General features: G+C 40.7%; 4 protein-coding genes across 9 annotated transcripts in view; all 4 read left to right on the top strand.

Annotated features, from left to right (window-relative positions):
- The window catches only part of GRAP2 (GRB2 related adaptor protein 2), a 13,173-nt gene extending 2,615 nt beyond the window's left edge, over positions 1-10,558 (top strand). The window contains exons 2-7 of the mRNA XM_082280119.1: positions 561-652; positions 2,953-3,072; positions 4,784-4,952; positions 6,582-6,713; positions 8,029-8,148; positions 10,375-10,558. Of these exons, the coding sequence (XP_082136245.1) occupies positions 561-652; positions 2,953-3,072; positions 4,784-4,952; positions 6,582-6,713; positions 8,029-8,148; positions 10,375-10,554 (813 nt within the window). The 3' untranslated portion in view covers positions 10,555-10,558. The remainder of the gene's footprint in view (positions 1-560; positions 653-2,952; positions 3,073-4,783; positions 4,953-6,581; positions 6,714-8,028; positions 8,149-10,374) is intronic.
- Positions 10,559-31,739: 21,181 nt separating this feature from the next.
- FAM83F (family with sequence similarity 83 member F) lies at positions 31,740-48,724 on the top strand (the record flags this gene model as incomplete). The annotated part of the gene is made up of 5 exons (XM_082280509.1): positions 31,740-32,195; positions 35,887-36,054; positions 42,398-42,519; positions 43,098-43,810; positions 48,660-48,724. 5 exons carry the CDS (start codon positions 31,740-31,742, stop codon positions 48,722-48,724), a joined length of 1,524 nt encoding a protein of 507 aa, XP_082136635.1.
- Positions 48,725-64,246: 15,522 nt separating this feature from the next.
- Positions 64,247-187,032, top strand: TNRC6B (trinucleotide repeat containing adaptor 6B). Of its 6 annotated transcripts, XM_082280936.1 has the most exons (26): positions 64,247-64,400; positions 76,460-76,532; positions 81,394-81,492; positions 99,649-99,716; positions 145,210-145,297; positions 149,085-149,106; positions 150,573-150,917; positions 154,199-156,526; positions 157,804-157,962; positions 160,934-161,112; positions 162,332-162,406; positions 163,744-163,789; positions 168,395-168,543; positions 169,721-169,891; positions 172,124-172,249; positions 173,325-173,456; positions 173,986-174,087; positions 174,316-174,493; positions 174,879-175,013; positions 175,192-175,368; positions 179,853-179,999; positions 180,251-180,346; positions 182,937-183,161; positions 183,634-183,704; positions 185,561-185,700; positions 186,207-187,032. In XM_082280936.1, the coding sequence occupies exons 3-26, from the start codon at positions 81,439-81,441 to the stop codon at positions 186,595-186,597; spliced, it is 5,604 nt and encodes a 1,867-aa protein (XP_082137062.1). In that variant the 5' UTR covers positions 64,247-64,400; positions 76,460-76,532; positions 81,394-81,438; the 3' UTR covers positions 186,598-187,032. The 6 variants fall into 6 exon arrangements, with proteins under 6 accessions (XP_082137062.1, XP_082137057.1, XP_082137058.1 ...); XM_082280931.1 differs by lacking the exon at positions 169,721-169,891; XM_082280932.1 differs by lacking the exon at positions 169,721-169,891 and having other exon boundaries at positions 81,394-81,483.
- Positions 187,033-200,046: 13,014 nt separating this feature from the next.
- ADSL (adenylosuccinate lyase) lies at positions 200,047-216,982 on the top strand. The gene is made up of 13 exons (XM_082279619.1): positions 200,047-200,258; positions 204,570-204,773; positions 205,885-205,929; positions 206,757-206,836; positions 208,578-208,749; positions 209,042-209,088; positions 209,469-209,559; positions 210,373-210,442; positions 211,497-211,644; positions 213,513-213,603; positions 214,449-214,538; positions 216,358-216,534; positions 216,838-216,982. Exons 1-13 carry the CDS (start codon positions 200,103-200,105, stop codon positions 216,922-216,924), a joined length of 1,458 nt encoding a protein of 485 aa, XP_082135745.1. The 5' UTR covers positions 200,047-200,102; the 3' UTR covers positions 216,925-216,982.
- The last annotated feature ends 1,869 nt before the right edge of the window (positions 216,983-218,851 follow it).

A 218,851-nucleotide genomic window follows, 5' to 3' on the forward strand; every position in this document is an offset into this window, starting at 1 on the left:
GAAAACACTTTTTGCCTCCTTCTTTTATCTACCTTGGCATAGCTTGGTGCAGCTGAAGATTTAACCCTCAAGAATCTCTTGTGAAATGATGTGTGAGAGCACATGGTAACATCTGTGCAGTCATAACACACACTGATACAGCTGTATATCCCTCCATACCCATATGGAGGAGGAGTTTTCACAGATATTTTCTTCTTCCCTTTTGAATCTGAGATGCTCCAGTACCAACTATAAAAGGCAGCACAGAGAATACCTTAAACCCCTATTAAGTCTTTCAAAGCTGAATTTCTCCATTTCACAGGCATCAGGGACACACGGACAGGCAGTCAGTCAAAGCGGTAAAGTTAACAAGCAATCTGTCTAATTCTGCTTGGGTTTTTTTATTGCTCGTTTGCTGTGGAGTGTCATCAGCCACTAACCTTGTTGCACTCTGGGTGGGAAGTAGAGAACGTGTACTATTTTCTTTTATTCTTACAAGGCATTATGGGTTTCTGCCAGAATCTTGGTTACTTTTGCTTTTCTCAGGAGACACATTTATTCCATCCATTTCTCCATTGCAGATTTTGAGCTCCCAGGAAGAGTGGTACAAGGCTGAGCTCAGGAGTCACGAGGGCTACGTTCCTAAGAACTTCATTGATTTCCATGTTCCCCCGTAAGTGTGACAGAAATGGTGTCACCACCATGGCACATTCCCACTGAGTGCTGTCAGGAGCACATGTGCATGCACACGCAGAGGTCAGGACAGGGGAAGTGCTGGGTATAACATCCTGCACTTTGAGGCCAGCAAGGATTGCCATAATGCTACACACATTTCTGCCAGCACAGCGTATTTCTACCCCAAAGCATCCTTTGTTCTTTCAGAGATAAATGGATCTCGATGATCGCTGTCACTCCCAAGTGACTCTTTTGTTACTGCTGCTCAGAGGGATGCTGGGATGTGGTAGGAATTGCGTTTAGATGTCCTCAGAGAGAGGGAGAATAGTCATGATGTGAAGTCTTGGCAACAGAGACAGAGGCTAAGCACAAAAGGAAGAGCAAGAGATCCTTCTGAAAACGAATAACAAAAAAGAAATTCCCTCCCCCTTCGACTCTTAACGACACTGACTCCCTTTTCCCACCCTGCCGCTGCATTCCCTCCCCCCCCGCCAAGTGCTTGTGAGTTTCTCTCGGTGCGCTAGAGGTCAGTGCAATGCTGCGCGACCGTGACAGCTGGTGTTACTTCTGGATCGGCAGAGTTGATAGACCAGACATGCTGCCCTGCTCTTTCTCTCTCTCTCTCTCTCTCTCTCTCTCTCTCTCTCTCTCTCTCTCAATCTCACACACACACACAAACAGATCTGTCAGAGGACAGGTATACCTGCATTTCTCTCTTCCCGCTGGGGAGATGGCACTGCACTTTCAGAAAGAACTGATGCGTGTTGAAATGCATGTTAAATGTGCTCTCCAGCCCTATGCCATAAATATGACCATGCATGGGATTTTTACAACCTTTCCGTTAGTAGAAGTGCTCCCAGAAGCACCTCTCATTGTCCTCATTTTTCAAAAGGGCTGCAGCATTTCGGGGGTGAACAAGCAGAGCATGCACCGAGCCCGGTACTTGTGGCTGTAATGCGCTGATGCCCTGAGCAGTCATACTGGGAGCACACAGGGATTTTGAGGTTACAAGTAAGTGCCTCTGTCCCCTTTGGAGGTGGCACTTACTGGCCTTTTTGGACATAAACCAGCCTGCTTGGCAGAGCTGAAGGACATTATTAGTTTGCTGTGCAAATATGGGCTTGTGCTTTTGGGCCTCAGGGGGATGAGAACTTCCAGTCAGTTGTTCGCGCTTTCACAGGGCTGTGGCATCACTCAGGAACACTGGCAGCTTCTTTTTTCACATGCATTTTTCTTGGGTTGCTTTCTTTGTGCAAGAGCTGCGAAGAAATATTTCCACTTTGACACTTTTCTAAGCATCAGGTCTGCACTTTGAAGCAGTTCAGGCCAGATGACAGAACTAAACATAGGGAAGAAAGCTGCCTCCTATTTTTGATTTACTGTTTTTGCCCTTTTCTTTCTTGTCAAGTAATCATTGAAACTGGTTATAAAGGCTCATTGAAATCTGATTTCCCTTTGCTAATGATACATAGGTAAACTGTGATGATAATAAGAAACTCCAAAGTAGAAATTACAGACCTTAGGAAATTAACAGTCCTTCATTTTAATGCAACACAGGCTTAATTAAGCATTACATATAATCAAAGACTGCAGATTGTAGATCTTATTATCTATGGAGTGGACATATGCAAATGTATGTGATTTTTTTGTTTCTCTACTGACATTGTATTCTTTTACTATTTATGGTGACTTTCTCATTATTAGTCCAGTGCCTTATGGTATCGTTTGTTATGGCTGGCTAAATTTGCATAAGTGTGCTTATGTATTCTGTGCTTCTGCAATTTTGTGGTATTGTAACTCTTGCAGGAACCAATTTATTAGCACTAAAACTTTCATGGCTTTCTTCTGCTAAAAATTTATGTGTCTTCCATGCAATATATCCATCACAGCCCAGTAATTTTCAATCACTTTGCCAAAAAGCAATTTGATGTATCTGTCTGAGAATTGTGTGTATATATGTATACATACACATCTGTAATTTAAATTTCTTTGACTAACACCGTATTGTACGCCTGTAATTACAGTTTCAGCTGAGTGTTGCTTCTTAGCAGGCCAAACCTTACACTGTTCTCATTGCATGTACATGCTTTTACTGCTCAAAGAAAACGGTCTGCATACATCAAACCCCTGTACTTTAGTATATCCATGGCCACTGAGAGTAGCCATGTGGGCTCCTCTGATCCTTTTGTTTTCTTCCCTCCATCCTGCTTATTCACATTCTCCCTACCCTCAACTTTTTTATTCCTCACCTTAATTCACATCGTTATTCACATTGCCATGATTTTTCCTACTTGACAGCTGGTTTGATGAGAAGATATCCCGCCATGAAGCAGAAAACCTTCTCATGAGCAAAGGAGTTGGCTGTTTCGTTGTCCGAGCCAGTCAGAACTCTCATGGTGACTTTTCCATCTCTGTCAGGTATCTGCTTCTCACAGCATATTCCTGCTTCTTTTCCTGTTTCATGGCGTCCCTAGCCTCCTCTCGACAGGATTCCTAATGTGATGTAGCCTCTTGAGACGTTTCCATGCTGCCAGTCACTGGTAGCGTTGCTGTGTTGTGAATGAGAACAAATCAGACATCTGATTCCCACATGTTTCTGCCTCTTTTCAAGTAACACAGTGAATGCCCCATTCCAAAGCTGCATCTCCTGGTGATCTCCTTCTCTGAAGGAGCTACAGCAAAGGAGAGTGGTACAGGGAAAGTCTCCCACAGTGCTTAACATGTATCTTCCATTTGTTTTAATTCCCTGACAGCTCTGGTTACTGAAGCCAAGAATTCAACTACTACCTCTTAAGAGATTACTATTACATTGTTAACTTATTTCCCACAGGTCGCTAAACAGCCATTGGACAAGGAATGGTTTTCCATTTCTTGCAGCCCAGCTGCATTTCAGCAACTTGCTGTAGCCGCATGCTTCTCAGAGCATTTGCTTCTAAGCAGAGCTCTTAAATGATGATTGGTTTCCCAATTTTCAGTCAAACAGTTGATAACCAGATTTTAAATTAGGGTCATGATTAACAATGTCTTTTCCAAGTGGTACTTGCTGATTCAGGCAGCTCAAAAAGTATCCAGGAGGAGTGCAAGAAAACATTCTGGTTACATTTGCACAGATGAACACCAACAAATTAAGTACAGTCAGGCTCTTTCTCTGGCCCTGAAGTCAAGCAGACTGTGTGGCAGTCTGTCAGTGTGGCAGAGGTCAGATCTGTATGGCTACAAACTCTTCACCCCAGCAAACAGAAGAGCTGTTTTCAAGCAGCTCCATGTGAACAGTTCCTGGGCTGTTCAGTCTTCCTGACCGTGGCCCAGCACTATCTAAGGGAAAGCTTTTCCATTTAAACCACAACCATGCTAACACTTAAACAGCTTGGGACTGTAGCAGTCAAGGATAGCATTCAGTCCCTGCCTGTCCCCATTTAGTTTATTTGTGCAGATGTAGCCTCTGAGAAGAGTGGTTTGAGTTCCTGGAGTTGCACAGAGCAAGGAGTTGGGTACCAAAACCAGACCACATCTGGTGTAAAGAGGAATTGTACACATCAGACAAGAGGTGAGAGGAGGGGAGGTGCAGGGGGAATAAGCGGCAGAAGGTTGAGATTGTTGGTTTGGCTTGTAACAGCACTGGAAATTTCCTTTTTTTTTTTCTTTTGGATAGGGAGAATGACCTGTAGCAATGACGTTACACTAGATTTTATGCAATTTTAAAGCTTAGTGTGTGGCTTCACATTACACACCCCATGGTGTGTAAAAGTGTACTACAGGTCTTATAGTCAATGCAGACCAGATGTTAACAGGACCTGCAGAGGCTTTGGGTAGACTACAGTTGCACTTTTTCACCCTGGAAACTCCTGTGGCCTTTATTTCAAAAGAGAGACTTTAAAACCCTATGCTTTGTTCTGATAGTGCTTTGTGACTGGGCAGCCCTGGGGCACTCTGTGTTTGCAAATCGATGAGTCTTTTGGAATAGAGCCACATCTGGGTCCAGTACATAGAAGGACTGCCACTGCATGACTTTCCAGAAGTCTAGATTTGGCCAAGCAAGAAGTTTTGGTACCCTTCTGGAAAAGACTTTTTCAAAAAAGGTAGAAGTGCAATCTGTTTGATGACCTCTTACTTTTCCATTGGGATCTAGGCATGAAGATGATGTGCAACACTTCAAAGTGATGAGGGATTCAAAGGGTAGCTATTACTTGTGGACAGAGAAATTCCACTCGCTAAACAAGCTGGTGGACTACTACAAGACAACTTCCATCTCCAGGCAGAAGCAGATCTTCCTAAAGGACAACAGCCAAGAAGAGAAGGTAAACACAAACTGTCCTTAGAAGTTTCTCAGTCAGAAACCTTTCTGTGGAAGAAGTTCATCCCATGAGAGTGTCTAGGGATGGAGAGGAGGAGAGTCTGTCCCTGGAAACCCAGCCACATCACTACACTGGCGGGGCCTGAGACACAGATTTTTAGTGGAGTCAGTGGTATATAGAGTTATATAACTGAGCAGAATTTTTTGATTCTTCAAATCTGAATAGAAGTGCTTTGCTAAAGCTGTGCTAAGACCTCAGAGTTGAAGTACTAAGATGCCAAGGAAAGCAGGACTTACCTCATTGAAATGCCTGGATTTCCTAAAAGCTGGTACAGCGCTGACTGGTGGGTTGTGACTAAGAGTTTTAGTCTGGTTTCTTAGTGTCCTTGCACGCACCCTGAGTGCAACTACAGCTGCAAATTTGTCTGCTCAGAAGAATTGTCCGTCTTCTGCTACCAAGCAAACACAGGAAAAGGAATGTGGAGGGACAGAGGCAGAACCTGGAGCAGTTAACCTGGCTGTTAGGAACTGGAAAGTACTACTGAGAACATAGCAGATCTGGGAACAAGATGTGCCTCCAGGGAATGTATAGTTGATGTTTGAGAAGGCAGAGAAATGCCAGTCCAATGAATACCTGGTTTTGTGCCAGGGGAACAAGCAAATGACATAGCAGAGACTGCTACACATTGCACTCCCTGTGCTGGGAGTGAACATGCCTGATCGCTGCAGTAACCAGAGTCCTGCTTTACTGGACTTTACTGGGAAACGGATTCTGGTGTTAAATTACCAGGATGTGCAGGCAGAGGCAAGGCACAAAGTACATGACCTGCTGGCTACAGCAGTAGAGTTTTATAGGCTGCATGTGGGTCATTCTTGCTGGCTCAAAAAGAGAGATGATACATTTTTCAGTCTGAAGAAGGGGTTTGGGTTGTTGTCTCTTTCTAGACCACTTATACAGAGCTTTAAAAATGCACTAGTAAGGTATTAAAATAGAGACTCTGGGACTTGTAAGAGAGAGATCACAGTGATGAATAGTCTGGGGAAGGAAAGAGACTGTATGCATGTATATCAGTAAAACAACCTGTTTGGGCTGACTGTGAGCAGGAAGGGAAAGAGATGTATTTGCTCCAAGATGCAGACAGGCAAATGCAAGAACAGAACTCAAGTTTGCTTTGGCAAACTCTGTACATTTGTTATGGTGATGGGCACAGCAGGGTATGTTTAGCACTCATCACAGTGGGGTTTCTGTTACAATTCAAATTTCTAGATGCTACAGCCGCATGATAAAATGATTGTAATATATAGATTTCAGTGCAGAGACAAATGAAGTCTAAGGGCAGTATTTCAAGAAAGAGCTTGGCTTCGGTGCTCATCCTCACATCATTGGCCATATTTGCAGCCCAGCACATCTCAGTACTACCCTGACTTCAGATGGAGAGTGGCTATGACAAAGATCTAAAATACAGGATTCCTGATTTGTCCTTCTGTTCAGAGAGGCGGGATCTTTTACTTGAAAGAGTCTCCAGAATAGAGGGTAGTGGTAGTGATCGGTGTGCAATGATGGCACAGCTTTAGTCAAGGATGTGGTAGGAAGCAAAACCTGACCTCACTTTTGTGATCTTCCTTCCATCAGGAGAGGCGTGGTGGGAGCCTGGAACGGATAGGTCGGGAAGGATTCCACCTGGGAGGAGCAGCTGGAGAAGATCGTTCTGCTATTTCCAAGAGATACGTAGAGCATCCTATTCCCATACTGCAGCAGCAACAGGTACTACCAGGAACAAGGGGCTGGGACATCAAGCCCAGGCACATGAAACATTGGCTTTTATTGCTTGGTAGCGAGTGAACAGTCACTTTGTCAAAAATCTGCATCTCTCAGCTGTGCACACAAAAGAGAACTTCCTTCCTAGATGTTTCCTACTCCTACTCTCCATGTGTCTGGGCCAGTTTGTGTTGATATGACTTCAGATGTGTGGTCCCATGGCTACTTTTCTTTGAACTTGATTTTGTCTCATTCTTCTTTGGCTAATTTGACTACTAGATTTATAGGATTGCTTGCTGTCCTTTACACTGTGGAGCAGCCCAAGAAAAGGTAAAGTTGTGAGTCCTCAGATACAGCCAGCTGCATCAGCATCACTAACTTTCCACCAGCATATGGGACAGAGGAAGAGCAAAGAGTGGGCAGGACTGGGTCATCATAACTCCAGATTGGCTAAAGTCCCCTTGGCAAGCATGGCTTTTCATCTGTGAGTTAGAACAACCTTAGTTTTTCTCCAAAAGTCTCAGAGACCAAAAAAAGCCCCTATCTGACTGTTTTTCCCAGCAGCTGTGAAAGACAGCTGAGGACAGGCAACTTTCACCTCCTAAGTAAAATCCAAAATAGAACAGTCTAAGTTAACCTCTTCCATGAGGGTCATTGCTTACAGAACTGGAGCACAGGGACTGTGTTGGAAGCTGACATTTAAAATTACTTATTTGGGGGCTTTCCCCTGACTCCTTGCCCACTAATGACTCTTAAATCCCCTCATTTATACATCTCAGAATATACATATGTCAGAGTTTAATCTCAATCAGTCCTCCTCCTGCTGGTGGGAGTAGGGAGAGAATCGGGAAAAAGGTAAAACTCGTGGGTTGAGATAAGAACAGATTAATAATTGAAATAGGGTAAATGATAATAATAATAATAGTCATTATTATTATTTTCTATTTTTTTTAAAAGGAGACAACAAAAAGAGAGAAAGGAATAAAACTCAAGAAAAAAAAGTGATGCACAATACAATTGCTCATCACCCACTGACTGATGCCAGTCCCTGACCAGTTATTGACCTCTTCTGGCCAATTCCCCCATTTATATACTGGATATGATGTTCTAGAGTATGGAATATCCCTTTGACCAGATGCTGAAAAGTCCTTGATTTAGAATGAGCCAGTACTTAACAACAACTGAAACATCAGTGTCTTATCAGCAGTATTCACATACTAAATTCAAAACACAGCACTATACCAGCTACTACAAAGAAAATGAACTCTAGTCCAGCCAAAACCGTAACAACATGACTTTTCTCTTGCTGTTTTCTTTCTAGGAAAGATATGGTGGGAGTCTGGACAGGAAAGACATGCTGCAAGGACTAAGGGATCATGCCCAAGGAAATGCAGGAGCTATGCAACGGAGACACACAGACCCACTGCACCAGCAGACACCGGTAGGTGATGCACCTGGAAGGCCTCATCTCCCCAAGTCAGTGGGGGATGGTCCTTTAGCAGTGGCCAAGCAGTCTGGACAGTGTCACCTACATGGAAGTTGCATGAGGAGTAGCATATTATGCCTGCCAGGACATGTCTTACAAGACATTTCTGAGTCTCAATACTCTATCCCAGCCACTTGAATCTGCTTCTGAGGCACTCTGAGGGTAGGACTACAGCATTATATGGGCATAGTTCTGGTAACTGCTCTCAAGGTCAGTCTTATGCAGCCTCAGTGGAAGAGGGAATTTAGCATGAGCTCAGCAAAATAGGTATCTGGGACATTGGAATGAGCACAAGCTCACCCATGGATTTCAATCAAGCATGAGTCCAGTCCAGCAGAAGACATTTCTGAAAGCCTAATGACCTCTCCTAGGAGAACCTCATGTCCATTAATGCAAAGGACTTTGAATTATCTTTGCCACCACAGCCAGGCAGTGACTGATGTCAGTAGCTAGATGTGCAGATTTTTTAAGTTCTATGGAGATCTGCCTTATGATACTGTACCATGCTACAGTGCTCCTTCTGTCTTTCAATGCACTTGTAGTCACACTGTCTCTTCCACTAATTTTTTGCTGCAGTCCTGAAAAGGTCTGAGATCACTCAGCTCTACTTGTCTGTGCCTGGCACATCCTCTCAGACCTACTTTGCTGTCAAAGCAGGACTCACCTACCTGACACCCTTGGCTGTCAGAGCCTCTTAGCACAGTGGATGTGGACACGATCCAGATGTGTCTCTGCAAACACCTCAGACCACTCCCCTACCTGGACCCATACCTGGCACTTGACCTTCAGTGACTATCTGCTCTGCAAATTCCCACTATGTGAATGCCCACATAGAATATGGTGTCTTTCTTTGCCTCAGCCTGTTATTCCACTGCCAGCTCCAAAGTATTTCCCCATCAGCTCAGTGTGACCTAGGGCATGCTCCTCTTTCTTGAGGAAATGGACACCTTAGCCCACAACCAGAGAATCTAGATCCAAGGAGGGAAGGGAAGGACAGCAGACCTTTCTCAAGTGTGAGTGAAAAAGAGAAGATTGGATTAGGAGATTTGGAACATGTTAAAAAATAGGGGCATGCCCCTTTTTTTTGCAAAATCCCAAATCTTTATTGTAATCCAGCTCAAAATACAATGGTTTTTATCTCTGAGAGGCTGTGGCAATGAATAACAACATGCTCTTGCCTGCCACATCCCATCAGTGATCTAGAAGCCACAAATCTAATTATAGGAAGGTCTATATACCCAACCAAATAACTAGGAGCCAGGTCTAAGCAAGGCCCTGAATGGAAGATTTATCAAAAGTTAGTCTGTCTTCAAGCAGATCATTTCTTCTGTCCCTGCCAGATATACCTCCTAAATTATCCATGCCCCGTGGTTTGTATGCCAACAATTTCCCAGAAAGAAGCCCAAGCTATGTCCTTTAGAACATGATTTCTGGCCAAAATGGGAGACTGACTGCAATGTCTCTTATGATTAAGCTCTCATAAGAAAAAAATCTAACCATAGTGCACATTACAGTGCACACCCCAAATAAACTGATATACCCAAACAGATCCTAAATTCTTTTGATCTCAGGGGCCTCACCTTGGGTAGAGTCTGAAGAAGATTTAAGACCCTCCCCTATGCCACAAAAGTGCCTGAAAGAGCAAGTATCCTTCTTTATCCTTCTTTACAATGTTCTCTTCTCTCACCTGCGTGCTGGCTCTCTCAGTCCTCTGCTGGCTGAGGACACATTTTGATATCCATACCAGCACCGGGCCAGCTCCCTAGAGGCATTCCCTTATAATTACAGCCCAGCAGGACTCAGGCAGGAGCCCTTCTGTGCTCCCAGAACTGGCTTCAGACATGGCTGTCCTGGCTGCCCTTACACGGCAGAGGCAACAGAGCCATGGGACCACAATTTCCTGGGGACCTGCTCTCAGTCTGACTTTTCACCTTAGGGTGCAAATACCCACAAATACACTGAGGCTGCTGAGAAACCAAACACCATCCCTTGGGTGTCCCAGTAAATTGGTCCCTCCTTCCTGGCATCTTGGCCACTTCCGGGTTTAATTGCAAGTTGGTCTAAATTTCAGCACTGCTTGTCCTTGCTTAGTGAACATACTTGCTGGGGCTTAAGAGGGGTGACAGGAAGATGATCTCTAAGACTCTGGCTCCTTGTTCCCTGCCTGTCTCTTCTTTCCAGCGAACGCTGTGGGTCCGTGCCTTGTACGACTTTGATGCTATGGAGCACGATGAGCTGGGCTTCCGCAGTGGAGATATCTTAGAGGTCCTGGACAACTCCAACCCATCCTGGTGGAAAGGACGTCTGCGTGGGGAACTGGGTCTCTTCCCTGCCAACTACGTCACACCAGTTCTGCTGTGAGGGCACAGTATGGCCCAGAGGGCCGTGCTGGAGCTGCTCTTCTGACATGACGGGGACAAAGGAGTGCATCTTCCCTTGCCACCAGGACATACACTGTTTTTTGTTTTGTCTTAATTTATTGGTAATTGATCTTTTGAAATGTTGGTATGAAAGAGAGCCCTTTGAAGAAGAAATTTTTCCCCCTATTTTTCATACTTATGAAGGGGAAGGGAGCAAAATCTTGGACTGTTCATGGAGACTTTGCTGGGTCCTCCCTGCCTTGTCACCTTTTGGCTAACTATTGACAAGTTCCTGCAATTAGGTTTGTTCTGCAGAAATGCCCCTGAGAAAAGTCAGGCTTCGGGTTAACTTCAGGTTCAGTATTCAAGTAGCCCTATCTCTTCATTTTGGATCTGGTAGCACTCAGAGTTTCTTCAGGCTCCATTCCTCCTTTCTTTCAGAGGCAGGAGGAACACCCATGCAAATTAAATGATCCTTGGCAACCACATTAATCCTTCAGTTAGGGAAGGAAAGTGAGGGCTTTAAGTTGAGGCAATCTAGACTTTTCTCAGTAGTTTCTGGCTTACCCATCTCATACTGTATGTATGAACTGTATGGATATACCAGATGAAGGGAAAGAATCCTGTAAACTTCTGTACAAACATACAAGTGATGAAGGTATGGGACAGCAAGGAGCAACTTTCTTTGCTTCTTCAGATAGTCCTGCTCTTCTTTCTGCACCCCATAACAACTTACCCCATGTTCAATCTGTTCTTTTAGGTACCTACACTTCAGCTAGATAGCCTGATCAGAGCAGATCAGGCCCTTCAGCTGAAGTAGTATCCACTGGATTGGATTGCAGTTAACATCCCTCACTGGTTCCTTTGGTAGAACTGAACTGGGGAGGGATTGGAGAGAAGAGGTTCCTCTGGTTTAGTAGCAGAAGTTCTTTCCCTGAGAACTTGCTGTGTTGAGGATCACCTGTACACAACTCTGGCTTACTAGAGAAATGTCTCATCCAACAGGTTAAGCTGTTACTTTACAGTACGCAGAGAATAAAGCTGTAGCCATCAAATAGTCTGTTCTCTGTTCCAGTTTCTTTTGGATAAAATAAGGTAAATGAAAAGGTTTTCAAACACTTGCTGAGTGAATGCCCAGATGTGATAGAAATTTATTGCAAATGCACATTTAAAATGATCCAAACCCTGTGAAGGGGACTCTACTGTGTAACTAGTGCTCAGGCACGTTGATATTAAACAAGCTGCCTGAATGTTTCGCAACATGTGGGACCTTACCAATCAGCAAGGAGAAGTGATGATTAATCATTATTGAAAAAGAAAGAAAAGGCAAGTGAAAACCTCTAAAAACAAATCAGATTCAGCCAAAAAAAAAAAAAAAAGTTATCTTTTGTTAGTCCCAGTGGGAGAAAAAGAACCCAGGAAATAGGTTCTTGGTGAAGTCCAATTCAATGTAGCTGGACTGAATAAAGCTGCCAGCTAGACAGAGTATTAGCACAAAGAACCCATTTTGAGAGAACTCCACCAAAAGCAGATTATTAATGGGTGAGGTAAAATGCAAGTATTTAACAAGGCATATAAACTCTAAAGAGAATAGAAAACTTAAAAGGACACATTAAAAACTATTGGCTACCACAGTGGTCCAGGGAATATGACTGCCTGGGCTGGACTTGGCCCTGTCCTCTTGCAGGAGCTTGCTTCTGGGCCTTTAGTGTCTTCTTTTGAAGGGAAGTCCATGAGGCTTCTTTTGGAACAAGATACCTTATCATTTGTATGAGGGTGTAACCTCCGTGGCTCCACAGTTTGAAGAGTGTTTTGGTGTGATTTGCCCTTTCTTAACCTTTTTGTGTGTTGGTTGGTTTTTTATTAAGGTAGTTACAGCTTTGGAAGAGAGAGGGTTAATATTCAGTGAAAGAGGGAGAGAGGATTAATGCCAGGAGGAGACAGAAGCAAAGAAACCAGAGACTAACAAAGGCAAAGGAGGAATAAAAATGATGAATCTTTCATATTCAGCTCTGGCTGAAACAAAAGATATGGTGTATTCACAATTATTCCCATCATGTCAAATCATCTTTCAATTAATTCCTTTTTTTCTGTATTAGTTTCTTTTAAAATTAGAAGCAATGTCTCCTTTTCCTTTCCTCAGCACTCTAAAGACCCTCTTGGTAGTGAAGATGTAGTTGCACAAAATTAATTGAAGATAATGCACTTAGCAGTTTGATAGCTCTTCACGCATTTGAAACCCCTTTACAGAGATTAACTAATTAAGCAAGTCTAAGTAATGCATTGCAAGTAGCCCCATGTTAACGCATGATTCATTTGAGGAAGAGGTAAATTTTCACGTGATTTTTTTAATTGATGTTTAAGGAATTAATACTTAAGGTAATTAGTATTAAAGGACTGCACGCTAATTATGGACAACATACCAGCACCACAGTAAAATCATGATTTCTCATTATCAGCAGCATCTAAAGACAGCAAAACTACCAGGAGGAGATGGCCTCACGGCGTCTGTTTTAACTCCACCAGTGCCCTGCTCTGCTGCCCTCTGCAGGGGCCAAGCTCGGGGCTGCCATGCCCTGTTTCTCTTGCCTCTGCTTTTGGCCTTGCCTGCTCCCCCAGCAGAGGCAGTGCTGCCCGCATTTACTGCACATGGCAGTAGCTGAGAGGCACAGGTGACAGTCTGCATTTTTGTACCCTCCCACAGTAAAAGTTGTTTTTCTCTCAGCAAAGCAACAGTGCTAAGGATCATGGCTATTCCCAAGTCAGTGGGGACTCCGGATACAAGGGGAGGTGTGGGAAAGTGGGGAATTTTGCAGGGGATAGAAGGGGCTGTACGATGGAGAAGTTTTCTGTGCCCCATGCCATTTTCTGCCCATGAAATTCTCTCTCTCATAGATTAGGCCACTTAATAAGGAAAAAGAGAGACACTCCTCTCCTCTAACCATATACCCTGCCAACCTTCCTGCTCCTTCTTCCAACAGGTTTTAATTGTAGCACAATCCTTGTTAATATTGTGGTGATTCACTTACACCTCAGAGACTATTGCCCTTGCAAGAGGCACATATTAGCAGCCTAGGACTGGAGCCTTAAGGTGACAGTACGCTGCACTGAGCTCAGCTGACATTTGTCAATGTTTTGGAAAGAACCAAAACCACTAGAACATATCCCAAGAGAGTGTGAAACCAAAATGGGGAGGAATAAAGAGGGAAGCCAGAAGAGTATTTGGTTTCTTATTTTTCTTAAGCAAGAAAGACAGTTCATGAGAAAAGAAAATGTAAACAGAGATAAAAGTATGTGGGAAGGCAAGCATTATTATAACAAGTGAAACAGAGGAAGCTGGACTTGCACTTGGAAAAATAAGTTTGGTGAGCATAGCTGAGCTGTGCTTTCTCCTGTCTGAAACTTTTGCCTGTGTTCTGCTGCAAATCCATATTTTGCTTAGAAATGTCTCTGTGATTAATAAGGCTGAGCTGAAAAGAGTAAATTTCCTTTCACATGAAAGATGTGCAGGCAGTTTTCTGTGCCACAAAAGAGAGGTCTCTCTGCATTGGTGTCCATGTTTACTGTAACAGCTGTGCACACTGGAGCGTCCTGCAAAAACCACAGGATCATGGCTGGTTCCCATTGGACTGCTCACAGGTAAGAGCACAGGGGAGATGATCCTCAGGGCTGCCACAAAGTCAGCACCTGCTCAGGCTGCTAGGCCAGCCTCCCGTGCCAGGAAAACAAGTTCATGGGTGGTGGCTGTTGTTTTTTAAATGCAAAGTAGTTCTCAGTTTCAGTGGGCTGTGCAAGAAATTTGAAACTTTTCACAACAGCCACCTGTTCATGATTTTTTCCATTTAGCGGCACCTCTCATCCTTCCTCCCTAACAGGATCCCAGTGCTGCAGGCTCTTGAAAGGCCCTTTTGCCTTCAGCCCTTGTGGAGAGCAACCAAGGATGTCAGAAGTGAAAGATCCAGCAGCCAGGAATACATGGATTGAGCAGCCTTGAACAGCAATGTGGCATCAGCTGGGACATTTTGCACTGCAGGAGCAATGCCCCAGCAGGTGTAGTTGATCTCAAGGCGAAGGGTGATCTCTACCCCGAGTGGGAAGCAGCAGGTCTTTAGTAATGTCAGTGTCACACCATAGGAGCAACAAGGATGTCTGGTGGGACAGAATTGTGGCCATCTGGGCTAGGGCTGTGCTCAGACTCTTGTTCTGCTTTTGCAGCTCTTTGCCAAGGAGCCTGGGTTACACCACACCAGGTGTGAGAAGTATTCGGCAATGCTGCCCATCCCTGCCCAGTGCAGCCCCAGAAAGCCTCCATGCACTTCTTTGCAGCTGCAGCCCATCATCTTGCTTCCCCTACGTCCCCCTCCCGGGCCCATGGCCCAGCTTGTGCCTCTGTACTGAGAGAAAGTGCTCTGCAGACATCTCATTTCAAATATTTGTTCAAAATGGTTGGCTCAGGTGCTTTTAAATGAAATTCCGTAGAGGTCAGTCAAAACCATTAGTGTTCCCTAGGTGATCCAGGCAGTTACATTTACTGGTTAAAACACAGGCATGGCGTAAAGAGCTTCTGACACCCAGCCTGTCCTTGCTGCTGAAAACTTTGCATTTCAGTGGGGAACCATGAACTGAGTGCATGATAAAGCCTTTAATAGCACTGAAGAAGCGGGCAGAGCATTGCCAATTTCTCCAATTTTTTAGAGGCAACTTTCATGTGACAGAACTCATGAGCCTTAATTCACATCAAATGGAAAAGAAGTTTCTTACATAAGCAGAACTGCCAGCAGAAAACAGTCAATGACTTATCTGTGAGCTACAGGGTAGCAGGGAAACAGGCAAGTGAAAGAGGAAAGGTCACTGACCTTTGCATGCAGAGAAAATTCAAAGCACGTTGTCTGCTGCCATTGTGCAAGTGAGAGGTGCTTGGCCCATGTCCAGCCTGCCAACATGAAAATGCAAAATTTCACAAATGGCAGGCATGCAGGAATCCTTGTAGACACGCAGAAATAAAATTAGCTCAGGCAACAAAGGGAGGAAGAAGAAACAAACAAATTAAAAGATCCCTAGGTATCTTGCGGCTTCTCCCCGCTAGTCCAAGCAGGCTCATTTCCACCAGGATTTATGAAAGAGCCATGGCGGGTTTGTTTGTCACAAACAAAAACGAGAGCAAAAATGGGGGAAAAAAAGCAGTTTAGGACTGGAGTCTACTACTATGCACTTAAAGCTATAAAATAGTGACAGTGTCCTGATATCATGACTGAAGTTTGAGTCTCTGTTTAAGTGGTGCTCCTGGGAAACCTTTCAGTGATGTCTATGATTCATGCACATCTATGAATTCTGTGATTCTATATCCACCCACAGAAAAGGAAAAGAAAAAGGAAAACCCATGAAAAATATTGGGTACCTTCTCTCCTGATCTAGAGGTCATTTGCAATGTATCTTTTATATCTGTGCTGTACTGAATGTGTCATAACTTCCTTGTGTTACTAACCAGTCCCTCTCCCCAGTCAAATTCCTAGAAGAGTGCTACTGCAGTGCCAACAGGTAATAGCAAACAGCCGGAATCAGTGTTTGGTGCCCCTTCTCATGGCTGAATGTTTTCTGCCAGGGTTTTTTTGTTGTTACTGTTGTAGCTGTTGTTGGATTTCTGGGGGGGGGGGGGGGGGGGTCGGAGGGGTGGTGTTGATGTTTTTTACAGCACACCAAAAGTTTGGTTGCAAAATGCTGAGTTAGAAGTAGACTGCACCAGTATTTTAATTTTTTTTCTTTTTGTCTCGTCAAAATTTATGGAGAAAAAAAATCAACTGCAAGTTTACTACCAGCACTAAGGGATTGGGAAACTGCCCTTTGCTCTGCCCCTTCGAAAGTCATTTTCATCAGAGCTGAGTGGGCGCGTAGCTCGTTCTGCATTAGCAGCTTTCCGCACTCACCTGGCAGAGGTGTGAATAAGAGGGATGTGCGGCAGCAGAGAATCAGCTCTCTGTAGCTGCGTATCTGTGTGTGTATCTGAGCTTGCCATTGTGAGGGCAGCTATTTGCGCTTTATCGGACGGAGATGGTCGGCTAATTACAATGGCCGTGATTTCATCAGAGCGGGTGAGTCAGTCCTTCAGCTCGCTGCCGCCCTGCACAAAGCCATCCACTGGTTTTCTGCCGGGGTAAGGAGTTGAGTCAGCGCACCGGAGGCTGCGCAAAGAGGCCCAGGGCCAGCGCAGGGCGAGCAGTGGGAATGCACAGCCAGGAGGGGAAAGGGTAAGACGGAACCTCCCCGTCCTGGCAGCAGGAGCTCTTAGATCACTTTGTCCTAGGCTGCGGACTCAGCAAAATGAAAACTTACCTGGCAGTGAGGTTGCCAGAAAGCCTTTACATGAGTAGGCGATCCTTTCTTTAAAGTTCGTTTGGGAGACCGGAGTGCAGGCAGGAAAGGGGGAAATAACTCGGATCTGCTGTAGACACTACCTCTCGTCCACGGAAGCTTACAGAAGCTCCAGTTAAACAGCTGTAAGAATTTTGGGTTGGTTTTGTTTGGGTTTTTTTTAACTGCAAATTAAAGCAGGGAAAATAATTTGATGATAGTCAAACTCTCAGTCATTCAAGCGATAATCAACATTAACTCTAAGGAGAATGGATCATACGCACCAGTTTTCAGGAGTAAAAGAATAAAAGCGAGAGACACCTCGCTGCCCTGTGAAATCGCCGAATTATTAGTGCCACTTGTTGCTGATGCTTCTTTTTCTGGGTGGGGTGCAGCTATCAGTCACGTTTATCGGGTTGGAGAGCACGACAGGGCTCACCAGTTTAAATCTTCAGCATCAGCTGACCAGAATAATAGCTGCATATTCTCATTTAAAATGTGCATGGCTCGTAGAGCACAGGCATTTCACAAACACTCTGGAACACCAGTCATAAACACCTTGAATTTAGGGCTCCAAAAATAAGAGGTAGGGCTCCAAGACACACAAAGGGGTGGTTTGCATTTCCAAGAAAGGAAGTGAAATGAAATGAAAAATCAAGCAGTGAAATGAAATTAAATTAAATGAAACTTCGCTGAATAAAATTAAACGAAATTAAATTAAATCTCAGGATTTCATTTCCGGAAATGAAATCAAAAATCAAGGAATCAAGTGAAATGAAATAAAACTTCAAGGAATGAAATGGAGTGAAACGTAACAATCGGGACATTTCCTTTCATGTAATGAATTTTCATTCAAGGGATGAAACGGATATCAAAGAATTAAGTCAAATGGAATGAAACTTACAGGAAGGAAATGAAATCAAATCATGAAATGAATTTTCATTTCATAATAGAAAATGAAATGAGAAATCAGGGAATGAAGTGAAATAAATTGAAACTTCATGGACTGAAATTAAGTGAAATGGAATTAAACATAACAAAATGAAAATAAATGAGACCTTGAGATTACATTTCTTTTCATGAAATGAATTTTCATCTCATGAAAGGAAATGAAATGGAAAGGAATGAAATGAAACTTAACAGAATTAATTGGAATGAAATTAAATAAAAAATTAAAAGAAATGTAACTAAATGAAATTAAATTTAAAATGAAAGGAAATGTAACAAAATGAAATTAAATGAAATCTCAAGATTTCATAAAAGGAAATAAAATTACAAATTTCATCCGATTTCATTTCCTTTCTTTTTTTTATTTCATTTCTTTTCCTTTTATTCGGTGAACTTTCATTTCGGTTCAGTTCATTTCATTCCTTCATGAAAATTTCCTTTTATTCCATGAAACTTCTTGTCATTTAATTTCATTTTTTGATGTTTCATTTCATTTCATCTTTGGTGTTTCATTTCCTTTTATTTTTCATTTTCACTTCATTTCATTGAATTTTTCATTTCATGAGAGGAAATGAAATCTTGAGATTTCATCTAATTTCATTTCATTATGTTAATTTTCACTTCTTTTCATTTCATTGCACTTCATTTCACTTCAGTTCATTCAGTTAAGTTTCGTTTCATTTCATTTCATTCCTTGACTTTTCCTCATGAATTTTCATCTCATGATTTCATTTAATTTAATTTTGTTACATTTCATTTAATGCAGCTGTCTTTTGTATATGAGAACTTCACATGTATGTTGACCACTCGGTTACTTTGGGCGTGGCTGCAAAACTCTTTCCCATAGGATGTTTACTCCTTGTATGGGCAAGGCCTGACTGGCTGAGCACTGCAATCACCTCAGCCTCCTGTTCGCATCGTGCCACTCTCTCCCTTCGCACTCCCACATCTGCTGGGACCTCTTGTTTTCATCATTGTAGCTTTTGGCGTCTTCATCCTGCATCCACAGCTTAAATCCTTCATTTGGTTCTTTAATTCATTCTACAGTGTTCCTAAAGTTCACCATCCCCATCACTTCCTTTCTCAAGAGTATGTAGATTTGTAGATTTGCGTTCCATTTCCTTACACCTATCGTGGACACGAGTGTTGTCTCTCTTTGTGTGTGGGGAGAGTTTGTTTTGTTTTTTAAGTTTTGCAGGTACTATTTTAGTATTTATTCTTACTGTCTCCAAGGTGCTGTAAGCACTTGGGAATGCTAAATCCAGGCCAAGACCAAGGCCCTGTTGTGCTGGCACTAAGGCTGTGCCCCAGAGCTCTTGCAGCTTCCAGCTGGTGATAAGGGGTGTACAGGCAAGTCGACAGGAATAGCACAATTGTAGGACCACAATTCTTACCGGGAACAATCATTTTGTCTCACCTTGTCAACTCGTAGTTTGCGATACAGGGCTTGCCTCCCCTCACCATCTGCGCAGATGCTCAGGTCATAAACTAGCCTGGAAGTCCAGGTCACTCCTGTGGTATGAATGCTTGGTCCCAATTAATAAGGGATGAAGCAGAGAGAACCCGTGAGACGCAGGAATCCAGAGTCAGCAGCTATGGCAGAACTTATGTGAAGTTTCAGCCTTGCCATCATTGTCCAAGTTTTAGGCAGCATCAGCCTGTGCTGACTTAGTCACAGAGCTCAAGCAGCAATTTGAAATTAAAAAGTAAAATATGTCAACCAGGGAAGAAAAAGAAAAAAGGACCCTTATTGTTCTAAAGCAGAAATTAGGAAATGCAGAAACTGACAGAGAAAACCAAATACATCAAGGACATAATCCTGACTGGAAAACCTAAAAACAGTAAAGGATTTTAAGAAAATTTGGAATAGGAATAACTCTAGCAATGATACAGACTTAACAACATTTTAATTGATACAGGGAAGACAGGGGGCCTTGAGTCCATTTTTATGGAATAAGCAATGTATGTTAATCTTGGCAAATTCTGTCCTATAGCTTTGTCCCTGGTCACACCCAAAACACCAAGGGTGAAAGGAAGACAATGTGGAAATCATTTCCCTGGATATCTCTATGCTGAGAGAGGCTGTGGCAGGTTCAGAAAATAAGACAGGAAGACTAACAAAGGGGGAAGAGAGTATTTTTCATTGAACCATGACACCCTCAGTGTCACACTGAATGGAGGGCAATGAAATGGGAAATCACAACGGCCCAAATCCTTACACAGGTCTTTATTTTCACATCAAGTTTATTTATATGAATGGCATCTCATGCCCATTAATGGTATCTAATGCTTAATAGTTGCAGTGGAACTCCCTTGCGTAAGTGGGAATTCATTGTCTTACGGCACCTGAGCCTCTGACCCTCTGAAATTGGCTCTGCCAGACCCTGCGGTGTCCCTGGAGCCTCTGCTGTGGAAGGGCTGCTGTGGGGAGAGCACCACGTGGGAGGGCAGCAAAGCATCCTGTCCCTGTGGTGGAGGGGAGTTGCTGCACACAGGATACTCTGGTGTGGGCTGCTGACATCCTGGACCAAAGGTAATTTACTCAGGTCTTCATTTTCCTTCTCTGACTTTCCCACTAATGTTTCTTCCATATTTCTGTGGGTTTGTGTGTGCGGCAGCCTGTGGTCCAGCAGGTCTATTATTTTCCCATCCTGACACCTTGATAGGCAGTAGAACGAGTGGGATATAGCACTAAGAGGTCATTAGCATTCAAATAGGTCAGGGGCTCACCTGGGGGTTTTGCATGACAGTGTTTTCCCAACTTCTTGTCAGAAACAAGTGTTGATAAGCGGGAGGGCAGTCACCAGTGGTGAAACTGCAAACATGAAATCAAACCTTGGTGGTGCCTGGGGGCAAGGAGGAGCTCACCTTGCACATTGGCTCACCTGCAGGAACGGGAGGTCATGAAATGCTGCCCAGAAAATACAGAGTGTGCTGTGGAGAGCTAGCAGTTTGCTTCCTGCACCTCTCCTCTGCTGTCCAGGGCGATCTCACGGTCTGAGAATTTCCTTTTCTCGGGTGTAATATGCCAAGCGAGCATCTCTCTCCTGTCCTACACTGAGCTTGTGGGTCCCTAATTTTCAGTGTACACTAAAATGTTTGTGGACTACTGTGTGTATGTGTATGTCTATAGAGGACTCAGTTAGGGCCTGCTTAGATTTGTGGCTATATGAGCTTGTTAGGAATTTCATAATGTCACCCGGTGTTTCCTTATGTGTAAAATGGAGATAATAACACGTAATTACCTACCTGGCAGGGCTGCTGTGAGGACAAATTAACCAATGCTTGTGTGGGTGTTTGCAGATGAAAAGCGTGATATTAAGACTAAATATAATGATTGAATGTTACAGAAGAGAGTTTGTATTTATTATGGTGATTGAATATGAGTTGAAAGCACTTTGTAAGGTGTTTATTTCTTGTGCGGTACTGAGTATTTGTGGAAGGTGGAAAACTGGTGGAGCCAAGTTTGGGGTAGGTGTCAAAGAAATGGTTAAAGTTCCTCCTTAACCTGAGAGCCTACTGACTTTCTTCTTCTCTCAACTAAATGTAATGCTGAACAAGGGACAAGAGAACAGAGGAATGAAAATGTGGGCAAGCTAGAGAGGAAGGGAATGAAAATGAAATGCAATTGATGATCATGATTTCAAAGAACAAAAATGTAAAAAAAAAAAAAGAATGGAAGAATAAAAGCTAGGGGAAACGAGGACAGAGGAAGAGAAAGAGACCTCAGGGATTCATGGGTGTTACATTTTCTCAGTACATGGAATTATGAGAAAGTAAACACCAATTTAAAAGAGGCATCAGAAACAATAAATGAAAAGCATATGCAGGGGAAAAATTGAGTAAAATGGGAAGGAAGCAAGAGATGTGCTTAATTATTTTTTGTTTTCATTTTGTTAAGTGTAGTAGCATAATTCTTTTATTTCTTACGGGTTTTTGAGAGGCACCTTTTTGCATATCTAAAAGACAGTGCCAAGTATGTCAGATGCTTTTTGCATGTGTTCCATGGGCAGGCTGTTAAGAGTTAAGGTGTGGATACATTTGTCAGCGTGAGAATGGCCCTGTCTGGTTTCATTTGGCTTTCATGCTGTCTCTGGAGAATTAATGGAACAAGTTCATTTCCATCGACTCCAGTGAAGCTGCACTGCCAGTGAATCAGAGCCACTCTTACTGCTAAATGTAGCTGTTGCTCTATGAAACCCTGATCCAAAGTGTACCTGGAATGTTTTGTGATTAAACCAAAATAGTAAGACAAAAGCCTAATTGTTATGAACACTGTGAGTACAGTATGTTGGTGTGCAGGCTGTCCAGAGGAGTGGCAAGGGGAGGTGGACCATGAGAAGAGTAAGGTGAAAATAACCAATACACACAGAGTTCAGGGAGCAGACTGCCTTTCCTTGCAAATTGTCCTGGGTTGCAATGAAAATCATTGGCAAACATCCTTGCAGGGTCCTGTGGCCTGTTTGCTTTTACTCCCTCTGGTTCACCCTCTCTCATCCCCACCCTCCCTACTTCAACATCTCTTCAAATCCAGGATGGCTCTAGTTCTTTACCTTGTTTCACATCTCTTCTTTGCACCCCAAAACTTATTTTGGGCTGAATCACTCTTACCTCAATTCATCGGCCTAAATTAATCTTTTGTGTAATTCAACTGACTAAAATTGACGTAAATGGAGTTACATCAGAGCTGAAATTAACACAGTCTGACTAAAATAGCACCTGCCTTTTCTACCCAACCAATGGCTGTCTCTTCCCCACCTCCACCCACATACCATGATTTTAACATTACTTTCTCCTCATTGCTCTTTCATTTATCCCACTGCCATGAGCAAGCTGTGCTCTCAGTAGTTGGTGTTGCCCTCCCCTCTCCATTCCCCTTCATCCCCACAGTGCAGGCTGTTGGTCCCTGTTAACAGGTGAGCCATGCCTGTATCCAAGCCCATGCAACAACTTTGCATCTTCTATTGGATTTTCCTGTCCTTCACCACAGAGATGCACCATCTGAGTTCAGAGCCTATTTGCACTGGGCACTTCCTATACCTGTAGCAATTATAGTCTTACTCCAAAGAATTCACAAGTCAGAGTGCCATGATGTACAAACAGGAGGAGGGAAGTTAGATGACAGTGAATTTATTTGCCAAAGGTAGCCTAGCAGGACAATGGCAGAGTTGTGAGTGTCAGACTTAAAGCCTCTCTTCCTTTTCCATGACTTCCTTTATGCCAGCCTGGCATTTCTCATCACCTCTTTCAACCCCTGTCTTTGGGCCCTCACATGGTGGTTAAACTTCTCCTTCGCTTGCTTTCTCTTCCCATCTGGCTTTCTGACGTCTTTCAGCTTGCCCTTGGAGCCTGCTCAAGTTGCCTAGGCTTTCTTCCCTCCTCTTGAAAAATCTGGATGTTTGCAGCCAAAAATAAAGTATGGCTTCTCTGGTTGAGCCATACTTTGTTTAGCAGCATGCTCTGCCCTTTGCATCTGGGTATCTCTTTGGGGCAAGGATTTATTCCATAATTGCTCCAACTTACTTATTATCATGGCATATGTATCTGCAGTGTTATGCAAACTGTAAAAGCTCCTAGTTCTAAAGGTCACCATGGGCGTACCATGTGTTTACCTTCCAAACACAGATGAGCTCAGAACAAAAGGGACTGGAAGGCCTGTGAGGAGATGAAGGCAGGGAATCACCTTGATCTAACTAATTTGCCAAGGCAGTGTTCACAAAAGTAGGTTACCTAGTGCTGCAGACAAACAACCCAGTCCAACCTCACTGTCTTCCAGATGAGTGAATTCATTCCCCAGCATGTCCTGGACACCCAGAGCAGGATGTTTCTCATCCTAAGTGTCAGGCTACCCCAGTCTCCCATGTTGGGACTCAGACATGGAGCTTCTCGTAGCGCGGTGTCGGGTGCCAGCTGTAGCTTCCTGAGGTGGTGGACAGAGGCTGGGATGTTGTAGAGGCTGCTATGGTAGATTTATCCCCAAGCTCAAAAGAGCCTTGCTGCAGCTAATGGCCTTCAGAAGCTGGAAAGCCACTGTGCTACCTGGTGACCAAGGCCACCAGTACATCCCACACATGGCTTATCACAGTGTTACCCCAAGCACTGGCTTGAGTGATAGCTGAGCTGTGATTTGCTTTTCACATTGCTCTGCAGCATAGAAAGAGGATAACAAGGTAATTACCTACCTGAGCTCATGAAATTGGCAGCATGCTCCAACAGGACCCCACTACATCCTATATGCAACTTCCAGGAAGAGTAGAGGGATAAATTAAATGCTTGTGAGATATGCAAAATGCTACACCATTAGTTGCAGTCCTTCCCGAGATCATCTGCTGTCTAATAGCATTTATTGTGACTTAGGTCAATTGTCAGCATGAGGGGAAAAAACTGAATCAAATCATTGCTTCTTCTACTAATTGACAGCCTCAACAAAGTGGAATTAGAGCCATGAAGACTGGACTCTCTCCTTCTGCTTGTCAGAGCAGAGATGCTCTGGTAGGGATGGAGATCTGCCACAGGCTGCACTCTTCCCCAGGGGATGCAGCTGCTTCTCCAGTAGAAGAATATGAATACAGGAGGGTGGGAAGAGGGTGTGGGGGTCTGGCAAGAAGAAACCTGTTCCTGAGCCAGCCATGCTGGAAGAGTAAAAGGAAAAATGGCCAGGGTCCCTCTCAAGGGAAGAATTTTAAAAGATCCCACCTAAGTATGACAGGGCAAATAGAAAACAGCAGGTGAGTAGGATAAGCTGAGCACAAGGAGAGAGATAAGGATCCTTCATCGTCAGGAGAAGGGGGAAAAGGAATATGGGTGAACTCAGAGCTGTGGCTTATTTCTGCTGCAGCTTCTTCTCCCCCTCCCTTCTGCCTGTGTGCTTTGCATGAGGGTGCAGCACAGTAACCTGCCACAACCTTGAAATAAAGAGTACTGCAGGACAATCTGTCTGAAAAATACCCCTCTGCTGAAAAACATCTCTTAAATAGGATGATCAAAGGATTCCCATATTAACAGGTGAGAATGGTTTATGAATCTGGATTAGCTCAGAATCCACCTGATTATATTTAAACCTCTAAGACTGAAAGCTATAAACCTGCCTAAGAAATGCCATTTATTTTAAAATGAGCAGCAAAATCTCGATTAATTGAGTTGCAAAAGAAATGGATCTACATGCAAAAGAAATGGAGAAACATGAGTGCATTATGCATTTGGGTTTTGCTTCTGGAAGAATTCAAAACCAGGTCTTGTTGCCAATGCTGATCTGAAATTATGATATTCTAAGCCTGAATTCAGGTGTCCATAGACCCAGGGAGGGACAGCCCGGGTCACTGTTCCCGTGACACTGTCTCAGGACCAGGACCATCATGATGCCTCTGCTCGGTTGGCTGAGTTCTTCCCTAATGAAGTCCAACCAGTAATGTCTCCAGTATCAAAATGAAGGTGCTCTGCTGGTTTCCCCGTATGTGGCTTTGGGGTGCCCAGAGCACACCCCTACTTGGAGCGACACTATGGCCTGGGATAAATGCTGCTGTGCAATGTCTCAGTCAAGCCACACGGTGGTTTGGCCGCACAAAGAGCAGCTGGAACAGAGGCAGGGAATGTTGCCTGGTACTTATTCTGTGACTTCAGTTCGGCATTTATAAAGCAAAAAAAAAAAAAAAAAAAAACATTAACCAGCAAATTTTGCACACGACTTCCTGTGAAGTTTTGCTTTCACACCTCCAACATGTCTGTCTGGAAATGGCCTTTCCAGAGGGAGGTTTGTTCAGCTCCTTTTATTTGCTTTCTCTGACTCACGGGAGTCACTTGCACCCACTCAATCTGCCTGCACTGTGGCACTGCCGGACAGAAGCACTGGCAAGTGAAAGGCAGGGATCTTCTGGAGCTAGCAGTGCTCCTGATAAGGTCATGAGCAGCTAATTTCTCCTTTGCATTGCTTCTTTGGATGTTTTTATGCTAAATCCACATCAGAGTTCTGTGTATGCTGATCAGTAAAGGGCATCTTCAAAACCAAAGAAACACACTTCTACCACATCTTAAAATCTAGCTATATCTTTCTTTGTGTTCATGAATCACAGATCAACTTGTTCCATCTCCAGGTCTAAGCCTATGCTTCAGCCTTCTGTATCTCCACTCGGAGGGTTCCCTTTTTCTTTCCTATGCTGCTCCCTTCACACGGTTTTGCATTTATTGTGGGGGCCAAACTGCTTCCTAACTATTCATTTTTGTATTTTTAGGACCAACTTCTAACTTCTCTCTTCTCTATTCAAGCCTCACAGTTATATTCTTTCCCTCTCCTTATAAAAAACAGTTTCCTATTTTGCCATGGCTTTTTTTAGCCATCCTCCAGGATGCCTAAAACTTTTTAGATACCAGAGCCTCTTCTCTGCTTCCAACTGCTTTCCTTTCCTCCACTGAATATGCAGCTTTTCAAATGAATTCATTTACTCTTGAACACTTCATATCTCTCTTGCATCCCCTCCACTGACTTCCTCTTACCCACCACATAACTTTGGCACACCTCGTCATCAGCACGTAACTCCATCTCCCACCAGCTCTTGCTGCACTGGCTGGAGGTCTGCTCCACAATATCTGGATAGTCCCATTAATCGCTTCTTGTCAGGCTGCTACTTCTCCCTCCAGCCTCTGCCTGGGACACCCACCCTGACTTCCTTGTCTGCTCCACTCCTCTTCCTGTTAGCTCTCACCTGAGCATTTTCTTCCCCAGAGAGCTGATAGCAATGCACACTGATGAGTGGCCAGTACACAAGTAAGTGCATGATGCTGCAGACTTGTTGCTATCTTAGTTTTTCAGTGCCTCCATTCCTGGTGTTCCTTTGTCTACAAAGCACACCATGATTTGAGAGCTACATAATTATAGCTGAAATTAAGCGTCCTGTTCAGAGGCTGCATTGCTGATTCCTTGCTATTTTCTTTAGCCAGAGCTTTCATTCAGGATTTGGCTCATCTGCAAAGGGACTCTACAGCTATCTTTTTATTTCTTCCTCCACTCCCTGCAGGAGAAACCAAAGTAAATGTAGGTGACGTTGGTTTGGTGGTTTATTTTTTAAGCTCTTCTCTATAACAGCCCTGTGAAGTAGAGTAGTATTTTCCTCATTTTAGAGAATGGGAACTGAGGCACAGCAGATGACTTGGTCAAGGCCCCTCAGGGTAGCTCAGCTGAATTGCAACCAGTTTGAGTCCCTGCCTGTATGGGTGTTGAAAGAGCAAGAGACCAGGGTCAGCACTATTTCTTACAGGAAACTGCCTAAAAGTGCTGGCCTGTGAAGAGGAGCAGCCTGGGAAAACGGCTAAAGGTCTTTCTGTGCATGCTCAGTCAGCAAATACCTTGCTGCAAGACATGAGCCTGCAAATGCAGTTGTTCCTTTCTGCTCTCTTCAGAGGACTCTCTTACCTATTTACTCTCACATGGAAACATGTGAGTGGGAGGCCAGAAGCACTTGACTCATTTGCGGCAATTCTCCAGTTCAGCAGCTAGGTTTTCTCCCTGAGGCAGTATAATGTGACAGAAAGGAAGCATCTGAAAGCATTTCTTCATCCGCGGGATTGCAGTCTGTCACTGCTGCTGCAGAAGTGACACACCTGCCCTCCACTGCCTGCAGCTCTTTGGGTTGCTGGAGGGTGAATGGGGAAGGCAAGAGCTTCTTTCTCTCCACCCTGAAATCATCTTGTTTTGGGCTTTTTTGCTCTGCCAGTACCTGGACATGACTAATGCACCCATTCCTGTGCTGGCTTGGCAGCCCTTGCAAATGGAATTTCAGACCCGGGACAAGCAGGGCACGGCTCGCTGTGCACGTAGCAGTCTCCCCACAAACTCCTGGATCCTGATCCAGAGAAGACAGTCGAGAAGGTGCAATCTCCGCCAAGCCTTTGTGAGTCTTGCTGTGCTGCCAGCCAGCACAGGGAAGGAATATGGTGTTTAATAACAACCATGGCACAGGCACCTATTTATTTACTCTTCTATTTCAAGACAGCAAAGCCCTGTCACCTCAGACTAACCTGCAGCTGAAACAGTGAGAAATGGAAAACACTCTCTTGTGTCCTCCATCACATAAACAATTAGTTGTCTTTGCAAAACTATTGTGTAAGCAGTTGCTGCTTTTTATGGAGAAAAAAAAACCCCAAACAACAAATCAAATCAAAACAAAACTAAAAACAACCAAAAAATTAGTATGGTTGAATCAGAGACATTTTGGTAAATCATGTTTTGTTTTGGAAGATATCACTCCTCAGAATAAGACTTCTACCCTACAGCTCTTGAACACTTTATCACAAAATGATACTTATTTTAATGTCTGCCCCTGCTTTTACTCCTATTTTGCATGTAGATGGTAACTGTTCTTTGGCAAAATAAGATGTAGGTGAGGGGGAAAGCATCAGGATTTTATCTCTGTAGAGCTGAGCACTCCAAGGTTTATAACAAGAGCTTGTAGCAGTTTATGCCACGTGAAAAACACTGCTGGGAAATTTATCAAAGAATCTATCATGAGGTGGGCTATTTAGGGACTGAAATTACATAGGAAGGACTGGCAAGAGAGATGTGTGCTCAGGACAAGTGCAGTTGCAATTAATGCTAAATATAAGGTGTCATATCTTTATCTAATGCACAGCCTGCACTGCCTCGCAAAGGAAAGTTAAGCAATTAGGCCCAAATAACCAGATTATACGTGGGAGGTGTTTGAAGGCAGATTTAAAACACTGTAATAGGGTTGGGGGAGGGTTACAACAAGAGGTAATATTTCCTGATAGGTTAGTTTACATCCTTTGGAAAACATTCTGGAACCAGACCAGAAAAGTAAGCAAGACCTTAACCAGGACTCAGCCTGGGATGACACCCAAATAAAGGCGAAAAGTAATGAGACCCAGCCCTGCCTATGCACACGCAGCCCCTCCAGCGAGTAATCCCCTGGAACAAAACAAATCCAGTGATGGATAGCATAGTTCTGTGTAAATGTGCAGCTGCCTCAGCACAATTCAAAATCAGCTTTCCCCTTTCTTGTTTCTCTTAAGCCAGTGCTAAGGGCAGAGAGGAAAACCTGAGCTCAAACAGTAATAACTCTCTTTTAGAGTGGAAACTGGAATTCACTCCTTAATCCCAGAGGGGCAGAGCGAGGTACAAGTCTTTCCCCCCACGCTGCCTGCCAAGTTTCTTCTCCAGTCCTGAAGAATTGGATTAACTCTGTGGCAGAGAGGGCAGTTTGTTTGCACAGCCCTTTTTACCACTCTGAGGTGAGGCTGTCAGCTGGAGGGTTGGGGAAAATCAAAAGGAACTGAATCATCCGACCTTATAAAAACTCCGTATCAGGAAAGGTCTTGGTTGGAATGTATTGATGTGAGAATGGGGAGGGGGAGATGAGATGGGATACGTGCTTGCTTTGGGAAGGGGTCTCAGCTTTTGCAAAGTACCTTGCCCCTATTTATCATATCAACACACAGACAACATTTTGTCTTCTAGAGTGAGAGGTGGGGGCTAAACATTTCATCACAACAAAGTGAAAATAATCTCTGCTGCCTTTACTTGGATGTGGGAAATACTCGCTTGCTTTTAAATACAAAACTATACGTATGTTTGTGAACCTACTGTTGCTTTCATGTGGGAGCCTTAGGTGAACACAAAAGATTACATTGTGCAGCTACAAATGAACAGAGCACCCAGGATTAAAGAGATTTTATTTAGCCCCACATGAAATAGCAGAGCTGATGGCAGCCTCTGGTACAGGAAAAAAACCACAACCAACAAATAATTTAGCGAGCATTGGAACTAAGAAAGTCACATCTCCTGTGTATTTGTGTATTGTGGTTGATTGACTATGGTGTCTAAGATGGCATAAAATTAATTTGAAGCTCTTCCTACAGATCAGGCACTTATTAGCATTCTCAATTTTATGGAATATCTGGAATCTAATAAGGCATGAGCCCACATTGTAACTTTCACTGCTGGGGACTGTGATAGAGCATCTTTTTGCTATCAGGCCTGTTGTTTTTCACAAAATCTGTAGGGATGCAATTACACTTCTGCCAAACTTGCTTGAAATCAGACAGTGGGCTCAAAAGTTATTAGAGGCATGGACAGACAGGCAGACAGGTGCAGACACCATGACCATGTAAGTCTCATTTCCATCAGAAATAAGGCTAAAAGAACTTACATGGAAATTAATTTTTAAAGGAGACTTGATAGGCAGAGGAGTAGACCTTTGCGAAGAGTAATTTCAAATTTTAAGTGAATTTCATGCTAGGAAAAGCTATCAAAGACAGTCTGGAATACTAAAATATCCCTTTTACCTAAAGGAGAGGAACAGCACAGGATGAGCTGTGGTGGCCCACTTGACCCTTGCTTATTTAAACTAAGTCACACTGAGGGCAGGTGATTTCTTAGAGAGAGGAAACAAAGAGCAGCTCCAGAAGCTCTGTTCCCTTAGTTTTTTTCTGCATGTGAGCACTTAGGGCTAATCACAGATGTAAAGCACTGCAAATGCCTCTGAATGTTTGTATTTCACTCCTGCCTTTGACTTTATCCTTGTTTCCTTGCTCATTCCCTGCCAGCTCTGTCCCTGGGCTGCAGTGGGGAAGCGCTGCTTTTTGTCCTTTGTTTGTGCAAAGCGCAGTGGGACTGGAATCTTGATTAGGGCCCCTAGCAACGATCACACACCTCGCAAATATCGTAATTTAACATGACAGCCCCCAGTCTCTCCGATAGGATTCGTGTGGGTGTTTATTCATGCTCCCAGCCAGAGACTGGAAGCAGGGCTGTTTCATTGCCAGCTCTGCCACCAGCCTGCTGGGTGGCCTCTGGCACATCGCTCTGTCATCTTCCCCTCTGTAAGCTGGGGTCCCCATACCCACCGCCTGCTCTTCTGGAGCCGCTGAGCTGCCAGTGGATTCAGAGAGGGCCGGCTACCAGCTCACTGCAGCCAACAGGTCACTGCCTGTGGCCACCATTGCGCTCTGCCCATCTCCCTGGCCCCAGTTGTGTCCCCCCTTCCTCATGAGAACCCTGCAGGTGGCTGCCAAGTCTGAAAAAGTGGGGGAAAAACTCTTAAATAGGCTTTTGCATTTGCACCCCAGAATACACCTGCGGCCCAGGCCTGGTTCTCCTCCAAGCACAGCAGTCAGGACACTGGTGCCAGCCATGCCAAGGTGTTGTCCCAAATCTGGGTTCTTTCCCCCGTGGGGAAGCTGATCCACACACAGAGTTAAGATACTGGATTTTATTTCATGTCTGCGCAGAGATGGGTGCGAAGTGGTAAATCCACAAAGCTAGGAAGCGTATTTATACATACATATACAATGTATACATTTGCAAGCATATTTATACAGTCCTATTCAGGCAGCATTTGCATAATGAATCTACATCACTACCTGGCTAAACTACTACTGCCTTCTCATTCCCTGCCTCGGTTTAAAGGTACAGGGTATTCCAAATTCGTGTGTTCAGTGGGTGAGGGTCTTCCCTCGGAGGTGCTGTTTTCCCATTTCAATGCACTAAGTTCACTCCTAGGATACAATTTCACAAGTTAGTTAAAGATTTCTAACCCACATCCCTCGAAGCTGGTTTAGGCCGCCACATAACCAGTCTCTTCCCTTTATCTTACATCTCGTCCTGCATCACTTAGGTCAGGTTGTTCTCCTTTTCCCAGAAACTCTTCTCCCCGCGATCCGTACCCCCCTCCCCAGGGGCCACGCAGGGGTCTGGGAGAGAGGCAGGGCGGCGGGGACAGCCGTGTCCCCAGGGCCCGGGGCAGCGGCCGCCCCACCCGTCGGGGCGGGCTCGGGCAGGCCAGGTGAGGCGGTCCCGGCCCTGCCTCTCCCTCCTGCCGCAGCTCCTGCCCTCGGCCCTCGCTCCCGGCCTGCCGGCGCTGCGCTGGGGCTGCCGGCGGCATGGCGGAGTCCCAGGTGCTCCTGCTGGACGAGCTGCACGTCAACGAGAAGGTGACCGAAACCCAGGCCCGCTTCTACTACAGCGAGGAGCAGCGCCGAGCCCTGGAGGCGCTGGTGACCCGCGGCGAGGCCGCGTACCGGGAGGCGCTGAGGAAGGAGCAGCTCCGCGATTTCCTCTCCGGCCGGGAGCTGCAGGACCTGCGGGGCGGCTGGCGGGGCTACGACGACCCCCGGGAGGGCGGCAAGGTGGCGCGGGGACCCGGCGGCGAGACCCTGTCGTTGGCCTACTGGCCCGAGTGCTCGGACACCGAGGTGCCCCCGCTGGACTTGGGCTGGACCGACAAGACCTTCTACCGCGGCATCAGCCGGGTGTCCCTCTTCACGCACCCGCGCAAGGAGGAGAGCGCGCCGCACCTGAAGGAGGTGGTGCGGGAGATGATCCAGCAGGCGCAGAAGGTACGGCCCGAAGGGTCAGCCCTGCCCGCCCTCACCCGCGCCGGGGATCTGGCTCGGGATGTGGGGTGGAAGGCAGGCGAGAGCCGCCGCGGCCGGGCTGCCCTCGTTACAAAGCACGAGGAGCGCGTTGGCCGTGCAATGGTCGGCGTCCACCAGGCACCAGGCGTTCCCTGCGCCGTGTTGCCGGCCGTGTTACGCTTTGCCCAAGATGATGCCTGTGATGGGGTTAAAGCTCTGCAAACCCCTCCACCTCCCCTCAGTTGGGGTTCTGTACCCGTGGTTCGCGTTGTCCTGTCCCGGCCTCATTCCCGGATTTAGAGGAAGGCAGGTCATGATGCTGTTACAGCCACCCCTCCGGTGTGTGCAGGTATCCCTAGATAAAGACAGGGTAGCGTGTTTTTTTATGGGATGGTGCGGGTTTTGGGTTTATTTTTTGTGGTCTCAACACCATCCAGCCTGGACTACAAGTAGCCAAAGTGCAGACAATACGTGGCTGCTCCTCCCATTTATCTTTGCCTGGAAATGACTGCTGGTGGTGATAGGGCTCCTCTGGCAAGGAAACAAACCAGCCACGATGCTACAAGAGCTTGCGTTGAACAGGTGGGGGCAATGACGAGGGGTTTTGTCACCCACCCCGGATGTGGGTGAAATTCCCGGGGAAGACCACCCAGGAAAAGATCCCCGTCAGAGCTGACACAACTCTTGGGTAAAGGGGGGAACAGTGTAAGAAACATTCCTGCGCTTAGTTTTGCAGCTTTCTGGGTTTTCTGCTTTATAATTCAGCAGTTATTTCCTCCTCCACCTGTTCCCCTCTGCCAGCACACACTATATATGCACAACTTTTGCAGACTTGTTCAAACCGAATCTGCTGGGAAACACAGAAAACTTTACAGAGAGGTACTAATCTGGCAGATCTTCTCAGCTCCCTGCTCTCAGAAATTGTGCACACCCTGTAATTCTATTCAGTTGCTGGTGTGATCAGTCATTTAGAAGACAGAAGCTGTAAAATCCTTACACTCCGATCTAGTGCAAATTCACTTCCTCTTTGCACTGCTACGAAGGCTTCTATAGACCATTCAAGAACTGGGAAAGGGGTTGTTTTTTTTTCAATAGCCGTGCCTGGCACCTAGAAATAATTAATTCCTTTGTAGATTTTTATTTTTTCACTGACTGGACAAACTGTGCCCCTCCCAGCCCAAAGCTGGTTTCATGTTGAACAGCCATTTGAGTGTTTAATGGTCCTTTTAATAGATAACTATGCCTATTGTGTTCAGCTGAGCTGGCCCGGGCAAAAAAAGTCTCCAGGTAGCAGCTTTTTAATCAGCAGATGAGAGGGGGGGTTTGTTGGGTTTGTTTTTTCCGAGGGGGGTCTAAACCGATATTGGTAATATGTGGCACATGCCTGTGGGTGGCTTATCATCAGTATTTTACAAACATATGTTAATTAAGCTACCTTGCTGCAATGAGATTAGCAAGCATTAACTTGCCAATCTTAAAATTCCTACTACGAGCTAGGCACACCTATGGGCCCTACAGATAAGTTTATTACCCATAGGATAGGAAGAGAAATGGGGAAAACATCTTGCAGGGGTAGACACTCATGCTCTGACTTGCTGTGCTTGAGAACGCTGCTAGGTGATCTTGACAGATCACCAGCAGTGACAGGGGTTTGAGATGGCAAACACAACAACAGGAGTTGCCCATGGGAAGTTTTGACTGCTGTTCTCACTGGCCCACAGTCTTGCAAAGAAGCCTGAACTGACCCAGGGCCCCACAGCCTGGAAGGAACCAGCCCTTCACATGCAAAGCCGGTACTGAGAATTAATGGTTTGTCCAGGACGGGGTGTAATTTCTGTAATCATTACACTCATTGCAAGTGGAAGGGATGGAGAGAAAAGACGTTTGTGCTTCTGCTATCCATTCCCTATGTGGATGCTCTTACTTCAAATGAATATTATCTGGAATCCTTGCTCCTACATAACTACATCCATACCACTGTGTGTGGGGGGAGAGGGAGCATAACAGGCCTGAGTTAATGCAAGAAGTGGTCATGCCTTTAATTATGATTTGCCTGTATATGAAGACGTTCAGAAACAAAGTGGCACAAGTTCACTGTATTTTAATTTTCAGAGGTTCTGGTAACATTCCCTGCATCTTGCTGGGAAGGGAGAACCAAGGCAGGACCTGAAGTCCTGCCTAATTGAAGTCACTGTGGGACTTAGTATGATGTAGTTCTACCATAGCTCACCTGTATCAGGAACTTACATGTTAATGATGAGCATAAATACAATGTCAGCTCTTTTTTCTTTTTCTAACTAAGAAAAGCTGGTGTAAGCAGTGTTGACAGAAGGAGCCTGACGGAGCAGATGTGCTGGTTGTTGTTGGCCGAACAAGCAGAGACTCAGCAGACACAGTGGGGGATGTTTACCGTGGCACCACTTTCTCAAAAGCCACTTGTCCAAGGGCGTTTTTCATAGGAAAGAGGTCTCTGGGGAGAATTATTCCCCCCTTCCTTAGGGGGCTCCTGCAGGAGTGCTGCACCTCTCCCACGCATCAAGTGAAGGAAATCCTGCTGTGTGATTCAGTATTTAGCTCCATTCACACCTGTATATGCCATCCCCAGCACAGCTGGGCTTATTACTGTGATCCCCAGCACGGGGGAAATTAAAATTTACGCAACTCTATTCCCAGCACACTGTCAGCATGACAGCTCTGACCTGGCACGCTGATGTTATGCAGAGGGACTAGGAAAACAGTCGTTTCCTCCATTTATATCTTTTAAAATGTTGGGAAGAATAACTCAGGCAGAAAAATGAATTGGTATTCCTAATGGTGTAAAAGATACATGTTTTGTCTTTGTCTCCATTTCTGTAAGATCAGCATAAAGTTACCCACAACCTTCTTCTTTTTGTTGTTACTCATCCTATAAATGTTCAGGCTTGTCTCTCACATCAGTGAAACCTTTTGTTTTTATGTAAAATCTATGCCTGGAAAGGTTTCATTTTCTACCAGAAAAACAGTATATGTAAAGAGAGGGAATGATCATTTTGCCTCCAAATCTTGACCACACTCCAGTCCCTTCCTGAGGAATATGAGGTGTTTATGTTTGAGCTCTATAAACTATTCCTTGGGAAGCCAGCCCTGAGAGCAGACTTTTCGCAGGGAACTGGGGGGAAAAAAAAGAAAATAGAATTATTGTTGTCTGCACTATGCATGGTGGCTGAGGATGCAGGCCCTGATTCCTCTGCACATTCATTCTTCCATTACACACCTTCAGGTTAAGTGTTAAAGTTGTGTTTTCAGTCTTTTTTTTTCAATCTATTTTCAGTGGTCTTCTTCATTTAAGTGAATCCTTACAGAGACGATGGAAGTTTCTCAATACAGAGAAAAAACTAGGTATTTGGCTTTGGCATTCCTCAGGCTGCTGAAATAAGTCATCTCCCCCTGGAAGAAGGAGAACTCTCATAGGCATTTACTAAGTTCCTTCCAAAGTGCAGCAGCTAACCCAGAAAATTACAATTATTGGTAGTGCTTGGGCATGTAAATCCCTGTACTTTCATCTCCCTACAGGCTTCCCCTCCATTACCTGGTATCAGTGCTCTCCTTTATTTTGCACCACTGGGACGGGCCTTCCTTTCAGTTCCTAATATTTATTTATTTATTTGTCTGCCTACCATCTTCTTGTTTCCAGATTATTGCAGTGGTCATGGATGTATTTACAGACCGGGACATCTTCCGTGATATTGTTGATGCAGCATATAAGCGCTGGATCCCAGTCTATATAATCCTAGATGAGGAGGGTGTGAAGCTCTTCCTGGAAATGTGCAGATGTCTTGACCTCAGTGACTTGCAGATCCGGGTAAGATATTCAGTACTGAACCATTATCTCCTGCAGGTCAATGGCCTTTCGTGGTTGTAATGAATCTTGGAACTCGCTCGGACTGGCAAACACATCTCTTCCTCGCTTCAGGTCATACCACAGCTCTTAGAGAGGGTTGATGGAACACAGAGGGATAACAGAGTGGCTTGATAATAGAGAAGGAAAGGAAAAGGAAAGATTTGGGGTTTTTTGCCATTCACCCAAGACAGGGATCTGTATATTTTCTTGGCTCTTGTGACCTAAAAATTCCTGTTTGGGGAGAAAATTATGAGAGGAAAATCCTATAGGTCTTCTATGTGAGGATCCAAACTAGAGTCCCGGTAGCTTTGAGTTGTCTGCAGGGATCCCTCTTACAGGACACATATACTCTGTGAAATCAAGACTTTCTTATCCAGCAGTGATCATCCAGGAATGAATGACCTTGTAGTCCTCCTCTGCAGGAGAATTTAAGGGATTGAGGGCACAGCTGCTGCCCAGTCCCACATCAGAGTGTGCCTTCATACAGTGCATGCAGCACAGCAGAGTAGTCAGTCTAGCTTGGTTGGCAGAAGCAGCCTCAGAGGGATCTCACTCCATTGTGTATGGACTGAAATCCTTTGTGTGTTTCTAGTTAGTATTGTATTCCTTGCTTTTTTTTCCTGCATCGTTTTAGTCACTGTTGCCACTACAGACTTGTTCTGAATACTGAAAAAAGATGCTAGGTTGGAAACAACCTATAGGATGCCAGACTCACCCCTCTTTGTGATCCAACCGTTCTGAGTAGTAGCGGGGGGGGGGGGGGGGGGGGGGGGGGAAGTGATTTTTGCCTGAAGGAAGGGTGGATCTTCCATAAAACCTCAATTAATAGTTAAAAACCCCCAAAACACAACCAAAACTCAAAAAGCTCTGAAGATTATAGAGTCTCATTAATCATTTTAGGAGAGCCATCTTAAATCTGGATGAAAATTACCTGCATATATCTGAACAGTGCTCCTGTGAACTACCACTCTGCTCTGAGTTTCATCAAAAAAGACATCCAGCCGAGAAGTTTTCTCATCTTTCTCCAAAACAGTAACAGAAGTTCCTTCCCCCTGGTGTCTTTGAAAGCAAGACACAGACATCATTATAACAGACCTGTTTCAAGTGCCAGTGGTATTGTGTGTCCCAGGCTTGTGTCTCTTTGGTACATAACTGTGAAATCACAGCAGTAGTTCCATTTGCTCTGGTACCAGTTTCCCAGTACTTTTCTCACCGTGTCATCATGTACAGGAATGATGTCTTCAGTGCTACAATATTTTAACTCCTGGACAGAGTGAATGAAAAGATGTCCTGGCATTTTAGAAAGAGTTGTGATGCTATTGGAGAGGTGAGTTCCTTTCAGTCTGTCTTTTCTGTCTCTAAACAGTAAGTGGTTCTGCTCTTCCTCTTAACCTTCTCCACAGGTCTACACAGACTTTACACTCCTCAACCAGTGATCTCAGTGACGTGCTACAGCAGTGCCTAGGTCCTGCAGCAGTCTAGTTCTATGGCTCTTTCCAAGGAGGTACAGTTAGAACTGATGCAATCAAAAGAAGGAGAAAACTTTTCTGTGTCCCTTCTGTGATTCCCTTCTTTCATAGCAGCCAGCCCATGCTGGTTTTCATTAGACTTCTTCAGCTAAAAATAGTGCAAGCTGAGTTGAAGGGAGTCCACTGAGAAGAAATTTTTAATATCCTTTGACCTAGTTGTTCACTATTCTGCAGAGCTTCAGCCCTCAGATTGCTGTCCTTCAAATTTTTCCCCTCTTTTCACAAGTATCTCATGCTGGATCTTAAATTCCCCTGAAAGTTGTTGTAGTTTTTTTCCAGTATGGCTTAGGCTTCTGTTAGTCTTGCTAAGGTCAATGCAGTTAATTCCTGTATATGGTTCTATGGAATGACCAGGGAGATTCTTCATGGAATGGGAAACAAGTCATTTGCCTCTCAAGGAAGATGCTCTCTTATCTCAAGGCTGCCTTGGATGTACCTATGCTGCTGCTTGGGTCAGTGTAGCAGAAACCATCATATAGGGATTTCCCTGGCAACAGGCTTTGGATACCCAAGGAAGCTCAAGCAAGGTTAAGGCTTCCCCTTGAGGACTCCCCCCAGCCCTTCCTCTTTGATGTAAAGTGCCAAGGGTTGAAGATCCAGATTTAAAGCAAGAAAGCAAGCTGGGCCTCTGGTCTTGTTCAGGCAGAATCGCTTTGTCCCGCACTGTTTGATCACAGAGGATATTGAAATTGCTGAGTTAGCTCTATCATTCACCCATTTCTTATCTATTAGTCTTTCTCCTGACATCTGCTTTGGTGTCTGAGTTTCTTCTACAGATTTTCAGCAACAGGGAAAATGTTATCTCCTTTTTACATTACCATTTTGCTTTATTCTAGAAGATTTTCACCAGTTTTCACCAGACTTAGTTTACCAGCAATGGTATTTCATACTCTTTCCTGCCTTCTGCCCACCTCTCCTTTGGAATGCTTGTGCAAGATCCAGAGGATGGCTTTTTTTCTCGGAAAGTTGGAGCCGCATGAGATGTAACTCTAAGGTTTAGCGGCAAGTTCTGATTCCAGGGGGAGAGAGATGATGCACTCCCATGAACTGCAGGGTCACAATGTTTATTCTGTCTTCTGTCACCACCAGATACTCGTTTTGTTCTGTGTTTCCTGCCCTTTTGGTCCCATTGCCCTGTTCATCCAATGCAGAGTGAATACTTCAACAGTCCTAATACAGGGAGATTTACTGTTTACCCTGGGTTTTGCCCTTTGTCCATGTACAGTGATGGGCATTTTCACAAAATTCCTGGCTATTGCATTATTTTTGTAGAGATGGCAAGGTATCATGATCTGCTGACAGTCTCATGGGAGGGAAACTGCTGTAGGAAGACAGTACCTCACCCTGCAAAGAGTAAGAGTTCTTTACCAACTCCAAGTATGAATAGAGAAAACCTCAATTTTTGTCTGAAGGCCAGAGTTCACTAGAAATGTATTTTAATTCAATCATCAGAATGTTCATGGGTTGTTTGTAAGAGCATGTCTTGTGTGTATGAGTCATGTGGCTTCCTGAGCCAACAGGACATGGTTTGTCAGACTTCTGTTGCATTTGACACAAGAGTGTTCTTCCGAGATCACAGTGAATCAGAGTCCTCATAGACACAAAATTCACAGCCCCTCAAAAATTCCTCTTTTTTCAGGACCTGAGGGTGAATGTTCTCCCCAGCTGTCAGATAAGGGCTTTTTGTCCTCATGTTCCTGTTAACCCTGACCACAGTAACAGACACTCCTGCCCAAAGACAGAGAGTTCTCCTAAAGTTCCAAGCAAGCCCAGAGTATGACTTATCTGCAGGAAGTTCACCTTCACATTAATTTTTACCTTCATTCTCCCAACACATAAGAAGTTTCTCCTCTCACTTCAGAAAGTCTAAAAAGCTTCTGCCTAAGAAACTTTTGGAATTTCATTTCAGTATTTTATGGTTTTTGTCATTGATTCCTACCTCAGATGAAGGAGAAGCTGAATGTGCTGTAGTGCAGTGCTGTTGGTTTTTTAATGGTCTGCTAGAGTATTCTTCTAGGTTGCTTGTGACCTTCTGAGAATGGGAGCTTGCTGTGCTCTCTTTTTGTAAAGACACAAATAGATAATAGTTAGTAATGATCTTGGCAGGCCATGTCCCAGCTAGTTGCATTCCATCCTGTTCTACTTGAATACTTGCAAGTTATGCTATTTTGTCAATAAGCATGCCTTTTCCTAAACTGTCAAGGGCAAACACAGGATTTCCCAATTCTAAGAGGGAAGGTACACACAGGATTCCCTGGTGGAAGCAGTTACAACACCTCCCTTTAGGGTCTGTCTTGTGTATCCCCCTACTCAGCCCCAGTTTGTAAGCACTACAACCTACATCTCCCAAGTCAGTCACAGCATTACTGACTTTCTAAATTGGGTCTAATTTAGCTTTCTGTGGCTTCAGAGTGAGGTTTAAAAGTGTGTCACAATAAAGCAAGGAAGACCAATTCCTTACTATTTGTATTAGGATGCTCCGTCAGGCTTGACTGTTACCAGCCATATTAAGCTGCAGCCAGGGAGGTGTTAGTCACTGCTTGTGATGAGGAGTAGTGCAAGTCTGTGGAAAGGAAACATGGAAATTTAATGCAGACTGCAGCTCCCATAAGCCAGGATATGACAAAACAAACCTTAAGGAGGCTTCTGCAATAATACGGATCTAGAGGGGTCACTTCTATCTGGTGAACTAACTGGTCCTCTACCCAAAATACTTGTTGCTACTGGAACTCTAGTGCCCTCTGAAAATGCCTGAAATCTCACCTCATTTATATTTATCTTTCCTCTTTTGTTACTGTGCAGTCTTCGTACATGAACCCAGGCTTGTTCTTCTTCTGTACTGCTTGACATAGCAGTCTACAAGTGCTCCAAGATCCTTCAAGGCAGAAAATATTATAAAAATAACCTGTTAAGTGACTTGATGTTTATATGACTTTGTGCTTGTTCTCTGCATTTCAAGATGTATTAATGCACTCCTGTACCTACTTTATTCAGGGAGGTTTATGTGCTCAGCTGTTCAGTTCTATCCCCTCTGTGCTTCTCTAAGTGTTATGTACAGCTCAGTTACTGCAGAAATTCAAGTGTGCTTTCTTTCCACAAAAGAAGGTGATAGAACATTCAAACACAATAAGATCCACAGTCCATATATGCTGGGAAACTTTCTGCTCACACAGGCTGATACTTCCTGATTCACAGGAGTACATATCACGTCAGAGCTGTTGAGTGACTTCTTGCCTCGTGCAGTCAGCATACCATGATTTGGCAAATGCCACATCCAACATTAATCAGCAAGGGAAAAAAAATTATTTCAGGTGACCAGCCAGCCAACTACAAATGTTATTTTAACTACTGGAAAGGGCACCCTTTCTCCTGTGCTCTACCCAACCTGCTTTCAGCATCCCACACATATGACTCACTGCTAGGCCTTGGGCAAGCCCCTTCATCTTTTTCTCTCTTAGGCTCCTCATCTTTAAAACAGGGTAATAATACTTTCAGCAGTGTTCGGAGCATTAATTAACTAATGCCCACACAGGACTCCAGACAGATCAAGCAACAGCTGAATGCAAAACAGTACTATCATCAGTTACTGTTAGTCAGAATTTGTATTTCCACTGCTGTGTTCTAGTGGGGGAAATAGAAGCGGATTCAAAAGGTACGAGTTATATTCAGAAAAACAGCTTTTGAAAGAAATCTGCATTCGTATAATCACTCATTCCTGCATGCTTATTTCTACAGCCTATCAATATTTAAGCTGTCAGTGAGGTTTATAGTAATAGGACTTAGCTCTTTGTGGGATCTGAGGCTGTGCTAGCATTAGCCAAATCCTCCTGATTCTTCTGCTCTGCAGATGGGGGAAGAATGAAGCAAAGGTGAATTGACTTTCCCAGAACATCACATGGAATAGTATCAGAACTGCAACTACACCTGGGACTATCTGACTCCCAGCCCTGGATTTATGACTCCAGTTCACAGTGCCTTTTAGCTTTTCACTGTTAAGGAATCCTTACCAAAAATAAAATATGGTGGAATGAAGAAAATTTTCTAGATTTGTGTGTCAGAGTGACAAGTAATTTGCTCCAAACTTATTCTGACATTCAGTGGTTTTGGGTTTGGGGTGAGGGGAGGGGGGAATGTTTCATGTCAGACACTTTGGCAGTTCAGCTTCATGCAGCCAGGACCATGAGCAGAGTAACACTCAGTTCAATGTGCAAATATATGCTTACAGTATGCAAAGGCCCTGGTCTACTGTTGAGAATCATGTAACCTTAAATTTGTGGGTTTTCTGTGTATGATAGTGCTTCGTTTTATTTCTTGTGGGTTTGCTGACCAAAGGGTGTGAGATGTGAGGTTTGGGGAGAGGAATTCTTTTTCTAGCTACTTCCATTCATTTTATGAAAAGATTTTTCTTCCTCATCTTCAGAAATTCTTCTTCACTGATCTATTCAGGACATTAGATGAGACACTTATCTGACAGCATTGTCTTGCCAGTGGCTCAAGTGAATAGCTGAAGACAGCAGGCAGGGTTTTGATGATGCTGACCCCTTGGACAGGGCTATAAACTGATAGAGAGGAGTGACCTGTGTAGACAGGGGATGACAATAGGACTTACAGCCCTGTGCTTTCCATTTGCAGCCCTTCTGGTGGCTGATATAAAATGAGCTGTAGTCCCAGAAGTAGTGAGATAATGTGAGTGACATGTTAAGACTTGGAGCTGGCAATTATCTAATTTTCTGCCCTATTTATTGTGACATTTTGTCTTTTCACCTCCTGGTTAGAATATCCGCATACGCTCTGTGACGGGAGTTGGGTTCTACATGCCATCGGGGAAGATCAGAGGCACACTGGCATCCCGATTCCTGATGGTGGATGGTGAAAAGGTGGCCACTGGATCATACAGGTGGGTTACTCTTGCTTAAGGCATTAAGGCATTTATTTAAAGAATGGCCATGACTTTGCTTGAGAGTCTTCTTCACATGTCACTCCCCTTCTTATCCCAGCTTCTGTAATCTGTGGGGCATCTGTAGAAACTGGAGTGGGACAACAGAGAAGGTGGCATAGAGCCCTTCTCAGAGAATGGAATGTAGCTATGCTGGCAGACCATTTCAGAGGGCTAGAGACAGACAGCTTCACACTGCATCAGGTAGGGGTCTGCAAGGACTCCCCACCACTCCTGTACTCAGTTCTCTTCAGTGAGGTTTTCAGTCCAGAGACTCTTCCTGTTGATGCAGTGTTGCCTTTTTAAAAAGGGTAAACTGTCCTTCAGAGTTTCAGGGCCTTTTCTCCCAGATCTGGTCTGCATGTCTAAACGAGAGCAATAATGTTGCATCATGTATCTATTGTGGCCTGTCTGGCCAAGGATGTAAGGGAAAATTGCACAATGGTACATATTCCCATGTAGTGTCTTAGGTTTTGTTAGGTGGGCTGGGTCAAGTATGCACCCCAAAATCTAATGTTGGTTCTGTTTTCTCCTCTTAGCTTCACATGGACTTCATCCCACATTGACAGAAACATCCTGCTCGTCTTGACAGGACAGCACGTGGAGATGTTCGACATTGAGTTTCGTGAGCTCTATGCAATCTCAGAGGAAGTTAATTTATACAAGGAGCTGGGTATTGCTAACCCATTCCTCCTTGGAATTGGGAAGCCAGGCTTTCATTCCTCCACCGTGGCTCGGAAGTTCATTAACCCCAAGTATGGTTTAGTAGCAGGGGCAACCCGTGGTGATATGATGCTCTGGGCTTCACGACATAGGCAAGACAATCAGGGAAACATGGAAAAGGAGGAAACAAGTGAGTCAAAGAAACGGTTAAATCAGTTCCTGAATGACTTAGTCACTTTGGAGCAAGTGTTCCCAGAAATAGATCCACCTCTGGAGAACTTGAACAAGCTGAATCGGAGCCCCCAGAAACTGTTGTCCCGGCTCCACATGGACCTGAAAAATAAATCCAAATCCAGAGAGTCTATTCGCGACATAAAGAAAGAAGATGCACAGACCAATGCAAAGCAAGGAAAACGGTTTGCCAGTGGGCTTTTCAGCCGCAAGGCCAAGCGGTCTCCAGGCTCAAGCATTGAGGCCAATTCTTTTGCCAGTGAAGGACATTCGGGAGAAGACCTTGGGAACATGAAACTGGAATATGAGAGGCTCAGCATTGGCCATGCTAGTGTTCGGAGCACTGGAGGCAACTCAGGTACAACCTTTTACCAGCATACTCTGCTTTCTGTGTCCCTTGTTCTGAGCTTGGCTGATTGATGCAAACATAGCCACTATAGGCACTTGTGAGTAGATCCTCTTATTTCCTTGGAATCAAAATGGGAGAGATCAAAGAGTAGAAGTTGTATCAAAAGATACAGGCAATTTAAGTTAAAAGCAATTTAATGGCAGTCTTACTGTAAAGTTGGTACCTCTCATGTAGGTGTTTCTTATACTTCTGAGCAACAAAGGGAGAGAAAGGTGAACAGTGCCTTGTGTTAACCAGTGTTCAGTGCATGAAGTGCATTTCCCTAATAAACAGCAGCACTATGTTCACTATTGTAGTGGCTAGCAGGCCACAGACAGATTTTCAGTGTAATCCCTCCTTTCCTCATTAGAGTTTAGGCAGGTGTATTTACTGTGACAAATTCCTGGTGGAGAAGGGAGGAAAACGTGTTTATGTTGAGGTGAGGGGACAAGGAGTGGAGGAGAGGGGGCAAGTCTTTTTAATTTGCTATTCTACCACCATCTGAAATGGGGGAGAAGGTCATGAATATAGAAGCTACAAAGAAGTACATCACTAGATCTCAACTGTTCTTTCTTTGCTAATGCATGATCGATATTTTCATGAAGTCCTTCCAAGGCTTCAACCAGTTGAAGACACAAATAATAAAGATTTCTAGAATTTATGGGTTCATAGCTAACTCTCCAACATTTTACATGTTTTGTGAGATGGAAGTAAATCTGTGGACTATTCAGCCTGGTTGTCTTCATCTCAGTGAGCTGTGTTGGGTGTCAATACATCCTGCACTATCAGGAAAACAAACTAATTCCCAGGAGAAAATTTCACCTCTACTTGTCTGGCCAGAGACCATCCCATGCTCTGATGAATGCAAAATGCAGATTTAGAGAGACTGAATTCCTTTTCAACTACCATGATGTGAAATGGAAAGACATTCTCTTGAGACCAAGAAGAAAAGAAGGGTATTGGGACAGTCAACAACAGTGATTAATTAGGTTCCTGGAAATATTTCTGGGTGAATGAAGGACAGACTCAAAAATGCCAAATGAACACAAGAGAGAGGAACTGTATTTAAGATTGTAGTAGATCCATTTTAGGATCTGTGTTTGGCATTTGGGGAGGCAGACGTAAACCCTGGTCTAAAGAGGTCCTTTCCGCAAGTAAGTCTTGAGCACGGACATTATGTGCTGGTGGGCCCCATTCCTCAAAGCCAGGAAAAGCAAAATCAGTGAAGACCTGTGGGGAGATGCAGGGACATTTCCACTCACGGGGATGGACCTGAGGGCTTGCACTACCCTCTAGTGACAGAAGGAGAGAATCGTGTAATCTCTGATTCGTCAGCGCTTGGCAGGATCAGAGATTCTCACCGTCACCTCTTTTAAGCAGCCACCCTGGCATTGCCACAATGTCCTGATGGAATTAGGCCCAGCTTAAGGCACGAGAGGCTGATGTCTTGGGTTGAACAGTGGGGCGGTGCACCCTGCTGGGGCATTGCACCAGCCGGGCAGCAGGGATGTCCCTGCTCCTTTTAACAGAGGGGATCTGTGCCAGACAGTCTGATGCTTGGTCTAGACCATTTCCACAGAGACATTACCATGCTATTATGTTCACGTTCTATTTATTGCCACTGTTACTTCCTGCAGACTGCCAATTCTTTCAATAAGGGGGAAGGAAGAATTGAGAACAGGTCCAGGGAAGGTGCTGAGGTCTAGCACCCCAGCCTTCTTTCCCAGTGCATCTTCTGACCTGACTAATCTTTCCAGTGAGTCCTTGCTAGTATTTTTGGTTTATGCAAATTGAGAATGCCTGTTCATGGTGATAGTGGGAGACGCCACAGCTTTTGAAGTATGGTGTAAGTAGACTTCAGCCATCTGGTGTCATAAAAGGCTGGAGGAAGATCATGGCTTGTGTGTCGCTCTTGAATTAAATCACTGTTCTTGAGAGAAAACTTCTCTAGTCTAATAATCCCATAGTGGCATGTGAGCAGAGATGGTAGAGGGCACATTAGATAGATGGAGACTCATGAAGAACAGGAAAAAAATTAGTTACCCAGAAGATCCTGCAGCTATTTGATCAGTAGCACACACATCATTAGGATTTAATAAAAAATTCTTGAACATAGCCATGGAATAGAGTTCCAGCTTCAGTATAAAGCAAGCAGGCATTTTGTTCTTGGGTAACTTGAGGACTGACTTAGTTTTAAAAGTTTGTCTTTGAGCAAGGCTAGTAAAAACTGGTGCTGTGATACTCGGGGTGACAGAAGAGAGGTAAGAAGTGGAAAGGAAGGAGAAGGTACTTGGTATGCAGGCAGGTTAGGATGCAATTATTCAGAGCTTCACAGTTTGAAATAGCTGCCCTTACCTTTTGTAAAGATTAAACAGCACACTTAAGCCCCGTGGGTCTGCCTGTGCACACATCCTCCAAAGTCACTATTAATTCTCTAGTACCACAGAGACACATCCCACCTTGCAAATGCATGGAGAGACCAGATCCACACCGAGTAGCTCATAGAGTAATTGAAAGACATTATTCAAGTGGGCTATAAGTCAGAGTCCGTCTTGTAGGAGCAAATGATGATGAAGAGAATCTGAACTGGGAAGGGAAATGATGAAAGTGTGTGCTGTGATGGAGTCCGAAAATCTGATGCAGTATTTACATGCTAAAAAAGGATACCTATGAGTCAGAATTGGGAGTCTGGAAAATACAAGGGCTACAGACAGTAATGTCTAAAACTAAGTATCTGAATAAACACCCTGAGGTGTTGTCCTAGCACACTGCATGGAAGTTGTACATTGTCTTACAAGGCTTTCTCAAACCACATCATCAAATAAACAGAACCCTTGAATTTCACTGTTGCCCACTGAGGAACACCAGAGCAGCTCTGAACCTGACCAGAACCTTGTTAATTTTAAGCTGATGCTGGGCAGACTGTGATCAGCAAAGATAGTGATGTCTCATGCAGTTTCTGGGAGACACTGCAAAAGTCTGAAAGCTGTGTGCATTCAGAAGGTGCTGACTTTTTGTTTAGTGTTCTCCCTTGAAGAAGCAAAGTGGGCTTGTTCAGAAGGGTCTGCTGTCCTGAGCTGTTCCATGTATCGACCTTCATTCCTCATGAGTGATGGCTGTGGAATACATACACTTAGTAGCAGGATTTTGTGTTTCAGTTTTGTGTGCTTCTTGCAACAAGAAATGAGATTTTCAGTGGGCACTGCAATGGTGTTGAAATATCTGCTTAGTTATCACCAGCATTTTTCAGCCAAAGTGAGATCATGGAAGGGTGGGGTAACTGGAATTTTCAGCCTCTTTTCTAAAGAGAAAGAGGGAAACGTTGTTGGATACATACAAGGAGTGTGTTTGCTCTAACTGTAGAGGGATATGTAGAAAAAGGTCAGAAGACAAGAGTAGAAAGTGACAAGAATAAAAGGGCTGGGAATTGAAATTAAGCAGAGAAGCACAGACATCTTTCAAAATAAACATGAGGGTCTTGAATGTGATACAGACAGGGAAGGAAAGAGGGGTGGGGAGGAGACAGGAGTAATGATAAAATTGATAGTAACGTGCAGGATGTGTCAGATGGGGACAGATGGAATGAAATGCTGTAGGGAGATGTGGGGAGGAGGCAGTAGCACACAGCAGCCATGTAAGTGAGGGCAGGTTGCAGTGCAACCTCCCACATGAACATCAAGAAGATGCAGTGTGGAAGAAAGTGGAGAGAAGGAGGGGGAGAAAAGAGAGCTCTTCTCTTCCCCATTACCTACAGGTAAGGACAGCATTGATCAAATACCCACGAGCAAGGGAGTGACATTAAGAATTATCCACTTGAAACCCAATTCAGAGGTAGTGCTTGAGTTGAATGCTCCCTAAACTTAGCAAGGCTGAGACTTCTCAGTGGCATGTCACCATGACCTGTGGCAACTTTCCCTCTCTGTTTTCACTCTGAACTGGCAGCTGGCTCCAAGTGCTTGGGAGATGCACATGTACCTTCCTTCTGTACAAATACATGAGCGGGGCCTGCCCTTGCTCAGAGTGATTCCAAGCCACATGGCAGCCCCTCTCAGTCCCTGCTGCCCTGCACTAGAGTCATGCAAGCTTTGCTGAGCTCAGAGCACAGATGAGCTCCCTTACTGGCAAAAGCCTCTGAACACACTTTTGTACAGCGCTTGAAACAAATATGCTGGAACACCCAGATCAGCATCTGGCTGTAATGAAGGAGACCAGACAGAAGTGCAAGCATTGAAAGGTACAGATACTGGGAGCAGAAGAAATTCATAGAGTAAGCAGTGAAAAAACGTAAGATTATAAAAAATTGAGGCAGCATGCTGTGCCACTTTAGTGAGAGACCTTGAGGCCTTGGGATTTGTCTTGCAAAGGCAATGGTGGAAATACTGGCACTAGAAATGTTTGAAACAAAATGTGAAAAAAAACCTACTGAGAATGTGTGTGGGTATCAAATGGATGAGATGACCTTGTGTTTTTGGTGGGGTTTTTCCATACCTCACTCTTTGGAAAACTTCCCACCCAAGGCATGACCAGACTATTTTTCAGTGCCAGCTGGGACCTGATGATACCACTGAAGCTGGATTGGGTACAAGCCAAAGCCTGGAAATACTTCTCCAATGGTTTTCTCCACAATATACTCTGCATTTGCTCTTATTTTAATGTTTCTTCATTTCACTGCAATAGAAAAGAAGCCACGATAGAGTGCAGAATAATGTAGGTCTAACACAAGGTGTATAGTAAAAAAAGAGAGTGAAGCACGAGTCCAAACTTTATCCAGGTCTTATTTACTTAACATTAACAGTACTTTAACTTCTTTTCATTCCAGGTAACCTGAATCCAAACTCCACTATGAGTGATAAAAACAAACAATCTACCTGTGTGTTATCTTGATTGGGAAGGATTGTCTGGAGAACTAAAGAGTGAATCACAAGCTGGAACAGTAACTTCTTGACTGATTTTTGAACCTACAGCCATATCCTCATGCAATGATCTGTAAAGCCACTGCAGGTCCTGGATGCATCTGGCACCCCCAGCTAAAGCACATTTACTGTGTGAAGAGCAGACTTTGGGTAGTCAGTCCCTTAACAGAGGGTTAGTGATGAATGTATTAGTCCATATGTCTATGTGCACACTTATTTTATATATAAAAACAACTGTGATGACTGGTCTCAGAGCTCGCTCTGTGCCCAGAGAAATGCAGGAGATTTTCTGACTTACTTGTGCTGCTACTTTGGTCTGTCTAGCTACAGACTTGGAATCACTGTGTTGCATTGTTTACTCTACTGCACTGCAAAAATGTATTGATCTGACTGGCTATAAGGCTGAATCCAATTGAAGTGGCAAATTCTGGTGAAATAGGGATGTTTACAGACAGTGTATCAATCCTTTGTCCATAAGGACTCCTCCTGTAGATTCCTGTTGTCACTCACCCATGCAGAAATGAGTGGTCTGGGAGAAGGCTTTAGCTAACAGTGGCCAACAGATCAGTATCTGAACTGTTTCATGTCATAAACGTAGCAGTCGAACAAAGTGATTTAGCAAGAATGTGGTAAAGAGAAAAATGGAATATAGGGCAATGTTTAACACGCAGTTGAGACTGAGTCAGGAGAAATACCTGATAAGGAGGACTGGGCAGGGTCTGGGAGCAATAACACAGACTTTAGTGGCTGAAATCCTCTTTGTTGCTAATTCAGCAATACTTTTACCATTCATGGAAACTGAATGATTAAGGAGCACATCTTTGAGAGTTGAAAAAGGAAGCAGAGGAGGCATGCAAGCTTTTCAAATGTACTCTTTTTTTAAAGTTAACCTTTCCAAAGCCTAAATCATGCTAAAATTGAGAGCTTTGATCCATAAGAAGCATTGTGTGCAATCAGACCAAAGGCCATCTGATCTGCTGTTCTGCCTCTGAGAACAGCCTGTAACAGGTGATCACAGAAGCATAAAATACAAAGCTTGTATATACAGAGGTCTTTCTCTGACACCATTCCAGCAGTCTATGGACTTCCTCAGCTTTCTGGCAGTTCCTTCTGGACCCGGCCTTAATGAATGCACTTAGTCCCTTTCTAAAAATCCTTTCTTGCTTTTGGCCTCCAAAGTGTTCTGTGGTAACAAACCCTAAATTCATTGCATGGTACAAAAAAGAACTGTTGTCAGGCTGTTTTAATGGTTTTCTTGATGATTTCCTCATAGCTACTGTGGGATCTGACTGGCACTTCTATCCTCTTGTTCACTATCCCTTTTCCAGTTCTACTCGCTAACAGAGTGGATAAACAGATTGTTTTTGTCTCTGCAGTGGGCAGATTGACATTTCACTCTGCTTTCTTGCCATCTAAATTACATACTCTGCTGTCATAAGTAAGTCCTCTTGTGATACCTAAAAAAATTAGATCCTAGTTATTAGAATATACCTGAAAACTAACATGGCTACTTGCCAAAAAAATATTTAAACATCAGAAAAACACAGGTTTAATTTTCTTGCTTTTTGTTTAGAGAAATGATCTGGCTTTTTCACTGCACAACAAATTCACAGCAAAGGCAATTGATGCGCTCCCAGCACAGAAGCAACTGATCCAAAGATTCTTTCAGGTGCTGGCTTGCAGTAGTGGTTGTTACACTCAAACAGCTGTCTGTGGTTGATGATAAAATGCAATTGATTCATTCACTAATTGATTAATTGCCTTTCCTTGAACTATATTTAACTTGAATGGCAAGCAGGTTTGTTTTACTCTATTTACCATGCAGAATGTCTTGAGACACTAAAATACCAAAGGTATTGTGCCCTCTGTTAAACATACTCATCCTCACTTCGAGGGTTAAATGCTTCCTACTCTATATAATATTCCATACAGCCTTCTGGGAACAAGCTGTAGTTTTACAGCTGGGTCTGTCAGCTCATATTATGAGCAGTATTTCATAAAATTGTTCCTGTAATGGGGGAAAAAGAGGTGTTGGAAATGACACCACCACTTGGATGTAGAAGTAACTTGATAGCTGAGTTATCATGTTGGCTTCCTGTGTGTAGCTCATGTGCCAAAAACTACTCACTGTGTTTGTAGGATTGTCGAAAGCAGTTTGATTTTGCCATACTTTGGTTACTCTCCAGACATTTGGGAGCCTTTTTTTTTCTCTCTTTGTATTTATTTCACTTTGTTAGTAAAGATCAGACATAAATTTATTAGGCTGATGTTGTTCCACTTTTTGTTTTGATAAGAACAGTGTCATCTGGTGCTTCCTTGTCCTCCCAGGCTTTTAAAATATTTATTTTTTTAAATTGTGCAATAGGTTAATTAACTAATTAGCACCATGTTGATATATATGGTCAGGTTTTCCAGGAAGTCCTTTATCTCCTTGTTGCTTCATCTTGGCTGAAGTGAATTCACAAATAGTCCAAGAGGCTGATTTCACTTGCCCTTCCTTTCCTTCTATGCTTACGCATTAATGTGCTTTACTTTCTCTTCCCTATGGTGGATGTCAGAGCTCTTTACTTTAACCTGTCAACTAACAGGATATCCTTTCCAGAGAAAGTCTCTCATCTGCTTGTCTGTTTTGCTGCCACACCAGTTCCTGAAAGGTAATGTTCACTTGTTTTCAAATTCTTTCCGTGGAAGTCAGTCTCATGCCTTGACTCCAGGGGCTAGTAGAATTCCTTAGGCTTATCATGCACTGCTTAATTACTTAATTTGAGAGAACAAACTTGCTTTTTTGCATGATATAAATCTGCTCCTTAAACTCAGCATGACTCTGAGGATGCACACAGCCTTGTTGATCCAGAGTGGAGGTTTCAGGCTCTGGTGGAACTTGTTCTTCCCTGAAGATAAAATCAGCTGAACTTGGGCTATTTACTTGCTCCTATGGCAACAGAAGTGAGTCTGGGTGAGGTGACCACATTGATTTTGACTACTTTTTTGCTAATTGTTGTTCCTGGTGGGTGCTAGAAACCTGAGGCTGTGACCTGTAAAATGAGCCTCTCTTGCTCTCCAGATAAAATGTGGTTAATGGTGCTGGGGGTCAGAGGGGCAAAGAGCAGTGCTTAGGAATTATGTTGGAAGACTGCTAGCAGTGGTTGAAGGTACAGCAGTCTTCAAATAAGCCCTCATTTGGTCCTTGCCCAAGATGGCCCCTCCTGTAAGCAAGTCACCAACCTCCTGAGGGGGTGGGAAAGATGGGAGACAGTTGTTCTGTTGCTACTCAAAAGACCCAGATAAGCTCTCTTTGGCTTCTGTATCCTGACCCTGTACAATCCCAAGAGGACGCCTGTCCTCTGGATCTCGTTCCCTCCTTGGCTGATCTGTGTGGCGCTCTGTGGGGCCGGCAGCTATGGTCATGCTTTTGGACAGAAAGTAAGCTGGGGCTCACAGCTCTCTCCTTCTGGCCTGAAATGGTGAGTGGTTCAGAAGGAGCCTCTTTGCTGAATGTGTGTCTTCTGTGTTTCTTTGGTATGCATTTGTATATTTAATGTATATGTGTCCAGTTAATTATGTGGGAGACCTTTTCTAAGTGAAACAAATAAACTCTATACTGTGTTACATTTAGATACTGTGTTCATGAGTGTCACTTGTAATATCTCTGCTACAGTTCCTGGGTTGGGGAGATTTTTATTGTTTATTTGTCAAGAACCTGTACTGTCTGGATTAGAGCAGGTTTCTGTGTAACAGGTAAGCATCTTTGGTCAATGTTTGGTGCTATTTGTTAAAAGAAATGTGGGCAGCTAAACTCTCCACAAGTACAGTGTTCTGTGGCTTTGAGTACCTTAAGAGAGACTAATTCATTCCTGCTTTCTTGCTGCTGGAGTAGGCTGCAGCAGACGTCCACTTTAGTTGTTTTTGTTTTTGTTTTTGTTTTTTTATTACTTTGCAGCTGAAATGTATCTTGCTGCAGCTATAAATGCATCTGACAAAGTGCCACTTCGGTGTCCCTTTCCATCTTTCTTATATAATTTGTACCCATCAGCAATGACATTTAATTTATGAAACTGAGTCCCTGTGCTGCATTTCAGTTTTACCTGGTACAATGTAATCCTTGACATTTAAGTAACTCACAAGCTCTTGTTTCCCATGCTCCCTTTGTTTGTGTGTACAAAAGCCTGTTTTAAAATTCCTGACCATGTTTCAGAATAAATCCAGCCTCTATTTTACTTTTGGGCATTAGGGTACATAAAAAAGTATTTGCAGTAAACAAAATCTTCATCTTTCAGTGTTTTAAATCCATGTAGCAATTGCATTTCTACTGTATAAGAGGAGTCTATCTAATCCAAGCTTGTTTTACAGGGTATCTCAGGGCTCTGTGGATCCTGAGCTTCTTTATAGCATTAGCACCACCATCACTATGTGATGTTTCTTTTTCTGCACCTGTTTTAGGGAGGTTCTCTGAGAAAGAAAGATAAGCTTGTCCTTCCCCTCATTTTCCTGCTACTCTAATATTACCATTTTGTTTCTTGACACTATTGTCTGTGGTCTTGCAAAATCAGGGAGCAGTCCAGGACTGAATGACCTCTTTGTGTCTCTAGACCTTATGTCCCCTGTCCTTAGCCTGCTGAAGAAATGCAAATTTGGAAATCCTCATTAATAAGCAAGGCTTAGGAAAAGCAGAGTCAGTGACTGTAGGAACCATCTTGGAAGAGAAACCTACGGATGCAGACGAAATGGTAAAGCCTTTCTGCCTGTAGCAAGGCTGGGACATGTTTACCTAACTCTTTGCACAACACGTATTTCTCATCTTTCTCACAAGTCTGGGCATGTGTGCTTGGGGAGTTGGGTTACAGAAAACCACAGCACAACGTACAGCACCCAGCATCCAAATGTGGGCAAATTTGCAGTGCTTTTCAGCAAGATAAAGAAGTAAGAGAGTAGGTGGAAGTGTCTGCACAAGAACTTAGGGGCATAGTAGCTGGTGTGTCCTAAACTCAATCACATAATGTGTTAATGTCTTGAGTTTTGGAGATGTTTCTAATTCTACTCCTTTCTCCCTTTCCAGCCTGTCTGTCTGCAGTGTCAACTTCTGCCTTTCATCTGACTTGTCAGGTTTTATTTTCTTTTCCTAAAGTGTTAGAATTGTCACTGGTAGGAGAATTGTAGCTATAAAACAGCTCTCCTGCCTGCCTCAGGTAGCAAGCAGAAACTTCTAGATGACAGGGAGTGTTGAAAGCAATGATTTTATAAATACTGGACAATTTTTTTATAGAGGCTGAAATTTCATTGGACGTGTGAAATTGCACATAGCCAGGAAAACACAACCAAAAGAATTTGTGCAGAAAGCATAGAGGCAAAATACAACATTTGCATAATGAGGATTGTAACTATTACAGAGAGCTTGAAACCTAGAACACAAAAATGAGAGCTGATTTTAATGCACTTATGTCCAGTAGCATAGGGAAGGATCTGGGAGGTCAGGTTAAGGATATTTCCCATTTATGAGCATTGATTCTATTCAGAGGGGCCTTTGTCCTTTTACTTTATTTAAAGTAAGGTAGCTTCTGAGTTGCAAATTTCCAGTGTGTAAGAAAGAAAAGTGTTGCACCAGTGGACTGTGGACTGATCAGCATTTTGCATGGGCTTGGGGGTGGATTTGGCACGTGCCTGCTGTGTGTTAAATGAACACCCATGTTCTTCAGCTATTTGATTTCCCAGACTGGAGTGGCTTTTCTAGCAAGGATATTGCTCTCTGCAATCAGACCAACAGCCAACTGATTGCAGGATGCAGCACTAATACCAGGATGCTCCAGCCTTTCTACTGTGATACTTTTATACAAAAGTGCCTGAAGCAGCACTCCCAGCCCAAGGGGTAACACATATGAGCTAAATGTACATGAGAACACGGGGTGACAAAGAAATAGGAACACTTCTGTGAGATCTGGCTGCTGGAACACACTGGTTTCTGCTTCTCCTGAGCTGGCTACAGACTCATGGCAGCATGGAGAACGGGGGAAAAAAGACTGAGCACACGGGAGAGCAAGCTGCTTACTCCAGAGCTGGATCTTACACCAAGCATTAGAAACAAAGGCTGTCTTCCACACTATCAGGGTGTGGGGAATAGGAATGTCAGTTGTCTGTGACAGCAGAGCTGCAGCAGCAGAGGTGTGGGATTTTACACACTTGGGATTGTGAGGAATATAAATGTTCTAGCAGAGGGTTTATGTAGGCAGACCCTTGTGTCTGAGGTTCCCCCTAAGATGCAAGAAAAGGTACGTGCTGCTGCTTGGTTATAAAGGGCAGAACCATACTTGCCCCTGCTTGCATTGTTTGGTGGGTGTTGTGCTTAAGAAACACAACACAGCAGGGGCTATTTCATTGTTGTTATGCTCTAGCTTTTCTGAAACTTCACTACTAGAGGAAAGGATAAGCAACTTCCTGGGATGTAACTTTTTTTGGAGGGGATGCTTCCACAAAGAAAGATTATTTAAAAGAAAAAGCTGGTTCCCTGAGAAGTTACAATATATTTGGTGAAACTGTGTGAAATCTTAAAGTGTAGGTGCTAGACAACCTTGGGAAAAGGGCACTTACTTCAAGTGTTTGAAAAGAAAAGCTATTTAAACTTTGAAGGAGCTATTGGTTTTATTGTTGCAATATTTATGATCCTCTCTTTATAGGTCATGCAACCATTTCCTTAGTTATCCTTAATCTCCTACCAGAAAATCTTTCTCCTGGCTGACAGTCCCCTTGTGCTGAGCACTTGCACTACAGAAACAGAAAACAGCAAATCCAAACAAAGCATGATCATCTATAGCTGCCTTGCTAAGTGCACAACACAACTGCAGAAGGATCAATTGCTCTGATTTAGAGTGGCCATTAGTGACATTTTGCCACTGAAAGGAAGAAAATATCTCTGTTTAGTGTCCTGAGGGATAACAGCCATAATCATAGACATTAGAAATGGAAAAGGTCACTAGGTCGTCTAGTCCATTGCCTCAGTACAATGCAAGGCAATTCACCAATATAACTTTTTAGGACTTGGTAAATTATGCTACCACTCGTTTGAGGTTCTCCTTCACAGTCTAACAAATCTCATAGGAAGGAAGTTAAAAAATAACGTTCTGGAGAGCTACGTAGGCAGATGTCTGACAGGCATTGCACTGAAATAATGACCTGTCTCCTAGTTTCTCAAAGCACTTGCCATTGCCTTTTTACAATGAGGACACTGTAATATATTAACTTCCTTTGTTCTGTATTTATGACTGCAGCATTCCAACAAATCAAAATTTTCTGGAAGGAAAAGTTGGGGCGATCTCTACTGGTTTCTCACCAATTTCTACACCATGTTTAAAGATGTTGATTCAGCCACAGAGTTGAAGTTATGCTTCTGCAAAGCCAGATTAATTTCCCTGCACCCAGTGGGGTTACGCTGGATTTAAACTGGAATTACTGACAACCCAGTATGACCAACAGCTTCCTCTTTGCATCCAGGGAGACAGACTCACAAGAACAAAGAGAGAGACAGACAAGCACAGGCGCCAGCTGCAGATGCTGCACCCTGCAGCCAAAATGAGGGTGTTGTTCCAGGCAGGTTCCATCTTGTTTCAAGATCTTCCACGTAAGTAGTGCTTGGTATAAGTAACTAGGAATTCACCCATGCACAGCAGTGTTGTTAACATGAGGACACCCTTGGAAACGCTGTAGGGTGTTTGCATTGAATAGTGCTGCAAAAGCAATTGCTGCAACAGAAAGTCTTCTGCAGGAGTTGGGCTCCCTCAGTAAACACAATCTCCCTGTCTTCTTGAACACCTCTCTGGTCTGGAATATCTTGGAAAAGAAGCTTAAATGTGTATTTGCCTTGCTCTTTGAGCATTAGCACTACCCTGTGGAAGCAGGACCATAGGTTACAACAGATACCAGGAGTGGATTAGGCTCTGTAAGACCCTCAGCGACAATAAGCAATCCAGCAGCAGAAATCAAGTGTGGTCCAAGCAGAGGAAGCAGACTAGAACTGAGCTGCTGAGGGCTCTTGAGAGGGACCACTCTGTTTAGCAAGGTTCTGGAATCCAGAACAGCAGTCATAAAAGAGAGAACATTTTGCTCTCTTTCGGGAAAAAAAAGAAAGCAAGCCTCAGTGTTTACTTTCCTCTACCAATCCAAGAGTCTCTTTAGGGCAGGACTAGGAGAAAAGCCCTGGCTTTTTCTGGAGTGAGGAAGAGAGAACCTGGTGTTATTAGAAGGGTCATTTGTGCTTGATGAAATCCACTGGAATTTTGATCACCTTTCCTTCCTCATGCAAAAAGAAAATAGCACAGTGGACTAAATACTGTTGTAGCTCCTGAGCAAATGAGTCTTCTTTCTGTGGTGGAGCCTGCACATAATTTTTTAGTGTCCCCAAAAAGATCATCTCCCAGTACGAGGAATTGTTCCCAGGCGTGGTCCTGAGGGCTTTGCCCACGCAGCCCCACCTTGAACTCCCAGCAACTGATCCCGTGGCAGCCACAGGGAAACTGCTGGCAGATTTCCCCTGAGGAGGTGACACAGAAAGCCGTACTCACAAACCTGGGTTGACTTTGCTGCTAACTGTTACAGAAGCAGAGCTGGGACAGTGAGTGAGTCATGGGGTTTGCAAGTAATCAGCTTTGAGTAGTAAAGAAAAAAGAGCTTGGCTCACCCAGCGTGGCTGCTCTTTGTTCCCGAGCTGCTGGAGGCAAAATCATGGGAACAGCTCCTGCCGCCTTCCTCAGGGTTCACACCACCTCACGCGGGGTGACCCTGGGCCATTTCGCTTCACAGCTCTTCCTCCTGGTACTCACAGCCCGCTGCTGCCGTCATCTCCCTCCTGCCTCCCCACGCTGCTCTCTCTGCAGGGTCTTGGCTGATCGGGGCGAGAAGAGCGCAGCTCCTGAGAGCTCCGTTTGAGGACAGAGCACGTCCTGCTGCGCGCAGTGCTGGCCCACGAGCCAAGAAACCTCCCAGAGAGCTTCCCACTCCCTGCCACATAAGATCTTCCTCACATTTTCCCCACCATCACCTTCATTCTGCCTTGCACTGAGATTTTCAGTGACCACGTTTTTCTACCGGTCTCAGTTTTACGCTATCTTTCAGCTGGTTTTTTCCTCCTCTTTCTTACTGATGATGCTCCCTTTCAGAATTATTCTTGCTTTCTACCCTTGGGTCCTGGCACCCTGGACTCTGGCCCCTGTGCAAGTGTCAGTGAGCTGTCCAGTTAAAACTCAGATACGCATGGAGTTTCTGGTGGTTTTGTTGTTCTGGTTTTTATGGAAATATAACTGCATGCTTCTCCATGAAACACCTGTTTTGGAAACTTTGGGAAGGAAGCCACGAAGGGGGAATAATACAACCACATTCCAGAGTGTATGAGAGTACAAAGTCATACTGCATCTTTGAATTCCTAATCAAAATTGATGGCAACTTTTGTGGTCGGTTTTTTTTTTTGTTTTTTTTTTCTTTTTCACCTGGGCTGCCTGGAGGAGGCACAATTTTCCACACATTAGAAAAAGAAACTTATTTTTTTCCCCCTCAGGTTTTCTGCCCTGCATTGTGCACACTCCAGTGCCCCACCCCACAGTAACTCTTCAGTCTGTCCCCTGTTCTGCAGGTGCCATCCTTGTTTCCTCATCTGTTTTTTCTGGCAGAGCATTATTCCTGCTCACTGTCTGTGTCCAGCTCACCAGACCAAAGAAAGGCAGATGTTTTGCTGATGGTATTGCTTTCAGGGCTGCTGACAAGTGCAGACAGCACTGAGCTTTTCTACTATGGATAGTTTCACTTCCAGACTAAGGAGAAATGGCAGCCATTCTGCTTGCTTTGATCTCATTAATAATAAAGGACAACGGCAGTCCTTTTGAATATGAGGAAAAAGCTCAAGTTAAAAAATTAAACAGCATACTCAATTAAATTAGAACCACAGCAAAGCCTTGGAAAGCTGCCATCTTAAATTACTACACAGATACAACTCCCAGAAAATAAGAATAATGATTTAAGAAACAAAAAATAATCCCATGCTCTTGCTCTCCTAGTAGAGTTTGCTATAGAAGGACAGGTGGGAGCTTTCCCCAGCATCAGTATTGATCATACATGTGTGGTATTTCCCTTTTGCAAGAGCAAGGGCATATATATATCATAGTCCCTGTGGCATAGGGAAGGAACCGGCAGCAATGTGCCCAGGCCTCTTTTTTTCTTCAAAACCCGATTCTTCTGTTGGGATGGAGCTGGGTGACAGAAGTGGGTACACAAACGAGTACAACTCACAAAACTGCCTAATTTGGGAGAAACAGAAACTCCAAGGTCGATCTGAACCTTGGAGAACAAAGGAAGAAAGTGTCTATAGCAGTTACCCTATGTTTAGCTGTAAAATTCTAATGCTGTCCTGATGATGAAGGTGGACCTGTAACAATAAAATGCTATAATTGCTTTCACCTACCTATACTTTAGATTCCATTTAGATTCAGCTAAAGGTGACACAAAACAATTTTGCAAAACAGTTTTAGGCTGCTACTGCTGTTGAGTACCATAGATCCAACCAAGACAGTGGAATGGGAACGTTAAAAGTCAATAAAAACCTTGTCTGAAGAGCTGCATAACTTCCAGCCTCAGCATAACTGCTAGCTGATAACTCCTAGGAGCTCGCTGCTTCACTTTCAGGACTAAACATAGGGAAAAAAATTGGCAAAAAGAGACTGCATAAAAGACTACAATATTTTTCAAAATGTTTTCCTAATTGTCTGCTTTTTTCATTAAAAAACCTCCACATGTTAGCATTGTTTTGCTGAAAATAGCTGTATTTAAAATAGCTTCAAATAATGTTAATGAAGCATTGTTTTAATTTTGCCTCCAGCAAAAACAAAACGAAGTAGTATTATGAATTATTCTCTATTTAAAACCACTGCTGTCATATTAACAATTTTTCCCTTTAGCTGTGGGCTGACAATATTCTTTCTCCCTTTTCCTTCCAACAATATAATGTGAGCATGACAGCACAACAAATTGAAACTTCTGCTAAGCACTGTGCCCCAGACATGCATAAACTGCTCTTGTTTCTATTGCAACTGCATATCTTTCCTGGGTATGACACATAAAAATAGGTAATGTCAAAATAAGCCTACTATATTAAGAACAGTTAAAGACGTGGAGGTGTCTGACTGGGACTTAAAGCTCAGGTCCTGAGCACTCAGAGTCATTAAAGATATTTTTAGGGTTTTTTTTGTAAAGCAGGAATGGTAGCACTAATCACATGACCAACATACAAATTTGAAAATTACATGACATCTCCCTAATTTCCTCTTGCTATTTAATTTAATTCTAGTCTCCATTACTTTGTTTTTCCTTAAACTGCTCTTTTGTGTTTCTCTCTGCTGTTATGGGTGGCGAGAAAATAATTGTGTTGAAATCTGTTCTTCTCTATTTTAAACACAAATCCCTTTTTTCTGTCCCCATTTTTGCAGCTTCCAGGCATATGAAGTATTACTTCCGCTCTCTTGCTTGTTCCCTGAAAAGTTCCAAGAAGGATGCACAAGAATGGCTGAGAAAACTTCTCATCACTCAGTTGAAGGAAATAGGAAATGCTGAATTCTTAGCAGATGTCTCTGCTGAAAGTAATTATTAGGATAAATACTTTTAAATAAGGATATTTAAACAGGATCAAAATCTTTGTAAATATTTATGCTTTATTCCCCTCATATATTGATGCCATATCCCTGCTGAAACTTCCCTGAAGTCTTCTAGGAAAAGGATGGATTAAAAAGCAGCTTCCAGGGGAAAGATGTAAGTAAGCAACTAATCTAATCAGCCTGTGTTTATATAGAACAAGAGAACATCAGTTCTTTTATTACTTTTTTATGAATAATTTTTTAAACAACAGCAATCTTCTTTTCCAGTGCTGCCTGCATTTTAGACACAGATAAAGCACAGCATTATATCATATGTTAAATGTCACGTTTCATGTGAAAACACTTAAACATAGGGCACCATAAAGAGCATCAGCACACACTTGACTGTGGCTTTCCAAAAAGTAACCTTTCTCTTAATCACTATGCAGGTAAGTAGTTGGCTCCTTTCTGTGTCCACAAGACAGCTGCTGCTTAGGGCATGCAAAGCAGAAAAAAAGGCAGGGTTAGCAAAGACCTTTTCTGAAAGTATCAGTAGTTTTTAGTGACTGACTATCCAGGCTCATTTGGGTACATTAACTTAAAAACCTAGCAAGCCTATAAAAAAAATCACATCATGGCACTTTTGGAAACAATAAACCAGTGTCTGATCTCAGAAACACTAACTACAAATTCCAAATATCGAAGCTGTTTCTAAATTCTTGTCTTCTCTCATTCCTGCATTCAGAATTGTCCCAAGCTGGCAGCACATTTTGTTTAGACACGTTTAGCCTTCATGCAGGCTTTTTCTGGACTGTATCCCTGTCAGATGCAGTATTTATAACAAGTACATTTTAAAAATGAAGAGGTGATGTATTTTCATAACATAAGAGTCAAAAGGCTGTGGAATTGACCCCAGCACTGAAGTCTGTCTGTCTCTCTGGCTACAAGCTGTGTGAGGTTTGATGCTCTGCAGGCAGGGTCCCAGCCTGTTTCCTGAGGAGCCAAAGAGCACACTCATACTGCAGTGAGACCACTCCCCAAACCTATAATGGTTTTTCTCATCACTTCACTGTCAGAGCGGAAAGATTTTCACCCCAAAGAAATCCAACCTTTCCCAGCACCTGGAAGGGCCCCACAGTGGTAGTGTAATACTGACATCCAGTGGCTGAAAAAATGCAATTTCACTATCCAACTTGGTTTCATTTTTTGGATAGGACTGATAGTGGGGAGGTATGAAAAAACCCGCAAGAATTTTTTTTTTTCCCTAAGCATTTGGACTTCATGAGAACCAGAACATGACAGGAAGCTGTGATTCCTTCCAAATCCACGGGTGAACCTGGGTGGGAACTCCTGAGTCATCCATTATAACTTCGGCCAAACCAACAAAATCTGCTTGCTTTCTACAGTTCAAATTTGTTTTGTAGTGTGAAACTACAGGAACAAGGGAGAGTGGTATCTTTTGCTCCTCCGAAATGAAAATATCCGGTTCCCTAGGCTTATGCAAAACAAATCATATTCCTTCACCTGCACGCCCTGAGCAAAACATAGGAAGGAGCACTCACAAAAGAACACCAGTAAGGGGAAAGAGAGTTTACAGAGGGAAATTATTTAATTATTTTTTTACTTATGGCAAATACAAGGTCAGCTCTTGGACAGATCCTTCTCTCCCAAAGTGCGCAACCTGTACTCTTGGAGTATTAGTGATGTCTGCTTACAACATGAAAAATACACGTGGATAGACAGGACACAGACAGCTCCCACACACTGAATAAACAATGAGGAAGAGAGGCAAAGTGCATCCAAAAGTTATATTACTAATTCGTATTGATTTATGCAGAGCCTTTTGTATTCCTTACAGCACTACAGTAACAAGTATGTACACATCCAGTATGAAGTCACATTCATATTAATGGAGCTCTTTTCCCACCAATCAATGTAGAAATCAGTTACCATTACTGAATGGAGAAGCCATCAGAAGATTCACTGCTCTTTACTGACTCGTGTAGCCTGAGTTTGCACGGATCTTGTCCGCTGTCTGTGCCACTAGCACACGACTGTGCTGTGCTGGCAGCTGTCCCTCCTGCTGGTGACTAACCTGTAAAGGGCTCTGTGGCTCTTCCAAGACAGAGCACGTTTTCACCGAACACCCACAGACCTGTTCACTAGGGTGACAGGCACATCCCATTTCTCGAGTTCTCTCTTCAGCACCAAAACGGCACTTTCAGCTGCTCCACGGTTCTGCTGATCAGGTTGTTAACAGGATTCTCCAAAGGAGATCAAATGGAAAGATTGCACAGGCATGCAGCCGTGGGCGAGGTCAGGAAATGACACTCATCAATGGAACAGCAGCCTTCAAATATACTGGAGAATGAGAACGAGCATAGACATTAGGTACAAGCAAGGATAACCTCTTGCTCCCAGTTTATCCTCCACATGCTTCTGTTATCCATGTATTCCCCTCAGTGCTTTCTGTCCGTTTTGGATACTCCAATGCTCCTCGGGTTCTGCTCTGTTAATCCTTTGTGCCATGCAGGTCCTGCTTATGTACCTCCCATTTTTGTCCTTCCCGTTCTGAGACGCAGCAGTGCTGACCCACACCTGCTCTGCAGGCGCTTCCAGCCCCAGGGCTCAGGCGGCTGCAGCTCCTCCCGGCCTTCACACCACCTCCCAGGAAAGCGTCCCCGGGCCTGCTCCTGCCTCAGCCTCCCACCGACCGCCCCCGCAGTCCTGTTTCTGGCTCGGCCCACTCCACGGATAATGAAGATCAACGTGTATTTGTAACGATTACATTTAGGAATAACACTGTGGTCACCGCAAATCCCTTTTCCATAAGTTTTCCCGGTCGTGGGCCTCCGTCACGTGCGCAGCTGCCCAGGCCACGTGGGGCGCGGCCGGCACGCACCATCGCCCCGCCCACTCTCCTCCCTCCAGGGAGATTGACAGTGAAACCAACCAATCAAAAGCTCGACCCTACCTTTCCCCACCCCTCCAGCTCACGGTTGCTGTGTCATCCGGCGGGTGACACCGGGGGGCGGTCGCCGGTTGGCTGCGCAGGCGTCGGATTCCGGCCAATGAGCTTCGCGAACTATACGACTGACACCTACCCTGCCCAATAGTTGTCTCGCGTGCACGTGGAGGGGCGGGGGAAGCGTAGCTGTGGCTGAGGAGGGTGGGCAGTGTGGCATCGGTGCCGTGTCGCGGCGCCGCTGAACGGCCATTCCCGCGATCGCCCGTGCGGCCGGCAAATGAGTGCACTGATGTAACCTTGCCTCGGTTGAGGAGGGTCCCAGGAGCCGCCGAGGAGAACGGCTCGGTGGGCGGGTTTCCGCGCTGTTACGGTGTAACGGGTACATTCCTTCTCTAATGGAGTCGGAGGGTGCGACCCACAGCCCAATCCGTAGAGCGGAAGGGCGGGACAAATACAAGCGGGCGAGCGAGTGCCCCATTTAAGGGGCAAATATCGCAGCCAACTGGCAGAGGAAGAAGGGGCGGGAGCCAGTGAGGGATGTGAAGGGGGGTAACCGCTGACAGCCAGCAAATGCAGCCAATCACTGAGCGTGTAGTGACGCGAGAGCCCAATCAAAAGCCCTGAGAGGCGGTGCTCTGCTGTGATTGACGTGCGTCATGGCTAATGGGCGGAGAGATCGCCCAGACTCTTCCCAATGGGCAGCGTGCAGGCGCGGAAAGGGGAGAGGAAGGAGAAGACGAGCAGGCAGAACGACCAATCAGCGCGAGGGTCGGCGAGGCGCCGTCCAATGGGCGGTGCGAGAGGCGGTGCGGGGGCGTGTCCCGGTGTGTTTGGGTTCGTGCTCCTCGGGGGAGGGAGAGACGGCGGCAAGGAAAGTTTGGTTTTGGTTTTTTTTTTTTTTCCCCCCCCCGGTGGTGTTTTTCTGGCGGGGCCGGCGGAGGGGGGGGGGAGGGGGACGACGCTTTTCGCAGCTTCTTCGCCTTTTGCTTCCTGGGGTTCGTGTTTCCCGGGCGGGCGGAGCCGCCCCCGGCACTGAGAAGAACGGGGGCTCAGCGCACCGCGGCGGCGCCTCGGCGGTGAGTGCGGGACGGGCCCCCCACGTATCCCCTATCCCCGCTCCCAGCTCCCGCCGCGGGATTCCCTCGGAGCCCTTCCCGCCTTGCGGACCCTCGCGCCGCCTCTGAGGGGCCTCTGGCGCCGGGCCGCGGTGCCGCGGGGCGGGGGAGGGACGGGGGGGCCGGGCCGGCGGGAGGGGCCCCAAGCGGCGGCGGCTCAAGGGCGCTGCCCCGGCGGCGGCGGAGCGGCCGCTGCTCCCGCCCCGACCCCGGCGAGTGCCTGTCCCGGGGCACAGCCGGGCGAGCGCCGCCCCCTCTTCGCCTCACGTGCGGCCGCCGCTCGCCGCGGCTGCGCCCCGGTGCCCCCCGCCGCCCCCTCCGGCTCCACACAGGGCCCCGGGGAAGAGCCGCCCGCCCGCCCGCCCGCCGGATCACCCAGGCCGGGCAGGAGGTACAGCGGCGGAAAGACTCCGAGAAGCCCTTGTGTAGATGGGGGAAAAAAAGTGCTGTAGTGTGGGGACAGAGCCGAGGTTGCGTTGGTACCACTGCAAACCGCGCTGGATGAGTGGAACGTGATGCTGGTGTGTGCGTGTGTGTGTGTGAATGTAATGGGTGGGTGGGAAGAGTGACCGTGTTCAGAGGTGTGTCCCAGGCGGAAAATAAAGTTTCCCCAGCTGTTTGTAGCAAAAATGCGGGAATGTTTGTTTCTGGAGACGCTTCTCTGGTTGTGGATAAGCGCTGCCTGCAGCGTGGTATCTTGATAGCTCAGATCTGCTTTATGAAAGTGCATGTAGGAGGCTCTACTACAGCATAGAGCTGAGGCTTGTTGAATAAATCGAAGTCTCAACAAAGTGTTTTCCTAGCTAAAGTAGAGACGCTTACTGCTGTAAACAGTACTTGTTTTTCCATGGTAACATTTCACTGGCCTTATGAACGTTTGTTAAGATAGCTCTTTGCAAAGTTAACTTTCCTTTTTTTACAATCCATTAATTACTATATTTTAAGCATGACTTGCTAGAGTTCAGTGTCACATTTACAACCTCTACAAAAACTGTGACTCTTCCTGCAAAATAGTAGATCTTTTGGGGTTGTATAGCTGTGTATTTGAAAGGTCTGTTTTACCTATTGTTTTCCAGTAAAATCGCTATCCATATGAATGGATTTTGGAAATTAGTTCCTGCGACAAGTGTTGTAGAGGTGATTGCTTCGATTCGTAGGGTTATTAAAATATGTGCACAAGTTCAAGCAGCTTTGTAATTAGTTTGTCCACACCGAAGTTGCTCAGCAATGCCCTTCTCTCCTGTGGTGACTCTCTAAGGGTACAGATTCCTTGGAATGTGTGCTGTTGAGATGTGAGTGAATGCTCTCATCTGCTGCATTACCCAAGGCCCCGACTTGAGAGATAAGTTCCAGGTTTTCTAGATGAGCCATGGTTAGTGCAGGATCTGCTGGGTAGATGTACCTCGAGGGAGGAGTTTGCAGGGGTGACTTTCCACCCGAGTTTAACTGAGTTGCAGGTGTAACTAGACAATTCCTCAGCGAAGAAATTGCCCTGCAAAAAGTTGAGGCTGGAGATGGGGGAAGGGAGCCCAGAGAGCTGTGTGTTAGATTTTCTGCTGTGAGGTTTTGGGGCAGTAAGATGCAGGCACATCTGTCTTTGTAGAGATTAGATGAGGTCATCATTATACATTTAGTTTTATCTTGTTTAGCTATATTGCATGTAAACATTTTGTAAATACCATATTCTGTGTAGAACTATACATATGTAGGGAATTAGCTCAGAAGTTTCAGTGCTAATTGGCAAAATGTTATTGGGATGCTTAAAGGGAAGCACTTAAACCCTGTAATATGGAAGTCCTGGAAAAAATGTAATGATAAACCAGTCAGTATCTCTTGATTAGGCAGACTTTTGAATTAATGCATTACTACAGTTTCTGTACACCTGCAAGTTTAGCTAGAGATCTACACTTTCATTTAAATAGTAAGTTCAAACGTTTGGATGTAAAAGTCTTGACAAAGCTTAATCTGCCAGAGTTTGTGTGATCGAATAGTCTAGTAAAATATTTAGGTTGAGTGTGTGTCATGGCTTTGCTTGGTGATGTTTATTTCACCATTAAAACTTGGTGTTGGAGGATGACTTCAGAGGAGAAAGTTTCAGGAGAGAATTTTGTGTAGTTCTGAGGTAGTGTATTTTACCTTAGATCTGCCTCCTGTCATAGCAAGTATGAAATCAGAAATTAATTTTTTTGCAGAAGTAATGCATAATAAAAATCGTATCTGGAGATAGCTGCATCTAGAGCAGTGGGATGAATAGCTCCAGCCAGAATGATGGAAAGAATTGAAGGACTGCTGTAGAATTAGTAATTTGAAAATATGTTAAAATGGGGTTTGTTCTCTTGGATTTCTGAGTGATTTTTTTCTTTTTTTCCCCCCCAGTAAAGCTGGTGTATTTCTGCTCACAGAAGAGATTGGATTTACAATTAAGCAGTATGAACTGGAGATCATAGAATAAGTCTAAGAAGCTTAGTTATTGACTTGAATGAGTTTATTAATAGTCTGCTTAATGGTTTGGTTACTCTATTCTCCATTTTCTGCAAAATGCTTGGATGCAGAGTCTCTTCTAGTCATTTATTGCCATTATTGTGTTTATTTTCTTGGAAATCTTTTTATACATAGATATTGTCTGCTTTGTGCAGTAATAACAATTAACAGTCATTTTCCAGTTTCTTTGCAATGGCTTTCCTCAGTAATTGCTCGTAGTGCTGCGATTAGGTTCACAAACTCTGCAATACTTCTACTTACAGCATACCTTGCATCTTACAGCTATTCACTTCTTTATTATTAGTTTTTGTTTTTCACTCATCCTTAACCCGCGTGTAATTTGGGTCAGTAGCTGTGTTTTTGTGAAGAACTGGCATTGTTTGTCTTCACAGGATAAATGAAGCCTGTTTAGCACATAGGTAAAGGAGGGAAGTACCTGATACTAGCACATATGTACCACTGGCTTTCTTTAAAGCTAAAAGTTTTCTGTTGCCTCAGTGCTTATAAAATGGGTTTGCTCTGGAATTGCTTTTAATGATCTGTTTCTTGCGTTTTCAGAAATTTCAGTCATGAAATGTTTCACTGCCTTAGGGAGAGAATAGCAAGAGAATGTTAGTCTTCAGTTCTAATTGCAAGAACCCAGCACAGAGATGTTGAGCAAACAGTAACGCGTATTTCTAATGGTTTGACCAGTTGTGGTAGAAGCAGACATATATTCTTGCTAACAGTCTTAATTAAATTAGAATTTACTGTCTTTCTCCATTTTCAGATAAAACTTACGTGCTAAGGTTACTTGTTCTTTCAGCAGTGTGTGGAATATGGACTGAAGAATTCATGTTAATTTTTTGTGAATCCAAACGAAACTTTTGGCTACTATCTGCTAATAAAAATAGGAGCACTTTTTGGTACTTGAGCCAGCTGTCACTGTCAGACAAGTAGTTGCCTGCTGGTATTTCTGCTTGCGAGGTGACTGGGGTGAGAGTAGTCAGGATATTCTGATTGCTGTTCCCCGTCCCTTTCAGCGGATAGTAAAACTCTGATACTTCCTTACATTTCTCTTCTGTTCATGCCTTCTTTGTGTTGCACTTTTACTCATTATTTTCTGTTTCTTCAGGGAAATAAACATGCTTTGCTGCAAGGCGTTGGTGTCACTTATTTTTTTCCCCTTTAGAGCAGTAGGCAGTGAGTATGTTAAATTTATTTTTTCCCTTTGCCTTCTTATAGCGGTTAGAGGGAGAGGGTGTTTTTGCACTTATTATGGTTTGCATCATGTTGTAGGGCAATGTTCTGAGGTTTTTAAGTTTTCATCAGTGTAAGGGTTGTGGTTGGAGTTTGGATGTTCTCCGTGTTTACCATGTTGTGAGCTATGGAGATGACCTTTTCCAGTTTCAGCTAGTCAGTACGGATTGCGTTTCTGGGCCTTGCCAGCTTTAGTAGTTCTGAAATTGGATATCGTGCATGTATTTCCTGATTTAATGTCTGTGGATTAGAAAAAACACAATAGTTTCTCAGTGAGAAAATCTGGGAAGCAAGTTAATGTTCTGTCTGAGACTTGCACTGTTTAAATTTTTTAAAATATCTACTTAAAAAAGTGAAATGGATCTGAAAGCAGCTCTTAGCCAGTTTAGCTTTTAAGTTTGTGGAGCAGCATCCTGCTTGTCAGGAGAAATGGGAGGTATCATAAGGCAGCACTTGTGCTGCGTGCTACAGGATACTGGTCAGAATAAACGTGTAAAAAATAACCTGGAAGTTGATATATTTTGACCATGTTAGACAGAAGATGGGAGGCTGGAAAGCTTATTAGCGGATGAAAGGATAAGAAGCAAAGTTGCAAAACAAAGAGTTGATAATTTTAGATACATTTTGACTAATCCCCTGTCAGACTGATACAATAATATCATGTTGCTTGTGTCAGGGGAAGTCCTCTAATTCATCTGAGTAATGAAGTAAAAGTCATTGATGTATTCTATAATTTTATCATGACTCTTGAGAGTGTCATAAAAAGTGCTATAAAGAAAAACAACCTGGCAGACTTTTTCAGTAGTGTATTGGGTTTTTCATTAGTAAAGTCTGTTCTGTAATAGGAGAAATTTATGCCCTTTGATTTGGTAGTAGTTGATAAAGAACATCATTTTTGTGAATACTGTTGGCTTTCTTCTGCTAAGTTTGAGGATTTTTCAGATTCTGGCCTCTATTTTGTTTGTTGGAAATGCTTCTTCCTGTTCCTCTGATCATCTTGTATCCTAGGGTTGCAGGAGATTTTTCCTACTCGAGTCCCTCTTTTTTTCTTACCACAAACACTGGTTGTTCTTGCAGTTCTCTAGTGTGTTGTTCACGTGGCAAAGGTAGACTTTGTGAGAGAGTTTCACTAGTTAAATTAAGTGTATGATTTTAAATCCAGAAGTTAGATGTTTGGAAAGCTGTTTGCTGGTCTTCTTGTTTAGGACTAGCCCAATAGGTCTCCACATGACCAGAACTAAGAAACTCCTGGGCTGCTCCAAGGTAATCTCATTGCCAACTTCCCTGGCTTTGTGACCTCTCTGCATAAATCTCACAACAGTATCACAAGTGGTAGGAGAGACAGAAAACCCGTCTCTAGCAAATAGAAGGAACTCTTCATGGACTTGCCAGTCTACTGTGGACTAAATATATTTCAGCCTTAGGGTGATCCACCAGTGATAATGGGAGTAGGTCCTCTTGTCTCGCTGCTTCTTACAGCCAAGAGATACAAATTACTCAGAAATTTGGTGTCTGTTCTCTAGTTATGAACTTCTGTGTCTCAGGAGCTGAAGAAATCCAGGTTGTCCAGGTCTTCTCCTGTACATTTGAGAATCTTTTAGCTCTCTTCTAAGGATCCCCAAATGTCCCAGAAATAATCTGATGTCTCTTTCTGGAGAAGATGGGAGTGCCACAGAGTACATTTTATTTTCTTATTACAGCTGACAGTATATTCTGCTTTTTATACAGCAGTACAGTAACTTTGTGATTTAAAAGCTTTTCCAGAAGTTAGATTTTGTAGAAGATTAAGTCACCTATACACTCACTCACTTTACCATTGCAGTGAAATACTATTTCAGATGTCTGAAGTTTCTGTTGCTTGCGCACCGTGACTTGAGAAGCCATAAGTTAATAGTATTAGAGGGTGCAACTAGCATGAGGAATGACGAGGAACTTGTGAAAAAGCTTTAGGATAATGTTTTGATTTAAAAAATTTGCCTCTGAGATAGAGGAATGGATGATGTGTCCCCTCACCCCAGCTTCTTACAAAGACCAAAATATACTTCACTGCAGAATGAATTATGATCCATCCTTGATCTGAAGCAGCTCAAAATCCCTGTAAGAAAGAAGGCCATAATACATATTGCTCTAAATACTTGCTTTAAAGCATTGTCAGCTACTTTTATGGGGTTTTGTATCTTTCTTTGTGACCCCCTCTGGGATTTTTATGCATTGAGATTTTTCCTGGATGTATTGGCATTTATAATAACAAGATTCTTATATTGCTGTAAATATAGCAGTTTCACTCTGTGTTGGGAATATGTTTATTCTGATAATTATGTTTGGGGTTTTTATTTTGGAATTTTTGTTTGTTTGTTTTTTAAGTTCCACTTGACTGTTTTAAGTAAGAAGCTAAAAAAAGAGTGCTTTGGCATGAATGTGTGTTTATGCAGGAAATTTTAATACTACAGCCATTGTAATTTAAATTCTTATCCTCCCTTATGTATTTGGATTCTGATAAAAAAAAATTGTTTAAAATGAAATTTTTTGTGTTTTTGTTTGTCAAATGGCTGAGATTCTGTCTTACCAGGTTTGAGTTGCATTGTATCAGATGCCTATTCTTGCAAATTAAAAATGCAAATGAGTCTTCTTTTGATGAGAACAAAAATGAGAGAGTCAAGCCACAGTGCTTGTTTGTGGCCATTAAGATTCATACCATTTTTCATTGACATTGCAAAAAAAAAAAAATTCAATACTTAATATTTTCTCACATTTGAAATGGATCCTCACATTTAAAATGGATCTTGTCTTTATACTATTCCCTATAACACTATAGTATTTCCCTGCCCCTCATAATAAGTGTCTTTTTTGTGGTGATTTCATACAGGCTCCGCTCCTGTTTTTCCTAGCCCTTGAAGGCAAAGTGGGATAGTAAAGCTAAAACTGAGGTTTTATTGTTGTAGCTGTGCTTTTTGCATGGATAGATGTTTGGGTCTGCTCCTCTACTTTCTGCAGCTGGTGTGGTGACAGCATGAAGAACAAGTGTAGATTTTTGTTGGTGTTCAGTGTTTCTGTTATATTTAATAAAAGGTTAGGGGAAGTTTCCTATGTTTCTGATGACACTCGCTTTGCTAAATGGTACTTGAGAGGGGGAAGATGTATTTTATTGCAGAGCTAGGCTTTTTCACACATTTTTTAAACTCCACACTTGCAGTAGATTAGCTGTCTATAATTTTCTTTGCTTGGCCGTTTTGATTTTCAGAGTGCTTGTAGAAGCAACCAAAACTGGCTGATAATGCTCTCATTTGTTGGAAGTTAACTCCTCTGGTTCTTCCGTATTGAAAGTCCAATTTTCTCTTCCCTGTCCCTGGCAATTCATGTATTGCAGAAAATAGATTCATACCGAGAAAAACTTCCTGTTGATTGAAAACTAAATTAGACTGTGGAGAAAACAGGTAGAAGTCCATTGTATCAAGTACTTTTTAACATTGTCTACTAAGCAAAGGAAAACGCTCCTGACAGTGTTACATTGTGGTGGCCTGAGGGCAAGAATACAGTGACATAATTAGTCTGTTCCGTCTCCGGCTCTAACCCTGTTCTTAACCAGTGCTGGATAATGTTGCTTTCACCAGTTTAAGGTAACTAGATAAACTGGCACTGCCTTGTGTATGGATACTGTGTATCAGCTTATCTCGCCCTTGCCACAGCTGGGCATGTAAATAAACTAAAAGTAACTTTAGTCTTGCAAAGTTTGGACAAAAAATAATTGAGAATTTGTGTTACTGCATTTTCAGATTTAATGAAAGATGAACAAAAAGTAACATATAAGTGAAGAACATTCAAACCTAGGAGCAAATTTCAAGAGTTAGGTTTTTGAATATGGTGGGAGAGCTTGACTGTGGAAATCAGTTGTCACGTAGTTCAAATAGGTACCCTAAAGGCAGACTTTTATGATTTTGGTGTTGATAATAAAGCTGGGTTACCTTTCCTTTAAATGCCACTTTCAGAGGAAATAAGATGAGAAAGTTGAAGAACTCTTTTGTGCCAAACCCAAAAGACTGAAAATTTAGGGCCCTGACCTCACACATAGTTGAGCAGGTCTGAAGCTCTTCTTGCAAGTAGTTCCAAATTCAGTAATACTGACTAAACATGTTCAGCAAAGATTGCAGTGTTGAGGACTAGCATTGTATCAGTAATAACTTGCACTGTGCTTTTAAATTTAAAAATTAGCCATAAAAATGAGTGTATTGCCTTATTTCTTTAAAGATTGAAAAAACGTTATTGAATATAAAACAGATTTTTGAAAGTTAGCTTCCTGTTCCTTTCTTAGGTGCCGAAATAGCTGAAAAGTACAATTCAGACTGATGTCATGCTATAAATATTGATGAAGTTCTATTTGGCAGCTGGTTATGTTCAAAGTTGGTGTTTGCAATTATAGTTTAGAATTATTTGCTTAACAACTCAGCATTTGTTTTCTTTGACAATAATAGTGCTAAGATCTTGGACTTCTCTGCATGTATAATCATGTTAGTGGGAAGTCAAAATGTCTTTGTATAAAAGAACCCCTCTGTTATTAATCATTAGAAGTGAGATAAATATGGAACATTATTTTGGAAAATTTCAGGGTATAAGCTATAAAAGAGTGAAGTTTAGAAAACAGAAAAAGCAGATTGTGACTTAACCTTCATTCTCCATCACACTCCCCTGCCCTTCTTCCTGCCTGTGTCCTGGCTCAGTCTGGCCATAGTCTTCTGCCCGAGGCTGCATTATGGGGTGCAGTGCCAAGACCTAGAGGCTCTCTTGGGCAGCAGAGGATGCTTGTCTGCCTTCGTGGCTGCTGGAGGACTTAGCACCGGTATTGCCCTGCTGGTGTGAATTCCTTAACAACACAGCTCTTACTGTGAAAACAAACAAAACAAAAGGGTGGTTTAAGACAGGTAACTTAGATACTCTCGTAATTAAATACACGAAGATTGTAAGAACGAGATCGTTTGAAAGGTATGGTATCTTCCAGTCCTGTCCTGCATGTGAATGATTTTTAGTAGCGTTGTCTTCAGCTCTTGTAATTGCTGCTGTCAGTGTATAAACCACCCTTCCCCCTTTCCTCTGCACATGGCTGCTTACCACCTTATCAATTTTAGTTTAGTTACTACTGCTGGGTTTGATAAACACTGCCATATAGGACTTGATGAGTGTTACTGGTGGTATGAAAGCAAACCTTCGATCCTGAGTTGACTTTAGTGGTGTAAATAATCTGACAGGATGATTCTGTTGGGATTATCAGCAGTAAAGGAGTTATTTATAGCTTTCAGGTTTAAAGTTGAGCTGTTGAGACACAGGCTTCTCACTCATCACAACGTTTTGCTTAAGATGGAGAAAAATACTTAATGTCTCTGGTCTAGTGTAACATCCACTCTTCTCTTCACCACCCCTTAGAGAACTCTGGTCCTCTCTATTCTGAAGACTTTGTCACTTTGCAAATGCCCTGAAATAAAGGCTTGGTTGCACTGGTGTTGCTCCAGCAGTGCTGAATCCTTGGGAATGCTGGTATACGTGGATTGTAGGCATCTTGAGCATGTTGATTGTGTGCCTTTTTTGCCACCGGGGCACCATTAAATGCCATGATAGTTGTAATACTTATGGTAATGGCTGCTTTTGTGCCATTGGGATTCTGAGCATTGCTACTGCTAACAAGTAGTAGCAGCATTAGCAGTGGGAAGTAGCCCTTTTCAGTGCCTGAAAACCGATAATGTGCAAGACCTGATAGAACCAGAGAGGAACAATTGAGAAGAATGGGTTTTTTTAAGTGATAGTTTGTTTCCAACTTTGCAAAACAAATCTCTTGAGTGGGTTAAACTTTGATGTGGAATGTAGAAAGCAGCTGGTATTCTCAACTCACTGTATTTTAATTCCTTGCTGCTCTAGGTATCATCACAACTCTTGGCTATGGTTCTGACTGTCAAAAAGGCGCTGTCAGTCAATTAAGATAGAGTACTCCCAACAACCTCAGTTTGGTAGTTCTCCTAAACATTGTGGTGTAGAGTGTTGAGGGTCTTGAAGAGAAAAGGTAGAAATAATTTTGAGGATGTTTTGTTATATATATACACATATGTGTGTATATGCACATAAATGTGTGTCTATATATGCTTCAGTCACATTGAAAAGACAGTGGGACAAAGCACAAAGGACTTTGGAAAACTTAACTGCTTGGCAGCCTTTGGCTGATTATAGTTGCGATGTAACCTTGATTACAGTTGAGAAGTGATATGTAGCTTATGTACTGTACAATAGGCTGCTGTAGCAAAGGGAAGACAAATACCTTTTATGTTCACTGTAACCTTTAATGGATTTTTTAGCAAAGTCAGTATGAGCAAAAAAGTGCTGCTTTGTGCAGTAGAAAGTGGCAAAAAGGTGTAAGCAGAACATTTTTTAAAGTAGTCTTTTCAGTTTACTTTTTTAGCGAGAGGAGAAACATTTAGCATCTTAAATATTGTTTATGTAAATGGTTTGGAACACCAGGAAGGTGATGATGAAATATTGTGTCTTTATATTTCAAGACTGTCTTTAGACTCAAAGGCTAGAGACAGGATTTACTAAATTGAAGTCTGATTTAGGACCATTTGAGAAGTATCTTTTTGCATATTTTACATGTCTCCCTTAATGTTGACTCAAATGTTCTTTAATGAGAAAAAACCCACAAATTCACTAATGGTTGGATTTTCTCAAGCAGATCATGTTGTGTAGTTTTAAAAACCCCATGACATCTTCAGGAGGGTTCTGTTTCATGAAATGGTTTGTTAGTTTGTATTTGAGCTGTTCATGTAAAAAGACTTAAGTGCTGTGAAGTGGGACTTGTGTTTTGGTTGTATAGGTTGTCTTTAACTTCTTTATAGTCCTTCTGTTCTCATGTTACTCAAGAAGAGCAGTACAGACTAATGTGTATGATACCTTGTTCAAGTTACAGTTCTTTATCTTGTTAAAAGTACTTGTGTCATATCTATGTAAACAGCTGAAACATTTTCCATACATTACCAAAAACATCAGTGCAAGGAATTTAATACTGAACAAAATATGAAGTTGTGCAACACTAAATTAAACATAATGGACACCCTTTCTCATGTCATGTTTTGCTGTAGAACACCACAGTGATTTTGTGGGGTATGTGACTGCCGTTCCTGAATATTCCTCTCTGGATTCTTTATTTTTGTAAGAGATTGAGGATTTCCACCTTTTCCCATTCCTCCCAGCTGCTTTGTTTAGAGTGATATCTTTAGTTCGTTTTTCCTTGAAGTACTAATCCTTCCTGGATTTCCTTCCACCTAAGTAATGCGAAGAGATTGTTCTAAACCATGTGAAATAAGGAGGTTGCAAATCCTCTTCTCAAGCACCAGTAGTATCTCTCCTTCTACCAAATTATTTCTAATTGGTTACAAGGTATGTTTCCATCTTCAGCCTTGAAAAATGAAGTGGAGAATTACCATCACAGTGAGACCTGGGTTGTCCTGTATAATTTTTATAGTAAATCATTACTGTTTCACTGCCAGTGTGCTGTAGATGAAAAACCATGAAATATTTCTGTATTGTTTTGAAGTTATGAATGACTAAGCCAACTTCCCGATATCCTAATTGAGTATGTGATGTTTTTGTTTAGTTACAACAGCAGCTGATATTTGAAAGATGTATGGTGGTAAGCTGATAGTTCTGAACTTCTTTTAATTCCTGGAAGTTGGTTATGTTTTGCAAAACCAAAATTGAAGTATTTAATACTAGCTGTGGTTAAGACTGATTATGTATGATTTGAAATGGGCTAGATTGTTAGCCAGTGCTGCACTGCTATGTTGGCCTTTCAAAATAGGATTAAATACCTGACAATTGGTACGTATGGGATTCATTTTTACATGTAATATTTAATATTTAGGAGTTATGGTAGGATTACATAATCACCTTCCTTAACTGCAAGGCAACACACTTGTGTGTGTTCTCTCAGTTCTTATACAAGAAACCAGTTTCACCCCATGTTTTTTCCCAGTAGTGAACAGAAATTATGTTTCTAGAGCCTCCTACTGTTCTGTTGTATCTCATAGTCAGTAGGGGATTCTCTCACACATGCTACCAGTGTTTACTCTTTTTCCAGGTTTGGATGGGAGGTTGTGGGGATACTTTAAGAAAATATTTTCCTGATGGCAGCCTGTTCCTTTCACTTTTGTGCACCTAGGTTTGCTGAGATTTTGAGACAATTGACTTCTATTGTTACGTGTTTTTTTATTTACTAATGCCCATGGTTGGTTGATGTTTTAATTTTTTTTTTTTCCTCCTTTTAGGGTTTCGTTTTTGCACTGAATGTAGCCAGGACGGATCCTTGTGGGCTTTGGCAGCCCTTGGAAACTGTCAAAGGTAAAAATCAACCAAAGTTCAGTATTGTGACCTTGAAAGTTGGGGGTGAGAAGAACAATAGCCTATGCTGGTTCTCAAGATACTGTAGAATGTATATCTGTTTTCATATACTTTCTAGTGTGTTATTTCCTGTGGGTTTGGGTGTGAAGTTTATGTAACTGCGTGATGTGATTTGTTTCTGTAAGCTAAAGTTGACATGTATGATGTCCCATTTTATTTGAAAATTAGTTAATTTATGTTGAGATTCTAATGTCACTGGAATTGGTAAGTGATTCTTTCCTATAAGCAATAAAGTTATAGTCAAAGATTTTTTAATCTTCTGAATGCTCTTGCTTTCAGAGCAACTTGCATTTAAAGTGACGAAAAATATTCTGTTCTTCTTCTGTACATTAAATTTTGTGTTGCTTTTGTACATTCTTAACATCCTTGGTGTAATACAATGCTTTAGCAATTAAATACAATATGGCTGGATCATGTGTTAAAAATGAACACTTTTTTGTCTGTACCTAGAGAATGGTGAGAGCCATTATGTGTCGATACAATTGTGTCAAATAAGCTCAGTCTCATTTAAGAGACAGCTTAGTCAAGTACTGCCTTGTTCTAACTGCTCTTGTTTCAAGTATGCCCTGTATACAGGATCACCATCTTGGAAGAGCACTCGTGTGCCTGTTTTGCTGTGTGAGAGAGTTTGGAACCTACCTTCAATTTCTGCTTAATGGTGACAGTTGGCACAGTCTTCCTGTCCTTCAGGGGTTTTCTAGTGGGCCATATCCAATTTAGACTTGAGAATTCACAGGAATTGCAATTGGTTGTACATTAATAAGTGCTTCTCTTGCAGCTGTACTCTTTAGAAGCTTGAAGAAGTTTTTTTCTTCATTATAAAATGAAGAACATATTTTCTCTTTAGTCCATGTTTCATTCCTGCTACTAATATTAAAAAAAAAAAAGTGTTGCTGCATGAAAGGCCCTTGAATTAGATGAGGTGCTTTGTCCCAGTGATGCCTGTTTGATGAAATCAAATTTGAAATAATTTGAATTCCAGCTCTCTCTTGCTATTGAGGACTTTGTGTTTTTCCATGCTGGACCCTTCTATGTGGAGGGAAAATTAGGCCTAGAGGACGTACTTTGTTCACTGCTATTTCAGGGATTTATAAGTATATGGAAATTTTGCTCAGGTTTTACTTGCCCAGAGTGTGTTAGAATGCAGTAGTGCAGAGATGGTATCCATAAGGAGCCTGCCTGCACTGTTCTGCCTACACTGAGTGTATGGCTGGTAGCTGCATCCATCATGCTGATCCCACTAAACAAAACGTGTACATCTTTGCTGCAGAAAGAGATGGAACAGAAATAGGACAAAATATCAAACTGGATTGTCCCAAAACCGTACTGGTTTATGGCAGGACAATATTGTAGTAGGCATTAAAGTTCATAAGAAATCCAGCTGGTTCATATTAATGAATGTCTTTACCTTTGAGAATAAATAGTCATCAGTGTATTATATTTTAAAGAGTTAAATAAAAGTTGTTCCTAAGTTTAGATGTGCATTTTCGACATCATATGTGGGCGTACCAGTGCATTGCTATTTGTCAGACCTCCCTTGGAGTTATCTCACTCCAGTTGAAATTAATTAATTTTTCTGAAGGATATCAGATGAATAAAAAGATTGGGGGATTTCAGTCACATTTCAAGTATTTTGGGTGGATATATGCAAGGGTAGAAGAAGAGGATTATCTTACTTTTGACCTTTTCCAGGAGTGACTTTGTTGATAGGTGTTGGATCTGAAAATCTAAATGGACTGTCTATAAACCTTTATCACCTGGGAACCTGACGTATCACATTAAGTATTGACTATAAGTAAAGAAATGCCCTTAGGCTTTTGGCATTTTCCTGATCCTTTAGTATGCTAGTACAAATTCTTACTTCTGGCCCATCCTCCATGTATAAAATAAATGACCCTGTGTGTCACCTTTAGCACTCTGGTCAGAAGCTGGTGAGCTGAAGAGGTGATGGCAGTAACTGGTGATGTCAGTAACTGATGTGCTGGCAATAAGCAGTCTCTGTTGGCTGAGAAGTCACCCTCAGTTGTAAATGACTGCTACAAAAGTCTGCCACAGAGGTAGTGTCCCAAGGATTCAGGAATCTTGAAGTGTCTCCTTTTGGCAATAAACAAACTTGCAATGCAGCATTCTTATGCCAGTGGCTAAGGGAATCAATGATTCATATACGCAAAAGAATAAAAAAATTATTGAATTGGGCTCATAGTTTACTGCAGGATGTTTTGTCTCCTGAAAGAACTGAGAAGCAAATGCAATAAAGTATAAAATAACCCAAACCAAATGATAAAAGGATGGTGTTCAGCAAAACTTTCTCTTGCAACACCTCTTGTAGTCTGTGGCTTAGGGTCTTCCTGCACCAGCTACAAAATTTTTTTGGTGGATTTTCATTTTCCCCTGTGAAGTTTTCTGGTAAATTACTGAGCCTTTTAGAACTACCTTTTTATCATTCCATGGGAGAGAGTTTGCTCTAACTAAGCATTGTATGACATAATATAATATGTTTTCTTTAAATGTTAAAACCAACAAAACATTAATTATGGGATAAATGAAGAGAGAAGAATAGAAATTCATAGAAAAGAAAATACAATGGAGAAGGAAGAGAGTTTATTAATTCAATTTCCTGCTCTGATCTGAGTTCTGGATAGTTCCAGTGTATTTAATCTGTTGTCTGTGGAAGAGCTTGCTTGTCTTTCTTCTTGTAGCCTTTCCATTTTTTAAAAATTTCTTAATTCTGCTGACCTTTTCTTTCCTCCTTTGAGATGCACTGGTTGGTGTTTTTTTTGTCTTCTTCCAGGAGTTGTGTATAAAAACTGGTGTCAGATACTGCCAATTCCTCTGGTAGTGAGGGATCTCAGAAGATAAAACACGTCAGTTTTTCAGAGGCTCATGTTTGAGTTCTGCCAGCACTCTAAATGAAAAGTGACTTCCCCTTGCAGTGCTCTTGGTCTGACCTTTCTGGTCTTGTTTTATATATATAAGCTTTTTTTAATGCTTCTGTAGCTCAAGTTCATTCTTGCTTATTTCTCTGATTTTGAGGCCAGGTAAGTGCCACAGGAATCCTTCTGGCCCAAGCTGGTTTGGCTGTTAGACAAAAGACTGTCTAACAAAAATCTGAGGAGCTTCCCCATTACTTGACTCTGATACTGTAAAATCATGCTCCAAAACTCCGGAAGTTCTGGAGTGGGTTTCAGAAACCGAGCATGGCAAAGAAGTACCATGGACAGGGACTGTCCAGCCTGGCCTCCTCCACTGTGGGTGCAGAACAAAAAGCAAGAAACATTTGTTACAGGCAAGAGGGTCTTGGCGTCGATGCCATGCTTAGTATTTGATACCTCTGATTCTTGATTATGTGCTGAAGGCAGAATATTTAAGTAGGTGAGAGTTCTCTTTTCTCTTTATTCCTTCTTTTCCCAGAAAAGGAAATTACTGCGCTCTAAGTCCTTACAACTTCTGTGCTTTGCATAAGAATGTATGATATTACTGAATGGAACAGTTTGTTAGCTGTAAGATTTATTAAGTTGTATGTAACATTTTATAGCTTCAGGCCCTTAATGTTTGTAGAACATGTTCTTCACTCTTTGAGTCAACCATGACAGATGTTGTCTTAGCTATGTGCAACATAACAGAGGAGATTGGAATGCAGACAGCCCTACACTCTGAACAGGCATTAACAATGAAGTGAAGGAGGTGCATCATCCAGAAGCTTTCTCTTGTCAGTTTCCAGGCTTGGAATTGCTGCTGCGAAGGTGACAGTCTGTACCTCTTTAGCCGAGGTGCTGAAGTAGAGTAACTTGAAATGGATTTTAAATGCTGGTGCAGTTGAAGAGTTACATGATCTTGAGAGGGACAACTGTTAAAGGCCAACAACTCTTGGCTTCCCTCAGTGGGAGCCCTTACTTTCCATATACCTGGAACGTTAGAGATCTGGTCATGGCTTATGTCTTGCATTTTCGGTGTGAGAGATTCCTGCTGAATTTATGCTGGTGCATTTGATCCATTACCCCTGAAAGATGCCTCATCCTCTGAAGTAGAAGACATTCTAATCCTAAACACCAAAGTCTCCCTAATTGTATTGCATCCTTCCATAAGTTACTTTGCAATTTGAAAAATTGAGTTTGGGGTGCGGATTTTTTTCAGTTGGAACTGCACTGATACTGTCAAATGAACTTAACAATAGGTTGCCTAATAGTGTTGAATGTTGGAAACACTGAGATATGTTGATCTGGGTTAGATTGGAAATGCCAACCTGAAGGTGAAGAACTTCATCTGTTCCCTGAACCATTTAGATTCTAGAATGTATTTATTTTTGAAATGAAGTCAAGGAAAAAATCCTGAAAGTAAGACTTCAGAGGTACTGTGAGATCACTGGAAGTCTTAATAATTTTTCAAACTAATATCCTTTAGATTGTCCGTGAGCTGAGTCTTTGAAGCTTATATTTGCACAAAAGCTATTTCCTAGTAAGAAAGAATTGCTCAGCTCTGGTCTGCGTGATCGTTCCTTTCTGACTGTGACTTTAATGGGTAAAATCAGTGACTACGTTAAATACTCAGCAATGATGCTTTAAAGTTAAAAAGAAAGTATATTCCTGTTAAGTAGGTTTTTTTCTTTTAATTAAGTAGTTTTATTTTATCCTGAATAATAGTTGTCTTGTTTGTGTTAAACAATTTCAGCAAATATGTGCAGAATGGCAGTATTAAAGGTCGTAGCCTAGAATTGTTGTTGATGTGCACTGCAATCTCACGTAACATTGTTAAAGGCAAAAAACCCATTGTTTTTAAAATATCTTTGTTGTTTATCTTTTAGGCAGTATTTTGCATTTCTGCAGAGCTTTGCACAGATCCTGTTCCCATGCAAACTGATGAGGGAGAAATACTGGAGGAAGGCAGTCCCAAGGTCAGTGAGGTAAATGCCACTGTGTTTTGGAGGAACAAGAGCTTGCTTGGCTGAAATGGGGGGGTACGTGGAGCGAACATCAACTGGTGGTGATGTTTTTAATTAATACCTACATGCAACATTTATTATTTATTGTCATGGAGGTACTTAGAAAATTAAGCTTTGAAAAACCTTTAGAAAGACAGGGGGTTTTGCCACCCACTAAGGATAGGAACATATGATTTTGGGCACTTCCAGGAAGGAAAGAGGAAAACTTGTAAAGAGGTACTAACCCTGATTGTATTTCATTTGTGAAAACTGGAAGGGTTTTCTGTCCTACCCACCCACCCTCTGAACTAATTTAAGGAATTAGACGTGGGCCCTTAGGTGCAGGTGTTGGTGTCTGTGGATTACCGACTGACCTATACTGAAGGTGTGCTGCTTCTTGTTTCCTTGTACTTGCCAGCATGTGCTGTGTTGTGAGACTGGATTGTGTGTTGCTTTTAAAGGTACCTTTGATTCTCAGCATACCTTGTTGGGACAGGAGCATGTAAAGTGTTCTGTTGAATACAATGTTGTGTCCTGCTTTTTGCTTACTTCCTGAAGATGCAGATGTTAAGGCACGAATTACTTTGGTTTTCATAATGACACAGCCATTGTCATAATCTTCTATAGGTTTATAAATACAGTTTTATAGTCCTGACTACTCACTGAGTTAGTGTTAACATTGCAAGTGATCTGTGTTTAAAACATGGTCCCTACACTTCACAAAAATCTGAATCATTGTTAGCTTGCTTGTAGCTTTGTGTAAGAGACAGACTGAAAAATGAAAAACTAGAAGACTGGAGTTAACATCTGTTTTCTAGGTAGACCTTTGGAGAGATGCTTTCATTGTTTTAGGGTCTAAGAAAAAACACTTTTTTAGCTGTAAGCAGCAAGTTAAGTAAGTAATTATTAGAGAAAGGACTTGGCAATTGTGCTGCATGTACTTTAGGAGTTGTGTTCATTTTAAATAGCTTTGAAGGAGGGTTGGCTCTAGATTAGGAGCTGAAAAATGCGAACATATCAGTGGATGTACTTGCAGCAATCCAGGGTATTGAATGCATCTTTTGACAAGGATGTGATTACAGGTTTCAGTGGGGAATAGACATGAGAGAGGAGACATCATGGTGCAATTAATTACTGATTTTAGTGTAGTTATTTGTGCTTTCTTTTCACCACACAGAGAGGATCTTTGTGAGTGTGAACACACATTTATGTGTATACAAACAGGTGCCTGTGTTTATATTTTTGGATACATAGCTTTCATTTTTTTTTGCCTGTGGGGCAGGAAGTAAGATTGAAGTAACTGTCTTTTCCCCCAATGAAGGGTATGCTTTTCTTTGGCATGCTTCATTCTTGGTGTAATGGTGAAGTTTGTATCTGTGCTCCAAAAATTAAGTGATCTTAAATTTGAAACCAAATTCTTTATACTGACTTTGAATATGTAAATGTGTATAAAGCATTGCTTTGAAACCATTGTCATTTAGAGAACGTGGGAGATGAGAATTGTGCATCTGGTATTTAGTGTTACTAATAAAGAACTAATTAGGATCATTATATATTAAGCAAAAAAGTCATGACTACAACTAGTCCTTCTCTCCATTCTGTGATGGACAGGACTACTCACTGAAGTCTGTTTTTCAGTGTTTCTTCAATCTGTAAATGATTATCCTCTTTCCTTGTCTGAGGAGAGTTTTGTCTCTATAATAGTTAAAAGTTTGTCCTAGAAAAATTTAGACAAAGTATATTTCACTATATTGTCTGGTATCATTAAAATGATGCCATTAATTTACAAATGTTTACATGATCTAGTGACCTGTTTTCATTTTTCTACTAAATACCTTTTTTAAGTATTCAGTAATGTAGTTCAGCTTTTTTCCTTTTGTCAGGTTATTTCCCCATCTCTCCCTGCCCACTCCCAACTTTTTCAGGCAGGAGACATGAGGTATACATGAATGAAGTATTCTGAAAGAGATGAGGCCAAAATCATCTTTCATGGAGCTACCATGAATATCAGGATATAAAGATTTGGGTACTGCAAGAATTAATTTCTTTGTGGTGCTGGCCTGAAAATAACCTAAAAGTTTTACGTGAAGATTCTATGATAGAGTGGAAAACAAATGATGTGTCCTGCTTTATGCCTGTGAACTGGCTTGGTCCTGTAACTGTCTCAGGTTTTCTGGCATCCTAGACTGTATAGTATTCTGAGACACCCAGGTCAAGACCTGAAGGTAAAAGGAGATTTCCTCTGGTTTTGAAAAAGAAAAAAAAATTGTGCCTTATGTAGAGCTGAGCAAGTCACTTTAAAGACTAAGTATTTATGTCCTTCAAACTAATTAACACTATGTAAGGTATGATCAGAAAATTTAAGCCTTGCAGTCAGACATCATGAGGAATGGTGTTCCTGCTGGACTTCTAACAACCTGGTGAGACAGATGTAAAGTTAGCTTTCATGCTTGCCTTTGCCACTCTTGAAATGAGTGGCAAACTCAGTGGCAACTCATTGGAAATTAAGCTTAAGGAAAGTTATTGATGGACTCAGTTCTCACTTTAGTGTTTATTTCTACCACTGTTGTTAATGCATACATTTCTATTTAATTAGTAATTTAATTTTTTTTTAATATTGTGGTTGAGTTGTGCTCATGTTCTCAGTTTTGCCTACTTGGGAAATTTCTACAGTTCTTCCCTTCAGTTTTTTGTCAGCGTATCCTTTCGCCATTCTTTGGATTGTTTTCCAGCAGAGAGTGTATTTTGTGCATGGCCTTTCCCCTTCTGTCCATTGGCTGCTTTTGGAGACACTTAGTGTCTTGGTAGTTTTGTGGCCAGGGCTTTTCATATTAACTGATTCCATTGTTTGATTTCAGTTTCTTCCTTGTTGTCAGACTAACAGAAAATACACTTTCTTTAAAATGGCATCAACATGATAAAGACAGCTGGCACCTGTCAATAGCACACTCTTGATCCCAAGAATTATCTAATATTAGTGCTATACAGAGGGGAAGAAACCTGTGCAGAAGTCAGTTTTTTCAAATGAGCATAAGAGTTTTAAAAATTAATTTAGTTTTGGCAAATGTGGAAGTCTTATTTGATAATAATATCTGGTCTATTTTAGCCAAATGATCTGCTAGTGAGTATCGTACAGTGAAGCATCCCTTTACTTTTTAGAGTAGTTGCAGGGTGGGCTGTCTGGTTTCTGGCTTTTCAGAGTCACTTTTCTTCCTTTCAAAAAAAAAAGAAGGAATCATAGAATCATTAAGGTTGGAAGAGACCTCCAAGATCATTGAGTCCAGCCTTTGACTGAACACCACCATGAGGTGGCAAAGGCTCACCAGTGGGCTACAATGAAGAGAATTTTGTAGGACTGATCCCTTCAGAACTGGGCATACAAGCAAGATCCTCATGGTGTTCTCCCCCAGTCATGTTTGCTGGAGCTGCTGGTGGGAGGCAGGAAGCCCCGGGTCATTCTGGTTCCCTGATATCAGAGTGAAATCTTCTGCTACCTCTCCATTGCACAAGCAGGAGTAGAAAACCAGTATTTCTGCTTGGAACCCTCTTCCCTTTACTATTATTTGGATTATTATTTTAATTTTTAATTACATTTTGTGGTAGCTAATTAGCTAATAATGATTACTAGGCTTTTTCCATTAACAACCTTGGTACTCTGAAAATATCAATGAGCACTGAACTTCTTGTTTGTGACTGATTTCTTTTCAGCTGTTTTGATCCATCAGTTAAGGATTACTGCACAGATAATACTTAAACTTGGTTTCTCAATTGTTCCTTTGCTGTAAAATCTTGCAGGAGGAAGCTAAAATTTTATGCCTGATTTGAAATATTTTTAGATTTCTTTCAATGTTGGCAGGAGTTTTGAGCTTATGCAGGAAACTTCTTCATCAAAAAATGCAATTTAAATGTTCATGTTAAATGTAGAATTTCCCTCTCCCCTCCTAGTTGTTCCTTCCTCTCTCAAAACAAAAGCCTGTGAATTCAGAGGGAGTGAGGGACTTAGACTAAAGTAATTTATAGAAAGTCATTTATGAAGTGTGGTACAACTTCAGTGTTGTTGAAGGGAAAGGAGGAAAAATAGCTAGTTCTGCCATTTTAATGTTTTGTATACTAAAAATCTAGGTACACAAAATTCTGATGAAAAATATGACTGCACAGGATATGTAATAATGCTCAATTCCTAACAAGTACAGGAAAAGGGAAAAGATTCTGTATGGTATGGCATTAGATAAAGGTATTCAAAGTTTTCATTAATATTTATAGAAATAATTATTGAACTGAATCAGTAGACCAGGAATTAGGCTACTTTTTCATACTTTGGCTCTTTCAAAACCAGTGACACAGCCATTGAGGCTTGTCCTGTTTTTCAGTCTCACTGTCCAGTGCCACTTAGAAGCTGTCTTGAGGTCACCTGTTAATCCTTGTTTTATTTCAAGTTGCTACCCTGTTCATATCTGTCTATGTGAATCTTTCCCTTATATTGTTGCCTGACTGTTGTCAAACTGGCTAATTCTTACTTTTCTTGCCTCTTGGTGTCTAATTGTGAGCTAGCACTTGCCTTCTGTTTAAATCACTCTTCAGAACTCTGTTGGCACTGGCTATGTTTTGTTGTGGTGTTTTGGTTTGGGTTTTTTTTTTTTATCCTGAAGCATTCATGCAGAGATGATAAAAAGGTTAAAAAGTATGGGACTCAAGTATCTAAATTCCACTTTTACTCCATACACTTTGAGAATAAAGGAACATGAGCATGTGTTAGGCTATGTATTTTTACATTTATAAACAGAATCATAAAATTCACAAGGAAGTGTTGTTAGGAGTTCTCTATCCTAAAATCAGGAATGTTCCACTAACTGCATTATGGGTAAGGTATGCTCAACTTCTGATGTGGCTGTTGCATAATGATGACAATAGTGCAAAAGTTAGGCTGATGCTTTCATTTTGTGGGATTTAGAACAAATATAGTGAAAAAAACCCTTGTAGTTAAATAATTAAACTTACAGCATCCAAAACCTTGATGCCTGTATTTCTGGGGCTTATAATCCTACTTAGTGATACAGAACTGGGTTTCTATTCAGATAGCACTAAGTAATTTAAAACATTCAGGCCTATACAGTAATAAAATAAACAGTCTGCTTTGTGACTGTCATTTTAAAAAAGATGTTTTCCAGTCTAGTACTGGCCTGGTACATAGTGCTTTCAGATTATGGTTCCTTGCAGTATGAATCCCTGCCCTGAATTTTGGCTTCTTACAAGAGGTGTGCTTTCAACCTCAGTATACCTTCTTGTGAGTGCCTGACAGTTCTGAGTAGGTTTCAGTTTACTCATGTGGCTGTTGCTTCTCCACTGGATCCAGGACAGTAGGCTTTGAGGTATTTTTATTTACTTGATCGATTTTTGATGTCTGCTGGTGAGTTGCCTGTGGAGCTTGCAGCATTTCTGTGCCCTGATTTGCAGGGTACATATCCATTATTTTTCTGGAACATGAGTTGTAGGAGCAGCTAGTCTTTGTAATGCTGACTTACAGCTATACTAAGCTCCTGGAGCCTTTGTATGAAGTATCTTGTATAGTCTTTTAAAAGTAGAGAGGTATTCTGCCTGACAAGACAGTTTATGCTTCTCCTGAAATGTGGCAGCTTAAGAACTAGAAGGACAAAGAATTTTTCACAACAGAAACTGGTGAAGCTAGCAGAACATGGAGATGACATTTTGTTAACCTGGAAATGCTACAGCTCCTTAGGAGAGTAATTTCAAAACCAAAATATTTGCATATCATGTATTAAAAAAAGATAATCCAATAACCTCTCAGTAAAGAATGAAATTACTAAAAATTTAAAGTTAATAAAGTAGTCCTTCCTTTTAATGACAAGTTTTCAAAGCTTGTAAAAGTCTTATGACATAGTCCTCTTGTTTTAAGTACAAATTAACATAGTCCCTCAAGGGAAGCAGAAATTTTGGGTTAGTTTCTCTCTGGAACTTTAACACTGTGGCCAGGAAAAGAACCTGAAATACTTTCCTACAAAACACTACATGCTCGGACTTTTCTACATGGGGAAAAAGCCCCAAGCAAACCTGACTGTGAGTTTATAACTTCAAATTTCAAGGCATTGTAGCAAAGAGCTACAATTATGTTAGGGGGTTTAATCCTAGCTGGCAACTAAGCACCACATTGCTGCTCATCCACTCCTGTCCCTGCAGTGAGGTGGAGGGGTAGAATTGCAAGGGTAAAAGTCAGAAAATACGTGGATTGAGATAAAGGCAGTGTAATAATTCAGGGGGAAAAAAAACCCAAACCAACAACAAAGATGAGAAGAAAACAGAACCTGTGAGAAAACAAATTATGCGAAAGGAGAAGAATTGCTTGCTGCCAAACAATTGATGCCCAGTCAGTCTCTGAGCAATGTTAGCCCCAGCTAACCTCCACACACACCCTCACTCCCTCAGTTTTCATGCTGAGCATGATGCCATGCAGTGTGGAGTATCCCTTTGGACAGTTGGGGTCAGCTGTCCTGGCTGTGTCCTGTCCCTGCTTCTTGTGCACCCCTGGCCTGCTTGCTGGTGGGGTGGGCTGAGAAACAGAAGAGGCCTTGATGCTGTGTGAGCACTGCTCAGCAGTAACAGAAACATCCCTGTGTTATCGCACTGCTTCCAGCACAAATCCAAAACACAGTCCTCTACCAGCTACTGTCTAGAAATTTAGCTCAATCCCAGCCAAAACCAGTGCAGTATGTTATCAGGGTCTACTATAAAAAAGCAGTTATAAATAAGGTAAAATTGTTGAGGACTTTGCAAGAAAGAACGTGGAATTAAACAGACAGTACTACTTGAACTGTTGTAAAGGAATGCTGTGGATTGCCTAGCTGCTTAGACATTCTAAAAGAAATTCAGGATCGAGTTCAGGATTCTGCCAGTTGGGTGTACTGTTTTCTACAGAGGCAAGATGAATTGCCTATTTGAAACCTACTTATCTGTAGTGAAGACTGCTAAAATATAGATGCTGAACTGAAAGATGACTCTCTGTTTTCTAATCTCAAAATACCCTGAAGTGCTTTTGAATCACAAAAGAGATGGTTAACACAATGATGTATTTTCTTTCTCTTGGAAAATACCATCATGTGCCAAGATGACTTTGACATCTGTCAGAACTGTCACCATACATTCTTTGATCGAGTCTTTTCATATGTACAGTTCGTGTGGAGGAAGTGTACTGGCATGGCATGTCACTGCAGTGAATAGGTGTGTGTCCCATTTCTAAAGGAAAAAAACACTTCCATCTTAAAAAAAACATTTGCTTTAAACTCATCTTTTCCATTCTTTTAAAGGTTCCTTCTTTTTCATAAGTGTTTTCTCATTAGATTTTTTTCTCAACCAATAGTGTGTCTTCTTCAGCTGATTACAGCAGTTTATGATACTTTGCAAGACAGACAAAAAAGCAGATATTTGCTTAAATATTGAAAAAGTGGTTCTGCATTTGAGAGCTTATGTGGTATAGTCCTACTCTGATGTTGATGACAGGGAAGTTGATTTGTGGCTTTGCTTACAAAGTGTCTCTTTTCATGCAGGTGTACTATTGGCACACAATTTGAGGGGTTCCTACCTTTTCAGAATATTGCCTTTTGATCTCTTTCCATTTGGTATTGACTTTACAGAACTGTTGGCAGTGGTTGTAGTCCGTGTGGCTTGTGACAGAGTTCTATATAATCAGTCACTTAATACAAAGTCTTACAGATGTGGAAGTACTGATGAGTGTTTCCAGTCTTACTGTCTTCTGGCAGACTTGAGGGGGATAGGTATTTGGGGAGAAATTTGAGCCAGGGGCATTAAAGCTTTACCCTACTTTAAAAAAATCTTAGATTTACTTGAAAAATCATTTGTAGCCTGTTAGTTTGGCTGAATCATTGAAAGGTGTAAAATTCATTGGTCTTGTTGGCTTCGTGCATTTGCAAGATTTTGTACATTTACATGACCCACAAGGACTGTTTCCTTTTCATTTTGTGAACTAGATGGGTATGAATTTTTTTCAGTTCCTCAAAATTTTTTTTTCATTCATTGGGTGTGAAAGAAGTGCATGTGAGGTTTGATGAAAAGAGTGTGGTTGTTATTCTTGACACTAAAAATAGTGGTGATGGTCTTCATCATTCCAGTAAGAGGGTGACAGGACAACTAAGGACCCAAACTCTGCAAAAACATATCGTGTGGTATCGGTTCCCTTGAAGGGCAAAAGCAACATTAAAAATATGCCAGCGTTTCCTGTCACTTGTTTAAAGTTACTGAAGCATTTGAGCAGTAGGCAAGAGAGTGTATCATAAGAGGGGAGAATGTAGTAGTTGTCTACAGATGCAGTAGTGTGGAATTAGGTTAAGAAATATTTAGAGGTACTTTGAAATCATATTGGTTGGCTTCAACAGATACAATTTCCACATGTAATTCCCAGAGAAATAACGTATTCCCAAGGCATCTAAAGGTTTGTTGGAGTTTTTTTGAGGGTAAGTTGCAGAAAAGCCGTGCTTTTCTACAACATCTGCTCTAGGGATGAGTGGCTCTTTTAGTGGTTTGGTGTTCTGTCAGATAGCTAATCTTTTTAATAATCCAAATAAATTTGGAAAAATTTAACAAGCAAGCAGCAGTGGCTCTCCTGTGACTAAAATGAGCTTGGATTTGCATTCTGGTAACTGGAGAAACTGGAAAGCAGCTGTGGACTGTGGGTGTGGATAGCCTGTATTCCTTCTCCTTTTTGACAGTGGTCAAAAGTGGATGCCTAATACAGACTTAAGGCAGGGTTAATATATACATATAACAGAATTGCTCTCAGCCTCCAGCTGTTGAGGAACTTTCTGGGCCACTGGCAGTTTCTATGGGTTTAGAATCCACACAGCAGATTTCTGTGAACCCAGAAAAGAAAGTTCTTCTTTCTATTGCTTACCTGTCTGGTCGGATCTCTTAAAGCAGAATAACTTCAGCACCATTTTTTGTGTGCCAGGTAGATGTCACTTTCAGTTATTCCTAACAAAAAGCAGCAAACAGTATTTGTGGCAGTGAAGGTGATTAAATGTGTAGTGCAAAAGTGTAATTTAGTTTTCTCTAATTCTGATTATCATTTGCTTTCTTAAGCCTTTGAAAATTCTTTTAGCTATTTGTGCTTGTTGTCTTTTTGTGGCAATGCATCATGTCGATTTCCAAATCTAAGTGGGAGAAAGTTAATACGTTTTCTGTGTCAGGGTAGTTAACAACATGTATATCAGAGTATCAGCCACTTACAGATGTCAGTTTAAGCTGCTATAACTCGTTCATCTGTGTCTGCACCGTAAATACTAAATTGACTGTAAAATGAGGTGGTTAAATAGAGTCACTGGGTTGCATACAAGTGGCTGGTGAAAGTACTGGTGGGGGTGAACTGTTCAAGGGCTTTAGGTCGGATTTTGTCCCCTAAATGGAAAGTATGAAAAATTTGTAACGGAAGTGTAAAAGGTTTTTTTCAGAGTAGCTGAAGTTAGCAAGAATTCATGGCTTGTGAAATGCTTCTGTTCTTTAGCTGAAAAATAATACAAAAAGTTAATTAAATAAAATATGGGAATTTTTTGCATATTACTAAATTCAGATTTTCCTGGGATCCATCCATACTATGTATGTGCAGAACACACTACAAAATGGATGGAATGTTTGGATGGAACACACTAAAAAAATGGGTCATCGTCAGTGGTGCAGGAAAAGGAAAGCACTTCTGCTTAAATTCAGAACGCTTTATTCATTTTTTGTGTCTGCGATGGTTGAATTATTACTCAAAGCTGCCTTGGCAGCTTCAGAGTTGAAGTGTTCAGATGGTATTTCTGGATATCCTGTCATACCATGACTTGAGTGACTTTAACATCTTTGGTGGTTGATGTGAGGTAAAACTGTATCTTGCTGCAAACAACTAGGTGGTTTAAATTGCTTTCAGAGCAATATTTAGATTAGTTATTTTATATATATATATATATACACACACACACAAGCTATTGTATTTTAAATACTTTGCAGCTCAGTAATATATGAAAAGAATAATAAATTTTTAATTGAGTAAACTTTCTTATCTGTGCAATATGAAATGTGGCTGGGATCCCAACCCTTTTAGCATTTCCAAAATGTGGCTGTTGTTTTCATGATATTCATAAAACTGTTTAAGCTTAGCAGGGAATTCATGTTAAGCTGCTGGGTATTTCAGAGAATATTAGTTAACAAACATTATAAATATTACATAGAAAGTGAGCCATAGGTTATTTCTGCAATTGGTTATGACTAATTGGTGACAGCTGAAACTAAAAGCAAAACTTCTGGTCCTTAACCACTGCTGCAGCTTTTGTGCTTGTTTAGGTGTAGCATAAATTACATATTCTGATTTCCATAGGTTAATGAATGAGTTCCCATTGATAATCTGTCCTGCTGTTCTACAAGGATGATGCACGTTTTAATGATGGTGTATGTTAACATGTGGCATTTCCTCTACTTAATGTAATGTTTCAGTGAGCCAGGTGGTAAAGTACCATTAAGCTGCATATAACAAACACCAGTAGCAGATTAATAACTTTCAAAGCTAATTTCGTGTGGTCTAAGTGTGTTAGCATTCGAAATGATTAGCAGGGAGTGCTGAATATGAAGTGTGATTTAGAAGGGGGATTATGTTAGTTAGTTTTCACTTCTCTTGTAGCTAACAGAAAACTAGTCCGGACCATGTGATGGTAATAACATTGAAATGCTTCATCTAGATGCTGCTGAGAAGCTTCAAGAAAATACTGAGTGGGCTAGGAGATGGTTTGTGTATTTTGGCGGTGGTTTTTTTTTTGTATCAAGACTATGCTTCGGCAAAATTGAGAGAGAAGAAAAGGTAGAAATAGGTTCAAGTGAAAATTTAGTTGCATCACAATGCTGTACAATACAACAAAGTCCTGAAAGAGATTGAAAATTCAGCGCAATATTTCATGCATACCTTGTCTTTAAGACTTTCCTCTGTGTGATTCAGAGAAATACTCAGTGCTTTCTCATTTTAGGAGCTGTTTTTTCTTTTTTTTTTTTTTTTCTTTTAAGTTTAAATCTCTGATTCTAAGGGTTTTTTAATGCTTTCATTTGTGTACTGGAATGAAGATTCAATCTAACTAGTAAATTTTGGGGGCAATTTTGCTAAACAATTTGTGCTATTCTATGCATATTTTGAAATGCCAGCTCAACACTAATTTATTCCTAAAAAATTATTAAAGTGTTAGCAGCTAAATTGCATTTTTATTAAAAGAAATTAAATAAAAAATTTAATTAATCTGTTTCTAGTGAGTAAAATCTTCCCCAGTGCAGTTTGTCCAAAGTGCTTGTAATGAAGCCAGGCAGAGAGGTGACTCAGCTTTCCTTTCATTTGCAGTAGTGATTACATTTCTGTTAGACCTCAAATGGTCTCTGAGGTTTCATTTTTTATAACACAGCTTCCACCACTGTTAGCAGTAGTGACTAGTGACTAATTTCTTGGATTTCGAGGACTGGGTTGTGCAACTCTCCTTAAAACAACTATCAGTGAGGCAAAATAAGTGCTGATGTCTGTTTACAGTAGCACTGTTGCTGATGATGATTTGGGAGGGGCATTGGGTATTTAAGGAGTAGTTGTGACAGAACATCAGAGTTATCAGTCTTAAGCTGGGCCTTCCTAGGCTGTGTTAAAATCATCACTTCACTTAAAGCAGCATTTGATTTTTGGCCGGTCCTCACCAGAGTATCTAGTCATACACCAGATAAGGTTTTGGTGTTGTGTCTGCTTGAGATGCTAGTGAGTGAAAAATCTTCAGTGTCTTCATCTCCTGGCTGGTTGAAGTCCTTTTGTTCGTTTGTTTTTGGGTGGTGGTGTTGTTGTTGTTGTTTTTTGTTTGGGGTTTTTTTGTTGTTGGTTTGGGGGGTTTGTTGGAGGTTTTTAGTTGTTGTTTTGTTTGTTTGGGGGGTTGCTTTTTTTAAAAAAATAAAATAGAAAAAAACAGCTTTGAAAAGGAACTATGGAATGAGTAGGAAAAGGAAACTCTGATGAAGTTGCATTAGTACATTTCTTTATGCTGGTGAAGACAAAAAGACTGTTTAAAATTAATAGCGTTTTTTATAATAAGTAAAGGATTTCTCCCAAATGTCTATCTTCTTTCCTGAGAAAATGCTTGGTTTCTCTTAAGCTCAGTTCGTCTTTGGTGGGCTAGGATAGCTAATGCAGTAGTTGAATCTTGTTAGGAAAATGTGCTTTCTGACATCGGGATTCAGGAAAGATGAGGCTTTTGCCCTTGAAACTTTCTGACCCTTCAGAGCATTGCCGACTTTATCTAGGATATAAGGTTTGCTCATTAATCAAATCCATTAGGATCTCATTGAAGATATTTTTAGAAAGAGTAGTATGAAACTGTAGTAACAGGTGCTGCACTTCTGGACAAAAAAATGTAACAGTTGATTATGTTTAAGCTCACAATACATTTCATTTTCTAAAAGTTAAGTATTGAGTGTATAATACTGAATAGCTTTACTTAACTTAGATAAAACAAATTGTCTTTTACTATTTAGAACACTCAATATATTAGTTTTTGTTGAAATTTGGATATTCACAGGTGCCTGGATTTTTAGAGAAAAAGGCCTTGAAATAATAAAATACAGAGTTCAAAAACTTGCAGTTCCTTTTAAAAAAAAAAAAAAAAGTTTTCTATTGAATTCCTCCCCTGCTGTTTCAGGGTCTATTTCTGGTTCCTGCTTCCAGCTGCCAGAATCTTGAAGCTTTCTCCATTGCTTGCCAGGAGAAACAGGTGTGCAGTGCGCTTCCCTTGATTCCTGCTCTTGGAGTCAATGGCTCCCTCTGCAGTCCGCTTAAAGAGAAGCTCAAGTGTTTCGGATCCTCTGCCATTCCACCTTTTCTTCTTTACTTGGGAGGAATACAACAGATCCAAGAGTTCTCTCTTAGCTCCACCTTCCATTCTTTTGCTACGTATTGAGGACAACTGCATTTCCTGTGTACGCTGTGAGTCAAGAGAGACTCAAGGCTAAGAAAGCGGCGCCTTTTCTGAACGCCCAGATCGGGTGAGGCTGCTGGATGCTGTGGATGGCTGGAATTTAGCAAGGACTCTGGGCTCCAGGTTTAAAAAAAAAAAAAAAAGACTTGAAGAGTGCTGAGCAGGATAGGGTGATGACAGAATGAAGGGAAACTGAGAGACTTGTGGGGAAGAAATGTGCATAGGAATTGTATAAGAACTGTGGGTGGGGGAAAAGGAGAAGAGTATTTTCAGCTAACTGTGGCTCTTACATGCTGTTCCTCTCTTCAGTTCATCCCCAGATAGTCACTTAATCAAAAACTTAAAATACCACATTCTCATTCTTTCTGTGGTATGATGTTATTATTGTCATTGGGAAAATAAGACCTAAACATTTTAATTTTTAAGTATTTTTTTAATCTTTAATTAATAGGTAGCTGGGCCTAAGAACAAATTTTATAAAATGTAAGCAATGCCTTTGGAATTTTACTGGAATTTTACTTGCTCATTAATTTTTTTCAGAAGGCTCTTTGTCAGATATATCTCTTTGAATTCAGATGAATTACCCAATAAAGTGACTTCTAAATTTTGCAGAAAGATGGAAATGGATATTACTTTATGAGCTTATTCTAGATGTTTTAGACAAATAAGCTGTGTATCACTTTCTAGCAAAAATTTTAAAACCTGAAGATTTCCAGGTGAAACAGAGATCACTGGTCATGAAATTGTTTAGTGTATGCAGGCAAACGAAAGAAAGTTGGAGTCAAGGTTCTGCAAAAAGAGGAATGCAGAAATTGCTGCACTGTGTCAGGCTTGTTGAGTGATCTTATATATAACTTCTCCTTTCACTTTGTAAAAGTAATGTCGTTGCCAGAAACAGAAAAGCTTATACTGCTATTGTTTTTAATCTTCTAATACACAGACAAATCTTCATACCTAAAGCATATATAAACCATAAAACCCACAAAGGCTTGTGAAATTCAGTGTTGCAATTTGTTTGTTCAACAGCTAGTTTTTTGTCTGCTTAATAGTACATTTTCTGTGTGTATCCTCTTACAGGTGTTTTCTTTGAGAGCAAATTGGGTTTTATTTATATTGCAATAGCAAAAGGGTGATGTTTGTTACAGTACTGTCAAACTGCTCTTTTTTTTGTATATGCCTTAGTGCTGTGTTGTCTTGCATTGAAGGAGATTTGCAGGCCAAATGTTGTGTTTTATTTATGTGAAATCTCCCCTCTGCCTACACCGTTCTTTGAGCGCTTATGTTTTTGGAGTGTTGTGGAGGGGGTTTGAGTCTTCATTGTCTCTACTCATAGACAGTATTTTAAAAGAGGGAATACTATAGATCTGCTGCAGACTTTTCAGTATTTATTTCTTCAGCATAACTTAGTTTTTCTTGGTGGTTGTTTTATTTTTGAGGGTTTTTTTGATTATGCAACTTTCTAAGATACTTTTCTAGACTGAAGTGCAGGTTCTTGCTGGGTTGGGAATTCAGTAGGGTTTTTTGTCATGTATGTGATCTCTCAATATTAAACTGAATCTGTTCTTCTGGTCATAGGATTGCTGGGAAATTCAGGTTCGAAGGGACCTTCCAAGGCCTTTAGTCTGACTTCCTGCTTAAAGCAGGGTCACCTATGAGGTCAGACCAGGTTGTGAGAGATTTTATCTAGTCAGGCCATGAAAAACTTGAAGCAGGGAGACTGCAAAACTATGCTAGGTTATCTGTTCCAGTCCTTGACTGTCCTCATGGTGAAAATAATTATCTTGTATCCATTCTGGACTTCTCTTTTTTGAACACAGTCTAGTTGCTTCTTGTCCTGTCACAGGGTACCTCTGTGGTGAGCCTGACTGCTTGCTGACGTCCTTGTACAGACAGTAACTTGCTGTTAAGGTCTCCCCAAAGCCATCTTTTCTCCAGGCCAAATCAGCCCAGCTCCCTCTGCCTTTACTCACAGGACAAGTGCTCTGGCTCCTTGAGCATCTTGTTGGCTACTGTGTCCATGTTCTGGGTGTACTTCTTGTATTGTGGGGGCCCAGGATGAGGTGCGTTAGACCATGTCTGGAATAATAACCACTGAGTAGAGGTGGCAATCATCTGCTGGCAAGGCTCTCTTAATAAAGCCTGGGATGCTGTTGACCTTTCCTGACAAGACACATTGCTGGCTCACGATCAGCTTGCTTTATGCCAAGACCTTTTCCACAGAACTGCTCCCCAGCCAGTCACCAGCCTGTATTGTTGCCAGGGCCTCTCAGGTGCGAGTGTTTTGTGTAGGGACCATTCCTCCAGCCTGTCTAGGTCCGTCTGAATGGCAGCCCTGTCTTTAGACTTGTTGATTGATCCTCTTCACCCCAGTTAATAAAATTCTGACCAGAATATACCTTGCTGACCCTGCAAGTCATTGGTAGAGATATTTAATGGACTTGTCCTAGGGCAGAGTCCTGCAGCACTTCACTTAATACCATCCTCCGGGCAGCATGCAACATTTTATCCTCTGAGCCTGACCAGCCAAATGTTTCCTACAAGTCTAGTTGTTTATCCATTCTAAAAAGATTTTTTTCCTAGTTCACTAGTAATTAATTCCTTGACCTTCCTGTGACTTTTTTTAGTGTCTTGATGCATTTATTATTGGCTTTATTTATCAATGAAACCCTACCAATTAATCTTTATTTTGTATAATGAATAGTTTCTGTGTTCCTGAATATTTCATCACTCAGTGATTAATTTTTTTTGGTGAACTTCTTGTGAATGACACAGTGCCTGTGCCATTGTACTGTATCTTCTACAGTTTCTTATAATGCAAATTTTAGTAATTTCAGATACTTCTGTCTACTGTCTGAAGTACAGCAAACTGATTAACATTTCTTAAAGCAGAGGGATTCTCTAGTTCTTCTAAAAGAGATTGTGCCTGGACCGACAATCTTGTTCTTAGCTCAGGTGCTTTGTTATTTGTCATTATTTGCCCACTTTTCTTTGAAATGAAACTTTGATAGATAAGCATGCTGAAACAGGGATGTCACTAGTGTTCTTCATATAAAATTCATAATAAAGCAACAGTTTTATCAGCAGTACTTCAGTGATTGCCTTGTTCTAGTGGTAGTTTACAAGATGTTCTCATTCAGATCTTGATTATCATCTAATATAGTAATTTCCCATTCCTACATTTTTGTTGGTTTTTAAATCATTGCCTTTTACACCTCTATTTTTTTTTTTTTTTTTTTTTTTTTTTATGGTACCTCCTTTTCTACAGCTTCATTACATCAAATTTCTGTTTTATATGGGAATCTTGTTAGTTTAGCACTATACATGCTGTATGCAGTGCATCTTTACTCCCAAAGGCTGCATTTCATCTTCCCAGTACTGGCCACAAACTGTTCCCTTGCTAACCATTCCTGTGAATTGTACTTGTCTCATACCAGCAACAGGCTAAAATACCTCCTGTGTAAGAGTAATTCTTAAACACTTACTCTCACTCACAGAACCATGCTGTTTTGCAATATGGCCACAAATCTGTAGCTGTTTTACCCACTGACACATCAGTGTTTTAGCATTTTCAACAACAGAATTAGTGGAATGGGTATCTTTCTCTTCAGCTAGACAGGTGTGAGTCCAGCTGTTAGAGCTCTTGTGAATCAGGTAGGGACTGAAGTACATATAGATTTCAGTGTGTCTGATATGGTGTGAATACATGGATAAAAGTCCAAGTTTATTAAGTAACTGTAAATAGAAATTTTCTTGTTTTCAAACATTGCTTTTACATGAAAACACTGTTTGGACTGGGAGCCATGTGGGTACATGTTTACAAATGTGAACTTACACATGTTTGATTGACTGTCTGTCTTGTGGATGTCATTAGCACCTTACAGTTCACCACTTTGTCGGTTCATTTGTGGTTTTGCTTAGGGCTGTGCCTGTGCAGTCAGATAACATAATTTCTTGTATCTTTGTTAGATGTCAATATGCAGATTTTGGGGTTTTGGAAGTATTTTGACCTGACAGCAGTATTAATGTACATATGAGAAAACTTGACTCTTTTGGGGAGAGGGTAGGGGCACAAGGGGAAGTGGCTGATGGATTTTGGTTTGGTTTGGGGGTTTTTTGCCCCTTGGAAGACTGACTAAGCTGTGTTATCTTAACTGACTGAATAGTGCTTCTCTCCTCTTTCCAGTTTAATGTAGTGGATCATGGATTTGTGTGTGATTATGATTCAGTTCTTTGTTGTATGGCTTATTGAGTATTGCAGTATGACCTGTTTGCTGGCTTCATATGAAGTAGAGCATTGCTAACTGTGTCTGGATGTTTATATAAAATACTAATTGCATGTGTTGAATTTTGATATAAAGAAAAGAATATTTTGCTACCTGTGCAAGAACTTCTGGCTGAATTAAGTGATTAAATGAAGAGCACGTAATTAATGAATGAGCAAATATAGTGTAATTCTTTTTTCTCTCAAAAAGAATTACTGAAAATATATGCTAAAACTGGTATTTTAAAAGCAAACAATTAAACATAAAACTTCCTTACTGCCCTTGGAATCTTCTAACAAGAGAGCCAAAGGAAATGCCTACCTTATGTTGTCATTGGAACAGCATCTATTTGAGGTTTCCTTAGGCCTCTTTTTTACCCTGCTAACTAAGCTGTGTGTGCGGTGAAAGTCTTTTTTCAAAGAAAAGTTATTTTTCACAAGAAGTACTCTGCTTTTGCAGCCATTTCTTCCTGTGCTCAATAAGTTTCTTCTAAAATTTTAATTTTTTTCTAGAGATACTGATAAGCCTTTTTTTAAATTCCTGCTTTATCGGTAAGGAAGAAGTGGTAGAAATAATACTTAGTATGACAAGGGAAGTCCTTAACAAAGCAGAACTTAGAACCTATGTACCTTGACTAATAGTATTCTGCTATAGCCATTAAACCATTCTTTTTCCCTTGCAAGATTTTTCTGAAATCTGTGCTATGGAATGATACCATAGCAATGGGGTTGGAGATGTACATATGTTGCTAAGAAACTACATGATCTGTTCTGGACCAGCCACTGTGATAAAGTGGCTGCTTTGAGTTGCTGCATATGAAAAGGGCCACTTTAGGTGATGTGCGTTTTGCTCCACCGATTTCTGACCTGCAATGCTTGCCTTTGCAGATGGAACATGAGGATTTTGTAATGGAGGGGCATGGCAAGACTCCACCTCCTGGTGAAGAAAACAAACAGTGAGTCACACGTTTATTTAAAAAGGGCCTTATCATAGTAAATGGTGTGAAGCACTCTCGTTTAGATGTGCTGGGAGTATTGGTTGGTTGCTTGGTGCTCACCCTTTTGGTTCCTTAAATATCCATATGTGTATATATATATATATATATATATATAATAGAGGATGGTGGCTGAAAAGAAAAAGAGGCAGGATGTTGATGTGCCTTAAATGTGAAAGCATAGAAATATGCATTGCAATTTCAAAACATTAATCAGAAATTGTTGTAAAAGGGATAATCGTTCTGGAAGCTTGGCAGTGACGTAGTGAGTTTGTACATGAAGTTTTTATACAGCTGCTCTTCACTGAATAATGTGAAGTATGAAAGAAGCAGGGCCTTCCTTTTGGTGTGCATATGGCAGATTTGTCCTCTTTTAAATATGAGCCTTATTTCTTTAGGATGCATTTTAATAAAGGATCAGAAATTATAAACAAAACACTCATTTGAGCATGAACAATATAAGATGCTGGTACACAGAGCTTTAGGGAAAGCAGTTTGATCAGAGAAGAAAATAACTTCCATTTCCATTAGGAAAGGCTTTTTCATATGATTTCAATCTGAAATGCAGTACTGGTTGGATTTTTTTCCCTGGGTTTTTGTTCGGGTAGGAAGAACAGAGCCTTGTCATAGAAGTATTTCAGTGATGGTTGTATTCCATATTCTTCTCACTAGTTAATGCAATGGTAATTCAATTTTGATATTGTAATCAATATTTTTTCTTTTCCTGCCACTTGGAGCAAGCAAGAAGGTGGTCTTTGGAAAATCTAGATAAGAGAACTCTTTTTTTCCTAAGCCTAATTGGATGTTTCCTCATGAGAAGTTCTCATTGATCTGCACTGTACTTGTTGCAGAAGGGCTGTGATGTGACTTGAGGTGAAGGTCTACTTTGCCTCCTAGACAAGCTGACAACTGTAAGTCCACTGCATCTGTGACAGTGAGAAACCATTTCTGAGGTAGGCAAGTTGAGGTCAGCGAAGTTCTAATGCTGAACATGCGCATTCTTTCCATCATGGACATGAGCCAAACTTCTCAAAGTAATTGTTGTTATTTCTATCTATTCAGACTGCGCAACTTACTGTGGTACCAAGAGATACAAAGGTTGTTGAAGTAGAAACTTTCAGAAGAAAAATCAGTGCAGAAGTAAAAAGCAGGAATTAGATTTCTGCTTTCCTGAACTGTTTCTTTATATATATAGTAATTTAATGAAATACATTATTTTAGTGAGTAATATGAGGGATATTGTACTGGATTTGTCATAGCCTTGTGTTTGTTAGGTGTCTTGTTTTAGGTGCAAGTGGAAACTAGAATTACTTTATAGTTGATCTGATTTTTAATTAGAGCTTTTCAAGTGGCTTACAACATTATCTCTCTTCTCGAAAACTTTGCTTATTAAAGAATATGAGATTAGTGATAGGCAGCATTTTTACTTTTTAACTAATAGATTTGTGTTCAGGTGACATCTGGAACCTTGTCATACAGATCCTGCTGTAGAAGTATCATTCTTAATATTATTTTGATTGAAGTCTAAAGATGCAATTTTAGTAATGCAACGAAGAGTTGAAGGTAGTTGTTTTATACAACTTGTAGCATAATGCCAGCAAAACTCAATGTGGGTATTGCTCTTAAATTTAAATCAATCCCTTGAATCTTATTCTACCCACAGTATCAAATTTTCAGCTAACTAACAAAATCATCTGCATTGACAGAGTTTACCTCTTGTTATAAGACAAGGAAAAAAAAATCGGAAATTACCTCTTTGTAGTATTACTTGCAGTGGGGATTAGCTGGACATAAACATACTGGACTGGGCTTTGTGAAGGAGCACAGAGAGGAACTCTGGAGCATCTGACAGAGGAGAAACAGAGAAAGCTGTGACTGTTTAGCCTTGAGATGAGAAAACTTGAGGGAGGATGTTCTTATCCATGTGTATAGATACCTGATGAGGGGACTAAAGAAGACTGAGCCAAATTATTCACAATGGTGCCTGGTGGAGAAGCAAGAAGCCATTGGCATAAACTGAAATACAGAAAACTCCACTCAAACACAAGGGACAATAATTTTCTTTTTTTACTATTAAGCGTGGTCAGACCTTTGGAAGAGGTTACCCAGAAAAGTTGTGCCTTCATTGTCCTTTAAGATACTCAAAACTTAGCTGGGCACAGCCCCAAATCTGCTTCAGCCTGCTCTAGTTAACAATGCTTTGAGCAGAGGGGTGGGATTGATATCTCAGAGATCCCTTCTATCTGCAGTGATCCTGTGATTTGGTGTACCCATGTCTACTGTTGTCCTTCTAGTTGGTTTGAAATAAAATTGGAGCTTGTTAGTGAAAGGTAGATTCTAAGTTTGAGTGTAGAGTCAGATGTTCTCTACAGAAATAGCTGCATCACTGAAGATGCTTCCTTCTCTTTGCAGCTGTCATTAGACTTCATAGAATTTACTGCCTCTACAGCTATGCAGATGGGATGTTTTCTCTTTGACTGCTTCTAATTTACTTTTCAGGACAGTTGGCCATTGTAATTTAATGGCCTTTCATTAGACAGCCAGATCTGGGTAACTCTGCACTGAGATTGTTGAGGAAGTGTTCAGAAGATACGGTTTCAGCGAAGGAGCTAACTTGCACCAGAGTTCCAGAGCAGTCTGCCTGTGTTAACCTCCCAGGAAAGCCCTGCAAATTTCTTTCTGCATTTCAGTGGACTCAAAGCTTTAATGGACAATGTAGGAACAGAAATAAAAAGATGCTTCTGAGAGACTTTCAATGGATGCAATAGTTTTTACCTTAGCCCCAGTTTCAGGTGAAATTTCCTTTGCTAAAGTATAGCTTCAAAATTGAATACAAGGAGCCACCATCCATGGATGATTTCTGGCACCTCATGAAACAGATTATTTCCCCAGTTTGACTCAGGGATAAAAATTTGGCATTTTAAGAGTGCATTCTAGCATTAAATAAACACACACAAAAAACCCGAACAAACCCAGCAACAGCAAACAACCCTGCTGCATTGTTGTGAGTCTTTCTTCTGCTAAACCGAATAGTTCTTTTGGACAGACTTACCATATTAAAGTTACAGCATTTTAAGATTAATTGAACTGTAGGTGATACCTGAGAACTGCTGTCTTCTGATACCTGTCAGCTTTATGGGGAGGAATTAACTGCTTAAACTGTATACAAGGGCTTCAGAAATTTTCAACTGATCATTTACAACATGGATATAATGTATTTCAATTAAAGCTAATTATGAGGAAGTTACCCATTCAGAATCCTTAGTACAAGTCATCTCAAGTCCTGTGAAAGAGCTGCAGTTTATGTGCAGTGCATGTGTCACAAAGCTGTCATGGTTGTGCAGCAGCAAAGTGACTTATGCTAAAAACTGCACTTCAGAAGAAGTGAGCCTGCTTGGACTGCTGAAGCTGATAATGGCCATCTTAGACTGTGCTCCTACTCTGGCTGAGGGCTGATGGACTTCTTGATAAATTGTTTCTTCTTAGTTTTTATGTACTCTGTAACCTTCTCCCTTCTTAGCTCTCTGTGTGTTACACTTGGTCAGGTTATTTTGTTATGTGGCTAATACCTTTGGTAAGAAACCTCCTTCCTTCCTTCCTTCCTTCGATCTGTGTCATGATGCTTAATTACAGGTGAACATTTTGTTAGAGGTGTTCTCTCATATTTTCATCCGTTATGAAGAGGTTGACCTGAACTGGCATGCTTAAGGAGTAAATATTACCTCTCCACACAAAATACTTGCATTTTACATGGCAGCAGTTTATTGAGCCCTTATCAGTTGTAATAGGGCTTTTACTTTGTTACTACTGGAGCAAAGATTAAGAGGCAAATGGGACCCAGAAACATCTTTCCAAAACAGTCAAACTTCTGTTGATGAGCACAGAGCAGGGACAGGGGCAGGAAAAAGAATTCTGGTGAAGTCCTTAAATTGAGGTTCTGCTCCTAGCTCTAGCAGCATTAATCAGCAACTCTGCCTGTGCTAATAAATTACCACCTGCTGTCACAACCAGAAGTGAATGCACCCTAATCTATGAGTGAAAGGGATTGGGTAATGAAAAACGACTCCTTTTTATGAGATAAATGTAAATGTTTTACTCTTCCTGACTGACACATGGAGAGGTCTGTTTGATGGTAGCTATTCAGACAAAAAGTGAGCCAAGTTCATACTCCAATTTAGTAGGAAGGTAAGCCAAGCTGCTACTGCTGTTTGAAGTAACTCAGCTGGCTATTCCCCACCTGTTTTATAGTAAAGGGAGAGAAAAGTCTTCAACTCTCTTGACAATTCATACAGCTGGAAGTGATTCATATTGTAAGAAAGATATCAAAACAAGATCATTTCTGTAATTTAGAAAGTGTCATTGATTACACCTACTGAATAGCTTTTCCCTGGCTTGATAGTTTAATGTACAGGTTCTGAGGCAAGTGTTTTTAATGAGACCCTCCAAAATTGCAGTAATGCCAGGATGAGATTGGAACCACTGAGCATCACAAAATTGTTTAAAATTTGGTAATAGTATCTTATTTTTCTTCAACATTTCAGCAGGAATGTTCAATGTCTTCCTGGATTTGTGTTTCTTTTAACTACAGTTAAAAGAAAGTAGTAGCTAAATTGGCCTAACAGGAATTACAGACTCTGAAAGTCATCTCATCTAATACCATGCTCAAAGGGGGGCCAGATTTGAAGGTTAGACTTAACTTCTAAGTTGTATCAGGCTTCTCAGGTTTGTTGTAGAGCTTTTCTGGACAGTCTGTGGTAATATTATTCACCTTCACAGTGAAGAAAATTTCCTAATATTCAGTAAGAATTTATGATCGTTGTCTTTCATCTTTGAATGTGCATGTCCGAATGTGGCCCAGTCTTCATTAAAATTTACCACTGTGTCCACTTTTACAGCAGTATGGCTCCCCCCTCCCCCAGCTTAGTTCGCCATGCGAAAACTAAGTGAAATCAAGAAGCTGGTTTACAGGCCAGTCTTTGTTTTCAGCAGCCTGCTAATGTCAGGGCCACATGTAAACATCACTGCTATAATGGCACAAAAGAACCAATCTTACTCTTTCATGGTGTTGCTGAAAACTATAAAAAGGCTGCAGTGGTATATCCTGAAGTTGTCTGGTTGAGTTGGTGAGAATGAGAGACGTTGTTATGAACTACTGCAGTGTTCTTTTGAAGGGTTGAAATTCCATGAAGGTCCCTAGCCATAGCTTCTGTCCCTGTAGAATAAAACATTGTTCTTACCAAATTTAAGGTAAACAGTTAGCTAAAAGCTTGCTTACAATGAGTTTGTTTGATGTTTTAAGGACGTTTGATATTACAGAAGGTATTGAGACTTGCCTTGAGTGCCATTACAATTTTTTAATTTACTGGCAGTACTGACGTAAGCAGAAGTTGGTTTTTTTTTCAGAAGATTCATGCAGCAATTTTCAAAGTAGTCTCCAAATCCTAGTTCAGATTATCAACCCAAGTTCTGTGAAGCTAATGGGAAGTTATTTCTTTAATTACATTCAAAAATTATGTATGTTCTCTTTATGTGTAGAATGAATAGCCCATTAAAGAAATGTCCCCAGACATTTAAGTCCTCTGCCCAACATCCTAACAAGTCATCACAGAGAGATGTGATGGCTGTACCAGACACTTCTGGCACAGGGTGTTTCAGTTCTGTTGGTGTGTCAGACTGTGCTTCAGACCCAGTGATAACTCAGGCTTGCTCTGATACTGGCATATGAGTAGGAGAGTTCTAACTTCTTTCTTTTATATCCTTAGAGATTTGGTAGGATATTTAAGGGTGTGAGACCATTAGACTAAAACAAAATGAAAACTGGTCTAGCTAAGGATTGGGGAATACTTCTGTCACCTTCATAGTGTACAAATGTTTTTACTCCATACAGTGGAGTAAGTAGCAGGACAAGTTTGCATTTGAAGGCAAGTCTACATGTGTGTTTAAAGGGACCCTGAGGCACAGAGAGAAGAACTGCCCTTTGTTGTGCAATTGAGTGGGTAGAAACGGATGAGGCAGGAGCAAAATCTGTATCTGTAGAGGCAGCTCTGTTTTAGCCATGACTCCTAAGTCAATAAAGTTGCAAAAGCTGAGACTTGCACGCTTACAATGCAGTACTTCTGAACAATATGCAGAATTTATACACAAGCACTTTAGAATGGCAGAGGTTTCATTGTGTTCCATATTTCACCGGTTCAGTGTTACACGTAAATATTTTGAAGTTTTTGTACTTACAATTATAAGTATTACCCACAGGAAAACTCTTGACTGAGTATTCTAAGCAAAAATACTTAGGCATTCACTTCTGTAAGTTAGACTTGAAAATGCTTTCAATTGTCATTTCATGATGTTTTAGACTCCCCATTTCATGACCTCAGTGATTTTATATATTTTTTTTCATCTCAAACCATGAACAAATACAGACTTTTCATATACCTCAGCTAACCTACATCTTAGTGTACTGCTGTTTTGCAAGTATTTTCCTAATATGTGGAAAAAAACGGAAGCCAGATGACTGACCGTTAAGGAATAAAAAAGGAAGTCACACAGAAAAAAAGTCAACTTTGGAAGTGAACTTCCCACTTATGATCACAATGTGTTTAGTCTACAGTGCTGCTGAATAACGAGGGAGGAAAATATTTTGGACAGTGTATATTCTAAGTGTGAATGCTTTGGCACTTCTTTTCTTAGGATTTTATAGTGCTCTATTCCAGATGTCTTGTGGTAAGAACAGGCTAGTTTGTTTGGGCTCTCCCCACCCTCCAAGATCTGCATTTGTCCTGCGTAGGAAGAGCACAGAGCCTGCTTCTGAATTTGCAGTCTCATCTGATCAAGAGACTACTTCACACTTGCCTTTGCAAAACCAGAGAAAATATATTTTCCATTCCAGATTGCTTGATTTATAAATATGATACTGCAAAATAGCCAGAGTAGTGTGAAGTAGTCACATATCCTTGACACCTTGATTGTTTTCTCTAGTTATTCCAGTTAGTAGTAATTCCAGCTGCTAGTGGAATGGAGGATATCCTGATTTGCTGCTGTCTTACAGAGCTTACTGTACTTTGAAGGGGAGAGCATTTGCATACTGATCAAATTCCTAAAATCCTGGGGCCTCTGTATTCCAGATACCTCCACCCACTCCTGTCCTCTAGTCCCTTTCCAGGAATTAAACTATCTACTGGATACTCTATTGACATTTGGAGTTCATTGTCCAATAAATTGGGGGGGTTTAAGTCTGTTTGATTATTGGCTGTTCCTTTTCTCTCTCTCCCAAAGTTGGCAGCTTCCTCAGGAGCTGCCCGAGGTAACTGCCCTCCAATGTAACATTTATATGGATGGCTGAACCCTGCTCTCTTTTCAGCATTTCATTGCTGTTTAGATGGCAACTCTTGGATGACATCTACCATGGGAGTGAGAGAACAGACTTAAAGACCAGCAAGCAAAATCATTTAAGGTAGTGGTAAACTTGGCAGTGCTGGGTTGGTGGTTGGACTTGATGGTCTTCAAAGTCTTTTCCAACCTAATACAATTCTGTAAGGCCTGTTAATATTTTTAAGCCCTGTCTAGATTAGCATTTTGTCTATATTCTTAATGTAAAAATACACTTTAGACTAATTTCTGTGGTACCTACACCAAGTTAGTCCCGCTAATTTTGATTTGCTAGGAGTTTAGTTTTTGGACTGCTAGCACAGGTCAGTGACATCATGAATATGTATGAATTACAGTCCTAAAACTTTTTTTTCCCCCTTTTTGCATCCAATGGAAGATGCTCACTGCTTTTTTCTCTGCTTCATTCCCTCAAAAAAAAAAAATTCATCAATTCTTTGGTATTTTTTGTGTGTACACCCAGATGAATGGTTGAATATTTCTTTCAAGGAGATGGAGAGAAAGGGGAAAAAAACTACTACTGTTTTTATGTTATATTAATGAGTCTGTGCTCTCTTTTTGTTTGCATGCAGAAAATAGAAATTTTGATGACCATGTGCATGGCTTAGATATACCAGAGGTTAGAGTAGAGAAAGGTAAATGGTCTTGGTTCTAAAATGCAGATCCTACCATTGTTGAAGTGACCATTATTGGTTAAAGAAAGGGAGGGAAGGAAAAAAAAGCAAGCTCTTTATTTCCATGCAGAAGATATGACTTACTTTGTATGACTAAAAATATTGTACTATGTGGTAAACATGGTATGAATTCAAAACTTGTTTACAGAGATATCTTGGAGATCTTAAGCTGCATGGCTCCTCTGGCATGCTGTGGTCGGGAGAGCTGGTATGATTTCTTTTACTCCTACCTAAATGGATTGAATTTGCTGAACTCTTTGCCCTAAGTCAAAGTTGTTCATATTTGGGAGTCATACTGGTTTTAGGTTACTGCCTGCATTTCAATATTTGTGACAGCTACAGCTTGTAGAATTTTCTGCCTGGATAGCCAGCTGCTCCTTTCCTGGCATTTCAAACTGAAGGACTGTACATGAAGGCAAATTACTCAGGGAAGATGTTCAAGTCACTTGGAAAGATCAGTTTACAGATTTTTGCAGCAATAAATAGGGCTTTTATTACAAAAATTAGTCAAAATAGGGAAATCCTCTCTTACAGTAATCCACTGAAAATGCATTCCTTCCATATTCTGCTTTTATTTTGGGTTTTTTGTTTTGTTTTGGGCTGGCTTGCTTTTATTATTATTATTTAACTTAGCATATTATGGTTCCTTTAATGAGAACAAAGGAAAATGGGTTGGTGCCAGCTTCAACCAAGATGCCAGAAATTCCTTTGCTCAAGAGGTTTCCGGCCCAGTGATTGAACTCGGCATGCTAAAACTAAAGACAAGTTAGAAAAATCTGTAGAGAGACTGGGCTATCTCACCAAACATAAATTAAAAAAACAAACCAAACCAAACCAAAAAAAAAAAAAAAAAAAAAAAAAAAAACCAAAAACCCAAAACAAAGCACAGCATAGCTTCCTTTTAGGTAGGGAGGGAAAAAAAAGACTGAATTAGGATAAGACTTTTGGTCCAAAAATCTTCCTTGTCTTTTGTGAGATGTCCTAAAAGTATTCGTAAGAAATCTGCTTTGAGTAGAGTTCAGGAGATGTCTAAAGGCACCATATAAAGGGGTCCTGTTGTGGTAAAGTGTTTGTAGACATAAAGGTAAGTTTGTTCTTAAACATTCTAACCTGGTCAGATGAAAAAGCTTGCTGCTATTTTAAAATGTTTAAAGCTCCAAGGCTTAAACAGGGTGAAGGAAGGATTTAATGAATGAAGTTATTATTCCTTTTGAAATTCATAGTAACAGCTATGGTTGATGGAAAGTCTGTTGAATCAGTCATGTAACTGGCATGGTAACTCACATGCTACAAGTAACAATTAGAAAGCAACACTTGCTGTATATATGGGTGGGATGACATACTCTTTCCCTGAATGTCTCTTTATTTGAAAGATGCATGTAAGTGTTTGAGACCAGGTTGGATGGGGCTTTGAGCGACCTGGTCTAGTGGAAGGTGTCCCTGGCCACAGGAGAGGGGCTGGAATGAGATGAACTTTAAAGCGCCCTTCCGAACAAAACCACTCTATGATTCTCTTTTCACTGTCATTTAGAGAATTGCATAAAACAGTTAACTTTCTCCCATTTCATTGATATTTTGGCAGTTTATAGGATTTTAGGAACTGAAGAGGAAGATCTGTTAGGATAGGATTATAGCCTTCAAAATCAAGATGCTTCTAAGATCATAATAAAGAGGAGGTTAAAGAAATTCTAAGAATATTAATTTACACAAATTTCATTGCTTGTTATGCTACTGGAAACTGCTTACTTAATGTCCAAGGATATGGATGTAAAGACTCAATCAACATTTAGATGTGGACTTCATTGGTGGGAGATAGTATCTGGGGTCAATTATTTCAGTTCCTAGAGTAGTTAAGTCTCATGCAATGGCTTTTCATGTCTGTATCTTTCCCAAGTGAGTTTGGAGTTTCTCTTGTCCAGTTCCGGTCAGGTGAGGCAGAGAAGTAAGAAACTATAATATAATTGTAATTACCAATATATTAAACTTCAGTAGCTTCCTAGAGAAGAGACCAAAGTTAATTTCCCCACTAACAGAAGGGTTTCAGGACAAGACAAATGATTATCTGGTTATGTCTTTTAACAGCTAATCATTGTGTGTGTTTTGGGATTAGCTGCAGTATATGCTAGTTTTTGCCCAGGCACTGAAAGAGGTCTGCATAGAGCTCAATATACTATTAGAACCTTGGCATCAAAGGAGAACTGGCTGTGCAGGAAGCTGGGATTAGTGTGGAAAGTAGAGGTTCAGTGATGTGTGACAGAGATTCATAGGAAATGAGCTTTCAGTTCTGTTGTTCACCCAACAACCTTGTTAAAAGGCAGATTGAAAGCTTTCTCTTTCTCTGGTCTGGAAAGGGCATTTGGGGAATTGAAGAAGTGGAGGCACAGTGGTAGATTATTTATAGGCTGAACACTGAGGGAAAGCATTGCAGCAGATTGAGGAAAAATTAGGTGGGAAAATGAGTGTTTGCTAAGTTTGGTGAATAAAGTTTTTCTTCTGACTCATTATCTTTTCCTGAGCACTTCGTTAATGTATAGGGTCAGAACTTGGCTTGAGCTTGAAGTCATGTATCATTCTTAAACTGAAGTTTTCAGGCCTGGTATTCTTTCTTTTGTCCCTGGAAAAATACGAATGAGGCCTGAGCTTTAGTATGGCTCCGAAGCAGTGTTGCAATATAAGTTTTGAAGAATAATAATAATAATTCCTAAAATGTGTTGATAGGTGCCTTTGTGTAAGGGATGCAAAAGCTGCTGTAACTTTTTCAGAAACTAAGCAAGCTTTTCCTTTGTTGGATGTTTTTCGTCGTGGTATTTTTCTGTGTAGAAACAATTTACATTATACTTTTGATTACTATCATTAAAAACCCCTGCCAGCTCTGTTTTCACAGTTCTGCAGCATAAAACGTCTTGCTATTTACTAAGTGTGAAAGGGGAGGGCCCCAAAACAAAACCCTAGTTTTCCTTAGGAGCGAGTGTTTTGTCCTTGAAAAATGTTTGAACACTTGAAAGTTTTGCACTCCTGCAGAAAGAGAGCTCATCATTTGTAGAATGGCTTAGGTGAAATTGCTGTGAATACTTTAAAAAAAGTATGTTGGTACAGCCAGAATTAGCTATCATCTTCAATTTTCAGAAGTCTTGGGCTTCAGCGTCTCTGTCTGTCCAGAGAAAATAATTTAAAAGTGATCTGAACTATCTGTTATCCAGAATTGAGGCTGTTTTTAATTGTTTCCTTGAAATAAACCATATGGCAGTTTTTAGAGCACACAAGGAATAGTTAAGACTTTTAATTCTGTTCCTTAATTTAAGGGGTTCTCTGTTTGCTCTTTATTATTAGAAATTGTGCAACTATAAAACATAGTCCTTACATACATGTCCCTACCCTGAGTTATGCTTCTCAGTTATGATCTCAGGAAGGACAGGCACTTTTCTGATCCCTCTTAACTTGAAGAGATATGGTTGGTGGGTTTGTAATCCAGGTCGGTTGGACTGCTGGGGACTGGTTGGGGAACTGGTGAGTAATCTGCCTCCAATTATCTTGCATCTCTTACTGCACCTCACTTCTGGGGTTGGGAGAGGGACATCTGGGAGATCTAACTGGTGAGTTGCAGTAGGGTAGAGGGCATGTGGGCTTCAGTTCACTTAGCCAGTAAAATCTGCCTTTTTTCCTCTTAATATTTCAGGAGGCAAACTCTTCACCAGCAGGAGAAAGGACAGTTGGTGACAAGGCATTCATGCTATGAGATACTTGTTAATATTTGAGGTTTCTGGTGAAGAGTTGTGTTAGTAGGAGATTAATTGACTTTTTCACTTTCATAGTATCAGCTATGAAGAACTTTCTGGGGGAAAAAATAAGTCTTGAATTTATTGCCATGGGTGTATAGGCAGTATAGAAAGCCCAGTGGGTGGGGTCCAGTGTTGGGACAATGAGGGTGCAGCCTTCAAAGTAAGATAGGACATCAAACTGTAGGACTTTGAGCCCAAACAAAATGCCAGCTCATGAAAAGGAGTTTTGCATATGGACTGGATGACCTCAAACCCTTTTAAAACTGAGTAAAGATCTACAGGTCAGACAGACCAGGTCTCCTTTTTGAGATGACATCTGGAGGGTGTGGATACCTCAGTTCCAGTGGACACTGGAGCATGCCTGTGTACATAATATTGAAGCCTAATTGCTTGATTCTTACTGATAGGTCATCAAAAAGGATGAGCTGTTACTAGAACCACAATACATCTTAATACGAATTTAAAAAACCTATTCCTCTCCTGTCTCAGTTGAGATACGAGCGCAGGGACTCCACAATTGTAAGCATCTCTCTGAATGTGCATGTTTATGTCTGCTCATACTGGATACTGTCCTCATAGGAGCACTGTGAAGCTTCATTAAAGATTTTAAAGTGCTTTATGATCCTCAGATGGAAGGAGCTTAGAAATGAAGTGTTTGTAATCAGATAAGTTAGTAGTACATAACAAGGATGTAACCTATTAACACTGGCTATTAACAGCCTGTTAGCATCAGAATACTTAATGGTTAGGTTTTTGAAATACAATTGCCCTCTGAAAAGGGTGTGCAGATTTTGTATAAGCTATGTATTTTTATGCTCTACTCCTTTGTTTTCTGATCTACTGTGCTCATTATGAACAGAACTCAACAAACATCCCAAATCAAAACAAAAAACCAAAAACTTTTCGTTAGCTATCTTAATCAATATGCCAACAAGAACAGGTGAAGAGTTTATATCTTTCAAATGATAGTTTAGTAGAAAAAAATCGATTAAAGCTATGGTTATTTAAGAATTACCCACACTAGCCTCTCTGAATATTTTTGGTTCACTGATAATTTGCTTACTTTCTGATTTAAAAAGCTTTGTCAATAGAACATTGGTAAGGTGAAATTCTATAGCAGTTATTTACACTTGGATACACAGCAACTCAAGTGAGTGCTTGTTTCTGAAAGTCATCACAGTATTATCAACACCTTGAAGTAAAGGCTTCCAGGACTTCAGAATGGAGAGTTGGCAAACCCTAGTGAAGTTAAGAGGATTTATAGGTCTCAGTAAAACAATTTGGCTTTTGAGAGGGAATAAAATTGTCTGTAGCTTAATGCATACTGTCATACTCAGTGTGAACATGTATAGAATATGTAGCTGAAGTGCTTAATGTATTTTTTCAGGAGGGGGATAGCCGTTTCATAGGTATGCATATACATTTGCTTTTATGAAACTGTGTGAATCGGATGCCCAGCAGTTGGTTTGGATTTTATCATTAGGAATTTAGAGCAATTGTGGTGTTCTCTTTGGGTCTTGCCACAAATAAGATGTTCCCTGAGTTTTCACCACATTTCCTAAATACCTGTGTTTGGATTGGCCCAGTCACAAAATACTCTCATCCAGCAGGGCAGTTCTCTACTCTGGTTTAGACAGAACAACCTGAGCAGTTAAATCCAGCTGCATCTATTTCATTTCATTCCATAAATGCAGCTCACATGAGCTATTGCCAGAGTTTCTTGAGCCTGCAGAGATAGATGTTTACAGTGCAGGCTGTAGTCCTGTTGAAGAAATCCTGTAAGTGGCAGAATCCCTGAGTTTCTGTACCTTACCATGAGGGTGGGAGCAAAACGTGTCAGAACTAGAGCCATACTAGCCTTTCATGGCCTCCTGATGAGGCCAATGGCTTACATTCGATGATAATACATGCTAATGATTTTTATTCTTGCTCATAAGATGAGCAGCTTCTGCCCCCCTCAAATTAATTCCTTTGGAGTGCCCTCCCATGGATCTCCAGGTTAGTTCCATTCCATGGTGTTGTCATGAATGAGTGGCTTAGATTGCTTAAAGAATTCCTGTCGGTGGCGTTGGCAAAAGCACCATGCCTGTGACAGGAGTTCAGGATGCATTTGGATAATGCTCTCAGGCACATGGTGTGATTCTTGGGGTGGTTTGTGCGGGGCCAGGAGTTGGACTCTCGTGATCCTTGAAGGTCCCTTCCAAATCCCAGTATTCTGTGGTTCTGTAATTATTGGCAAAAGCAGGTTTTCATATAAATTTGTCAAGGCACAACTTAACAGGGCACAGTTCCCTGTGTTGCTTACTACATGGATGAAGAAGGAAAATCAGATCATAATCAGTTTGAAGAGATTTGTACAGAGACTGGGAATACAAAAAGATAAGAGTGCAAAGGGTAAGGGAGACCCTCCCGTTGAATCGCGAGGTTCAGAGTGGACCCGCTTGCCAAACTTAGCCTCACACTTTATCAGTGGTTTTATGTCTAAAGGATTTAGCAGCACTTAATCATTGGCTAATTTTACACAGCATGATTAAGTAGAAGTTAGTATAAGCACAGCAGCAATATAAACTGTAGATCTGAGATGGCAGTATTCATACTATACTTGCTATAGCTTATTTAAAGCAATTCGCACACACCCAGACACAAAGTCTGTACAAAGGTGTACATGTTAAAAATTCCCCTCGTGTTCAGGTGGGCTTTGGCTTTTTTACTTTGTACATAGTTACACTGCATAACTGTACAGAATTAAAAACTTGTATATTTTAAGAGTTCTACCCTGAGGGTGGTCCCGAGAGCTTCCCGAGCTAGCTGTCATTTCCCTCACCAGGCATGGCTCCATTATGGAGTCAGCTCCAGCATTTCCTACCTGTGTTGGGCTGACTCAGGGGCAAATCTCCTCACAGCAGGATCGTACACGCATCACCATATCCTTTTGCTGAACTGTGTTCTTTACTGTTTCCGTACATTCAGGGTAACATCTGGAAACAGCCTGCAGATTTTTCAATGTTACAGGATGCTGGGATTCTCTGTTTCAACTGTTAGAGCAGTTATCTATCGAAATTGTGGGAAGAGGCTGTGGAGTGTCTGCCTAATGGCTGACTTGCAGCCTGAGACTTAAAGCGGACAAGGCAGCAGGAGAGACCGAGTTTGCTCTGCTGTCCTGCGGGTGTTGCCGTGTCTGGACCTGGATCTGGGTTTTACGCGTGCGTGTGGTGTAGGCAGTCTGGTTACAGCCCGGATTAACTTTGGTCTGAGCATGAACCTCTTGTCCTTGAGTCAGGAGGGCGTTGTGCTTACAATGGGGGTTCCTCTCCAAGCGAGCGCTGGGGTCGGCGTTCCCGGTGCACCGCAGAACAGCGCGTGTGGCTGGAGGGACTTCACATTCACCATTCGCCGCCTGTCGGCTCTGCAGCCCTCATGTGGAATTAGCATGACTGGCTGCTGGCTTTTTAGCCTTTTTTAAAGAGAAAAGCTCCATCTGGGCCGCCCGCCGTACTCTCAGGTCTCTCCCCCATTGTACCCTCCTGGTGCCTCGCCTCTGCCCGAATGCAGAATGCCGGCGAGGCGCGGGGCTTGGCGGGGGAGGCCGTCCCGGTGCGGGCAGGGCGCTGTCCCTTTAAGGCGGGGGATGGGCCGGGCCCGGGCGGTGAGTGACAGCGCGCGCGGGGTCACGTGAGCCGCCCGTATTTGAAGGTCACAAAAAAGCTGCTTCCTTTAGAGAGAGCAAGAGGGAGCGAGCGGGAGGGAGCGAGAGGAGAGAGCGAGGGAGCGCAGCCAAAATGGCCGACGGAGTCTCTGCTGGGTTCTGAACGTTTGAAATAAAAAAAGAGAGCAAAACAAAAAAAAATTAACAAAAAAGGAAAAAAAAACCTAAACAAAAAAGCAAAAACACAAAACCATTTTGGGATTTTTTTTTTTTTCATTTCCATTTCTACCTTGTATGCCTCAACTCGCTGGATTTAAGCACTGCTGCACTTTATGAGGTTAGTGGTACGTTTATGTTTTATTGTTTTTACCTATCAGTAGATTTTTTTAAGAGCCTGAGCTGTCCATTTCCATCCGTGGTTTTGCAGAGGTGTCTTTTCTAGCACAAAGACTTGCTTCAGATGTTGTCTGCTTGTACGTAAACGGCACTTTTAGTGGATTTTGGGGGCTTTTTAGAAGGAGCTCTCCGTACAAGTGTGGTGTGGGTTTGGAAGATTTTTGTAATTTAAAACGCCTAGGCAAATTACAGAAGATCGTTTGTATTTTCCGAGCTGGTAAAGTACAAGATAGTGCTGAAAATCTTGTTTTATTTAAATAGAGGCTTTTAAAAGAGTGATTTCTTCCCCACAGCACCCGGAGCTCTTAAAATCTGCTGCAAAAATTTGCATGTATAAGACCGGGCTTGCATTCTTTCTGCAGCTGGGTCGGACCGAGGCCGGCTGGGGCCGAGCCTTCCGCGGGAGCAGGGACGGAGCCTCCCCGCCGAGCCCTGGGGAGCGGGTGCGGGGGCCCGGGCTCCGTGCCGGGCCCGGCGCTGCCGCCGCGGGGCTCCCGCGCGGGCTCGGCCGGGGCTGGCGGCCCATCCGGCGTGCGCCAGGTATTCAGGAATGTGCGGGATGCTGGCCACTGCCGGGGTTTTGTGTTCTACGGAAAGCAAGCGTTCATCTGCACGTTAGTAAACGTAGGTAAAAGGCTGCGCTTTCTCGCTTCTCCCCCCCTGCCCCCCCCCACCTCATCCAGCCTTCTGTGTTGCTAAAAATTTAAATCCGAGTTATTTTTGCAACTCCCTCCAGAAGCAAGCAGAAAATTAAAGGGAAATAGCTCGATCTTGCTTTCTGAGAACAGGCTCCTCCTCCTGCATTGTAAGAGTGTGATGTAATGCTCCTTTCTGTGAGGTTAAATGAAAAAATTTCTATGGTGGTATACATTATTCTTCACCCCTTTCTCACAGGCATTGCATTGTGATATTTTTTGTAGCTGAACATGTAAGCAGCACAATTCTGCAAATAATCGTGTGAATGTACTCCACATTGCAATGTGTTAGTGCAGTGATTGTGGTTAGCAGGTCAACTTTGTAAACCTACAAGATGGCTCATATTTTATATTTCTTTGGGGCGTACAGTTAAACACAAACGGAGGAGGCAGATTTCAATAAGCTTATTGAAAATGTATCTGGCCGTTGTCATTATAGTTTTGTATATACTGGGACTTTTTTTTCTGCGCTGGCTACTAAATATTCAAAATAATTCTGCAGTGTATTAAGTGTCTCATGGAAATTAAGAGATGGTGTCTGGAGGTTTTTAAAAAAAATTATATTAGAGGAAGCCAACAGAAAAGAGCTCTGCTCAAATTTTACGTAGTGTACTTTGCTGATAATTTTGGTCATTAAGCATTTAACAGTAATGGATAACCCAGTTAATATATGAAGTAACACATGCTTCTTGTTTGGGGTTAATGAACTTACTAGATTCCACCCTCATGTTACTGGCAGGTATCTGAGGAAATGCTAGAAAAGCATTCTGTGTCTTTGACATGATGTACCCTGATGGCTTTTGTTGTTCAAAACCTTCTTGGGCTCAGTGGAGATCTGGATGTAGCCAGAATATGTTGAATCTACCTGTTGATTGACAAACAATTTAGTCATTAGAACTGTTTTCAAATGCAGGCTAAAGTAGGACTATTCTCAGATTTGGTGCTTACTGGACCGAAACATCAATTACTGTAGTTTGTGATAATTGCTGTAGAATGGGATGGCTGAACTGAGAAAGTAAAGAAAACTCAAACTGTGTCCTGAGCTGGCAGTATTGTAGGATGTAGTCTTCCCAGAATTTGCACTTCAGAAAAGTACTCGCCTTTTCTGTGTATTTTTTTGCCTTCATGCCTTACTGCCTACGTTACATGCTTCCAGGATGTGTAAATGTTAGTACGTATAGCTTGATTGTTATGGTGATGTGATACCAGGGTGGTTTCCAACAACTGCAACTGCTCCCAGCTGTGGAAGCTGCCGTGGGTCAGACAAAAGGCAGCTATTGAGAATAATAGAAATCATTCCAATAAGGAGTCTGTCAAACATTTAAGTAGCTTTGTGAGGCTGTAACTGAATAGGAAAGATCAATTAAAATAATTCTTCTTAGAAATATGCTTTTGACCCCTCGAATCTTACTGCAGGGTGTGTTGAGGACTGTGCAGTCTGTGCAACCGTAGGATTTTAAGTGTGTATCTGGGCAATTCTCAACGCTGTTTGTATTCAATATGTTCCTGCAGTACAAAGGGAACAAGACACTTTAATTTTGAGAGACCTGAGTTGCAATTTCTAGATCAGTTTGAAGCTTACAGAGGCATGAGGGTAGGGAAATCTTTTTTGCTTCATTCAGTTTGCAGTGACGATGCTGAGTTCAGAAGCTTTATTTAATTTTTCTGTTTGCATTTGCATGTCAGTTGTTATTGGTATCTACAGGAACCAGTCCCTTTCCAAAGCAGACTGTTTTGATAGGTTGAAAGCTACAGTGAAGTCTGTAGTCAGCAGAGCCCCTGGAGATTTTTGCACTACATCTAAGAGATTCTTGAGAAATAATTGACAAGAAAAGCCTTATTACTGTTGAGCTTCCATATACAGGAGTCTGCAATTCTAATGGGAAAAAATTCAGGGAAAACAAGTGACTGAAAGATCAGCATGCTTAGTTTCAGTTGCTTTTCTTTTAGCCTCCTTCTCTCCTGCTGAGAAGGAAGGAAGGAAAAGAAACTTTGTAAGATCATAGTCTTCGCCAGCTGATTTCAGCTAAACTTAACCTTTTTAAGATTTTTGTTTCTTCCTTGTTAATAGGTGGCTTAGTAAAGGAGAAAGCATCCAAATCTATGAGGAAAAAATCCAGAGAAATAGAGTATTTCTGGAAGAGAATTTTTATCCATAACTTTCCTAGTACCCCTTTAGAAACTTGTCTTTCATCTTGAAGCAGAGTTCTTTAATTCTGATCGTTATGTATCTACGTTCCTTTTAGACCAGGGTGGAAGGTGAGGAGTTTAATTTACAGTTTATTTTGAACAATATTTGTTGGAATCTGTACCCTTGGTACTCTCTTCAGCTTGTAGTTGTTTATAACTGAAAAGTTTCAGGGTTTTTTTGCTTTAATTGATTAAGAACCCACCTACTGCCCTCCTAAGAGCTGTTTCACCTTGTTAAGTATTGGTTTCCTGTTTAAACAGCTTAAGATTTGAGGTAAGAAAATAAGATGCATAGGATGTTTAGCTCCAAGGACCTATATTTCATGTCCTGTCAAGGGGATCAGCTCTGAGTATCAGGGTTCTAGTGTTGTTACCTTAGATTTCAAGTAGCTAAACTTTAAATATTGGGCTAACATTATTGCTCTAGAATAAATTTGTTAAACAGATGTAAAATTCAGGTTAGATTAATACAAAGATGTATTTGTTCTGAAATCTTTAGTTGCTAATGTAATGCTAACATTAACAGTCTTACATGGTATGATTACATGTGCCATATTTCAAATACCGATCAAACAAGTGGCTTAAAGTTGGGTGTCAGGATAACAGGTTTTGGCCATTTTGGCATTGAAGGCAAGTGTGGAGTTATCATGGAGATAAATACTACATATTGAGAATATTTCTATTTTGGTTTTTTGTGATGCTGCTATAATTGTTCTTCAGAACACAGGAGGAATGGTACCTTTCTGCATTTGTGGTGAATTCCAACTCCAGAGCTATACATTTAGCACTTGTCACTGCTTAAGTTCTCCTTTACACGTAGGCTTCCTACTAAAGAATGCAACAGGGCTTTTTTGTGGGTTTGGTTTTTTTTTTGGTTGGGTTTTTGGTTTGGTTTTCATGGGTTTGTTGTTGAGATAGAGCATATATTCTGGGAGCAGCATGAATATATGCAAACCTGGAAATTTTTTTTTTTTTTCTCCCCTGAAAGGAGTTCCTAAGGTTTTATTGATATTGTAATTTTAAAGGCTGTCTTCCTGTCTGTGTACAGTATGCTGGCATTGTAGTTTAGGGATGAAATGCACTGGTGCTACTACAATTATATATTTTATACTAGTTTCTGAAGAGTTGTGTTGTAAGAACTGGTTGATGTGATACTTGGGTGTTATCGCATGGATGAATTGAAAGATTTTCCATTCAAAATATTGTACTTTCAGGACTACTTTTAATTAGCCTGTTTAGTCATGTGGGAAAACATAACACAAGACACAACCCTTGGAGTTTTTTCAGATATCTAATAGAAGATAGATTAATAGCACATGAGATGAACTTTAAAGGAAGAACAAACCAAACAAGGGGTTAAACACCATGGAAAAAATGTCTGCTAATACAGCTGGAGAGAAACTAGTGAGGGCGGTTTTGTTAAAAACCATAGGTAGTAAGTATGAAAGTTGACTGCTCCTTACAGTGCTACAATTTGTGTCTGAACTCAATTAAATGGACATTTGTATATGTTAGGCAGAGAAAATCATCTCAAAGCACCTCAATAGTGATAGGTGGAAATATGCTTAAAAGTATAAAGCATGTATATTAATAAAAACGTGTTAAATTGAGAATTCTAGAATTGAAGTGTAGCCTTGGAATTTACTACAATAAAACCAAAACAAGGCATCAAGATACAACTGTGTTTGATTTCATGCCAGCAGGGGAGTTCTTTTCTTCTTAGGATGGGATGTGTGAGGCCACATTTTAACACTGGGGGGGGGGAGGATCAACAAATTTTGAGGTAGCTCCAGTAAGAGCAGCAAAAAATATTACAGGGAGGTAGCCTAGTGAAAAACCACTTCAGCTTTTTTGTGTTTATTTTTATAGATACATTCTCTGCAAACAAATAAGTAGTCTATAATTTGTGTCAGAAGAGCGTAATTTTGACATTGAGCTCCGCCATAGTTGGGTATGCTTTGAACAGCATAGTTGTTTCAGCTGCTAAAAAGCAGAAGGGCATGAATTTTTTTTAAATCAAGGTGTCCATTCTTTTTTAGTTCCTTAAAAGTACATGAAACCCCACTGTGCCTGCTTAAATTGTAAGGGAAGCATGCTCGTGTTTCCCAGTGTGCTTAGCAGATGTAGAGTTAAGGCTGCCTGAAGTGCAGGTGTGAGTGTAACAGCTGAACCGATTTGAACTAAAGCAGAACATTGTCTTAATTTCTGAATCAGAGAAGAAGTATTTCTTTAAAAAATAAAACAATTGGAAAATTACTTCTGGTGTTCTCAGTGGGTTTTGGGTTTTTTTCCCCTTTTTTAAGTACAGCATTTGCTCAATAGCACAACCATAAATCTGCTGTCCACTTGTAATCTCAGTGGCTGTTGGGCACAGCCTCTGTGTACACAGGAAAATGGCAAAACTTAAGCTGCCGTGACACTGCTGGAACTAGGGTTTTTAAAACATGGACACACCACAGCTTCTGTAGATTCTGAGTTTTTTGAGCTAGTTGACCTATATGAAAATAGGAAAGGTTAAATATATAATCTGTTAATGCCACTTAACCATTAATTAGAGTTGAGCTTAACTGTCCAATTTTACACGTGCTCTGTGGCAAATATATACAAATGTGTTGTCGTCGTGGTTCATTGTATGTTCGTGAACTTGGTTGTGCCTGAGCCATCCAGTTTTCCAGGATGCAGTGTCTTGTGTCACTTAAACCTTCCTTAAAAAGAGTCTTCAGTGTTATCTTCCACATTTTTTCCCCCGCTTTAAATTTTAGTGTTGGTAGTAGAACATACTGCACCTCAATGTTAGAGTGTTAATGTAGCAGCGTCCGTGCTCTTGGTGCAGCTTCTGCATTAGCATTTATATTTTTAATTGTATGTAATTTTGCTTAAGCAATCATGCCAGATTCAGGGTCGGATTTAAAACACACAGTTCTAATTCTGTGTTGGTACTCTAGATATACTTGACTACAAAACAGCTTTCTTTGGCAAGTGGTTGGCTACTACTGAGAGCTTCATCAACTAAAGTGAAAGTGATATATTCTGATACATCACTTTGCCAGCTAAATATACAGCATGTTTGTGCTCAGCCTTTTGCTGAACAATTCATAGGGAGGATGATTTGATCACAACATACAAGTGAATTTTGGTATTATGCTTGGAAATTCTAATCTGGTAGCTCTTGCTGGGCTTTTTCCAGGCTGTTCTGCCTCTTACTTGGAGAGAGTTTGAGGCAATAAAAATGAAAATGGATACCTTCTATATGCAGGGGAGCAGAGGGCAAAAGGTACCAAAACTTAGGAAAAAAAAGTTTTTTCCTAGCTTTTTCCTGTGTGCAGTGAAAGCCAGTTGTACTGTAAAACAGAAAATCATAATTAGATTGTTTAATTCCCATGTGAATTTTTAAAAATGAATTCTTCTATATCCTAGTTAAGACTATATAAATAAACCTTTCCTATTTTGTTAGATTTTACTTGGGTAATATTAGTGGTATATTAGTGGTGCTATCAGTGGTATATCACTGATTTATTCAAGGAAACTTCTATGATAAATATTAGAAAAAAATGTTCTTAAAGCTGGTTAAAAATACAGCATATGGAAATAGAGGATGTCCTACTGAGGTTAAACATATGTCATTTTATATCTGGCTCTGTTTTTCACTGTGGATGTCATTACAAGTTCATGTGCACTGGTTGGAATCTAAATGTGGGCTAGGTTCAAATTGCCTCTAAAAATGCTTGGTTAACCTGAAGTAAAACCCCAAAAGCTTTTTTCAGCTGTATAAAAGAAGGTTCCAGCTGGTGCTACGGAAGTTAGTTCTAGCAATATTAATGGGAATTTTAAATTAAATAGCCTTGTGTTACAGAGTCAAGTTTTCTGTTCCTCTGCAGATAATGTTCACATTACCTGCTTGATACATATCAGCCAGACCAAGCAATGCTGAAAGAGAGAAAGAGAGCAAGGCATTAGGGTTATTTTTGTTTTATTTTGTCTTTGGCTGTGTCCTGTAATTCTATTCAGAGCAGATCTAGATCACCTTGGCAGGAATACTTGCTAACCAGTACACCGGCCTTGCTGTAGCATTCGTGACTGCTTTGTCAGATGGAAACACGCTGATGGTGGTGTGATGTGGGAAGGTATAAACAAAATCTCAGCTGGGTGGAGATTTAATCTTCCTTATAAGTTTGATTACATGTACTTCTTCAATAAGGTATTTCTCCTAACTTTCTTTAATTTGCAAATATGTTTTGAAAGCTTCTGAATTATAGTAGGAAGGTTTAGTAAGTGACCTGGGATGGGAAAATCCTAAACCTTACATATTTTTCAACTGTTTGAACCAGTTTAGTCGTCTTGTGCAAAAGCTATCTGAATTTGCATTTAACCACCTCATCTTGCACGGTAGCTATTCTGGAATGGCGACTTCTGATTAAGTCCTTGAGTGACTGTTTTTATCACAAAATAACACATTATTCTGCATCAAATTAACTCTGCTGTGTTGTTAATTAGGAGACAGTTTTGGTCTACGTTTGCCAGTTACTATAAATAAAATATATATCCTGACACAGAAAAACTGTAGGAAGTGTGTTTTTACCAGATTTTAGGCATAACAAGATGAAAAAGGCAAAAGCAGACAGAAGCAAAACTTTGAGAGTCTAGAAATTACCTTGGCAGCTTAATGTACACTAAAGCCACAGTTGCAGGTGGTAGCTTTAAGGTAGCTTGCTGTAGTTAGGCCATTAAAAACCAAACAGGTTAATTTTTGGAAAGTCAGCCTGTTTTGATAAAGTTTTGGGGACAAGATTGTTTCTCAGATGTGGATTTAAAGGTGGCTGTTTTAAAGATGATGAGCTGTATTCGGGTGATTTGTGTTCAGAAACAGCTGAGGTTGGCTGTGTCAGTCTCTGTTATATTCTGCTTCAGTCTAGGTGATGCAAAGTAAAACTCTTCTACCATAGACTTGCAAGTATAGGGTCAGCTTAAATTTATGTAACTTCCCTAGATATTTTTCTTAAAAAACCTTACCTTTCAAATGATGCTTCAGTTAGTGTTATGTAACTTGGTTAAGCTTAAGTGCTTCTTCCCCTTTGCATTCTTAGGCCATTTTTCTATTGTTTAAGTGCTATTCTAAGTATTAGTTCTTGTGATCATTTTAGATTGAGCATTGCTTGCCCTGTGTGTTTAATGTTAAGCTGTTAAAAACAGGCTTCATCACTGGCTCAGTGCATTAAAAAGAACAAGGTTTCAGATCGCTCTTCATTGTAAGTTTAATTATAGCATGTAACTCAATTTCGTTTTTTCATCGTGTTCGTTAATGAACTTTGAAATAATTGTCTATTTTCCAGCTTACTACATCTTATTATATTTGTATGTGTCTGATATGGGTATGTGTATGCATATATGTAATAAGTGCACGTTGGCAGTTACTACGGTTAAAAACTACCCGGTATCAACTGGCAGGTAGAGACTTCTTGATAGGGCGTAGGTGTTTAATACACAGTAAAATAAAAATGGCTCTCAGAGTCAGTTCGAGTTTTGTGTTTGGGAGAAGCCTGCACAAACGAAGCAAGTGCCTTTCTGTAAGGTAAGTGTACAGATGTAAGAGGAGCAGCAGAGAAATTCAGAGACTCTCTGAAGGCCACACAGAAAGTCAGAGGCAGAGCCAGACTTGAACTCAGAAGTTCCTGGCTTTTGGCCTGGGGCTGAAGCCAGTCATACACAGCTGTATTGAATTGTGAATAGAATGATGCTTTCTTTTTCCTTCATGGATTTATGGAAACAAAGCTGATTTAACCAAAATCGTAATGTGGGTAAAAAGATGGAATTGTGTAACTTGCCTTTCTCAATATTTCAAGTGCTAAAACTTCAGTGTCAAAAGTTGGTTCAGCACTTGGGGGTTTTCATTTGCCAAGGAGCATGGTTAATGTAGCTGGGTCATAAATTGTGACAAATTCTGGTGCGGTGCCTCGAGGTCAGACTAAAGGCTTTTTCTGAGTGTAGAGGAATTCAGGCTTAAAAGCTACTGCTCTGTGTTCTACCTTGAGAAATACTAATGACATAAAGAAATTCCCTGAAATTTGATTTTCTTTGATGTTTTAAAATAGAAGTGAAAACCTAGTTCAGAGACAGTCTGCCTGAAGTTGACTGTTTATTAAACTGAAATTCACATTCTGTATTTAATGCTTGTGGAGTTTTTAATGAGGCTTTAAACATTGTTATCCTTCAGTGCAGTATGAAAGAAGTGAGAACCTGATGTAGGTGAGCTGCCTGGTATTTTCTTGCTTCCTGAAGTAAAAGCTTGGAATAGCTTCTATTGAATGTATGGACAGTTCTGGTTATTTCCTCCTTTAGGAAGAAGGTTTTGATCAAAAATATTATTATAAAATGAACACCACCATTATGAATTATTTTTCTGTGCTGTTAAAAGTCTTGACAGGGATTTTTAAGTCCATTTCACAGTAAAAGGGACTTATTTTCCAGGTAAAATGTCATTAATACCAAGCTCTAGCAGCAAAGTAGAGTTTTTCTTTTTTTCCCTGGAGTACCTTAATCTGTGTGATGTTTCTTGCTCACTGAGACCTTATGCAAATGTATAGTAAGGTTATTTTCCTAAATTATGAACATGGAACTTAGCCAGAGAATACAAACTAAAAAAATACCTAGAACCAAACAAAGCACTGAGGTGGTTTTTGTTTGCTTACCAGGAAGTAATTTTCATTTTGTCTGTTGAAAGTAACAAAAATGTGAAATAGTTTTAAAAAGAAGTTCAAGTAGCAAAAAAATATTTCGTAACAATAAAATATCTCACTCCTGAGGAGTTGAAGCTTAAACTGGTGTCTCCTGGTGTGTGCGGTGTGACTATACCTCATTCTTTGGAAAGAATTGCCTCTTGAGGATTCACTTTGAGGATGCATCTAAAAATTTCATTGGTAGTTAATGAAAATCAGAATAATTAATGTGAGCATTACAGTGGTCTGCTTTTTTACTCACCCTCCTTTTTTATGCCCTGTTGTAGTTTAACCCCAGCCAGCAACCAAGCACCACAAAACCACTTGCTCCAAACCAAGCCCCGTGGAAAATCCATTGAGTTTCCATTACAGCTGTTTGAGTGTTTACAGGTCCCAATTGCCTTCAGCTGTGGCTTCAGAAGACATTTAAACTGGGTTTGTCAGGTTTGTTGCATAAGCCTGGACCATTTCAGAGATGGACGTTGTTGTGGCAGTTCTTGCTTTATTCACCTATTACAGCTGGTAATATATGGTGATCAAACTATGTAGTTCTTCCCAGCACGTCTTCCAAAAATACTGTAACCGTCTAGTGATGAGTTGCTGAGTTTGGAGTTGCTACCCAGTCACCACCAGTAACAGCGTTATGGGCTAGATTCTTGCAGTGACGAGGGGGAAACCCAGATGAGCTTGTTTCGTTATGAGCTGTGTTGCCCCCTAATTTAAGTTGGTGGCATAGCCTCAGTGGCTGAATAAAGTTTGCCCCACTTTGTTGATAAAATAAGGTGTTAGTGAAGAGTAAGCTTATCAAAGGCTGGTTTAACTAAGAATGATGTTTCCAGTGAAGCCCAATGTATTCTTTTTTTCTTTTATACTCTTTAGAAAGAGCATTAGAAAAAGCTGGTGACTCTTACTTGGTCCACTTCCCCATTTAAGTCAGACAAGTGTAGGTCACATTTACTGATAACCATAAGTCAAATTGGCACTTGCAGCTTATCAGATAGATTTGATTAAAGCTAAAGGTCTTGCCTTTCACCTAAAATTTGGAATTTTAAATGCTTATGTGTGTGACTGAATTCTGTATTGCTTCTACTATAAGGTCATGCTAACTTTTTTGCTAGGTAGCATTAACCGTTTTTCCAAAACAGTGGCTTCATAGAAAGATAGATACTTTGCACTGGCAGTATGCATGGGAAGCATCAATAAGCTGACAAATTAGATTTGAGGTTCTAGTGTTTAAAGGGCTTTTCTTTCAGCAGGAAATAGTCTCCCACATCAGCTTATGTATTTTAACCTTCAACTTTATATAGCAGCGAAGAGTTGACCTGTCTTTATGCAGAGCTACCTTTCTTAAAGAGGATTGAGAGAAGGTTTAACTGAATAGATTTAGAAGTACAGTGTTTTGTGGAACAGTCAATATCTTCCTGTCATGATCATACCCTGGTTTTGCCTAGTGTCTAAAAAAAATGAAACTGCTGTGTTCCACACTTGTGACGTTTATTGTTGGTAGATAGGAAGAGGTAGTTGTTAATTAAAGATAGGAGTCTTCAGATTGACTGTCAGCAGAGGTCAGAATTATATTCATTACTGGAAAGATGAAGACTTTAGGTGGATCTATGTGTGAATGCTTTTCTGATTTAGCTGTTTCTTTTAGGACTGATGCTAAAAAAGGATGCACATTTCTAACCACTCAAAAAATGTCTGCTACTCTTTGAAGATTGTAGTCTGTGAGCTTTATGCATTTCTTTGTGTCTCATGACATCACTGAACATGAGAAATATGTGGTTTTGATTAAAAATAATCTTGCATAATGCAACAAGGCAAAAAGTAACCTAAAAGTAGCAAACACTACTTGGATGGAGAATTGTAACAGGACAAACAGCTTAATTTTGGTACTTTAGAAATACGTTAAATGGTAAATTTCATTTGTATCACTATCATTTTCACCTCACTTTTTCTCTTGTAACTTAACATTTTTATTTTCTGTGTACTGTTGTGGTGGTGCTCTTTTGTAATCTCTGAGGTGGCAGTTCTGTGGTTTCCTCATTCTGGATTCTTTTCTGGATTATGTCTTGCTTTAGAATTTTCCTCTTCTGTAACAGAAGAAGAGTGTGCATGCCCAGAAGATTAACCATAGCCATTTTGGATGTGGTTTGCAAGTTCCCATCATCTTACAGTTTTTGTATGTTGAAGCAACTTTCTGATGTGAATTTATATGTTGTGAAGGAATGCAAGCTTTCTGGAATATAAATATTCTATATTTCTGGAATATAGATATTCTAGAGCTGGTTCTACTTTGGTTTACAAGAGAAATTTCTTCTTTGATAGTGATGTGTAGTTAGTTTTAAAATGTTTCCATCTTCTTGAGTATGAATGGACACTAGATTTTTTTTTAAGCAAGATACATATTCAGTCCTCAAATTGATTATTGACTATTTTAAAAAATTTCTTAAGTTATCTTAAAACTACTGCATTCAAAAACAGGAGATATTTACATAGGATTGAAGTTAGAAATTGATCTGGTACTCTATCTGTGAATGACATAAGCAGCAAGTAAAATTCATCACTTACACTGTAAATTATAATTCCTGGAAAGAGACAAGGAATGAGAACCTCAATCAAAATTTCAGAAATCTTGTCTGCTGCACTCAATGCAAATAGGAAAAGCTCTCAGATGACTGACTGCTGAGATTGGGCAGACACTAATTCCATAGGAGTAACAGCATAGTTAAAAGAAATTCTTTTCCTGGTGGGAGACTGTCCTTAGTTTAGATAAATGCCTGAGGATACAGTGAACACTTTTCACTTAAACTTTCTAATGTCTTTGCTTCAGAAATAAGGAAATGATTGTTTATTTAGCAATTAGTAAGAGTTGCATGTCTAGACTCGGTGGTTTAACCTATGCTTCATTTCCAGAAGGCATGAAATAAAGTTAACTTTTTTTAAAAAAAAATGCAGCTAGAGAATGGTGCACAGTATCAGGACTATAAAAATGAATGAATCAAAAATAGTTTACCAGATTAGTGACTGTGAGAGGTGGCAGAGTCATCTCTGCCTATGAATGGACTATTTTCTAGAGGTTCTTTTGTTTCTACCTCATAACTATTGTGGCTAGTTAATTTAAAATAAACTGTTAAACAGGTGCGATTATGTGGCCTGCAGAATGCTGGTTTCCACCCTTTTACAGTCATTTTGAAATGAAGAAGAGACATTTCTATGGTTTTTTAAGTTACCCCATATGGGTGTCTCAGGCCATCTGCACAGATAATGGGTAAGGTGGCACTACTGTGTTGAGCAAAGGCCTGAGATGTTTTCCCATCTAAGTCAGGAAGGTGTGAGATTTAGGGTGACAGGATTTGATTGTAATGCAGTGGCTGCTACTTGTGATGGCTTTGTTCCATGGATACCAATAACTTTCTGCTTTAATTCTTACTTTTAGAAAAAACATTTAAATAAATGGTATTTCTAATGTTAACTCTGGTGTTAACCTGATTTATCCTTGGAGTGGTCTCTTTTTAAAAATGTATTTATCATCAGATAGTTGCAGTTTTCTGTGACGTTACAAACCTCTTGAGTGAACTTGTAATATCCTTCCTGATAATGCTTCCTGTGGAGTACTGACAGCTGTCTTACCTTTCCAAACATAGCTTTCCAAAAACATGAGGAGAAATTACAGATTAAAAACCTTCAAGGAGTGAGGCATTTCTACCTCTCTACATTATGTGCAGATAAAGTGCACTTGTATCTATGAGAAAAAGAGGTGGGGGTGGGATTTTTTTCTTTACTAAATGTGGAAACTGATATTTATTTGCTTTCTGAATTACACTGCAAAAGTTTTCCTAGGAGATTGCTAAAACAAAAGGAATTTTTCTTGATACCTACTCAGTCATTTCATTAAATGTATATGTATGATACAATATGCTTAGAAATTTAATGTTGGCCTGTAGGATTACTGTTAAAGAATTTGTTTTTCATGGGGAAGGAAGGGTGCATAGCTAATGACAAATCCAGTGTTCTCCAAAAGCACAGCAGCAATTTTAAGTCTTTGAAACTTAGGCAAGTGTACAGTAATGCTACTTATACTCACGATTATGTTTTGGTTGTCTGTGTCTTTTCCACTGTTTTTTACAGTATCTTGTGCAAATAGCAAACCAGTAGGTTACAGAGAGCTTTGGTAGGGTACTGTTAACTGGGAACAGTGATCAGCATTCCATACGAATGATGAATTTGCAGTTGCGGATAGACAAAAATAAGACTGAAGGTATTGAGAGTGCAAGTGGTGTTTGTAGATGCTGCATGCCTTGGTGAGGGTATTTGTTTCTTTATGCTTTTCTGAGATCTCAGGTAGTCATTTTCTTAGAATGCCAGACCAAAATGATCACATCTTTGTCCTCAAAACTCAAGTGATCATGTGAGGAGACAAGTTGGAAGAGGCTTTGAATTTTTTGGCTGCTTAAGTAGCTTCAGAAGGAAGGATTTTTATTTTCTTATAGTTCAAAACAAGTTGTCTTGCACTTTCGGTGGTGTTTTCGTTTTTCCTGTTTCCTGCACACAGTTTCTTTACAATTCTCTAGTTTTCATTCTGTGTGCCAATGAATAATTTCAGATTACATCTTAATTAGGCATGAGTCATGACATGAAGTATTGAGTTGTGATGTTTTGAATAATTTATTGATCTCATTTCTGAATGAAAAATGACTAATGAAAAGGATGGGCCAGCTGGTTGCAGCAAGAAGGGTGAGAAGCAGCATCTGGGGATGAAACGCTTCCACATCAGGCTCTGCAAAGAATCTCAGTGCTTGCCACCTAACCTAAGAGTCAAACACAGTCATTTTTCAGTGCCCCCGAGGTCTTTAGACTTTAGAAGTAGATACCAAGTCTAGCATATCTCTTTATTTTGAGCTAACTCACCAGAATAAAGTTCAGTTTTCTTTAGTGATTGAGAGTGTATAAAATTTCTTATTACGACCCACACCTTTCATTTATTCACTTACATTTTAGGAGTAAGTCTCATGCTTTGGCCTTCAGAAAGTCTGTAGCAATGCAGCAAGGAGAAGACTTAAATTCCCTTGTGATTTACCTAGTTTCTTGAGCAGGGTCTGCAGTCTGCCATCCTCATTTGAGGGTCTAATGAGGTCTGATCCCTGCCTGTCTGCCTTTTAACAGTAGGTGCAAGGCCCAGAACAAGACGGCATGGTCTGTTAGCAAAATGGCTCACTTTGGTGTCACATGTACATTTTACAAATATCACTCCATCATATGAATGGTGCAGTGCATCTGATTCTAAAAGCCATTTGAAGGACATGGTTTACGTGATTTAATTTATCAAGATAACTTTTATCAGTGTTTAAATTGTCATACAGATGTGGGGAAGGAGGAAGTTTATATCAGTTTTCGTATTGTAAAGAAACCTTGATGCACATACCAGAGTTGATGTGTGTCAGAACAGTATTTTAATTACACGCCAAGAGTGGTAAATGTATTTAAGCTCTTTTTTTTGCTGTGGAACACCTGGCTTACAGTTTAGCATTGCTGTTTCACCAGATTTTAGTTTATCATCTGTAATTACCTACAGACAACAAATACTGAATAGTAGCTTTATAAAATAGAGTGATTTTTTGATACAGTAAATACTGTATCTCTTTACTACTGGCACGGGGAATCCTGACATTATGTAACCTACAGTGGAATCTGGATGATCTTAGTACAACCATGGTCTGTAACAGTATAGTTGTAACTCCTTTCTTTGTATACATGCAGCCCTCCATGGATTACGGAGTGGCTCAATGAAGTGTGAGAATATGCTACAATACAATTAGACATTTTGCACAGGATATCCATTACTAGATAAAAGCTAGGGATCAGCAGCTTTGTGAAGGTAATGAAACTCTGTTGAGCCCGACTAAGATCACATATCTGTGCTTTTCCAGACGTGGAGAGTTATGTGCGTAATGTTGCATCTGTAGTAGGTCTGTGTGTCTGGAGGCCACATGTTAAGTAAAGCTTCCATAGCTGCAGACTGAGAGGTTGCTCCCTCCTTGTTTCCAGATATGTTTGGATACATCTCAGCAGCATGTGATCTTGAACTTGGTCCTACTTCTAAGTGGCAATGAGTTGATTAGACTCTTCAAGACTTTTTTATTGAAGGTTGGGTGATTAGTTTAACCAGGAAAACTCAGCAACTTTGGGCTGTTGATTTCTGGAGAATTAGTGGGGATAGAACACCTCTTACTAAAGCCTAGCTGTTAAATCTTGTCAGTCCTCTGTTGAAGGCATAATGCTCGAATGATAACATAAACTATGTTAAGTAGCTATTGTCCCGTGTAAGAAGGAGGAAACATTGCTTCATGTGATGAAAGCTGTGTACCAAATATAATACTGAACTGCTCTCTGGTTTTGTCCTGTAGGAGAACTTGAGATAAAATTACAATGGTGATACACACCTTTATTGCCCATTAAGTTTCTACTGCCAGATTATGTCCTTTTGGAGTGGTGAAAAAATCCGAAGCACAATGTCCAGGTGTTCATTCAGTAGCCAGATGAAAAACATACTTTGTTAAGTAAAAAACAAAACAGAAACCTGTTTTTCATTCAGCCAACTGACTTTGTCAGCCTTCACTGAATCTCGTTATTTTGGTGCGAAGTAGAATTTGTCATTGAACTACTAAGAATATTTAAAAAAAAATAACCTGTTAAAAACCTGAACAGCTGCTGGGGTGAAATATGCATTACACAATTTTTCATTTAAATTCTTTATTAATATTGCAACAACAGTCTCCTTTTCTAATACAGAGTTCACTGCAAAGTGAATTTTTAGTGCAACTTGTTTTGTCTTATACAGAAAACAGTAGTCTTTCTCCAAAACAAAAGTATTTCTTGCAGTCATTAATGTCAGATTTTCTTGGTTTTTTGAGGGAAAAATGACTAAATTCAGTTAAATTTTCATTAAAGTGAGTTTTTACAGGAGTTCAGAGCTGGTCATCTTGGGGTTTTTTCAGTGGGTTAACAACCATTTTAAGAAATACAAAAATTAATCTCACTCCTGTCGTTCCAGTCTGCAAATGTGGCAGTACATAGAAGCATTGAGTATGTTTTAGTGTGGTCAGCTTTCACAGTAAAACTATCAGTTTTACAAATTGGTTTCTTGTGGTAGCTACAGTAATTGGAAAGAGAAGACAATTGTAAGAGTCATGCTTGTAGCAGATCAGATGTGGACACATTTTCTCAAGTTCTAGGATCACTGAGTACTCAATTAAGTGATGAGTCCGTTATAGTTTGTGGAAACATTGCTTTTGGACTTGTGGTTATTTCTTTAGAGAATGGATATTGAGTTCTTTAAAAAAATGGTAGTTTGCTTCCTTAGTTACTGGAGTACATGGTTGAATGTTAAGAAGTAGCTTACTTGCACTTGTGAGGGCTGAATTCATATTTGAATTGTGTCTCAGCTCAATATTACTTGTTAATCTTGTAAAAGTACCCAAGAATATCACACTCTTACTTGTCTTCACTTAGGAAAGTTGCCCAACAAGAAAAACAGAATTTTAAAAAATCTCATGAGAACTGTTTTCTGTGCTTGGAGGAAGATGAAGTTAGTGTCTTTGAGAATGCTGCCTGAAATTTAGTGTGGTCTTTGCAGGATTGCACGTGACCAGGTTTTACAGTAATGTATTGGTGATCAAGGGCTCTTCACATCACATTTGGAGTATTAATCATGTCCTTGTTTCTAATGGAGTACTCCTTAATGGCAAGAGCCATTTCTCTACATACTGCTGACTTGTCCTATGGCTTTGAACATAGTTATTTATTCTTTGCTTGGGCTTACTCATGTGCAGAATTAAGTTTTACATACTTCTTTGTGTTGTTGCAATGCTTAATTAATATTTATAAAGGCCTTTGGCATCCTGTGATGAAAGGAGCTCTGCAAGTGTTCAGTAGTGGTATTATTTTATTAGTGAAAATACAGGAGGAGTCAGGAGGATACCAGTTTTTAATTCAGAGTGAGCAATGGAGTCATTCTGTAACCTTGAGCAGGTCATGCAGTCTCTTGTTTTGTGACATATCCTGGGAAAGCTCTGTTGTGCAGCACGTGTTATTAAATTTCATACTTCCCTCCCCTGAGTCCATTCAAAGGGAAAAAAGGTAAAAACCCCAAACATACACAACTTCACTGAGCTGCTAAACACAGCAGATATTTCTTAAGGAAATAGGTCATTAAGGGGGTGGGGGGCAGAGGCAGAGGGTGAGAAGGGAGTGGATGTAACAATTGCATTTCAGTCAACACGAGAACTTGAGCTTGTGATATCTAGTCACAGACCAGACTGAATTTTGCCTGTTAAAGATCTCTCTCATTTAGGTTCAGTATGCACTGTGCTTAACTGCAACTTCACTGTGAAGGGACTGCATATAATCTTTATTGCATTCCAAGAACTCACTAATCCATGGTACTCAGCTGGTAAACAAGTTCTTTCTTCAGACTGAGTATTGTCTGTATTTTAGCTTTGTGATTGTCCAGATTGATAATCAGCTCTTATAGCATCTTGTATTTGGCTATTGCATAATAATACAAATCTTAGTCGAGAGGTTTTTCCCTCAACTGGCAGAGGAAGGCTATGATTACATACTGTCATTAAAATTACGAGATAGTGAGGAACTTCTGAAAAGGATACATCCGTTTAAGACAGAGACAGCTAGGCATTTGCCTAATTATATAAGGCACAATAACATTAAATAGTTATTTGCCATGCTTCACACATGCAAATACAGGGTTTAAGTTTTTTATTGCTTACACAGTGCTACATCTGCATTTTACTCGTTGCACCAAACATGAGTGTGGTTTAGAACAAGGGGCTTCAAAACTTTTATTTGAAGTACTTCAGCAGGGTAGAAAACTTGCCCAGTGAAGTGTGAGGCATAGTTGCATGTAAGTGCCGATTTGTGCATGTGGAATATGGTGGATTCAAATTGGAAGCACCTGGATCTTTGTCCTGCTTTATTGAAGTCTGGCTGTACAACTTGTTCCTGGGGGCTTTTTACTTGTCTTTAGTCCTTCTTCAGCTCTCAGCTCAGCTGGCATAAGGATGAAGAGCAATAGTGTTTGTCCCTACTGAGAATAAACAATGGTTTGTAGTCTTCAAGAATAGCAATTATTAAAACTCCCATACTTTATATAACCCCATTTGTAAGCCTTAATTTATGGAGCATGCCTAGTAGTAATGGAATATCAAGAATTTACCTGCCCAGCTTCAGCTGAATATACTGAACATATATGTAGGTATATGACAAGATGCAGTAATTTGGTGAGATTTATACAGCATTTTCCAGACCTGCAAAATGTGCTGCTTGCTTCTGCCTTTAACTTAGACTTCCCGATATGGATCATGACAGTCCTGAAACTTTGTAACTGAATATTTGCAGCAAGTAACTGAATTAATTTTCTTACCTGTTAAAAATAAATATTGCCTCAGGTAATAAATGGAGTGGAAAATACAAACTTTAATAACTTTGCCAAGAAGATCTGAGCAAGCTGTACAGAGTTGTTTGAACTTCTAATACATTTGAAAAACAACCTTAACTTGCTGGTTCTTCTACCTTGACCTACAACCAATGAATAATAACTTTGTGTGGAAAGCCTTGTTCTTAACATCACACTGATAAAATTAACTACATTCTTCTTTAGTATTTTGATTTATATAATTAAAATAATGACTTACAGTTGGATAAATTTTATTTTCATTACTACAGTGCCCTGAAGCACTGTATGTGGAAAATTTTATAGTATTACACAGATCTGGAGGTATGTAATATTCCTGTCAGACTATTAATGTACATAAAGTGTTTTGGGTTTTATAGCATATAAGTTTAGAGTGTAACTTTGGAAACTGAATAAAAGTAAACAATCAGATCCTTTCTAAAATGAAATGTAAATTATACCACTATGCAACTGTGAGGGTATCCTTATAATATCCCCAGGCAAGTAGAATTCAAGCATTTCACCATTGAGTAGAAGCTGCCTGTAAGCAGCATGATTCTGTCTGGGCTTGGTTTGGTGAGGGATTTTTCCCCAGTAATTTAACAGTCACTAAATAGAAACTGCTTCACTGATTTTTTTTTTTTTTTTTTTTTGATCCCTTCTGAAGTGCCATATCATGAAAGTTAAGAAAACCTCCAGTATTTTCAAGTGTGTTAAAAAGTGCAGCAAGTAATGCTGTGTAGTGTTGTCTGATGTTTCCTTTATTTTCACCTTCCCCTAAAATTCTGTCCTGTATCTGTAGATAGTATGGATCTTTACCAGGATGGCTTTTAGGTCATGGGGTTTTTTTGACTGAGAAACACAAATATATATAAATGTCAGTCACTATCCACAAAATGTTAAAGTTTAGAATAAACAGAACTACTTCTGTTGTTAAAGATTCTGTATAATCCAGTTTTTTATTGTCTATACAGCCTCTGCTGGTGCCACAAATGATGCTCTGGCAGAAAAATGTTTCATTTTATTAAACTGCATTATATTTTTTTTGTATTCTTTCTGAAATTTCACATTCTGACATTAAAACAAGTGTCATAATTATTGTGTGTAGTGTGGCATAGTTACCCTAGCAAATAGATTAATTTCCTGTGACTTTTTTTAGTGTTGAAAAATAATTCTTTTCTTGGCATTTAAGATACAAGTTTGTAATCTAAGAAAGGTACAGAGCTCTTTTGTTAAAATCAAATTTACACTGCAGTCCCGAGTGAGCATTTCCTTTTTAACTGCAGTTAGATTAATAGTGAATATTTTTTTAATAGCACTTCTCATACATACCTACAAGAATGCACTATTAGGGTGGCAGTAATACTTGTGTCCCAGTTTGTAACCTGTTCAATGCCCCATTAAGGCATTGGCAGAGCTGCCAGTAGAGGTTTGAGCTTGACTTGTGGAATTGATCTGGGCTGCCAAATGCGATGGTGTCCTGATACAGACCTGGAGTGGAGGGTAGCTCGTTTAGGGCTGTCTGCTGCAGTCCTTCTGCAGAGGATGTATCTTTAATTAGTTTCCTGCTCGCTGGACCACTAAGTATAGAACTATGTTTTTATTCTACTCTAAGGTTATACATTTTTTGGAAGAAGTATTCCAGAGCTGCATTGCCAGGCAGTGGCACAGAGCTGATTGTGGTCAGCAATGCGAAGTGCACTGGCACTGGTGCCCTCTGCACTGGTGCCCTGTGCCAGTCAGTGCTGGGCTGATCGTGTTCAAGATCAGTGTTAGTGATGTGGTCTGTTGGGATGGAACGAGCCCTCGGCACCCTTGCAGGTGATACCAAACAAGGCTGAGTGGTTGATACCTCTGGAGATTAAGGTTGCTGTTCATGGGGAAACACAGTAGGCTGGAGAAAAGGACCTGACAAACTTCTTGAAATTTAAGAATTGTAAATATTAAGTACTACACCTGTGTCAAAATAACCCACTGCTATAGCACAGGTTAGCCATCCACTGACCAGAAGGTAGCTCTGCAGAAAAAACACCTGAAGGTCCTGAGAAAGAAAAAGTAGAATGTGAGTCAGTAGGGTGTCCTTGCTGCTAAGAAACCAGCTATGTGCTGTGCTGTATTAGCAAGGATATAGCCAGTGGGTCAGGAGAAGGGATTCCACACTTTAAAGTCCATCTTTAACATAGTATGTCCAGTTTTGGCTCTCATACAGGAAAGACACTGACATATTATATGGCCACTAAGACGATTAGTGTTCTGGAGCAATCCTGCTCAAGGAGAGGCTGAAAAAACTAGATTTGTTCAGCCGTAGAAATAGGAGGCATTAGGAGTAATGTTACTGCTGTCTTCAGCTGCCTCATGAGAGGATATCGAGAGCCAGACTCTTTGTAGGGGTGGTGTACAGTGATAAAACAAGAGAGAGCAAACACAAGTCGCAGTAAAGAAATTCTGATTAGGTATCAGGAGGCAAATGCAATGTGTGGAGTGAAAAAGTGGAATAAGTTTGCCACAGCGATAGTAATGTCTAACTTTGGAGATAATCAGAATGTGATTAGGTCCTGAGCAACCTTTTTGATCATGTGTCTGGTTTCAGTGTGGGGTTGGGTGAGACTCTGGTTGATTTCTTCAGTCAGAATTACTTGTGATTCTGATAATAACACCGGTAAGGGTATAATGTATCTAGTGCAGAAAGTGTAGTTTAGTTTCAGAAGATGAATTGGTTTTTAAAAAAATCAAATGAACAAACAACATGAAAAAACCCCCAACATTAAAAAAAAACCAAACTGTAAAGGCCTGTTTAGCGAGAAAATTGTGTAACTTTTCTTCTGTTAGTTTTCAAACAAGAGGATTTTTTTTTTTTCCTCCTGCTGGGCAAACCATTTGAGATTATAAAACTGGTAGAATTTGTCTCTTTTAATACAAAGCGACACTGGTAAATACTTGTGCACGCAGCACTTGCAGACTAATAATTAATCCTGTAACTAACAGCTGACACTTTTCCCAGACAGCCTGAGTTCATTTCAAACCCCATGTTGTATGACAAGGTAGGACTCTCGGGGTATTTCTGTGTGCACAGTGAGGGAGGTAAGATCTTCTTTTTGGATGGTGCAGTGAAAAAAGTGTTTCACATGCAAAGAAAAGGTCAGCAGCAGCTCCCTTAGAGTGGTCATCTGTCCAGGGCTGTGATTTCTCACTCGCACAATTGAAATGAAAGGACTTCACTTAATGGAAGACAAATATTTTGCCAGGTTGTCTATCATCTATGTGCTTACATTATGGTGTTAGTGAAAATTGGGGTTTGAGAGAGTTCATATTGCCAGAATTGATCATTGTAGTGGAACAGAGATCTTGAGGATTGCCAGCTCTCTCCTCCCTGTGAAATGACTGACTTGTGTCCCTGGAGCAGGGACAGGTTCTTTCTTGATTTTGTTCTGGTAGCTGTTATCCTTTACTCTGGTCCATGTTGTTTCTTATGCATTCGTTACTCTGCATGGGTTTTGTGGCTTTCAGAACGACACAGGTATTTTTCTTGGCAAACAGTTACAGATAATGCAGCTTTCTACATGTGTGCTGAGTTTTTAGAGGAAAGTAAGGCTTTTTGATAATCACATAAACCCTTAAAGTCCCGTATAGAACTGTCTTGCTGAAGGGATGTTCTGATATGATACATTACAGGACATCTTAATTACAGGCAAATTTCTAACCTCATCTTTTGCCACTCTTGTGCTATTCTTACCACATTTCACAGTTGTTTGGTGTGCACACTCATGCACACCAAAGACACTTTACCTGTGTCTTTGGTGTGCATGAGTGTGCATGCTATGAAATAATAATTACAGATCTGCAAGAGCTCCAAAGTGTTTGAAGACAGAAGCAGGGGAGAAAACTTGCTCAGTTCTTACATTCTAGAACTTCAGCTATAGCTCTCAATTTTTTTTAAAGCTTTTCTTTTTTATCACTTGGCTAACATTTAGGAACTTTGGATTGTATCTGGAAGTCAGTCTTTTAATATATAGGTAGATATAAATTGTACAGCTGGAAAGAGTAATTCTGCTTAAATGAGTGCAAGCAAGAAATACAGAATATTAAAAAAAAGAATTTTGGTCTTTTTAACATATTTCAAGGTTTTCTTATTAACAGGCAACTCTTAAAACTGAAATTGACCCACTCCCTCTTCAGATGATACTCTTGTCCCTTCAGTTGCTGAGGAGTTGAGAAAAAACTTCCTTTTTTATGAGCATTTGTTGTTGTACTGTAGGGCTTATACCATCCAGTTCTTTTAAGTAAAGAGCCCTTTATGCTCAGTTGTTGTCTCTCTATTCTGTAAATCATTGTGTATAGGTGTATGTATATATAGAACACACCACAAAGAATTAATTTTACTCTGTTAACAAGTGTAATAACAGTTTATAAGAGTATTCCTTTAGAAAAGTGTTCTTTCAGCAAAGTCAGTTTACTGATGTTTTAGAGTTGGTTGTTTTCTACAGCAGCGTCAAGTTACTGATGTTGTGCTGTGATAAAGGCATATCAGTTGTGCCAGATACGCTATTTAAAGTGCCCAACTTTCTTGCTGTGACACTGTTTTGGTTTTCAGCCAAAGAGAGGAAAAAGCAGCTTACTCTAAGTCCTTGAAAAGGAATAATCTTTTGAAAATGCTGCTTTAGAGCACTTCTAAAAACACACTTTCTAAAGTCTTTCTATTTAATACGTGGTGAGTATGTATTGTGTGTGCATAAAATCCACAGCTTTCTCTGGGAGAGAGAGATGTCTTACATATGGTGTACGTACTATTTACACATGTTGAAAACATGAAAGTCTTAATTTCATACTGTACCGAAGGGCTGAGTTCTGCTATCTTGATTTCACATTCAGAAAGTGTGGGGCAATCATCCTTATACTAAATGGTCAATTTTGAGCTCAGTTTATCCCTTACATCAGTATTGCAGTTTTTCAGTGATGCTGTGAACTCCAGTCTCATTTCAAGCAAACAAATAATTTTTTTTTCCTCATTGAAGTTTTTATATCCTGGATCTTCAGGGATGCTATTCTGAAGGATCAATTGTTTTTCCTTATAAACATCAGAAGTCATTTGGCCTAAAGTAATTTCATATTCCATTTTTGTCAGTTCAGCCTAAAGACTGACTTTTGAAATGTCTATATCTCATGTAACTAGGTTTTGTATGGCTTATGGCTGTATAGTCTATGCATGCAAGCATTGCTTAATAAGAAGGAAGGCTGTGATGTTGAGTATTTTAACTTTTTTAAAATAAAATTAATTAATCCCCTTTTGACTCTTTTGATCAGCAAGATCATAACTCTTTATTTACATGGCTTAGTCTAGTGGAAGTAATGTTACCTTTAGGAATGTAGGGTCTGTCAGCCCTGGGATTTATTCCATGCTGTGTTGCATCTTGCTTCTGTTTGATGTTCTCTTTAAATGCGCTGGAGCACACTTGCATGTTTGGACATGCCACACTCTTCTCATGCTGCTGAAATAATGGAGCATGTCTGTTAAGTGGGATATGTTAAATGAAAGTGAAGTAAAATTGTAAGGATTTTTATGCTCCAGTTGTGGTGCATTTAATTTTCCTTCATTTTTAGACTCCGACATCCTGCTTCCTGATGTGATTTAAAAGCTTTCATCCACCTTGAGCATTTTGAGCTGTAGACTGCCAGTGTTTGTTGCTGCAGCAAGAAGGGCTTGCACCTCAAAGAACTCATTTGGGAGTTTGTAGTGTGCCTTTTCTTCATTGCTCATGACCCTTAGCTCTAATCAGCTTATGCATTTCAATGCATTACTGTGAGTTGAATTTACTTCCCATACACTCAGCTGAGTTCCAGAGATGGTCCAAGCAAGTGAAGGTCAAGGACAGAGCTTGATGAAGAGAAATAAAGTGGAAGAAAATGAAAACCACTTGCCAGTGGCAGCAAGATGTTTATGAAACAGCACTGTTGATGACATTTTACTTTCCTGTAAGAGATTTTGTCCCTGTATTGATTGAGAGGAGCTTCTGTCTTGGAAGTTGCACCTGCACTTGAGCTTGTTATAAAGGTGTTTTGCAATGCATCTGAGACAGCAACGTGTGATGCCTAATTCTGCTGGTATCCAGGCTGTATAATTTATCAGAATACTGAGAAAACTTTCAGAAATGTTGAGAAGCTAGATGCCTGTAGTTAGAGTTCACTGGAAATTCTTTTTGCTTCAAACCTTGACCAATGTTGGATACCTTATTGTAGATTAAATTTCTGGTTTAATCAAGTTTTGAGTCTTTCCATCTCTTTCCAAAAGACTTGAAATATGTTGTTAATAGTTTTCCTTCTAAGTGACAGTGATCTGTGCATGCAAATCATTCTCTGTATACGGTAAAGGCCTTTAGCTCTGGCTAGTTGTGGCTGAGGGCTTGAAGGAAGATTTAGCAGTTGTTCAAGTGACCTGGTAGTTTCATAGATGTAAAAATGCTTCTGGTCCTGCAAGTGTGGTTTCAGAATCCCATGTGTTCTGAAAGAAGATGAACAAGTTGGCTCACAGTTTGGAAGCAGGTTTGTAAATCATCCTGTGCTTATCACAACACAGAGAACAGCGTGCACCTGTGGAGGTTAACTGTCTCTGCTGTGTCACGGTGTAGCTAACTCAAGTTGACTGTACTGAAATGAGGTAAAGTGTGAGGTCAGGAGGAGGGAAGAGGACTGACTGGTATCTAGTGCACCTCTTCACCTGTGAGGAACTGTTGTCCTATGGTCTTGCAGAAGAAACTGGGAGTTGTGTGCACTAAAGTGCCACTCCAGGAATTTTTATTTCTTGCATTTCACTTACATTTTTTTGGTGCTATTTTAGTTTGAGGGTGACCTTACAGGATTATGGGGCTTGTGTAGACTAATACTCTGTGACGCTTTATCTCTGCCTATCAAAGTGTGTTGGCAACAGATAGTGTGCAGTGTGTAGCACGTCATCTCGTTTCACAGTTCAGTTCATGACAGCAAGAGCTTCAAAGACAACTTCTGTCCTCTTCCTGTGCCTTAAGCCCATAATGTTGTCAGAGCAACTCTTTAAAATAGAATTTTCTGGAAAAATTAGTATTAAAATTTTGCAGGAAATTATCAATTTCCAAAACAGGTAAATTGTTTTGAGGCAGAATACATTTCTTGAATGTCTATTTTTTTTCTTTTTTTTTCCTGAAATGGATATTTTAATAACATGAATTTCACAACTGTTTTCTGTTACGTCTCTAGTTAGCTAGTGTAAAAAACTTCTGTTCTATAAAATGATTGGTTTTGACTTAGCCAGAAGAGGTTGTTTTAAGAGCTTAGATAAACCCAGTAGCTATGATGCATTACCCCTTATTTGGGTTTGGGTTTTTTCCGAATGAAAATAACATTTTGGAGTACAATTTACAGTTTCTCATCATTTGTAAGCTGTTAATATGCCTTGCTTTAAATACTTGGAATTCAAATCTGTGGTATGCTTTTGAAATACTTCTTAATAATATTGATTCTAAGATTTTGTGGGAGATGTTAAAGTGCAATTAGGTCATATTTTTAGATCAACACATGCTTTCTTGAAAAAAACTGGATTAGAAAGCTGGCTGCTGATAGCAATTTAGCAGACTTCCTCTTCAGGGTTGTGGTGTGTCCGTGTTCCCATTACAGTGTGCTCATAACAAAACCCGGAACCACACCCCATTGTATTACTCTAAATTCACTCTGCTTGAAGTTGATGGGTTTTCTCCCCCTGTTGATCTCCTCAGTCTGAACAGCTGTTTGCTGGAAAGCACGTGATGGATCCCCGAGTTTTCATCAGGCCAGGAAGAACTATCTTTTGGCTAATGAGAAGTTAATAGGCAGCATTATCTCTGGAATGAATTGAGGAGGTGATTGAAAGCTTTGTTGATGTTAAATTTTTCAGAACATTTAACACTGCAAGTTAAACTTGTGTTCAACAAGTATCTTGTATCCCACTGAAAAGGAATATCATTGATCATAAAACAAACATTAGTGAAATGCATCAAAGAGTGGAATTGGGAAGACAGCACATGTGATACCCAAAATAACAATAAGATATTTACCCTTCTAATTCAGTGAACTTTCACCGTGCCTGTACATTGTTAGCGGGTCTGTAGCATCTAGTCTTGCTCTGTCATTTGGAAAGTATAACTTCATACTTCTGACATGTTTGTGAGGTTTCACTCAGCTCTTTGTCGGGAGCTCTGTGGTGTCGTACATGTGATGTAGCCCAAGTGTTCAGATTGGTCCCTTCCACCTTAGAAGAGCTTACATGAATTGAAGCCTAAATAAAGTAAACTAAGTACTGGTTGCTGGTGTATTGTGGTTGTTGAGGATGCACCCAGTGGAATATTAAATGTGTATCTCCACTGAAAGAGCAGAAGGGGAGGTTGTCATGCAAAACAAAGGGCTTCTTTGCATCCTTAGTCCACATAGATCAAAAAACAGGGCAGCAGCAATAGCAATCTCCACGTCCTAAATTTACCACAAAGGCAGACCATAACTAGGTGATTCCTTTCAGGCTATGAATCTTTTGTCCTTGGATCCTTTTAGTGCTGCATGTCACTGTAAGCCATAGCTTCAGCTGTGGTTGTGTATGTGGGTCTTTTCTCTTTCTTTTCTATTCCCTTCTCTTCTGCTCACAAAAGTAAGGAAAGTGCTTTTAAATAGAAGGCTGCATGTGTGCCAAGCAGTTACTGGAAGTCATTTTATATTTTGATCCTACCATTTTTCAGCAGCTCTTTTGAGACAGCTCTTTTTAAACTTTTAAACCTCTTCTTAGACATTTGCCTACTGCAAGAAAGGTTTTTGGAAACAGTGTACTTGTAACATGCACTGCCGCCCAAAAGGTATACATAACTTGACAGTACAAAAGTACTAAACATAATTTGAAGTCATAGCAACTTTGGATGTGAGGGTGTCACAGGAGAGCTTTTTCATATTGCTTGCAGTCTGGCTCAAAGAAAATGAAAAATTGTCTCAGTTCTATGGCAGACAATGCAAAGTATACAAAGCTCCCCAGTGCTTTGCTGAAAGATTGGGTAGTAACTGCATTTGGGGGTAACCTCACGATGTTGTTACTAAGGTCTCATCTTGCCGTTATCAATTTTGTCCATGTATGAAGAAAGAGAGCCCAACTTCAGGAAACCAGGAAGACATTTATTACTCTAGAACCTTTGTCATTTAGAGAGTTCTTGGAAGTCCTCCATCAGGAAGCTATTAGTATCTAGCATCTCAAAATATTTTTGTAGGAATCAGTTGTGTAAATGTCTCCTTGGCCACTGGCTTTGGCATATTTAGTGAAAATGAAAACAAAGATATTACCTTTACCATATAAATGCAATTCAAGGAAAAGTCTGTATGATGTGACTGCCGAGCCAACTCAACTCTGAAGTTTTCTAAACTGTGGTCAAAAAAGACCTTTGATTTAGGCATAAATATAAGAAATAGTTCAGTACTATTATAAACTCCAGGTTTGTTTGTAATGTTGTTCCGGTTTTTATAAAATTTTCTTCTGAAAGATTGTGGATTATACTTGTTATTTGGTTCCCATTCGTAGAGTCTCTGATCCTATTCCTCATCTATCAGATCACCTTTTTACATTAATGATCTTTGTCTTAATCTTTCCCTATAAAAAGAAATTACTCCAAGTAAGCTGGAAACTTGGCCTTAAATTTCTTTATAAGGAGGTGAAGAGAACTGGTTAACAAAAATGTGATTCACCATAGAAACAGCTCAGCCAATAGTATACATGCAGTAAATTAACTATTCCATGGTACTTTCTTATTTGATACAGAACATAGCAACAAGATGATGGCTTGACAACAATAGCAGCTGCATATATTTTTTTTTTCCCTTTTTTGAAAGAATGTTCTTGTGGGAAAAAATAGATTCCTGGAAAGTAATTTGTATTACAAGTTTCATCACAAAAATTCTGTGGGTGGGTACAATAGCCTAGAAATTAAATTAGAGATTTGTATAATAAATGATAGGTTTGATTTGATGTGACATTTCTAGTCTCTTACAAGTGACATAGCTACAGGCAATAGAATAATCTCTTCCCCTTGTGAAGATAAATGTTATATCAGACCAAACTATCTTATATTAAATTACAACTTCCCTTTTTTTTTTTTTTTTTTTTTTACCATATGAGAAGATTCATGAGACTCTTCGTTAAATAATAGCATGACCCAATTATAAGAATACTTTGGCCAAAATGTCTTGAAGATATTTTCTGCTATAGGCATGTGATTAATTCATGTAGGGAACTGCCATAACAGACTTGATGCAAATAAAGTAATTTTCCTTTCGGCAGCATGTGGCATGATTATGGCCATACTGAGCTAGAAGGTGCTTTTCTTATCACAATCTGTCTGAAACCCTCAGATGGAAATGAATTATGGTAAGAGGAATCTGTTAGCTTGACTGCCTTTATTGCAGGCAAGAGGTTTATAGTATGTGTGGCTCTTACACAACTTGATTTTGCTCAGACCATTGTTTTTCATGTTTTGGCAGAGAGAAGGAGCAAGAAAGGGAAGAACAGTTAATGGAAGACAAGAAAAGGAAGAAAGAGGATAAGAAAAAGAAGGACTCTGCTCAGAAGGTGTGTTTCAATATTCGAATTTTTATCCAGCTGAAACATAAGTAGTATTGGTGGCAATAAGATGTTAAATTGTTGGTATTTGAACTTAAAAATTTGTTTAGAGTAGTACTTCTTTAAAGACACTTTTTCGTATCTTTTTTCTGGAACTGAAATGTTTAACTTGGACATTTCTTCTCCTTAGTGTGTCCTGTAAAGTAAAAGAAGCTTTTTGATATAAAGTATTTAAGTTACTTAATATGGCTTCTTTCGATCTCTCTCTACGCAACTGCTGCTCGTTTGAGGTGTTTGTGGATGGAAATACTGATGGGCCTTTGCAGTTCTTGCAGTAAAGTTGAGTAAATATTTATTAGAGCAGGGAGATTTTTGTTGGGTTGGGGTTTTTTTTAATCCTTAAGGAAGTTTATATGAACTATTTACTCCTGAAGATTCCATTTATTTTTTTGCTAAGTATCATTTGCATTTTACATTTTCCGTAGCTAAGGGCACTTTTCCTGAAGTGTATCAGGTCAAGTCTGAGTTGTGGAAATTTGATAAGTCACCAAAAATTGCTCAGAAAATGAGTATGAGACTTAATGTGTTAGAAGGTCTGTATTTTGCCAAAGCATCTGGTAGGTTGTTCTAGGAATTAACTTGAAACATGAACTTGAGTCTCTTACGGTGTTATTCGTGCTTTCTAGTGGTAAAATCCTTTCCAGGCTTCCCAGTATAAGATAGGTGCAACCACCCTGGAACAAGTCCAGCAAAATGCCTTTAGGATGAGTAAGGGACTGGAGGATCTGACAAATGAGGAGAGGCTGGGAGTGTTACGACTTCATCCTGGAGGAGAGAAGGCTTGGGGGATTTCATCAATGTAATGTACAATACTTTGTAGAAGGGAGTAAAAAGATGGAGGCAGACTGTTCTCCACGGTGCCCAGTGGCAAAGCACCAAGGCATTATGCACATATTGAAAGTCTACTTAATCATAAAAAAGCTCCTTTTTTGTGCGTGTATGTGACTGGGCAACAGCTGGAACAGGTTTCCCAGAGGGGTTGTGGTGCCTCTGTCTTTAGATGCTCAAAACTGAGGTGGATGTGGTCCTGTGTAATCTAGTTTTGATGATTTTGTTTCGAATTGAGGAGCCTCTTTGGGCCAGGTGGGGGACAGGGGTGGGAAATGTGGATTAGATGTCCAGAGACTGTCCCTTCCAACCTCAATGATTATGTGAAACTGAGAGCAGAAGGCTTTATTTTCTTTGAGTAGTCTGTCTTTCAGTTGCTTCAGTAACAACAGATCAGGTGGTGAAAGATCAGGTGTTTACTCTTAGATTCTGTGGGTTTCTGCTAAGAACAGACAGCACCAACTTCAGTTAAATTTTGGATTATCCAGCATCTTTTTTAATCTGGCTTTTTCACCTTGAGTCTATCAGTTTAAATTGGGTGCAGATAAATGTGTGTGTGTCAGTTGTCTTCATCCAGTTGATACATCCCCAAATAATAGTGCAAAAGAGCAGTAGCTACAGGATAAGGTCTCTTCAGTGTCTTTTTGCCTTAGTGTTGGTGCTGTTTAATGTTCAAGTACAAAAAATGTATGTAGAAACCAGGAGGAGCAGACCCTTATGAATAAAGAGTAGAGACTTGAGGATTATTTGCTGATATTCAGTGATAAAAGGGAAAGTTGAAAGGGCTGTATGGATCATCTTGATAACAGTGCTGTGTTTACTGAGGAATTGGTGCTTTGAATACAAAAGAGATATGCCAGCTTTCGTGTGTGGTCTCTCACCTACTAAGTTGTGCAGTACATACTCCGCCACACTCTCAGGAAGGGTAAAGACTAAGTGATTTAATCTCCTAGAGGCCAAACTTCACAGTAATAGTTGGAGATACATAAGAATAGCAAAGAGAGCAGCCTAATGGATAAAACTTAAATGTGTGTGTTCATTCTTAGTGACTGTGGAGGCATTCACCAAATAAGTAGCTATGATTTCAGGATACTGTTTCAAACTAAGTTTGTTTAACATGAAACAATCGTTCTGTCTGGATCATCTGAAACTTAAAAATTAAAATTTTTTAAAAATCACTTTAAGAGAGGTTTTACAAGCAAGTTCACAGCTTAAATATATCTGTGGTTGGTGTCCAGGGGCTGTTTGGTAGCTTGTCAGTAGGCTGAGCTTTTTTCTGCTTTCCCATTCACTGTAGCTGCTCCCACCCTGCTGATGCTCATAGGTTACCCACAGAGATGACAGCTGTAAATCTGAGATACTGTCACATTTTTTCAGCTTTTGAATTTTAGATGAAAACAATCACATAACCAGATCATTTTGACTAGGAGAAAGACATTATAGACAGAAGTTTTTTGGTTGTTTTTTTTTTTTTTTTTTTTTAGTCTAAACTAATGCACTTTATCATGTAGAATTCTTCAAAGATACGGTAAAATGGTTTTTTTCCAAGTAGACAACTTACTAATTTACGAAGCATGTCTACTGTTGACTGTAGTAATCTTATCAGCATTACCAGATCATATTAATGAATTTTTGTTTTCCCTTTTTCCTTTAGTACTGAAGCATCAGGGTCAATTAAGTGTGTAACAGAATTTTTAACTCTTGCAGAAGAAGGTGTAATTTGATGCATAGAGGATTTTTCATAAGTGAGGTTGAAAATTGATGTCTGGCTTGGTACAGACACAGTTTTGGTACAGATGCATTTTTATTGTCTTTGAGACTTGGGGATAGTGTGTGTCTGTGAAGTTACAATGCTTAAGATTTTGTATTTCAGTGAATGTTCCACTTTGCATATTTCAGTTTTCATCTTTGCAAAGTAAATGATGCCATAGCAATTTAGTGCAGTTTGCCTTTTTATTCTTCACCATACAAAGGAGTTCTGGCTTGGTTAGTTTCAACAATAAACTGCTTTTTACTTGTGCTTTCATTATTCTATACTGTCGCTGTGTGCTTTCCAGAATTATGGACTAGTTCAGCAATTTCTTTTAAGAATAGGTGTCATAGAACCTGACACATGATGATCTTTAGGGTTTTTTCATTATTGTGTAGTGGAACTCATGATGGACAGGTTCAAAAAATGCTACAATACATGCAATTCCAGAGAATATACCAGTGATGTGTTTGTCGCTACTGTAGCTTGAAATCTGCTATGCTGAAACAATGTAACAAAACCTATGTTGAGTATGTAGGCCAGTGTGAACACTCATTTCAGTCACTGACTTGTTGCATTCCGTAGATTTCCTTTATAGGTGTTGCTGGTACTTTTTGTAAGTGTAGAAATGAATCCAGTAAGGTTTAGAATTACTTCTCCTTGGAAGAGATGTTCTGGGAAGGGTGAAGTGGGAAGATGGCAGAGAGACAGATTGCTGTGGTTACTTCAGGCCCCAACAGTCAGCTGTAAGGATACTCTCACAGAAGGAAGGCTTTGTTACACTTCAGTTGCAATACTTCACCTCCAAAAGCTGAGAGAACTGTCGTGCCATAGCGCGTGTCTATTTGTACTTTGGAAGCCGTGTTTGGGATGAGGAAGGACAGCTGAGTACTTAAAATCATCATGAGTGAAGTAATGATTGTTTCTGCCAGGGACTTTTGCATCAGAGTTATTACAGGATTTATAGTACTTTTGAAAATATTTTGTGTGTGTGTGTATAACTAGGAATAGTATTTAGACTTGTAGTTCATCAGTTGGTTGTTTTCATTCAACAATAAATTCTGTTCTTGTGCTAATATATTAAGGTTGTGATAACCTGTTCAATGTTTGTTTTGAGCTGCTTAAAACTCTATTTACATTCTCGCTCTTAATTTGCAGGTCACAGATCAAAAAACCAAAGGTAAGAATCTTTGATCCTAAGGAATACTTTTATTGACTTGAGCCAAGATTCAGATCTTGATCAGAACTGTTAGAAAAGGAGGGGGACTTCTGAGTCAAGATGAAATACCAAATATGAGTATTCAAGAGAAATGAAAGTTGAGGTGATTAAAATGGAGAACCTACAACTATTTGGCTGATGTGTTGTCAGCATCAAAATACTTGAAGAAAGAGTGAGGATTGTGGATAAGATAGGTAGCTGAAATACTCAGTTCTCTGTTTTACAGAGGTTTTAGAGAAATAACCAAAGACTGAAACCACCCATATAAAGGGAAGGATAGACAGCAAAAGTACTGCTGGTAGTGAGGTACCAAAATGAATGAAGATTACTTGGGTTTGGAAACTTGAATTCAGGCACATAAAAGTCCAGTAGAGAAGGCAGAACTGATGAGTGAGCATCTTGAAAGTTGAACTTAGTAACTTAGCTGAAGTAAAAATATATTTAATCTTGTTTTGTTCATCAGTTTTTGATAAATTTTGTAGGGAAACTGCCATTAGTGAAAGAAAAGGACTAAAACAGTAACTTGATTTTATGGCTAACAACACTTTTTTGGGGGTTGGGCAACGAAGCCTATATAGAGAAAACTGAAAACCCTTATAAAAAGAAAATGTGGAGAATAGTGCATTCATGTTGCCAAAGAGAGACCCACTTGTCTTGATCTCACATTTGTAAAAGTTTTACTGATTATGCTTAGTTTGTCTAGAGGCTCTTAAGCAAATTTTGTGATGGTGTTAGCTCCTCAGGGATTTGTGGTTTTCTTCTCCAATACATAATAGTCCTCAGGACCAGCTTGTCTTTGCTTATAGGGGCACCTGGTGACCAGCAGAGAAACCCTTAAGTGAGCCAAATACAGTTGCTCTGTGTAGGACTGTCTTTTGGGTGAGAGTCAGCTATTACTGCCTTACTTAAGAGCAGCACAGAGAACTCAAATTTGTTAACTCTGAATCCAAGAGGAGGCAGGTTATTTCCCATCTTTTTGTTTAGGCAGTGGCTATGTAGCCTAGTAAACAGGTGAAAACTTGGGTTCTGATTTCAGATCTCCCATAAAGATGATGCATAACAATCCAAAAACCAGTTGAAGATCAGGAAGGTGGAGCCAGTTATATTTGACTGCTCATATTTTAAAATGACTCATTGTCTAGGGTATATTCTTTGCCAGCTTTACATTTGCAAGAAATTTTGGGCTTAGAGCAAAATACTTGATGAAGGTAGAGTTTCATCCTGGACTGTAGAGTTCCACATGGAAGCAAAAGGTCTGCTGCTATGCTTATTCCTGCTTCTCTAAATTGTTCTTGGTTGTTGAGGAGGTGGAAGCTGTGCAGTATTTCAGAGATTAAATACTGAAAGCTAAGTGTCACAGTGAGTGCTTGTAACTAACACAGGTTTAACTGGAAAAACTTCTGATTTTCATTCTTCCTGTTTTGCAGTGCCCGAAGTGACGAAACCAAGTTTAAGCCAACCAGTGGCTGCCAGCCCAATTGGCAACTCTCCATCGCCACCAGTCAATGGTGGCAACAATGCCAAAAGGGTGGCAGTGCCGAACGGACAACCGCCAAGCGCCGCCCGCTACATGCCTCGGGAGGTGCCGCCGCGATTCCGTTGCCAGCAGGACCACAAAGTGTTACTGAAACGTGGGCAGCCCCCTCCGCCATCCTGTATGCTCCTTGGGGGTGGAGCAGGGCCTCCCTCCCCAGCAGCACCAGGAGCAAACCCAAACAACGCACAACCAGTGACAGGAGCACTGCTGCAGAGCGACAGTGGGACTGCAACAGGCGAGTGATGATAATAAATAATATTGAATGAACGTGTTGGTGCATGGCAGAAAAGGGATGGCTGAAATTGTGCATAAGCCTGTCATTATATAACAAAACTCCTCAGACTGCTTTTGGAGAGCTTCTTCTCTTTCAGTGTACATGCTTCTGTTGGCAGCAGTGGATATAATTTTTCTTACTAGATGAAACAGGAGGTTTAATTTTTTTCAAGTATGTTTTGAGTGATTTTAATTGGTTGCTGAACTGCTGCAGCAAGGTAAACACAAGGCATAAATAAAACAGTGTTTTATAGCTGTCACTGAGTAGTTCTTAATGGCTCTTCAGGTTTCTTTGACAAGCATTTCCTGTCTTGTCACATTTTTGTATCTGGTAAAACAGACATGTAGATGCCAGGTCTGCAAAGGGCAGGTGTCTGTCAAGTCTTGTCTGGATGAAACAGAAAGATGACCTATTGCTCCTTACTTTTATTTTTGGTAGTAATCTTGGGTTTTCTACTTAGATAAGCCTTTTTGTACAGGTGGCAACTGTTCTGTTTTTACTTTTCCATTTTTTTTGTGTTCCAGAGGATAAATTGATTTTAGGATTAATTGTTTTGTGAGCATGGGGAAGTTATAGCTGCTCCTGAATTTTTTAGACCCTTGGTGAATTGCAGTAGCTGTAATATTTCTTCTTAAATTATAATAGTGGAACAAACAAAATTCCACTCAAGATACCTGCCTTTTAAAGAAGAACTTAGGTGACCTGCAAAGTCAAGGACAACTTCAATTATAACAATAAGGATGTTTAAAAAAGGAATATTAAATACTTGAAAGTCAAAAAGAAGAAAATAACAATACCAGTATGTCTGAGTTTTCTTTGAAAATCATGCCAGATCAATGAGATGGTGCTTTTTTTACCATCGTGGAAATGAAACTTTTTTCAGTGCTCTGTGGTTCGGAATTAAAAACAGACGTGACTTGTACAGAATCAAGTAAGCTAAATGGGATGGCTGCCCTTATGAATTTTCCTAGAACCCTTTTTAATAATGCCATTTGTTTTGTGGTTTCACTACTTGAATTCATTTGTAGGAAATACCTGTTTCACAGATTATTTATCTTGTCTTTGATAATTGCTGTTTAAGAGAGGAGAAGGTGAATGTCAAACTACAATGGCAAAATTATAACTAATCAGTTTAAAAACAGGTTTCTTGGAGATAACTGCTTTTGATGAAATACCTGAAACAAAACATGCTCCAAAGTCTATCGTTCCTATATGAAATCCTAGCACTGGTATGCCTTCACAGTTAATGTGGTAGACTAAGGAGAATTTGTGGCAGTGAAGCATTCTAAACATTTTCAAAACTTCTCATGAGCAACATGTTTTTGCTGCTGGGTGTACTATATGAGAACCATTTGGAAGTATTTTGAGAGGCTCCTTAAGCTATATGTAACTATTTGACACATAATATTTGCTTTTCTGAGGCTGAAATTTGATGTTATGAATTCTCATATTTTTACACTTCATTTAATGGTGCTTTAACAACTAAGATGTTACTTGGCTGTATTAGCCAGTGGTTAGTTTCATTACCCTGAGGGAAGTCAGGAGTACGAAGAATATGGGTCCTTGAGACCTGCTTCACCTCATCCATTTTTCTGCACCATAACAAGTTAACTGGGCTGGGGAGCTGACTTGTATTAAAATTAAATCAGGTTGGTTTTTAAAGCTAATTTCAGTCCAGATGACTTTTCTTTTACCCATTCACCTAACAATATCAATGAGAGCACACGTGCTAGCATGTGAGAGTAGGTATGCCAGAGGAATGAGAATGAGCAGCTGGACAAAAGAGAGACCGGGGCTGACCTTGGGTGCTCCATCAAAGTGCTTATGGAAGTGCAGTGTTGTCTGCCTCGTACATCATTTTTCCCACCTCAGATCTGGCTGTTGACAAACTGAACTTCAGGTTGGGCCCAATTCAGCAGGTTCCCAAAGGGGAAGATAATGTAGCTTACCTACTTGTTCCCATTCTTATATTCACCAGATGGTCATAGGTGGCGTTGGTGAGGATTTAATATTAAAAGTTAACGTGTAATCCTTCTCCATGTGGACCTTTTTCTACCAGGATTGAAATCCTTCTGGCAAAACTAGTGCCCTGAAAGATGACACCAAGTATAGTATTGTCTCATACCAATACAGGGGATTGAGATGATGGGTGTTCTATGTAGTTCTTCCAATACCAATGATAATTCAGGACATACAAGACAGTTTTGGACAATAAGGTTTAAATGTTATTGGTGAAAGTCTTTCAACAGTTATGGTTATTGCCACTGTCAAATATAGCAAGGGAAAGCTGGTTTCCTGAAATAATCCATTAAATTATGTCTTAGCGTGCTATATGTCAGCAAGCACCCCAATCTTAAATACTTTTAGAATGTCTTCACAGAAATAAAATATTCTGTTAAAGTCACTGTTTTGAAGATCTTGTTAAGTTCATAGCTGCCTATGCATCATGCATTGGCTCAACCATTTCTAAGTTCAAAAGACAGCAACCTTGCAGTCTTTTGAGCTTGTCTTTGCCCTCCTTAAGCTCTTCCTGTGATCTGTCTAATTCAGAAAGTTTTTTAATTGGAAGGGGAAAAAAAAGGGTTACTCTGTGCTAAAAAGATAGATGGATAAAAATATCAGTGGAGTCATACTTCCTTGCTATTGTTCAGTTTGCATTTGAGGTTAAAGCAACAGAAGGAACAGAATGTACTTGGGAACTGCTTGATCTTTTGGATCTTGCTAGGTGGGGTTTAGTGGATGAAGACAAACTACTGTTCATCAATATTCAAAGCTTACAAGGGAGTTCTAACCTTGCTGTAAAGTCTGGATCCTTAATGGTGGCCCTCAGTGAAGGGGGATCCGGAAGGCATTAGTTGGATGTTCATTGTTCAAGCTAACGAACTGAACGCCTCAGACAGGCACTGAAAGCTGATCTTATCTTCTGTTGAAAGTACTAGCAACCAGAAATGGTGGTCTTTGCTTTGGAATATATAACATAGGAATTGAGGCTAGGGGGGGAGTTACCCAGTTTTTTTAAGCTGTTTGCCTTATTTTCATGGAAGCTGTCATATGAGCCGGTACTGGTAGTAACAGTATATATTCAGTATGAATACTGCTGCAGCTGTTACTATGGAGTTTATGCTCTGCAAAATAAGTGGGATAACTGATGTCAAAAATTTGATATTCTATGCTTGTAAATAATACGGATTATTAATGACCTCTTTGGGTGTTTTGGGTTTGTTTTTTTTTTTTTCTTTTAGATTCAGCAATTGGAGGTGCTGCTGCTTCAAATTATGCAAATTCCACTTGGGGTCCTGGAGCCTCCTCCAACAGCGGCACCAACGCCAACCCAACTCACATCTGGGACAAGGTGATTGTAGACGGGTCTGACATGGAAGAGTGGCCTTGTATTGCCAGCAAAGATGCTGAGTCTTCTTCCGAAAACACCACCGATAACAACAGTGCCTCGAACCCTGGCTTGGAGAAGAATGCTCTGCCAGGAAGCACCACTAGTAACAAAGGAAAAGGAAGCCAGTGCCAGTCTGGAAGCGCTGGAAACGAATGTAATCTTGGGGCCTGGAAATCTGATCCCAAGGCTAAATCTGTTCAATCTTCCAACCCTGCTGCCGAGAGTAACAATGGACTAGGTAATTGGAGGAACTTGAGTGGACAAGACAGAATCAGTCCCGGTTCTGGCTTCAGCAACTTTAACCCAAATAGCAACCCATCTGCTTGGCCAGCACTGGTTCAAGAGGGCAATTCTAGGAAAGGAACTCTGGAATCTGATAGTGGTAGCTCCAATACACAGATTAGCACAGTAGGTCAGACCTCTAGGGAACAGCAGTCAAAGATGGAAAATGCGGGTGTTAACTTTGTCTCTGGCAGAGAACAGGCTCAAATTCATAACACTGATGGACCAAAAAATGGAAACACTAACTCCTTGAACTTAAGTTCACCAAACCCTATGGAGAATAAGGGAATGCCCTTTGAAATGGGCTTGGGGAACCCTTCCAGGAGCACTGACACCCCTTCTCAAAGCACTGGAGAAAGAAAGACTGGGAGTGTTGGATCTTGGGGTACAGCTAGGGGGTCTTCTGGAACTGACACAGTCTCTGGGCAGAGCAATTCTGGAAACCATGGGAACAATGGAAAGGATAGAGAGGACTCCTGGAAAGGAGCTTCTGTTCAAAAACCTAATGGGTCAAGAAGTGATTCTTGGGATAACAGTAACCGGTCTACGGGTGGTGGGTCTTGGAACTTTGGCCCTCAGCATGCAAATGAAAGCAAATGGGGTGAAGGGAACAAATTAACATCTGGGGTCTCTCAGGGAGAATGGAAACAGCTGTCTGGGTCTGATGAACTGAAGATTGGAGAGTGGAGTGGTCCAAACCAACCAAATTCTAGCACTGGAGCATGGGACAATCAAAAAGGCCACCCTCTTCCTGAAAACCAAGGCAATTCCCAGGCTCCCTGTTGGGGAAGATCTTCCAGCTCTGCGGGAAGTGAGGTTGGAGGTCAAAGCACTGGAAGCAACCACAAAGCAGGAAGTAGTGACAGTCACAATTCTGGACGCCGATCATACAGGCCTACGCATCCTGATTGCCAGGCAGTCCTGCAGACTTTGCTGAGCAGGACTGACTTGGACCCCCGAGTGCTTTCAAACACCGGCTGGGGCCAGACTCAAATTAAGCAAGATACCGTGTGGGATATTGAAGAAATGCCACGGCCCGAGGGGAAGTCTGATAAAGGAACTGAGGGGTGGGAGAGCTCTGCCACACAGACAAAGAACTCAGGGGGCTGGGGTGATGTACCCAGCCAAAGCAATCAAAACAAGTCTGGATGGGGTGAGCTCTCAACCCCAACGGAGTGGAAGGACCCCAAAAATACTGGAGGATGGAATGACTATAAGAACTCCAATTCTTCTAATTGGGGAGGAGGAAGGCAAGAAGAAAAATCATCTTCCTCTTGGAATGACAGCTCTAGTAAGGATCAGGGGTGGGGTGGACGGCAAAGTAATCAAGGATGGTCTTCTGGAAAGAACGGTTGGGGAGAGGAAGTTGACCAAACGAAAAACAGTAACTGGGAAAGTGCAGGAAACAAGCCAGTGTCTGGCTGGGGTGAAGGTGGGCAAAATGAGATTGGAACTTGGGGTAATGGTGCAAATACAAGCTCTGCTTCAAAGGGTGGATGGGACGATTGTAAAAGAACTTCAACGTGGAATGAGACGGGTCGACAGCCCAACTCCTGGAACAAGCAGCAGCAACAGCACCAGCAGCAACAGCAGGAGTCTTCTGGTTCCTGGGGTCCACCGCCCCAAACTCCAAGTAATGGGCGGCCTCCAAACCCAAATTGGAACAGTGGACCACAGCCAGCTGCCCCCAAAGAGGAGGAGCCTAGTGGCTGGGAAGAACCTTCTCCACAGTCAATCAGTCGAAAAATGGATATTGATGATGGCACTTCGGCGTGGGGAGATCCTAGCAGTTATAACTACAAGAATGTGAATCTGTGGGACAAGAACTCACAAGGAGGACAGGCCCCACGGGAGCAGAGCCTGCCTACTCCAATGACTAGCAAATCACAAGCATCAGGTACTAGTCTTGTTCCTTTCTTCAGCAAGCTCCTATATATGACAGTAACCTTAATGCGTTAGCGAGATGGTTTTAGATTCCTATTCCTGATTGTTTTATTCTATAAAGAAAACCAAATTCTTCTTTGACTATTTGGTTCTGCTTTTAAAGTCTTTAAAATTTGAATCAGTCAGTCCTCTGCTTGTTGTGCCTCAGTAACTGTGATCTGAATACTGGTCACCTCGCCAGGAAAAGAAAATGTTCGCTAGCTGACAAATCTGCATATTCAATTTGAGCTCTGAAGAACAGGTTGAATTACAGAATCAAAACCTTTGAGTCCAACCATAAACCAGCACTGCTTAGTCCATGACTAAACCATGTTCCTCAGTGCAGCATCTACAGGTTTTTTAAATACCTCCAGGGATGGTGACTCAACCACTTCCCTGGGCAGCCTGTTCCAGTGCTGGACAATCCTTTCGGTGAAAAGTTTTTCCTAATATACAATTGAAACCTGCCCTGGTGCAACTTAAGGCCACTTTGTCTTGTCCTATTTCTTGTTACTTGGGAAAAGAGACTGCCCCCAACATGTCTACAGCCTGCTTTCACATAGTTGTAGAGAGCAATAAAGTCTCCCCTGAGCTTCCCTTTCTCTGGACTAACTAGCATTTTTTATATTTATTGGGGAAATGGGGAGAAAATCTTTACTTGTTTTTAGTCAAAAACCTTTTGCTCTGAAACAGTTGAAATTGAGCAGGTCTGTGACTTAGTTTTTTAGTCAAATTTGGCTTGGCTTTATGATAAAGAATACTTAGAAAAATATTTTCTTCTTTGGAATAAGGACAAGAAAAAGTTACATGGCCTGGAAATATATTAAGATATTATTGTTACGTAATATTTTCTTCCGACTCAAAGTCACTTAAAGAATGCTATCTTGGTTTAATATGTACTGCAAATGTGTGCTTTCTCTTTATTCAGTATATAAAACCCCTAAGTTAGGTGCTTTGTAATTAGCCACAAAAGTTCACAGACAGGAGGACAGTATTAGATGTGGGGCTCATGTTTAGCCTGGGAGAAGAGTATTACTCATTGTAGCATTCTCTACCTTTTCATCCCTGGAGGTCAGTGCCCACTCTCAATTTGTTGTGAATGATTGTCAATTCTGTTGCACCCACACTACTGAGAACCTAAAGTCCTCAGCAAGAAGAACGAAGCAGTAGATTAATGATGTGTTGCTGCACTGCAGTAAATACTTCATTGTCTAAATGGTCTGTAATGAAACCTCTTTCTCCTTTGTGCAGTCTGGAGCAAAAGCACTCCACCTGCTCCAGATAATGGTACGTCTGCCTGGGGTGAGCCAAATGAAACCAGTCCCGGGTGGGGTGAAGTAGATGATACAGGAGCATCGACTACAGGCTGGGGGAATGCACCTTCCAACGCCCCGAATGCCATGAAATCTAGTGAGTATAGGCCAGATACCAGTTTCTTTGCAATTGCCCTGGAGATTTTTAGTGTTTGGCCTTTTGGCATAGGTCACCTGTGGAGGAATTATCTGAGGCCTAAAAGCAGTGTTGAATGTTATTACAGGATTTTGATGGATGAGTATTAAGTGCTTGTAAATTACTGAAACTTAGTCTTTCAAGGTAGTAAAAAATCTCCTAACTAAGCAATTAAACGGGCAGCTCTGATTCTGGAAGTGCTGAAACACTTTTCCAGTAAGGAAATGTGTGTTTTTCTCTTTTTCTCTGGCTGCCTACTTGTTACATGATAAGTCACTTTTTCTGATCATATCAGGAAAAGGAATACACAGTACTGACAAATTCCACTGTGGAGGCTATTACATGGTCATCTATGCTATGATAATGCAGCTTGGCTTTGAATGGATTTTTAAAATTATGTAAGTGAGAAAAATTGTAACTCTTAAGAACTGCACTTTGTGGTCAAACCTAAATGCCTACAGCAATGTCTTTCATGAATGACATGTTGAAATATTTTGAAATTTTATTTCAAAGTTAAAATTCTGCTATATTAAGAGTTTTTGTGGATATTACTCTCGATGATGTACATTGTTTGTATAATTTTTATATCAGTTTTTTTAAGGAAAAAACAACAAACAAAAGCAATGTTATTTCCAAACTCAGTAACATTTGGATGTGAAATTTCCTGAAGGATCTACTGATGATACACAAGTGTTACTGAATGTGACTGATGATGTGTCTGTAAAACTGTTTCCAGCACAGAAGTTGCTTTTGCAACATGTAATTGTTTGAAATTAAACCCTGTGTAGATAGATGCTGTTTAGTCATTCTCCCTTCCTCCCACCCCAATTAAATAATTTGGCCATTTCTGAAACAAAATAATCTTTGCTTCTTTAGAGTTGTCATTGTAGCAGGCTTTTGTGGAGGACAGGCTTCCCATGCCTGCCACACAAACTTGGCACTTTGAGGATGCTAAGCTGAGTTTAGATGGATGTCTTCTTTTGTCTATAAATAGACACCTAAATATAACCAAAATTAGAACTCCTGAAATTGATCCATTGAAAATTTTGTTGATTTTTGTTGATTTGATGCTTAATACAGTCTCGTAAGACTATACATGGTCATTCACATACTGTGACTGGTCTGTATGTGTGCCATAACCAAGGAACTGCAACATACACGTGCAGCTCTGTATGTGAGCTGTCCCCAGCTCTAGAGCAAAATCTAGGGACAGGTTACAGACCAGCTGTGATCAGAAAAGGAAAAAAAAAGAAACAGTTTGGAGCCAAAGAAGGAAGCGTAGACCATTATCCACCTTTTTAAAATAGGTTTACTTAGTTCTAACAGCATTGCATAAGAATATTGTGGCAGAAGTAGGAATAAATTCCGTTTTCTGTAATAGATTTTTTTTTTTTTTTTGGTATCTTCACAATTTCATTTGTGTGCTATAACTGTTGGTACCTCCTCACTCAACAAATGCAAAAAATTAAGTAGGTGTCATATAGACAAGTGATCTTTACGTTACTTCCAGATTCACGTTCAAGAACCCAAGAGAGTTGTCAGTGCAGAAAAATAATGTATGGTTATGTAGTTAAGATCAGTATCATAGTATATATTTAAGCACTGTCACCATAGGTAAATTAAAGCTGCAGGGACTACCCAGTATAACATTTCCAGATTATATTCTTGACTCTGCAGTCATAGTACCTAAGTGTAGCCTTTTCTGTGTAAGTAGCACAATTAAAGGGTCAAGAGGTAGATTTTCTGCACTTGGACCAGTATGTTTCATAAGCAGCCCTCTGTTTTAGTACCCAAATGAACAGCCTTTAAAAAGCTGTTTTCTGTGAAGCATCTGCAGGTTTATTTATGATGCATTTTAAGGTGTCTCTTAAACCACCATAAGATGCTGCTGTACTTATTTTCATTATGATCAGGGTAGAGATCCCCATGGTAGACTAATTGCAATTCCTGACTTTTTTTATATTCAGACCTTCTGCTCTGTGTGTTAATGTCCTTATTCCTGATTTCCACAGTCAAACCCCAGACAATTAAAGCATTAGTTATTACAAAGTGATGTTGATGATGGAAATCTTTTCTGAAGTAGATGAATGCTGAATAAATAGATACAGGAATAAATGTGCAGAATGAAGAGTTAGAGCAGGAAGAACAGTTGGATAGTGGACAGGATGAGGACTTGAGCTCCTGATGGCTTGTCAGTAAAGGTTAGAATTCCAAGTTGCATGATAATGCTGGAGAATAACAGCAAGAAAAGAAGTAAAGAGGGAAAAGTCTAAACTGATACAGTGAAGTGGTTGTAGCTTTCTGATATACTTAAGCAGCTCTGCTAGTAAGTCTCTTTAGTGACATTGTTAAGAACAGAGTTTGTAGTAGAGGAGTTTGGGGTTTTTTGCATTAAATTACTTTTGGTGTTGTTTGTACCAGAGGACAATGTCAGGTCCTTGCCTTCAGATCCTACTTAGTTGTTGTGCCTAAAAGTTCTGGTTCTGTGATTTTGTGGAAGAGTGTAGGGCAAGGGGAGTATTAAAGTTTTGAAGTGAGAGAGGAAATAATTGATAAACCACCTGAACCAGAGTCTTCAGCACATCTGGTTTTTGAGTGTGCTTTGAAGGCTTTCATTTGCACTCGAAAATAATAGGTTGCCTTTTAAATAGAGCTGTATCTATGTAAGAGGTCCCTATTGTTATTATATCTTTAAAGGTTTGACATTTCTTTAAAATAGTTGCAAAACATGACATGTGAACATGCCACCAAATCTCTTGGGTTTTGGGATTCATGCACAAGTTTTTACAGCTGTTAGAGTGAAGACACAGTTTTGATTTTATTTTTTTTAGTTCCTTTGGGATTCTGATGATCTCAGCTAATGTTGCAGTGTCACAGCGCCAGCTGCATGGTATTGTAGACTGCTTTAGAGCTTTTTTTCCTTTTTCTAAAGGTTCTAAATCTATGCAAGATGGCTGGGGAGAGAGTGATGGGCCAGTGACAGGAACACGTCATTCCAGCTGGGAAGAGGAGGAGGAGGGAGGAGTCTGGAATACAGCAGGCTCTCAGGGAAGCAGTTCCTCCCACAACTCAACAAGCTGGGGACAAGGAGGAAAGAAAACACAAATGAAGGTAAAATGCTTGAGTGATTCATAACTACTGTGTTGTCTGAAAACAGTCTGACTGATATGTTAGAGCATTATATAGTTATTTTTTTTAAGAAGGTTTTGCAGAGTCACAGAAAGATGCCGCTTAAAATAGTGTAAAAAAATGAGAGGTTTTTTGATTGCTTTAATATACTACACCTGTTATGACTAATAAATGTTCCAGTAGGTGTCAAATTCTTTTGGTTTGTAAGCTGCACAGCCATTACTAAATGGAAATAAGTATCCCAAGGCTATTTCTCTTCTCTTGCTGACACATCTTTCTGTGTTAGGCTGCTGCTGTTTTTCTTGCATAGCCTGCTGAAGTTTGGATTCCACAGTCCCTTTGGCACAGGCACTTCTTATTTCTGTCAACTGTTGGATTTATGTTTGCCTTATGTTTGTTGTTGTTAACATTTGGCCTCAAACAGGAGCAGGAGCTTGGCTGTAGTCCTGAGTAAATTTCTTTCTGAGGCTTGTTTGCATTAAAATTCTTTAGTACAGTAACACTTGTTACTGTATTAATATTAGAAGGACTGTGTTGTGTCTGCTTCTCACGAAATAGGTGGAGCAGACTCAAAGGGCGAGGCAGAGCAGTTTCCTAGGACATAGAAATACTGTTGTGACATGGTAGGGAGTTTTACGATTCCTGTTCTGCAGCAGTTATTCTCAGGGACTTTTTTATCACTTAAAGCTTTTTTATTTTAACCGCCAAAACAACGGAAAAATTTCTTCATTGTTGAACTGTGTTAGTGTTGGTTTTGATGATCTGTAAATTACACTGAGGCCAAAGGGAGACCCTGGTCAGCACAGTGCCTGTGCAAGAGACACCATGCTAAGGGACGAAAGGCAAAGAAGAAATCGGCATCTGTATGTACTGGATTAAAGGATGTATTGAACTGTAACATAGGAAAATTTTAAAAATGTTCACAAAGCTTTCCAGATTACAGAATGAAACTGAAGGTGTGATAAACATCTTACATGACAATGTTCAATGACTTTGGAATACCTAACAGTGAGCAATTGTATGAGACAGAATATTTGGTAAATGTTTCCAAACATAAATAACTTTAAATAATTTTTTTCATGAGATTAATTTCTCTGATACCAGAATTTTCATTTTACACTTGCTTATCTCAAGGATAAAGGAGAATTTAAGGAATCAAGAAGTTTCTTAAAAATATTTTTGTCTTTTTTTTTTTTTCCAGTGCGCATTAAAAGGAGGAAATAGTGATTCGTGGATGAACCCTTTATCCAAACAGTTTTCAAATATGGGCTTGCTAGTAAGTAAATTTTTTTAAAAAGGAAGTCCAACTTTGTGAGAAAGCTGTAAGCTTTAAGTAAGTCAAAAGATCAGCTGTTTCACAGTTATTGATCTCCATCTGCTATGCTGGGATGTTGATTATAATACCTGTAGTAGCTGGCTCAGAATGGCTTCTCAGAAAAAAACCCAAATATACTTTGTTTCCTAAAGTTACTTTATGGTAACTCTTGTTCTGAGGTTGCAGTTTCCTTGCAAGTAATAGATTTGGGAGGGGGATGTGTGTTTTCTTGTTTTGTCTTTTTATGGGGGAGGGTTGTTGCTTTTTAGTGTGGGGTGGTTCTTTGTTGCTTTGGGTTTGGGGTTTTTTTACTTTTATTTTCATATTCATTATTTTCATATTTCATGCTGTTTAGAGCACTCAAGGTAGAGGCTCCTGCCTATAGTGTCAGATATCTGTGATAATCCAAGGTATTCATTCTGAATCTCAGCCACCTATCAGATAAGGAGATTTACAGTCCTGTGTCTGTCTTGGCTGAATTTATATTTGAAGTACAGCAGGGTCTTTTTAGAACAAAAAAGGCTCATTATGAATCCATAAATAAAAATTGTTTGGTAAAGTGAATAAATAAATGTCACATAGTCGAGAAAAAGAGCCATAGGGAAGTATTTCAAAAATAATTATATATATACACTTTTTTTTTTTTGGAACTTCTGACAAGCTAATTTGTAAAATATTTTGCAGAATATTGTGCCAGTTGTCATCCTGTGAAGCAGGAGTAGTATGTAATGCTGGCTAACAAAAGATAACAATGCAGAGTTTGTGTGGGAAGTCCAGGGCTGCACAAGCTGTCACTGACATGCTTAGGATTAGTTTGCAGTGTCTTTTGGCTCCTAAGCTCTAATTCAGTTTGCTAGACTGTAGATGCTTTGGAAAGCCATGGGAACACCCTGTCCCAGGTTGCCAACTGAAGAATCCCATGGCAGCATGTTTCAAGATTTGATGGCATGACAAGTCATGAGGATGAGCTATCATTTTGGCCACTCTTTTCAGTGTTTTGTCACTCAACCACTGGAACATGAGGACAGAGGTTCATTTTTGGAGCATCTCTGTGTCCATCCTTCTCCGTCGCATGCATTCATGTGTCTGGTTTCGTATGGGTGAACTTGCCATGCACAGCGTTAGGGGGTTGAGGCAGGGTGTGTCCAGGGTGATACCAGAAATCCCGGTGTTCAATTTTAGTTTAAAGGAAAACTTTCATTGGCACAAGCGTGTTCTTCCTGCATTCCACCTTTCTGAAATACTTCTCAGCATTGAATAGAAGTCAGAACTGAATTGATTTTTTTTTTTCCCCCCAGAGTCAAACTGACGACATTCCAGGCAGTAAGATGGACTTGTCTGTAGGTGCGTATATTTTAATTTCAATGCATTTGAAATGTGAGATCATGTGAGATGCTGTACTTTGGAAGGGTTTGATCCTTACTTTTAGCACTCCTCATAGTATAAGGGTAGAGTAAAAAGCATCCTCTGTGTTGTCTGTAAGCTTTGACCCTGGTGTGCAAGATTGGGATGTATACCTGTACAGAGCAGAGCTAGAACTTGGGCCAGAGACATCTGTTAAGACTGTTTTAATCTTTTTAGTTTGTATTCATTGTTACTGTTTTAAGAAAGTGAAAACCTTTTTCATTTGGTGGAAGAGTACTGTTTTCCCTTTATGCCAGTAGGACATCCCATTTACCACAGCTTCCTGGAGGTGATGTGAGGGGAAAAAAATTATCCTGTGTCATTGATTTCTTCAGTTGCATGCCTCAGGCTATTACAAATTACTTTTCAGTAGAACTAGATTTTATGTTCTGGATCGCTTTACCACAGTTGCTACACAGCTTAAGCACTGTGGGCTGTGTGGCACCAAAGGTAGAGCTGTGGTAGTCAAAACTTACCTGCATCTAATACCAACTGTGGATTTGGTATTCTAACACAATCCATACAGATGGAGTGTCTCTCAGCTTAGAATCCATTGCATTCTTAAATTTCTATCACACTTCATAGAGGATTCAGTTGTTCATTTTTCCCAAAATTGCTGTCTTCCTCTGAAGAAGTTAAGGGTCTCAGTAAGAGGTCATAAAAATTTTTAGTTTAAATGGTACAACTCAGTTTTGAGGAAAGTAACAGTTCTTTGATCTCTCCAGTTTGGCCTCGTGCATCCTCTAGAATTCAGGCTCTGATTGCATCATGCTTCTCTAAAGAATGTCTAGGTAGAGATCAGTCATCTTCATGGACGTTTAGTTCTCGTCTGCCTTCAGATGCTGCTGGTAAAAAGCAGATCTAAGTATATACAAATGAAGAGGATGGTAGCCTGGATTATGCTGATTATAGCTCTCTTGGTTCTTTATCTCCAAATTAAGGATCCTTTGGAACTTTCAAGGCCATCAGAGCTTCTGAGGAGATGGCTGCTGCTCAGAATATCCTGTGAAAGGGTGCAGGAAGGCTGCATCTTTTGCCTTGATATGTTGCACTTCTTTAAGTTCAGTGTGCCCATTAATGGTGGCATCCCTTGATCTTAGGTAGAGCCATTTAGTATGGCTGAGAATGTAACAGATCTTCGTAGGCTTTTCTGTTACTTCTGCTTAGCAGTTTTGCTCTTTTTGATTATGGCAGTTGTTTGTGGAAAGCTATAAGCTGTTTTGCTCAGTCTAGGTCTACTTCTAAACTTTAAAAGTTGGACTTATTGATGAGATAGGCTTGTTCTTCAACTGGTTTTCAGTCAAGATTACAACATACCAGGTTTTTCTGACAGATAACTGCCAGCATGATACTTCCCTAGTTTATGAAGAAATGTACAGTTAAATCTGTGCTTGGAGACCACATATGTCAAAGAAAACTTGGACTTTGGTGTGCTTGGAGCACCTTGGCTCTGATCATCATGCACTGTCAGTAATTCTTACTACGTTGGTCTCAGTCTCCTTGTTTGAAGAGTGTGTTCCCTTTATTTCAAGTGCTAGAGCAATACTTTAATTTACTGAGCAAGACAGAAAAGAGATGGATTGATAACATGCCTGAGGTAGATGTACTACTTTTCTTTTTCTATCAAATCTCTGTAATGGATAGCTTTTCTGCTTTGAAAATAGGATATAACTTTTTTCCCATTGAAATATTTCCTATTCTGTAAGTTCTGCGATAGGAGGTTTGCTACAGTAAAGTAGCTTGTCAGAACCACTTAATATTTTGTATTTTCTTTTCTCCTGTTTGACAATCACCTTTATCTCTTTTTTTAATATATTAGTTAAAACCTCTGCAGATCAGGGAGTTCTCAAATCACCTGTAAATACTGAGAAATTAATTTAAAATTTCTATTGACTCAAATGCAATTCATGTACCTGGCTGTTGTAAATATATTACAAAGCTGTAATTTGATGTATCATTCAGATGAAACACCTCAATGTCTAAGTGCATGTGCTTGCTCAGTAGGCTTGGATGATGTAAATTTATGGTAAAGGTATAAAATCAGTATCTTTTAAATGTTTTTGTGGTCAAGCAGAAAATGTTTCAAATGGTTTTCTCCATTTGGGTTACCCCACTGGGTGTATCTGTTTTCACCATGTTGGAGTCTCTTAGGGTCTCTTGTTGGCAAATGTTTTGGGCAACTTTGCTCAGCAGCAGTTTCTGTCTCCTACTTCCCAGTGCAGGATCATATTATATAATTTTGCATGGAATTCAGTTGTTTTTTTTTTTTGGTTGTTTTTTTTTTTTGTAAGCTCTGTCCATGTGGTGGGGGAGATGTACTTGATAGTGGGTTTTTCCACACTTGGGAGTGAACGTCATCTTCCAAGTCCTTGTTTGATTTTGTATTTTTCACAGTGTTTTTCACAACTCTTAATAGTGGGGAAATCCAAGAACTGATAGGGTCTTCTTTTATGAAGACAGTTTAGCTTTTAACCTGTTCTATGTTTCTGAATGTAGAGAATTCGGGGCTTCATATTTATTCACACACAAGTGTTTTTGCCTACTGTAGAGGGTAATTTAGACTTTTCAGATTTTGACAGTTGTCTTCTACTACATAAGGTAAAGCTATTCTTTAGCCACCTACATTATTTATAGCTTTAGTTGACAAGTTAAAAGACAAAACTCACACACAGGTTTCAAGGTTGTATTAGAATTTTCTAGGAATGGGATAAAGGAATGCAATCATCTCTCTCAGTGAGGCCTTATTTATATTGAAGTTTAAGCAGCTGCCTCAGCACTAAGTGACATGCATCTGTGCTTGAAGCCTTCAGAGGTGCTCTTTTAATGCTCTGTGTGTTTTACAAGGCATCATTCAGTAATGTTTGAGGAGCTGTTTGGATCATCAGGGTAACTGGAGAGACAGAAGGGTGTTTCTGTGGCTTAGTCATCTTGTGTTGGCATTGACCCAGTTTCATTTCAGACAGTGATGCAACTATGCCTCGCTTTCAGTTTCTTTTCAAGCAGCTAATGGCTAGGGCTTCCTGTGTGGAATTAAAGCACACGAGCCTTTTGGTAGCACGTTGCTGGCATTGTGTGCAGTGGTTTGATGTAGGTATTGACAGCACTGAGCTGTGTGTGACACTATGTGACTGCTTTTGCAGAGCCATTTGTAGCTTTTTAGGATATGTTAGAAAGGGATCAGAGAATCATGAGCTCATCCAGGTCAGTGTGACTCCAGTTACAAGCTAAGATACGTAGGTGATTTGTCAACTGTTTTGTGATGAATGAGGTTGAAGGCATCTGAGAGGATGAAACTGGATCAACTTTGAAAGCTGTGCAGGTAAGAAAAACCCATGCAGTTAGCGGTCAGTTTCATAGCTTCTTGGTAGTAGCATAGCTGTGAATATTAATAGATTGGGATTGGACATTAAGAAGAGATGCTGGATTTGAGAAGCTTTTTCAAGGAACACTGTCTTGACAGTATTAGAATGATTAGCTGACTGCTGTTTTATAAAGGTTTAGTGTTTTGTCGCTGGTAGGGTAGGTTATCACAAACTTCCTTTTGAAAAGTCATAGATTTTCTTGTTAATTGTGCTGACGTGTTTTTCAAACGGTTCTCGGAAAGACCATCTGTGCTACTAACTAAACAGTATTCTTTAAAACTAAAAACACCAGTCAAGCTCATTTCTGTCACATCCGTATTTTAAAATGAAGATGTTTTCCATCTATTTCAACATAGCAATATGCATCTGATAGCTTACAGGTGCCACATACAACCAAAATAATTGTTCCTTGGCAACAGTTCAGTGTGTAAGGTAGAAAACTTCTTCCAGTCAGCTCTTCGGCTGATGATAAAGCTTTTAGAGAAAGTCGATTGTCTTGTTCACCATGTATGTTTCAGTTTGGTCATCTGTTATTGACATCTCCTCATATTCCACCAGGTTATTCACTAAACAATGGCAGGAGACTTTAGCAGGTCTTTGGGAAGTGTCTCTTAGTGGCTGTGTTATTATGTACAGGTTGAGGGAGACTGGTTGTCTGTTTGAAGTTACAGTACACCAGTTGATCTCTTGTGTTCCAGAGTTAAGTTCACTTAACTCTTGTAGGAGAATTCTGACCAAATGATTATGCATGTGACCAAAGTTTTCAAAGCATTGCAAAGAATTTCTCAGTGTCAAACCCAGTAAAGGCTAAGTAGAATACATGGAGAACTTAAATGGTGGTCTTTCTACATACTGAATTCCAGCAAATTACAGTGCAGGTTTTGGAAGACATAGAGAACTAGGTAATAATTAATATAATTAGTTGAAATGTATATGTTTATATCTGTACATAAATTGTGAGAACTACTTCACATTAAACTCTGTAAAGTAAATTGACATGTTCAGTGTTAAATAAAGCTTCCTACATTAATTTTTCAACACTTTTAATACTAACTGTATCTATGCTAAATTATAAGACAGATGTAATTTATATCCTGATCTTAAAGATTATTTCTTTGGCTATGAACCTGCTGTCATGAAACATGGTAGAGATTATTTGCACTAATTTCCTGGTTTTTTACAGGTGGTCTCCCAGATAAGAAGTTTGAGGTAGACAAACGAGCCATGAATCTCGGGGATTTTAATGACATGATGAGAAAGGATCGATCTGGGTTCCGTCCACCTAATTCCAAAGACATGGGAACCACAGATAGTGGGCCTTATTTTGAGAAGGTGAGAGAACTATCTTTAGATAAATTAATACCAACCTCTATGTTCATGGTCCCAGTTTTTACCCTACTTCTCCAGAGGTGCTAAAAATTCAATAACCCTGAATGAGCTCAGTAATAAAAGGTGTGGGGGAGTTATATTGGTAGGATGAACGTGTGTATAAAACAGGTGTTAGGTGTGCATAGACAAACTAAATTGGGGAGAGTGAGGCTTTTTATTCTAGAATAGATTGTTTTTGATGTAGACAGAAATTACTTTTTTTTTTTCTTGGAAGGGTAAACTACTGGTAGCAATGAAATTCATTGTCAGTTTCATCATGATGATTCTTTTGGCTACTAACTACAGTCATCTACTGTAAAAAAAATTGGTTGAGATCTAAGTAAATATAAGTAATCACAGTCTTCCAAATTTTTTTCTTCTTTCATGTCTGGCATTTATTGGAAACACCCTTTCTAAATTCCACAACCCCTTATGCTGTATGTCCGTGTACTGTAAGCTTCTGTATGACATCTGTTTCTCTGTGACATCTGTTGTATGTTATGGTAGTGTTTCTTTCATATTCTTGCCTATTTTAAACAGAAGCTTTCACTGTTATTATCAGTTATTAATTGCTTCACATTATGAATTGGAGAGTGTCCAATAGATTCCGAATGCTCTAGGGCTGTTTTTTTAAAATACAGTTTATCACATATAAAATGGAAAATAAATTTGGTTTAAAAATTCTGAGGGCGTGTTAACTGTCAAGGAATTTTTTAACTCCTCCATTTTGGTATAACAAGCTAAAAAAAAGTTTTGTCAACTCCCTCTGGTGGCATAATTAAATAAATACCATGAGCAAAGCTAATGCGTTTCCTAACAAATTATGCTGGTAGGTGTGTGCTAACATGAGGAATTCATTCAAGATTTGTTTATTTCTGTAGTGGTAATAGCCACTATCAGAAACAAATTTCATGAGAGTTCAAAATGTATTTTTAAAAAGAAAACATAGGAATTTATCGATTATCTCCTTGGACCAAAATCTTAATTGTCAAGTGATCGTTTGAATCAGAAGTTTTGTCCTTGTAACTGCTATTACAAATTACCTTTGCTTCTTCCTAGTCACTCACCGTCCCTCTTTCTCTCCTCTTGCATTCTGTTGCTTCACTAACCAACTCCTGCTGTTGGCTAACTGCTGCTTCAGCTGACTTTGCCTTTCTCCAATCAAGATGGGTGCCTTGGGGATGAGGCTCCCTGCTCTCCCTTCTCCCCTTCTCCCAGCTACAAGCTGTCTCCCTCTGGTTCCACACTATCCAACGTCGGCCTTGGGGCAATCGGCTCAGGGCTCAGTCCCCAAAACTTCGCTGCTAGACAAGTAAGCAGGCCACCTTATAAGATGCATTGTTATAAGGCTGCAACCTGGGCTTAATCCTGGTTAGTTGGTTGCTTGCATTTGTTTTTCTGCTGAATAGATTAAAATTGTTAATGGAAATTTCAGCTGTATCAGGCTATTGAGAAGCAGTCCACTTTGGTTCCTAGCATCAGAATGTACTCTGTCTGGTTTTGTTGGCCTCTTCCTAAATCACAGTGCAACAGCAGGTAGAAGTGCTTTTCAGAAGTCGTGAAGTTAGTGGCATCCTTTATTTTAATTGCTGGCTTAAAACCCAGTTAGAGGCTGTTGATTTGCCTCATCAAGCCCAACACTGAGTTTTTTCAGACTCCACTCAAAGACCTTGTATGTAGAAATGTGCCTGTAAAATGTTGCAGTGATTTAGCATTGTGCCTGTTCCCTTCTCCCTTCCTCACAGTCCAAAGTAAGGATTGATTTAGTAGCCTTTAAAAATTCCTGAAGTTGTAATATTTTTGTGTAGAGGAAAATGGTGGGGAAGAAATTAAGTGATTAACTGCAGTTTGGAAGAATTTCTGACTATTATGTTCTGCATTATTCTAAAAGAAAATATTTTAGGAATACTAGGAAATGAAAGAATAGTACCTAATTATTGCAGCTGGTCTAGCTTATGTAGTCACATGCCTAACATGATGGTGTTTCTTTGTGTTGTCTTTCTGTTTCTATGTGACACAGTGTTGAACATCAGATTAAGTCCAAAATTTGCAGGCATGTTGTTGATCTCAGTGTGCAGAATTCTGTAGAGTTCTACAGAGGGCTGAAAGTGTAACTGCAGCTTCAAGACCTCTCAAAAGTGTGAATGTGTAGTTGACTCCAGCTGGCTCTTTCCAGAATAAAATCTCTTGTCTTTTGGGGTTTTTTGTTTGCCTTCCTGCATGCTTAGGAGTTACTTATGAAAGAGAAAACACTTTAAGTGGAGGGGGATGCAGATGAATGAGGCAATCCATAGTGCTGCTGGTGTAGAAGCAGGAGGAGTGACTTGTGTTTGAGCAAAAGGATAGCAGAGGATGCACAGTATTATGGTAGGAGTGTTATGCACAGTATTATGGTAGGATTTATGAAATCCTGGTGTATAAGGGAAGGAAAGGTTTTAGTGAAGGCCTGCACAATCTCAGTTTGGAAGAATGATGAACTTACGTTGGGTGCAGAAATGCTGGCATGGACAGGCAGAATGGGGGAATGATGGCTGAGGAGTGGAAAATACACTCTTTAGAACCCCAGGTATCTGAGGGTCACAGACACCCTAATATACAGCAGGAGATGGGAAATTCTGAGGGTCTTGAAACTGAAAGGACAAAATCATGGCACATAAGGGTGCTTTGGAGTATGAGTTTCAGCTTTTAGAAGCAAGAGAGTGTAGCTCCCTTAGTGTAGGAGACAGTTTGTAACATTTCTTGTTGCTTTTTTTGAAAAATGGTACCAAAAGTCTGTTCAAGAGGCTGAAATCATGAAATACAATGACAAATATTCTTTGGTCTTTTTCATGCATTAAGGTTTATTACAGAAGTTGCTTATAAACCAGTAAATACTTCCCATAAAAAAACCTCAAACAGCAAGTCTTCTTGTGTTAGAAAACAAATCACTGGAGAAAAAAAAAAAAAAAACACAATTCTTTTTCTCACTTGAAAATTTTCTCCAAATTTCGTTGGAGAAAAGGGGAAGGAAAATATCCAGATCCAGAATGCTGAAATTTTCATGGCAGAAGGAAAATTTTTAATAGGATTTTAGAATTCAAATTTCAGTTAATGAAAGGCCTGCAGAGGAAATAATAGCCTTATGAGTGATATCTCAGGCAAAGTACCTGTCTTCTCTAAAATGGGGGACCAGAATTCTTGCTGACAGTCTTGTCATACTTGTAAGCCAATAGAAAGGAGTTTTTAGTTTGTTGTTTGTTCTCCAAGTTTCCATTTCCCAACACGTGATGTGCAAAATATTCAAACATTAGATTTGTCATGTGCTTTGAAGTAAGTAGATAAGCATGACCCTTCAGTGTTAGAGGAGAAACAACCTGCATCTCAAAAATGTAGTACAGTGGTTTTAACCCAGGCCGAATGTTACTGATTTTAGGCAAACGTTTGTAATTCTAAGGGAACTCTGTTTAAGTCAGTACTTGGCTCATTGTTACTGATATGTAGTTACTAGCATAGAAATCCATTATCCTGCAGGATTCATCTTCTCACTACTGCTTTAATTTTATAGGGTGGCAATCATGGTTTGTTTGGAAACAGCACAGCACAATCGAGGGGCATGCACACACCAGTGCAGCCACTAAATCCTTCCCCCAATATCCGGGCGCAAGTGCCTCCCCAATTCCTTTCTCCCCAGGTAAGGAATTTATAGCAACTGATTACTTGTAAAAGTAGAGCTACAGCCTTCAGAGCACATCATTGAGGTTACTTATACACCTATCTTAGTCTCAACTTGATGTTAAGAAATGGAAAAATTAAATAAGATAAAACCATTAAAATTCGTAGTGAAAGTGCTGAAAACTCAGTGCAGAAACATTAGCATTCTATCGTATTCCAAGGCAGTTGATGGTAAATGCTCGCTACCAGTATTTTTAAACCTCAAAAGTGGATTTGGGAATCGTATGTCTTACATAGGCTTTTGCAAAGTATTTTAAGAAGAACAAATAAACGTGAAAGCTTGAAGTGTTTCTGAAGTGTGACAGGTTGCTTAATTTTTTTAAGTAGTCTTGTCCTGTGCTTCCTGTCCCCCCCCAAAAGAGATGTTTGATGAAGGGCTACATGTTACATTTACATGGCAGAGCTTAATCTTAAGACCTCAGGGTCTCCAAATGTACAAGTTTACCTTCTGCTTTGGACTTGGTGAGCAATTCTTGATACTCTCTTGAATTGTACTTGTGTAACTCTCAAATAATGCAGGGAGAAATGGGGGGATTCTTCTCCACCTACTCCTGTCTTTTACTATATCTTATTCAATGTACAAAGAGATTAACTCTTTCTGTGAGGCACTGTTTCTTTGCTCCGGTGACTGCCTGAATGCCTTTCTTTTCCCTTGTCAAGCAGTACATTTTTAATGTGATAATGCAGTACTGTGATTACTGGTTAGCTGCATATATATATATATATATATATATATATATCAGCATTTAAATTTAGTGCAGTCTCTAGCACCTGATTGGTTGGGGGAGGAATCTTTGTGTGTGTGTCTGCATCTGCACATGTAATACTGTATACTGTCAATCAAGTGAGGTATTCACTCTGCCCAAGTTACAGATTGTGCATGTTTAAATGTGATGTGTTAATAAATCTGTAATGTCTTTCCCAGAGCACCATCGAAGGTTGGTGTCATACTTGTTCCTTTATAGAAATACTTCTACTTCATCATCTTTTCCTCGTGGCAGTGCATTCAGGTTATGTAACTGGTTTCCATGCAGGTTTCGGCCTCCATGCTCAAACAGTTTCCCAACAGTGGCTTGAATCCTGGTCTTTTCAATATGGGCCCCCAGCTTTCTCCACAACAGATTGCCATGCTGAGCCAGCTTCCACAGATTCCCCAGTTTCAATTAGTAAGTAGCTAGTAATCTTGTGAAACAAGACTACAGATTGTTTACAAATTGTCTGCTGAAAGAGTTTTCCTCTTACGCTTATTCTGTTTTGGTCTACTGATGTTATTTTGTACAAGTATTCCCCCTTTGCTAGAAGGGGTAGTAAAGCCCTGCTAGAAGGCAGCAGATAAACCAAATAGGCCCATGTAATTATTGTGGGTTGCAGTGGGTTAGTAATGATTCTAAGCCAGGTTTTTGCACAGAAAGCAGTTGTTTGTTGATTTTTAATGAAGTTTTCTTCAGACTTGTAGTCATAGTGATGGTAATAAAGCAGGTACAAGTAATTCTGTTGCATAATGTTAAATTAGAAACAAGTGAAGGATGTGGTATTCTTCTAATGCCTCCATTGTCATTTTACTTGAGTGAGTGGAATGAGAAACAGTTTACCTAAGTTCTGAGCAAGGAGTTTGCTAGTGAATAGCTCCTGGCAATTACATTTTGCTTGATGAGCTCTGTATTTTCACTCTTCCCACCCTCACTTGTCTTGTAGGCTTGTCAGCTCCTCCTTCAGCAGCAGCAGCAGCAGCAGCAACAGCTGTTACAGAGCCAGAGAAAGTTATCTCAAGCTGTGCGACAACAGCAGGAGCAACAGGTGCGTGGCACTGTTTTTGTCAGTCATATGAAGTACAAAATGTGCTGGGGAAATGCAGTCTGCAGTAGAGATGGTGCTGGCTTTAGTAATGTCATCTGCTCTCTTCATATTGCACTTTGTGGGGAGCAGGGTCTTTTGGATCTCTTCTAAGTCACCATTTCTTGATGTTTACTGGAATTCTATGTTACAGGATAGCATAGATGAACCATTTTTTTCTTTCATTTGCAGATTGCTCGTATGGTGAGTGCCCTCCAGCAGCAGCAGCAGAGGCAGCCTGGCATGAAGCATTCGCCATCCCACCCTGTTGGGCCTAAGCCACATTTAGACAGCATGGTACCCAATCCTTTGAATGTGGGTCTCTCAGATTTACAGACCAAAGGGCAAATACCTGGATACGGTTCAGGTGGTAAGTGCTCTGTGGAAGGTGGTTTGGTGCATTGCCTGTATCTTCCTTATTATTAATATGGTAATTGTGTTAATCACTTATGGCTGGGTCCAGAAATGAATAATATATGTGTAAGCATTAGAGTGAAGGTTATGACAAGTGTCAACTTTGAATCAAATTGCATTATTTTTCATTACATGGGAAGAAGACAAACCTATGAAGAAAGCATATCATGGCATACTGACCTAACATACTTATTTGGAAGATGCCCCTTGAACTTGAACATACCCTTTGCTGTTGTTGATTTTTTTTCACCTTTTTCTTATGATCACAATGACTCCCTGTTTAAAGATATTTAAAAACAAAACTGAAAATGACAATGGAGTTTTGTTTGTTTGTTTCACAGGCTTTGGCTCAAGTGGCATGGATTATGGCATGGTGGGAGGGAAAGAGGCTGGAACAGAATCCCGCTTTAAGCAGTGGACTATGATGGAAGGGCTGCCCTCTGTGGCTTCACAAGATGCCAATATGCACAAAAATGGTGAGAAGGGGAATTTTGGGAATGCCCTTGTAGGATCATCTTGCCAGAGGTGAAATAGCTTAGATGAAGCTATGTCTTGCCTCAGCAGTATGCATCTTAAATATTTTTGGTTTAATATATCATACTCCTAAAGATCCCAGCCTTTACTGAGTGTAAACATATGTTTTTAATGCTTCAGGTGCAATAGTGCCCCCTGGAAAGGCTCGTGGAGGATCGCCCTACAACCAGTTTGACATAATCCAGGGCGACCCACTCAGCAGCCATGCAGGCCCTGCTGGTGATAGTTGGTTACCTGCCAAATCTCCACCAACAAACAAGATCGGAAGTAAATCCAGCAATGCCAGCTGGCCTCCAGGTATTACATAAGGGCAGGGGTTATGTCCTCTCTTTAGAATAGATGTGCTGGACCTTTCCTCATCATAGTTACTTAAATAACCATCACAAAGAAAATACTTGCGTGGCTTGGCCTGTCTTGGGTTTGAAATTTCTTCCACATTATATTAGAACATATATGTTGAATTTCCATTAAAAAAATGCTGAGCTAAATATGAACTAACTGCTGAATTGCCTGAATAGTGTTTGGTTTTTGTTAGGTAAACTCTTATCTTCTGTGGGTTTGTGACTTTACATTTACAGAAATTTTCATGAAAACATGTGTTTGTAGAATACACAACACTGTCTCCCTTCTTTTGTACTGATTCCTTATTTGTGCTGTGTTAGGCTGACAAAGAGTGTAAAAACTTTTATTGGTAGTGTGGAATCAGAAAGAAAAATACGTGAAGTAGGGGGTTTTTTGTGATGGTGGGAACACCACACTGTTGTGCTTCACCTTCGTTCATGTTGCATAAAGGGTTAGAAGAGTGTTGCAATGCTTCAGTTGTGCTCAGGAGTCTTCTGGTTTGCTTGCTTTTGGGATGACAGGCTGGTGCACATTTTTTAAGTTTTCTGGTTTAACTGTCAGAAATTTATGTTTCTGAAATGCACTGCTAGAAAACTCTCTAGGAAAAGTACATATGTATTTGAATCCACGCAGAATTTTCTATATAAAACATTCATATAAACACAGGGTGGTGTTCTTGAAGTTGCACAGATTAATCACCAATGCTGTTCAGCAAATAGTGGATGCTGTGATTTTTCTCTTGTTTGGAAGACAGTTGCATTCCAGGAAAACGTTACTAACTGCAAACCCTCTGCTGTGTATCCCGTCAAGCACAAAAAATTAAAAGTCCAGGTACATCTCTTGGGTAAAGCAGTAGCACAGACCTTGCATCAGAAAGCCTAGGAATCTGTGTGACAGATACAACTGCAGGAAACCTAGAAAATGTGGCTGAAGATTTTTATGAAGGAAGCCCTCAGTGTCTAACTCCAGCAAGAAGACATTTTCTGATGCGCTAACAGTGCTAAAGAATTAGTTACTTCAAAAACATCTGCACATCCACAAATTTTCATACTGCTCACTGCTTTCTGTACAGGTATATTTGTGTTACACTTCTGTCAGCCTGCTTGCTAAGTACAGAGCTTTTAGGACTGGAGTTGCTGTTCATAATGCCAGAAACTCCCAAAATGTAGTCTTTTACCAGACCTCACTCTCAGACTTCTTGTTTCCTGAACTTGTTTCCTTAGTCACCATTCCCCTGTATAATACTGAGAAACACAGTACTGCTTGAAATGCTACAGGAGACGTGTGAGGATCAGCTCTGCCGTGTTTCCAAGCTTTGGAGCAACCACTGGTTTTGGCAAGATTCTTGATACCAAAACTGTTACAGAAGTGAGAAGCTGGATAGCTGCTCTTTGCCCCTTGTTGATACCACAGATCTGTAGTCCCACTGTCAGTGATAAGTAAAATTTTCCTTGCTGACTGCCTCACCACTGTGAGAGGATAAGTGAAGTTCACAAATCCTGAACGTAAAATTTCACTGAGATCCTCAGCACCATCCATAATTTCTTGTGTGAGCAGCCCAAGACTATGATTTCAGGCCTCATCTAACAGATCCTGGGTTTTGGCAGGTGGCATTTATTCAGTTATTGCTGTTCCACTCTTATGAGATCCATAGGCTGCTGGGACAAGTTACTGTTCCATAACCATCAGCCCGCTGAGCTGTCTCATAGTCTAACTTACGGACTTCATTGACAAGGAAAACTGAAATCATGATCTACTTTATTAACACAACACCCCTGAAGAATGAAGACTTAAAATGACTTAACACTCTAGGTCCTTCTCTACAAGTTTGTAGATGAGGTCCGCTGTCAGTTCCTGGCTCAGAGATAGAATTCTTCTTCCCATTGTTGGAAAACAAATTATCAAAAATGAGTTTTCAAGAGAAAACCTCTTGAAATAGGTGCATTTTTCCTTTGAATGAAAACAGCAGTCACTCAGCATTCACCCTGACTACACCTTTCGCATTTTCCTCCTAAATGCCATCTGCTGCAGATATTCTGCTGTTCAAGAGAGCAGTACTGTTCAGCACAAAGATAAATGAAGTGGTGCCCAGTCAAACTGATATCACAGCTGGAGGTGAGAGCAAGTTTTGCTGCATTGGTGAGAACTATGTCTTTTGGTTATGTTGCACAGACTTGCATACTTAGGTAATACTTAGACTGTCATTTTCCCATTCGAGTTCAGTCATACTTCAGGCAAACTGGCCTGGATGTCATGGTTTTCACAATAATCTTACGTTTGAGCTTCTTGAGAGGACCTTTCAAATATCAGTGGAGAAATGCATCTCGTGTCTTCTTTACTGTCTAGAAATAAAAGAGCATGTCTGTAGACAAAAGTTGGTGAATGTGCATGATAATAACTATCAGCGCCAAAGAAAAGTTTGAAAATTTGTCAGTTTGCCAAAGTTCAAGGAAATGCTTTTCCAGCCAGGGTTACATTGATGAGTGAATGTGTTCATAAACATTAATACGCCTGGTCCTTGGAGCCTTGTTTGTATATTCATTAACCTTTTGATTAGAGCTTACTGTGCACTTAATTTTCAGTCTCACCAATTCTCAGAATCTTTACAGATAGAAGACTTGGGTTTCTTTTTCTTTTTTTTTTCTTCAAGCGAGTTCTGATTTCCAGGTTTTAACCTGTGTTCATAAATTCTTTGTCTCAGAACAGAGAAGATATTTTGAGTAGACCCAAGGGCTGTATCACTTCTTCCTTAACCATAAGGTGGTCCTGCTTGTCAGGGGATGGCAGTATTTTGGCAGTAGCTGAGCAGAGTCCTTCCTTGATGCTGTGCTGATTGCTCATAGTGTTAGAAGAGTTGGATTATTTTGTTGAGTTACTAAAGATTGGAAGATGTAAGTGATGTTTATAAAATCATGAAGGCGGTGAACAAGATAAATGCAGAACTGTAATTCTGTGACTCCTGCAATGCTAGAACCATGGTGCAAATGCTGGAATTAAGAGGATATAAATTTTAAATAGGTGGGAGCTTTTTTCCCATCTAGAGCAGTGAACTTCTGGGTTCTGTTGCTTTCAGAGCTTCTTGAAACGGGTGTTACTAGCCAATTGAAACAGTGATTGGATACAATGATGGGAAAACAGTTTTGCGAGCTGGTGCTCACAGATAGTAGGTATTTCTGCCATCTTAGGTAGGACAGCTGTGGATACTGGGAGACTGTGAGGCCAGTAGTCCACAGGCCAGGCTTGTGTTCTGTCCCTTAATGGTATTTCTCCTACTGCTGTTGGCAAAATACTGGACTAGATGGACCATAGTTCTGACCTAGTGGGGCATTTCTTTTGTCTTCTCTCAGATTCTCCCATGCATTGTCACAGTCTAATACTGCCCTTGCTGTGGCAATTGTTTGAACCAGTAGTATCGTATTTTCTTCTGTATTTGTCTGTGAAAGTAATAGTCTTGACTATACTTCTTCATTACAAAGGTGACTGAAATGCACCCTTCCATGCCAGATTCATTCTACAGTGCCTCATTCTAGAGGCACATCTTTGATGTCATTTTAATAATGGATCTTTAATTACACTCAAATATTCTAATTATTTCAGAAACTGGGGCTGGGAATTCTGTATTCTGGACTTGTATCTGCAAGGGATGAATCTGCCACTTTTGCACTCTTCTCACACTTACACAAATTGTCACATAGTATATGAAGCTTCTTTACTTGTTTTTGTGTTTGTCAGTTTTACTTTTGTACCACTGCTTCCAGAACTGACCACAGCACTTTATTCGCTCAAGGAACTAAGTTACTGATCTTTCTTACAGTAACTGGAGTCTTTGTGTGTTCATATTTAATATAATTTATCATCTTGTCTTAAAATTCTGGCATGCCTGGAGCTATGGTTGAAACTAAAGCATGATAAGTACATCCCATCTCATTGTGAAGCATGAACAATGTCAATGAGTATGTACATTACTTTTATCACAAGGCATCTCACCTCAGTATTGATAAGTGATGTATAAAGTGTGTGTGTATGTACAGCGTGATGTGTCACGTGTTTACAAACTCCCAAGGTAAGTAGCCTTTCCTTGGGAAAGGCTTCTGTGCACAAAGTCTCTGTGTACAGAATCTAATCTTACATATCTTATACAGGATGCATTAAATCTACTGAAACCTCATCTGAATGTAGCAAAGCAGAAGCACTTAAAGGGATACTGGATGCACTTGTACCACTTTTTTTGTAGTGTAGGCTTGCATTCAGACACCAGAGCTAGTGCTGTGGGAGGAACTGTGAAACAGATTACACTTCTAGAATGAAGTCTTTTTTTTTTCCCCCTGAGGAACAGTGTAGAAGACAATTGTTTACTCTCCTAAAATACCTTCAGCAATTACTTCTAGTAAATGACATTTCCCTGGTTGCATCTAATTCCTTTTTCTCTCCTGTCCCAGAGTTCCAACCAGGAGTGCCATGGAAAGGTATACAAAACATTGACCCTGAATCTGACCCCTATGTGACCCCTGGAAGTGTGCTGGGGGGGACAGCCACATCTCCCATTGTAGATACTGACCACCAACTTCTGCGGGACAACACCACAGGTAAAACAGTGAACAACTGGTCTGCGATTATCAAAGTCGCTCTGGTACTCGGGATTATCGCGATGCTGCGGTTGTAGCAGGCGAACAGCCTGGTGCATTTGCCTGAAAAGGAATCTGTGTGCCTTTGCACTGTGGCTGGGATCACCTGAAAGCTTGGCATTGGTACAGTTGTGGCTCTCTCGGGGTTTAAGGGTGTTACAGAAACTCTGTGAACTTGGTCTCCTCTCTCTCTCTCCTTTTGCCTTCCATAGGGTCTAATTCTTCCCTCAACACCTCGCTGCCTTCACCTGGTGCCTGGCCCTACAGTGCCTCTGACAATTCCTTCACCAACGTTCATAGCACTTCAGGTATGCGAGCTCTGAAACTTACCCAGACAAAGCATTTTTCACTTAGCACTGGTTCATTCTTGTTCCACTTAGAGTATTTAGTCCCTCACATGTAACAGCGACTTGGGAAAACAAACACCGTAACTCTGAACATACCCCCCCTCCCTCTTCTTCCCCCAGCCTCTATATGCTGAGCATGACTCCATATGGTATGGAATATCCCTTTGCACAGTTGAGGTCAGCTGTCCTGTGTTTCCTCCCAACTTCTTGTGCATCCCCATCCCTCCCTCTGGTGGGACAATGTGAGAAACAGAAAAGGTCTTGATGCTGTGTAAGCACTGCTCAGCAGTATGACTAAGTCATCTGTATTATCCACACTGTTTCCAGCACAAATCCAAAACACAGCCCATACCAGATACTGTGAAGAAAATTGACTCTATCCCAGTCAAAACCAGCATATTATGCAAGTTGAAGAATAGAGTAGTAGGAAGCAGCAGGTGCAAAAGAAAAATAAAACAGTACATGTACAATCTGGTGACATGTCATCATTTTTAAAATATACCTGCTTGTGTACAGGTAATATACGCACCTTGTAAAGGTGAGTGATTTATTTATTTTAACTTTAGAACATGGGAGTGATGCGAAGGGAATGTTTTTGCCTGGCCTTTTATAGCAGTCATCATTCCCTGAAATCTGGACAGTGAGGACGTTTAGTCCTCTGGCTTTTAATGCTTGGTCTATAAATATAAACTTAAATATCTGTCTCAAATCTTTCATAAGAAGGTCTCCAAAGCTTTCTAGTAAAAAACTGTTTCTGCACACACTTCAGAGTAAAACACTGGAAATACTTGCTCCAGATGAACCATTGGGCTTTTAAGCTTTTTGCAATTGTCAGTTTTTTCTTGAAGACATCATTGCCTTGTCAATTACTTAAAAGTGAAGAATTGTATATAAATAGCAGAGGTGATGAACAGAGCTAAGAGCTATAGCTAGCCCAAACTTTAGGTTTTTTCATCATACTGAATGAAAGCTATGTTCAGGTGTTACCTCAGCATCTTCACAAAATGTGTTAAAAGTGCTCTGTAGCCCTTAATGCCACCTGTTTGTGAGCTGACTTTGGTTTGAAGCAGTGTCTGTGTAGGCAGCATTCTAGTGACATAGGAGAATCCTCTGTTACAGCCTGAGGAAAGGAGTGGCATGTAGCAACTTCTTGCCTTTGCTTAATTTTTGTCTAGCGCATGAGAAAGACCCAAGAGATAACAAGAAATATTGAAATCGTAGTGGAATTGAGGAAATTATACCACTGCCAAATACCAATTTCTGTTCATCTACTAGGCACAAGTGTTTCACAGTCAGAAAACAGATCATCTGAACTGGAATTTAGAATTCACCTATCTCTAAAGCAGATCTAGTGAAAGCAGGTTTTTAAGCACTTCCATACACTTTCAGAGGTTAGTGCTTGAAACCTGCTTGCTACTGATCATTACTGTCATGGAAATACAGAGATCCAGCTGTAAATTGAAGCATGCTTATACATGCTGAGAGCTTTGTGGTCTTGGTTTCCAGATGTGTTATTTTATCATGCCCTGGTATATTGTAAATCTGTATTTTTTCACTTTGTTTCAAGTCAGTAATTCACCACTGTCTGTTGATGATTAGAGTTAAATACATATATTTGCACACCCATACATGAGAATTATGGTTAAGATAATGTCTGACACAACTTTTTCCCCCAGACTGCCATGTCTGTGTTGGCTGGTTCTTATTGCAGAACAACGAGGAATTTTCAAGGAATTTTGACATTTGAAATATCCCTTGATGTCAGAAGTTGTGGGAGAATTTGCAGTCTGTCTTTTTTTGGAAAAACTGGTTTAGGCAGAGCTCACAAATATTCATGACCAATAGTGGTATTTTGGAGGGTGTTTTTATTTTTATCTTTTATTGCATTTCTTTATAAAGAGTTCTTGAAGTGTGTTAAGGATATCCACTACTGGGCTTCTAATAGGCATCTGGTAATGCTTTCTAGTGAAAAAATGCTCTATCAAGATTGTTTAAAAGTCCAGCTGTCACACAGCTAAGTAGCCTTCTTTATGTGTTACTGCTGGGTCAACATTGTGTGAGATTTGTGATTCATGAGAAAGTTTTGATCTTGTAGGGAGGACATCTTTAGGAGATAACATTAGCTTAGTAGACCAAGAATAGTAAATACTCCTTTTAGTTCTCTGCAGGTTTTTTTACTTGAAGAAGGTTCAGTTTCATTCAAGCTCAGTAGTGCCCAAACTTGTAAGAAATTCTCAGGCTCTCAGGTGAAATGTAGTGTGGACATAAAAGTTGCTGTTCATCTAATTAATGATGTGACATGCTGCAGTCAGCTACATTATCATAAATTATCTAGGTATATTACTTTTTTCTTTTTTGTCATCGTATATAAAATAAGCAAAGATTAACTTATATGTAGCATGGGGGGTTTTGGTATCATACATTAACTATTGTATGGTTCTGTGCTTCATGTTTTTCTCCAATATAAATTCAGTCAAAAGTTTTACCGTGATAGGATAGGTACTTAATCTCATAAGTTTCTCTAATACATACAATTTCTTTAATCTTCTAGCAAAATTCAGTGATTACAAATCAACATGGTCCCCAGATCCCATAGGACACAATCCCACTCATCTCTCCAACAAGATGTGGAAAAACCATATTTCCTCAAGGAACACTACAGGGCTGCCCCGCCCACCTCCTGGCCTGACCAACCCCAAACCATCATCTCCATGGAACAGCACAGCACCCCGATCGGTCAGGGGCTGGGGGGCACAGGACTCAAGGCTTGGCTCTGGTGAGAACAATCAGCTGGTAGTACCATTGGTCAGACCTGAGCACTGTATGTTTTACAGCACCAGTGGTTTGGAGGAAAGAAAGTTGCAGTTGTCCGGTAAAAGGAAAAAAGAGAGTTCCTTCTTGGAATGGAAATTCGCTGTCAATAATTGGGGTGGCTGGGAGGTGGAATCCCAGGTCTTGCTGCAGGGAATGTGTGAAGAAGGGCTGAGATCTGCCAAAAGAGAATAGGGCCTTTCAAGACTAGATGCTTGCTGTGAGTGGGAAACTCCTCAAAGGTAAACTCTAGTGAAATGAATCTTGATGTGAAATGTGAGGGAAGGTGTGGTTTCGTTTTCAGGACTGAGGATTAGACTTTTGTGTTTTAACAGGGCTGGTATTGCTGGGTTTTTTTCTGAAAGACCTAACTGTAAAGAAAGATGTTTTTTCTTTGTATCAAATCTCTCTTGATTGCTCTGTCTTATAATTTGCAGCATCTACTTGGAGTGATGGTGGCTCAGTTCGTCCTAGCTACTGGCTGGTTCTTCACAATCTCACTCCACAGGTATTTTCTGTGATTGTTTCTGGGAACTTGTTTGCTTTAGCAAGGATATGTCAATCCTTCAGTTGTTTCTCTTCAAATGAAATCTGACCAAATCATATTTGTCAGCATATATAGCATATTTCTACTAAACTGAGCTGCAGTCTGACTGGTTTTTCTTTGTAATCTCTTCAGCTAACTTTAAGATGTTCAGGTTTTGCTATGTGATGGTTAAAACATTTCTTTACTTCAGAGTTATAAAAAATTATTGAACAGAAATATTTTTCTTAGAAGTGAGGGCAAATTTCATGACCAGAATGTGGAATGGTTTATAGCTGTTCTTTGGGATGTTGTCAGTAAGAAATTTGATGTAACTGCCAGTTTTCACTTTAGTGTTTCCATAGTGAAACCACTGAATTTTTCCAGCACTCCTGCCAAAACCACTCTAGTTAGGTTATTTCTGCAAGTATTCTCCAAGCTTGCTGCCATTCAAAATTAATTCCGTGGAGATCCTGGTTTCAGCATTCCCAGCTAGTCCTGTATTCAAGGGCTAGGAAAAGCCTGTATGATTATCAGCGGCACCCTGAGGTCTAGACAGAGGATCCCCTGTTCAGCGGGATAATTTACCATGCTTCTACAGTCTACAAAAAAAGTTGATGTGAAAGGAAAAACCGAGGTCTCCATTAGATCACCCAAAATGGTGAACCATGCTCCTTTCGTAGAAAATACTGTTTTCCTTGATGTGAAGGAAGAAGTGGTGTGAGGAAAAGGCACAGTTCTAAGTCTGGCTTGTGTAAAATACTTTAATGCTGCTTTAGGAATTATGTAATGGAAGAAGAATGTATTTTGGAGGCATTTAAGTTAGTAGGAAAAAGAAATAGATCATAATTGTCTCATTATGGATTCTCTCTTTATTGTGGATCAGTACACTAAAAAGAAGTGTAAAGGTTCAGGTGAATTCATAGACTCAAAGAATGGTTAGGCTTGGAAGGAACAATATGTTCATTTCAAGGTTCTCTGTTTTAACTTTGACCATATTTATACCCCCACACAACTTCCTTTTCCCTCATTTGAAGCTGTATTATAAAATAGTGGGGAAAGAAGGAAGAAAGTAGCACTTCCTTAAGTATTTGCACATACAGAGCCCATTCATGTGTCCATGTTCCCTGTGGCACACCAGGAATGGAATCTGTCTGTACAGAACACCTGGGAGAACAGCTGTTACTGGAGGTAAGTAGCAAGCTGTTACTGCTGCAGAAGAATGTAGGCAGCAACTGCTGTGAAAACATTCGTTCAGACGGAATGGACATTGGTGGGTTTGGCAGGAAGATCACTGACTCTCTGTCACTGTTTCATAAACCACAAAGACGAAGAAGCACCAAAATAAATTTTCAAAAATTTCATTGTAGGGGTATTTCCAGTTTTGCAAAAACCTTTTAAGTGCTAGCTTATATAAATTCTGCCGAAATCACAGAGCTGGAGACTAAGACATTCTGGTTCCTTTGGTACAAATTCTGATGCCTGAAGATGGTGAGAAGTACAAGATGTATTTAACTACTGGAAAAAGCTGTCAATGTAAGGATAGTGACAGTGTAAGAAACTCAGTGAGAGGGGGAGAACTGGACTCAAGCTGGAAGTGAACAGGAAAGATAAATCAGATTATTCCATACTAAAGCAAACTCCATGTAATTGTGAGAAGTCAAGGCATACCAGTTCTGTTTGAAAATCAACTTCTGTCACCTTTGCTTACTTCACACTGCTTTCATCTGTTTTCTTTCTGAGAGCAGAATATCTTTCAATTACTGTGACGAAGTCAGGATTGAAGTATGTTTGGAGAAATAATTACAAACATCTGTTTCATTCTGGCTGTTCTTCCTCAGATTGATGGGTCAACCTTGAGGACGATCTGCATGCAGCATGGCCCACTGCTGACATTCCATCTGAACCTGACCCAGGGCACCGCCCTCATCCGATATAACACCAAACAGGAGGCGGCCAAGGCCCAGACTGCACTGCACATGTAAGCAAGGTTTTGAGACAAAAACCTTCAGGGGCTGTGAGGGGTTGGTGGTGTAAGCCCCTAAAGTCAGTGAAAATTGAATTAACTAATCTCTTGCAATTCAAAGGCTTTTAACCTATTCTTCATCTGTTTTGAAAGGTGGCATACATACATTTACCTACGTGGTATAGGCACTTTTTTTGCGCTTGGTGTTAACATTCAGGGCCTTAGTTTAAATTTTTAAAGATTTTGTTCAGGCATAACTGAACGTTGGGGCAAGGGGGTTGGGGTGTTTTTGTTTTGTTTTGTTTTTCTCCCCTTATAAAATGGAGGTTCCTGTGTTTTGAGTGAGTTTCACTGTCAAAAACAGCTGAAGTTTTCCATGTCCACTCCATTGTAATGATGTAACTGGTACTTCCTTTGGTTTGGGTACCTATTAATGTTGTTCCCATGCTTTCTGAATCCCTTCCCCTTACCTTTTGGCTCTAATTTTTTTTTTTTTTTCTTACGTGTATCTTGCCTTGTAGGTGTGTGTTGGGAAACACTACCATCCTGGCTGAGTTTGCCACAGATGAAGAGGTTAGTCGCTTTTTGGCGCAAGCTCAGCCCCCTACACCTGCAGCAACCCCGAGTGCACCCGCAGCGGGCTGGCAATCCCTGGAGACAGGACAGAACCAGACAGATCCAGTTGGACCTGCTTTGAATCTCTTTGGTGGGTCAACAGGGCTTGGGCAGTGGAGCAGTGGTGGCGGCGGCGGCAGCAGTGGGGGTGATCTCACTGGCGCTTCATTGTGGGGGCCCCCAAACTATTCTTCAAGCTTGTGGGGGGTCCCAAGCGTAGAGGATCCACACAGAATGGGCAGCCCTGCTCCCTTACTACCTGGAGACCTTCTGGGAGGAGGGTCGGATTCAATCTGAACTTAGAACTTTCAACTCTGACCTCGTGACCTTTTTTGGAACAGCAGCAGCACTAACTTGACCTTTTCGTTTTTTTCAACTTGCAATAAATACATTTATAAAAGGAAAAAAGAAAACGGAGAAAGAAAAAAAGGTGGGTCATTGACAGACTGTCTGAGCACATAGTTGCCTCCCTTATATAACTTCAGTTTTTTCGTTTGGAATATGAATCCAAAAAGAGAACATATCACTCTTGAAATACTTGAATCGTGAACGCCAACTTAGAAAGACAATGTGAAGCAAGTACACATACCATTTAAATTTAAACAGAAAAAATTAAAAAAATTAGTTTCTAGTTTTTCACTTTTTCATGTTATACGGAAGTTGTTGCTAAGAAACATATATACTGAAAAAATAGCTTTTTAACTTTGTTTGCACTGGGTGTGTTTCCGTCCTTAGGTCTACCATGTTGGGTTGGGGTTGGGGAGGGGTTCAAAAGAATAAGGGGAGGGAGGGAAAGACTTGACGGAGCCTCACTTTAAAAACAAAAAAAAAAATAAAACTTAAAAAAAACCTAAAAAATTTAAAAACCCACAAAAAAAAACAAAACAGAAAAAACAAACAAACAAAACAAAAAAACCAACACTTTGTGATTGGCTGGTTGATAAGTACCAGTGTGTTCTGGCACATGTAACTGCCCACGTGTGCTTGTTTCTGTGTGAGTGCGTGTGCACATGTTTGTGTGTGTGCATTTTTTTCTCTATATATATAATCTTGAAACGCTGCATTGCTGATGGTCTACGGGCTGGCTGGCCATCTGCATGTCTTGATTCTGGAAGCAAGACAGGCATGGTGGAGTCCCTGTGGCTGAAGCGGAATCCAGTTGGGCTGGATTAAAATTTGTCAGTAGGTTTTTTAAAATTCATTTTAGCAGGGTGCTATCTCAAATCTGCAAATCATACAGAATGGATAGTTGCTTCCTAGCCCTTGTTCTAACCCTGTGGTAGAGCAGAACACTGCCATATCCAAAGGATTTGGTGAGAGGGGAGACAATGTTGTCTTTTGAGTAATAGTGTCTATTTATGTCTGCATGTGGGGTTTTTGTACTGAATGAACCCTAGAGTGTTTGTTATATAATGCAAGCCATTTATTTCTTCCAACAAGGGGAAGAGAGGAGGAAAGAAGACATTGCCGTTTTTTGTGCAGCTAGACAAATGTTTTCAGTCTCTTGCACGCTTCAGTACCTTTAAAAAAAATGAGTGTTTCTTTTCTCCCCCAGACCTAAATAAGCACCCGTACTCATTCTAGAGGAATCCATCAAAAGCTTGAAAATCCAGCCCAACCAAATTAGCCTTTTAATTGATTTACTGCTTCTGTTAAAACTGACAAAAAACCAAATGGTGTCAGCAAAGTGCTGGCCGGCCTGCCTCATCTCCTGAAAGCACATGCAGCTAACTCCTTCCTGCGTCCTTCATGGTGAGCGTTACCTGTGCCAGGCCTTGGTGTCATTACAGCGCCAGACCATCACTGACAGAAACGTTTACTTACGAATGTTCTTAAACCAGTGTGTACTTCAAAGGTTTCCTTTTGTTTCTCTGTGTTGTGTTTTTTCCTGTGTACGTGGTTTTGCTTAGGGAGGTATATAACTAGCAAAGACTTTTTTTTAAAAAAAAGTATTGCACCTTTTTGTTTTTTGTTTTTACTTTTTTCTGTACTGTTGCTTTTTAATTTCTGTATTTAAGGAAAGGTTTGGGGTTTTTTAGCATCAGTGTAGTAGTACTCTGGGCAGGATAGGGGTGACCTATAATCCACAGTGATAGCCAGTGTGTGTGTGCGTGTGTGTGCTGGGAACAAAACTTCTAAGACCTGTTGTTGTGAAAAGAGTTGTAGCAGACTTGAAGGAACATCCCTTGACACAAAGCGGGAAGTCTTTTGTGGGGGTGGGGCCGGGGGAAGAGGGAAGAGAGATGCCGGTACCTTTTCCATAAGTGCTAGGACTTCCATGTGGCATTGTCCAGCTGTTACACTGTCTAACAAAGTGCCGACATTCTGTACCAGCACATACCTGTCCATTCCAGCCCTCAGAGGGAGCAGTGCTTTGTCACCTGGCAGAGGGGGGCAGATAGAGGAGTCTGTTTCTTCAGCGTTTCCATTGAAGGATACAACCATGTCTAATACATTTAACTCGTGGGTTTGGTGGGGAGAAGCAAAAACAGATGCAAGTCATGGGGGGGAGGTTGGTGCACGTGTGTGTGTGTGTGTGTGTGTGTGTATGCCTGTGTGCTGGGGGTGGGAGGGAAGGGCTAGGGAATTACATGGCTGTTTTATTTAATTTGCCCTTTCTGTGTAAACCCAATGTCACAAGGAAGACTGACTGAGGGAAATGCTGCATATACACATGCCTGTAGATTTGTATGCAAAGCGTTATGTGGTAAAAAATATGAGTAGGTTCGTATTTGTTTAGTAAACTGGAGTGTGCAGCATACTCTGGCCCCTTTGGAATATGCTTTCCTATCATGTCTCCTCCTCCATCTATCCCACCATGCACAAAGAAACAAAACGCTCTCTTTCAGCTCCTGCTAGCTGGCTAGTGCCCCTCGTGTGCAGGCATCTGTACAGCTTTGTTTCTGCTCAAAGACCAAGCGCGCTCGGACACGCAGAGCAGGTTCCTAAAAGTCCTGTGCCAGCAGTACTTCCTAGTGAAGCACCTTTGGCCTGAGCAAGCCAGTATCTGTTCTGTCACATGATTTGCTATACATCCTGGTTCATTGCTGTGTTCCACCCTCACTTCTCTCTCCCAACCTGCCCTAAGGTCCCTTTTCCTGCACTTTGGGCTAGTTGAGTTCATTGCGATACTACGGTGAAAGCCGGGTGCTAGAGCCCCTCTTGTTTACAAGACATAATGAGGGATTTGAAATATTTAAAAAGAAAAGCTAAATTGTTCTTCCATTGTAAGCTTAAAGGGAAAAAATTAAAACGTACAAAAAAAAAAAAAAAAAAGACCAAAAAGTGCATATATATATTTTAGATGAAGACTAACTCTGGGAGCATTTAACAGTGTTTTTGTTTTTATTTTAACATTTTATTTTCCTGCTTTAAATTTGCAAGCATTCTCAGGAATTCTAGGGTAGGAAGCCAGTTTTTTGAAGATGGTTTATTTAACCTTATCCTAGATAGATGGCTGTTTCTTGTTGATAAACTTTTACAAGTTCCTGAATCTTCAAAATGTTTGAAAGTTTTTACTTTAAAATAAAAATGCTAAAAAAAAAAATAAAAAGAAAAAAAGAAAAAAATCTCCAAATGTTACTGTCAAGCGAGGGATCAAGAATTTTAAAGACTTTCTAAATTAAGATACATTAAGAAAACTTCTCAATATCAGCAACAGGAATTCATTGCAATCTTAAACAATTTGTGGGAGAAGGGTTATCATTTATTGTGCTTTGTTACTCACGCAGACGTGTGCAGTTGCATGGAGAAGAGAAGTGTGTGAATGGAAATCTACTATTCCCTCTCGATTGAAACTAAACAAAAATATTCTTCCAAGCACCTTTTTAAAAGCAGAGTGAAAGTATAAACCTTATTAAAATGCAGTAGAGTTTAACTGAAAGAATCCTTGGTTAGGATGACTAGCAGGAAATACACGATGGTGCTTCTTTGAACCACTTCTGAGCAGTGCTAAAGAAAACCAGTGCTGACAGAATACTCAGTGATGAAGTAGTTCTATTAATCTGCCTTTTTCAGTACAGAAAAAAAAGAATATGGAAAACTCCACAAAAATGTACATTGGAAATCAACTTTCCTGTTTTCAGCTACTTGGTCAGTTTAATTCCTCACTTGGAGATTTGCTGCTTGCTTTTCTTCATCCACCCCACCTCCCAGTCTTTCTGTTTCATTTTATATGAGGGAAATAGCTGTTAAACTCCTCTGTTCACCCTGTTGCTGCTGGCTGTCAGGGCTTACAGTCTTGAACTTCAGAGTTTGGTGTTGGGATGGCCAACTTCTGCCTCCCAGCTCTAAGGGTCAGGGGCTTACTCTGCCTGAAACGGCTCGGCTCAAACCACAAAAACCGCGCTAGTGCCTTGTTACATGCACCCACATGCCCTACAGTAGGGGAGGGGAGGGAAGATGAGGCAAAGTGAGGCAGTGTAGCCACTTCATGGAAATAGATGAACCTGTTCTTAAGGGAAGAAGAGCATGCCGTGTGAGCAAGTCGTGCAATGAGTTACTTAATAGTAGTTGAGATAAGTTGTTATTATTATTAAAAAAAAGAAATCAGATGCCAAATTCTGTCTTTCTCATAGCAGTTGCTCAGTGTTTTCATGTTGTGCTGCCTGTGCATGTGAGTCTATTGAAAATAATGCATCAGTAGTAATAATAACGTGCTTTAAAAATCCTGTCATGGGCCAGTAGAAGGAGGGTTTACTTAGAAAGCTTAGGATTTTATTTTATTTTATTTTATTGTTTGTTTTAATGAGAGAATTTGAGTGCTTTGCCAGAAGCTGTGTTTTGTCAAATCAGAAGTGTCTTAAAGAGAGGAAACCGTAGCATTTAGTCAAAAAAGCCGACACTTGACATTCACTTGGAAGTGGATTGTGACTGACTGCTGAAGGGTTGACAGTCTTAAGTTTCAGCAGTCTGCTGGGTCCAAACCTATTGTAGTACAACAGTCTGCTCCTCATTTCCTGAATGTGCATCCTGTAAGTGTTAGTGACTGTCTCCTTGGTGACAGTTTCCCTGCATTGTCAAAGTAACATGAATCTGTTTTCCAGCTACAGTTGAGAGATCTGTGTGGCTTAGTCATGGCACTCCCAACCATTAGAAGTGGTGTCTGAGAATTGTGCTAACCAGACTCAACTGCTGGGGACAACCATTGCTTAATGTTGTAAAAATTCTGCTGCCATTTGAGCTCCTAACAGCAAAAAGTCAGCAGGAATTGATTATAGGGTTACTTCTGGGCTTTTACAAAACTGTTCCCGGGACAGAGTCTGTGGCAGCACGTTGTTGAAACGTGTTGGCAAGGTATGGAGAAGAGGCTGGGGAAAGCACAGTTTGGAATAGACTAAAGGCATCTCTTTCCAGATAAAAATCCTGCCACTTTGCTCACCCTACCTTGCAGTGTCTTACCAAGCTGAGAGTTTTTAATCTGTTTGATAATTCTTTGCTCCATTTGAGGATTTTATCTTAGCAGTGACAACAGAATCTAGCAAGCAAAACAGAGTGTGGGTACAGCTCAGAAACCTGTTTAGACTTCTGACATTTAATTTGGAATACTTCCCATCTTTTCCCAGTGTTACTATGTTTCTACCTGGACGCTTGCCTGGCAGTCTTGAGAGTGGGTTTTTTGTTGGTTGGGGGTTTTTTGCAATCACAGGGTGTCAGGTTTTTGTTATAAGTTTTTTCGTTTTTTTTTTTTTTAATTATGCTTCACATTAAGTGGCTTTTGTAATGAGTAAGAATGTTAAACCAAGTATGTTTTTACCTCTGCAATATAAGCAGGTCGTTTTCAACAAACTGGCTGGGATAACCACCTCAAAGACTAAATAACAATTAAGCTTTTATACTAAGTTGGCCTCTTTTTTTCTTTTTTTTTTAACCATGAAATTTCTAAGCATTTATTTCTTAGAACTTTTGCCCTATTTTTTCTTCCTAAAAATGCTGCCACATCTTCCGCTGCGTCCTTATAGTGCATCCAAATAGTACTGTAGGGTTTTTGGGGGACATTTTGGTTAGGTTGGTTTTTTTGCTTTATTCTTTATTATATTTAACTCTTTAAGTTTCTGGTTTTGTTTGTGCATGTTGTTTTCCTGTTGACTTTAAGAGGAGCACTGTTTGTGTATCTGAGGTACCCAAATTTGACCAAGCCTGGTCAAGGAAACCAGCTGGATCAGGGTCAACGTAGCAGATGAGGACTTGTTGTGTTTCCAGTTTGTGTTGCATTTATCACCTTCACTGTAAATCATGTGACCTTAGTATCCAGGTTCTCAAGTGGATTGAAATGCAGGTTTTGTGGAGGCTGGTTAACATCTCAGGGTAATAGTCCTGATTGAGTAGACGGTAGGGGTTTTTTTCTAAAGATGTAAGGTTCCCTTAACAGAAGCAGCTTTTGTAATTGTAAATATGCATGCATGCTTTGTGGGCAGGAAAGTAATACCAAGACAACTACGTTGAACTTAATTCCAAAAAAAAACCCCAATAAATAAATGCTGTTGAAATGCAACTTTGGTCCTGAATCTGAAGCAACATACACAGAATCTGTTGGTTTGTCTAAATTGATTTTGCATGTAATATCATTTCAGTTCTGTAGTTTATTTGCCACTGTTTTGCAATTTTAGGAACTGATACTGTTAGATCATATCGGTCATTCCCACTGTGATCAAAATACAGATATCTAAAACCCAAACTCTCTTTCCCTTTACCTCCAGTACTAGGCTTCCGCCTGTGGCAGAAGGATGTTAACAGTAATGGGGAGAAATACATGAAGCTTCCCAGTGTAGACAGAGCTAGTGCTCCCTGTTGTCCTGAATTCACATCCAAATCTAAACCACGAAGCAACAGTTGGGCTGTAGCAGACCTGTTGGTTGGACTAAACGACAGGAGCCAAACTGGAGATTTTTAGCAGCCTTGCTAGTTCATCACAATGTCCTTCACAGTGTTTTGCATAAGTGTCCCACCACTGTAAATACCAGTGTTGCAGAATTTTACCAAAGTTCCCTTGCAGTAGATATTAGGAAACAGGTCCATTTTGTAGTGACTCACCAAGCAGAAGTTTGCCTACAGTAGACTTTAACGGTCTGTCTACATTGCTGTTAAAATTGAGTCAGGGTCCTGTTTAAAATTATAGCTCTCTATTTTGTGGTGTTACGTGACTTTAAACTTTGTGATGTAGTAAATATAGCTTCTGATCCTTGTATGAAAAGTGATTTATGGTTTCATCTGTGCTACAAAAAACGCCACAGCTCCTGGTGGGTTGGAGCCTACTTTTAAAACTTGTCAGGCCATGATAGATGCAGTTTCATCTGTAGCACGCAGCAGACAGCATCTGTTTGCATCCAGTTTGCCTGCGCGTTGCTTTTCATCGAGCTATGCAGGAAAGCTTTTCTCTAAAAGTCTCCCAGAGTCCTAGCAAGCTTCTAGCAAATCAAGTGCCCTCTGCAGAAGAGCCATTTTTGCCCTGTATGTGTGATAGTTGGGACTGGTGACATTCGGCAGTGTTAGGGTTCCTGTAAACTTTGTAGTGAGAAAGGGAGTTTTTTGACTTGCCTCTGACAGCCTTTCTGTAAAGTAATGCAGAGCACTCCAGGGAAAAAGAAAAAGAACAAAAAAAGGGAAGAATGCATTGTGCCAGCCAGCGTTAAGTATTTTAGCAGCAAACATTCTTGACTGGTGGGCAGAGGGGATGAGACTGGAGAACTTTGCATGAGTGCGCAATACAAGGAGGCCGTGTTCAGCAAGAAATGTTTCCTTGAGCACTAAATGCCTCTTCTTGGCTATTGGTGTGTATTGTTACAGTCACAGAACTAACTTCCTCATTTTTTAATTTGTTTTTATTAATTGAGACAAAGTGGAAGCTCCTCCTGTTTCAGATGAAACATAACCAACCATAAGTGATCATTTTCTTCATCATTTACTGTTGAGCAGGTTGCACAGCTTGTTAGAATAGCTATTTTAGTGACATGGTTATGATATTATGTGCTTTCTTTCCCCTCCCTCTCCCTGCCAGATATGGCTTACCCTTTCTATATAAGGCGCTGTGTGGGTTTTTTTGTTTTGTTTTGGGGACGTGTGGAGAAGAAGCAAAATGAAGTGAAAATGCAAGCCAAGGTAGAACAGCCTTACTTTAGGGGGTAGCCTTACAACAGAGCTTTATAGTGAGTGTGCTGTATTCCAAAATATGTAAGCCAAAAACAAACAAAAAAAAGCATTCATTTATGCAAAAAAAAAAAAAAAAATTTAAAAGAGGTGTTGGAAGACTTCTTTAATGTGTACCTTCTAAAGGTGGAGTAAGGTCTCACCAAGTGATACGTTATTGTGATACTTCTTGCTGGGTCAGTCGGAATGGGTTGGGGTGTAAGCGCTTAACGTTTCCTCCTATGTTTTTACAAGCAGTAAGTTCAATGTGGTATTTATGAATGTGCCTTTGTGAGTATAGTGACTGTCTAACTGAGGAGACCGCTTGGGCTGGAGAGCAGACAATGGTCAATTTATTCTTTCAAGAGGTCAGACATTGAGATTACAGCCCACTGGTCCCTTTTGACAAGCAGCATCATTGGCTGGTCTCTACACTGCACAATACGTATTCATATGTGGTAGAGATTGGGGTGGGGGGTGCGAAGGGATGTCATGTGATGCACAGAAGCTGTTGATAGTTTTAGGCTAGTCTGCTGTTGCAGGTTGAGTTTGTATATGTATTATGTGGCTTCTCTTTATGTTTGTGTGCATGAGTATGAGTGCGTGTGGCTTTGGTTTTTTGTAAGCACTGGAGAATTGAAACACAGCAATGTTTGAGACAAATTTATACATGTAGAGAAGATAATGTTTTGTAGCTTCTGTTAAATAGTGGGTGCAGGCACACTTTTACCCTCTCTGCCCATGTCCTGATAAGCAAAACAGGAATTTTTTTTTTTTTTCAACCCTTCAACTTCCAGCACACTTAACGTTGCCATTTAAATGAACAGGGTATTACACAAGAAGAAAAAAAAATAAGAGTTTTTGAAATGGTGAGATAGAAGTGTTTAAAAGGAAAAAAATCTGAAGTAATTTTTTGTTTCTTTGAAGCTGTTTGTAGCTAAACATGGGAATCTGCAGTGTCTCCTTCCATTTGTTTTTTTTTCCTAATAATTCACCTCTTCGTCCCACCCAAAACATGAGGTGTACAAGATCAAGAGCTGTTGTTGTAGCGCTTTGTAATTCCCACCCTGAAAAGAAACTCCAGTGGGATCCCTCAGCTCTATTCAGGAAGACAAAGAGAGGAGAGACTCTGCAGTTTTCTTTGCTTCGCTCTCATTCCTCTCTAATGGCCTTGAAATGTATTATTATGCAAATGTGAATTTTGATACTGAACTTAAGAAGAGGTTGTTTGTTCTTTTTCAAAAAAAAAAAAGGTCCCATATGTGGTCAGCATTGCTTCTTTATTTTGTAAGTGAATTGTAAACTATGCATTCTGCAAAGGGGGTGTAGGGGACAAAGATACTTTGCTAAACTGTTAGGAGTTTCTGTGTCCATGGCATATCCATTATAGTTTGGGGAAGTGGGGAAGTGATAACTTTGAATTAAGAAGGAACTGATAAGAACCTTTGTTTTGTCAGAAGCTGGCCAATAGATAACTGGGCAGAGATTTGAATAACTAATGTTGGCTGCAAAACAAAAATCAGCTCTCAGCCTTGCAAAGGGCTATTTTTCAGCCACACAGTGTTAAGCCAGGGCCAAAAGGATGAATGGGACACCAGGTCTATCTGGGGAGTATCTACCACCTCCTGTGCTCTGGCCCTTGTTAAGCTCAGGAAACTCACTGCCACAGGCACTGGGTTTTTTTTTTATTTATTACTTGTTTTCCATTTCAGCAGTCCTTGTGCTCTTCCAGGAGAATTGGAACGTGGCTTGGCCTTGATATCTATACTTCCTTGTCCCTAAAAATTTATTTGCTGCTGTTTCTGGCACAGTTCATCCAGTGACAGTGCAGCTGTGGGCAAGATGGTGGAGATGGTACTTCTAGTGCTGATCAAAGCCCAACTATGAGGACTGTGTTTTTTTTCAACATCAGCAGCTACCGGTGTTTTGTTGTCTGGTGTTGCCGCCAGTGACTTAACACTAATGTTGACAGTGTGTGAAATTTTAGGGAAGGTAGACTGATCTGTAGACCAGGTCCTCTCTGTTTAAAAGAAACTATCTAATTTTTCTATAAGGTGATATCGTAATGATCATTAAAAAGGACTTACTTCCCCACATCTCCAAAATGCAATCATTGTGAATTATGTGCATTCCTTGAAGCTTGCTGAGCTTCCAGGAAGAGTCTCCTCAGAAAAATGTGGATCTCACTGCTCTCTCTGTCATTATAATAGGGACCTTTTGGCTTGACTTTTTCCTTTGTCCATGGTGAACCATGGTACCTGCATTATCCTTGGCATTATCTTAGATGTAATATCATAAACTGAGAGATGATCCTGCCTGTATTCAGTGTTTTCATGCAGCAGTTTTATTTTTGTTGACATTCACAGTACTGTAATAAGTAATAGACTTGATGATCACTCTCGCATCTGTGCCTGCCTTGCAGATGTGATCTTACCAGGGTTCCACTCTGTCAGAATGCCTTTAAAAAAAAAAAAAAAAAACCAACAAAAAAAAACAGAAAGGAAAAAAAAAAGAAAAATCTGAAGCTTAAACTCATTCACAAAAATACCTCGTGGTACATTTCCCCTTCTGATGTAACTTTTTAAATCTTAGCTCTTCTTCTACACTTGATGGGCTTTTATTTCCATCTGTTATCTCCTTTGTAAAAAGATATTTGAACTAGTGGTTTTGAGCACAGGTCCGGAAGCCTGAAACTCCTGAATTTTGACATTGGCCATTACTCTTCTCTTGCCTTGGGCAAGTCATTTAACTACTTTGCCTTTGTTTTTTCACCTGTAAAGCGGGGTTGTTAATAATACTTACCTACCTCACAGGGGTTTTGTGAGGATCAACTAGTAATGTTTGTCAAGTGCTTTAAAGAAAAAAGCATGATAGAAGTATTATGAGGTTTTCACAGCAAGATCGCTAGTTCTTTTTACATTGTTGCTTGTGCGGAGGGAGATAACCCTTTTTTTTTTTTCTAATTATTGAAGCCATCAGACACTCAGATCCTAAATGATAGAACTTGATAGAGATTCAGTTACTCATACTCTTCAGTCTTTATGCCTGTTTCCTTCTTCTCTTCTTTATATAGTTATGCCAGTTGCTACAGGTCACATGTCTCCAGTACTTTTAGATAAGCTTCAGAATTGAAGTACTTTGAGCTTGCTGCTTCTTTCACGAGACCACCAAATCATAGTAAGTTTGTGTACTTCTCCCCACCATTAAATGGCGGTTTTGGTAATGTCATCTTTCAAGCAGACACATCTTTTACTGCCATCAGGAAGGGGAGGTGGTGGTGTGTAGTTCCAGAGCGGGGACTGTAAGATGAAGAACCTGGCCAGTTTATGCTGCTGCTCCAGGGATAAAGGGCAGAGTAGCTTCCTATGTCCTTCCCTGAGTTAATTTCAGTGTGTTACCAGTCACACTTCAAATGCAGTGTCTCTTCTTGTCCACAATATACAGAAGCCATCACCTGCCAATACAACGTAGGAACAGAGAGAATGATAGTAGATGCTGCTTGTGTATATGCCTTACAGCTCTCCCAGAATGTGTCTGGGAGGGTGGTGGGGGAAGAGGTCTTCAATGGGTAAATCCCACAGCTGTCAGGGAACCTCTGCTACTTTCTCCCCTCTCAATCACATGGTCGCTGTTTCTTCTTTCTTGGATGTGCGTCTCAGGGATGTGCATATGAGCCCATGCCTCTTGGAATTTGGCGTTTGAAATATCAAGAATATGGTTTCTGTACCTGAAACCTTTCTGACTGACACTCCCTGGTCCTCTCTATCCTGCATTGCTCCCTGTGGCCTTAGGAACATCTCTCCACTGTTGCCCTATGCCACCCTCTCCATCTCTGCCAGTAATCAAGGTGAAGTGTATACAGTGATTCTGCAGAGAAAGAAGCTGAAGTGATGCATGTGCGCCTGTGGGATTTACACACACGGGTATCTTGGTTTTCTGCTGCATCTGCTCTAAAGCCTGCAGAACATCTGATGCACAGTGCTTTTTCTTTCTCGTCTAGAAAGCAGAACGAACAGCAGTATAACTGATGATGGTAATTCTGTAATGTTTACTTTGAACTAAATGCTAAGTATTTTCCTCAAAGAACCAAAAAACCCCCCCACCTTCTAACAAAAGTAACCAAATGTAATCTTCCTGGGTGAGGAAGAGGAAAGGGGAGGAGGAAAAGCAGTGACAGGGGAGCGTTCTGATCTATTTTCATCTCCGTTGCTCGGCTGGAGGTGTGAAATGCTGCTTTGAGTTCCACAAACATAAGGGATTATGTTTACAAAGGTAAATGCCTTCTACCTGTTCAGGAAACTGGCTACTGGTGGGCATCAGGAGTTTGGCAAGTTTCTCTTCATTGCGAACAAGTAATGGGAGAAGGGTGTGTCTGGAAGAGGAATGGAGAAAGAGATTCATTTCATCTAGTCTTCTTGGTAAAATAATGCCACCTTCTTCTTTCCTTATGGAATGGAGGGATGAGATGGCTGAATAGAAAATCAATGATGTCCAATATGGCTGGATTAGAAAAGGCAGCTTTTCTACTTTGCACATAAATAGGTAACAGGAAGGTACAGCTAAAGTCCTCTTGCCTGAAACACTGTCCCTCAGAAGCAGACATTGTAATAATAAAAATAGTGGCTGTGTGTATATTGATGCTATTTGCAAGTTACCTGTAAGTGTTTATTTTTTTTCTTATACTTGAAATGGCTTCCTTTACTAAACTCTTACCATAGTTCTAGTTTCTCTCCTCCTTCTACAGTGTGCAGTAAAGAAAATTACAGGACAAATGGGGAGAACGTAGAGGAGATGACGCAATGTCTAGCATATCCAGGTTTCATCTTAATTTTCATCCCATATTCTCAGAAATGTTTGAACTTCCTAAGGGTTTTCCATGGACACAGAAACTCAGCACTTTAGAAGGTGCTCTTGTAAGGCTGGCTGCCCCGTTTTCCTCCTTTTCTATATTTTTATTTTACTTTTAGTATAGTGGTACTTAAGATCACTGGTTCACTTAAAAAGAAAAAAAAAAAAACAATAAAATGTTTAAACTCTACTAATGTACAAATAAGCTGAAATGTTGCATTTTATGTGTATTTTTGCCATAGCAGGTACTGTATTTCTCATGCTGGATTTAGAAAAAAAAAAAAAAAAGGAAAAAAAAGAAAAAAACAAACAAAAGGGTGATGTTTTATTGGAGTGTGACAAGTTAAGAGTAATAAGGAATTAAGTCGTCGTCATTTCATTGAAACTGAGAGATGGTGTAATACTTATATAAGTTTTCTGAAGGTTTTGTTGTTTTGTTTTTTTTTTTTTTTTTTGGCTTTTAAACAGCTTTTTTTCGTTTTTATTTTTTCTTTTTTTGAAAGATATGATTGTATTATGTGCAACTCAGTTGCTTACATTATAACTACAAACTATTTTTGGGTTCCTGGAAAAAAAAAAAAAAAAAGACTAATAAATGTGTTTGGCTGCTAAGCATTTAAAGCTCGTGTTTCCTGCACGTTTTTGTGTCCCGCGGCCGCGTCGGGGCCCCTCAGGCCGCGTTGGCCTCCGAGCGCGGGGGGGCGCCGGCCCGTCCGTGGGCTCGGGGGCGGGGCCCGCTGAGGGCGGCGGGGCGGGGCCTCTGCCCGCCCTTACCCCGCGGCGCCGCGCGCTGCCCGCCGCTGCCCTGCGCCGCTGTTGCTGCCGCTGCCATGGCGGCCCCCGGCCAGGAGGAGGACGTGATGGCGCGGTACCGCTCCCCGCTGGTGTCGCGGTACGCCAGCGCCGAGATGGCCTTCAACTTCAGCGAGAGGAAGAAGTTCGGCACCTGGCGCCGCCTCTGGCTCTACCTCGCCCAGGCTGAGAAGGTAACGGCGGGACGGGCGCTGAGGGCAGAGCGGCCCGGGGTGGGGGGAGCGTGGTGCCGGGGCGTCTTCACGTCCCGATTCCCTTAAGGGCTCTGGCAAAGGAGCGCCCGGGAACCGGCGGGAGTCGGCCGTACCTTCGCGGAGCTACCCTCGGGGAACCGACCAGAGCAACTTTCCAGGCGCTCCTTGGCGTATTCCAGGGAGGAAGGGGGCGCGGGGGATGGGGGGGTGTGCGAGTTCAGGGTTACCCAGCCCTCTGTACACAATCCTCCCCGTACCTGTCGCCCCTCAGCAAATCACTTCTTCTCGCCTCGTACCCTCCCCTTGCACTTTTGCCTGCACTATAAAATTGGTTTTGTAAAAGCTTTGCTAAGCAATCTTTGGTGAGGCTTTGCCTTTGAGCAAACATCGGTGTCCTTCTCAAGCGCTCGGCTGTTTGCTTTCCAGGAGGTGTGACGGATGAGGTGCACTGTCCCGTTCAATCCGATGGCTGTCAGTCCGAGCCAACCGGACCACCCCCTGCATCTGCAGTTGTTTTTAGATAACCCTTTTTTCCGAGATAAGTTTACTTTTGGCCAAAGTGAGCAGAAGTAGTTGTGATGTTTCTGGTAGGCAATACCACAAAAGATTGGCTATTGTGTATTATTAATTCAATTATTTGGAAGCAGCAACTGAGAGCATGTCCATTTGATTGCAAGCTGTTGTGTTAGTAGAGTATATGAAGTTAACTTTCTTAACGTGTAGTTTAAGCTAAACCTTCTGACTTGGACTGTGGTCCTAATTAGGGATACATGTACAGCCATTATTACATCCTAGTTGAGACACAGTCAGTTTTAAGATGCACTAACTTGATTCCTTGTGACTCTTACCAGGTTTTTGACAGTGAAAAAGCTGTAATGTGTTCCAAAAAAAAAAAAAAAACTCAAAAAAGTCACAAAACCGACCCACTTTCTGACAGAATGGCTTTAGCTTTCAGACTCAACAGGTGCCCGTTTACTTTGTACAGAGTCCAGTTTCTGTTTTCAAAGCCCTGGGATTGTTAGGAAGAAATCCAAGCACTAGGTCTGTCTGTTACTGTGAGTGCAAGGGCAGAGAAGCACTATGCTGGAGAATGAACAAGCAGTGCACAGTGTTACCTTGTTCCTTCTCCATGAAGGATCATGTCACTACAGCAGCTTTGTCAATAATATGCTGGACCAAATGTGATGTTTCAGAAGTGGAAGATGTACTTAACACAGCTGTGCTAAACAGGAGTCACCTTCTGAAGTACCACATGCCTGGTTTTGTCACAGTTTAGATGCTGGAGTGAGAAAGCTGCAAATCTTATCTAGCACAGGAAGTGCCAATACCATGAATGCATGCTTGAGGAGCCTTGCATGTTGGAAACATGACAGTTTAAACGTAGTCATATCAATTCCAGCAGATAATCATCACTTTTTCTTCTGTTCAAGAACAGGATACGTGAGTTGCCCAATAGGAGAAAGCAATCTGCTTGAAAGAACCAGTTTGATATTTCTAGGTTTCCACTCCCAAGCCCTGAATTCGGGGCTACCCCATCTCTTGACCCTTGCTCTGCTTCCCATTGCTGCCCCCGAGTTTTGTTCCCAGAAAGTAGAGACAGGTCTTAAAACTTCCTGTGCTCTCTTTTCATAGTGGGAAGAGGGAGACTACTATTTTTATCTGTCTTCTCATTCCAGAGCCGTTTGTAATCTAATGTCAGCTTTGGACTAAAGGAGGAAGAGTCAGCTACTTCTACCACCTGTTACCTCTGTCAGTGATCAGTTAGTTACAGATACAAGCAGTTTCTCTAGGTTCCTTATAGAAGATGCATAGTATTTCTATGAAAAAGAATACCAATTCCAATACCAGGTAATAAATGAACTATGGCAATTTACTGCAGCACATATCCTCACTTCCAGGATATTCATATGTTGCTTCTTCAGTCATTCTTACTGAAGATACATAGTGTATCTTTTCAGATACATTAAAAACCAAACAGTAACAGATGAACTGTGGCCAATGGCAATACTTACTTTTGTCTTCTGATAAATCAGATCTAGGAAGATCTAATCATAGGTTTTCTGAAAGTTGCAGAGAGTAGTAATAGAGAAGACATGCAACTTAGTGGTAAAATTTTAGGTAAAGTACAGGGCCAGGCTGATGGCTTCAATATTCACTCTACTTAATAGGTGAAATTTTCAAGTGGTCCACTTGGAATATGTGAGATAAGAATGGAAGAATTATTTCAGTAGAAGCTGAATTTGGCAGAGTCTATAGTGTTTTGGTCCTTTCAGCAGGCAATAGCAGGAGTTTCAAAGAGCAGGCTTAGCAAAGTGTGCGATTAGTAAGAAAAGCATATTTTTTCCCAACTGACAGTATTTAAAGTTTGGGTTAAGAGCTGAATTTGTACCCATCCCAAAACTCTAGTTTAATTTTTTTGCATAAATTCCTTTGTATTATGATTCTTCTGTTAACACTTTTTATCTTGAATTCTTGACTTAATTGTATTTGAAAGTTAAGTACAAATTTCCTGGAGCTCTTCCTTCTCGTAGAAGTAGCTTTGACATCCTGCAGCATCAAACTGACTTTTGCACATGTGAAATAGAAATGTTTTCTCTCTTCCTGTAGTAACCCTCCATCTATTTTTTCTGTCCAATTCAATTTTCAATATTTTTCTGTTCTTTATATGATGAGCAACCCAATGTTCTCATTCTGTGTGCAGGAGCTGTGCCATGTCATCCGCCTGCTCTGCCCCATCCTTTAGGAACAGTGATGAACAGCCGTAGCTGTTAGAGTGGCACATCAAAATATTGGGACAGTCTCGAGGGAATGACACCCTAAAAGCACAGTCCAGAGAGCTCATCACTGACCTATGGTGCTTTGGGAAAACCTTGTGTTCTCCTTCGTGTAGTTTTCCTACTTGGTTTTCTTAGGTACATGGGTTTGAAGGACGTTCGATTGCTTGCTTTCTGAGGTACTGCCAATGTCAGCAAAAGCTCATAGGGAAGAGGCCTCACACATTTGTGGACAGATGAAAACATCGTTTGTCTTGGCACTACCCTACCTTGCATGTGTTCTGCGTCAAGTCATCCCTTTTTGGGGGGTTATTTCCTTGCTGTCTATATGACTCTGTACTGTGGTCAGCTTTTCCCAAAGGATCACAGATGTCTGAGCAAGGCATGAGATTTTAATCTTGGCACAAGAGTGTATTCCCTGCTGAGCTGTCTGTGCTTTTAGGCGGTTACAGTCTGTATCAGTGCACCTCAAAGGCAGCAGTCTGGGGCCCGGTGCTTTTCCTCATTTAGCTGGACACTCACAGTCATGTATATGCTTGGAACAGAATAAATTTGGGTACTAATTATCTGACGAGGATCTTGACACATCTGCTTCACCTGCTGTCTTCTTCAGTTCCAGGTTCCATGTCTGCAAAACATTTTTTCAATCAGTTTGATTCTGAACAGAACCAGTTTTTGAAATACTTTGAATCCTGGAAACCTCCTGGTTGGTGATTTCTCATTACTGATGCACAGGACAATACAGTTTTAATTTGGAAAAGGCAGTAATGCCAAGTTCATTGTGAGACTTCTAATTTCTCAGCATCAGGAAAAGACCTATTTCTCAGTTAGTTTGTGCAAGAATTACACCGGTGTATAATCTTGTGGTTGGATATCTTTGTTTTTAAGTCAGCTTGCTGAAAAGCTCTAGCAATTAGTCTCAAACATGAACTAGGAGCATTCATCTCCTTCTTCCAGATCAAGTAATTGATTTCGCAAGGTTTCATATTCAGTCAGAGATGAGGTACTTCAGGACTTTTGAAAAGGTACAAATATATAAAACATATATACCTTTCCATGTGTTCTAAACATATACCTTTCCATGTGTTCCAAGCCCCCTGTTTACAGTTGTGTAGGTCTAGTTGTGGTCCAGATTGTTTCTCCTGACACAAGCTATTTAGTCACATGGTAGCTGGATCTTTCTTTACCCAAAAGGTAAACTTCATTAAAAGAAGTTTAAACTATACTATTTTTATATCACTTTTCCCCATGTGTTTTAATTTTTGTAGTTTTCACAGGAATGTTACATGATTGAGGAAAGTATGAAGCCCAAGAGGAACATCTAAGAATGAACACTGTCCTATCTTATTGGAAAAGGCTGGAGAGCCCTAGAATGAAAGCATTTGCTGTTACAGCTCAATTATACCAAATTGTCACGCTTCTGGGAGATGTCATACAGGAGTAAACTATTTAAACAGCTTCTGTCTCAGTTTGTTGGTAAAGAGAAAAAGCAATAGAAGTTCTTTTCCCCTTGCAGTCACTTGGGCTTCCTATCACAGATGAGCAGATACGGGAGATGGAAGCAAATCTGGACAACATTGACTTCAAGATGGCAGCAGAGGAAGAGAAGAAGCTGCGTCACGATGTGATGGCCCACGTGCACACCTTTGCCCACTGCTGTCCGAAAGCTGCAGCCATCATTCACCTTGGAGCAACTTCCTGCTATGTAGGGGATAACACGGTAATATAATATTTCCAGTTTCCTGCCTACAGAGCTGGGCAAAACAAAGCTACAGTTGTTTATTTTAGAGCTCTTTATAAACTTTTCTTTATAAAATATTAAATGGATTTTTCAGACATTATTGTTAATTTTACTGTTGAAGTTAATTCAGTTCCCTAACCTGGCTACCCCAGGAAGGCAAGCTCCACTTGCCTTCTTTCTTCTGATGTGATGCAAGATGTATCTGGAAACTGTTCCCTCACCTCTGCTCGCGTGTTAAATACTCAAGGAGATAAGAGGGGAGTTGTAAGCACACGAAGAAGCATGTGAACTGTGTGATTTATCAGTTACAACACTGGGACAAGAGGTCACTGACTTACAAAACAAGGTCCATGAGCTTTCAATTTGTTCTTGGAACCCCTGCGTAATTCAGGGGAAAACAAAGAGAATGGATCAGTGTTAAGTGAAAAAGGAAGTACTACCGTTCTATAAAAGTGTAAAATATTTGTGAAAAACCTCATCTAAAACAGAGTGCAAACGGAAGCCTCATTTCTCAGTATATGTTGCTGTTCCACTGTTGAAGCCATTGCAACTTCACAGCTGCTTTTGTCTCATGAGAAGCTGCTGTGTGATTATTTTTTCTCTACTTCTTTGCAAACCTGTTTAGCTTTTGGGTAATATCACCTTCCTTGTGACACTTGTGCCCAGCTGTACCTTAGTCACAAAACAAGGAGTAAAGATGACTGGTGCCTCATCAGTCCACTTACCCTCCTGCTGTCTTTAGCCTACAATGCCTGTGTTTTCCACTGGGGACGGTATGATTTAGTCTGTCATTCCATGGGCAGTCCCAAGAACCTCAAAATAATCATTCATAGGCACTTGGTGGAAAAAGGCCTTCCACCACTCATTATGACTTTCCATGGACAGTATAAAAGGAGCAATGGTGGATCCAGCATTTTTGTCATAAGCAAGTTCAGTGCAAGTTCTATTACAAGAAGGAGAGTAAAGCTTTAAGAAAGTTTTAAGAGGAGACTTTTGGGTCTACGAAGCAAGATCTGGGTCCTCTCTGAGAGAAACTGTTACATCTGGTCCTTTAGACATGGCCCAAAGTTCCTTTCTTTGCTTCTTTCAGGATCTGATTGTCCTCCGTGATGGGTTTAACCTGCTGCTACCCAAGGTGAGAAGGCGGTTCTGCAGTGTCTCAGAACTGGGGAGCACTCATGTCCTGTGCATAGCCTGTGTTTAACTTGGATTTTCCTAAACCTTTGTGGGAAGCTAGGAGTTGTTGTCTGTCTGGGTTGTTCTCAGAAAAGTGAACAGTTCCCTTCCTTTCCTTTCTCAAGTCTTTCCCCAGAGCTTTTTTGCTCACAGTGGGAATTACAAGCCTCTCCTTGTTTATCTGTGCCACAGGTACTAGTTTCAGAAAGCAACTGTATTGCTTTCAGGATTATCTTAGTCTTAGCTGTATTCCTAGGAGTGTGTCAGCATTCAAGAAACTATATAATAAAATTTTGTGAGGTCAAATATGGCAGGAGTGTAGTGCAGTGGTGTCTATCTGACATGAATGAGTTGGCATCCAATTTGCCCTGGACTGTATGTGTGTCGATTATACCCAAACCAACTTTATTTCTGACCAATTCCAGGAGTAAAGAAAATACCCAAGGATGAACTAACTGCAGGATTTAGGTTGGGCATGAAGATTAGACTAGTTTGAGCTCAAGTCCAATGACTTGTGTTAGCTCTTGCTTGAGTTTCGTAGCAAGCAGAAATTGTATGTATGCCCTGAAGAACTGAAACACACCATATTCTACATTCTACATCAGTTGGAGAGGGCTGCACTGTTGCCCCTCAAAGTCCCTCCCTGCACAACTGTCCCTCCCTGCACAGTTGTTTCCCTCCCCTTTTTTCATAATGTTGTGCTTAAGCATGCTAACTTCTGCTGTGTTGTTTGGGGTTTTTTTCTGTCTCATTCCACCTCTTTTCTATCCTTCCTGCTTCCACCAGCTTGCAAGGGTGATCAGCCGGCTGGCCGACTTTGCTGAGAAGTATGCTGACATGCCTGCTTTGGGCTTCACTCACTACCAGTAAGTAACCATCAGTCTGCTTTCTTTTTGTTCTCTGTGCTTTGATTAAATTGACCTGCTACTGCTCTTTTGTCATCCTTTTTCCCATCTCTGACCAGTGGCAGTTGGTGGTTCAGAAAAGGCATATGTGCCTGAATCCAGGCTTGTCTCAGGAAATTGGACTGCTGCTTTGACTTGCTGTCAGCAGTTGCTTCAACACAGCTTTGTAAAGGATGACTTTCAGGCAAACACAGATGTGCATATTCTGGGCTGTTTCGAGAAACTGTAACAGGGGATTGCACTAAGCCTGTCTTCCAGTCACATTTTCTTTGTTTTTCTCTAAGTTATTTTCTGCTGCAGCCTAGAAAGTTTTGCTAATGGCTACTTGTTACTACAGATACTGAGTCAGAGGACAATGAGATCTGGGTGGTTCTGTTCTTGGGGTAGTTTAATCTCCTGCTTCATGAAGACTGTTTTCAGAAGCATTAAACTACACCATGAGGTAAGCCTGGATCTTCTACCCCAGTGATACAGGAACAGCAGAGGCAGGGAAATTACGCACAGGTCGTGTCAGGCTCTGTGTCTGGCACATTTCTCCCAAAGGAGAGTGAAAGGTCAGGTCTCTGATTAATTGTCTTGCTGTACATGCAGTGTCAGTTCCATCAGCTCTAGTCCTAGGGCCCTCTTCTTCTACAGCTTTTTGGAGGAGTATCTGTGTTGGTTTTATTTTGGCTTTTGGAAAGAGGACAGAGGAGTATTCAAGAAGTGTATACAAGGTGAAATCATAATTGATGCCTCAGCCTTTTCTGTGTCGTTTGTTAGCAGAGCCTTCGCTCTATTTACAATTAGGTCCATGTTTTCCCTAGCCTTCGTTTTTCCTGCTTCTGTACTTACAGAGGCCTGTATTGTTGCCTTTCACATCCCACACTAAATTAATCCAGGTGGGTTTTGGCTTTCCTTGCCCCATCCCTGCAGTGTGGAATAGTGTCTTTGTATTCCTCCTGGATCGCCTGTCCCTGCTTCCAGATCTTACAAGCTTCCTTTTTATGTCTGAACTTAGTCAGGAGCACCTTTTCCATGTGTGTATGTTTTTTTGAAGTAGTATAGAGGTTTTCTTTGGAGTTTGTGGATAATTTGAAATATTTCTATTTCTGGGTTCTGCGTAACACCCCTGTTTTTGCCTCAAAGCATTTTCAGGTGGACTGAAGTGTAGCTGAAGCTTGCAGTTACTTATTCCAAGGTAGAGGTCTTACAAGAAGTGTTGGCTGACAGCACTGTTGAAGTGTGTTTGCCCAGAGGCTGAGGAACACATTTTTATAAATAAGAAGGAATGGTTCCTGAGAGGAATCATTTAAAATCACAAAGTGAATGCAGATGTTTCTGTGCTGAGAAGTTCACACCAGTGCTGTAAGTCAGCCAGGGTGCCCCCTGTGCCTTAGGTGAGCAGAATTGGGGTGGGGGACTGATGCGCCCCTAGTCTGTCCCAGCCCCTGTGGGCCGGCAGGGGGCGCCCGCCTGGCACATGGACACGAAATTGCTGTTTCCTGGTAATTCCATCTAATTCCTGAAAGGAATGATTGCATCTTCAGTACCATTTACTGCTGACACTGGTCCATCTTTCTGCCTAAGACAAAACCTGTTAATTTCTGCTCAAATGAGTCGAGATGAATCTGTAGGGAGGTCCTAATGGCAGACTCAGCAGTGAAGTGTGATGCTTGTGCAAATCCTCAATGAGTCATGTTGTTTTCTTGATTGTTTTCAGACCTGCCCAGCTCACCACTGTGGGAAAACGCTGCTGCTTGTGGATTCAGGACTTGTGCATGGACCTGCAGAGCCTGGAGCGGGCTCGGGATGACCTGCGCTTCCGGGGTGTGAAAGGCACCACGGGCACTCAAGCCAGCTTCTTGCAGCTCTTTGAGGGAGACCATAGTAAAGTACGTCAGACAGCCCAGGGTGCAGACTTAGTCTTAGCTATTTTCTGTTCTGGAATGCTGTTCTCTTTGAGGGAACATTGAGATTCTGGCATTAAATTTACAAGGGCACCGTGATCCTTCTGGGGCTCACTGACAAGGCTCTGTGTGAAAGTGAGCAGCATTTGGGAAGGGATGTTTCACAGAAAGTAAAAGATTTTTTGACAGTAAACTGAGAAAAGCAAAGGATCATTTTTGCTCTTGCTGACCTTACCTGAGTTGTATTTTGAACTCTTATTTTTCACTTCATCCCAAGGTTGAAGAACTGGACAGATTAGTGACTGCAAAGGCAGGATTTAAGCGGTATGTAACAAGCATTCTTAGCAGTGTGTGACTCCTGCTGGTGGTGTTGGCCCAGATTCCCCTGGTTGCCAAACCAACATCTGTGCTGCTGTTCACTTATTCCCCCTTGCTATCTTCCATTCTCAGTTGCATTTTCCCACATGAAGCTTCACCTCCTAAATAGGCCACTTCTACTTGTCTCCCTGTCAAAGCACAGCTGTCCTCTGTTTACCTCTCTCCCATCTCATGCTGCCCTAAGAAATTGACAGCCTGAATCCAAAGTCGTTTTCATCAGGGCAGAATGACAGCCCTCCACTTCAAGAGCCATGTCATTCCTTGCTCAAAGTCTTGCAGTATTGTTGTGTCTGGCTGGAACACTCAACTTGTGTGCTTGTTTCTAGGGCTTACATGGTCACAGGGCAGACTTACAGTCGCAAGGTGGACATTGGAGTCCTGGCTGTGCTGGCCAGTCTGGGGGCTTCTATACACAAGGTGAGCACCCTACCTGCATACATTGAAAAGAGGGAGAAAGATTTCAGATCTTGAAGGAGCATGCTCGTGGTGCAGAATGCTCTTCTCAAGAAATACTGGTGTTCCTTGTTCAGTTGTCTTCTTTGTGATCGTGTAAATTCACCGCTGGGTACACACCTGGTACTCAAATCTCAAAGATCTTAAGACCAGTGACAAATAAAGCAAGTTAACTGAGCAGATTCCAAGATGGGTTAACAACTCCCACACCAGATATTAGTCTAATCTATGCTAAATTGATCCCATTAGAGTAAATGTCTTCCCTAGTGGTGTGTGAGTTTTTAAATTTCACCATTTGGTCCTAGTTAATTGCCTTTCTGATAATGGTATTATCCTCTCTGTCCTTGTGGATTCTTTTCATTGATTTATTTCTGTTCCCTCTCTCTTCCTCCTCCTGGGCTGAAGTAATCTGTGGTATTTTCTTCTGGTTTGGTTTTTTCTCAGTTCAGTGAGCACACATTATATGTGTTTGCAAATCACCGAGTAATTTTGTTATGCATTTTCAGTGTTCTCTTCTGATCTGTCTTCCATTCCCTGCAAACATTTGCCCTTGTTGGAGTCCTGTTCTCATCTAATGCTGTTTTCTTTGTTTTCTTGACAAACATTTTTAGGCCAGGAAGTATGATTGCAGTGTCAATTTTTTTGTCAAATTTTTCGCTGCCCCCAGTGTACTTCTTGCACATAGATGCAAAGATTCTCCAAGAGCACTAAGAGTACGATATATTGGTGTGTGTCAGTTTGGTTCTGTTTTGTTAATTTCTTATACTTTCTTTCTAGATTTGCACTGACATTCGTCTTTTGGCCAACCTGAAGGAGATAGAGGAGCCTTTTGAGAAAGACCAGATTGGTAAGGGATGAGAGAGATTTCCTGGACTGGTGTATATGTCTTTTCATTTATGTGGTGTGGCCTTTGAAACAAACTTAGAAATGTCACTGACAGAAGATGCTTTAAATCAACTGGAGTTGACATTGTTAGTATTTTGGGTCCTTTTAAAGCAAAAAGAAAGGGGGGCAGAAGAAAAGGAAAAAGAAGAAAACACCTTACCTAAAGGTTTCTGGATTTTAAGTAATTAAAATCAGAGTTGTATTTGTGCACTTTCCGTGTTTGGGGGGAGAGAAGAAGTACCCATGTATCTCCCATTGCCTAGAGAGGAAGACTTGGGTCTGAGGAGTGCTTAACATTTTCCAGTCCTCATGAAGCTGACTGGAAAGGAGGTTTTCAGCTCAACTCAGCATTTTTATCTTTATAAGCAGACAAATTAGGAACAATGGAGCTAGGGTGGACCCTTTCACCCTTGCCAGAAGAATACCGATGATGTGATTCTGACATTGCTAGAGAGGGGAAAGGAAATGTAGTGTTTTGGCTCTTGGCTGAAAGTTCAGATCCCCTAAATAGTTGTATAAAATTGAATCAGCAAATTAAGCCTTAGTCCTGTCTAGTACTTGTACCATTCTACATTCTGTGGATGATTTTAATATCCATTCACTAAAGCAACAGGCAGCAGTCTAACTATCTGACTTTGAAGGACAGCGTTATTGAACAGATGGAGGCTCAAACACTGCTAAGATTACCATGGGTAGCCTTAGAGAGATGGTGCTAAATACTACATTAAAAAGTAAGACTATTTGTCCTTTTTATGTGGTAGTACTTCCATTTTGCAGAATTGCAAAAATGTCTTCTCTTTCTGTGCCCACATTTCGATGTTTCTGGTCTGAAGGGGAAAGTGGTAGTGTCATTTTCGTTATTACATATTGCCCTTAGAAAATTGTTGTGTTTTGAAGCTTTAGTCAAAACTATGATTCCTGACACATTTTTCTTTCCTGGGGGAGGACCTTCATCTCTTCTTGCCGAATGCACTCCTGCTGTTGCCCTGTTTGCATCCCTTTTCCTCCTTTGACAGGTTCGAGTGCTATGCCGTACAAGAGGAACCCAATGCGTTCAGAGCGCTGCTGCAGCCTCGCTCGGCACCTGATGACGCTGGTGATGGATCCCCTCCAAACAGCCGCCGTGCAGTGGTTTGAGCGAACACTGGATGACAGTGCCAACAGGTCTGTTCAGATTGTGCAGTGCAGCAATTGCAGATGGCCCTGTGCAGAAAGGTCCTGTGCTCTCTTTAGCAAATACTGCCTTTAAACTAAACCCACAAGATACCACCTTGACAAAAAGCGGTCTCAGTAGAACCTAGAGACTACAAACTGGTTTCCTCTGTAACAAGAGATAAAAACCTTTAAGTTTTTTTTTAATGTCAAGATCTTCTGCTAAGTAAACCAGCAGTGAAAGGGAGGGATACAGAAGCCAGGGTAATAAATTGCTTTCACAGTCTTCCTGTTTCAACAGCATAGTATTACAGTACTCATATGTCTCAAATTTTCCTCCTTGTTTTGAATGTGGTTTTTTGACCCTGCTTTTTTTGGCCTCTTAAAGAATAGTTCAATACCTTAACCCTCCAAATAATCTAAACAAACATATCTTAATTTTGAAAAATGTTGTTCTTTACAATAAGTAGTTCAGATCCTAGAGAAAGAGCATAATTACTCTACTTTTTAAAAAAATGTTTCATTAAAATCTGCGCAGGTCTTTAGGATATTGCTCAGCAAATTTTACTTTGTTTTATGATTCCTCATTACAATTATTTTGAGCTGAGCAGAAGTTATCTACAATTATTATCAAGTAAATTACAGCAATTAAATTTAATGCTTCCATCTTTTATTTAATACTAAACCTGCATAAAGCTCGTACCTGCCCTTGAAACATTTTAGCTTCAAAGTCATATTCTGTTGCAGAATTTGATCTCTTAGAATCTTAGAAATCGCTATAATTCCAAGGTATGGCACCTGTGAAACAATGAACAGCAGCAGTTTTGGCTGTAGATTAGCATTCAGATTGCTGATGAGAATGTTATTTTTAAAATGTCTCCACAAATGTAATACCTGCATAAAATTTCATTTAAAAAAAGAAGATTTTTCCCAAAGGGACTTTACTCCACAGCTCCTAGTCTCTTTGAAAAAAGAGTTGCATAGGCAGCAGAAAACAATGTAAATTTAAGAAATTGCATACTGGTTGATATGGTGTGTTTATTTCCCAGTAGCTACCACGTGTTGAGAGATGTACTGGAATGTTTTTAAAAATTTCTTTTCATCTCATCTAATAGAAAGACTCATTTGTCCACTTCATTAACAAATTGTAAAAATCTGTGCCCTGGATTTTTCTTGTTAAAGCTATAGTGTTTTGGAAGGAGAACAAGCCAGAGAAAGTTCAATCAATCTACAGTCCAGAAAAGCTGTTTTAAGACACTGTGATAGAATTGGAGGGCCTAGATGTGGCACAAGGTTCGAGAACTAGAACGTTTTGTAAGACCACAGTTTAGAATGGGCCAGGCCCTGCTGTCACAGATGGATGATGCTGTGTTTGCTGCACTGTGATGCAGAGCATTTTGCCTGATACAGCTCAGTCTCCACTACTCCTCTTGCTTCCTCCTCTACTTTTTGTCAGGAGCTACCTTTGTGGCTGGTTGTGACTGTGAGCTGGTTTCTTGGAGGAAGCCCTCACCAAATGCATGGATCCCTTTGGAAGTTCCCCACTGAGCACAGCATGAGCATGCAGCATGTCTTACTCCTGCAGGGTAGGATCAGTAGTAGACAGTTCAACACAGAACACACAAGGGAAGATACTCTAGATTGCTACTTTGTTTCCCATCTGTGTAATCATGGAATTACCTTGGAGCTTTCTGTGTGTGCTTTCACCCTTTTCTCTCTCCCTCTGTACTAACCAAAAAGAAAAAAAAAAAGAGAACAGTTCCAGTGTTAGGCCACAGTAAGGCTATTTACAGCATTATTTACAGAACCTGAAGGATCTGAGGTGGACTGGAACATGGCCTTTGTTGCTGACCAGGGCTCTGGGTATGTGTGTTTCGTAGGCGTGTGTGTCTGGCTGAGGCTTTCCTCACAGCTGACATCATTCTGAGTACGCTGCAGAATGTCTCCGAGGGACTCGTGGTGTATCCAAAGGTAAAGCAGGAGATAATGGACTTCCTTGGTAATGCTACACCTATGCCAAAGTGTACAAAAATGCTCCCACTCCAAGGATTACATTTTTATCTGTTAGTTCAAATGGTTTCTGGATTTTACTCTGTTCTTGCCATATTCTCATGTTGTAGGACATACATGAAAGGTCTCTTGTGAGGTCAATAAAAGAGTAAATACAAAACTTCTCACAAAGGATATTTTTCTCTGAATTACAGAATGGATCTGTATAACTTAGCAGCAAAATATACTGTCTAGACAGATCTCGTCCAGTCCTGTAACTTACTACATCTTTTCCAAAGTAATGTCTCTTACAAGATATGGCTTCTAAGTATTATCAACTTCAATATCTGGATTTCCAGAGCTAAGTTCAAAACAAGAATTTGTCTTTCAATCATGGGGACAAACTTTTTACCAGGGCCTGTTATATAGGACAAGGAGTAACAGTTTTACACTGACAGAGGGACAATTTAGATGATATAGGAAAGAATTTTTATTACAAAGAGGGTGATGAAACACTAGAAAAGGTTGCCCAGAGAGGTAGTGGATGCCCCATCCCTGGAAACATTCACAGTCAGGTTGGACAGGGCTCTGAGCAACCTAATCCAGTTGAAGATGTCCCTGCTCATTGCAGGGGGGTTGGACTAGGTGGCCTTTAAAGATGCCTTCCAACTCCTACTTTTCTGTGATTCTGTGACCATTGTCCAGTCCTAGAGATTCAAGGGGACAGGAAAAAAAAACCTCACTGCGAAGTTTTTGGTTGTCTATAGGCTTTCTATAATGCTGTTTCTTTTTTCCTGGTTTGTTTTTTTTTTTTGTGTGTGTTTAAGGTGATTGAGAGAAGGATCCGGCAGGAGTTGCCATTCATGGCCACAGAGAATATAATCATGGCAATGGTGAAGGCTGGGGGCAATCGTCAGGTACAAATGAAGTGTTCACGGCCTGGTGTTTGTCTCCTGAGAAACAAATGTATCATCTGGGCTCTTGTCCTATCTCACCTTTCTCTGCTCTTCACCTGCTCCCATGGAGTTATTATAATTACACTGCTGCTGCAAAGCCAGGGTCTGTTCTCTGAGGGGAGAGCACTTGTGGAAATCCCTATTTTCTGTTAGGAACACTGTGTGTTTGAGCTGATCTAGCTGGCTGTGCTGGAGAAGAGGGAGACCTATTTTTATAGCTGATACTAGTAGGCGTTTTCCTTTTTTAAGTGTTTGAAGGAACTTGGAACATAGGCCAAGCTTCTTTAAATGGAACATGTTGGCAGTTGGCTACCTTATAAATTAGAAGAGGATGAATCAGTGCTGTTAACAAAAAAGCAAGTAAGACCATCTGAACCACTCATTCATGTGTCATTCTTCCCTAACTCAGTATAGTGTATTAACCACTTTGTTTATAGTCCTTCATTCGGCTTCCTGTGTTCAAGCAAACTGTAATTAAATATTTTCCTTAGTAAGTAAAGCCAGACACAATTAGATTATATTTCCTTATCATTTAATTTCACAATTCAGGTCAAAATTGATAATTAAATTTCCATCGTAATAAAACACCTTATTTTCACTTACCTTTTAGATAGTAATTTTTCCTTCTATGATTATTCCACATCAAGGACAGAAGTTAAAACTTGCAAGAATAATGAAAGGGTTTGATAGAAGCTTTGAGCAGAATAGTTGTAGTTTTCTGAAACACTTGTGGCAAGTCAGCCACTATATTAGTCACTATATTTTTCCCTTTTTTCCTTTCCCCTGTGTCTCTGATGTCAGTGGGTCAGTGCGTAAGCTTCCTGACTAAACACATTAAGGGTCACATCATGTGAATCACATTGTGTGATTCATTTGTGTCTCTTGTTGACCTGCCTTCTTTCTGGTGCTGTTTAATTACACACCTATAGGGCTTAGTACATTTGTAGAAGGTGTTCATGTTCACATTCGTATGTTGTTTTCCTGTGCTAGGAACTTTGGAACAGCATATTTTCTAGACTTTCCCACCTCATAGCACAGAAACTCACTTCCCCACTATTAAACAGCTCCCTCTCCTAAACATCCAGAAGATAGATCTGTTCACCTGAGGCAGGTCAGTGCTGAAGCCAAATGATATGTGGATGGAGGAAACAGGATCATTTTTGTCCTAATTGTAGATCAATGATAATACATTTAAGGAGAAGCTTCTTGCATAGCTGTAAATGCAACCACATGGCTGTATTTTAGGACTGCATGGCAATATCTGATTTTGCAGGTGGTACCTGACTCAGTTGGGTTCCCTTGTTGTTACCAACTGATTGCAAAGGAAGGGGTTTTTTTCCTCTGTATGTCCTTACGTAAGCCATAGTTTGCAAAGTCTCACTGCTTGTTAAGTTGGACAGATTCTTTTCTTTTCCCTTTTCCAAATCTGTAGAGGTTTTACATGGTTTACAGTTGAAAAAAAAACCCTATAGTGACTCAGAGTATTTGGGAAATTTGAAGTATAAATGATTCCAGTGTCATTAGTTTATGTTATAGTTCAACAGGGAGTGTATGTGACATTCAGACTGTTTCAGCCTCAAAGGACAGATTTGAAAGCATGAAGAAAATCTTGTTTTAATGTAGTGGCATGTGAGACTGCAGTCCCAAATGTGTCTTCTTTTTGCACTGTGCAGGGCAATACACTTCAATATTTTTCCTCCCGCACAAGTTGGCGAGATGACCATGTGCTGTCAGTAGCAATGGAACTACTTTTCCCATCTTCTTCCCCCTATACCTACAGGACTGCCACGAGAAGATTCGTGTTCTCTCTCAGCAAGCAGCAGCTGTTGTGAAACAGGAAGGGGGTGATAATGACTTCATTGCCCGTGTCCGTGCTGATCCTTACTTCAGCCCTATCCATAAACAACTTGAAAGCCTGTTGGATCCCTCCTCATTCACTGGACGTGCTCCTCAACAGGTAAAGTAGTGGGAAGAGGCTATGGGTTGTAATGCAATGTGTAGTTAATTCCTGCATCCTTTTTGTATGCTACAGAGTGTACATATTAGATAACTCTGGCCATACTCCTAAGGAAGACACATTTCTCTCTTTTGATTTCCTTGGTTTTCTTGTCTTTCTTCCCTGTGGCTTCACACCTTTTGACCCTGGACATACCACTGTTGAGTGTCTTTGTGAAAGAGAGACCGCAATGAAACAAGCAGTTCTAAGTGGGGAGGAAGAGGCAAGCCCTTTTCCTAATTTTATTTTTCTCATCTTGAACAGGTGGCAAAGTTCTTGAAGGAGGAGGTTCGACCTGCGCTGATTCCATACCAAAGCCAGATGGGTGGGAAAATTGAACTGGCACTTTAGTTATTGTCTGCAAATGTGTGTGGGTACAGGAAGATAATAAAAGCCTTATTGACCAGGTCTATTTACTGTGTCATGTTATTTTGGTTCTCTACAGTACATTTAACCCCCAGAGCTTACAGCTGCCTCGATTCCAGATGGGCTTTTCGTTCTTTGTCTGCTGTTTGGTCAAGCCTCTGTCTATAGTGTGCTGAGTTACTGAGAAACACCCAATTGTGACAAGGTAACTTTATCACAGCACCCTTCATTGGCACCTTACAGATCACTGTCAGCTCTTAAAGAGCAATGCCAGGTGCTGCCTGACATTTGTGTAGGACTGACTTGTTGAAGAGCAGAGGTAAGGGGAGCTGAGTCCACTCCCATTTTCATCTTTCTTCCCATGCCCTGAAACTTTCTCCATACGTGTCTCAAAAGTTGATAAAAGTTTGTCCTGGCTTTCAGAGTACTGTGACTTGGGGAGCAAATAGGCCAAAATATTAAAAATAATGAGAGAGAAGCCATAGAACTTCTTGGCTCATCAAACAGGTGCTCCTTCAGTGCTGCTTTCATAGTTTAATACTATAGCTGTGGCTCTGTAGCTTCTGAAAATCGCATTTACAGGTGTGGGTAAGAAACAGGTGTTTTGACTGTGATTGTGGTCCTTGGCTGTAGGTGCTTGATACTGAGTGGCAGGTGGACTCTGGCATGTGAAAGTTGTTCTCTACTACAAGTTTTGTCTGATAAGGAAAGAAAAAAGATAACGAAAATTCATTGAATGCCAGAGAAATTCAAGAGCTTTGGGTTTATTTCTGACATTAATGATCTGTTTTGTAATGTCTGTGCTTTACTGGACATTCAGTACTGGATCAAACTCTTCTCCCTTTGACTTAAACTGGAATAATTCCTTTACCTCTTCTTCCAGTGTTACTACATCACAGAGCATTTCCTCTGCATCAGTGCAATAAAAAAAGCTCCCTCTTGCCTCTGTTATTTATTCAGACTCTCAGAGATGACACGATAAGGATTACTTGATTTTTGAAGTGTGGTTGCTGAAGAGAATTAAGCAAAGCAGAAGCTACCTGCTGTCCTTCAGGCCATCCTTGTTGAAAGAGGATTTAAAAATACTGTAGGTTTTAATAAGGCTTGTCTTTATTAAGTAGTCAGAGTAATGGGAAGCTTCAGGCTGTGGTCTCCTTCTATCAAGATTGCTCTGGCTTTACCTTGCCCCTAGAATATGGCATTCAAAATGTCTCAAACATTTGTGAGTTTGATGGTGTTTAAAACATTTTGCTTGCTTGGGCTATTAACATTTAATTACCCATCTGTTTGAAAGGATAACTCTAATTGAACCCTCATAATTTTCAGGCTATTACTCAAACGGATAGCCAAGAAAGAAAACAGACAGATGAGTAAGTCCTCCTTCTTTGGTCCTCTTTCCTCCTTAAAAAAAACCCAACCACCCCTGTGTGGAGAGGAGGAACAGCTAATGTATTTTTTCTCATCATAGGAAATAAATCTTTGTCAGGTAGAGGCTGCCAGCTGTGAGCTGTTGGACTTGTTTTCCTGGAAATTTTAAAAAGAGTAACTGGTAGAGAGGAAATGTCATCCTAGAAAACTGGCACGATGCGCAAATCCTTTAGGAGACTTCTACTTTCCCACAGAGTTGGCAATGGCACCAGCCAGAGATTAATTCTCCCCTCTGCTTCGTTGCTGGGAGGAAGTCACCAAGCAGTGCTTCAGATGTACAGCTCTTGATTCTCTCCCTGTACTCGGCACTGGTGAGGCCACACCTTGAGTACTGTGTCCAGTTCTGGGCCCCTCAGTTCAGAAAGGACATTGAGGTGCTGGAGCAAGTCCAGAGAGGGGCAGCGAAGCTGGTGAAGAGTCTGGAGCATGAGTCTGATGAGGAGCAGCTGAGGGAGCTGGTGTTGTTTAGCCTGGAGAGAAGGAT

Source organism: Coloeus monedula (genome assembly GCF_965178545.1).
Source record: "Coloeus monedula genome assembly, chromosome: 4".
Classification (NCBI taxonomy): domain Eukaryota; kingdom Metazoa; phylum Chordata; class Aves; order Passeriformes; family Corvidae; genus Coloeus; species Coloeus monedula.

Bases quoted from the DNA above. Each gene is read 5' to 3' on its own strand.
- ADSL (XM_082279619.1), top strand. From the start codon at position 200,103: ATGGCGGCCCCCGGCCAGGAGGAGGACGTGATGGCGCGGTACCGCTCC. The intron at 210,443-211,496 runs GTAAGGGATGAG...CTCCTTTGACAG, and splicing joins TTTTGAGAAAGACCAGATTG to GTTCGAGTGCTATGCCGTAC. The intron at 211,645-213,512 runs GTCTGTTCAGAT...TGTGTTTCGTAG, and splicing joins CTGGATGACAGTGCCAACAG to GCGTGTGTGTCTGGCTGAGG.
- TNRC6B (XM_082280936.1), top strand. From the start codon at position 81,439: ATGCAAACTGATGAGGGAGAAATACTGGAGGAAGGCAGTCCCAAGGTC. The intron at 161,113-162,331 runs GTAAAATGCTTG...TTTTTTTTCCAG, and splicing joins GAAAGAAAACACAAATGAAG to TGCGCATTAAAAGGAGGAAA. The intron at 180,347-182,936 runs GTATGCGAGCTC...TTAATCTTCTAG, and splicing joins CAACGTTCATAGCACTTCAG to CAAAATTCAGTGATTACAAA.